General features: G+C 42.4%; 4 protein-coding genes and 1 long non-coding RNA gene across 24 annotated transcripts; 3 read left to right on the top strand and 2 right to left on the bottom strand.

The window, feature by feature from the left end:
- Nucleotides 1-7,032: 7,032 nt before the first annotated feature.
- Nucleotides 7,033-39,503, bottom strand: FNTA (farnesyltransferase, CAAX box, subunit alpha). 2 transcript variants are annotated; one of them, XM_008273904.4, is made up of 9 exons: nt 39,235-39,503; nt 37,257-37,342; nt 29,551-29,665; nt 26,171-26,275; nt 18,814-18,940; nt 13,538-13,686; nt 11,008-11,070; nt 8,768-8,939; nt 7,033-7,640 (listed from the first exon to the last, which is right to left on the bottom strand). In XM_008273904.4, the coding sequence occupies exons 1-9, from the start codon at nt 39,435-39,437 to the stop codon at nt 7,518-7,520; spliced, it is 1,143 nt and encodes a 380-aa protein (XP_008272126.1). In that variant the 5' UTR covers nt 39,438-39,503; the 3' UTR covers nt 7,033-7,517. The 2 variants fall into 2 exon arrangements, with proteins under 2 accessions (XP_008272126.1, XP_017205832.1); XM_017350343.3 differs by lacking the exon at nt 26,171-26,275 and having other exon boundaries at nt 39,235-39,489.
- A 146-nt stretch (nt 39,504-39,649) lies between these two features.
- On the top strand, nt 39,650-45,907 carry LOC138848527 (uncharacterized). The gene is made up of 2 exons (XR_011386394.1): nt 39,650-40,110; nt 42,180-45,907. It is a non-coding gene; the product is annotated as an uncharacterized lncRNA (long non-coding RNA).
- Nucleotides 43,411-170,558, bottom strand: HOOK3 (hook microtubule tethering protein 3). Of its 3 annotated transcripts, XM_002720760.5 has the most exons (22): nt 170,246-170,558; nt 161,069-161,154; nt 144,788-144,860; nt 141,434-141,484; nt 130,412-130,544; nt 125,843-125,910; nt 116,948-117,010; nt 115,609-115,692; nt 107,896-108,059; nt 102,718-102,858; nt 100,222-100,423; nt 92,718-92,828; nt 91,871-91,958; nt 86,670-86,739; nt 82,999-83,139; nt 77,059-77,146; nt 73,393-73,427; nt 69,744-69,826; nt 57,236-57,336; nt 55,475-55,579; nt 55,241-55,312; nt 43,411-52,525 (listed from the first exon to the last, which is right to left on the bottom strand). In XM_002720760.5, the coding sequence occupies exons 1-22, from the start codon at nt 170,300-170,302 to the stop codon at nt 52,385-52,387; spliced, it is 2,157 nt and encodes a 718-aa protein (XP_002720806.1). In that variant the 5' UTR covers nt 170,303-170,558; the 3' UTR covers nt 43,411-52,384. The 3 variants fall into 3 exon arrangements, with proteins under 3 accessions (XP_002720806.1, XP_051688276.1, XP_051688277.1); XM_051832316.2 differs by lacking the exon at nt 92,718-92,828; XM_051832317.2 differs by lacking the exons at nt 73,393-73,427; nt 77,059-77,146.
- A 124-nt stretch (nt 170,559-170,682) lies between these two features.
- On the top strand, nt 170,683-215,739 carry RNF170 (ring finger protein 170). 16 transcript variants are annotated; one of them, XM_008273910.4, is made up of 7 exons: nt 170,683-170,888; nt 177,524-177,667; nt 194,780-194,855; nt 197,946-198,054; nt 204,082-204,155; nt 209,364-209,474; nt 213,078-215,739. In XM_008273910.4, exons 2-7 carry the CDS (start codon nt 177,531-177,533, stop codon nt 213,345-213,347), a joined length of 777 nt encoding a protein of 258 aa, XP_008272132.1. In that variant the 5' UTR covers nt 170,683-170,888; nt 177,524-177,530; the 3' UTR covers nt 213,348-215,739. The 16 variants fall into 16 exon arrangements, with proteins under 16 accessions (XP_008272132.1, XP_069924738.1, XP_069924737.1 ...); XM_070068637.1 differs by having other exon boundaries at nt 170,705-170,888; nt 177,524-177,593; XM_070068636.1 differs by lacking the exon at nt 170,683-170,888 and adding an exon at nt 170,924-171,135 and having other exon boundaries at nt 177,524-177,593.
- Nucleotides 215,740-220,492: 4,753 nt separating this feature from the next.
- THAP1 (THAP domain containing 1) lies at nt 220,493-227,489 on the top strand. 2 transcript variants are annotated; one of them, XM_017350347.3, is made up of 3 exons: nt 220,493-220,839; nt 224,204-224,399; nt 225,899-227,489. In XM_017350347.3, exons 1-3 carry the CDS (start codon nt 220,769-220,771, stop codon nt 226,271-226,273), a joined length of 642 nt encoding a protein of 213 aa, XP_017205836.1. In that variant the 5' UTR covers nt 220,493-220,768; the 3' UTR covers nt 226,274-227,489. The 2 variants fall into 2 exon arrangements, with proteins under 2 accessions (XP_017205836.1, XP_008272129.1); XM_008273907.4 differs by lacking the exon at nt 220,493-220,839 and adding an exon at nt 220,992-221,147.
- Nucleotides 227,490-230,061: the final 2,572 nt, after the last annotated feature.

Raw genomic sequence — 230,061 nt, 5'->3', positions numbered from 1 at the left:
GATCTGGAATGATCTGTACCCAGAAGGTCCCGTTTCCAGGAACTTAACCCTGTGGAAATAATGTCACCGTGACGTGGGCAGGCATACAGGATAAAATTGATCTGGTTTGTGAGCTGGAAGACCACGCCTTCTCCACGCCCCTGTGTGACCACACGCCCCTACCTGGCTACACCTGTGTGCCCCACCGGGCAATCAGGTTAATTAACTATTCCCCTTTGGAAGTGGATTAAAAGCCTGGGCCCACTCTTTGGCCTTTTGCCATTGTGGACCCATGCTGCCCTGTGTCTCCTGGGCACTTGGCCTTTGAGCCACCTGCCCCATGCTTCCTGGTCTGCATGCTCCTCCAGGCTGGCTCCTGGTACTCAGTATGAATCCAGATTTCTCTTTTAGATAGGGTCCTCACTCTCCTATGCATTGCTCCCACTGGATAAAAGCTTAAAAACCAACATGCTGCCTCGTTCGCTTATGCCAGTATTCAGAATTCTTTGAATATTAGGCAAGAACCCACACAGGCGTATTAATGCTGGGAATTTATTAATAAGCACGCAGTGATATTGCATGACACCCCCTATTCCGATATCAGCTGGAGAAAAGAGCCATGGAAGCTGTGGGGTTCTTCATGCAAGGAAGAACTCAGGCGTGAGACAGAGTGAAGTGATACGGTTTTATTGGGGATAGGGCATCCGTCAGAATGGAAGGGATAGAGCAAGCGCCCAGTCACTCGGACTGGGGTACAGCGAGGTTACACGGTTGGATGGAGAACACACCTGGACAGGCCACTGGGCAGCTCAGCAGAGAGCAGAGGGCTGAGCACGCCGTCCTTGTTCAGAGTCCCAGCATGTATGTTATTATTTATTTATTTTTTTAAAGATTTATTTATTTGAAAGTGTTACACCAAGAGGTTTTCCATCCGCTGGTTCACTCCCCAATTGGCCGCAACGGCCAGAGCTGCCCCAATCCAAAGCCAGGAGCCAGGAGCTTCTTCCAGGTCTCCCATGCGGGCGCAGGGGCCCAAGGACTTGGGCCATCTTCCACTGCTTTTTTCCGGCCATAGCAGAGAGCTGGATAAGAAGTGGAGCAGCCAGGACTTGAACCAACGCCCATTTGGGATGCTGGCACTGCAGGCAGTGGCTTTACTCACTACACCACAGCACTGGCCCTAGACTCCCGGTTTTTAAGGGAGTCTCTTTATCCTTTCCCCTCTCCTCCAGGACAAACGATAGGGAGCCTTGGCTGAAGAGTTTGCTGGGTGAAAATACAAAAAATTCCTTTCCAAATTTACCACTGAGATGGTCAGACAGGGGAAGCCCTTGCTGGCCAAGGGGCTTCTCTCTAGGGTGCCCACCTTAGAGGAAAGATGTTTAGCAAGCCTGGTAGAAGGACGGAAACCACTTGGAAAGTTACCAGGGTCTGAGCAGGACTGCCCTAGATATCAGTTTCCCTGGGCCTTTCTCCTGGTGTAATGAGAAGGCCATGCCAAGATGGCCGCTGGCAAGCAAGCGTCAGTTACTCAGGAATGGCTTCAGAACCCACCTGGCAACAGGCTGTGATTGGTTAGGGCATAAACCACCCCTTGACTGGATTGGCTACCTCGGCTATATAAGCAACTGAAATAAATGAGTCTGCAGGCTGCTCCCTCTGGCCTGCTTTCACCGGACTCCCAGGGTCTGTGTGGTGACTCCCTGCCTCTTGCCCCCACCACGCTCCTCCTCTCAGAACAAATCCACAGCAACAGTTTCTTACACACACAAGCTAATTTCTAACTTCATAACAGTAACAGGTATACAAGAGCTCTCCCAGAAACCCTATGGCTACAGAGGAAAACAAAACCTGAAACATTTTATAACCTTCACACATTCACCAGCAATGGTGAGGCTGCAGGCAGTGCACATTTGACACGCTGTTAAGGGCACCCACATCCTGTATCTGAGTGCCTGGGTTGGGGGTCTCAGCTCTTTCCAATCCAGATTCCTGCTGATGCAGCACCCTGGGAGTGCTTGGAAGGCTGGGATGCAGTTCAGGGCTCCTAACTGCAACCTGGCCTAGTCCACAATCGTGGACATTTGGGCAATGAATGAGCAGATGGCAAATCTCTGTCTCTACCCTAGTAATAAAGCACGAATTAAAAAAAAATAATAATAATCCCAGGGGATGCTAGGCCTCATTGTGATCCACCACCTGACCCACATTCTGGTTCAGGAGCGCGGAGAACTGAGACATCAGCTCAGTGGAGGGAGGTGTCTGCTAACACTGCGACTTTCTGGAACAAAGCTCTCTTTACACTACAGTCCAAACGGTTGTCTCGGCCCCAGATGCCATTGTTTTCTCAAGGGCTTCCCTCTGGGGGAGGGTGGATGTGAAGGTGCCAGCCTGCCACCTCCTGGTTGCTTGCTAGCATCCTAAAGCTTTCCTCCTTTCTTTCCCCCAACTCTTCTCCGCTTTGAGTACCGATTTCAGGTTCAGTAACAGCCCCAGTACTTACAAATATACAGAGTATTGGGGCACTGCAGTAGGCGGCTTTACCTGCTATGCCACAGCGCTGGCAACCCATATGGACACCAGTTCAAGTCCCGGCTGCTACACTTCCAATCCAGCTCTCTGCTATGGCCTGGAAAAGCAGTAGAGAATTGCCCAACTCCTCGGGCCCCTGCACCCATGTGGGAGACCTGGAAGAAGCTCCTGGCTCCTGCCTTCGGATCAGCACAGCTCCGGCCTTTGCAGCCAATTGGGGAGTGAACCAGTGGATGGAAGACCTCTTTCTCCACCTCTCCTTCTCTATGTAACTCCGACTTTCAAATAAAATAAATAATTCTAAAAAAATTAAGTTAAAAAAACAAATATACAGAGTATAGGTCGCAAAGGAATCTTTGGATTTCTGCATTTGCATTAGTTAGCGAGGGGTGGGGGAGGAAGTGATGAGATGACTGGGTACAATCATTACACATCTGGCAAAAGAACTGCCAAAGCAGTACTTGGAACTCACCCAAAAGACACAAACACTGCCAAAAACTCGAGAATGAAGAACTAAAATGGACCATCAAAAGCCACAGCACCAGGAATGCATTTTGGATGCAAGAAATAAACTGTAGAAGACCAGGAAAAACTGAAAACAGAGATTTCATATGCCCATTTTAAGGCACAACATGATAATTACAATGAAGATTTAATCAGAGACTTGCAAAACAGATGGTTGACTCTCAAAAGAACTTGGAACTTCCAAATGGGTAAGAAAAATGCAGTAGGAAAGGCCTGGGAGCTTTATGAAAAACTGTGACACCCTGTGAAGATGATAAATTTTGTTACATTAGCCTCTAGAAAATTTAAAGTTTTGCTCATAAAAATGCATTATGATCAATGCATTATGATCTTTTGAAATGTTGTTGAGTAATAACATTATCAAAATACTTGACATTTCAGAAATAAAGTCTGTATTCCAACTCTGAAGAGAAATATAGCATGGTAAGTATCATATTTACATATTGAGAACACTGGTGACTGTTTATCAATAAAAGAATTTATTGGTTACTTTCAAAATGAGATTTTTAACTTGTTAACAGAAAACAAAGAAGCTGTGAAAGCCAACAAAGCCGACTTAGGGACAGGAAGGGCTGCTTCCTTAGAAGATGGAGCGAGCATGTGCAAACCTTTCCCTCCCATCAACAGTTATAAAACTTGGAGTCTTTCAAAGTGAGTATCACCAGACAAATAAAAGAACAAAAATCTGAAGCAACTCCATTCAGCTCAAAACCAGGAAGTGAGCACTGGGGGCCACAGAGAAGACACTCGGAGAAACCTTCCAGTTCTGGCTCATAGGACAGAAAAGGGAATTCATAAAACCCAAAGGAAGGAAAATTCCATTTTCCCTCTTTCTTCATTTCTTGGCAAAGCAGTGCCCAGTCAAGCCTGTATCAGGGAATAAGGTAGATCTTGAATCAATCATCTAAGTTTCCATCTTTAAAAATTATCAAAGTAAACCAAATCAAGTAGAAGGGAGGAATAATAAAGTAGAAGGAAGTAGAATCAATTCAACTAAAATTCCTTCTGTCACATTTCACTTAGAAAAACTAGTAGAGACTCATTTGATGCATTTGTTTGGAGAAATATATGTATATGTATATGTGTATGTGTATGTATATGCGTGTGTGTATATATATATTTGAAAGGCAGAGTTATAGAGAGAGAGGGATAGAGAGAAATATTCCATCTACTGGTTCACTCCACAAATAGACACAGATTGAAGCCAGGAGCTTCTTCTGGGTCTCCCACATGGGTGCAGGAACCCAAGGACTTGGATCATCTTCCACTGCTTTTCCAGGTGCATTAGCAGGGAGCTGGATTGGGACACACGGGAGGCACATATTCCCTCTTTTTTGTTCTCCAATAACATTTCTTTAAATGGCTAGTGTAGTAGTTTTCAAGGTACCAAGGTGAATACACATTGTTGGGTCTCTTTCAAAACTGAGGTCCCTCAAAATAAAGAGGGTTGTCTTACTCCTTCTTCAACTCTAGCTTTCTTTTAACACAGGTAGCACTGACTGATAATATTGAAATTTTAAATTTTTATTAATAAAGTAATAAACCCATTACATGTTAACAAAAATAATCTTTTATGAAAATCACATTTAAAAAATAGAAAATGGCATTGTTTTACATTTCTGCAATTCTCTTCTGTCTGACTTAATCATTTCTAGATTCTCATATCTACCTCTACATTTAATCTGTTGCAATATGGTGTTTTGATGGAAGTATATGAAGAAAAGCCAAATTCACACAGCTATTCAGATAGCTGGAGAAGGGAGTATCTTAACAGCCTTTCAGAAAAGTGTGGATTTGACAAGAGGAAGTTTTCAGAGGTCAACTGCAAGGTGGACTCTGCAATTTTATCAATTCATTTTTTCTACTGTTACATCTTGCATTTTGAATAGGGATCACTTATCTACGCATGATATCTCACCATGGATTCAGCTTCACAGACCTCCCAATCTTTGACACATTTATTATATAGTATCAAAAAAACCAGCATTTGTTAATATCACCACTGGTTTCATTAGAAAGGTATTTAGGTATTGAGAAGCTGTCCCTGCTTGCCATGGTGGATGAAAGCTCAAATGTTATCACTGGCAACAAACATTCAGTTGTTTTCTTTGAAGTGACAAACACTTCCTTTCCCATAAAATAAATGCCACCCATTCAAGTGTGGATAACCACAGGTACCAGCTCTTTGCTCAAGTAAGAAATGGTGTTCCATGAGAAAAGCAGCCATTGGGCCCACAGCCCACTCAAGACAACCACAAAGATGTGCTTCATGCATCCTGCCATTCAGAAATACTAAAGTACTGAAAGGCAGGTTGGGTCTTATGAATAACTATGTAACTACTCAATGCACAGCAGTGAAGAATACAATGATTACCAAGTACTACTTCTCTTGATTTGTGTGATAGTACCAGTTTGATCCACCACTGTTTCTGCAACAGTGTGAAGCACAACACAGTGATAGTGTTATGAAGCAAAGATACTCTGTTTTGGCCCAGCAGATCCTTTACAGACCACCCTGTTGAGCCTGTAAAAGTCTGACGGGTGGTGTGCTGGCTGGACTCTGGAACCAGATGTCTGGATGAATGGCCCTCACTGGGATTGAGAGCTTAAAATCACTGTACGTGTAAATCACGAAGCTTCCTCACCTAATTCAATGCTTACTGAGCGACCGTTTGATTAATGAACTGCCACACAGTTAAAACATCAGACAGAAAATGCTAAGTGCCTAGGCTGACACAACCATTTGGTCTGCTTCATAGCTATACTTCTCACTGTAAATTAATGAACTCCCACTACACTTTTTATTCAACAGGCTCTGTGAGCCTTGTGGAGGCAGCAGCCTGAACCCAATCAACTTGGGACAGGGCTGATAGTGCCTGAGGTAAATGCCATCTTATGACAGACAGCATCTCTGTACAGTTTTTGTTCCTATAGCACCTCTGGAATTGTCTACAGAGGGAAGACTCTTTATGGCAATTTCAAATGTAACACTAGAGATCTGTGGAATCAAAAGCCAACAAAAACTAACACGTAAAACATGAAAAGAAAACATTTTCTCTAGACGTGTGAAATTCTGAGCTCCTAAGCTTGAGAAAAGATGACTACTCAACTTGACAGTGACGTGAGACTGACGGAGTGCAGGCACTGCACACTAGCTTGCTCCACACCTCCGCTCCTCTTTGGCTGCCTTCTTCAGTCGTGGAGTCCAGGAAGCCATCAACTGCGTATCCCTGATGGCTCCCACAGCCCAGGGGAAGGGGAGCACAGCTGCCTGCCTGGAACACGACAGAGATGAGCGGCCCTGGAGCTGGCAGCCAGGCAGTGGCTTCCCCATTCTCAGGTCAGTCTCCTCACTCTGATGGCTGGCTCTGTAGCACTGCTTTGGGGTGAATTTCTGGAAGAGTAGGCAAGAGCCTATCCACCTACATGTATATAAATAAGCCCACTGAGCTTAAACTATCAGCTTGCCATCAAGAACCGACCAATTCACATTTTAACATTTAATATTCCTATACCATCATGCTTCTGGATTCTAGATTTATGGCAGTATTTTCTTCATTGCTTTTTTTTTTTTTTTTTTTTTTTTTTTGGACAGGCAGAGTGGACAGAGAGAGAGAGAGACAGAGAGAATGGTCTTCCTTTGCCGTTCGTTCACCCTCCAATGGCCGCCACTGCCGGCACGCTGCGGCCGGCGCACCGCGCTGATCCGATGGCAGGAGCCAGGTGCTTCTCCTGGTCTCCCATGGGGTGCAGGGCCCAAGCACTTGGGCCATCCTCCACTGCACTCCCGGGCCACAGCAGAGCTGGCCTGGAAGAGGGGCAACCAGGACAGAATCCGGCGCCCCGACCGGGACTAGAACCTGGTGTGCCGGCGCCGCTAGGCGGAGGATTAGCCTAGTGAGCCGCGGCGCCGGCCCTCTTCATTGCTTTTCTATGCCAAGACAATGTCCCTTGTATACAGACAAATGTTAATAAAAAATCAAACTACTATAGTACTGTTTTTAGATACATCTACAGTTTTATTACAAAACCACTGTTTTGGCATTAGTTGGTTACAGTGAGAGCGAGACACTGTGAGTGTGGCAGAGCAGCTCTGATGCAGCAAGCGCATTCCCTGCTTGCTGCACCGCACCTTGTTACCTCGCCTCGCGTCCATTGCATGAGTACCTGCAGCCACTACCACTGCCAGTCCTTATCACAGACCACTCAAGGAAGAGCTGATGCTAAGCAATTAGGCTAAATGCTGATAAGACTACAAAAGTTCCTTGATGGAACTTTTTTCTTTCCCCTACCCTCCAATAACTTTGCTTTAAAATAACTGTTATTACTCAGAGCTAATCAGACAGCAGCAGCACCCAGGGAACCTTCTTGTTAAAAAGCAATACCTGTGCAGTGCACATTTCACACCACAGGCAAAGGGAATGGTCTTGCAGTAGAGTCCCTTAAAAAAATAAAAGCACTCCATCGCGTTCTTCGGGATGTTATTGCTGCACATCTGTTGGGAGGGCACTTTCTGTGCTGTGTTTGCTCTGAAGAGATCTTCCAATGTATCTCCAGTATTCTTTTCTTATAGTGTCTTTTTCTTTAGCTAGGATCTCACATAACTGAAAATAAAGAATAAAAATTTATTAAAAAGGCACAGGAGATTCAATCTCAAGGGAAAATGCTTCTGAGCCCACATATCTCATGCTAAACTGAGATACACTGCTAATCACACACTATAATAGTTCCAAAGTGTGTGGAAAAATGGAATTCAAACATAAGTAAAAACTTTTTGAAATCCATGTATTTTTCCATAATACACATTTTCCATGAACTTTTTTCTTTTTTTTTTTTTTTGACAGGCAGAGTGGACAGTGAGAGAGAGACAGAGAGAGAAAGGTCTTCCTTTGCCGTTGGTTCACCCTCCAATGGCCGCCGCTGCAGCCGGCGCACCGCGCTGATCCGATGGCAGGAGCCAGGATCCAGGTGCTTTTCCTGGTCTCCCATGGGGTGCAGGGCCCAAGCACCTGGGCCATCCTCCACTGCACTCCCTGGCCATAGCAGAGGGCTGGCCTGGAAGAGGGGCAACCGGGACAGAATCCGGCGCCCCGACCGGGACTAGAACCCGGTGTGCCGGCGCCGCAAGGTGGAGGATTAGCCTATTGAGCCACGGCGCCGGCCTGAACTTTTTTCTTTTTAAGATTTATTTATTTATTTGAAAGTCAGAGTTACACAGAGAGGAGAGGCAGAGAGAAAGAGAGGGCTTCCAGCCTATGGTTTACTCCCCAGTTGGCCACAATGGCCGGAGCCGCGCAGATCCGAAGCCAGGAGCCAGGAGCTTCTTCCAGGTCTCCCACGTAGGTGCAGGGGCCCAAGGACATGGGCCATCTTCTACTGCTTTCCCAGGGCATAGCAGAGAGCTGGATTGGAAATGCAGCAGCCGGGTCTCGAACCGGCGCCCATATGGGATGCCAGCACTGCGGGTGGCAGCTTTACCTGTTATGCCAAAGCCCCTCCATGAACTTTCTGAAGACCTCTTGTATACATGGGTTTCAGCATTTTTGAAATGTATAAATTTTGAATTCCATTTTCCATGAAATACCCTCAAATGTTCAATAGTGTTGCCAAACCCAAAAAGAGTCCCATGCTGAATTTTAAGTAACCATGTTCAAAAGGGCATGCATATTAGTGGTACTGAGTAGACCTGATGCTGAGATACTAAAAACAGAAACAGAGACCACCAGCTTACCTCTAATGCTTTATTAAGAATGTCCTCCTTATTGTCACACTGGTTTTCTAGCATGTCTTCATAGATGTCCACAAGAAAGGCAATTAGATAAGGGGAACTGTGACTTGGTTGCAAATCAAGTAATTGATTTAACAGATTGGGATATTTGGAAAGACCACGATCCTGCAAAATCCTAAAAAAAAAAAAAAAAAAAAAAAAAGTAAAATGTTCAGTTTTGAGACAGGAAAACAAAAACTGTAAAAAGATCAAGAAAGCCCTGAAATATAAGCAAGAATTTTTTGAATGAATGAGGTTGAAACAAAAGTTTTCAATTACAGGAATGTATCACAGATAATCAAAGAGTAAAATCAGCTTAAAAATAATGAGGCTAAACAGTAATCATTTGTACTCAAACTGTGTGACACACAAAGCTAAAGCAGAAGGTCCTGTCCCTTTAGCTCGCCGAGCATCAGGGGCCCCACCGCTCGCCTCTGCAGAGTGACCGTGGGCTCTGTGGGTCTAGTTTCCTTGCTGGCTTCCACATTCAACAAGAAGATCAGTTATACCAGCGGCCAGGCAACTGAAGCCTTTTCTGTTTAAGGAGTAAGACTTGTAACTGTCCAGGTATCTAGAAATGAACATGAAATGTTGGCTATCCATTTGTACCATCTGTTTGTAAATGAGCTAGCCTGCTTCACTGTGTTCCTGAGCTGGGCATGAGTGTGTGTACTCCATTCAGTGACAAGACCAGAACCACAACCAACAACAAAACTATAGGATTCATGGGAATGGGCTTTTAGCATAGCAGCAAAGACACTCACAGGCCATACTGGAACAGCTGGGTTTGATTCCTGCCTCCAGCTCCTGACTGGAGAACCTGAGAGGCAGATCCTGGCAGGCAGCTCAAGTAATTGGACTCCTGCCACCCACATGGGAGTCCTGGATTGAGTTCCCAGCTCCCGGCTTCACCCCTAGCTAGTCCAGCCTTTGCTGGCATTTGGAGAGTGACCAAGGGACGGCCACTCTTGCTCTATCAGTCTCTCTCTGCTCACAAAAAAAATTTTTTTTAAAGATTTATTTTATTTATTTGAAAGACAGAGTTAGAGAGAGTGGTAGATACAGAGAGGTCTTCCATCCGCTGGTTCACTCCCCAGATGGCGGCAATAGCTGGAGCTGTGCTGATCTGAAGCCAGGAGCCAGGTGCTTCTTCTGGTCTCCCATGCGGGTGCAGGGGCCCAAGGACTTGGCCATCTCCTACTGCTTTCCCAGGCCATAGCAGAGAGCTAGATTGGAAAAGGAGCAGCTGGGACTAGAACCAGTGCCCATATGGGATGCCAGAGCTTCACGCCAGGGCTTTAACCCGCTGCGCCACAGTGCTGGCTTCCACAAAAATTTTTAAAAAGACTATAGGATTCATAAATACAAGATTTATTTACTTGAAAGCAGAATTAGAAAGGGAGAGACAGAGAGATCTTCAATCTGCTGATTCACACACAAATGGCCACAAGGGCTAGGGTTGGTCCACGTTGAAGCCAGGAGCCTGAAACTGCCACACTGCAGGGGCTCAAGTGTGTGGGCCATCTTCCACTATTTTCCCAGGCACATTAGCAGGGAGTGGATCGGAAATGGAGTAGTCAGGACTTGAACTAGTGCCCATATGGGATGGTGGCATCACGGGTGGCGGCTCAACCTGCTGTTCCACGATGCCAGCTCTTCCTGGGCTATTTTTAAAAACTATTGGTATGGGGGTCGGTGCTGTGGCGTAGCAGGTAAAGCCGCTGCCTGCAGTGCCAGTATCTCATATGGGCACCAGTTCAAGTCCAGGCTGCTCCACTTCTGATCCAGCTTTCCATTATGGCATAGAAGGCAGTAGAGGATGGCCCAAGTCCTTGGGCCCCTGCATCCATGTGGGAAACCTGAAAGAGGCTCCTGGCTCCTGGCTTCAGATCAGCCCAGCTCTGGCTGTTGCACCCATTGGGGAGTGAACCAGCAGATGGAAGTTCGCTCTTTCTCTGCCTCTTTGCAACTCTGCCTTTCAAATTAGAAATAAATCTTTAAAAAAATAGAGAAGATGAAAAGAGTACAGCGCACAGTTCTTGGGAGTTACTATAACACTGTTATACTTGTTAGATCCCTAAAAATGTAAATTCTGTAAAATTCTCTAGTAGTACTCTTGCATTTGACCATGGAATATATTCCATGATGCCTCAAATCAGCTGCCTGTTTGCTTTATATATAAAAATAGCAAAAGGATCCCTTACCCTTTCAAATAGTTCCACGCACTTTCATTATGTGGTACTAGTTTGATCATTTCCAGAGTGTACCTGTAAGAAAAAAAACCCACAAATAAATGTGTATATAATTTTACAGAGCAGCACAATGAATAGATATAGTTGTAAAAAGATCAGGGCACAGCCTGGACACGGCCTTCCACTTGTGAGTCTTCTTTCACGTCTCTCAAGGGACTCTGGCACCTCTCCAGGTCAAATCTAAATTAGAGAATCCTTGAGTCTGCTGTTGTCCATTCTTATTTACGTAACTCCTCCCACTGTTCATCAGTATCCAACTCCAGGGAAGGACACTTAGTTTACCCAAAGGCTTCAACTCACAGTAAGAAAAGAAATTAATATGGAAGGTTCTCCTTCCAAAAGAAATGTCAGCTAAAACAAGGAGACTTTAATCTTACTGGTAAAGCAACCTTGGGCAAAAAAGACAAAGATGTGCTGGTGCCTGAAAAAGGAAAATTAACATAATCTTGAAATTATGTTAATTAGTATAAAATTATTATATATTATAAAAAGTGGACAGTATGGAAATTATAGACAAAAAAAATCAATAAAATTTCCCACATTCTAAAACAAGATTATAGAAACTATGACATAATTTCCAGTTAAAATGAGCACTCCCTTTTTCTCATCCCCTTACCTACACTATTGAATTATATTACCACTGGTTCATCATATCCTTGCTCAGCTAACTCACTGACTAAAGCTTAGTATTCTTGCTTTTGTGTGGTATTATTACAATAGGATACTTTCAGAGAGTAAAATAAACTCACTCAACATTTTTTCCAACTAGTTCAACTTAACCTATTATTTTTCTGTCTTTGGTAAAACCGTGCCCCTGCAGGTCTTAAATGGTCCCTGTAGCTCTTTTCATTTTTTAAAATTTACAGGCAAATTAAATGCAAAATTTTAACACAAAAACAAAATGATTCACTCAGAAACCAACTGTACATTTTTTTCCCAATAGGCACACTTTAAAAGCCCAAACAGAATAGGAAGCAACAATACAAAGTTGTAAAAAGGATAACAAAGAACTAAAGCATTCATTTAGAAAGTCACAGAATACAACTATGATCACTGGATGTTTGTTTGCTGATTTGCATTGAGTTTTACTTATTCTTTTTGCTCTATTGATCCAAGTCGTACTGACAACACAAAAAGAGGCAAATAACAGTCCCCGACTGGGACTAGAACCCAGTGTGCCAGCGTCGCAGGCGGAGGATTAGCCTACTGAGCCACGGCGCCGGCCATAACTGGGTTTTTGCCACCCCTCTGGGAGACCTGGTTCGAGTTCCTAGCTCCCAGCTTCAATCCAGCCTAGTCTCAGATGTTGTGGGAATTTGGAGGATAATCAGCGAAGGTAGCTCTTTCTCAAAAAAAAAAAAAAAAGATTCCAGTAAGCCACTGTCATTCTTTGAACCAATACTATTCAATAGACTTCCTTGCAATGGTAAAATCTTTCTTTTTTTAAAGAGACCTATTTCATTAATTGTAGTGCCACTAGTGGTTTTTCTCTTTTTTTTTTTTTTCCTCAAAGATTTGTTTCATTTATTTAAAAGGCAGAGCTACACAGAGAGAAGGTGAGACAGAGTGAGATCTCCCATCTGCTGGTTTACCCTCCAAATAGCCACAATGGCCAGGCCAAAGCCAGGAGCCATGAGCTTCACCTGGGTCTCCCATATGAGTGCAGGGGCCCATGCACTTAGGTCATACTCTGCTGTCCTTCTAGGCCCAACAACAAGGAACTGGGTCAGAAGTAGTGTAGCCAGGGCACTCAAACCATTGCCCATGAGATGCTGGCATGATAGGTGTTGGCTTAACCTATTAAACCACAACTCCAGCCCCAGAACTGTTCTGTATGTGTTGTCTATGTGGTGGTCACCAGCCACACGTGAGTACTGAACACCTGATATGTGACTAGTCTGACTTAGGGACTGTATCTTTAATTTTATGTTACTTTAATTAACAGAAATTTAAACAGCCATACAAACTAGTGGTTATCATATTGGACAGTGGAACTTCAGACAAGAGAGCAAAATAAAGAAAATATAAGCTGTGTTTGAGGTTTGAGGGATATGTCTACTCCAGACCTAAGCCTGGAGCAGAATTAATGGAAGATGTTTTTTAAAAAATGAATTACCAAAACATGAAACTTAACAGATAAATGAAGAGCTCCGAGCCTGGATCCAAGCAGGCCAGGTGATGAGAGGGAGCATAAAAATCAGCTTTTCTCAGCAGCAGTGACAACAGCTTTTAGAGTCAAATTATGACTATGGTCCCATCTTAAAATTAAGACACTGAGACAGAGTGGATTAAGATGTTATAAGTACAGGCACACCACATGATGTGTGAATTTATCAGTATGCGTTTATCTCGGCATTCTGTCCTACTGAGTTCTGTGAGGGTGGAACCTGGGGCAGTCGAGATCCTTGCTGCTCCCTGATGCCAGAAACGCAGTCAGTATGCACATTTTCTCAACAAATGAGCAAGTGAGGACATTACTAACTGGACTTCTCTCTCCAGCACAGCGCGATCATTGTAGCCAGTGGTATTAGAAATGACAAAGTATCTTTGGTTCCAGACAGAGTTATTTCTCACATCTTCTTTGAGAAGCTGGTCTACATATTGCAGTTCATTATCCCAAAGTTTATATTCCTAAAAGAGAATTGTAAAAAGTGCAAATTGTAAAAAATGTCCAATTACTTATAGACAATAAGCAAAGCTAAGAAAGTAGAACTGAAGACAAAGGGTTTATCACATACTTGGAGGAAGGGGCAGCTAGTCAAGGAAATGGGGATCAAAGCATGGACTTGAAGACAGAGCTCAAGAAGACACATACAGAAAGCAGGAAAGAAGTCACTGAAGAAAAATGAAACAAACCAAACTCAACAGTGAGAGAACAGTCTATAAACGTGAAGTAATCCAGTATAAATACCTAACATTAAGCAAATGAGTATCATTTCCAAATGCACATAAATGATCAAACTATATTATTAAAATATATGTAGAGGCCAGCGCCGCAGCTCACTAGGCTAATCCTCCACCTGCGGCGCTGGTACTCTGGGTTCTAGTCTCGGTTGTGGCGCCGGTTCTATCCCGGCTGCTCCTCTTCCAGTCCAGCTCTCTGCTGTGGCCTGGGAGTACAGTGCAGTATGGCCCAAGTGCTTGGGCCCGGCACCCACATGGCAGACCAGGAAGAAGCACCTGGCTCCTGGCTATTTGGGGGGTGAACCAACAGAAGGAAGACCTTTCTCTCTAATTCTGCCTGTCAAAAAAAAAAAAAAAAAAAAAAGTAGAGAATTATACAGCTGGAATTTGATGTAAAAATTATCCGTCATAAAGCTGTTTAATTAACAAAACTGGAGGCGCAGTGGGTTAAATAATCACTTGGGATGCCTGCAATCCATATCAGAGCATTGGTTTGAGTCCCAGCTACTCCACTTCTGACCCAGCTCCCTGTAAGGCACCTAGGAAGCAGCAAATGATGGCTCATGTGAGTTCTTGTCACCCATAGGAGATAAAGCTGCAGTTCCAGGCTCCTGGCTTTGATCTGGCCCAGGCCTGGATGTTACAGCCATTTGGGTAGTCAACCAGCAGACAAAAGGTCTGTGTGTGTGTGTGTGTGTGTGTGTGTGTTAATATGCATTTCAAATAAAAACAGCTAAAACATAAAACCACCAAAGGGGAAGGACAATTTATGTCAAAATTTTACAACACTGCAAAAGTTGGGGAAATTATGAAAAACTTAACTGTAGTTATCTCTCTTATTTGACAGTAACAAAGAATATGAATTTCAATATGATATCCCCTGATTTGATAGATGATAATAAAAATAAATCCACTGGAGAATTATAGGGAAAGGAGAGACAAAGACAGAGAGACAGAGATCTTCCATTTGCTGGTTCACTCCCCAGGCAGCCACAATGGCCAGGACTGGGCTGGTCAAGGGCACAGGCCTGGGATTCCATTGAGGCTTCTGTGTGGGTGGCAGGGGCTCAGTCACTTGGGTTTTCTTCAGCTGTCCTCCCAGCCATGTTGTTAGGGAGCTGAATCAAAGTGGAGCCATCGTACACACATGGTGATCATATGGGATGCTGGCATCACAAAGCTGTGGCTTGACCTGTTGTGCCACAACAGCAGACCCCAACCAGCACCTTTAACTGCTAGGTTAGGCACTTGTCCTGGATGAGAACTTTTGTGTTCCAGTGCTTGGCACAGCTCATGCCCCAAACGTTGGTCCACTTGATTACTACTGCTGAGGTGCCCTGCCAGGATTGTAAACAAGTTCTGCTTCCAACGTACTTCATTGTGGTTTTTCAAAACATTCATAGGGAGATACAATACTTTGAGGGCAGAAAGTGGTAAATTTTGGCTTTGGAATAACATTTCTAACTTCCATTGTATTGATTGGGTCTGGTGCTATGGCGTAGCAGATAAAGCTGCTGCCTGTGGTTATGGTATCCCATAAGGGTGCTGGCTTGATTCTTGGCTGTTCCACTTCCATTCCAGCTCCCTAATTCACCGGGAATACATCGGAAGATGGCCCAAGTCCTTGGGCCCCTGTAACCACTTGAGAGATCCAGAAGAAGCTCCCAGCTTCACATAGCCCAGCTCCAGCCACTGGGGATACCTGGAGAGTGAATCAGTGGATGGAAGCTGGCTCACGCGCACGCTCGCTCGCTCTCTCTCTCTCGATGGAAGATATTTCTCTTTCTAGCTCTGCCTTTCAAATAAGTAAATAAACCTTAAAATAAAAATAAAAAGTATTGATCTGTATAGGGCTAGAACTATGGTTTTTCTGAAAGTAAACATGACATAGTGATTTGTTCCTTAGTTTTATCTAAAATTCCGTGAAAGGTCAGTAGGTTTTGTTGCCTGTTTCCTCATCTGTAAAACAATCAGTGCAGGGGCTGGCACTACAGCACCGGTTGGGCTGCCCCCTGCAACACTGGCATCCCCTCTAGAGTGCTGCTCCACTGTTGGTACTCTTGGAGGGAAGCAGATGATGCCCTGGGTGCTTGGGCCCTGACACTCATGTTGGGGCCAGAATAGAGTTCTGTGCTCCTGTCTTTGGCCTGGCCCAGCCATGGCTGTTGCAGCCATTTGGGGAGAGAAACAGTGGATTAAAGGTATCTTCATTCATCTCTCCCTCCTTCCCTCTCGGTAGATCTTTCAAATAAATAAATCTTTATATTATAAAAACAGGATTAGTATGATAAAGGAAAAACAAAATCAATAAAATCTTCCTTAGGAACAATGCCAAGAGCCAAATAAGTGCATTAAAATTAAAATGTGAGAATTATTAAAAAATTGCATGAACTTATAAATATTAAAATAATAAATACATTGGGACTGGCAATGTCGTATAGTGGTTTAGCTGCTGCCTGGGACACCCACATCCCATACTGGAGTCCTTGGTTCAAGTCTGAGCTCATGTAGTTCTGATTAAGCTTCTTGCTAACGTGCATCCTGGGAGGGTGCAGGTGATGGCTCAAGTATTCGGGTTTCTTAGCCTTGGCACTGCTGACAAGCTGGACTAGCTCATTCTTTTGTAGGGACCATCCTGAACATTTTAGGTTTACCAGCATGCATGCCGTCTATGCACCAGATGCCCCAAGTTGTGACGATCAAAAATGCCTCCACACGTTGCCCAATGTCCCCCAAGAGGTCACAACCATCCCTGCTTAAGAACCAGTGATTTACATGAATTTTTAAGATTAATTTATTTTAAATATTTATTTATTTATTTGAAAGGCAGAGTTACCAAGAGACAGAGAAAGAGAGATCTTCCATCCTTTGGTTCACTCCCCAAATGGCCACAGCAGGCAAGGATGGACCAGGCCAGAGCCAGGAGCCAGAGCTTTTTCAGGTTCTCCCATGTGGGTACAGAGGCCCAAGCACCTGGGTCATCTTCTGCTGCTTTCCTAGGCGCATTAGCAGGGAGCTGGATTAGAAGTGGAGCAGCCAGGACTCCAGCTGGCACCCATATAGGATGCCAGCACTGCAGACAGCAGCTTAACCCACTGCACCACAGAACCAGCCCCCCCCCCCTTTTTTTGTATTATTTATTTGAAAGGTAGAATGAAAGCAATAGAAATCTTTGTTTCTGCTGGTCCACTCCCCAAATGACTATAAAAGCCAGTAACACAATCCAGGTCTCTAACTTGGGTGGCAGGGACACAAATACTTGGGCCATCACCTGCTGCCTCCCAGAGTACACATTAGCAGGAAGCTGGATCAGAAGTAGAGGCAGAACTCGACCCCTAGCACTCCGAAATGGAATGCCAGCATTCCAAGTAGGGGTTTAACCCACTGTACCATAATGCTCACCCCAACATGGGTGACTTTAAGAGTATGTATGGGGCAGGCATGGAGACCTGGATGGAGTTCATATGGGAGACTTGGATGAAGTTTTTGGCTCTTGCTTTGGTCCAGTCCAGGCCTCGCTGTTGTGGGCATATGAGGAGTGATCCAGCAGAGGGAAGACTCTCTGCCTGTGTCTCTCCTTCTCTAACTTTGCCTTTCAAGTAAATAAATAAATCTTAAAAAAATAATAATAATACCAGGATAGACATTTGGCACAGTGTACCTTAACAGGCAGCTTGGGACACCCCTATTTTATACTGGAGTACCTGGATTGGCACTCAGGCCCCAGCTCCCAATTCCAGCTTCCTGCTAATGTGCACCCTGGGAGGTGGGTTCCTGTCACCCTCATGGGAGGCCCAGACTGAGTTTCTGACTTTCCCCAGCTGTTGCAGGCATTTGGAGAGTGGGCAGTAGATGAAGATCTCATCTGTCTGCCTCTATGTCTTTCAAATGAAATGAAGGGCTAGGTGTCTGATGCAGCAGTGGTCACTTGGGATGCTGTTATCCCATACTGGAGTGACTGGTTCAAGCCCCAACTCCTCCACTTCCAATCTATCTTCTTGATAATGTACATCCTGGGAGGCAGCAGACAACTGCTCAAGTACTTGAATACCTGAAACCCACAAGGGAGATCCAGATTGAGTTCTGGGTTTCTGGCTTTGGTCTGGCCCAGCCAAGCAGTTGCAGCCATTTGGGGAGTAAATCAGTAGATGGAAGATTTCTATTTTTTCTTGCTTTTCAAATATATATAAACAAAAACATTTAAAAATAAAAATACTGAATATCTTTAAAAATATATTACTTTAAATAAATTTGGAGAATTTTTAAATTTGGAAGCAAAAAACTTTTGACGAAATGCTCTTGATATAATGAACAGTGCAGAAGGTAGCAATCCCTGTGAAAAATTCACAGAAAACAACGCTAGAATTGTTTTCTAGAATAAAAGGCCCACAGTGGGAGTTAAAATCATTCTATTCAGGATTCAGCATAAAATTTTAACACGTGGGTAAGAACAAAATACGTTAACTGTTATGTGAAATCATGATATAATGAAATCATCTATATATGCAGAGATTTTAACATGTAATATATACCCGTTAATTAAATGCAACCCTATTAAAAGACTATTTTTTGTACTCAATTTGCTAGCAAATATAAGATGTGACACAAATTCAAGCAAAATGTTAGAATTTACTATTCTTTAAAGTGACGTTACTTACCAACATATCCAAAGAGATTACAAGTACTAAACCTTAGCGTGTCAGGTTTTAATTATCTTAATTTCTTATTATACATTGTGTTTTTTCATGTACATGTGTGCTTTGCTCTAGATGTATAAACTTTAATAGTAATATTAATTATTTATCTCAGTTAAAAAATAAGAACATGAAAAATACTTAACAAGAAAGGTACTACCTGAATGACCCACTGCCGATGCTGCCAGGCATGGTAATTCTTGGCATCCTGATTAAGAATATCAGCAATAAACTCAAGCTCCTGAGACGGATCTTTCAGCCATTCCACTAAAACACGTCTGTGATGCCTAAAGCCAGAGAAGAAGGGCAAGAAGTTTTGTGATAATTTATCAAGAACTAACACATCAGGGCCAGCACCGTGGCTCACTTGGTTAATCCTCCACCTTCGGCACCAGCAACCCATATGCGTGCCGGGTTCTAGTCCTGGTTGCTCTTCTTCCAGTCCAGCTTTCTGCTGTGGCCTGGGAAGGCAGTGGAGGATGGCCCAAGTGCTTGGGCCCCTGTACCCGCATGGGAGACCAGGGAGAAGCTCCTGGCTCCGGATCGGCACAGCGCCGGCCGTAGCAGCCATTTGGGGGTGAACCAACGGCAGGAAGACCTTTCTCTCTGTCTTTTTCTCTCACTGTCTATAACTCTACCTGTAAAAAAAAAAAAAAAAGAACTAACACATCAACTACATATGCTACTTAAATGATGTGGAAGGGACTCTCAAGAACAAAAATTCATGTCTAATTCTCAAGACTGTATTGGAGAGAAAATGTGACACAAAGGAAGCATTTCAGGCAGCTGTAGATGAACACATCATTTTTAAAAGCTGCTATCAACACAAGCCAGCAGGGAAAAATAAAAAGCGCACCATTAAATAAGAGTATGGGTTTTTAAAGCATCTAACTAGTCTTAACCCTGGGCAGAGGTTGTCTCATTGGTATAGAAGGAAGCGCACCTTCACTTAGGCCGTAAGTTCTTTAGGCGAATGCTGCAGAAAATACACTGGCTTTATAAAAGTCCTTATTTGGAAATCTGAGATTTCAAAACTATCAATGTTCCTGCCACTTTAAGGGCATACTACAGAGCTGAATTTTCAGTTACGTGTAATTTTTTTTTCAAGCTGTCATCTGTAATATTTTTGTGAGAATCCTTGGGACTAAAGTTTTGGTTATAAATTGTTGCTTGATTTGAAAGCCTATTTTTCCTTGCAAAGTCAAATCAGTGAGCTTGGTCCCAAATCCAGGTTTAACATTCCTCCTGGAATGTTTATATATATATGCTTATATTTTCCTGAAAATATAAAGTATTAGCATACTTGCATAAAAAGAGCTTCAGGACAATGAGCAAGAGTTGAAAAACCATAATGCAGTAATTTTTGTGCAAAATTGTATCAGAAATCTATAGTTTAAAGAAGGTTTATGTCAAGCTAAATCTGGAAATATGTAATCTTTTGAAAACCCCAAACTTCTGGCCGGCGCCATGACTCACTAGGCTAATCCTCCGCTTGTGGCGCTGGCACCCTGGGTTCTAGTCCCGGTTGGGGCGCCGGATTCTGTCCCGGTTGCTCCTCTTCCAGTCCAGCTCTCTGCTGTGGCCCGGGAAGGCAGTGGAGGATGGCCCAAGTGCTTGGGCCCTGCACCTGCATGGGAGACCAGGAGGAAGCACCTGGCTCCTGGCTTCGGATCAGCGCAGTGCGCCGGCCCGTAGCAACCATTTTAGGGTGAACCAACGGAAGGAAGACCTTTCTCTCTGTCTCTGTCAAACTCTGCCTGTCAAAAAAAACAAAACAAAACAAAACAAAACAAAACAAAACAAAAACCTCCAAACTTCTAAGAATTTTGCAACGTTACCAGATTATACAATGAGAGAGCAGAGGAAACGTGATCCTATTTGAACAAGTACAGAATCCTTCTGTCAGTTTTCCTTAAGTCCCAAAGACCTTACAAGCAACTTCTCACACCACCAGTTAGTGGACAGAATTGAATACACTTGTACCCTGGCAAATCAGCTATGATATACCTCTCAAAATGAGCTTATGTGCTAGGAAAATACTTCTAAGAATTTTTATTAAGATTTATTTATTTATTTGAAAGAGTTTCAGAGAGGCAGACGCAGAGAGAGAGGTTTTCTATCCACCGGTTCATTTCCCAAAAGGCAGCAATGGTCAAAGCTGGGCCAATCCACAGCCAGGAGCCTGGAGCTTCTTCTGGGTCCCAGGTCTCCCATGTGGGTGCAGGGGCCCAAGGACACGGGCTATTCTCTACTGATTTCCCAGGTAATAGCAGAGAGCTGGAGCAGCCAGGATCCAAAGTAGCATCCACACAGGATGCTGGCACTGCAGGGAGCAACTTTACCTGCTACACCACAATGCTGGCCCTACTTCTAAGAATTTTATAATGGGTTCTGTTTATTCAATTGTTTTCAGCTGAAAAATATTTTAAAAGCCTCCAAGTGGAAATATTCTAAAATTTACTTTGATAATAGTTGTACTTATGTGTGACTATATTAAAAAAATCAGGCCGGCGCCGTGGCTCAATAGGCTAATCCTCCACCTTGCGGCGCCGGCACACCGGGTTCTAGTCCCGGTTGGGGCGCCGGATTCTGTCCCGGTTGCCCCTCTTCCAGGCCAGCTCTCTGCTATGGCCAGGGAGTGCAGTGGAGGATGGCCCAGGTGCTTGGGCCCTGCACCCCATGGGAGACCAGGAAAAGCACCTGGATCCTGGCTCCTGCCATCGGATCAGCGCGGTGCGCCGGCTGCAGCGGCGGCCATTGGAGGGTGAACCAACGGCAAAAGGAAGACCTTTCTCTCTCTGTCTCTCTCTCTCACTGTGCACTCTGCCTGTCAAAAAATAAAAAAAATAAAAAAAAAATCACCAAATTATACCACTTAAATTGGTGAACTGCATGGCATGTGAATTACATCTCAATAAAGCTGATTTTTAAAAAATCTACTATAGTATATTGTTCGTTATACTAAAGGGAGTAAGCTTGATAGGAAAAGGGGAAGGATATATATGCTTAATGAATGATCTATCTATATGCATGGCAAATTTAAGAAGTCATCTTAAAACTATTAAGGCAAGCTACACTAAGAGAAAAATCCTATATTTCTCCATAAGTTTATTTTAGAAGTCTTCCAAGTCAGTGAGTACTAGCAGCATTGTATCTGTCCGGGTTCCTGGTAAATTCTGTATTGCAGGAAAGTTAAAAACTAGATTCTCTCATATATCAAACTGATTTGTCAAAACAAAACAGTAAGATGCTCTTATGGTCTATCATTTAAAGATATTAAATTGAAGAGTTTATCTTATAACATATATTTTCATGGTAAGACTTTGATTAGGGGCCAGCGCTGTGGCACAGTGGGTTAACATTCTGGCCTGAAAGCACCGGCATCCCATATGGGTGCCGGTTCAAGACCCAGATGCTCCACCTCCAATCCAGCTCTCTGCTATGCCCTGGGAAAACAGTAAAAGATGGCCTAAGTCCTTGGGCCCCTGCACCTGCGTAGGAGACCTGTAGGAAGCTCCTGGCTCCTGGCTTCAGATCAGCACAGCTCTGGCCGTTGCGGCCAATTGGGGAGTGACCCATTGGATGGAAGACCTCTCTCTCCCCCTGCCTCTCCTCTCTGTGTAACTCTGACTTTCAAATAAATAAATAAATCTTAAAAAAAAGGACTGATTATAAAAAACTATCAATTAATTAGGATATAGGATTTGCCTTACTTGTACTATACTGGTTGTAACAGGAACCGGCAGAGCAGGCAATTCAAAATGTACAGTGGCACAGGTTGGCATGTGGTTACTATGTGTGTTAACAGTGCTGGGAGTGCCTGGCTCAACTCCTAGGCCCTCTGCTTCCAAATGCACATCCCAAGAGGCAGCAAACAATGGCTCAAGTACTTGGGTCCGTGCCATCTACATGGGAGACCTGGATTGAGTCTCCAGCTCCCAACTTCAGCCTCTGGCCCAGTCCCTGCTGTTATAAGACATCTGAGGAGTGAACTAGTAGACAGGTGTTTCTCCTCTTCCCCCAATCCCACCTTCCCACTCTCTGATAAAACAGCTCTGTGTTTAACAAGCAGGACAGGCATTTGACACAGCAGTTAAGATGCCACTTGAGATGCCCGCATCCATACTGGAGTGCCAGGTTTGAGTCCCAGCTCCTCTACTTCCAACACAGCCTCCTACTAATGGATGTCCTCGGGGAAAACAAATGAGGGCTTGAGTATTTGGGTCCTTGCTGCTCACCTGGAAAACCTAGGTTGAGTTTCAGGCCGCTAGCTTCAGCCTGGCCCCACCCCGAATGTTGCAGGCATTTGAGGAGTGAACCAATGGATGGAAGATTGATTCTCTCTCTCTCTGCCTCTCTTTAAGGAATGAAAATAAATTTCTCTTTTTAAAAAAAGTACCATAACTAAAAAACTGCTGAATATTCAAAAGCAGCTCCAGCTGTTGAGGCCATTTGGGGAGTGAACGAATGGATGGAAGACCTTTCTCTCTGTCTCTCTCTCTCTAACTCTACCTCTCAAATACATATTTTTAAAAAAGTACTTTATAATGTAATTTTTTATGAATTGAACAACAATTATAAACAAAGAGGCTACAGCAGTAAAGTTGTTAGCTAAATAAAACTCTACCAACAAAAACCTGTATAATACTGCCACCCTGCGAAACAGTGTTCAGTTGTTGACTATCAGGCCTATAACAGTATATGGCTGCACACTCCTTAAGAATAACACTTGGGGCTGGTGTTACAGCATAGTGGTAAAATTGCAGCCTGCAACACTGGCATCCCATATGGATGCTGCTCTACTTCCGATCCAACTCTCTGCTGGATGAGCCTGGGAAAGCAGCAGAAGATGGTCCAACTGCTTGGGCCCCTGCCACCCATGTGGGAGACCCCGAAGAAGCTCCTTGCTCCTGGCTTCAGCCTGGCCCAGTCTCAACTGTTGTGGCCATTCAGGGAGTGAGCCAAAGGATGGAAGATTTCTCTCGCTCTCTCTCTGTAACTCATGCTTTCAAATAAATAAGTAAATCTTTTTAAATTTTAAATAACAGTTGATTATGTAGCCTATTACTACCCAGGTGGGCCAGATGGCAGCCTACGCTCCATATCTGTGCATGTTTGGGATGAAGGTGCTTTTCCTCCTAAGGCTAACTAATGGGCTGGACCCCTTCCCAACCCTGAGCCTTGACTTGATCCCCCCTTTTCTCCAGAATTCCCAACTTCTCTCTTTGTATTAACTCTCTCCTCACCATGGAGTCTTTACCTCTGTGACAAAAAAAACAAAATCAAAGCTCTGATACCACTGTGTCTTCATTTCTCAATACCCAATCTTAATTTCCCACTTACAAATTCAACCCATTGCTACCTTCCTTCCTCCTCCTTGAACTGCCCCTGCCCAGCCTGCTACCCACCCAGCCCCACCCCCGGTGGGAGGATAGCTTATGTGGGCATTCACAACCACCTAATTAACAAAGCCACTGCTCTGTCCCCCTTCAGACCTTCCTTTTCCTTTTCAGTCTCTCTTCTCTTGGTTTCTAGGACAACAGTGACAGCTTCCCATAAGTCAGCTCGGACACTCACCTGTCCCTTGAATGATGAGGGTGCTCATCGGCATTCTACACTCAGCCTTCTACTCCAATTCTCCCAGAGCAGCCGCATCTACATCTACGCTTCCACCGCATCTGCAGCCAGGAGACAGCCCCAGATCCCGTCCTCAATCATCCTGTCCTCACTCCACAAGAGACATTTTCCACCACCTGCTGGACAGCTCGATATAGGTTTTCCTACAAACTCCACCCATCCAATATCGATCCCATCTTTCTTTACCAAAAATTGCTGCTTTGCCTCACCAATTCCCTAAGTGATGGCACCACCAACTGTCAAGCCAAAAGTACCGAAATCATTCTCTCAATAAATTATACATCAAAACTCATCGCTTTTATTTCCAAACTTACTGAAAGCTTTTCTCTCGAAGGTACCCTGCTCTCTCCTTGTCCCCAGCACATCTGAAACTCCATCTCCACCTGCACCACCCCAGGACCTATCACACTTCAGGGTTGTTAACCGATTCTGCTCCATCTTCCACCTGCCATCAGAATAAACTTTCTGAGACACAATCCAATCACGCCGCTGCCTGAATTAGTTTGTCAGTAGCTCCTCACTGCCACTAAAATAAGCCAACTGCTAGCAATGCTTATAAGGCACGTTCTAATCTTCTAGTGCCTACGTCCTCAGACCCCTCAAAGGTACTCGAATAACACAGAACTACATACAGTCCCCTGAGTGAACCACGCTCCGCTCAGAGTATTTTCTTTGCTTCAGAGGCTCTTCCTTTCAAAAGTTTCCCTTAAATCTCAGGCATAAAGTTGTGCGGGGTGTGTGTGTGTGGGTCGCTGTGTGAGAAAAAGATAAAATGTTGGAAACTCCTGTGTTATGAGCAGACAGGCAGTAGCACAGAAAGCAGAGAACTCCTCCCTGCCTCTTCACCACAACAGCATGGAAGCTGTCATTCAAAGCCACATTCATCACCTGCTGGGTACTGTTTGGACTCTATTTCCTCCATATCTGCTCAGTCTTCTTTCTCCAAAACCTCTTTCTTTTTTCCTATTCCACTCTACTGCCCCACTCGTAACAATCCCCATATTCTGTTCATGCTAACTTAGGACCTTACTTTCTAGATCAAATATACCCTTTGAAAAAACTCTATCATCATACTTTTCACACTGCTCTGTAAAATAATTAGTTTTATTATTTGTTTTCCCCTTTAGACCATGTCAGATTCCTCTTTGTATCTCCAGTATCAATACTGCTTAAATAAACAAATGAACAGGGGCCAGCACCGTGGCTCACTTGGTTAATCCTCCACCTGCGGTGCCAGTATCCCATATGGGCACCAGGTTCTAGTCCCGGTTGCTCCTCTTCCAATCCAGCTCTCTGCTGTAGCCCGGGAAGGCAGTGGAGGCTGGCCCAAGTGCTTGGGCCCCTGCACCCGCATAGGAGACCAGGAGGAAGTACCTGGCTCCTGGCTTCAGATCGGCATAGTTCTGGCCGTAGCGGCCATTTTGGGGGTGAACCAATGGAAGGAAGACCTTTCTCTCTGTCTCTCTCTCACTCTATAACTCTATCTGTCAAATAAATTAAAAACAACAACAACAAATAAACAAATGAACAAAAGATCAAATACCAGAAAGTCATTATAACATAATGAATAGAAAACACTTTCCAAATTTTCACTCAAAATTTTTTTTGGCTCTAGCAGTATTGCACACTGATGTTGAAACTTGAAATAAATAACAATGGCAGCTAACAGCTTAGTGTTAATCACAGTGAGGCAGCATTCTGAGCATGAACATGAAGTTATCTCAATGAATCTCCCTAACAATCCTATATGGCAGGCAACATTAGCTCCAATGTAAAGTGCTGGAATTTTAAAGAAGCAAACAAAATGTCCCTATTATCTCAACATCCACTGGCAAGTACTGTAAGCATAGCGGTGTGTCTCCTTCCTACTTTCATCTTACCAAACTTGATAGTTTTTGGGCTGCTCCTCAATTATTGCAGTAATGTAGTTCATTTCTTCATGTAGATCCTTTTGAAGGGACTTCAAGAGAACTCTCCGAAAATGCCTAGAGCAAACAGCAAGCATCCAAAGTCTCATTACTCCACCTAAGTTGCCTCACAACTGTATCAAATAAAGCTACAGGACAACAATATGTTAGCCACATTTTTGGTAGGTACTCTCTGGAACAAAGAATGTTTAACAATCTCACTGCTTCTGGTTGTCCAAATTCATGCAAGCATCTAGAACTAGAAGAATCAAGCACCTAAAATAAAAACAGTGAAAGGCAACAAATAGGAGATGGAAGTAAATTTCTGAACTTTAAGGAATGAAGGACAACCAATTAATTATTAGTTAATTTTAATTAAGCTGTTTAGCAGTGTCCCACAATGAGAAGCAAAGACATCTCTTCACATAATAAACTCTATTATAAACATATCAAATATTGTACTTTTAGAATCACAAAAAAAATGCTACTCATAAATCAAACAAGTTTCTCTTAATTTCACAGGTGAAGTCAAATGATTAAAAAAATACTTCCTAAAAACATGGCTCATTCTGGTTTATTTTTACTTCAAAATGTCTAACTCAGTACATAAGCAGAGAATAATCTAGGGTCTACTTTAAAAGTTACCTTTTAAAAAAAGCGTATTTATTTATTTGAAAGGCAGAGTTACAGAGAAAGAGAGAGAGACAGAGACAGAGAGATTTTCCACCTTCTGGTTCACTCCCCAAAAGATCACAATGGTCAAGGTTGGGCCAGGCCACAGGCAGAAGCCTGGAACTCCATCCATGTCTCCAATATGGGTGGCAGGGGCCATCATCTGCTGCTTTCCCAGATGCAAGAGCAGGGAGCTGGACCAGAAGTGGAGCAGCCGGACTTGAACCAGTGCTCATATGAGATGCTTAACCTGCTGTGCCACAATGCCAGCCCCTAAAAGTTATCTTCCAAAAATAAATGCTAAATAGGGAAAACACTATTTCCCTTTCATTATTATTAAAGAAAAGTAGGCATCATAGAGCACTTAGACAAGATTAGATGCGTTCAGGGTGGTATGGCCATAGCATAGAGCACTTAAATACAAGCATTTGGCTTCTAGGTCGACTCTAGGTATACTGCTTTAAAAAAAAAAAAAAACTGTTCAGAAAATTTCAAATTGCATTCTAAGTTCCTTTGTACTATTATAGTCAGAAATTTCTTAACAATTAAGAAAGTGTATTTTACAGACATAAAATGATTGAATATCATACTGTGAATGCCAGTTAAATACACTATATAAATGAATTTATTCTCACTCTCTAATAAAATTCTACTAACAGGATAGTAAAGGAAAACAGAAGGTAGCAGAGAATAGGGACAAGGGAAAACCACGGCAACCTGAAAAGGACAACAAAACATGCAAAACATGAGCAAACACACAGTGTTAACTGACCTAGCAAAACATAATGTGAAACACCTAACTGCCAAGAGAATGAAATGTAACGCTAACAGAACCGGTCCTCTCTTTCACTCTCCATTGCAGAAACAGTTGCTTAGCCACAGGCTTTGCAACTAACTTAAGTAATGAAGAATGCTTGCTTGAGAATTCCAGACAGTGACCTTGAGAAACTCAGCTGAAGTTGCACAGTAATCTGGCTCTAGTCAGCACGTTGGGCAGATGAGATTTATGACTGCAAATGGAAAATAACCACTGTGACTCCAACCAGCCCCTTACTGTTGGGCCAAAGCCAACGCACAGCAGGCCCTGTTCTTGGTTCCCCTTGTTCCTGATCCTCTTTCCTTTCCTTTCTGCTCCCTTCAATAGCTCTCCTGCAAACCTGCAAACCTGAGATAGTCTTGGTGGCAGTTACCTTGGTCATCTCTTCAGCTTGCCAGCCTCTTGAATAAACCCGATTTCTCGCCATCAATCCTTAGTCTTTTGAGTACTGGCTTCTAGTGGCAAGCAGCTCCAAACTCGTTTTTGTAAACACTATGCCTCATAAATATGTCCAATTATGTGTCAATTAAAATTAAAAGTGTATTAAAATGTCAGTGAAAGAGAAGATAAAATTGAGGAAATATCTCAAAATCAAATTAAAAAAAGAAATGAAGTAAGAAAAGACAATTCAGGAGGTACAATATGCAACTAAAAGGTACTCCAGAAAGAGCATCAAAAAGAAACAAAAAAAATCTTAGAACTTCAGTATAAAATAGTTTAGGCAAAGGAATAGTAACCTTTTCAACCTGAAACAGAAGCTAAAAAAAAAAAAAGGAAAATCAGTTTTAAAATTCTGAAAGAAAATGACTTCTAACCTAGAATTCTACCAATAAATCGGAAGGAAAACTAAACACTTTTAAATACATAAATCTTGGGACTGGCATTGTGGAGCAGCAGGTAAAGCAACTGCCTGAGACACCAGTGTCCCACTTGGGCAGCAGTTCAAATCTTAGCTGCTCCACCTCCGATCCAGCTCCCTACTAATAGCCTTGGAAAAGCAGCAGCAGATGGCCCAAGTACTTGGGCCCCTGCTACCCATGTGGGCAACGTGGAAGAAGTTCATGGCTCTTTGGCCAGCAGACATGTGGGGAGTAAACAGGCAGTGGAAGATCTCTGTCTGTCCCTCTCTCTGTAACTCTGCCTTTCAAATAAGTAATAAATAAATCTTATAAAAAAAAGTGAGTTAGTATATACCATAAATTGATTATTCATTTTAATGGAGGGAGAGTAGTGAAGAATGATCTTTCCTTTGCAGATGAAATAGATGAGGTCCAAAATGAAAAGAGTAAAAGTAACACTGAAGTATATTAGGTTAATTTAAAAAATTACTGCTGTTTGGTGACCACTTGATAGTGTTTAAGGTTGTTCAGCGCACCCACATCCCACGCTGGAGTGCCTGGGTTCAAGTGCTGGCTCTGCTCCCAATTATGCCTTCCTGCTCATGTGCACCCTGGGTGTCAACAGCGGATAGCTCAAGTAACTGCATCTCTGGAACCCACAGGGGAGACAGAGCTGCTGGCTTCAGCCTGGCCCAGGCCCAGGCCCAGCTGTTGAAGGCATCTGGGGAGTGGACCAGCAGGTAGGAGGTCACTCTGTGTGTGTGTGTGTGTGTGTGTGTGTGTGTGTGTCTTTCAAATAAATAAAAATTTAAACCCAACTAAATCCATACTCACAATTAAAAGAAAAAGAAAAAAAAAAGTAGTTCCCACTGTGGGGGTGAAAAGAATGGGTGGAGATTACTATTTTTCCTCCAACTGCTGACTTCACCCTAATGTGAAATATTCTTTTAATAAAATTTAATTTTAAAAAAGTCACATGAACTAGAACATGAGACATGGAAATACGAATGATGTGTATTACTTACCACACTGTGTAATTGGCTGCATTTAATTCAATAGCATCTCGGGTCAGTTTAAAAGCTCGTTCACTTCTCTCATCACGCTGCAGAACAGCTCGGAAGTAATCATACACATCTCTAACTGGAGAAGAGCACACCACTGCATTAGGACTCCCTCTTTTACTTTAAACAACCCAGGAGGCAGGCATGTGACACAGAGCTTCACACCCTTTATGGGGCCTGCACCGAGACACAGCTGATTAAGCTGCCACTTGTTACACCAGCATCCCATACAGGAGTGCTGGCTCAGGTCCAGAATGCTCCACTTCCAATCCAGATCCCTGCTAATGCACATGGGAAAATAGGGGAAGATACGCCAAAGTACTTGGGTCCCTGCCACCCATGTGAGAGACCTGGATGGAGTTCCCTGCTCCTGGCTTTAGCCTGGCCCAGCCCTAGTTGTAGCAGGCATTTGGGGAATGAACTGGCAGACGGAAGATCTGTCTGTCTCTCTCTGTCACTCTGCCTTTTGAATAAATTAAAAGAAAAAGAAAGGAAGAAGAGAAAAGAAAAACAACTTTAAAAAACAAGACACCTGGATTCAAGTCCTGGCTCTGCTCCTGATTCGTGTTTCCTGCTTTGCTCACCCTGGGAAGTTGGCTGGGTCCCTGCCACCCACATGGGAGCTCCAGACTGAGTTCCCACCTCTTGGCTTCAAGCCTGGTCCAGCGCAATTGGTGTGGGTATTTAGGAAGTGAACCAGCAGATGAGAGGTCTCCCTCACTGCCCTGGTGCCTTTCAAAGTAAACAGATACTTGCAAATGAATAAATAAGATTGTTTTAAACTAACTCAGTGACGTAAAATATTCTTATACCTGTGTAAAATAAATTTACATGTATATGATTTTTAACAATAAGCAAAATAGTCAAATGACAGTGACCACCACCCTGAAACTCTCCTGTGTTACAGCACTAAGCATGGGTACACATACATCTCTACACACACTGCTTTGTAGGTTACTGCCAGACTCCAAACTTCCCAAAGATCTTAGGTATCAAATTAAAAGTGTGGAAAACTCAACTAGACTCACAGGGGTGTTTTCCTCACATGATTAGACTGTTTAAAAAAGGTGCATAATGGTATAAAGTTCCAACAGTATAAAAAGGTTCACACTAAATTTCAATTCTGGGGCTGGCCCTGTGGCATAGCAGATAAAGCTGCCACCTGCAATGGCAGCATCCCAAATGGGTGCCGGTTCCAGACCTGGCTGCTCTACTTCCGATCCAGCTCTCTGCTATGGCCTGGGAAAGCAGTGGAAGACGGCCCAAGTCCTTGAGTCCCTGCACCCATGCGGGAAACCTGGAAGAAGCTCCTGGCTCCTGGCTTTGGACTGGGTCAGCTCTGGTCATTGCAACCATCTGAGTGGATAGAAGATTTCTCTCTCTCTCTCTGAAACTCTGCCTTCCAAATAATAATAAAACTTTAATAAATAAATAAATTTTAATTCCACTAAGCTCCCAGTATTCCTCCCTAGAAGGAACCCACTGTAAACTAATTCCTTATCCTTTCATATATATATATATATATATATATATATTTTTTTTTTTAAAGCAGAGATAAAGAAACACTATCTGCTTATTTACTCCCCAAATGCCCCCAACATTTGGGGCTAGGCCAGATTGAAGCCAGAAGCCTGGAAGTCCACTAAGGTCTCCCATATGGTGGCAAAGACCCAACCACTTGTACCATCACCTACTGCCTCCCAAGGGAGGGCATTAGCAGGAAGCTGGAATGAGGAGTGGAGCCAGGACTCAAATCCAGGCCCTCTGACATGGGATGTGGGTATCTCAAGTGGTATCACTCAGCGTTCTAACAAGCTTCTTTCACTTATGAATTACTAAAGGTAATATAAACTAGAACAAACCTCTATGGAAAATTAGGTAAATCTATTTAAAATCTAAATTTACATACTCATTGACCTAACAATTCTAGTTCCAGGTAGTGTTCTTACAAATATACTCCTATATGCACACAAAGTACCCAAGGATATTTACTGGCTATTTAAAAGGAGGGGGAGGGTGGCCAGTGTCATGGCTTAGTGGGTAAAAGCTACCACCTGTGATGCCGGCATCCCATATGGGTGCTAGTTCATGTTACAGCTACTCCACTTCTGATCCAGCTCCCCGTCAATGGCCTGGGAAAAGCAGTGGAAGATGGCCCAAGTGCCTGAGCCCCTGCTACCCATGGGGATCTGGATGAACTCCTGATTTTGGCTTGGCCCAGCCCTGGTTGTTACAGCTATTTGGGGAGTGAACCAGCCGATGGAAGATCTCTCTGTCTCTCCTCTCTCTATAACTCTGCCTTCCATATAAATAAATCTTTAAAAAATAATAAATAACTGGGGCTGGCATTGTGGTAAAACCACCCTTTCTAATGCTGGCATCCTATATGCGTACTGGTTCATGTCCTAGTTGCTCCACTTCTGATCCAGCTTCCTGCTAGCAGCCTGGGGAAAGCAGTGGAAGATGGCTCAAGTGTTTGGATCCCTACCACTCACGTGGGAAACCTAGATGAAGCGCCTGGCTCCTGGCTCCAGCCTGGCCTAGTGCTGGCCTCTGTGGCCATTTCATTTGGGGAGCGAACCAGTGAATGGAAGGTATCTCTCTCTCCTTCTCTGTAACTCTTTCAAATAGATAAATAAATAAATCTTTAAAAGAAGGGTAATGGGGGGCCGGCACTGTGGCACAGCAGGTTAACGCCCTGGCCTGAAGCACCGGCATCCCATGTGGGCACCGGTTCGAGACCTGGAAAAGGTCTTCCACACACTGGTTCACTCCCCAGATGACTGTAACAGCCAGAGCTGCACTGATCCAAAACCAGGAGCCAGGAGCTTCTTCCGGGTCTCCCACGTGGGTTGCAGGGGCCCAAGGACCAGGGCCGTTTTCCACTGCCTTCCCAGGCCACAGCAGAGAGCTGTATCAGAAATGGAGCAGCTGGGTCTAGAGCCAGTGCCCATATGGGATGCTGGCACTGCAGGCCACAGCTTTATCCACAGTGCCACAGCTTTAAGCCATTCTTTATAATCTTTGAGACATATAAAGGTTACCTGCTTCTATACAATAGATTTAAAAAGTTTAATTTAGGGGGATGGCACTGTGGTACAGCAGGTTAAGCTGCCACCTGCGAAGCCAGCATCCCACATGGTTAGAGTCCCAGCTGCTCCACTTCCAATCCAGCTGTCTGCTAATGTGCCTGGGAAAGCAGCAGAAGGTGGCCAAAGCACTTGGGCCCCTGAACCCACATGGGAGACCCAGAAGAAGCTCCTGGCTCCTGGCTTTGGATCAGCCCAGCTATGGCTGTTGCGGCCATTTGGGGAGTGAACCAGTGGATGGAAGACCTTTATTTCTGTCTCTCTTTCTCACCATCTGTAACTTTACCTCTCAAATAAATAAAACCTTAAAAAAAAAAAACAAAATCAAACAACTATGGGCTACGACACAGACACTGACCAAGATAGACAGACACAGACACAGACACACAGAGACACACACACACACACACACACACAGACGGTTAAAATTCCTAATTGGGAGGCTACTGGGAGAAGACCGCTCTAACTGTGGATTCCTATGTAGGCAAATCAAAACCAATTTGATAAAATGACACTTAAACCTAACTAATCAGAAAGTGACAACTAAACTCTTAACTACATTAAATAGAATTACATGCTCATTGAATTTTTTCTGTAAAAATTTTCCCCCTTTCACTTTATTTCAAAGGCAGAGAGACAAAGACAGAGGCATTTCATCTGCTGGTTCAGTCCCCAAATGCCTATAATAGCCAGGGGATGGGCCATGTTGAAATCATGAGCTCAGGACTCCAGGTCTCCCATTGAGTGGGAGGCACTCAAAGTCCTGGAGCCATCGCCTGTTGCCTCCCAGGACTGCATTAGCAGCAAGCTGGATCCAAAGCAGAGTAGCCAAGACTCTATCCAGGCACCCCACCGTGGGATGCGGAGGTCCCAAGCAGCTGCACTGTAGACGCACTCTCTGGGAGAAGTATTATGGCCCAGAAGTTAAGTCACTGCTTGGGACACATACCTCCCATATCAGACTTCCCGGGCTCAAGTTCTGGCTCCACTCCTGATTCCAGCTTCTTGCTAATGTGCATTTGGGAGGCAGGAGGTGATGGTCCAGTACTTAGTCTGTCACCATGTGGGAGAACTGGATGGTGTTACTGTCTGCCTGCTTCAGCCTGGCCCAGCCCCAGCTCCTGTGGGCCTTTGAGGAGTGAGCCAACATAGAGCCTTTCAAATAAATACAATAAATACATTTTGCCATTGAATTCATGGATAGAAACGGCATCTCTTTTACAATTTTCTTAATTTTCATTCATAATTCAATAGGATTTTTTCACCCTATTTAATGGCCAATGGAATACTCTTTCTGTTCTTTGGTTACCAGTTCATACCCTTGGTTGGTTTTCTGACTAAGCGTTCAGTCTCTTGTAGGAATTCCTTTTAAATTCTGAGCATCAATCCTGTTTTATATGGTGTATCTTCTTCATACTGCTTTATTTTTGACTTATTTGTGTAGCAGGATTTGTGTACTGAGACAAGACACCAAGGCCTCTTAACAGGAAGTAGTCTTGTTATGCTGGTATAAGGCCCAGGTGGAATTTCTTTTCTAAAATCTTGAGCCTGGAACAAAGAAGGGTTTTCCCTTATGCATGTTTTTAGTCTCTTTGTCTCTCTTATATGGTTACCTGCATGCATTTGATTGGATATTCTAATGTTACATGGCTGCCACAGGATTGATACAACACGGCACATGGGAATGCAATTACTGAAAATGTTTTTTTTCCACACACATTCTGAACTGTAAGCTGTCTGACCAGAGTTAACATCATTGCTCTGCACTAACAAGCAGAATCTGAAATGGTTACATATATGCAGATAGTAACTACAGTTGAAAACATTCATAGGCAAGCAGATAACAACCACATTTTAGGGGTCAGCACTGTGGCACAGTGGGTTAATGCCCTGGCCTCCCATATGGGTGCCGGTTCAAGACCCGGCTGTTCCACTTCCTGTCCAGCTCTCTGCTATGGCCCAGGAAAGCAGAAGATGATGGCCCAAGTCCTTGGGCCCCTGCACCCACATAGGAGACCTGAAGAAGCTCCTGGCTCTGGATTGGCACAGCTCCAGCTGTTGTGGCCATCTAGGGAGTGAACCATCAGACAGAAGACCCCCCTCTCTCTCTCCTCTGCCTCTCCTCTTTCTGTGTAACTCTTACAAATAAATAAATAAATAAATCTAAAAAAAAAAAAAAAAAAACAGGGAAAAAAACACATTTTATTCCCAGGACAGATGCCTCCCTTTTTCTTCTTCTAACCTTAGGAAAGCCTCTACTGCAACTTGAATCATGTCAGTCAGAAATAAGTTTAATTAAAAGAGGCCTCTGCCACATTTGTGGTTTCTTCTGTTTTATAAGTCTGAACCTTGATATTATATATTAATTTTTTATTTTGATTTTCTTTTGTGGTTTATGATCACATCACATGCAGTAACTTAAAACACTAATGTTATATTCTGCAAAAATATTAATATTTTACCCATAATAGAAATGTATGCTTGTATTAGTTTCCCCAACATCTTTGTTTTAGGTATTCATGAACCTGAAAAAGTTGTAGTTTACGTTTCTGCTATCATTAGTGAGGTTAACACCTCTTCAAAGATATTTCTGTTCCTTGTGTCTCTTTCTATGTAAAATCTCTCAAAAGTTTTGTATTTTTACACACATTTTTTCCCTTAATTCTGAGTTTTACATTTTGTCTAATAATACCTTCTCCATCCCAAACGATTACTGCTTGTTGCTAGTATGTTTATAGTTTCTTCCAGAACTTTATCTAGAACTTATTTTCATTATCTGATTAATCTTTTTCATAAAAATATAAAATACTCATCACAAACTAAATTCTCATATACATACAGATGATCTATTTTTAGAGCTCTTGGTGCTCTATTTATAGAGTCTCTATTAATCTGTTTATTTCTGTTCCAGTTTCCCCTACGTTAATTTTATTTTTATTTATTTATTTATTTTTTGACAGGCAGAGTGGACAGTGTGAGAGAGAGAGAGAGAGAGAAAGGTCTTCCTTTTCCGTTGGTTCACCCTCTCAATGGCCGCTGTGGCCAGTGCACCACGATGATCTGAAGCCAGGAGCCAGGTGCTTCTCCTGGTCTCCCATGTGGGTGCAGGGCCCAAGCACTTGGGTCCCCTATGTTAATTTTAAGTGGTGCATTTTCATATATAGTAAGGCAAACCCCCACACAAACATTTTCAAACATTTCTAACCATCCTTTCACAATCAAAAAAATTATAATAGTAAAAGCTTTTTGTAAAAGAGGAATGATCTTGGATAATAAAGCCTTAACTGAAAGAAATATACAAATTACAAAACTAACATTCCAATGTATTCATTCTACCCTTTCCTAGAACAACTAACAATTAACATTAGCATGACCTTCAATTTACAAAGCATCTTCACATTCATTATGAAAGACTACTTTGTCCAAGAATATAATCCACTCATTTTAATATCAATAAATGTATTCCAACTGAGCCTAACATTTCATTGTGAAAATATATTTCAAAATGCTGTTTCAACAACCAGAGTACATTCTAAATAAAACAGTAACTCATTTGTGATCTCCTACATGCAGATTAAACAGCAAAGGAAAAGCACCATCACATAGCAGCTACTATGTATTATAATGTGACATTCATTACTTAGATCATCACCATTCTTCAGACAAAATAAAAACCATCATGAAAAAATCACAAATCAACTCACCCTAAATCATTCAGATTTTTATTAGACAAAAATCTGTCACCTAATCTGCCACTTAGTTATGAATTTTTTTGTTTTAATTTATTTGACAAAGTTATAGACAGAGAAAAAGAGAGAAAGGTCTTCCTTCCATTGGTTCACTCCTCAAATGGCCGCTATAAGCCAGGAGCCAGGTGCTTATCCTGGTCACCCATGTGGGTGCAGGGCCCAAGCACTTGGGCCATCCTCCACTGGCCTGCCGGGCCACAGCAGAGAGCTGGACTGGAAGAGAAGCAACCAGGACTAGAACCCGGCGCCCATATGGGATACTGGCGCCGCAAGTGGAGGATCAACCAAGGGAACTACGGCGCCAGCCCCTGAATTTCTTTATCTTTTTTGACAGGCAGAGTTAGACAGTGAGAGAGAGACAGAGAGAAAGGTCTTCCTTTTTCTGTTGGTTTACCCCCCAAGTGGCCGCTACTGGAAGAGGAGCAACCAGGACAGAATCCGGCACCCCAGTCGGGACTAGGACCCAGGGTGTGGGCGCCGCAGGCAGAGGATTAGCCTAGTGAGCCGTGGCACCGGCCTGAATTTCTTTTTTTCAAAAGATCTATTTATTTAAAAGGCAGAATGACAGAGAAAGAGGGAAACACAGACCCAGTGTTACTCCTCAAATGGCTGCAATGGCCAGGGCTGAACCAGGCCAAATCCAGAAGCCAGGAGTGTCTTCTGTGTTTCCCACATGGGTTCAGAGGCCCAAATATTTCATCCATCATCCACTGCTTTCCCAGGCACATTGGAAGTGAAGCAGCCAGGACTTGCACCAGTGCCCACAGTTGTGAACTGCAACTCTGCTACTAAGTTTGACTTACAGGTCTTTTTCAAATAAAAACAAACTTACATTTTTCACTATAGATGATCTGGACCACTGGATTGGGACCATCGTTCTGTGGTACTGGATCAATATCAGCCCACTCTGCTCTGTCCCTAAAAATAAACATTTTTTTCAGTGATTATATTCAAATACATAAGAAAAACAACTTTGATGTTTGTAAAAATTGTTTTTTAAAAAAAAGTACACTTACATCAGTACCAGTAAGTTAGAGAACTTAATGTAATCATGGTTGGGTTCTTCAGGACCATATTTTCCCACTTTGTTTTACATACTAAACTTTCAAACTAATAAATAAAACTAATAGTTTTTGGATTAAAAATGTTAATCACCCATTTTCAAATTTAAAGTTTTTTTTATAAAGATTTATTTATTTGAAAGGCAGAGTTACAGAGAGACAGAGAGAGAGGGAATCTTCCATCTGCTGGTTCACTACCCAAATGGCTGCAATGGCCAGAGCTGGGCCAATCCGAAGCCAGGAACCAGGATGATGTTCTGGGTCTCCCATGAGGGTGCAGGGGTCCAAGCCCTTGGGCCATCTTTCACTGCTTTCCCAGGCCACAGCAGAGAGCTGGATCAGAAGTGGACTGCCGGGACTAGAACCAGGGCCCAAATGCCATTCGGCACTGCAAGTGGTGGCTTTACCTGCTCCGCCAGCCACGGCGCTGGCCTCTCAAATTTAGTTTTAAAACTGGAAGAACTATATCTTGCTATAGGCACACAACTGATCTAATTGCCTGACTGGCAAAGACTGGACTCAGCATTTTTTACAAATCTGAGTAACAACTCACTAAGAACTGACGTTTTAAAAAAATTAAAAGCTATTCGTTTGCTGTATACCAGAGAAGTGGCCCAGGTGGTGACTAAGAGAGCCGGTTCTGGAATCTGACAACTGCCTAAACCGGAGTACTCACTCTACCACTCGACAGCTGAGTGTCCTAGGGCAAGTTACTTGATTTTTCTGGGCCCAGTTACTTTGTTTATAAACAGGGATGATAACCTTACCAACCACGGTTGGAAGACTGTTTTTAGATGTTCGCTGAGGTAACAGATGTTAAGTGTTTAAAGCGTGCACAGCCCCTCAGGAGCCATGACTACTACTCATTCTCAATGGTAAAAATGACACTACAGTGACAATACATGCTGACACAAATTTCCACGTGAACTGTTCACAACGGGACCAAAGCAGGTTCAGCCACGCTTCCCCTGGTCTTCTTGTCACCCACTCAGTGTTTCCCTACGTCGATCAGCCGTTGGCGGCAGAGACTCCAGGCGGTCCAGACACCGTGTCCACGAAGGAGGAGATGCAAAGGACACAGCTACCTGCGCGTGACACCTAGAGCCTAGGGCAGAGGCCCTGGGACGGCGAGGCTGTGACTGGCAGAGCAGGCTCAGTCGTGCTGAGAACCTGGGCACTTCCACAACCCAGCGAGAAGGTCCGGAGGGGAGGAGCCTCTGTGAAACACCAGCTTTCACTCAGGCAGCAAATCCAGGCAGGTGAGCCATCTACCGGGTTTACGGAGGACTACGGAGGGAAGTGAGATGCAGGACGCCTTCGCGTCGGCAGGTCCGCCTGGGAACAGGCAACCGGCGTCGCTACTCCAAGCAAGGAACACGTGGGCACGGGGCTGCGTGCAGGTGTGCCAGCAAAGACCGGCAGCAGCGCTTACACATCGCTTCGCCGCGCTGGGTTCACAGCAAGGCGTCCCTTTCAGCCCCTGCAGCCTAGCCGGCGCTGCCAGGCTCTGAAACCCCGGTTACAGGGACACGGCTCAGCCCGTAAAGACCTTACGCTGGCGCTCCCCGCTTCAGTCCCGCCTGCACCGCCATGGCGAGCGGGGCCCACGGGAGAGCGCGGGAAACACCTCCACTCCCCGAACCCTGACTGACGCCGCGGCAGCTGAAGGAGCCACCTGCGGACCAGCCCGCGCCAAGCCGGCTCCCCGCGGACTCGACTCCTCCGCCCCACGCCCTCCCGGGGCGTTACCTGTACAGGACGTAGGTGGGCGAGTCCAGGCTCAGAAACCCGTCGTCCATAGGGGACGGCACCGCTTCTCCGGCCTCGGCCGCCATCTCTTCACCCTGCTGCTGCAGCTGGGCTGGCGGTGGGTGCGGCTGGGGCGGCGGCTGCTCCGGCTGACCCGCCTCGCCGCCTGCCGCTGCCTCCCCGACCCCTTCGGTGGCCGCCATCTCGCCTCGTCCGCTGCGGAGGTGGAGGCGAGGCCCCGCCCCTTGCCCCCGCGGCCCGCTTCCGGTTTCTCGCTTCCTGCCATAGAGACGCGGGCCAGAGCGCCTGGGCGGGCGCCTGGGTGGCGCCGGGATCCTGGGAGGAGCCGTGGGCGGCTGGGGTTGGGGGTCAGGGACACGATGTCCAGCCTTGCTCTCTCGAGGGTCTCCAGCTTCGCCACGAGGAAGCGCGCACGTGTCTCTCCAGAATGTGCTGGTGCTGTCAGCCGCCCCCTGTCGGGGACGTGGCGACCGGGCCTCTGACCGAGCGTTGGAAGCCGTCGCGAGGCCGAGGGCGGCTGGCCACGGCTCGCCCGCCAGCCCTTACTCTCAGGAAAGAGCTGGCCTCCAGCGCGCCATTTTCTTCACTGCACACATTCTTTTGAAAGCTGAGTTTATCAAGAGGGATTTCGATAATCCAGGGATTTGGTCTTTCGGAGCTGACAAGGAATAGGCGAAGGCGTTAGGAAGCGCTTTTCTGTGCGTTGCAGGACACAGGCATTCGCTGCACACATCTCCGGGGGTTCCCCGTTCTGTGAAGCAGGTTATGGGCGAGAATAGCCGGCAGGAAAGGCCAGAAAGATGAAGCCGGTGGAGGGCAAAAAAAGGCTGGTGCTCCTGGACTGCGGAGATGAAGGTAGGGTGGGCAGCACACGTGCTTCAGTGGGGAGGATGTGATCCAAGCCCCGTAATGAAGCAAAGGGATTGGCCAGGAACCGCAGTCTGAATTTGGGCTTTGGAGCCGGCCATCCCATATGGTCACTGGTTCGAGCCCGGGTCCCGGCTGCTCCGTTTAGGATGCAGCTCCCTGCTAATGACCTGGGAGAAACAGCAGAAGATGCCCCAAGTGCTTGGGCTCCTGCCACCCATGTGGGGGACCCTGATGGAGCTCCTGGCTTTGGTCTGGACCAGCCCTAGCTTTTGTAGCCATGTGGAAAGTGGACCAGCAAATGGAAGGAAGATCTCTCTGTCGTCCTACCTTTCAAATAAAGAATTTCTTTTAAGCCTAAGAATGTTGTGTTAGGCACATTTGCATAACCATAATGATATATCTAACCTAAGTTTCTTTTGCAGGAGGGCCTTGAAGGGTCACGGTTGGCCCTTTGGCTTTCTGGTTAAAGTCAGAGGGTGGCAATGGCAAAACATGTGCTTCTGCAGAGAAGGCATGGATCCAACTTGCTTTTGTAATCAACTCTCTCACAGGAACTACTGTCAGATCTTACCGTCCTACCGGCATCACCAACCCTTGACTTTGGGATTTGAATACTGGGATGTATTCAGAAGGCAAATCCTGTTGAAACCATAACAGATGGGTTACTATAGATGATTGGCATTTGAAGAAAGATTTGAGGGAAGCGAAGGAGTGAGCCAATGTGGGGAGATCATTCCTGGCAGAAGTCCAGAGAACTAAGGCACGGGGGTGGGGGTGGTGTGTGTGGTGAGTTTATGGATCCAGGAGGCCCACGTGGCTGCAGTGTAGTGACTGAATGGAAGGGACACAGGACAGTTCAGACTTAAGACAGTGCAGCTAACACAGAGCCTTAAGGAATTTTGGATTTTACTTGCGAGATGGGAAGTTGTAGGATTTTGACTGTGGAGTGATATACCTTGTTATTTACCAGACACTATGATGTCTATACTGAGAATGAACTGTACTCTGTGTATTCAGAACACAATAGTATCACAGGGAAAGGTGAAAATGGGGAAGACTGGGCGGGTTACTGCAACAGTCTAAAGGAGAGATGGTGGCTTAGAAAACCAGCGATAACGTTAGAAGTGGTGAGCTCAAGGGAGACCCGTGCTGAGGTGTAGCAGGTAAAGCCACTGCCTGCAGTGCCAGCATCCCATGTGGGCACTGGTTCTAGTCCCGTCTGCTCCACTTCCAATGCAGCTCTCTGCTATGGCCTGGGATAGCAGTAGAAGATGGCCCAAGTCCTTGGGCCCCTGCACCCATGTGGGAGACCCAGAAGCTCCTGGCTCCTGGCTTTGGATCAGCCCAGCTCCGACCATTGTGGCCATCTGGGGAGTGAACCAACGGATGGAAGACCTCTCTCTCTCTCTCTGCCTCTCCTCTCTCTGTGTAACTCTCTCAAGTAAAAAATAAATAAATCTAAAAAAAATTAAATACACACATATCATATGACCCAGCCATCCCACTCCTACATGTTCACTGGAGGGAAATGAAAGCATGTGTCGATGCAAATGCTTATAAACAAACAACCATAACAGCTTCACTTGCAGTGGGGATATATTGGAAAAAACTCACATATCCACCACTAGGTGAATTCATCAGTCATGAACTAGCTATGTAATGGATTACTACTCAGCAATACAATGGAATGAACCATGGACAGACACATGAGAAAGTCTTGAAGTAATCATGCTGAGGAAAAGCAGCCAGACAAAAATAAGTGCATACCAAATGGTAACGATGGAAAGCACGTCGTGTTAATTGGGATAGGCACATGGGAGCTGGGAAGGCTGGGAATAGTACAAAGGGATCTGAGGAAATCTTGGCAGGGAATGTGAAGTTTATCACTACAAATAGAGGTGTAGTTATATTTTGGCAAAGTTCTTTATAGTCCATATATAGCCCATTCTATATGTAAGCATTTGATAGCTCGTGCCACATACAAGAAAATGCCTATCCTGAGAGCTACGAGCATGCCTTTGCCTTACTGAATTACTCTGTACTGTTTGCCTCAGGTTTTGTTCACACTGAAATGATGCACCTGATTGTTCTGTACTGAAGTGAATGTGCTTGGCAGAGGCCAGAGACTTACCACTCTTCCACTGAGATGTGGACCACATTCTGTCAGCATAAAAGTACTTGTGGCAAACAGGTGAGATACTACTCAGGAACACTCAGTGCTAAACTCATGCTAGAGAATAAACTAATATTTTTCTGACATTAAAATGAGCACTATTTTAGCTACATGTGTACTAGTTTACTTGCTGCTAACTTCACTCTGGAATGACCTGGTGATTGTTTTCCAAAGTAAATATAATCAACTTCCATACTGCTACTATCACTTTACATATGTTAATTTCAATAATGTTTAGATGGGGGCCAGCATTGTGGCACAGTGGGTTGAGCTGCCGTGTGTACCACCAACATCGCATATATGCACCGCCTGCCCCACTTCTGATTCAGCTCCCTGCTATTGCGCCTGGTAAATTAATGGAAAATGCCCAAGTGCTTGGGCCCCGGGAGACCTGGATGAAGCTCCTGGCTCCTGGTTTTGAGTGACCAGCAAATGGAAGATGCCCCTCCTCTACCACTGTAACTTTTTAAATAATTATTTATTCATTTATTTGAAGGTCAGAGAGAGAGACAGAGAGGGTGGGCGGGCTCTTCATCCACTGGCTCACTCCTCAATTGGCTGCAACATCCAGAGCTGAGCCAATCTGAAGCCAGGAGCCAGCTTCCTCCAGTCTCCCATGCAGGTGTAGGGGCCCAAGGACTTGGGCCATCTTCTACTGCTTTCTCAGGCCATAGCAGAGAGGGGGATCGGAAGCGGAGCAGTCGGGTCTCGAACCGGTGCCCATAGAGGATGCTGGCACTGCAGACGGCAGCTTTACCTGCTATGCCACAGTACTGGCCAGATAATGTTTTATCTTGTAGGACTAAACTGGCACAAAGAATGCTATACTTCTGTGGTGAAATGGATCTTCACTCTGAGACAGAAGTCATGTTTAACTTCTAATCCTGAGATCTTTGGTCAGGTCAGTCATCTTAGAAACATTATGTACCAGCCTAAATCAATACAAAATCTACTGTAGGCACTGGAAAACAAACTCTTAAGAATATTCCTGATTTATAATAAATCAGTAACATAATATTTAGATTGTCAGTAGTATGGGAAGTACCAAAGGCAAATGGAAGAACACGATCAATTATTACATGTAATAAAGAGCAGAACAACAAAAACTAAGCTGAATTTTTATACAAGTCTTTATTTACAACTTGTTTAACAACTGTACACTTTTTGCAGCCTTTGAAAACATTTTTGTACTTGAATGGGAAAATATAGTTTGACCAAATCTTAACTTTATTCTTCATATACATATACATATATTATATGCATACATATAAACACATACACATAATACCATTACAAGTTGGCAGTCATAAAATTAAGATGAGTAAGTGATATCAAAACAAAACATAAAATTTCAAAAAAACTGAAATCCATCTTCTGATGGTGGTTTATTGGACTTTGTTTTTGTGATTTTAGTTAAAATTTCTCATTTAAGCTGTCTAACAAGTCATTCACCTCAGAAAACCAGTGAGAACATCCACCAATCTCAACAAATAGTAAATTGTTCATAAGTTGTGTAAACAGGTGGAAAAATGATTGGACACCATTATGTACAAAGTTGCTAAATCTGTATTGTGTTTTAATTGGGAAGTGAGAAATTTAGAGTCCTATGTGGACATCATTTCTGGATTATACTGATAAAGAATAAAATTGTGAAACAAGAATATTCCTAGCAATATCCTTTTTGCAAAGGCTAAAATGCAAGGTGGATAACTGTAATATCAAATACGAAACTAACAATTCACAGAGCAATCAATACTTAAGACACGAGTGTAAGGCTTTAGAGCTGGTACTGTCATCAATATGGCCCCAACTCCAACGTATGAAGGTGTTTCAAGCTCATCTGAAAAGCTTACAGGGGAAAAAAAGCCTCTTTTTAATCCCCAAATTTCTGACACTCTGAATCTGTTAATCAAAATAAGGCAATTTATGAAACTATTAGATATGTTTGAATTTTACTAATCATAACATAATCACATAATCCAAAGTTAAGCGTTATAAATAGTGGGCAACTGTCAAAACATGAAACCTGCAAAACAAGATAAACCTGGAAATGATCTTCGGAGTACAAAGCATTCGTAATTATATAGAAACTGTAAACAGCAAAGTTAGTGACAGTGATGACATTTTAGTGCATTTGAATTATAAATAACTAAGACTCTTAAAAAAAAAAGACTACTGTTAAAAAAAAAAACTAAAAGGCCCCCAAATCATCTGCTGGTATTTGTGTACAGTCACCTCCTGTATTTATACTAAAATGCTATTTCTTATTTCAAGCATATTGAAAATTTCCCTTAACTAGTATGAGTCTGTAGAACATTATGTAAACTAGGTCACCAAGAAAATGATTAAACACTCCCAATCACATCATTACTCATCTGTCCTTGAACTACAATATGGATCTCATTATAACTTGCATGGAATTTGACACTATTAGATCAAGTTTGCCACTTGATTACAAAAATTTAAGAAGCAAGAGGGGACCATCAGGACTTCCTAGTAGTGTAGTTTTAACTGAGCACCAGGCTGATTCAAGAGAATTATGATTTTCATTAAAAAATTCAAAGATATATACCCATACAGATCCTTTTAATTAAGTACTTTAATAACAGGCCAAGTAAATTATCTTAAAAATGTTTTCATTAGCTAAGTTGCTGGAATAGTAAATGCTTGCTTCATACATAAAACTTAATTTGATTATAACCCAAGCTAATAAGAAGAGAAGAAGCTATGAAGAAAACCAAATTATTTGGATCTTGATGTATATACCTTTGATGTGGAAGACAGTCAAATGTGAATTTAGGAGAGAAATATTTAAAGGGACAGAAAAAAAAGTTGGTAACTTTCATTAGATCTATATAGGTTTAAAAATAATAGTATATAATAAAGTTTATCAATTTTTATTTGATAAGTACACATATCAGTTTCTGCTTGATAAATGTTAGACAACTATAAATCAACTTTAAGAGTATATATGTATATAAAAGGAAAAAACCTAAAGATATCAAAAAATGACCCATAAAATGATTTAATCACTTGAAAAATAAAGTGCTCAGAATCTATTTTTAAAAAATGAATATACTGAAAACCAGCTAATGCAATGGAGTTTTGATTTTTCTCGTGGTTGTTAAAAACGGCTGGTATTTTCTAAGAAAGCTTTTTCAACTATGGTGGTAAAATGCAAGAGCTGTCAGAAGTTAATCGATGGCCTTCATTTTATCCCTGTTTTTGTTTGGGTATTACGAGTTCTGTCAAATAGCATTTCTACACTGATGGAAATGTTCTGTATCTATGCTGTCACACGTGGCTGCAGAGCACTTGAAATGTGACCAGGTGACTAAGGAACAAAGTTTTCACTGAAATCATCACATGTGACTAGCGATACTCTTATCTAGGTCAACAAGGGCAGCCAGTGGAAGTTAAGACACAGTAGCAATGAATTAGTAGAAGACATTCAAACAACTGCATTCTGCCCTCCTGTGTCTGTGTTTAATTTCTGATTTTTTTTTTTTTTTTTTTTTTTTTTTTTTTACTTTGGAAAGAAAAAAATTAGCTCTCTCCCTAAAAGGTCAAGTCTGCCTTCTTTGTTTCTGGGCTGCTGTCTTGTGGGTGCCCCGCCCGAGCCAACACATTTCCGGGCAGGGTGACACAGAATAGTACAGAGACTTCATACCGTGAAAGAAAAAGCACAAAGCACCTCAATGTTCTTACCAGCAAATTTCCCTATTCTTTGGCAGTAATCATGTGTCAGTTCATCTAACAACAAACATCTAGAGACTTTTGCACTATGATTTGAATACTAATACATCCAAGTTACACAATGAAGAGTCCTGGTTCCTAAAACAAAAACCCAAAAAACCTCTCAACAGAACAAGCTGAAAATTTTGCTATGTATGCATTTTAAAGAATGGCCAAGTGGTTAAGATGCCTGTGTCCCAAGTTGGAGGACCTGGGCTTGGCTCCCAGCTCCTGACTCAAGCTAGGAGGCAGTGGAGAAAGCTCAAGTGACTGGGTCCGTCTTAAAACCTGGATTGAGTTCCCAGCTCCTGGTTTCAACCTGGCCATTGCCAGCATCAGGGGGGTGAACCGGAGGTGGGATGTCTCTGCCTGCCTGCCTGTATCTCTAAATGAAAGAAAAAGAAGAGGGCCAAGTTCACAAAGTGTTATCTGTTAAAGAACTACTATGAATATTTTTGTAGCACGTTGACACTGTTAGTGTCTGACTCGTCAGTTTTCATTCTCCTGTCTTTGGGTATTTGTGGTCAACGCTAGGGACGATTTTGTAGGAGACAGGCAGTTAAAGTTAAGAAAATCTCATTAACTAGAAGACTGCTTGGTTTTTATTAACACAACTCCAGAAAATGAAAAGTTTCAAGTGTGTTTTTGCATTTGAGGGGATTTAGCTTCATGAGGACTGAAAGTCGTCTCACTGGGACATAAAAAGTAGCCCATGCCCTCAACTTCAGATTTTCTAGACTTAGGCCTTCTGACTCCTGCCTTTCAAATTGGAATAGAAAATGCCACAGGAGTGTGGAGGGGAAAAGTTTCCTAATACTAGTAAAGTGCTGCAAAGTATAAATAGTATATAAATGATCAGGACAGTAAATAATACCACACTCATCTCTAACAGCAATGAACACAAAATTAAACACACTGGCAAACCTCTCTACAGTAATCACGGTCCACAGGTTGACACACACACCACCAACACACATGGCTCCTCTGGAGTAGCTTCCAACACAACTGCTGACTGCCTGCCTTCCTTCCATTTCCAGGCCTCTGGGCTGGTAAGCCTGCTCAGCATCTCCCAGGCACAGCAAAGCCTCAGTGTGCTCCGGTAGTTTTCTTTTTCTCACCTCGAGGTTGCTCTCCTCACGGTATTAATTCCTTCTCTAAGCTCCAAGTATAATTCAGGATCTGATAGCTCCATGAGCCTAAAATTTCAAGTCTGTAGTCATTTCTGGTTCTGTCGTCAGATCCTAAGCACCTAATTCTTAGCCAAGTGGCTCACTTAGAACATACTTAAAAATGTCTACTTCGCTTTCATTTTAAACAAAACTTGTGTGGGCTACTCTTTGTAATTAAATAAAATTGAGCCCATGGTTTGCAAACCATACAGCAGATCTAGACAACTGTTAGGAAGTTGGTCACAAATCGCAGCCACAAGGTTTCTTCTCATCTCATCAAATCATAGCATGTTAATGATGAACTAAAACCTCTATCTCAGGTTTAGTAATGGTTTAACAGTGTCAAAATGAAAATAAATGTTTTCCCCTCCACTAATTAATACCTAGAGTTATACTATGTGTCTAGTTAACAGCTACTGAAGGGAAGGACATTTAGAAAATAAGTTACATTTCTGTTTACGCTGTTATTGAATGATCACATAACAGAAGATTACATGTAAAGTATTACTTCAAGAACATCTGTTAGGATAAAGTTTTCACTGTGTTAGTACTTCCATCTGCCTGGATATTCACCCACAATTAGGCAATTTCTTAATGTAATCATCCATTGTATTTACTAGAATGGATTTGCCTTAACAGACTTCTGCTACTTTCTTAGATTTCTATTCTGACTTAACACACAGCATGCAAACCTACTCTTACAAATATTACTGGAAAATATGAGAGAAAGAAAAATACTTTAGAGAGACATCAAGTAATTCTGATACATATATATATATATCTGCATTTCTTAGGAAGCATTATGGACCCTGCCACAAATGCAAAAACCATATACTTGCCATGATCAGGTTTATATTTCGTTTCTCAAATAAACTAATGTCCCTTCTTTATCATTTAGTGTAATGCAAAGATATTCACGCATTGTCTTAACAACATTAAATGAATTTTCTAAGTTTCAATATTCATAAAGGTATTACATATGGCCTGGTTTGGTAAAGGCTATTTATAATCAGCATGGACTTCCCAAAAGTATCATCTATGATTTAAGGGATATATGTGATGTCATGTGTGCTTTCACTCTATAAGTAGAAAGCTAAATTTGAACACTTGTGTGATTTGGGGGAACTCAGAAAGGGGGGAAATTAGTTGTATCAGCTGCACCTTTTTTTTTTTTTTTTTAGTTTCTGAGAACTAAACAGCATTTACTGTAACACATTAGAACATTATTGTGCTAAACTTAGACAATAAAACATTTTCAAAGTTTTCAAGAAAAGGAACACTAAGTATTCTTTATAAAGTAAAAATTTAAGTGACATATACATTGAGAGTATGCTTCCTCATATAAAAACATAATGACATAAAATATTAAAATCATAAAGAATAAATTTTAAAGCTTCTTTCTAAATGTTACAGGAACTGGGTTGATTATCTGCCAAAATAAGCTGCCACTTTATTAGTTAAGGACTAAAGCAGCAGAGATGATTTTTTTATTGAAAAGGAAACCCTTTTCCCTTATTGAAAAGACAGCACTTGATGTAACGATCCTGATTCTGATCCCCACTCACTCTGCTCGGTCTATCCTTTCCCCAGCCTTGAGGATGGCAGAGCAATGTCACTGCCCAGGACAATGCTGCACCAGTCGAACGATCACATCCTCATAATATAGGAAGAAAAAGCAAAAATATTCTTCCATAGCTTAACGAATAGACAACAAAAGGCATTTTATCTGAATGCTGCTATTTTGGTATTCTTAGCAGAGGCAAGTGCCCAGGGCATTTCTCACTTTTGGACGAATGATATCCTTATCCACGTGGCTATCAACTAGCTGGAGTTCCACTTTCCAGATAAATCTCACTTGTTCCAGCTGGGGATAATTGCAACATTCCTAGAATCAGAGATCTGGACAACTGCAAGCAAAACGCGAGAGTTAAATGAATTTTTAAAAATTTAGGTTTCTGCTTCAAGATAATTCTTGTATTGGGAAAAAGATTTTAAACATTTTTAACACAGTGTAATCATTAACGGTTGAATCCTTGTGTGGGAGCGGGATATACTCAAAAGTATTTCATATTATTACTTAGTTACCAAGAATACACCAACTGCAAAGGAGGTGTGAGTAAAGTAGCTCACAAATAAAATTTATCTTTTCTTCAATGTAGCTTACCCACCTATTCCCACTGCATGGATACTTTGTGAGAACTAAGGAAATATACAGGCTGATGTTTCTGACTAGGTAAGCTTTAGCTTCCCTTGGTATAACTGAGCTTTCATCATTCTAATACAATCACAGCCCACAACACCACCTTCACACTCTAAATCATCTCAGGAAGCTAACTACACCTGGCTAAGGACATCCAGTGGAAATAATTCAATGCTGCTAAATTTTGGAGCACGGGCCTTTTACTTAGGGACTTCTTTTTCTTGGTTATTATCAAGTAGTAAAAAAATTTGATCCAGTTTTTGAAAGTTCATTTAAAATATGTACAATTGTTATTACTTATTTTCTTTTCAGATATATTTGCTGGATTCTTTCATTTCACGTATGAACTATAGACATAAATGCTATGTTTCAATATTGTTTAGGCATTTATTTTTATTTTCTTACCCTGTTTAGAAGGCAAATAGCCTGTTTCTAAGAATTCAAATACTATGACAGCGGCTCATGGCCACTTACCAGATTAACACTGCACACTCCTCCCACCAGCTCCAATACCAGCACCTGGCGACTTCATGAAGTACTATGTACAGGAGTCTGTGACAACAGAGCTTAGCACATCCAGATAAAGCCCCTAATGCTATACATCATCACCAATCTCTTGAGAATTATTAACCATTAATGGAGAAAGAGAAAGAACATTAACGCTGTCCAAAAGCTAGACAAAGGAATGGCTGCCATGGTTACTGCTAAGTTTTAGTCTTGGCTTTCCAATAGCTAAAATATATTCAGATGCTATATCTTATAAAAACCTGTTCTGTTTTCAAACATCAGAAAATGTTTAGAAATATAATTTCTTCTAATGTAATGAAAGTTACAAATGTAAATACACAAATCATAGCATACAACAGATGCTAAAGAAAAATCTGAAGTAAAACCTCCTTCTAAAATCTTGGCACCTTTCCAATCCATTTAGAAAAAAATATCTGGATAGAAGCCCAGGACTGAGCAGTAATTACAGCCTCTCAGCTCACAGAATATAACTCACTTATTGAGTAAGTCACAGGCTTGCTTCCACCTGCCTTACTCTAGGAGTATAATGTCCCCATAATTTTTATTTTACCAAGACTAGTAGTGTTCATATCCTAATCTGTTTCATAAGCACTTGAATCCTCATGTTGTTTGTGAAATAGGGTGGGGATGAGAAGCATCCTACATGGGCTTTAACCTCTCATCTCCTCTGTCGCATAGGTCTGCTCAGCCTCCTGAAACCCCGTAATGCCTGCTTCTCACATGCAGTTGTGTGTGACTGCTGATTCTCGCTGCCTTGGAGTATTGTCAGAGAGAAGTGCTCATGCTGAGATCAGACTTCTGTGTTTAATGCCAAGAATTAGCACAATGCATGGGGTCACTTCTGTGTATATGCCAATGCCTTTCTTCAAGTATGTTCTCTAAGACCAAAAATGCTTACAATTTTAAGTCAATTTACCTATAAAAAAGGATTTTAAAAGCAAACACATGAATTTAATTTCTGAAAACCCTTAATTACATTTAGCTTGATTCAAAGTTACTTATTTGTATTTAACATTTAAACCTAAATGACACCTGATCTTTCAAGCAGCAAGTACATTAAATAGGTTTTAGGTAATCTATCCAAAAACAAAAAACCCTGACCTAATTTCAGAAACTATTTTACTTTTTAAAAAAAATTTTCTAGAAGAAAAAGGCAAAGGAATTCAATATAATTTGGGGTCAAATACTTCTATGCATCAAAATGGAAAGTTAGAAGGCATTTCATTTTCACACAAATGTTTTGCTTTTATAACTATAGCACCTTAGACAGACGAAGTGCCTTACAATGATTACTCTGCAGCCATTCATCAATGTAAATAAACCTGATTTACCATTTAAGCATTTTGAAACCTAAGAAAATCTATTTAGTAACAAATCCAAGGACTAGTAGATAGATTTAAGAAAAAATGCAGAGAGCTCTCCTAACAACAACTACATACAAGAAGTCACTCAATGATCTGAATGACTTGCATTAAGTACAAGGAATTATAAGAAACAAAAGGGTTTATATATCAAGAAATATGTAAAACAAATGAGAAACTAGTTAACAAATTGCCCAAAAGGAATACCTTACTTGTAAGCATAGGAAAAATAAATCTTCTAGATATGGAGAGTAACTGAAAGCATAAATGTCAAGCACATTGCCAGAATCAATTCTTGGCTACAAAGATACTCCAAAACAAGAAAACAATTAAAAGGTACTGCCTTTTTTCTTTTGTAATTTCCCCACAAATAACCTCACCAATACGTTCAATTTTGCCAGCAAACAAAAAAGCAAAAAATAATGAAATTTTACATGTTTCAAAAACAGTCTCCAAATCTTAGGACAAATTTAATTTTCTATAAAATCACATGAAAACTCATTTTTCTCCCTCTAAATAATTCTACCGGGTGCCTTAAGTGACATGATCAGCACTTCTGCCAATGTATTTTCGTCTTTGCAAAAAGTGCACTTGCCAACCATTTTTTATAGTAAATATGCAAGTTATTTGAAGTGCATTTGGAAAACAATCAAAAACACAGATTAATACATCATAAAAAGATTAATTCCCTTTAAACAAAGACATTCTTATAAAGCATGGTAACACATAGGCACAATAAAGAATATAAATTTATGCCAATTATTGGCAGAAAATCTAATTCATTACAAAGCCTATACCATCGGGGAAGAAGACATTTTCGTACAAATAAAAGTATTACACTATTATACAACACTTTTAATTGGACATTTACAAATTTTTGGCACATTAAAAGGAACTCAAAGGACTATAAAATAAAGGACAAGATAAACTAAAAGAAAGATACAGGAGAGAGAAAAAGTCCTCAGATAAGAAGCACTAAATATTAACATCAAAGGAAAACAAAAAAATAAGCTGGCTGACTTTCCTGAAATGCTGCTACACGTAACAGAAGGATGCTCTGAATGCAGGTTTTACTTCTAACGGCAAGACTTCTCTACCTTGCTGTGGCTGGTTGAACATGGCCTGGGTAGGATCTTCTTGTGCTGGTTGCCTGTCTTTGCCTAGCCAGAAATGACTGCCCTGAACCTGTGCTAGCCAGTCTATCTTCAGCCGCCTTTTTATGCAGAGTCATTCCCTGTAACATCAAAAAACAAGCAAACAAACAAAAGCAGTCAATGTAAAAATAGTAGAATAATACATTTGTCACAAAGGAAAATGCCATCATGCAGAATTTGTTACGTTGCACATAAAGCACAATTAGGAAATATAGATTACAATCTTATATAGAAGCATTTTAGTTCCAATAATTAGTTACAAATCTTTCTTTGGAAAAATTAAGGATTAATTTTTTGAATTTACGATAACCAAAACAATAGGCAACAGAGACAATTTGTAGGAACATACTATCCACACTCAATCATACTTCCCTTTAAAATTAAAACGCATAAAGTGATTTTCCAAGGGAAAAAAGGGCAACTGATTGGTAGCAGCTGATTTGGATGGGTTTTGGAAATCACAGAGTAGAAACGCTCTTGTTTGTTACGATGGAAAGCCACACCGGACATTATACATACCACTGTGATGGCTCGCTTCCCTTCCAGGCAGCTTCCCTTCTCAAAGAAGCTAAGACAAGTTCCTGGCAGCCCACAACACAGGGCTCCACCGAGAGCAAGGGAGTCTTTCCTGAAGACAGGGGAAGGGCACTACTAGCTTAGAAGAGACAGAGGGCACACTTGGTGGAGTGCACCTTAACAGGAGGGAGGAAGTCGCCAGGGTGACAGCTGAATGTGGTAAAGACAGTAACAGCGCTGCCTGACTAAATGCAGATCAGGGAAGAACGCAGTTTTGGTGCTCATCTAGCAAGTCAACAGAGCGTTCTGGCTGGACGACTGAAGGACTGGGAGCTGCTGCTTAATTGGATACAGGCAAACGGAGGGAGGAAGGAAGCTGGCCGCAGGAAGAAATGAGCAAAGAGGCAAAAGGAGTCAAGTGGAGAGGACAAGCAAAATGAAAGGGATTCAGCTTTCCTGGAATGAAAAGAACAAAGCACAGGAGAGGAGGGCAGAGAGAAATTTTCCCAGAACATTTTTTAAGCTCAATTTGAAAACAAAGCATTTAAGGATCTGAAAAATTAACAAATATCTAAACTATATGTAGTCAGTTTAGATATTTGTTCTTTTTCATTTTCACATTCAAGAAATTGGGGCAAATTCTTCACATATTTTTAAGACATCAGTAACCATCACATGACATTCAAGGATTCCCTGAGCTACTTCAAACCTCTCTCCAGCAATCATCTCATGTCCACTTCAGTCAGCTGGGCTGCAGGGCTCTCTTAAGGTCAGTGTGATGCTGGTGCTGGTAATCTGACCTGAACATCTCTCTCTGAGGAATGCACAATTAGGACTACTCTTTAGAACCACGGTCACAGAAGAAAGACATCTGGTTCCATAAGAATTTTTAAAGTACAATTTTTAAAGTAAAAAAAATCAATCAAAAGTATTAAATCACTAACAAGGACTAAGGTGTAGAACGCAAAGATTGTGAGCACCATGCTTCAAGGAAGACAATGAAGAGACAAAATAACTGTGAACAGAATTCTCAGAGAAAGTCCCTAAACAGTGTTTTCTATTATTAAATGGTAATTCTCAAGAATCTGTATTTGTTAACAATAAGAGTTTTATAAATCCAATAGGATTTCTTTTTTAAAAAAAATGCGATAAAGCCTTAAATATATAGTTTTGACCAAGACAAAAATATGTGAGGACATAACATGTTACTTGTTTATGAATTTAAATTTACTTTTGTAATATTTGAAAGACAGAGAAAGACAGGGAGAAAGGGACCCTCCATAAGCTAGTTCATACCCCAAATGCCTGCAACAGACCAAAGCCATGAGTCTCACATAGCAGGCAGAGATCAAAGTCCTTGAACCATCATCACCTGTTGCCTCCCAGGGTACACTTTAGCAGGAAACTGCCCTGAAAGTGGAGGTAGGACTGAACCCAGGCATGACAACATGGGATGTGGGCATCCCAAACTATATCTTAACCACTATGCCAAAATTCTGCCCCAAATTTATAAATTTTGACAAAGATCAAATCAAATTATTAGGCCAGGGATACTAACCTTTAAAAGGCTGTATCAATTATAACTGTAACATACGAACAAAGGTGTTGTGCCATTGTCAGGCCTACAGGGTCACAAGGCAACCATGAAAGGAATTTGGTTCCATTTCCTGTCTCACATAATTAACATTTTAAAAAGAAAGAAGTGGTCCTTTTGGGAAGAAGAAGAAAAAAAAGAAGGAAGGCAAAAAACCTGAGAAAAAAACGTCAAAGAAGTTGAGCATTTTAAAACACAACTATTCCCATTCAGACCAGAATGCAAGTGCATGTGTTTTCCCCTGTAGCATGTGTAGTGTTGTGCGCTCGATCACTCAATCACAAAACCACCTGTGGCTTAGGATCTGACCATTATGGATTTCCTAAACCCCATGCGATGGCTAAACCATCAATGTAAATACACTCAGCAAAGGTGCTGAAATAGTTCACATAGACAAAAGCCACTGCATCTATGTTAGGCATTATTCATGTCCATCTTCCGTAAATTGTGGCTCTGAGGGACAGAAATTAAACTGACATTCATTTTGCTATCTTCTCAGATTTTCAAATGTCCTAAACCTATTTATGGTGGTCCTAATACAGTCCTAGGGTGAGCGTTAGCTAAGCTTCTATTAGTGTGTTAGGTTAGCAATTACTTTCAGATTCACTTGGTAGAATTACTTCTACAGTAAAAGTAGTACAATTCACCAAATTTTGCATTACATTCTAACATGCTATTTTCTTACCATATTGTACCAGGCACTAACAATGTATTTCTCCTCCATCTCTCTTTGACTCTTCGTTTTCTCATATTCTTTCTAAAGAACAAACATATGTATACATGTAAAGATATAAAACAATATAAATAAGATGCTTACAATTAATTGCCTAAATCCATGGGTATTTATAAAATACAGCAACACTTCCAGAACATAAAATTTAAAAACCAGTATTTTATGGCATAGTATATAGCATACTACCTCCAATGAATGGAAAAGTCGGTCCCGTTCCTGGAGCTGATTTTTAAGAGCTTGTATTTCTGGTGCTGCTCCTTGATTCTGTTTAGGATCTAAAGTGCGGATAACCTACAAAAAGTAATGAAAAATCTAAAAACTCTCAAACTTAGATAATTTAACATTGAAGAATACAATTATTTAAAAAAGAAGCAAAGAATACCCAGCTATCTTACAAGGATACTTTAAACTGTAAATGTATGAAATTATATAAATTGTTCCAACTTTAGCATTGTATAAAGAATCAATTTTAGGAAGTAATTCTGGTTTAAAATTAATGAATACTGCCACAGCAGTATTTCTACCAGCTTCTACCCTTTCCCTGTCCCCTGACTTGGCTCAGCTCCCTGACTCTGAATAGCAGGAACTTTCAAGAGCTGCTGGTCCCAACGGTTTCAGCCTACAACTGTGGCCCCGTTTCCTCTTCTGCAAGTTTAGTTTGGTCACGGGCACTGCTGACAATTTTGGCTGACAAGCCACAGGTCTCTAGGGAAAGGTCTTTTTTTGAAGGATAAAGTTGTTTTCGTCTTTAAAAGGCAGAGAAACAGAAACAGAGACAGAGAAAGATCTTCTATCTGCTGGTTCATTCCCCAAGTGCCTGCAACAGTCAACACTGGGCCAGGTTGAAGCCAGAAGCCTGGAACGCAATCAGGGCTCTCATGTGTGTAGCAGGATCCAAGTACTGGAATCAGGAAGCTGGAACTGGGAGAGGACCCAGGACTTGAACTCAGGAACTCCAATAAGGAGGCAGGCACCAAAACTGCATCTTAATGCCTACAACTGATGCCTGCCCACCTTTAAGACTTTTACACACACACACCCCACGCTTGTTTTGGGGACTATTTTAAAATAATTCACAGGAGCCAGCGCCATGGCTCACTCGCTAAATCCTCTGCCTGTGGCACCGGCATCCCATATGGGCACCGGGTTCTAGTCCCGGTTGCTCCTCTCCCAGTCCAGCTCTCTGCTGTGGCCTGGGAGGGCAGTGGAGGATGGCCCAAGTGCTTGGGCCCTGCACCCGCATGGGAGACCAGGAAGAAGCACCTGGCTCCTGGCTTCGGATTGGTGCAGTGCCGGCTGTGGCAGCCATTTGGGGGGTTAACCAACGGAAGGAAGACCTTTCTCTCTGTCTCTGACTGTCTAACTCTGTCAAATAAAAAAAAAATAATTCAAACTCATGACAAATATTCCTCACATACTTTAGAGTGCACCTCCTTAGATTAAGGATATTATCCTACATAATCATAATACTATTATTATCTGTAAGAAAACCAGCAGGGGCTGGTGCTGTGGCTTAGCAGATAAAGCTGCTGCCTGCAGCACTAGCATTCTATAGGGGCACCGGTTCATGTCCTGGCTGCTGCACTTCTGATCCAGTTCTCTTGCTATGGCCTGGGAAAGCAGTAGGAGATGGCCCAACTGCTTGGACCCCTGGACCCATGTGGGAGACCAGGAAGAAGCTCCTGGCTCCTGGCTTTGGATTGGCCGTTCATTTCCTATACCAGCTATATTTTCTCGGTAATTCATTAGTAATCTTCACAGTGACCTGGTGTGATCACTGCTTCTTGCTGAGGTTCTTTTGTTTCTAAAAAGATTTCTTGTTTTTTTTTTTTTTTTGGTGGTAGCTCTCTTCATGAGATGTCACTGTTCTGTGTGGACACTGTATTTCCAGACTTTAATGAGACATGATCATGAAATAGAACGAGATGCCCACTAATTCATACTTACACTTTTGGCTTTCTCTAAGTATTTTTTATATCGTTCTTCCATTTGCTTCATTTCCTCTTCCTTCTTCCGTAAAGCTTCTTGTAATTCTTCAATTTTTAAGGCTGCATACAAAACAAAGCAAAAGTAATTTTTTAGATTGCAACAACTTTAAAAACATTTTACTTGACAAAATAAATAATATGTGGTAACTGAGAGACTGTTTAATCTATTTCTATACATAAATTCAAATCTTATTTTTTTACAAGAAAAAGTCAGTATGGAAATGCATATATTACATTGATGACTGGGTAAACAAATGTGACATATAGGTATGATGTTATACTGTCTATCTTTAAATTTTATACATACTACAACATGGAGAGATTACACTAAGTGAAAATAAAAGGATAAATGAAATAAACCACATATAATAGGATAAATTTCCCATGATTCTACTTGAGACACAAAATAGAAGAGTGATTACTGAGAGGGGCAGAGAACACAGGCAGGGTACTGGGGGATACTATCAGTTTCAGGTATAGAACTCCAGTTTGAGAAGACAGAAAAAGTTTTGTAGACGAGTGGTACTGGTGATGGTTGTACAGGGTACATGCAGTTAATGTCACTGAATTGGACATTTCAAATGGTTAAGTTTTGTTATGTATATTTTATCATAAGTTATAAAAAGTAAAATCTGTCTTGTCTCCCTACAAAATAAAGTCAAGCTATCTACCAATGTCAAAATCAATGGAAGGCTGGCGCCGCGGCTCACTAGGCTAATCCTCCGCCTTGCGGCACCGGCACACCGGGTTCTAATCCTGGTCGGGGCGCCGGATTCTGTCCCGGTTGCCCCTCTTCCAGGCCAGCTCTCTGCTGTGGCCCAGGAGTGCAGTGGAGGATGGCCCAGGTGCTTGGGCCCTGCACCCCATGGGAGACCAGGATAAGTACCTGCTCCTGCCATCGGATCAGCACGGTACGCCAGCCGCAGCGCACCAGCTGTGGCGGCCATTGGAGGGTGAACCAACGGCAAGAGGAAGACCTTTCTCTCTGTCTCTCTTTCTCACTGTCCACTCTGCCTGTCAAAAAATAAAAATAAAATAAAATAAAATAAAAAATTTAAAAAAAATCAATGGAAGCACAAGTATGGCTGACTTACATCCAACTACACTATGAAAGTATCTAACCTCACACATTGGTGTTTAGCCCAGCAGTTAAAACATGGGTTAGAACAGCAGTGTCCTACACTGGATCATCTGGATCCAATTTCCAGGTTTAGCTCCTGACTCCAGTTTCCTGCTAATGTAGACCCAAGGATGCAGCGGCGATAGTTTAACCAACCAGGTCCCTACCCATGTGGTAGAATCAGACTGAATTCACTGATCCTGGCTTTAGTCCTATCTAGTCCCAACCATTGCATACATTTGGAGGGTGAACCAGCAGATGGGAGCTGTCATTCTACCAAAAAAAAAATTGAACTTCATATATTCATTAGAATTTACAGTTAAGGAAAAATTCTTAAGTATAATTAGAAATTTAAGACATATAAGGTGATTATATACTCATTCTGTAAGTCAAGCTAATTTTTTAACTCCTGGAATACAAAGTAGGGCCTCTTCTAAAAGAAACAATTTTATATAAACTCATTATCATTAGGGTAGTTGATGGCTAACCCAATTTAAAACTATGTTAATGAAAATTAACTGCAGAAGAGAGGTCAGGATGGCGGAGCATACTGCTCTAGTCTAGAAGAAGATAGTTAAAAGAAAGTGGAGAGAGTGCAGTCTCTGGGAAGAGGTAAGGAGAAGGCAGAGGAAACTCCAAGCAAATTAGAGGGACAGAGCGGATCTACATGGAGGCTGTGGACGTGCAAGACTCTGAACCCCTGCAGCCGATAGCCTAGGTACCAGCTATGGAGTGAGGTGAGACCAGAATGCAGCAGCCCAAACCACTGAAAATAAAGCTGAGAGAAGAGTCTGGCATGAGTCCAGCTTGGAGCCTTGTAGGGGACAGTGTTCCTGCCAATCTAGAGGGAAAAAGCGGGCATGTTTCTATCTCCCAATTTCCAGGCACTGGTGTCCTGTAACAAACTGAAAGAGGGCCAGCTCATGTCTGCTTGCCCAGTAACTAGCAGAAGAGGAGACGCCTGAGTCTGGCTGGGAGAATTGACAGGAGATGTGGGAGCCTTGTATGCCAGGACTATGAAAAAACTATGGCTACATGGGAAGACGGCAGGTGTGACTGGCACTTCTGGCAATCACTGTGGGCAGCTCCACATGCTCAGGCATCCCTGATTCCCTGGTGAGGGTCATTGCTGCAGGATCCATGTTCACACTGAGGACTGCATGGATCCTCTGTGTGGTTCTTGTGGCAGTGTGGATGAAAACTGCACCCATTGTGGCTAGCGCCCAGGCATTGCTCTCCTTTGAAGAGAGGAGGTGAGCCTGACACTAAGCCAACAGAGCAGAACAAGCCTCCCCTCAGGTGAAAAAAAAAAAAAACAGAGAGATTTATCATGCCCAAGTTGGGTGCCACCTTGGACACTCCTCTCACTCTGGAGCACTGAACAAAACTCCCTGATCACACCCAGCATATGCCTCTGGGTATTCACTGAAAGAGTGGATACTCCACTAATCCACAGAGGCCCAGTTCAAACATAAAATCCTAACAGGGAGAAAACAAAGAAGAAACCAACAAGTATCTCCACAAACATCGAATAATAAACACAGCAATTCAAGAAAGAAGAATAAAGAAGACTCATGACATTCCCAAAAGAACGCAATACTTCAATGCTGGAATGTGAAGAGGTTGATGAAATGCCAGAAATGGAATCCTAAAAATTGATCATAGGATTACTTAGAAGTAATCAGAAGCAAATTAATGAAATAAAGAAATCTGTACATGACATGAATGAAGTTTTTTCCATGAAACTGAGATTCTAAAGAGAAATCAAAACAAATACTGGAAATGAAGATTTCAATACAACTCAATAAGGCAGAAGAAAGAATATCTGAGTTAGAAGACAATCTGGAAATTTTACACTCAGACCAAAATAAAGAAGAAGAAATTAAAACACTAAAATACAGTGTAAAAGATTTATGGGATACTATCAAGTGACCCAAAACAAGTCTTAGGAGTTCCTGAAAGCTTGGAAAGAGAGAAAGGATTAGAAGGCCTTTTTAGTGAAATAGTAACAGAAAACTTCCCTAATTTGGAGAAAGAAAGGGACATCCAAGTACAGGAAGCACAAATTCCTAACAGACATGACCAGAAAAGATCTTTACCATGACACACTGTAGTCAAACTCTCCACAAGAAAACATAAAGAAAAGATTCTAAGATGTGAATGAGAGAAACACCAGATTATTTTCAGAAGATCTTCAATTAGACTCACAGCAGACTTCTCATCAGAAACCTTACAAGTAGGAGAGAATGGAGAGATATGTTCCAACTATTAAGAGAAAAAAACTGCCGGCGCCGTGGCTCAATAGGCTAATCCTCCACCTTGCGGCGCCGGCACACCGGGTTCTAGTCCCGGTTGGGGCGCTGGATTCTGTCCCGGTTGCCCCTCTTCCAGGCCAGCTCTCTGCTATGGCCCGGGAGTGCAGTGGAGGATGGCCCAGGTGCTTGGGCCCTGCACCCCATGGGAGACCAGGAAAAGCACCTGGATCCTGGCTCCTGCCATCGGATCAGCGCGGTGCGCCGGCTGCAGCGGCGGCCATTGGAGGGTGAACCAACGGCAAGGGAAGACCTTTCTCTCTGTGTCTCTCTCTCTCACTGTCCACTCTGCCTATCAAAAATAAAAAATAAATAAATAAAAAAAATAAAAATAAATAAAAAAAAAAAGAGAGAAAAAAACTGTCAAGCCAGGATACTGTACCCTGCAAAGCTATTTATGAATGAAGGTGAATTTGTCACCATTGTCCAGCCTTACAAAAGATGCTTAAGGATGTGCTACACAGAAAAAACAGAAACACAGTCATCACTATGAAATAAGGTAAAGGCAAAAAATCTCCAAGTAAAAATACAAAGGAAATCAAAGTAAACAATAGGAATATTTACGGAAAATGGCAGGGCCAAATCATTATTCTTCAATAGTCACCTTGAATGTAAATAGCCTCAACTCTCTAGTTAAAAGATAGACTGGCTGAATGAATTAAACTACAAAATCCATCTATTTACTGCCTACAAGAAACACATCTCTCCAATAAAGGTACCCGCAGAGTGAAAGTGTAAGGATGGGAGAAGTTGCAAGATGGCAGAGTATGGAGGGAGCTTACTGCTCTAGTCCAGGAGAAGATAGTTTAAAAAAAGTAGAGAGAGTGCAGTCTCAGAGAAGAGTTAGGGAGAAAACGGCAGCAGAAACTCTACTCAAATTAGAGGTACACAGTAGACCTACATGGAGGGCGTGGGCGCCGCCTACAACCCAACTCCAGAAGCCCAGAGCCAACACACCAGCGTTGGAAAGTGAGGTGAGACCAGACTGCAGCAGCCCAAGCCACTGGTGCTAAAGTTACAGGAAGAGCCTAGAGGGAATCAGGCTTGGAGCCCCATGAAGGATAGTTTACCTGCCAAACTAGAGGAGAAAAACAAAAGGAAGCACACGTTTCTCTCCCCGATCACTTTAAATGGCATTCTATAATAAGCCAATAGAGTGGGTACCATTTTGGACATATCTAACAGCTGCTCCAGCTCATGTCTGCACCCAGCAACCAGCCTAGTGGACACTCCTAACTCTGGTGGGGAGAACTAACAGAGGGCTGGGAGCTCGTGACTGGGCTTCTGTGTAGGGACTGTGAAAAAAACTGAGGCTGTGTCGGGGGACTCATGGTGTGGCTGGAACTTTGGGCAGTCACTGTGGGAGGCTCCACATGATCAGGGCTCCCTGGTTACCTGGTGAGGAACATTGCTGGGGAATCTGAACTTACTCTGAGCATTGTACAGATCCTTTGTGTGGTTCTTAGGGCAAAGTGGATGAATATTATACCCACTGGGGGCTAATGAACAGGCACTGGTCTCCTTTGAGGAGAGGAGCTCAGCTAAGAATAAACTTCCCTTCTGATTAACAAAAAAGAGAGAGAAAGAAATTTACCCTCCCCCCAAACCTGGGTGTGTCACCTTAGATATGCCCTTCACCCTGGAGAACTGAATAGAGCTTCCCTCGCCACACCCACTACAAGCCTCTAGATAGTCACTGAATGCAGAAACTCCACTTATCTACAGAGTCATAGTACAAAGATAAAAGCCACCAAAGCAAAAAAAAAACAAACAAAAAAAAAAAAACCAAAACCAAAACAACAACAACAACAACAACAAGAAAACAACGAGTATCTCCACAAATGCTGAACAACAAATACACCAATTCAAGAAACAAGAATAAGGAGGACAAAATTGTGCGGAAGCAACTCGGACTAGACTAAGTTACTGGAATTAAGACTTGTTCTGTGCATCTGCTCTCCCACAATATGGCGCTGAGAAGGGAGAAACAGCTTCTACACAGCTGCCTCCAGTTCAACCAATAAACTGTAGGACTTACTCCTGATTGGAGGAGAGCAGCGTACTCGGCGTGTGGGTAGCAGAGTTGGGATTGGTGGAAGAGGACTATAAAGGAGGAGAGAGACAACATGCACCAGGAACATCTAAGGGGAACATCTACCTGAAGGAACACCTGGGCAGCCCCCGAGAGAGCCGGCCGGCGGTGTGCCGCTCCCCTGCGGAAGTGGGGAAAGTGGCCAGGGGGAACCGCCCTTCCACGGAGGTGGAAGGGATGGTAGCCAACCCGGGAAGAACCAGCAGCAAACCCGGGGAGGGCCGAGCAGACGAAAGAACAGTGCAGGGTCCTGTGTCGTTCCTCCACGAAGACGGGGAGCGACAAAATGATGCCCCCAAAAGAACATGACACTTCAATACTAGATTGTGAAGATGATGAGATGGAAGAAATGCATGAAATGGAATTCAAAAAATTGATCATAAGATTACACTGAAGTAATCAGAAGCAAATGCATGAACTACTGAAATCCGTGCAGGATACAGAATAAAGTTTCTCTCATGAAATTGAAATCTTAAAGAGAAATTAAAACGAAATGAAGAATTTAATAGAACAAATAAAAAATACAGTGGAAAGCCTTAACAACAGAATCAGTGAAGCAGAAGAAAGAATATTGAACTTAGAAGACAAACACAGGAAATTATACAAACAAAAAACAAGAAGAGGAAATTAGAAAACTAAAAAACACTATTGGGAATCTACAGGATGCTATCAAACAACTCAACATACGGGTTCTAGAAGTTCTTGAAGGCTTGGAAAGAGATAATGGATTAAAAGGACTTTTTAGTGAAATAATACCAGAAAACTTCCCTAATTTGGAAAAAGAAAAGGATGTCCAAGTACAGGAAACACATAGAACTCCTAATAGACATGACCAGAAATGATCATCACAGTGAAGTAACCCCATTTATTTCCTGCCTACAAGAAACACGTCTCACCAACACAGATGCAAACAGACTGAAAGTAAAAGGATGGAAAAAGATACTCCATGCCAACAGAAACCAAAAAAGACCTGGTATAACCATCCCAATATCAGACAAAATAGACTTTAACACAAAAATTGTTAAAAGAGACAAAGAAAGGCACTAAGTAATGATTAAGGGATCAATTCAATAGGAAGATATAACTATTATAAATGTATATGCGCCTAATGACAGGATACCTAAGTACTTAAAAGAAATGTTAAGGGATCTAAAGGGAGACATAGAGTCCAATACAATATAATGGGGGACTTCAATACCCCACTTACAGCAGTGGACAGACCAACCAGACAGAAAATCAGCAAGGAAACAGCAGATTTAATCAAGACTGTAGATTAAATGGACCTAACAGATACCTACAGAACTTTTCATCCTACAGTTGCAAAATAGACATTCTTCTCAGTAGTACATAGAACTTTCTCTAGGATTGATCACATACTAGGCCATAAAGCAAGTCTCAGCAAATTCAAAATAATCAAATTCACGTCACGCATTTTATCAGATTACAGTGGAATGAAGCTGGAAATCAGCAACTCGGGAATCTCTAGAACATATGAAAACAGATGGATACTGAACAACATGGCCCTAAATCGATAGTGAGTCATAAAATAAATCAAAAAAGAAATCAAAAGCTTTCTAGAAGCAAATGAAGATAACAACACAACATATCAAAACTTATGGGAGCCAGAGCCGTGGCTCACTCAGCTAATCCTCCGCCTGCGGCGCCGGCACCCCGGGTTCTAGTCCCGGTTGGGGTGCCAGATTCTGTCCTGATTGCTCCTCTTCCAGTCCGGCTCTCTGCTGTGGCCCAGGAAGGCAGTGGAGGATGGCCCAAGTGCTTGGGCCCTGCACCTGCATGCGAGACCAGGAGGAAGCACCTGGCTCCTGGCTTTGGGTTGGCGTGGTGCGCCGGCCGCAGCGTGCCAGCCGTAGCGACCATTGAGGGATGAACCAACAGGAAAAGGAAGACCTTTCTCTCTGTCTCTCTCTCTCTCACTGTCTAACTCTGCCTTCCAAAAAACAAACAAACAAACAAAAAAAAACAAAACTTAGGGGAAACAGCAAAAGCAGTGTTAAGAGGAAAGTTTATAGCATTTGGTGCCTACATCAAGAAATTGGAAAGGCACCCGAAAAATGAACTATCAATGATCTCAAAGATCTAGAAAACCAGCAGCAAACCAAATACAAAACTAAGAGGAGAAAAGAAATAATTACAATTAGTGAAGAAATCAACAAAATTGAATCCGAAGTAAAAAAAGATCATCAAAACGAAGAGCTGGTGTTTTGAAAAAATAAACAAAATTGACACACCATTGGCCCAAATAACCAAAAAAAGGAGAAAGAAGACCCAAATCAATAAAATCAGAGATGAAAAAGAAAATATAACAACAGACATCACAGAAATAAAAAGAATCATCAGAAATTACTATAAAGAACTGTATGCTAACTGGGAAACCAAGAAGAAATGGAAAGATTCCTGGACACATACAGCCTACCTAAAATTGAGCCATGAAGATAGACCCATAACCAAGACGGAAATTGAATCAGTAATAAAGCCCCACCCAACTAAGAAAACCCCAGGACCAGATGGCTTCACTGCTGAGTTCTACCAGACGTTTAAGTTCTTCTCAAGTGATTCAAAACAACTGAAAGGGAGAGAATCCTCTGAAATTCTATAAAGACAGCATCACCTTAATTCCTAAACCTGAAAGAGATGCAACAGAGAAAGAGAATTACAGACCAATTTCTCTGATGAACACAGATGTAAAAATCCTCAACAAAATTCTATCCAATAGAATTCAACAACACTTCAGAGAGATCATCCACCCAGACCAAGTGGGATTTATCCCTGCTATACAGGGATGGATCAACATTTGCAAATTAATCAATGTGATACAGCACATTAACAAACTGCTAAACAAAAACCATATGCTCATCTCAATAGATATAGAGAAAGCACTTGATAAAACACAACACCCTTTCATGATGATAACTCTTAACAAATTGGGTAAAGAAGGAACATTCCTCAACACAATCAATGCAATTTATGACAAACCCATGGCCAGTGTCCTACTGAGTGGGGAAAAGTTGGAAGCATTCCCACTGAGATTCGGTAACAGACAGGGATCCCCTCTTTCAACACTGTGGTTCAATATAGTCCTCGAAGTATTAGCCAGAGCCATTAGGCAAGAAAAAGAAATCAAAGGGATACAAATTGGGAAGGGGGAAGTCAAACTATCTCTCTTTGCAGACTACATAATTCTAAATATAGAGAGCATCTAGAAGACTCCGCTAAGAGACTACTGGAACTCATAGAAGAGTTTGGTAAAGTAGCAGGATATAAACTCAATACACAAAATCAACAGCCTTTGTATACAAAGCCAATGCCATGGATGAGAAAGAACTCTTTTTTTTAAAGGTTTTATTTATTTATTTGAGAGGTAGAGTTACAGATAGTGAGAGGAAGAGAGAGAGAGAAAGGTCTTCCATCCGTTTGTTTACTCCCCAACTGGCTGCAACAGCTGGAGCTGTGCCAATCCGAAGCCAGGAACCAGGAGCCAGGAGCTTCTACCAGGTCTGCCACATGGGTGCAGGGGCCCAAGGACTTGAACATCTTGTACTGCTTTCCCAGGCCATAGCAGAGAGCTGAATTGGAAGTGGAGCAGATGGGACTAGAACCAGCACCTATATGGGATGCTGGTGCCACATGCAGAGGATTAACCTACTGTGCTATGGTGCTGGCCCCGAGAAGGAACTTCTAAGATCAATCTCATTCACGATAGCTACAAGAAAAATTAAATACCTTAGAATAAATTTAACCAAGGATGTCAAAGATCTATGATGAGAATTACAAATTATTAAAGAAAGAAATAGAAGAAGATACAAATAAATGGAAAAAATCATCCATGTTCATGGATTGGAATAATCAGTATCATCAAAATGTCCATCCTTCCAAAAGCAATTTACAGATTCAATGCAATACAAATAAAAATACCAAAGACATTCTTCTCATATCTGGAAAAAATGATGCTGAAATTCATATGGAGGCACATGAGACCCTGAATAGTTTACAAAATCTCATACAACAAAAAACAAAGCCGGAGGCATCACAATATCAGTGTTAAAGACATACTACTACAGGGCAGTTATAATCAAAACAGCATGGTACTGGTACAGAAACAGATGGATAGACCAATGGAATACAATAGAAACACCAGAAATCAATCCAAACTTCTACAACCAACTTATATTTGACCAAGGAGCGAAAACCAATCCCTGGCGCAAGGACAGTCTATTTAACAAATGCTGCTAGGAAAATACATTTCCACATGTAGAAGAATGAAGCAAGACTCCCACCTTACACCTTACACAAAAATCCACTCAACATGGATTAAAGATCTAAATTTACAACCTGACACCATCAAATTCTTAGAGAACATGGGAGAAACACTGCAAGATATTGGCATAATCAAAGACTTCTTGGAAAAGACCCCAGAGGCACAGGCAGTCAAGGCCAAAATTAACAATTGGGATTACATCAAATTGAGAAGTTTCTGTACTGCAAAAGAAACAGGAAAGTGAAGAGGCAACCGACAGAATGGGAAAAAATATTTGCAAATTATGCAACTGATAAAGGATTAATAACCAGAATCTACAAAGAGATCAAGAAACTCCACAACAACAACAACAACAACAACAAAAACAAACAACCCAGTGAAGAAATGGGCAAAGGACTTAAACAGATATTTTTCAAAAGAGGAAATCCAAATGGCCAAGAGACACATGAAAAAATGCTCAGGATCACTAGCCATCAGGGAAATGCAAATCAAAACCTCAATGAGGTTTCATCTCACTCCCATTAGAATGGTTTTCATATAGAAATCAACAAACAACAAACGGCGAGGATGTGGGGAAAAAGGTACCCTAATCCATTGTTGGTGGGAATGCAAGCTGGTAAAGCCACTACGGAAGACAGTTTGGAGATACCTCAGAAATCTGAACATAGTCCTACCATACAACCCATCCATTCCATTCCTCAGAATTTATCCAAGGGAAATGAAATAGGCAAATAAAAGAGCTATCTGCACCTCCATGTTTATTGCAGCTCAGTTCACAATAGCTAAGACATGGAATCAACCTAAAGTGTCCGTCAATGGAAGACTGGATAAAGAAATTATGGGACATGTACTCTATGGAATACTATACAGTGGTTAAAAAAAAAAAGAAATCCAGCCATTGCAACAAAATGGATGATTCTGGAAAATATCATACTTAATAAAATAAGCCAGTCCCAAAGGGACAAATATATGTTCTCCCTGACCTATAACAACTAACTGAGCACCTAAAAGGAAACCTGTAGAAGTGAAACTGACACTACAAGAAGCAATGACTTGATCAGCCCTTGTCCTGACTGTCAAGGAATAGCTTACTATTTTATTCTTTTTTAGCAAGTTCTTTTTTTACTTAATACCATTGGTTGAACTCTTTACTTAAAACAGAATTATTTTTATGTGTTTAAATCCAATAGAAAATTGATCCCTGTTAAAAGTAAGGGTGGGAGGCTGGTGCCGTGGCTCACTTGGCTAATCCTCTGCCTGTGGCATTGGCACCCCAGGTTCTAGTCCCGGTCGGGGCACCGGATTCTGTCCTGGTTGCATCTCTTCTAGTCCAGCTCTCTGCTGTGGCCCGGGAGGGCAATGGAGGATGGCCCAAGTGCTTGGGCCCTGCACCCGCATGGGAGACCAGGAGGAAGCACCTGGCTCCTGGCTTCGAATTGGCGTAGCACCGGCCGTAGTGACCATTGTGGGGGGACGGGGGTGAACCAACAGAAAGGAAGACCTTTCTCTGTCTCTCTCTCTCCCTTACTGTTTAACTCTACCTGTTAAAAAAAAAAAAAAAAGTAAGAGTGGGAATAAGAGAGGGAGGAAGTGTATAGTTTGGCACATGTTCCTTGGGACTTACCCCTAAGGGTAAAGCTAAAAACTTGAAATGGGACTCCAAATCCCATTAAGTTGGCAGGTACCAATGCCATCTTACTAAGTAAAGTGATCGGTTTAAATTCATAACTGATCATAAAGATAGGATTAAGTATCAAAGGGATCACATAAATAAGACCAAGTGTCTGCTAATAATAATAGAATTAAAAAGGAGAGAACGATCCAACATGGGAAACAGGCCACACAGCAGATTCATAGAATGACAAACACCCTAAACAGCACTCTGGCCTCAGAATTAGCCCTTAAGGCATTTGGATCTGGCTAAAAAGCCCATGAAAGTATTTCAGGCATGGAAAGCCAAGACACTGTGGCAAAAAATGACCTGCATGAAAGATCTCTGTGAATGAGATCTCAGTGGAAAGAAGGGGCCATCTTCCTTTCTCTGAAGGGAGAACTTCCACTTTGATTACAGCCTTGTCTAAATAATGTTAGACTTTGTGGACTCAGAGACTTCCATATCCCTGGCAGCTCATGACAAGAACCTCGGGTGATCACTGATGTCATAAATAAAAGTGTTAATTGTTAAATCAACAACAGGAGTCACTGTGTACTTGTTCCCCATGTAGGACCTCTGTCTTTAACGAGTTACACTAAGAGAATCAACGGTAAAACCAGTCTTCAAACAGTACTTTATACTTTGTGTGTCTGTGTGGGTGAAATTAACATTATGAGAAAAAATGACTTTGAACAGCCCTTGTCTCCATGGTTGAGGAACAGTTTTTCTTTCTCATACAATTTGTTGAACTTTTTACTTAGTGTAGAGTTAATTGTATGTGTATAAAGTTAATTGAAAATAGATCTTAGTAAAAAATAATGAGAATAGGAGAGAGAGAAGGAAGATGGGTGGGAGTCTGAATGGGAGGGCAAGAATGGTGGGAAGAATCACTATATTCCTAAAGTTGTATTTATGAAAAGCATGACATTTGCATTCTTTAAATAAAAGTTTTCTGGGAGAAAAAATTAATTAATTAACTGCAAAACAAACTATGCTAATGAGGAAATACTCACAACTATTGTTAAACCTTGGCTCAAGATCTTCAATAATGGCTCTCTTCTTCTGCAATTCATTATTGGCTTCATGCAGCTTCTCTCTGTAACAAAACATGCAATACTGTGTCATCTAGTGTTTTTGTTTTTGATTCAAAGTAAAGGTCTAAGATCCATATATCTGGAGTACATTTGCAGTTCTCCAAAGTGCTATGAAACAAATATGAAAGACTAATTGACACAAATTTAATAATATGTTAAAGTTAACTGTACAATAAAGACAAAAATTTCCTCTTTCACTTGGGACAATAGTCACTTCTTTCATTTAAGCCTGTGTAAGAAAGTATAGATCTTTATTTTTTTGAAGAATAAGGATACTGTAAAAAGTTAAATTTAAAACTTTGGAGAGGATTTACAATGGCAAATCTTGTTGTAAAAAAAATGAAGTTCTAAATATACAATGGAATCAATAAAAAATGATGAACTAATGATACATGCAACCACATAAATATGAGAATAATGCTGAACAAAGGAAGTACAAAGGAGAGTACTGTGGGATTACATTTATATGAATTTTGAAACTTAATGTAAGTGCCAGATGTCAGCAGAATGTTAGGCTAGGGCCAAGACCAATCAGCAGCAGGGAGGACCGAGCATTCTGCTGGGTCGCTGGGACCATGTTGATCTGAATTATGTAGGTTAACATTCTGCAAGCTATGAATTTAGGAACTTTTTAATGTTTTTACTCTGTGTAATATCTGAATATAAAAGAAATAATTGGCAGACAGCAAGTTTCTTTCCTAGTTTTTATATGTGTCATTGTCGTTTTATAGTATTTAGTGTCACACTATATTTATATTGCATGAGCTGGAAAAAAGGTTGTAAAAACTGGAAGATAAACTGAGTGCTCTGTTAGGCCTATTTATGATTTTTCTATGCCTAATACTTTCACAAACCTTATTCTCTTTCAATAAATTATTATTATGGGTGTAACATGTGTGACACGTGATGTACCAGATTCAATATAAATATAATATACAATATAAAGGGGGAGAAGAAAAAAAACCACGCCCCTGGGGTAGGCGTTGTCTACTTGGACACTTGCACTCCATATTAGAGTGCTTGTGTTCAAGTCCTGGCTCCACTTCCAATTCCTGCCTCCTCCTGAGATGCACACTGGAAAGCAACAGGTGATGGCTCAAATAGTTGGGTTCCTGCCACCCGTGTGAGACCTGGACTGAGTTCTGGGCTCCTGGCTTCTGCCTGGCCCAGACCCAGCTGCTGTGGGCATTTGGGGAGTGAACCAGTGGATGGAAGACCTCTGTCTGTGTATCTCTGTTAACATATAAATAAATAAGAACTCTCTTAAGCAACCCTGAAACAACCAAAAACCCAACACCAGTGAATCACCACTGTGTTTAGAAATAGAAATTATCCCCAAACCCTAGGAGCTACACGTGTCTGAAACCTCTTCTTAACGTCCACGATTTTGAAGAAAAACTATGTGAGAGAAAAAGAGACAGACAGAGAGAAAGCTCTCCCTCTTCCCCATATTTGCAGCAGCCAGGGCTGGGTCAGGCCAAAGCCAGGAGGCTGAGAACTCAATTCAGATCTCCCACATGTGTGGCAGGGACCCAACACTTGAGCCTTCACCTGCTGCCTCCCAAGGTATGCATCAGCAGGTAACTGGAATTGGGACCAGGAGCTAAATTCGAACCTAGGCACTCTGATGTGAGATGCAGGCCTCCCAACCAGCTTCTTAACTGCTAGGCCAAATGTCTGCCATCAAACTCTAGATTTTTAATCATTCTCCTGATGGTTTTATTACCTATGTGTTATCCTTGAATACAGTACTGCTTAGTTTTACCCAACTGTTACTTTACCCATCACTCATTAAGGATGACCCTGACTTGGATCCTTTATGACACTTGTTCTTAAGTCATCTATGTTGATGTTAGCTCAGTTTACACATTTTCACCAATGAATGCTGTTCTATTGTTTAAATTTACCTCATTCTATCACTTTCCAACTAGTGGATATTTGTCTTGTTTTTGCTGTTCTGTGTTTACCGATCATATTTTCCCACAATTACTTCTCTATCTCTCACTACACACAGAGAGCAGTATTTCTAAATATCTATGGCATATACAGAACTGAATATATGTGTGTCCAAGTTTATTAAATGAACTGATGAATACTGCTACTGGCAGCGGATAAGACCTAGCATCGTTCAACATCTTCAGCAGCAGTTACTAAGTCTGATCTTAAATTTTTTTTTTTTACCAATTTGGTATGTTTAAAGTGGTCTCCAATGTTTTTGAAATTTGTATGATAGACTAGTTTTTAAAAATAAAGATTTAATTAATCTATTTGAAAGGCAGAGTTACAGATACACACACACACACACACACAAATTTCCAATCTGCTGGTTCACTCCCCAAATGGCCATAACAACTGACCCTGGGCCAGGACAAAGCTGGACGCCTAGAACTCCATCCAGGTCTCCCATGTCGGGGGCAGAGACCCAGCCACCTGGGCCATCTGAGATTGACTATCTTTTGAGACAACTGTTTGTGATGTGGAGGGGGAGGGGGTTTTAACTGTTTTTCCCAAAAAAGTAACCTGAGGATCTTACCCCTAGTACTTGTGAAGGTGGTGTTACTTGGAAATTGGATGTAAATGGGAAAGAGGAGGTCATACTGGATCAGTGCTGGCCCTAGATCCAGCGACTGGTGTCCTTATCAGCGGGCAGGTGAAGATGGACATACACCTGTCCCCCTTACCCATGGCTTCCCTTTCTTCAGTCAGCTGCAGTATGAAAATACTGAACAGAAATTCTGGATATTCTGGACATCAGGAATCCACGCATTCAAATGGCACACTGTTCCGGGATTTCTTTCCACTCGCAGCAGAACAAGTAGAAATTATCCCTGTGCTAGTTTAGCAGAGTGTGACAGTGGAACACTTTGACAGTTCAAGGTCACTCTGTCTTCAGAGCCTGCAAGGAGCTTGGCTCAAATGTGACAGGAAGGATAGAGGTTGTTCTCAGTGCAAGAAAAATTATGAAGTTTCCTAACACTGTCTTCAGGAAGAAACAAATGTGGACATTTTAGACTATATTTCATCATTTAGATGAGGAAGTCCTACTTGGTTGTAATTCAAGAAAATGTTCGAAAATCTGCTTAAGGCCGAAGATTCAGCTAGCCACACTTCACTACAGCCCACAGGCTGGCTTAGCCGGCTGCCTGTCCCTCAGAGGGAGTCCTACTGTAGCAGTCACACTGCCAGTTCCTGTCCATCCCAGCAGCTTTCAAGCCACAGTCACAGCCACAGCCACAGCGCTGGTAGCTGTGATGCAGACTGGGGCCGGCAGTCGACAGTCATCGCTACGGGGCCCTTATAGAAAAAGACTTCTGAGTGTCTCCGATCCCTGACCTGATCATACATACATCAGGAAGACACAAGTCTCTTCGTGTCTCTGTGAGAGAATGGTGCTAATGCAGTTGTTTTGACCTGAGAACCCGGGGCGGGGACAACCCTCTGGACACCGTCCACTCGCTTTCAATTCTCTGCTCCTTGCTGTGCCACTGACTACCGCCTCCATAACCACCGGACACAAGCACTGAGGTTCCACAGCAAAAGAGCAAGCTTCAACAGCTGTCATACTTACAGGTGTTCCTCAAGCTTCTTTTTTAGAAGAACTGACTGAAAATGGAAAATGAAAATTAACTTATTACATAGAATTTTAAATAGTAAATAATTTTTTAAAAATTAAGAGTACGGTAATAACTGACATTTAGTAAGCCCTCAGTAATTTCTTTGGTCAAAGAGTTCAAAACACACCATGTATCAGTTTAATTCTCTTTAATTAAGGAAGAAGGCAGCCCATAAGTAGGAGCAATCAGTATAAAATATCCAGAAACTGGATATTTGCATTCTTTGTAGTCAAAGAAATGAATGAAAAAATCACATATTAAGTATACATTTAATATTACTGGATTCAACAGGCAAGGAATACTCTTAACAGCAACAGGCTTTTCCTAAGACATTGTTCATCTGTTTTATTGCTTTCCTTGCACAATAAAGTCTTGGTTCAATTTCCAGACTTACTGACTTAACCAGTGATTTATGAATATGCATAGGTTGCAAATCATTTATACAATGGTATGCAAATATGAAGGATGGTATATGCACACATTTTTAAGATGCTGGAAAATGCAGCTCTGACTGGGTATTGAAAAAAAAAGAAAAAATTCTCCTGAAAAGCAGGAAATAAAAGCTGACCAACAATAAAGCCATTCTTTATAGGATTGCTCAGTTTCATAATTAAATACTTGTAAGGTAGGTATTAATGAATTTTATGAAACATTTCATTCTGAGAAAAATAGTTAAACAATTAATACAGTAAAACTCCAATTAGTATAGACAAACTGTCCCAGCAATTCATAGCAGCAATGAGGGAAAAATATCCTTCATGCCACGTTCTTTAATTTTCAGTTGCCTTTTAATAACAGCTACCAGTAACTATTTATTCAAGTGCATACTAACTCAGCTCCAGGAGATTTCAAATCCACTTCCTTGCTCAGTATGTTAACCACAGCCTATCAGTGAACCAGAGTCTCCTATATCACTGCTTCCCCCAAATATACCAAGATAACAGCTCTATTACCTTTTGACTACTGCTTGTTTCTTCTTTAGTACAGACAGCAACGTGTAAATACTTTTTAAAGAACCATTAGCTTTATTTTTATACTTATATTTTCATTACCTCTAGCACCATTAATTTTAACTGAGATAATATATTTCTAAAAAATTAAATGTATCGTTAATATGCCAGAGTCAGCACTAAAGCAAGCCATTCACATTGTCTTACGCAAATCTCACAACACTGTGTCATATTGGCCCCGTCTAACAATTGAAGGAGATGAGGCTAAACAATATTTAGTAGTGTTTAAGGGACAGACCCAGATGAACAGCCAGGTCTGCCAGACTCCAAAGGCTGTGCATAGTCTTCACTTTCACGTTTCTTATGCCACAATGCCTCTCCAAACTGACAACTGTTACTATCAAAATATGTAGTAGACTGTGATAAGAAGCTAGTACCACAATATCTTCTATATATGAGTTGCCATAATGAAGTCAGATGAGGGAAAAGCCGAAACAAAAACAAAAACAAGAGTATACTTCTACTCGTTGGCTTAATTTTTTATGATTTTTATATCCTTTAAGTATGTTAACTGAAAAGGTCATAAATCTGTAAGGCAAATAAAGCTAGTATATGCATTTTGCATAAAAGTGCCTTAAATTTAAAATTTCAATACCATCAACTGTGATGTCAGATCATGTATAAATTTAAAAACTGCTCAATATATAGAAATGAATAGGAAGCCATACTTACAATAGCCTTGAGCAGAAACCATGCCAAGAGACAGAGAGGACATATTAGTATGAAGCAAACACAGCAGCCAATAGAAGGAACGATTTGATTTAGTAATTCATGAACAGAAGTAAAAGATACGCATTTTGTTTCAGAAATGTACATTTTTCTTTCTTCTATGGTCTCCTCATCCTGTCTTGTTCTCTGGAGTTTTATATACTGTGGCTAGCTCAAATTATCCACATGACTGGATATAACAATGCTTTTCTGCTTCCATGCTAAAAACAAATGACATAAAAATAATAAAAATGTGCAAATCATCCTACTCTGACTTGGTCACATGAAAGGACTTTGCTTTTGGTAACAGAAACAGGCAGAAATTATGTTGTTCTTCTTCAGAGGGAACCAATTCCATCTGGCAGGTTCTCTCTGCATACACATGCCTGAGATGCAGCACTGAAGGTTAGTGAGAGAGAACAGTGAGGCAAAAACACCAAATCTGCATGGCTTTGAGCAAGATGTCTCACTAGCATCTAGGCAGCTGACTAATCACAAAACCAGTACTTGGTAGGACTGGCATCTCACTTCTCAAGTACATTACTTCATCTGTGCTTTAGTGAAGGAGAATAAAGCATAGCAGTAGGTGAAGTTCAGCCAACACTGATGTTTCACTGCTGTTACCTCCCATATATTATATGCCCTTCCCTTCCTTAACCTAGCAAATCAAAAAGTCTCCTCCAAATTTTAGAGATCAGAACGAATTTACATTTACCTCAGGTTAGGGATAAAGTGATTTCAATGACTTCAGAAGTGTTACCTTTTTGGGCTCATCTCTAATATGCTCATAATTAGGTTTAGAATTTTAATACATTAATGATGGTTTTATTTCACCTCTTTGTGTCTTCATATTTTAGATAGAAACATCTGTTTTTTCTAAGGCATTACAAACTAGTTTCATTTTAATAAGGGCAAAGGTAGTTTAAATGTTGGTAATAAGTAAGAGATAAAATAAAAATCACCAATATCAGAAAAAAGAACATGTTGCCAATAGAAACAAGAGGTATATTTGGAGAAACTGATAAAAATTAAGTTCTTGGTGAGATTTTATATCTAGTATTTTCAAGTTTCCATTGATATGCTCAACTTCCCTTCTTTGACTGCTTTTCTTTTATGTTAGTAAGGCTGGATGTAACTGTCTGTATCTATGATTTGGAAGTTGATCCTCCAAAACAATCGTCAATGGAAACAATCAAGTAGATTTATACTTAAATGCCAGAGTTGACAGCAAATACACTCGCAACAGGGGAAAAAAATAACAACAAAAGAACTGACTGAAGAAAAGATCAGTCACTAAAATGCCATTTTTCCTCCTTTGACCCTATTCCCTGAACACTTTACAAGTAAGCTGTAATGCATATTGCTTATTAAATGCAAAGCACATGTAAAAAGACGACTGATTTATACTTTGCCAGGGACTGATGAGCACTACATGTCACCTAAGCACTGTGTCAGATGGTCAGATGCTGAAGTGAAGGTACAGTCCTTGGCTCACTGTCTATAGCATATTCCAGGTGAAAGTCTGGGCCCGCGAAGCCAAGGAAGACATGTGCAGAGCACTCAGGGACTCCAAAGAATGGTGAGAGTGAAGGGGGAAGAGCAGGACTCAAATCTAGAGACGGCATTATTTTCCAAATTATCAAGTTTACATTAAAATTTTCTACCTTACAAATGTCTACGCTTAGCTAACAACTTGAAACGAACTTCAACAGACTGAATCTAAGACAATAAAGTACTGTCTAGGCTTTTATACAAAATGTTGTAAAAGGAAACTACTCTGATTTTTATAATAAATACAATACTAAGTTATTTGAATAGAGATCATCAAATAAAAAATAAAAATTGTAGCCTTTCTCAATATTGTAGAAGTTTTGGCCATGGCTGGGACATAATAAAACTTACATCTTCTGCTTTTGAGCCGTGATCCTGTAAAGATTTTTGCAATTCTTCGACTTGTGACTGTACTTCCAGAAGTCTTTGATTCACCAGCCTAGAAATCAAATGTACATTAATTTTCCAAATACTAGCACGCCTTTTTTTTCCTTTAGTAGTCATACTGGTTAGACAGGAGTGTAATTAGCAAAATAAAGCCTCATGATACAGAAATATATAGCGGTAGTTGTAGAGTTAGCAGCCTCATGTTCTGAGTTCACTTTTCATATTATCTTCATATTGCTTGAAATCTCTAATGATGTTTTCAAATGTAGTTTTGTTTTCTGGATCTGATGTACTTGCAAATACTTATTTATCTGGATTCCCTTCAATAAATGTTCATGCAGACTGTGTCAGGCACTAGGCTCAGCCTGATTATTACAAGATCATTGCATTCAAGCGAGCTAAAGTCTTGTGTGAAGGTGAACATGTAAACAACTAAAAATACAGTGAAATAAATACTTCCCAATAGTGTGCACAGGTATACAAATGAAATGGTGACTGCTCAAAGAATCAAGAATTCTATGGAAGAGTTACAGGCTTGACCTGAATTGAGATTAGAACAATAAATAATATACTTAAGTGGTTAAGAGTAAAAGAGGATTAAAGACAGAGGTCAGTATGTACAAAAAAATGTACAGAAAAAATTCAACGTTACAGTGTGTTCTGGAACAGTATGGCTGAAGAATAAGTTATAAGGGGAAGAATGGCTGGAGAAACGAAACAGGTAGGATACAACCCTGTATGAAACACAAAGAGTCTGGAATTTATCTTACAATTGAAAATCCTTAAATTTGGCTGAAATTGGAATAACCCAGATGACTTCTAAAATGCTGATTCCAGGGCTTCATAAATTCTCTAGGTTTACATTTAGTAGATCAGTTGTCTCCTAGGTGTTGGGTGATACTGAAGGGTTCCAAGAAGAGGAAAACATGATCAGATAGTATTTTAGACAGGGTACATTGGATTTAAAGTGGAAAATGTTATAAAAACACCAAGAGCAGATGTCTGGTGTAGTGGTTAGGATGCTGGCTGAGACACCTTCATCCCATATTGGGAGTGCCTGGGTTTGAGTCCTGGTTCTGCTTCTGATTGCAGCTTTCTGCTAATGTGTGTACCCTAGGAGGAAGCAGATGATGTGTCCCTGTGCTGCCCACATGGGAGACCTGGACTGAATTCCTGGTTCCCAGCTTTGGCCTGCCCAGCCCCAGATGTTGCAGGTATGGGAGATCTTTGGTTCTCAGTCTGTTTTCCTCTCTCTCCCTTTTTGCCTTTCAAATAAAGTAAATAAATAAATATAAATGTAAGAGCTTAAGCACAGGTCAAAGAGCAGGTATGAAGACTGGGACGAAGCTATTACAATTATTACTACTAAATAAACCTGAGATACAAATGTAGGTGACAGAGGAAGAAATGTTTTGAGAAAACACAAAAGAATACATCAAAAATAACACTGGCCGGCGCCACGGCTCACTAGGCTAATCCTCCGCCTTGCAGCGCCAGCACACCAGGTTCTAGTCCCGGTCGGGGCACCGGATTCTGTCCCGGTTGCCCCTCTTCCAGGCCAGCTCTCTGCTATGGCCAGGGAGTGCAGTGGAGGATGGGCCAAGTGCTTGGGCCCTGCACCCCATGGGAGACAAGGAGAAGAACCTGGCTCCTGCCATCGGATCAGCACGGTGCGCCGGCAGCAGTGCACTGGCTGCGGCGGCCATTGGAGGGTGAGCCAACGGCAAAGGAAGACCTTTCTCTCTGTCTCGCTCTCTCACTGTCCACTCTGCCTGGCAAAAAAAAAAAAAAAAAAAAAACCTCTTAGGATTTTGATATTTCCTGAGAAAGGAAAGACAGGAGGGAACAGACTGAGAAAGGAAAGCACCGGATCTGATTTCGCATTTGTTGAACATGAACTGTCTGGAAATGGGAGTCCAGCAGCTAGGTGTGTGACCCTGAAGCACAAGGCAAGTCTGAGTCAAACACAGACCCAGAGCTATATGAGGCTAGGAGTATAAACAACACCAGCAGAAAGAAGGTGGAAGAGTGGAAATGCGGAACAAAGATGGTCATGGCAGATCAGCCAAGGGATCTTCAGGAAAAGGAACTCCATCGTGAAGAATAATCAGAAACATAAGAGGGAGGTGTTACTGAAGCCAAAATCACTGAAGAGGAACTGAGCAACAACACTGCATACAGTGAAGAGGTGAGGAAACATGTCTCAAAGTCTCCTATTGGACTGGCTATTTAAGAGATAATTATTTACTTTTGTAAGAAATACTTCAGTGGGGTGAACATTTGGCCCAGTGGTTAAGTTGTCATTTGGGATGCCTGTATCCCACATAGGAGTGCCTGGCTCAGCTCCTGATTCCAGCTTCCTGGGAGGCAGCAGGTGATGGCCCAAGTCATTCGTTCAACCATCTATGCAGGAGACTCGGGTTGAGTTGCAGGCATTTGGGGAGTGAACCAGCAGAAGGCAGCTCTCTCTGCCTTTCAAATAAATAAAAAATTTAAGAATAGAGGTTGGCATTGTGGTATAGCAGGTAAAGCTGCCACTTGCAACATCGAGATCCCACATGGGTTCTTGTACTTGTCTCCACTGCTCTACTTCCAATCCAGCTCCCTGCTAATAGCCTAGGAAAAGCAGCAAAAGATGGCCAAAGTGCTTGGGCCCCTGCCACCCATGTGGGAGACCCAGATAAAAGCTCCTGGTTCTGGCCTGGCTGAGCCCCGGCCGTTGTGGCCATGTGGGGAGTGAACCAGCAAATGAAAGACCTTTCCCCCACTCCCTCTCTGTAACTTTCAAATTAATTAATAAATCTTTAAGAATACATAAAAGACATACTTTAGTGATATGGTAGTAGAAACCAGACTGTCTCAAATTAAGGACAAACAAGGCCACAAGTATTTAGAATCCAAATAGCCAGAGAGCTCAATATTGTTTTTTTACTCAACAAGTTATATCAAATCATGTGAAAATCCATGTTCAACATGGGTATACATGTATGTAAATATAACAGTGGTGACACTGACTTTGTTCAACCTTTTCAGATAGCAATATGGAAACACTATCAAACTATAAGACTGTTTCAACTACCTGTTTTTGAGATTATTTCATCAACTAACACTGTAAGTCTACAAGGTACATGCTATTGTAGAGGCCATGAATCAGTCCATGCCAAGATGTCCCTTGGGAGGTTGTAAAAAGAACTCAAATGTGCAGCACTGGGAACAGATAAGCAAGCATGGCAATATAACTGTTAACAGTGTACGAGCAACAAAACACTAATGCTTACCTCATGGGCTGTGTGGAGGATTAAGTGAAATAATACATGCAGTATGTCCAGTACCCTGCCTGCACACAGCAAGTATCCTGAGCATGGGAGCTGCCTCTGCCTTCCTGATTCATCCCTCTGCAGGGATTTTGTTAGCTAACATTTTAATCAAAGTCTAGTAACTGCTGCATACGTAGCTGGCAGGGAGGAGTAAGGAGAGATGATAATCCCTTCTGAGACGGATGGGAGTAAGAGGATGTACACTTTGAGAAAGCTCCTTCAGCAGTTCTGAAACAGCTCTGCTCTCAACACTTCATCCCTCTCCCAGTATTGTTTCCTCAACAGGTGGTATTATGGATGGAAAACTTTTTGGGAAAACTTACTGCAAAGGCCTTTAGAGGTCTACTACAAAGCTTGCCTTCCACCAGGTAATATATGGTTGCTAAGCAGACTGTATCTAAGGTAACACAGTTGTAAGGTAATACAGCTAAGAAACTGGAGGCAAATCTCAGGTCTCCTGGTGCTCAGTCAGTACAGTAACCTAGTAAGAGATTAAGCTGAAGACATGGTAATGTAAACAGTTACAAACCTGAGTCATAACAAACTTAGGGTGAGTCACTTAAGAGAAAAAGCATCCTATGAGAGGAAGACAGGAAAAAGAATACATGTTGAACAACCATGGTAGGAGACAGATGGGTTAGGTACAGAGGCTTTGGAGTCAGCCAGCCGGGGTCTGGGTCCAAGTCCCTCATCTGTAAAACATCCATAAAGATAAGGAACACAAAATGTTCAAATCATCTAGCATAATGTTTGGAACAAGGAGATGCCTAGTAAATATTAACTTGTTATTATTGTTTAGATAGTTGGGGGCAGCTATCTAAAGGCAAGGAAACGCTGCCCTGAGTGGAGAACCCCTGTAACTAACACAGGAATCTGGGCCACTGTAGTCAGTCATCCCAGCCCACAGAGGCTGAATCGATGGCAACCAGCTGTGCTGTTTCTGATGAAACAAGAGCTCTAAGTGTAAAAAGTCTATGACAAACAAGGAAATTGTGGAGAAGGTATATTTTTCAGTGAAAAACAATTCAGAGTAGGGAGCAGCTTTCCTGACTAGAATGGTTAAAATAAAGCCCAGAGACCAAGGGGTAATGAGGCAAACACAAGGTTACTTTCCTCACAGGGACTGAAAGACTGGCAGCTGTTTCTACAATTGCCCCTTCTCCGCCACCTCCATTTTCCACTTCAGTTCTTAAAAAAAACAAAGAAAAAGAAAAACAGCTACTGATTCTCTGTACTCCTAAGAGTGGATGTATATTTTCTCCCTTCTGTTAACTTTAATGGAACTCTTATAATCAATCACCCCAGTATTTACATCGACTTACACTCTTGGCTCTTTCTACCTCAATGGCTTTAAAATAAAAAGCCACATGAAGAAGAGCTATACATGCAAAACTGTCAGAGTAATTTCGACTCACAAAGCTGATTGTCATCTGGGAAATACCAAATCAATCAGACAAAATAAAGAAAGAATCTATAATGTCAGGCAAACTATGCCTGATATCGTATTTGACATAAAAATGCCAAAATCCTTAAAAGTAACAGAATTATCATAGCAGTAAGAAAAAGGAATGACATTATCTGCTTGCTACCTAATAAATATTTCCAAAAAGGAAAACAGGGGGCCGGTTTGTGGCACAGTGGATAAGTTGCCACCAGTGATGCCGGCATCCCATACGAGCACTGGTTACAGTCCTGGCTGCTCTATTTCCTATCCAGCACCCTGGTAATGTGCCTGGGAAGGCAGCAGAAGATAGCCTGAGAGCTTGGGCCCCTGACAACCACACAGCAAATCCAGATGAAGCTCTGGGCTCCTGGCTTTTGCCGTGGCCATATGGGAAGTGAACCAGCAGACGGAAGATCTCTTTCTCGCTCTCTTCTCTCTGTAACTCTGCCTTTCAAATAAATAAATCAATCTTAAGAAAAAACAAAAGGAAAGAGCCAAAAGACAGTCACAACAAAATATTAAAAAGTAGCCCTTGTCAGTTACTGATTTTAAAGTAACTGACATTTCCTGTTATAACACAATATTCTAAAAACTTACAAGCAGAAAAGTGATTCTCTTGTTAAAATTGCCAGGTTCTAAATTTCTCAAAATAACTGAATGGTTCATTAGAGGGGTGATTTCCTTATAGGATCACAATGAGTAACAGCTGAGATGCTTTGTCAATTCAATTATGATGGATCCTATTGCTCCCTCCATATCAATAGAGCCTTTGAAACATCAGCCTTTGAGAACAGAGTAACTTTATTAACCTAATGATGACTATGAATTGAAACAGCTGGTGAAAGACTGTGAGTTAGCAATGATGTTTTCAAAAGTCCTCTAGTTTTTACCAATGATTAGAAAGAATAAATGTTAGAGTTTTCGTCATTTGGTTAAAAAAAAATAGAGGATAAGTGCTACTAAAAAGAAACACAACACTTTTTAGTCAATCTGTTCGAAAGTGGAGAGATGGATTATTGTACTCCTAAAAAAGAATAGCACAGACCACTTTTCAAAACACAATTAACAACTGTTTAAGGAAATCAAAATCAAAGCAAACAGGGAAAACCTGTGGCTAAACCAGGCCATCTACAGATACTCTACCTATTCTCTGTCTCCAGTTCATTCTTACGTAGATTTGCATCATCTAGAAGACTCTGCAGTAAGGCAATTTTTTCATTGTCTGAACCCTCTTGGTTAAGTTTTAACATCTTATTCTCATGCTGAAGACGAATAAGTTTCTCCCTGAATGAATAAAATAAAAACTGATTATCTGTTTTATCAATACAACATAAATATCAAAACCTAGTTGTGTGCAGTTACAGATTTAATACATAGAGCACAAATGAAAAACAAACTACCTGCAGGGCATTTAGCGTCTATCAGAACTACTAAAATATTAATTTTGGGTCTCAAGTACTTTCTTTTTAACAATACACAATCTGAAGATAATAGAGTCTCAAATATCATAATATGTAATGAATGAGACTTCAAAATCCTATTTTCTGATTTAAATATTTAAGCTATGCATTCAACAATGTGTTCCTTGGTTCTTACCAGTGAACATGATTTCCAATGCTGTATTATTATGTTACCAATTACTTGGTAGAAAGATATAAACGCAAGGAAGATTGCCATCAAGATATGCAACCTACCCATGCCTATATATAGGTAAAATTATATTCTTATAACAAGTCAGACTATTAGATTATTGAACTAGATTGTTCTGGGCTCTGTGTTACACCAAAATCTTAAACTGGAGAGATGTTAAAAGCAACAGAACTTGCCACCACATTTACTACAGGGATGACAGAGTGCAAGTCATATTATTGTATGAAAATAGATTTACTGAATGTATAATTCACTTCTTTACACAGGGTTATTTATTTATTTAGTAGAACATAGAAAACAGCATTTATTTTGCAGAAATTAGGGCTTAGATCCACTTTCAAACTAATTTTCAGAGGTACAGAGTAATATGAGAAAAGAGCTACTGCCTTCTTTGGATTCTGTCCCTTTAAGCTTTGGCCACTGTCTGATCTCTTGCACAGGGTCATCTTCAGAGGGTCCCAGGACACTATAAAAGGCACAGCAAAATTTTTTTTAAAAAATCAAAACTCTCGGGCTGGCACTGTGGTGCAGTGGGTTAAAGCCCTGGCCTGAAGTGCCGGCATCCCATATGAGTGCCGGTTCTAGACCCGGCTGCTCCTCTTCTGATCCTGCTCTATGCTATGGCCTGGGAAAGCAGTAGAAGATGGCCCAAGTCCTTGGGCCCCTGCACCTACGTGGAAGACCTGGAGGAAGCTCCTGGCTTCAGATCGGCACAGCTCTGGCCGTTGCGGCCAACTGGGGAGTGAACCAGCGGATAAAAGGCCTCTCTCTGTCTCTACCTCTCTCTGTAACTCTTTCAAATAAAATAAAAATAAGTTTAAAAATAATCAAAACTCTCTGCACATACACAAACTGGTATTTTCTTGTTTGTACTGAAAGATGACAATCAGGTTTGTGACCCAATTCAAGAAATTACACAGAACTTAATACATGTGATATATAGGCAACACTGAGTTCATATTTTTCAATCAAAAAGTAAACACTCATTGTAGGGCAAAAAGAGAAATGGAAAGAAAGTCAATTTGAAATTGGCATATGACCACTGCTGAAACGTACCTTCTGAGTCTATGTACACACACATGCAAATATTTAAGAAATGGGATCACTTGGTACATGTTACACTAGTACTGCTATTTATACTTAAAATTTCATGATCTTTTCATATTAATTATATACTAATATTTTTAAATGACATATTAAAATATATAAATCAGTCATTACTTATTTAAGTAATGAACTAATGAGCATGATATAAATTTTAGGCTTTACCATGTTAAAATGATCAGCTTTATAAATACACTTTTGGGTGCCTCCTTGGTTAACCTCTTAAGATTAACTTGTAGAAAAGTAATCTCTGGATCAGAAGATCCAAACAGATTCTGATAATCTGTTTAAAAGAAAATTTATACCACTTTACCTCCAGTTTATGAGGTTTCCAATTCCTCCACACCCTTAACTTCAATGACATGTATTAAATGTTAACCCACCGTCCCACTGTCTATGACTTAAGTTGCAAAATTTTCAACCCAGTTTATCATTTAATTTCCCTGACAGGTCCTCTGGACATAAGAGTGCATTTTAACTTATACCTGTACCTACTCATATTAGAAAAGTCACATTTACTGAATCTTTATCATTGTTCTTTTCACAATTAGAAAGCCAACTGCATTACCAATAAGTGCCCCTAAAATTATTTCTCTAAAATACTTATAAGTGTTTACATAATTTTAATTGGCTCAATAATTTTACCAGTTCAATTATAAAGTAGCACATCAGATCGCAGTAAAGTAAAACATATACAAAGATGCTTCTAGACTCAGTGTTCATATTTTAAATCCATGTGATTAGAAAATAAATGTTAGTAATTAATTTTTTTAAAGATTCATTTATTTATTTGAAAGTCAGAGTTACACAGAGAGAGAAGGAGAGGCAGAGAGAGAGAAAAGTCTTCCACCTGTTGGTTCACTCCCCAATTGGTCGCATTGGCCGGAGCTGCGCCGAAGCCAAAAGCCAGGAGCTTCTTCCAGTCTCCCACGCAAGTGCAGGGGCCCAAGGCCTTGGGCCATCTTCTACTGCTTTCCCAGGCCATAACAAAGACCTGGATGGGAAGTGGAGCAGCCAGGACTCGAACTGGTGCCCATATGGGATGCCAGCACTGCAGGCGGTGGCTTTACCCACTACACCACAGTGCAGGTCCCAGTAATTAATTTTTTTTGTAGGCTGCCAGTTAAGTATAGCCTTGTCTTTTTGGGTCAAGTATTTTTATTGCTAAATGTTTACAATATCTATGCACAAAATATATTAGTTTGCTTGTGAAAGATCGTCCCACTAAAAATCAATTCTCAAAGCCGGCGCTGTGGCGTAGCAGGTAAGGCCACCGCCTGCAGTGCAGGCATCCCATTTGGGCACCAGTTCCAGTCCCAGCTGCTCCACTATTGATCCAGCTCTCTGCTTTGGCCTGGGAAAGCAGTAGAAGATGGTCCAAGTCCTTGGCTCCTGCACCCGTGTGGGAGACCCGGAAGAAGCTCCTGGCTCCTGGCTTTGGATCGGTGCAGCTCCGGCAGTTGTGGCCAACCGGTGAATGAACCAGCGGATGGAAGATCTGTCTCTCTCTACCTTTCCTTCTCTCTCCATGTAACTCTGTCAAATAAATAAATAAATCTTAAAAAAAAAAAAAAATCAATTCTCTATTAGGTCAGTTTAAGACAGCTTCTGGGCCTGTGCTGTGGCACAGTGGGTTGGTTAAGCCAGAGTGCTAGTTTGAGAGCTGGCTGTTCCACTTCCAATCCAGCTTCTTGCTAATGCGCTTGGGAAGGCAGCAGAAGATGATCCAAGTGTCCACCATCCAAGTGGGAGACCAGGATAGAGTTTTTGACTCCTAGTTTCCACCTGACCCAGAACTGGCTGTTGCAGCCATTTGGGGAATGAACCAGCAGATGGTAGATCAATCTTTCTCTCTCCCTCTCCCTCTGTCTCTCCCTTCCCCCATCTTTCAAAATAAATATAAATTTGAAAAAAAAAAAAAAAAGCTTCCAACATGCTGAGAACATAGAGTTAACAGAGTCCATGTTGAAAGTTATCAGTGACAATGAAGAACTGGCTTCTTTACACTGCAAGAGAACCAGGTTGTCCTGTGCAGGACTGCCAGCATCACACGCTCCTACCTGATCTCAGGTGTAACAATCTCTGCTGCCAGACTGTCTGAAGATTCCTGACTTCCCAGAGGGATTAGCCCTGTAAATACACAAACATGAATACACAGTTTAGCTCAACGATACAAGTTATACATGAAACCCTACTTGGGAACACTAATTTTCACAGGTAAATCAGTTTTTCTCAAGTAAATGATCATGTCACAGTAGTCTTACAATATTATTGTCTTACCACTTTAAGTGTAAAGTTATGTACCACCACCATTATTTTAAAAATTTTCTCATTACCCAAATCAGAAATTCTACAACCATTAAGCTGAAAGTAACACTCCATTTCTCTTGTGGGAACCATGTTCTACTTTCTGTCTCAATGATTTGTCCACTTGAAGCACCTCACATACACGCACTCATGGAAACTTTGTGTCTAGCTTACTTCACTTAACACAGTGTTTTACAGATTCATACATGTTAGTTTTTATCAGAACTTCTTTGCTTTTCATGGCCAGTGAATGTTCCATAGTATGCACACACATGTTCATCTCTTACCAAAAATTTGGGTTGTTTCTATATCCTTGCCAACATTTATTTTCTTTTATGTTTTTGGTATTACCCATCCTAACTGGCACTATATTTTATTGAGGTTTTAATTAGCATTTTTTTAATGAATAATGACACTGAGTCCCTGCTCATGTACTTACTGACCACTGCATATTCTCTTTATTTTTTTTTACCATTTTTTTTAAATTTTTTTTTTTTTTTTTTGACAGGCAGAGTGGACAGTGAGAGAGAGAGACAGAGAGAAAGGTCTTCCTTTGCCGTTGGTTCACCCTCCAATGGCCGCCACGGCCGGCGCGCTGCGGCCGGCGCACCACGCTGATCTGAAGGCAGGAGCCAGATGCTTCTCCTGGTCTCCCATGGGGTGCAGGGCCCAAGCACCTGGGCCATCCTCCACTGCACTCCCTGGCCACAGCAGAGAGCTGGCCTGGAAGAGGGGCAACCGGGACAGAATGCGGCGCCCCGACCGGGACTAGCACCCAGTGTGCTGGCGCCACAAGGCAGAGGATTAGCCTATTGAGCCGTGGCGCCAGCCTGCATATTATCTTTAGGTATTCAAGTACTTTTTCCATAGTAAATTGGTTTTGTGTTGCTGTTGAGTTACAGAATTTTTCAAATTTTCACACAATAAGCTCTGGCAGATATATGACTTGCTTATATTTTCCCTATTCTGTGGATTGCCTCCACTTGATTGACCTTTTTCTCTGAAACCAAAGTTTTTAATTTTGATGAAGCTCAATTCATCTATTTTTTCTTTTGTTGCCTCTGCTTTTGGTATCAATTCCAGAGAACCACTGCCATATCCAATGTCAGAAAGATTTTCCTTTGTGTTTTCTTCTAAAAAAAATTTTTTTAAAAGCTTTCATGTTTCTGTTGACACACGGGGCTCAGGCCTTGACTGCTATTTCCCCAGAGGGTACAGCTGCTCCTTGAGCTGCTGCTGAGTGGTTTTCAGGTTCTCCTCGTGCTTGGGCTGCAGGTCCAGGGGCTTGCACTTGTTGCCCTTGTAGAACTTTCTTTCTAGGCCTGGTTAACAACGGTGAGCACACACAGCTAACAGACGTTCGGACAATTTGAATCTTGGAGAGTGTGGACACAGCATGGGCAGCACCATCTCAAGGCATCTGGCTGTCAGCAGCTCCTCCGTCTCCTTGCCATCAAGGTCACAAGCCTCCATCTTGGCCATGACTGCACAAGGCCTGTCACCACCACCACTCCAAGGGAAAGAGGATTCCAGAGCTGTATAATTTCAGCACTTATGTGAGTATTTAAGTCTGATTAATTTTTGTACGTGGTGTGAGGTAAGGGTCTGACTTCATTCTTTCTTATGTGGACATGCAAAAACATGTAATTTTCTTTTTTTGGCCAGAATTTCCAGTACTATGTTGAATAAAAGTGACAGAAAGGGCATATTTGCCTAATTCCTAATCTGAGAGGGGAATACCTCAATCTTTTAAAATTAAATATGAGGGCAAATATAGGTTTTTCATATATAGTCTTCATCATGTTGAGGAAGATTTCTCCCCTTCCAAGTTTACTGAGTTTTAAAAACCACAAATAGGTGTTACATTTTGTCAAGTGTCTTATCTAAAACAACTGAGAGTATCATGTGTTTTTGTCATTTCCTTTTATCGTTGTGGTATATTATATCAAATGCTGTATCTTTATGAAGGTCCAATACTGTCTTAAAGTAGTTTCATAATAGTTTTAAAAATCAAGATATGTAAGTTTTCCAATTTTTTCAAGGCTTTTTTGTATTATTTTGGCTCCTCTGCCTTTTCACACAATTTTAGAATAAGTTTGTCACTGTCAACTAGTACAGTCTGCTGAGCTTTTGACTGGGATCGCATTGAAACTTTAAAATATGGGAACTGTCATCTTAGTTATATGGAATTTTGTATTACCTGAATAATAAAATCTCTCCATTTTCTTTAAAGGATTTACTTATTTATTTATTTGAAAGGCAGGGAGAGAAACAGAGGTAGGGTAAATTACTACAGCAAAACTCCTAGGTCAAAGGATCTGACAAGCAGTAAATAAACTAATTTAAGAATGTATGAGGCCGGCGCCGCGGCTCACTAGGCTAATCCTCCGCCTAGCGGCGCCGGCACACCGGGTTCTAGTCCCGGTCGGGGCGCCGGATTCTGTCCCGGTTGCCCCTCTTCCAGGCCAGCCCTCTGCTGTGGCCAGGGAGTGCAGTGGAGGATGGCCCAGGTGCTTGGGCCCTGCACCCCATGGGAGACCAGGAAAAGCACCTGGGTCCTGGCTCCTGCCATCGGATCAGCGCGGTGCGCCGGCCGCATCGCGCTGGCCGCGGCGGCCATTGGAGGGTGAACCAACGGCAAAGGAAGACCTTTCTCTCTGTCTCTCTCTCTCACTGTCCACTCTGCCTGTCAAAAAAAAAAATAAAATAAAAATAAATAAATTAAAAAAAAAAAAAAAAGAATGTATGAGATGTATATTTTTTCTTCTTTTCTTGATAAAGAAATTAAGAGAGGACGGAGCTGTGGCGCAGTGGGTTAACGCCCAGGCCTGAAGCGCCGGCATTCCATCTGGGCGCCGGTTCAAGTCCTGGCTGCTCCACTTCCGATTGACCTCTCTGCTACCGCCTGGGAAAGCAGTACAAGATGGCCCAAGTCCTTAGACCCCTGCACCCGCGTGGGTGACCCGGAAGAGGCTCCTGGCTCCTGACTTCAGATTGGCGCAGCTCCGACGGCAGCCAATTGGGGAGTGAACCATAGAATGGAAGACCTCTTTCTCTCTCGCTCTCTCTCTCTCTGCCTCTCTTCTGTGAAACTCTGACTTTCAAATAAATAAATACATCTCTAAAAAAAAAAAGACATCAAGAGAAAAGGGGTTAAGGTTTTGGTTAGATTCTTAGAATTTTGGAAAAACCATTATGGAGTTAATTAGAGATACATGAAAGAATTGCCAGGCCAACAATGAGGATCTGATTATAATTAGAAATGATTTATTTCTGGTGAAGATAATCAAGAAAAATACATATTTTCTTTAGCTGACCTTAATTATTTGGAATACGGAGAAAAACTTTAGGCTGTTTGAATCAGGATTTGAGAAGCCTAGTATAGAAACAGGTGAAGAGGATGGGAGAAAGAGTAGTGAGGTAAACAGGACAAGGAGGCCAGAAAAGAATTGATGGGCAGCGACAACAGAGAGGGGCTTACAAGATGAAATTAAGAGAGCAGCCTTGAGAGAAGGAAACAGCACGGGTGAAAGGAAGTGACAGAAATGCTAGGGGCTTGTTTCTGGTGAAAGTGAACAAAACAAGGCTACATGTCATCTGTCAAAAATCCCAGGCTCCAGCGTGATGGCTGAGGGGCCAAGTGCTGACCCCACCAGGTCACAAACAACAGGTTTTGAATGCAAATTCCCAAATTAAACCCACTCCACTTATTTCATTTGAGAAAAAATTTTAAAAATCACTGATTTAAAAAGTCTAATAAACTTTAAGGAAGTCATGAGAAGTTTTCAGAATAAAACTTTCCAGGTAAACAGAGATAATTTTTAACAAATACTTTTCAACTAATGAATCTCAAATGTTTAAAAAAAATTCCTTTTAATTGGGCAGCCAAATCTAGACCCACAACTGTAGCCTATAAAACCTGGGTAACAGCTAAAAACATCTGTTTTACTGCCTCTTACCACTTTTCCATTTCTATCTTTCTTCCTTTAAAGATTTATTTATTTATTTAAAAGTCAGAGTTACACAGAGAGAGGAGAGGCAGAGCGAGAGAGAGAGAGAGAGAGAGAGAGGTCTTCATCTGCTGGTTCACTCCCCAATTGGCCACAACAGCAGGAGCTGTGCCGATCTGAAGCCAGGAACTGGAGCTTCTTCAGGGTCTCCCATGCGGGTGCAGGGGCCCAAGGACTTGGTCCATCTTCTACTGCCTTCCCAGGCCATAGCATAGAGCTGGATGGGAAGTGGAGCAGCTGGGACTCGAACCGGCGCCCAGATGGGATGCCGGCGCTTCAGGCCAGGGTGTTAACCCACTGCGCCACAACACTGGCCCCACTTTTCCATTTCAATCCACTGGTGTAATCACTTAAATGTGAACTTAATATTTTAACTGATATCATCAGAAATATGAGGGAACTTTAAAAAATATGTAGAAAAATGAAACTAAAAGATGTTTATTTTGTGGGGCGTGCGCTGTGGTGTAACAGGTAAAGCCGCTGCCTGCAGCACCAGCAACCCACATAGGTGTCGTTTTGACTCCCAACTGCTCCACTTTGGATCCAGCTCTTTGCTGTGGCCTGGGAAAGCAATAGAAGATGGAACAAGTCCTTGGGCCCCTGCACCCATGTGGGAGACCCAGAAGAAGCTCCTGGCTCCTGGCTTCATATTGGCTCAGCTCCCGCTGTTGCAGCCATCTTGGGAGAGAACCAGGGGATAGAAGACCTTTCTCAATGCCTCTGCCTTTCTGTAACTCTGCCATTCAAATAAATAAATTAAAAAATGTTTATTTTGGTGCAAGAACTTTGAAATCCATGTAGTCTTTTCATAAAATGCATTCACCATGAACTTTATGAAGACCTCCCATATGCATGGATTTCAAATTTTTGCACCAAAATAATCATTTTTTCATTCCATTTTCCATGAAATTTTGAAGTATCCTCATAAATCATCTTGTATTTACCTTGAGTTGTGAGCTGCCCTTCTTGAGCCTGTACACATCGAAGTTCTTCAATGGTTTCCTTTAAGGAATCCCTTTCTGTTCGTAGTCTCTGGAGAAACAAAAACCAGGTTAGCCTCCTGTATAACACGTTTGTTCATCAGTAATCTTCAACTTATCTAAGTAGTAAACAACAGTGAACTTACACATTTTACCTTTTTATCTTTCCTTCTGCAAGAACCACAATGTAAGAAAAAGATCAAGTATTTTTTCTTTTAATTTTGTTTTTTCCATTTAACAACACTGATTACTATGTACAAAGTAATCTTTGTACACTATCCACAAACAAATAAAAGAAGCAAAGCTATGTACTCTAACCTTAATGGTACATAAGTTTTTTTGAAAAGAAAAAAAGCAAAATTCCAATTTCAATCCAGAATTTATCTAATTATGGATGTAGGTCTCCAGGATAAATAATTTCTTTTTCTTCCCATTAGACATACATGATCAAAGAATATTTTAAATATTCATAAATCATGACAAAGTAAATGTGTTTTTAAAAGGTTTAACACATGGTAACCAAGAGAAAGAAGTATCCTCTGAACCAATCATACAGAAAAACAAGAGCTACACAAATCTAGCTATGGGCAAAACAGTGTAAAAGAGGCAGCAGCAGTGGAAAAGGAATAAAAAAAGTTAGAATGGAAATAAAAACGTTTTTATTTTAGATCTATTTCTGAAACACAAGGAGAAGTCAGGAACTCTCATTTTTATCACAAATAGAATGAATTAATAGTCAAAAGATGAATTAAATTTCACTGCCCTAATTTTAGCAGTGCTCAAACCAAAACGTTTTATTACATATACTCACATCTTTTTCTTTTTGAAGACTGTCAACTTTTTCTTTTAGCCGCTTATATTCAAAATCTAATTTATCTGCTTTCTTTGATTCTTCAGATAATCTATTTTGCAGTTCTACTACCTGATACAGAAAGATACCATTAATTTTTATAATTTGGAATGTTAGAAATTTTCATTATTTTCTTCTGTAGGTCTATAATGACCCCTTCTCCACCAATACTCAAATAAATGCACAGAAGTTTAATGTAACGGAGACATGGAGAAATAAGCATCTACCCAGATACTGTGAGTTCCCAAGCCAGAATCATCCAAAATAATAATGTTCAAAATTGCAGAGGGGCCAGCATTGTGGCACAGCAAGTAAAGCTGCTGCTCATGACACTGGCATCCCATATGGATGCTGATTTGTGTCCTGGCTGCTCCACTTCCAATGCATCTCCCCACTAATGGCCTAGGAAAAGTAATGGAAGATGATCCAGGCATTTGGTCCCCTTCCACCCACATAGGTGACCTGGATGAAGCTCCTGGCTTCGGCCTAGCCCAGCCCTGACCATTGTGGCCATATGGGAAATGAGTCAACAGATGGAAGGTCTCTTTCTCTCTATGTCTCTCTATAATTCTTTCAAATAAGTAAATAAATCTTTTTAAAATTTTAAAAAAATCTGTAAGATTTCTATTCCTAGCAATATAGATAACTGGGTATTTTGAAAATTTTTAATATAAAATAAAAGAAATCCTAAGGGGAGGAGAAGGGATCTAATTGTACAGCTAAGCTTACATGAAAGAGAAATCCACCAGAGTGGGAAGTTCATGCAGAAGTTATGGGTACCAAGAGGTGCCAGATTCAAAGCCCTGCCTGGCATTTATCAGGAGACAAATAGTTGTTAAACCACCATGAACTTTGAAAGGTGGTGAATCAGAAAAAGGTTGGGCTAAGAAAAGAAGTACATCTGCTAACAAAGTAAACTGAGTGCTTTGGATTTAAAAAAGCACAATCTGGGGACCAGCGCTGTGCACAGGTTAATCCTCCCCCTGCAGTGCTGGCATCCCATATGGGCCCCAGTTCAAGTCTCAGCTGCTCCTCTTCCAACCCAGCTCTCTGTTATGGTTTGGGAAAACAGTGGAAGATGGCCCAAGTCGTTAGGCCCCTGCACCTGCATGGGAGACCTGGAAGAAGCTCTGGGCTCCTGGCTTCAGATCAGCTCAGCTCTGGCCACTGTGGCCATCTGGGGAGTGAACCAGCAGATGGAAGACCTGTATGTCTCTCCCTCTCACCGTCTGTAACTCTACCTCTTAAATAAAAAAAATAAAAATTTTTAAATAAAATAATAAAACAAGAAAGTACAGCCTAGACATCTGTCATCATGTGTTGAGGTTGATTCGTTCTGAGAGGAGGAGCGTGGTGGGGGCAAGAGGCACGGAGTCACCACACAGACCCCAGGAGGGAGTCGGATGAAAGCGGGCTAGAGGCAAGCAGCCAGCAGACTGGTTTATTTCATTTGGTACAGCAGCTTAAATAGCGAAGGCAGCCAACCCGGTCAAGGGGCAGTTTATGCCCTAACCAGTCACAGCCTGTTGCCAGGCAGGCTTCGTTTGCCATGTAGTTTCCAAAACCATCCAATCACAGCCTGTTGCCAGGCAGGCTCCGTTGCCAGGTGGGATTCAAAGCCATTCCTGAGTAACTGATGCTCGCTTGCCAGCAGCCACCTTGGCATGGCCTTCTCATTCCACCACATTTCCCCCCTTTTTGTTTATTTTTGAGCAATGGGAGGCATGATTCTTGGCCATACCATTGCTGACAATGTGGTGGAATGAGAAGGCCATGCCAAGATGGCCACTGGCAAGCAAACGTCAGTTACTCAGGAATGGCTTGGAAACCCGCCTGGCAACGGAGCCTGACTGGCAACAGGCTGTGATTGGATGGCTTCAGATACTGCCTCCTGGGGTCTGTGTGGTGACTCCGCGCCTCTTGCCCCCACCATGCTCCTCCTCTCAGAACAAATCCACCACGACAACCACAGTCTTTTAGTACACAGATTTTGTGTTGAGCTTTTACAACTTTGTTTGTCTAAGAAAACTTAAACAATTAAAGCGATGCTAAGGAAAATCTGGCATAAGCAAACTCATATATAGTTTAAAGAAGCACAACCTCAACTCAGGACACCTAAAAACAAAGATGAGCAGATGAAAGCAAAAGTCAGCATTACAGAGATTGACAGGGAAATAACTGATGTTGCACCAGTCAGTAGAAGTGACAGCAACAACAAGAGAGCAGAGTAAGATATCCAAGTATTTCAGATTGGAATTACCAGATTAAAAGTGTGTGTGTGTGTGTGTGTGTGTGTGTGTTTGTGTGTGTATAGTATATATATATACTAGATTGAAAACTTAAAAAGCTAAAGAGGAGGGGCCAATGCTGTGGGTTACGGGTAAAGCCACCGCCTGTGATGCCGGCATCCCCTGTGGACACTCCACTTCCAATCCAGCTCCTTGCTAGTGGCCTGGAAAAAGCAGTAAAGAATGACCAAGTGCTTGGGCCCCTGCCAATGACCTCGGAGACCCAAAAGAAGCTTTGGCCCAACCCAGTGCTGGTCATTGCAGCCATCTGGAGAGTGAACTGGGGGGTTGGAAGATCTCTGCCTCTCCCTCTCTGTAACTCTTTCAAATAAATAAATAAATCTTTTAAAAAGTGAAATTATGAAAAGGAATAAGACCATCAGAAATGATCAGGAGGTTTGAAAGAGTATGTAAGAGAAATAGTGGAAAGAAGCTACTATTACTAAAAGATAAGTCTATACACACCAGACACAAGCACAGAGAATTCGTGAAATATGCATGTTTCACTACAATACTTTGGGGATGGATTTCTTTTTAATTTTAAATCTGATGTCTTCATAACTTTTGAAAAAAGTTCAGCCAGCTTTTCCATCAAATGTCTTTCTCCAGTTCTTTCTGTTCTCTTCCCTGGAACTCTAACTACATCATTCCTCATTTCATATTTCATATCTTTTACTATCATTTATAGTTTCTGTTTCAGCTATATCTATTTTGGGTTATTTCATCAGTTTATATTAAAGGGTTGTATGTTTGAAATAATAAATCATTCAGAAAAAACACTGCCTGCCAATTCATGATGGACAGGGCTGCTCTAAAACTTCAAAACTAGAAAATGCAAGTTTTACACAATTTTTTTCTGAGAATGGTAAGACACTATTCTCCAATTCATTTTATTGAGAGTATAATTTTGATTCCAAAATCAGATAAGGAAAGTATGAAATAAAAAAATCTCCATTGAATTACACAAGTAAAATATTTTGAGTAAACAAAGCAAACCTAACAATGTGAAAACAACAAATAAGTCCATTGTGACAAGTTAAGTTTATCCCAAGAATGCAAGTCTAAACTTAAAAAATCCATTAATATAATTTACCACATTAATAGAAAGGAGGTAGAAAAACTAGCTGATTAAATCCAACATTTGTTTAACATAGAAACTGGACAAAAGGTGGGTATAAAAACCTGCAACAATCCTTAAAATATATTGGTAAAATATCAAAAGCATTCTCTACATCATCAACAACATGAAATTTTTTCCCATTAAAGTTTTATTTAAAGACCAGGTATGCTGATTAAGAAGAAAAAGAAGGTGTTGAATAAAATGAAACAAAATTGCTTTTATTTGTTTTCTATCTCATTCTTAAGAGAGAATCTACAGATATTATCAGAATATAAGAATTTCATTAGACAGTAGAATCAACATATAAAAATCACTTTCATTCATATGTATGACCAAGAAACTCAAAATCCTATCTTTACTTGTATTTATGAGACATTCAAAAAAACCTAAAGTCCCTAAGAGTAACAAACAAATAGTTTTATGCTTAGAAGAATATGATAAAAGTTAATCAAAAGCATTGAAGACCTAATAAATGGGAAGACATGTTCATAAACAGCATCACTCATTGTCACAAAGATGTCAGTTATCCTCAAACTGGTAATAGATTCAACATAAGTTCAATCCCCAAAGGTTCTGGGTTTAAAGAAAAAGCAAGTGACCAAGAATACAGTTCTGAAAAAGAAAAAGGTATGAGGGCCTGTACTGCCAAACATCAAAATTACTAAAAATCTACAGAAAATAACATAATGTGGTATTGGTTAAGAATAAGCAAGTAGACTAAGACAACAGAACAGAGTCCAGAAACAAGCCATCATATAATATGAGAAGTTTAGATATTCAAGAGTAGTTCAAATAGCTCATGGAGGGGCAGGTGACTGGCTTAGCAATTGAGACACCAGTGAAAGTGCCCACGTCCAGTACTGGTACCTGGGTTCGATATCTGGGTCTGCTCCTGACTCCAGCTTCCTGCTAAAGCAGACCTGTGGAGGCAGTGGTGATGGTTCAAGTGAATGGGTTCCTGTCATCCATGTGGGAGACTTGGATTAAGTTCCTGGTTCTTGGTTTTGGCTCCCAACATGGGGTCATTCAAAGCACTTGGGGAATGAAGCAGTAGGAGCTCTCTTTGTCCTTCTCTGTCTTTGTTTCTCAGATACACACACACACACACACATATAAACTTTTTTGTAAGTTTATGGGAACATTGAATTAAAAGATAAATTGATTTGAAGGCAGAAAAATTTGAAACCCATGCAGTTTTTTCATTACATGTAATTTCTATGGACTTTCTGAAGACCTTTGTAGAAGGCAGAATTGTAGGTCATTGTGGAATAATGGACTATTACAAAATGGCAGTAGGTAAACTAGTTATCTACACAAAAACAGAATCCAATGGACCCCTTCCTAACACTCCATACAAAAATCAATCCTAGGTGGATTAGAAACCTAAATGTTCAAAACAAAATTAAAATTTTATAATGAAAATGAGTGAGGCCGGTGCCACGGCTCAATAGGCTAATCCTCCACCTAGTGGCGCCGGCACACCAGGTTCTAGTCCCGGTCGGGGCACTGGATTCTGTCTCAGTTGCCCCTCTTCCAGGCCAGCTCTCTGCTGTGGCCCAGGAAGGCAGTGGAGGATGGCCCAGGTGCTTGGGCCCTGCACCCCATGGGAGACCAGGAGAAGCACCTGGCTCCTGCCTTCGGATCAGCATGGTGCACCGGCCGCAGCGCGCCAGCCGTGGCGGCCATTGGAGGGTGAACCAATGGCAAAAAGGAAGACCTTTCTCTCTGTCTCTCTCTCTCACTGTCCACTCTGCCTGGCAAAAAAAAAAAAAAAAAAAAAAAAAGAGAGAGAGATGAAACTTTATAGCCTTATGGGGTAACATTTCTTTTTAAAATGATTAACTAATTAATTAATTAATTAGAGAGAAGGAGACAGCAAGAGCTTGTGTGCTCACACAAGCAAGCTCCCATCTGCTGGTTAATTCTTCCAAATGCCTGCAAGAGCCGGGACTGGACTAGGCCAAAGCTAGGGGCCAGGAACCCAATCCAGGACACACACATGAGTAGCAGAGATCCAATTACTTCAGCCACTACCTGCTGCTTCTCTGGGTACACATTAGCAGAAGCTGGAATAGGAAGCAGAGCTGGGACACTTAACACAGGCATGCAGATATGGGATGTGGGTGTCCCAATCAGTGTCTTAATCATTAAACCAAATACCCACCCTGGAAATAATTTCTTAAATAAGACATGAAAAAGCACAAATTGTCAACTTTAAAAGAAGTAAAGGGTAAGGTAACAGATCTGTAGGAGATAAAAACATGTGCAAGTGATGAAAATTTAATTATCTAGAGCAAATTAATTCTAGAAATCAGTAAGAAATAATTTTTAAAATGTATAAAGGATAAAAATAGACAATTTGTAATCAAGACAATGCAAAGTATAATTATAAGGAAAAACCAGCTTATTTCCATCCAACTGACAAACTTTATTGAAGTTGGCAATAATAAGTGTTGGTGATGATGTGGAGGAACTGATTCACTTGGGGTACAATGTGTAACATCTAACTACACTGAAGATACTCTAAAGAGAGAAATCCCACAAAGCTGTAAAATCTTCACATATATATAGAAGAGAACACAAGTTCACTACTATTCATAGTGGTATTTCTTTTAATATTAAGCCAAAGTTGTAACATCTCCAATAGGAAAATGGACAAAGCTTTGATATAATCAATGGGGTACTATACAGCAGTAAAAATAAAAGGTGTAAAGTTATACCTTTCAGCACTGAATCTCACAAACATACTAAGGGGGGAAAAAATGAAATGACAGGGGCTGGCGCTGTGCTGTAGTGGGTAAAGGCACTGCCTGTAATGCTGGCATCCCATATAGGCACCAGTTCCAGTCACAGCTGTTGCACCTCAGATCCAGCTCCCTGCTAATGTGCCTGGAAAAGCAGCAGAAGATGGCCCAAGTGCTTGGGCCCTTGCACTCACGTGGGAGACCTGGATGCAGCTCCTGGCTCCTGGCTTCAGCCTGGCCCAGCCCTGGAGACTGTGGTCATTAGAAGAGTGAATCAGTGGATGGAAGATATCTCTCTCTCTCTCTCTCTCTCTCTTTCTCTCTCTTTCTGCCTCGCCCTCTCTGGAGCTCTTTCAACTAACTAACTAAATAAATAAATATTAAAAAGAAAAAAGGAAATGAAAGAATACTTTCTGAAATGAATACGAAGAATGAATATGAAGCATTAGAACATGTCAAAATGTTATACAACTTTTTTTGAAGATTCATTTATTTATTTGAAAGTTGGAGATACAGCAAGAGAGAGAGAGATTGAGTTTTCCATATGCTGGTTCACTCCCCAAATGGCTGGATGACCAGGGCTGGGCCAGGCCAAAGCCAGGAACCAGGAGTTTCCTCCAGGTTTCCCACATAGGTGCAGGGGCCCAAGGACTTAGGACATCCTCTACTGCTTTCCCAGGTCCATTATAAGAGAGCTGGATTGGAAGTGGAGCAGCTAGCACCTGAACTGGCGCCCATATGGGATGCCGGTGAACAAGCTGGGGCTTTAACTCACTGTGCCACAGCCCTGGCCAAAATGCTCTACAATTTTGGTGATAGAAAGAACATAAGAGATGCATGAGAATGAAAACCATAAAACAACACAGAGGTAATCTGTAATGGAGAAGGGGAAACGTATGTTTTACTTTTTAGGCATGAATATTTATTGTATTATTTTTTACTAATGTATACTTCCCAAATATTATATAATAAAAGAAAACACAATAAATGAATCTGCTAGAGAGACCAATCAATAACCTATAGAAAAGAACTACATTTAAGTTCTTTAAATGTAAAATAAATATGAATAAACACGAAGGTATTTCAAAAAGTTTATGGAAATGGAATTAGGTTTATTTTGTTTCAAACACTTTTGAAATCCTTGCATAGTTCTTTTACAATATATTTTTCCCACAACCTTTTTGAAGATTCTTTATACATTAAAGAAAAAGTAAAGAACAGTGAAAACAAGCTAATACAGTTCTGACAGGCTACCTGTTATAGTGGCACGCTTGCTTTAAACTCTCACCAAGAAATTGTTTCTGTTCTTTTACCTGTCTCTTATACGTCTCCAGCTGACTCCGTGCTGCATTGGCCTTCCTCAATTCTTCCTCTAGACTGACAGTGTTCTGCATATACATGGTATTCTTCTCTTCTAAGAGCTTAACCTGCCGCCTCAAATCACCAAGGTCCTCTAGCTTCTTTTTGTAAGATTCCACTTGACCTTCTAGTTTAGAAACTTTATCAGAAGAATGCCTAGAATGAGATGGGAAATTAAAAGTCAGAAAACCATCAATAGTCACAAAACTGCTTTAGACATCAAGTGCTAAAACAAGAGATACTGCTAGAAAACAATACGACCTAATGAAATTATAAGACTGTAAGTGGGGGCTGGCGCTATGGCATAGCGAGTAAAGCCAGTGCCCGCAGTGCTGGCATCCCATATGGGCACCAGTTCAAGTCCCAGCTGTTCTACTTCTAATCCAGCTCTCTTCTATGGCCTGGGAAAGCAGTAGAAGAGGGCACAAGTCCCTGGGTCCCTGCACCCATGTGGGAGACCTGGAAGAAGCTCCTGACTCCTGGCTTCAGATCGGTGCAGCTCCAGCCCCAGCCATTGGGGCCAATTAGGGATTGAACTAGCAGATGGAAGACCTCTCTCTGTCTCTCTCTTGGCCTTTCCTTCTCTCTATGTAATTCTGAATTTCTTTTTTTTTTTTTTTTTTTGACAGGCAGAGTGGACAGTGAGAGAGAAACAGAGAGAAAGGTCTTCCTTTGCCGTTGGTTCACTCTCCAATGGCTGCCGCACTGCGGCCGGCACATCGCGCTGATCCAAAGCCGGGGCAGGTGCTTTTCCTGGTCTCCCATGGGGTGCAGGGCCCAAGCACTTGCGCCATCCTCCACTGCACTCCCTGGCCATAGCAGAGAGCTGGCCTGGAAGAGGGGCAACCAGGACAGAATCCGGCGTCCCGACCGGGACTGGAACCCGGTGTGCCGGCGCCGCAAGGCGGAGGATTAGCCTATTGAGCCACAGCGCCAGCCATAATTCTGAATTTCAAATAAATAAATCTTTTTTTTTTTAAAAGACCATAAGTGATTACAGTTCAGTTTTTTGCTCAGGTGGGTTTTTTTTTTTTTTTTTTGGACAGGCAGAATGGACAGTGAGAAAGGTCTTCCTTTTCCGTTGGTTTACCCTCCAGTGGCCGCTGCGGCCGGCACACCGCGCTGATCCAAAGCCAGGAGCCAGGTGCTTCCTCCTGGTCTCTCATGCAGGTGCAGAGCCCAAGGACTTGGGCTACAGCAGAGAGCTGAACTGGAAGAGGAGCAACCGGAACTGAACCCGGCCCCCTACCGGGACTAGAACCTGGGGTGCCGGTGCCACAGGCGGAGGATTAACCTATTGAGCCGCGGCTTGCTCAGGTTTTAAGAAATACAGCCAAAATTATAGCACAATGTGTAATGGAGAATGTTTAAGGAAAGCAAATAGGAGGGGCTAGCCAGCCGAGTCCCATTCAGCACAAAAGTAAAGTAAGTTGTGTGGTGTTCAAATGATTTGGCAAGTGAGATATTATTGGTGACCACAGGAACAGCAGTTTCAGTGGAATAGTGGGAGCAGGCAATGGCAAACTTTAGTGGGTTGAGAAGAGAACAAACAGTTCCCCCTTCCCTTCCAAGGTTAAACAGATCTAAAAGCATTTTTGTAAAGGAGAGTCAAGATGTAAAGAGAAATGCTAATTGGTGTAGCACAGTCCATAGGCAGATAAGAAGGGGTGAGCCTCAGAGCACTGAAGAAGGAATTAGCCCTGGACAGGATGAAGAGCAAAGATGAAAAAAGACAGGTGGCTATGTGGGGCTGTCTGGGAGTGCAGGAAACAAAGGTCCCGAGAGCCAACAGTTCACGGCGTCTTTCTTCTGTGCAGCAGGAGACAAGGTCATCTCCTGAGACTAAGGCACGAGGGATGTGTGGTGTGGTGGTCCGTCAGGTGAGAGAGCTGTGAAAACATGGAGCAGCTATGAGAAAATGGGAGATGGACTTACCCACTTACAGGGGAAGCAGAATGGGGAGCCAGTGGTAAGAACCCAGTGTTAAGGTCTTTAATATGTAGTAGGACAAAACTGTATTACTACGTAATTTGTTCTTAGTATTGAAAGAGGCAAAGTAGAAAATGCAGGTGGTTGGAACCACTCAACAGAAGATCACGGACTACATAAGAAGCAGAACAGTGGGAAAATGAGGTGGCAGGGAGTAAGGTGCCTAGTGAGAGAGTAACTGGAAAACAAGTGCAGACCTGGAAAAAAAAAAGGGTGGACCAGGTGGCTGCAGGATTCAACAGTGTTAGAAGAGGAGCTGGAGAGCTGGGTGAGGATGAGTATGCTCAGGGATTAATTTCTGTTTATTGCAGGTGCCGCTCAATTCCTCACAGAGACCCGAGACGAGAACAAGGCCACACAGAGGTCACATGGAAGCCCTGGGCCTGCACACAGGCGTGTCAGAGGGCTGAGGGTGGGCCCCGGAGAGGTAGGTCTGAGACTCCACAGCAAGGGAGGCTCACCTAAGAACATCAATCTCATCCTTCAGAGACTGGGCTTCGTCTGCCAACGTGGTGAGCTCATCGTTCTGCTGCCGCAGTTCGGAGATTTCCTTCTCTAATTCTTCACAGCGTATCCGATAATCATCTTTAGCAGCTTCTAGTCTGTAACCGAAACAGCACAGATCAAGACAGAACTATTTACAGTCTCATCATTCTGCTTGGGACAGTAAAAGAAAGTAATGACAACAGGAAACATGAGAATAAACTCTTCTTAAAAATGTATTCTGTTGGGTGGCCACCGGCTGTCTTCCCAAGGGTATGCACTGTTGCCAGGTGTGGGAAAGGTGACAACAAACTCCCACTGTGCCACCAGACACCTAGACAGCTAGACATCAAGTAATGTTTTTCCAAAATATTCCTCAATATAATTTAAGGATTTATTATGAAACTAATGCACTTACTGTTGAAAATTTGCCAAAATACAGAAAAGGAAAGAAAATAAGAATCACATTAATTCAGATAGATAACTACTGTTCACATTTTTGGAGTTTATCCTCCAGTCTCATTTCTGCTCATATTTTTCACCAACAACACAGACAGTACTAATTTCTATTTATTAACCAGATCTATTTAACAGAGACCCCTCCTTTATTTTACAAAGTCTTTTTCTCTCATGTCACAAATATTTTGCCCAATTAGTTACTTTTCTTTATATAATGTCTAATTCTTAATTTTTTGTATTTAATTCTGTTTTAATGTTATACTTAATGATTTTTTTCTTTTAATTGTACATTTTCTGTTAGTACTACTAATGGTTTCATTTTAATATTAAAAATTCTAATTTCGGCCAGTACCACGGCTCACTTGGCTAATCTTCCGCCTGCAGCACTGGCACCCCGGGTTCTAGTCCCAGTTGGGGCGCCGGATTCTGTCCCAGTTGCTCCTCTTCCCCCAGCTCTCTGCTGTGGCCTGGGGAGGCAGTGGAGGATGGCCCAAGTGCTTGGGCCCTGCACCCGCATGGAAGACCAGGAGGAAGCACCTGGCTCCTGGCTTCGGATCGGCACAACACTGGCTGCTGGCCATAGTGGCCATTTGGGTGATGAACCAACAGAAGGAAAACCTTTCTCTCTGTCTCTCTCAACTCTGCTTGTCAAAAAAAATTCTAATTTCCGCATATTAATTTTCATGTATGAGGAAATGCAAGGATTTCCCTTGCTGAAATACCTACCAGAACCCATCTAACAAATTTTCTATTCTTTCCCTGTTGATTAGAAAATACTTCCTTCATCATATCACACATTCAAATACATTGAGATGCATTTGTATTACTGTTTGTCTGTATTTCACTGTATCAGTTCTAAGCTATTCAAATTAAGATAGGCTTAAAATATATTTGCACACTTGACATGGCAAGAGCTCCTTCATTATTCTCAAAATGTCTCGGGAAGTCTTGCTCATTAATACTACTAGATAAACAGACTTTGAACTGGTTAAGGGAAAACAATATAATTGAAATGCTCCTTTAAAAACATGCAAAACTACAATTATTTTCTCCATACAATATTTTTGATGTATAACTTCAAAATTTTCTTCATATAAGTCACATTACTTTAAAATTTTTTCAGTATTTCACATATTTAACAATGCAAGTATATGCCAATGATACTAGCAATTGCAGCAAATAACATGTAAATGTTTACTGTGTCTAAGAACTTTTCACTTAATTCCCTTATATTTTCTAGACAGATGAAAATATTACCTGCAAATAATAACCTTTTAGTTTTTATCTTTCCAACATTTTTTGTCTCATTTCTTTTTATTTCATTTTCTAGAAAAGCAATAATGGCAGCCAAAACTTAAATAGCACCAGTCAGGCAACAGTTTCAGTGCTTTCAATGCACAAATATTAACTCAATTCTGACAAAAATTTTAGGAGGCAGATTAACACTATTGGACCTTCTCAGAGTTCAGGAAATGGGCAACATGCTCAAGGTTATATGGCTAACAAGTGGCAAAGCCAAGATTTTTAGAATGTCTAGAAAAAAGTTAAATAATAGATGAGTACTCATCTTCACCTTATTTTTTTAACTTAAATGTGAATTTCACATTTCAAGATAAATTTTTATTTTCCTTCTCCTTTAATCAATAAATCAAAACAGTTACAATAGATTGGATAATGTTCGACAAGTAGATGGTCCTGGGATAAAGCTTATCTTAATACAGTATTGGGTTGAATTTGCCAGTGTTTTATTTAGGACTGTTAAATCGGATATCAGCACTTTTCTTTCTTTTTAATAATTTTTGTAGCCATTGTTGTAAGAATAGGACAAGTGGAGACAAACATAAGTTCAAAGTGTCACTGCTTTCTTGAATGTCGAATTTTAAATACTTCAAATATCCACAATTTGAATTAAGTGAATACTTGTATACCCCTTGCTAGATTCACTCATTGTTAGTATTTTGCTCCATTTGGCTTATCTCACTTTCTCAACAAATGCACACCAATAAAATTCATACACGTACTTTTAGGGAATCACTTGAAAGTAAGCTGCAAAAATTACCTTTCACCCCCAAATACCTCTGTAAAAAGGACATTCTTTTACATGTCTCAGTACATTATCACATCTAAGACAATTAATATCAATACTATTTAATGTGGAGTTCATATTTACACTTCCCCAATTGTAGCAAGAATGTGGAGTTCATATTTACACTTCCCCAATTGTAGCAAGAATGTCTTTTAAAATAAACCTTTCTCTGTCCACCCTGACCTAGGATCCAAAGAAAGTTCACCATTTCCTTTAGTTGTAGTATCTTTTTGTCTTCTGGTTTTTTTTTGTTTTGTTTTGTTTTGTTTTTTTATGACTTTGATTTGTTTCTTATTGTTTCTTCATGATTGAACTGAGGTTACATATTTGGCACAAATACTACATGGGTGATGCTAAGACTTCCAGTAATGTGTCATGTGTATATAATTGTCCGGGTGTCCCACAGTAGTACTGCTAAACCTGATGACTGCTTAAGATGGTTACTGCCACACAGCTCCACTTTCTAAAGGGGTATATTTTCTCTTTGTAACACAGATAATCTATGGGATTTAAATCTCAAAAGCCACCAGTCCTAAAAAAAATAATAAAATCAAAAGCACCCTATCATGATAAAAATAAGCCAGAAGCATTAGATGGGATTTAAAGAATCAAAAATATGATATATAAATATGGAGAATGAATAAAATCTCTGAGTTAAAATATTTCAAGATAAAGTATTACAAATATGAATTCTTGAACAATAGAACCATTAAACACTACCTCCTTCATAATAAAAACATAAGACAATTCTAAATACCAATTTCCCAAAACCCTAATTTAAATACTATCTATCAGTATTTATCATGTTAGAAATTAAAATGATAAATTTCAAATTTATCTCCTTAGTTGAAAATAACAGTAATAAACCCATATATTAAGATGAAAACATTTGGCTGGGGCAGGCATTTAGCCCACTGGTTAAGGAACCTTGTGGGAGCTCCTGCATCCTGCACTGGAGTACCTGGATTCCATACCCTGCTCCAGCTTAGCCCAGCCACTGCCGGCATTTGGGGGAATGAACCAGCAGATAGGAGCTTTCTGCCTCCTGGCCTCATTTATTTCTTGGCCTCTCAAATGAAAACAAACAAAACAAGAAAAACCATACTGTTTGTGAAAAACAGCTTGTTTTCGGACAGAGAAGAGTAGCACTGTTTTACATTTTGTGATTCTAGTAATTGCTTTAACAGAAGATAGCTGGCTTCTTAGACCTGTTTCTGCATTCACCTGCTGTGACATGTTTTGACTGAAGTCTGCATACAGCTTATAAACAAAGCCTTGCCTTGCACAGCTGTGTAGGTAGGAGAGACAGCCTCTGATGACCTTCAGGGGTTTTCAGATCAAAACACTGATGCAGACCATAGGGATGGACTATTGCTAAGGTTTGTGACAAGACTAAGAAAAGCTTTTTATTGGGGTGGGTGGGCATTTGGCACAGAGGTTAAGATGTTGCTTGGGATGCCCACAGTCCAGACCAGAGTCTCTGGGAAGCAACAGGTAGCCCTGCCATGCACGGCAGGGACCCGGATGGAGTTCTGGATTCCTGGCTTTGGCTTGCTCCAGCCCTGGCTGCTGCAGGCATTTGGAGAGAGCGAACCAGTAGATTGAAGACCCCTCAGTCTCTGTGCCTTTCAAATACATAAATTAAAAAAAAAAAAAAAAAAAAAAAGGTAGCTGTGTTCCAACAAAACTTTAAAAAGAATCAGAAAGGCGAACAGGAAAAAAACCTGGACACATTCCACTGAAAAATAATGAAGGATAGGAGACAGGGTACCAAACTAGGTTACTCAGTAAACACCTAAATGATGTTTAGTTTTTCTGTTTTGACACTGGGAATCTATGGCTAGGTAATAAAAAGGTCATACTGCACTTTTTATTAAGTTATAACAAAATATGTTCCCGACACTGTGAAGTCCTTCAGCGTCCTAGCTCTGTTTTGTTCTGCAGACAGACATCAAATTTCCCCCTCTTTTATTTTCCCTTCCACCACCCAAGTGCCAAAGGATACTTCTTTCTTTTAGGTCTCTTATTCCTCCAGAAGTTACGCGTAGAAGACTGCTCCTTTAAATCCTGCCTGTCCTTTTAAATCAGCTTGTCCCTTTAATTCCATCTGGGACTATTTCTATAAACCCTATACCTGTTCTTTGTATTATGTCTCTTTAAACTGTGTGCCTGAATGGGCAACAACTTCACTAAACGTCCTGCCTGATCTTTCTGTGGCGTCTGGCCCTTGAAGAAGATGCACTGGCTCTGAGATCCCTGTCCTGCAGCTTCTGGTCTACTCTGGCCAAGTACTTGGATCATTTTAATAAATAACTTGAGACATCCGGTGAATTTTAGCCTTCTGGTAACCCCTCCAACTCACCGGTAAGCCCCTTTGCTGCTGCTCTTCCTCTTGTAGTCAGTCTGCTTTGGCTTGCTATAAGCTCCATGGTGGCTGGGGTAGGGGCAGGTATGTGGAACACAGCACTGGTGTTTGGGAAGATTTGGGGAAGCTGCTTATTACACAGCCATGTGGGTCTGCAGAGGTCCAGAAGCACTAATACCATTCTCTTAACTTTAAATGACAGTCATCAAATTTTTACAAGTAATATTTTAATGAGTGGTCTTTTACCTGAATGTTTCTTCCTGTAGCTGTTCTAATTGTGTCTGGAGCTGCAAATGCCTTCTTCCTGCTGGACTATTAGGGTCTTCTATAGAATCAGATTGATTGAGTCTTTCCATTAGTATCTGATTTTCTGCCAACAAACTACTCTTCTCCTCTTGCAGAGCTGCAACCTGTTGCACATGGGGAGACAGTGGTCATTTCCTCCAGTTACAATAGCTTCTGCTGCTGCTTAGTCACTTGTGTATTACCATCACAAAGGAAAGCCTACTGTTAAAGAAGTGTAATCAATCTCCACCTAAAATATTATTTTGGAATACTGCACATGCAGAACAATATGTAAGAATTCATTCTTTATTTCATATTTGAACAGACACTTCCCAGAAAAGATACACAGATGGCAAACAACCACACAAAAAGATAAATGTCATTATTCACCAACAAATGCAAATTAAAACCACATTATATCACTGAACTCCCACTACAATTGATAAAGTTAAAATAAAAACAAACCTGGGGTAGCAAGTATTGGCATAGATGAGAACAAAAGGAAATCTCATATACTTGCAATAGAATGTAAAATATTTCAAATACTTTGAAAAACAGTTTAGCAGTGTCTTAAAAAACTTCAAATCAATCAAGTGCAAATACCATATGATTGATTCAGCCATTCCATTCCTAGGTACTTACTCAAGAGAAAAAAAAGCCTATGCCGACAGAGACAGAGACAGGAAGGTTTTCAGTAGCTTTGTAACAGAGAAAACCTGGAAACAACTCAAGTGCTTATCAGCAAGTGAACGGATAAATAAATTGCTGTACATTCCTACAACGGAATACTACTTGGCAATAAAAAAAGAACTATTATTACCAATTCATGATGAATCTCAAAATACTAAAGGAAGCCAGACCCTGCACCTGCTAAAAAGAGTATATGCTGTACAATTCCTTTTAAATACAGCAGTCTCTCCTCATCCCTGTTTTCTCTTGAACTTGCTCTAGTTGGGTCTACCGAGTCCACCGAGCTGCTCATCGGGACCACTTGATACAATCCTCCTCCTTGGACACCTCGCTCTCAAGAACTATGTACCTTCTTCTAGCCCCTCTTTACCCCCTCCCCCTAGAGTGTCACACTCTTCTACGTGCAGCAATGGCTTCCAGTTTACAGCTGTAAATATCCTCTGTTTACTGAAAACGCATGCATTCCCACTTCTAGCCTAGAATCCTGAACTAGTATCACTTCCACATGCATGTCCAATAGGTATCTCATATTTAAAATTGATACATAATAAGTGTATGTATTGATGGAGTACAGTATGATATTTTGATTCATGAACTCGATGAATAATGAGCAAATCAAGGCAATTAGCATATTCATCACTTTAAACATTTGTCATCTGTGTTGAGAACATTCAAATTTCTCTTTTCTAGTTATTTCAAAATATACAATAAATTACTGTTAACTATATCCACCCTACTGTGCTACAAAACACTATAAATTAGTCCTCCTACCTAACTGTACTTTTGTACCTGTTAATAAACACCCGTCCTTTCCCAGCTCTGGTAAGCGCTGTCCCATCCTCTGCTTCAGTGAGGTCAATCATCGCTTCCACATCTGAGTGAGAACACATGGTACTTGCCTTTCTATGCCTGACTTATTTCACGTCCTCCAATTCCATCCATGATGCTGTACATGACAGAGTTTTACACTTCAGTGTGCCTAAGTACCATATTTTCTTTATGTACTCATCAGCTGATAGACACAGAGGCTGATTCCATGTTTTGGCTATTGTGAAAAGTGCTGCAATGAACACATGAGTGCAAACACCTCCTGAACACATTGATTGCAGTTCCTGCAGATGTAAGCCCAGCATTGAGACTGCTACATCATATGGCAATTCCATTTGTAGCTTTCTGATGAACCTCCCTCCATTCTCCATAATGCCTGAGCTAATTTACATTCCCACCAACACACGAGGAGAGTTTGCTCCCTTCTCTCCACATTGCCTGCACTGGATATTTTCTTTCTGTTTGACAAAGCCTTTTTAACTACAGTTTTCATTTGCATTTCTTTGAAGATCAGTGATAAACACTTTTTAATATACCTACTGGCTATTTATATGCTTTCTTTTGAGAAATGTCTACTCTAATTAGCATTTTAAAATCAGACTGCCTATATTATTATTTTGCTGCTGAGATCCTTGACTGTTCTGGATATTAATTCCCTATTGCGGCCAGTGCCGTGGCTCACTAGGCTAATCCTCCACCTGCGGCCCCGGGCACACCAGGTTCTAGTCCCGGTCGGGGCGCCGGATTCTGCCCCAGTTGCTCCTCTTACAGTCCAGCTCTCTGTGGCCCGGGAGTGCAGTGGAGGATGGTCCAAGTCCTTATGCCCTGAACCCGCAAGGGAGACCAGGAGAAGCTCCTGGCTTCGGATCGGTGCGGTGCGCCAGCCGCAGCGCACCGGCCGAGGTGGCCATTGCGGGGTGAACCAACGGCAAAGGAAGACCTTTCTCTCTGTCTCTCTCTCTGTCCACTCTGCCTGTCAAAAAAAAAAAAATTCCCTATTGCATGAATGGTAGTTTACAAATATTTTTCCCATTTTGTAGTTATCTCTGTCCATTGTTCTTTTTTTTTTTTTTTAAGATGTATTTATTTATTTGAAAGTCTGAGTTACACAGAGGAAGAGTTGGGAGAGGGAGAGGGAGAGGGAGAGAGAGAGACAGAGAGAGAGGTCTTCCATCTGCTGGTTCACTCCCCAGTTGGCCGCAAGGGTTGGAGCTGTGCCGATCTGAAGCCAGGAGCCAGGAGCTACTTCTGGGTCTCCCACATGGGTGCAGGGGCCCAAGGACTTGGGCCATCTTCTACTGTTTTTCCAGGCCATAGCAGAGAGCTGGATCAGAAGTAGAGCAGCCAGGTCTCGAACCGGAACCCATATGGGATGCCGGCACTGCAGGAGGTGGCTTTACCTGCTACGCCCCTGTCCATTCTTCTTTTGCTGTGCAGATAGTCTCTTTTATCTATTCTGCTATGCCTCTGAGGCTTACCCAGAGTATCTCTGCCCAGACAGAGCTCTTAACCAGCACCCCCTTGGCCCTTTCAATCTCAGGAACTGGAAACTCCAGCCTTCCAGCTGCTCAGCTGGCATCCCCAGCATCTTGCCCTCACTCCCAGATCAGACTGTCACAAAACATCACTGGTTTGACCTTCAAACATATTTTCACTTCTCAGCATCTCTACATCCTGGTCAAAGCCAACTTGATTTGTCTGGATTACTGCCATGGCCTCTAAATTGATTTGGGCCTTGCCTCCTTTCCGAACAGACCACCAGACTAACCTGCTCAAACCCCTCCAATGGCGTCCCATGTCACTCAAGGATGCTCTCACCAGGCTGATAATGCCTCGTCTGAGTTCCTCTTCCTTGGCTCTGTCTGCCCCCAACTCAGTTCTCCTGCCATCCTCCTCCAGCTGCCTCTTGAATATGCTAGGTTATATTCCCACCTCAGGGCCTTTGCACTTACCATGGCACTGCAATGGAACTGCAATGGAACTTATACTGCTCTTCCCCTGGATTCAGGGGGGTTTACGCCGCTAATCTCCTTGGGATTACTAACATGTCACCTCATGTAAATTTTAATTTAAAATTAATTCTTCCAGGGCCGACGCCATGAGGTAGCGGGTAAAACTGCCGCCTGCAGTGCCGGCATTCCATATGGGTGCTGGTTCAAGTTCTGGCTGTTCCTCTTCCAATCGTGCTCTCTGTCATGGCCTAGGAAAGCAGCAGAAGATGGCCCAAGTCCTTGGGCCCCTGCACCTGGATGGGAGACCCGGAAGAAGCTCCTGGCTCCTGGCTCCTGGCTTCAGATCAGCCCTGCTCTGGCTGTTGTAGCTATTTGGGGAGCGAACCACTGGATGGAAGACCTCTCTGCAACTCTGCCTTTCAAATAAATACATAAATAAATAAATAAATAAATAAATCCTTAAACCTATATTTTTATCTTCCTTACTGCCTGTCTTCACTACTAGAATGCAAATACCTTGGAAACAGGGATGTTTTATCTGTTTCTGTCTGTCTGTACTCTTGCCCTACCTTAATCTGTATTGTACCTACAGCAATTAAAACAGTACATGGTACTTAGCGGCTGCTTAGTAAATGTTACTAAACAACTTAATGAATCTGAAATGCCAGCTGTATAATTTGTCAATTTCCAAAACTGCATGAGTTTTTTTTTTTTTTTTTTTTGATTCCATGCCTCTAGTCTAATTCATTTCTGCTTTTTTCATCTGTCAAAAATATTAAAGGGAGAGAGGGTGGTGTCTGGCCTAGTAGTTAAACTGTCAGTCTAGGTGCTTGATTCTCACATCAGAGTAGCTGGGTTCAGTCCAGCTCCCCATTCTAGCTTTTTGCCAATTCAGACCCCGGAATGGCCCAAGTAGTTGGGCCCTTGCCACCCACATGGAAGAATTTGCTTGAGTTCCTAGCTTCCAGCTTTGGCTTGGCCCAGCCCTACCCACTGTGGGCATTTGGAGAGAACCAGCAGATGGAAGCTTTCTCAAACTAATTAAATATAAATTGTAAAGGTTTTAAATGTTAAAGACTCATTTCTATTACCGATTTCTAACTTCAATGGTATACTGGGCAGATAGCAAGCTTTTTTGGCATAAAAGACCATACAGTACATATTTTAAGACTGTGAGAGGTCTCTGTGGCAAGTACGCTAATCTGTAACTAGCATGGAAGCCAGATAATGTACAGCAAAGGGATGGGCGCAGCTGTACTTCATGAAACTTTTCAAAAACAGAAATGTAATTTCCCAACCCCATATGCTTAACTTTATTTTATTTTTAAGATTTATTTATTTTATTTGAAAGACAGAGTTAGCGGGGAGTTGCAAAGAAGTAGCGCAGCCAGGACTTCAGCTGGAGCTCATGTGGGATACCAGCGTTGCAGGCAGCAGCTTAACCCGCTGCACCCCAACACTGGCCCCACCATGTGCTGTGCTTTAATTTTTTATTATCAAAAATAATATTGGGGACAGTGTTGTGGCACAGTGGGTAAAGCCACCGCCTGCCATTCCAGCATCCCATAATGCTTCAAGTCCCAGCTGCTCCACTTCCAATCCAGCTCCCTGCTGATGGCCCAGGAACAGCAGCAGAGGATGGCACAGGTACTTGGGCCCCTGCACCCATGTGGAGACCTGGAAGAAGCTTTGGGCTCCTGGCTTTGGCTTGGCCTACCACTGGCTATTGTGGCCATTTGGTGAATCAAACAGCAGATGAAAGATCTGTCCATCCATTGTGGCAAAAAAAACAAAAAACAAAAAAAACAAAAAGTCCTACGTGAAGGATCTCTGTGAAAGAGACTCCAGTGGAAAGAAGGGGCCATCAAAGAAGGATGTACTTCTCTGAAGAGAAGAGATAACTTCCACTTTGCTTATGGCCTTGTCTAAATACTGACAGAGATTGTGAATTTAAAAGGCTTCCCTAGCCTTCACAGCTCATTTCAAGAGCCTCGGGTGACCACTGACATCGTACATAAGAGTGTTAATTGTTAAATTAATAACAGGAGTCACTGTGCACTTACTCCCCATGCAAGACCTCTGTCCGCAATGAGTTGTATTATGAGAATTAACTGTAAAACTAGTTCTGTGTGTGTGTGTGTGTGTGTGTGCAAATTGTTGAAATCTTTACTTAGCATAGAGTTGGTCTTCTGTGTATGAAGTTAACTGAAAATAAATCTTAATGGAGAATGGGACTGAGAATGGTAGAGGGAGGAGGAGGTGGAGTGGGAGGACAGGTATGGTGGGAAGAATCACTATATTCTTAAAGCTATACTTAGGAAATTTGTACTCATTAAATGAAAGGTTTCTTTGAGGGAAAAAAAGATTTGCCTCTCCCTTTCTATAAGTTTGACTTTCAAAAATAAATAAATGAATCTTTAAAAAAAAATAGTATTTATATCTTGCTTGTAAAAATAATGAATGTATTATTGTAACTTAGGATTTGTGCATACATAAATTCTAAAATCTGAAAAGTAATTCATAGCTCTTACATTATGACTATGTAAATATTATTTCCTATATGACCCAAGAAGCATTTTATGATGACACTTCCTTTCATATGCATCCTGTGTGATGACCAAATTCTCTGCTTTTCCATGGAAAATGCTTCTCATAGCATAAACTGAACTGTGTGCGTGTGTATACACATACACATATATTCCAGCTTTCAAGAACATCAGTGCATGACCAATTATGTCTTGTGTGTACCTACAACCACTTCCTCCACTCCCTGTATTTGGAAGTAAATTCTAGACAAACAATCTTATTTCTTAGTTTTATCTATTTGTGAGAGACTTCTCTGACTTCATTTTATTGCTTTTTTATTTTCACAATTCTGTTTTTAACTTACTTAAGTGTTTCTTGATCTCTAACTTTTCATTCTTAAAATAGCATTTGGTCCTTATTTTACAGTTGTACTATCTTTTTTGAGGGTTTTAAATAGATTTAAAACAAAAATCTCTCCTACTCCCTCAAATTTCTCTACTTCCTCAAGCCTACTTTTCTGTTTATTTGATCCTTTTCTCTTCATAAAGCAGGTTTTCCTGACATTTAAGAACTAAGTCAGGGAACAGACACTTGGCACAGCAATCGGGATGCTGCTCAGGACACCTGTATACCATCTCAGAAGCCTAGGTTCGAGTCCCGGCTTGGTTTTGGATCCTGCTTCCTGCCACTGTGCACCCTGAGAGGCAGAAGATGATGGCTCAAAATGCTCAGATGCCAGCCACTCATGTAGGAAACCTGAATGGAGTGCCTGACCCCTGGCTTTGGCCTGTCCTAGCCCCAGCTGTTGTGGGCATTTGGGAAGTGAACCAGCAGATCTTTGTCTCTCAGCCTTTCAAATAAAAATAAATAAATAAATAAAAGACTTACTCAGTAGCAAGAGTAACTGGAAACCCTTCAATTCAAGGCTGATCCACAAGACGTTGGCCACTACATAAAGCAGGGATGCAGAAAGGCCAAATCGAAGGGACCTTCCTTACCCTGCAATGCCAATACCACTCTATTCTCTCTACACTTCCACTTGTGGAATTTCTTTACTGATCTGGAACCTGTCTGTAGCTGTGCCTGTCTGTAGATGACACAGCTGAGGGCCTGACTCATGTATACAACATCTCTGACGAGAACAGCTCCCTTCACCCCTCTCTGAGTGTTCCTGGTCACTGCACTCACGGCTCCTTTCAGCTAGTCAACACTTCTGCAACTGTCTTTTGGGTTTTAGAGGTTCGTGAAGACTGGCAGTATGCTGGAGCTGGCTACAGACAAGCTGACTGTTAAATATTCAAGAGCCTTGAGGTTGGCTCTTAAACCGGTAACTCAAAATCAGCCATTGTGAGGCTATTAATAAAGAAACTGGCAAACACTACAAATCCAGGCCTTAAAAACCATCCCCACTCTCCTGAGAGCCGATTTACTAGAATACTACAAAGACTCATCTGTGGTGCCATCCCTCCTCTCCTCTCCTTTTCTGTGGGTTTATGCCACTTTAATTCATTTACCATGAACTTAATGGGTTACAGAGAGGAAATGAACGCTCTGTACAGCTCGCTGCCTTTCCCCAGAAGCTTGCTTCCCTTCTCCGGGGCTGCCTCACCGTCAAGCTGCACTGCAGGGCACACACAGCACGTGTGGCGGCACGTTTCAGACACAACAGATCTCTTACCTGCATATCCAGTTCATGGCACCTCTGAGCAATTTCTTCCTTTGCTGACAAAGCCTCATTCAGTTCCTCTGTAGTTTTCTTCAACTAGTTAAAAATAAAGAGATAAGTATTTCAATAGGAAGTGGCAACAATTAATAGCTACATATGTACAAAATACAACTAAAACATCTCCCCCTTTTTTGGTTGGTGGGAGATGGTGCAAGGAAAGTCAAGAACTCCTCTGAAAGGGTCCAAAGAACCCAGTTTTGAATTTCCTTGAGTCCTACGTCTCGCTTTCTCTGTCTTTTTAATTTGACTTGTCCCTTTGCCAGGTTTTCTTACGTATCTTTTATCTGGATTACTTGGTTCTTGGCAATATTGATTATTCAATAGGTGAGAAACTTTACCTTGGTAAAGTATGATGTACTAGAGTAACAGGGATTTCAAACTGCAAAAATAAACAGCTAGTACATTTCAACACAAGATTTATAGTCATAGCAAATCTTTATGGTTATCCATACAACACCATTTTTAAGAAAATATTTTTGTCATTCTGATTCTCAATATAAACCAAGCATTCCCTGGTTGTGACTTATCACATAAACTCTAAGTTAGCAATACATGAAAAAAATGATTAAAAGCTCTGCATTTCATGTAACCAAAGGTGGTGTTTAATTTTTTTTAATTTTAATTAGTTTTAACGGACTGAATGTGGGTTGTAAATACAATTCTTTATTTTTTATTTACTTGAGAGGTACAGTCAGAGATTTTTATTAAGAGGCAATGTTTAAAATTACAAAATAGCTTTTCTATTAAAAGTATAAAAAATACTGCAGAATTCCTGAAGTGTGTGTGTGTATGTATGTGTGTATATATATATACACACATACATATACACACACACACACACACACACACACTTCCTTAGAGTGTTCACCACTTCACAAATATGAAAGGTAAGGCAGGGGGAGATATCTTCAGTTGGAGAATATGGTAAAATCCTTGAAATAAATAAACTGGAAGAATAAATGCATGCCCTTTTCCAGGAATGCAACTATTGTGTTAAATTAGCATACAGATATTACTAACAGAAAAGAATGAGTAGAAAACAGGAATTAAAAATTAAAGACGTTATTTTAAGAGAGTTATGCAAGAGTACTTCCAATACAATTTATAAATTCAATTATAAATGTATAAACTATCCATTAGCAAGTACCTTAAGTTCCTACTTTTTACATAGAATGTAAAATGTTATACCAATGCATTCCATAAATACTTTTAACTGAAATACCCTTCTCATTAATGGCTGAAGTTTATACTTTTCATCTCTGCATGAACAGAAATAATGCAAGCTTTATACCTGGCGATCAAGGTCTACGTAGGCATCATTCCCAGCAGACACAGGAGATTCTTTACTCATCAGCTGAAATTAAGAGTCAGATGATTAGAACTACAAGGCAAAGAAGACATTCTACATGATTACTCACACAATAAAGTGAACACCCAGCCTAATGATTCTGAGTCTGCCCTTTCTTTCACCATGCCAAGATAATGCCATCATTTAAAATCAGAGGTCTAGGGCAAGTGTTTAGCCCAGTGATTAAGATGCCTTGTGTCCCAAATTGGAATTTCTGGTTCAATTCCCAGCTCCTGCTCTTGCCTGCAGCTCTCTTTCAATTCAGACCCTAGGAAACAGTGGTGATGGTGTAAGTTATCGGGCTCCTGCCACCCTTGTGGGAAATTTGGACTGGATTCTTGGCTCCTGGCTTCTATGCAGCCCAGTCCAGGCCACTATAAATATTCTGGCGGAAGTGAACAAGATGGGTACTCTCTCTGTACCTTGCAAATAAAAAAAAATTAATTAGGTGCCTCTCAAGTCCCTATAAAAATGTTAGTCATAGGGTTAACTTTGAAAAAGAAACAGAATAAAAAAATAAAATTAAAGTTCAGATTCTGGTGCTCATTTTCATTCTAAGCCTAGTCCTACGAATCAAGTATAATTTATTCTTATCACTAGAAAGACAAGCTGTTAAAAATGTGGCTATTTAAAAAAAAATCAACTTCATAAAAATAGCAAGTAAACACATGAAAAGATGCTAAACATCGTAAGTTGTTAATGAATACCAATTCAAAACCACAATAACATTTCAGACTCACTAATGATGCCTATAATAAAAAATATGGACAATAACAAGATATGCAAAAACAAAAGAACTGCTCACTGCAGGTGGGAATGTAAAATGGTACAGTTACTGTAGAAACAAACTGGTGGTGATTTAAAAGGTTCAACACAGAATGACCGCATGACCCAGCAATCTATTTCTAGATACAGATGCTCCTTGACTTATGATAGGGTTACATCCCGCTAAGCCCATCATAAATTGGAAATATCATAAGCCAAAATGCATTTAGTCTGCTTGGCTTGCAGAACATCCTAGCTCAGCAACACTGCACACTCCATGATCACGGGGCTGATAGGGGACTGCTGGGACCCACATCATGAGACAGTAGCATACCACTTATTGCTAGCCTGGGAAAAGATCAAAATGCAAAATCTGACGTGCAGTTTCTAGTGAACGCGTATCACTTAGGCACCATCATAAAGTCAAAATAGATCTTAAATTGAACCACCATCTAAATCAACCATCCATATAGGTGTCCCAGCAAAAAAATTAGTGTGCCCATGTTCACAGCAATGTTGTTCACAATAGCCAACAGGTATAAATAATGGAAATGGCCACCAACTAATGAAAGGATAAACAAAATGTGGTACACTTATGCTATGGAATGTTGTCCAGCAATAAAAAGGAACAAAATGCTGATACATACTACCATAAACCTTAAAAATACACTAAATCAAAGAAACCAAACATAAACTCTACATATTGTATAACTCATTAAAGGAAATATCCAGCATAGGTACAACCATAGACACAGAAAACTACAAGTTGCCAGGTGCAGGAGGGAAGAGGAAATGTACAGTAATTGCCTCGTAGGTACTGGGGTTCTTTTGGGTGCAGAACAAGTTCTAAACTACGTCGGGGTGACATTCATACAACACTGCGAATGTAATAAACATCACCAATGGCAAATCTTATGTCATATGTACTTCACTGCGTTAACAACAACAATAACAAAGTCATCTGACTCTATATGGAAACTAAAATTTAGAAAACAAACAAAAGAAAAAACAAATGTCTGTGTGGATCAGCATTTACTTGTTAAACTCCTTATGTGGTGAAGGTGTAGTAAGCCTTTTTACTGTAATGTAAATTTAAAAGGTTACCTCAAAAACTAAAAAGAAAAAGGGAGAAGGAAGGCGGGTGCGAGGGAGAAGGGGAGGGGTAAAGGAAGAAGGGAATATCATTATGTTCTTTCTATCTACAAAGCACATTGAATCTGCTAAAAACTAATTAAAACTGGGCCAGCACTGTGGCATAGCAGATAAAGTGTTGCAGCACTGGCATCCTATACGGACACTAGTTTGTGTCCAGCTGCTCCTCTTCCAGTCCAGCTCTCTGCTATCATCTGGGAGAGCAGTGGAAGATTACCTAAGTCCTTAGGCCCCTGCACCCACATGGGAGACCTGGAAGAAGCTCCTGGCTCCTGGCTTCAGATAGGCCCAGCTCCAGCTGTTGTGGTCATTTAGAGAGTGACCTAGCAAGTGGAAGACCTTTCTCTCTGTCTCTCTCTGTGTCTCTAACTCTGCCTCTAAAATATATAAATAAATCTTTTAAAAAAATTAAAAATAAAAATAAAATATGTACATACATTTATTCACAAGTAGAATAAAACATTCGTTGTAATTGAAAAAATCAGAGTCAGTAGTACCAGAATAAAAACATAATGTGCCTTAAGGAAAAAAAGACCTTTTTTTAAAAGATTAATTTTTATTCATTTGAAAGGCAGAGTTACAGAAAGAAAGAGCGAGACAGAGAGAGACAATCTTCTACCCACTGTTTCATTCTCCAAATGGCTCCAATGGCTAGGGCTGAGCCATACTGAAGCCAGGAGCTTCTTTGGGGTCTCCTATGTGGGTGCAGGGCCTAAAAGACTTAGGCCATTTTCTGCTGCTTTCCTACGCACATTAGCATGGAGCTGGATCTGTAGTGGGGCAGCTGGGACTCCAACTGGCATCCATATGGGATGCTGGAGTAGCAGGCAGCAACATTACCCACTATGCCATAACATCAGCCCCCAAAAGGGTTATTTTACAAAAGGCCTTTCTCAATCCCACAAATCGATCCTGATGACCCCTTGCCCTCCTCCCAGGTCCAGTGAGTCACTACATATAATCAATTTTCAAACCTGTCTACTTCCACCTCAACTATCATAACCTAGTTCAGGCTTCCATCACTGGATAATACTAAAGTCTCTCAGTTGGCCTCCTTTCCTCTAGCCTTGTTTTCCTGTGCTATGGTTTGGATGTTGAGTGTCTCCCAAAGGCCCCTATGTGAAGGCTTGGTCCCCAGGTAGTGCTGCTGGAGGCAGTGGAACCTTTGGGAGGTCCTTGGATCACTCACAGCATGCATCTCTTGGAAGGGATTGTGGAAGCCACTCTCCCTCTGACATCCTGTTTGGCACTGTAAGCTCCACTAGCCATGATGTGCTACCATTCTGCACCCTTACCGAGGCCTCACATCCAAAACTGTGCAGGAAACAATCCTGCTCTCTTTATACATCAGCTGCCTCAGGTATTTCACTGCAATGATGCAAACCTAACTAGTACATGTTCTAATCCACACTTTCCATTGCAGATTTTCTCAAACATGGACCTCAATGTATTTTCTCCTTAGAATCTACTCACTGGGGCCGGTGCCACGGCTCACTAGGCTAATCCTCTGCCTGTGGTGCTGGCACACCGGGTTCTAGTCCTGGTTGGGGCGCCGGATTCTGTCCCAGTTGCTCCTCTTCCAGTCCAGCTCTCTGCTGTGGCCCGGGAAGGCAGTGGAGGATGGCCCAGGTGCTTGGGCCCTGCACCTGCATGGGAGACCAGGAGGAAGCACCTGGCTCCTGGCTTCAGATCAGCGCAGCGCACCGGCCACGATGCGCCAGCCATAGTAGCCACTTGGGGGATGAACCAACGGAAAAAGGAAGACCTTTCTCTCTCTCCTTCTCTCTCTCCTTCTCTCTCACTGTCTAACTCTGCCTGTCAAAAAATTTAAAAAATAATAATAAAAAATTAAAAGAATCTACTCATTGGTTTCCAAAACTACAATTCTTAAGAAAACTGCCCAATGTTCTGATCATCTTACATTTCCAATTTCACCTCTGAGCCCCTTCTACATCACAATGTTTGCCACAGGCACTTTCCTTTCAATGCCCCCAACATCTTGCAGGTCTCTTGCCTTCTCTTGCCTCTGGCCTCCAAAACAGCTTTTACACCTTCCTTCCGTCAACTCATCCTCCAGTGCTCAGCCCCTCTTCCTTTGTGAAACTGTACCTAATGGCCCACGCCAAGTTGGACACTCCTTTTAAATTCCCCCATATTTTTCTCACCATGGCACTTTTCATACTGATTTAAATCACTTGTTTAACCATGTCTCCTGTGAGACTGACACTCTGAGACGAGAGACCACATCAGGGCTGCTCTCAGTTGTATCCCTAGTGTCCACTACATTGCCTGGTGCATACTGGTTGTTCAGTAAGTAGCTGTTAAATGAATTAAAAGAACATACACAGAACAGATACATAATCTATTTTTAAAATCTAATTGGGATTTTGTTTTGTATCCAATTTTATAGTTTTATTCCCTTGAAATTAAAAAGATTTCCCCTCTGCTGTAAGATACCCTTTTAACCTTTTTATCAGCTATATAAATATTTCATTAGGTGGAGGTTCCATAATTTAAATGCTAGCTCATCGACATATACATTTTCCACATTTCTGTTACCATGAAATAATCATACACATTGTTAAATCTAATCTTGGTCAGAATTTTAAAATAATTCTCTGGGTTAGATTCATAGAGTGAAAATCATTTGACCACACATTTTTATTTTTAAAAAATGCAGTGTTACAGATGTGAAGGTACTTCAAAAATTTTGTGGAAAAATGGATTTAAGGGGCTGGTGCTGTGACTTAGTAGATTAAGCCTCCAGCTGCAGCGCTGGTATGCCATATGGGCACTGATTTATGTCCCAGCTGCTCCACTTCTGATCCACTTCTCTACTAGTGCCTGGCAAAGCAGCAACAGATGGCCCAAGTGCTTTGGCCTCTGCACCCACATGGGAGACCAGGAAGAAGCTCCAGGCTCCTGGATTTGGATCAGCCCAGCTCCGGTCGTTGTGGCCATTTGGGGAGTGAACCAGCAGGTGGAAGACCTCTCTCTGACTCCCTCTCTATAACTCTGCCTCTCAAATAAATAAATAAATCTTTTTTAAAAAGATGGATTTAATGTATTGTTACAACATTTTTTGAAATCTATATAGTATTTTCTCTATGAAAATCTGAAGGTCCCTCATAGAATAACTATTATAGAAAAATTTGAAAACAAAAGAGTAAAGACCATTTATTAATTTGGAGAGAAAGAGTTAACATTTTAGCATGTTTGTTTTCATTCAATTGTTAACAGAAATGGGACTGTAACTGTTCATTTATTTTGTACCCTACATTTTTCTTAAGTAAATATCTCCCACGTCATTAAATATTTTTAAAATATACTTTAATGTCTACATAATATTTCAATTTATTAATATATCATTTACCTATCCATTCCTCTATTGCTAGGTTGTCAGGCTACCTGCAACGTTTCAGTACTAGGAAGATAATGAGATAGTAAATCATCTCGAGGTGACAGAGCACAGTCATTACAGGATCTGGATTCAGACTGCTCAGATGTGAGTTCTGACTGCCTCTGCTTCTTATTAACTTGAACAAGTTACTAAAAGTCTCTATGCTTCAGTTTCCTGTTATAAAATGGGGACAACAACACATACCTCAAAGGAGTATGGCAAATTCTGTTCATATATTCTAAAACTGTGGTAAAATATACGTTACACACTATTTGCTGCTTCTAGATAGAAATTCAGAGGCATTCACTACAACTGCAATGACTCTTAAATAGGTCATCAGATGCACACTGCTTAGTCTCAGCACTATCTGTAATAGAATAGAGGCTATACAATCTCTTATCACTGCTATCATTATATATCCTTGTTTTTCACATTTCTTTATGACAGATCCCTAAAAGTGGAATACCAGGATCCGTGCAGCTAGGAGAACCAGTACCCCGTTTTTAGTGCCCCCTTTTCCTTTTTCATGCTCTTGCTTGGAAGTAAAATCCTTAAATGTTGGCTGGATCTGTGACTGCTGAGAATGAACACTGCACCTCCTGTTCTCCCTTTGTGGCCATGCAGTAACATCTGGCAAAGGGGAATGAGTCAGAGGACACTGATAATTCTTCTTTCAATTCTTCTTGCTGGCTGGAACTGTGAGTGTGCTAGATGGAGCTTGAGTAGACAGAGCTAAACCAATAGATGGGAGAATTGTGCAATAGGACGGTACAGACCTTAGGTCTATCATCTTAAAAGAAACCTGGGAGATGGTGTGGTGTGGCAGTTTAAGCTGCCACTTTTGATGTGGCATATCCATATCAGGGGGCCCGTTCGAGTCCTGGCTCCTCTGCTTGTGATCCAGCTTCCCGCTAATGTGCCTGTGGGGCAGTGGATGACAGCCCGAAGTACTTGGGTTCCTGCCACTCACATGGCAGACCCAGATGGAGTTCCTGACTGTTGGAGGGCTTTGGAGATAGAACCAGCAGGTCTCTTTCCCTCTATCTCCGTCACTGTTTCTTTTTTGGGGGGTTCCTAATGACTATCAAGCTTTCCACAACCACCAGGACCTGGCAAGAACAAATTAAACTTTGGGTAGTAGCTGTGATTTTGATATTTTAACACTCATGATAAATCTAATCTCATGTGAGAGGGTATAAAAGCTTTACAAGATACACTAGTTTACATTCCCACCATCAACTGCTGATTGCCAAACTCATTTTCTTTTTTTAACAGTTTTGTAATTTTTTGAAAAGTCCTGTGTAATTAAAAATTTGGCTGTCTGGTGTCTCCAGTTCTTGGGAAGTGGTCTCTATATCTTCCCCATTCCACTGACTGAAGTGTTTTTGCTATCCACACCCCTGCACAGTTTACACTAAGGAGATGACTCTAGGTGGGGGCTGTGATGCAGCAAGACCAATCAGGTGATTAGAAAGCTGGGGCTTTGAGATACCTGACATCAGCCTGATCATGAAGGGAGGAGGAAGTGGGGAGGGACCCTTGAAATCTGCAACCTGAAGGCTAATGTTTCCACCAGTCCTACTCCTACTAAGTGATCAAATCCTAATAAAGATTATGTACATAAAAGCACAGGTGAGTTTTTCTGGTGGCAATGTTTTGTGTACTGTCATATGCTGATGTGCTGGGAATTGACATGTCCTGATTCCATGGGGAAAGAACAACAGAAATGGATTCGGGACCATATCTGATCTAATCCATGCATGTTTTGCCTTAACAAAAACAATTCAGAAGCTTACTTACTTCAAATATATACACTTGCTCAAAAATCTCATGGAGAACAGAAAAAATTTATTTTAGTGCAAACAATTTTTGAAATTCATGCATATTAATATAGGATTCCTTCCACTGCTCTTGTGACTGAAACATTCTTGGGGCTGGCACTGTGGTGTAGCAGGTAAAGCCACTGCCTGCAGTGCTGGCCTCTCATATGGGCACCAGTTTGAGACTTGGCTGCTCCTCTTCTGATCCAGCTCTCTGCTATGGCCTGGGAAAGCAGTGGAAGATGGCCCAAGTCCTTGGGCTCCTGCACCCAAGTGGGAGACCCGAAGAACCTCCTGGCTCCTAGCTTGGGATCAGCTCAGCTCCAACCATTGTGGCCATTTGGGGAGTGAATCAGCAGATGGAAGATATCTCTCTCACTCTCTGCCTCTTCCTCTCTGTAGCTCTGCCTTTCAAATAAATAAATAAATATTTAAAAAGAAAGCATTCTCACATCCTGAGATTGACCAAATATTAGACTGTATTTATTCTTACTTTAAAATATATATTTGTAGGGGGCTGGTGCTGTGGTGTAGCAGGTTAGGCAGCTATCTGCAACACCGGCATCCCATATGGGCACTAGATCAGGTCTCGGCTGCTCCACTTCCAATCCAGCTCCCTGCTAATATGCCTGGAAAAAGCAGTGGAAGATGGCCCAAATGTTTGGGTCCCTGACACCCACATGGGAGATCCAGATAAAGCTCCTGGCTTTTCATTGTGGCCATCTTGGGGAGTGAACCAGCAGACAGAAGATCTCTCTCTCTCTCTGCCTCTTTCTGTAATTCTTTCAAATAAATAAATAAACCAACCTTTTTTTTAAAAAAAAAAAAAAAAATGTGTTTGTACAGGGAATGAGCATGTGCACATGAAGTGTGTTCCCTAGATGTTCACAAAGGGTCCCAGCATGAGCATTAGCAAGAAGTTGGAACGTGAATCCAGATTCAGTCTTAACCACTAGGCCAAAGGCCCAACTCTATTCTTTCTTTCTGGTGTTATGTTTTATATTTAAAATAATGATTCACCCAGGCATTGCTCTGGTATGTTTACAGGTGAAAACCCATTTTCTGTCAAGCAAGAAACCAACAGTTAAATGTGAGGTAGACTGCTGGATTAATTTATTACTACCTTATTATTAGTATTATTTTTTAGTGGCTTAAGGAATTAGCCTACTATTCCTGGTTCATTAAGAGCACCTAAAAAAATTAGGAATAGTTATATCTGTACCTGTAAAATAAATGCTTAAGATTTTTAAAAAATTAAGACAAGCTCTATCACAAATGTAAAGAAAATAGTTTCCTTAAAGTAAGTAGGAGAATCTTTCCTTAAAATTTTTCTTTGGGGCCAGCATTGTGGTAAAGCTACATCTTGTGATGTCGGCATCCCATATGGGTGCCAGCTTGTGTCCTGGCTGCTCCACTTCTAATCCAGCTCCCTGCTGATGGCCTGGGGAAGCAGTGGAAGATGGCCCATGTATGTGGGTGCCTGTCACCCATAAGGGAGACCCAGATGAAGCTCCTGGCTTTGGCATAGTTCAGCTTTTGCAGCCTTCTGGGGAGTGAACCAGTAGGTGGAAAGATCTCTTTCTGTCTCTTTCTATCTCTCTGTAACTCTTTCAAATAAACAATCTTTAATAATTTTTTTTTTTTTTTTTTTTGCCTATTCCTTTAACTTTTCCAAACTGTAGGCACAAAGCTTCAACATACCTCCTGAATGGCTGTCATGACAACGTGCTGCACAGACTCCTCCATCATCATAATGGCTTGGATGTACTCTGAAAACAAGAACAATCTGGAATGTCACTGTTCAAGTCAAAGACAGTAAAGGGAGTAAAGGTTACTGCTCCAAAATCCTTAGAAGTGCTTTCCTATACTCTGATTCTTCCTAGGAATCCCATGTGTCAGCTACAGAAAGGCTAAGAAGCACAGTCTTCCTCTTTCCCAAGATAACTTTTTCACTAGTCCTTATAAAGTTTGAGGCAACAGTGCAAGGTCCTGGGTTGTAGCATCAGCATGAATATGTGTCTGTGTGAAACAGGAAAATGGTAGAGGCCAAAGCACGATGGAAAAGACTCCATACTACTTTCAAAAACCTAAAAATTATCTTTCACATTATTTTTTACTACACAGAAACAACTCCTAATTCTTGTGCTTTATTCTTATTTGACACTGAAGTACTGACTTGTGTATAATTCTTATCTTAATATTTTCTACTACAGAAAAAAAAATGAAACTGAGCATTTCTTAGGACAAATAATTGGGAATTTAAGGTAGATACTAACATCAGAGTTAAACAAACACTAAATCTTGGGTTTTAAAGTAATGTCCCATAACTCAAACAAGCTAAAGCAGCAACCTCATCTTTACCACAGCCAAGAGAAAGATCTTTCAGCTGACAGTGGTAATGAGGCTGCAAACTCTAAGTTCTTGCCTTCTAAAAAAGTTCTGGGGGGCCAGCACTGTGGCACAGCAGGTTAAAGCTCCAGCCTACAGAACTGGCATCCCATATGGGATTGGTTCAAGGCCTGGCTGCTCCACTTCTGACCCAGCTCCCTGCTAATGTGCCTGGGAAAGCAGCAGAGGATGGCCCAAGTGCTTGGGCCCCTGAACCCACATGGAAGACCTGGAGAAGACCCTGGCTCCTGACTCCTGGCTTCAGAGAGGCTCAGCTCTGGTTGTTGTGGCCATCTGGGGAGCGAACAAGCAGATGGAAGACCTCTCTCTGTCTCTACCTCTCTCTGTAACTCTGTCTTTCAAATAAATAAATCTTTAAAAAACAAAAAGTTCTGGAAGTAGTTTTCAATATTTCCAGTCTAAACAGTGGATGACAAAAGCGACATTAAGCATAGAAAAGTCAATAGGTCAGGTGGATGCCTACAAATAAGGTAGGCATGTTTTCATCAGAAACATTTAAAAGAGTGAATCAATCTTAGCCTCAATTGTTTCTTTGACCCCATACATCCAAAAAACAGACATACAAAAATCTGCTCACTCCTCAAAGTATTACACAAAGGGATCTTACGGTGAAATCAAGAAGATATTTGTGTATTTGGAATGCCAAACTGCAATCCTCTGCCTGCTAACTTGCTTAAAACAAGAGGCTATTTTTACAACACTATTAAATTATGACACTCTGGTTGTTAATGCCAAAACTTTTAGTTTATCAAAAACTGTTTTTAAGGAAACATCATAAGGATACTTACGCTCAATCAAGTGTTTGGTTACATGTTTAAATACACACAAAATAACTAAATCACAGGCTTTGTTCTTACGCCAACAGCAGGAATATATCATAACTCAATAATATTTGGTCAAAAATAATTTTTTAGTTTGGTTTCAATTGCTCATTTAGTTTTATTAATAAAGATCACCCTATGAGTGCTGGAATATAGCAAGGGAGTGCTTGGAGATATCTGTTCAATGTACCAAACACGGAAGTCACAGGCTACAGAGAAAACTAATATGACTAGGATGACTAAATAGCCCTCAAAATAAAAACTGTGAACATGGAAGAGAAGAAGCAGTGGCACTGGTAATGGGGAAGGGAAATCTGATGACAACCTACTAGATGTGAAGACAGTAACAGTGGAAGAAAGGCAGAAAGTTAGTAAGGTGTGAGAGGGGAAGCGTTAGTTAAGAAGCGGTGTTGCCACGTCAAGGCCCTTCCCCGCGAACACCGTAAAATGCTAAATGACAAAATGATGATGAGAACTACGTTATTCAAAAAAATTTACAGATCTTTAAAGTTCAGAATAAATTATATGTAACTACTGATGCACATCTATGAGACAATGCTGTAGGCTATGATATGCTATGTAAGGGAGCTTATTGTGAGATCTTGGCTGTCCAAAATTTACATCACAATTTAGTACAAAGTATATTAAGTTTAAATATGGAAAAAAACATGGATTTTTGTCCTCACCTAGACTCTCACAAGTAAGAAATCTTGGGCAAGTCAGGTAATACTAATGAACCCAGTTTCCTAAGCTATAAAAAGTATTTTTTGTCATCAGTGCCTAGTGAAGTATCAGAATGAAAGCAGACACTAAGTAAATATTATCGTCAGTGTGTCTTCTACTACTAATCTTTGCCTTTTCAAATTTACCACCATTTTATTTGTTCCAATTGGAAAAGTCAGAGAGCAAAGACAGACATTTCTGTATTGAGTCAATGTCGTCAGCAGCTGTTCCTCACTGCTAATAGGAAACATGGGAACATGCAGCTGTGCATTTGCATGAACTTATAGACTACAAAGCAAACATACAGTTTCATTCAACCTTCACATCTGCCAGATTTTGCCTCCACATTTTGCAAACAAGGAAACAATGCTGAATGTCTTGTCCAAAGTTAGGTAGTAAGCCCACAGCCACTTCTCTAAGGTTTGTATTTTAAGCATCCCATGAATACCCAGTGACAGCTAATTCTTAATTTAGAAACTTATTTGATTCTTAGCCTCCACTGTGTTCCTGAGAGTAGACACACCCTAGATCTGCATAATCTGCAGAAGAGATGCTACCTCCTGCTCCCTCGACATTTCTACAATTCCATGGGGAAAACTAAATGTAGGTGTTGTCAGAGAAGCCCAATAGATCAATTGTGCTGTTTTTCATGGAATATGGTAGCAGGTATCATCTTATGTCTTTTCTTAGTGCTGTTTGGCATTAAATAGAAGGGTTAGCCAACTCTTCACAGCCATACACTTCCATGTATTAAGGAGATAACCAGAAGTTGATGAATTTCATGATACATAGGAAATCATTATCTGATATAAAGTACTATAATTTACCATTCACCTTAAAATCAAAACAATGTACAGATTTAATCTACTTTTAAATCTTCTTATGTATATCACTCTTCTAATCTTTGACAGAAAACCTGTTAAGACATTTTAGTAATATACAATAATCAAATGTAGAAAATATTAATTCTTGAGGCAAATTAATATGCAAACAAAATTTACTATAAGACCATGACATGGTAAAATCTAAAAAGAATGAAGCTAGAAAGAAACATTGTTTAGGCCAGCGCCGCAGCTCACTAGGCTAATCCTCCACCTAGCGGCGCCGGCACACCGGGTTCTAGTCCCGGTCGGGGCACCGGATTCTGTCCCGGTTGCTCCTCTTCCAGGCCAGCCCTCTGCTGTGGCCAGGGAGTGCAGTGGAGGATGGCCCAAGTACTTGGGCCCTGCACCCCATGGGAGACCAGGAAAAGCACCTGGCTCCTGGCTCCTGCCATCGGATCAGCGCGGTGCGCTGGCCGCAGCGGCCATTGGAGGGTGAACCAACGGCAAAGGAAGACCTTTCTCTCTGTCTCTCTCTCTCACTGTCCACTCTGCCTGTCAAAAAAAAAAAAAAAAAAAAAAAAAAAAAAAAAAAAAAAAGAAACATTGTTTAAAACATTGTTTAAAAAATTTTGAATCAGAGACCAGTAAATCTAGTCATACCATCAAGAAAACAATGGTGACTATGATTAAATTTATGACAAAAGGGGACCAGGCACTGTGGCCCAGGGTAGGATAAGCTGCCACTTGCAGCACAAGACTCCCGTATGGGTGCTGGTCCAAGTCTTGGCTGCTCCACTTCCAATCCAGTTCCCTGATAATATGCCTGGGAAAGCAGTAGATAGCCTGAGTGATTTGGCCCCTATATCCACATGGGAGATGTGGAAGAAACTCCTGCCTTCTGGCTTCAGCCCGGCCCAGCCCCGGCTGTTGTGGCCATCTGGGGAGTGAATCAGTGGGTGAAAGTCTCCCTCTCTCTATAACTCTGCCTTTCAAATAAATAAAATAAATTTTAAAACATTTATCACAAGAACATCAAGGGGCTGGCATTGTGGTATATAGCAGGTTATGCTGCCACTTGTGACGCTGGCATCCCACATGGGTGCCAGTTCAAGTCCCAGTTATTCCTCTTCCAAACTGGCTCCCTGCTAATGCGCCTGGGAAAGCAGTGGAGGATGGCCCAGGTACGTGGGAGACCCAGAAAAAGGTCCTGGTTCTTGGTTTTGGCCTGGCCCAGCCACAGGCATTGCAGCCATTTGGGGAGTAAACCAGTAGATGGAAGGTCGGTCTCTCTCTCTCTCTCTCTCTCTCTCTCTCTCTCTCTCTGTAATTCTACCTTTCAAATAAAAAATAAATCTTAAGTAAATAAATAAATAAAAAGACTAAGAAACCAAGGGAAAATGGCATTCTTTGAGGGTGATTGATGTATGAAATACACACTCTATATTGCTTTCCTGAATTATTTTAAATGCATATGCTAACTTCAAATAAATTACCTTGCTTCTGTTCACAGTTCACAGCACAGCCTAAAATGAGTTGCAGCATCCTCCCGAGCTCGGCTGCGTCAGAATGCTCCCCAACAAGGGTCACGTCAGGAAGAGTGAAGTCATTAATCTGCTGTCCTAGGATCTGAACGGAGATAAAGAGATTACAGTTGCACTTACATTTATATGTCTAATGAAATGTCTGACAGAGATTAGTCTGTTATCACCAGATAACTCTGCTAAGAACAGAGCTAATGTGTCAGTCTCATGCTCAGCTTCTACTTTTTGCAGCTCGTACCTAAATTTTAACTATCTGGAGTCATCTGCTGTGTGTTACATACACTGAGCAAAGAGAATGAGAACTACTGATCCTTCTCCTTTTCCAAGAAGGACTGGACACATGCACTCTAAAGGAGCTGGAGCGAGAAGCACTGAACTGGAGTACCAGAAAGCTCAGGCTGAAACTTCATGGGGCCAGCAATGTAAAAAGTGGGCGAGGCTGCCACAATGCAATGCTGGCACCACATATGAACACCAGTTTGAGTTCTGGCTGCTCCACTTCCAATCCAGCTCCCTGTTAATGCTCCTAGGACAGCAGTGGAAGATGGCCCAAGTATTTGAGCCCCTGAACTCAGAAGGAGACTTGGCTTTCTCTCCCTCTCTCTAGCTCTGCCTTTCAAATAAATAAAAAAAAACACATATTTATACACATATTAAAAATAAAACTTCACCCCCCTGCAGTAAGCTCCCCTTTGCCACTTCACTCCGTCTGACTCCTAACATGCTGGCAGCACAACACCTCATTAGGAAGGAGAACGGAGGCTTCCTTTAAGGCAAGACTGGCCACAAATGAAATGACTGATTTCAAACAGGGCAATTTACCACTATAAAATCTCCCTCCCTCGGCCGGCGCCGCGGCTCACTAGGCTAATCCTCCGCCTTGCGGCGCCAGCACACCGGGTTCTAGTCCTGGTCGGGGCACCGGATTCTGTCCCGGTTGCCCCTCTTCCAGGCCAGCTCTCTGCTGTGGCCAGGGAGTGCAGTGGAGGATGGCCCAGGTGCTTGGGCCCTGCACCCCATGGGAGACCAGGAGAAGCACCTGGCTCCTGCCATCGGATCAGCGCGGTGCGCCGGCCGCAGTGCGCCGGCCGCGATGGCCATTGCAGGGTGAACCCACGGCAAAGGAAGACCTTTCTCTCTGTCTCTCTCTCTCACTGTCCACTCTGCCTGTCAAAAAAAAAAAAAAAAAAAATCTCCCTCCCTCAGAATGCAAACAGCTTTTGCCAGCACTTTCCTTATTTTATTTCAAAGGTAGGGAGAGAGAAACCTCCTATCCACCGGTACACTCCCCAGCCACCCACAAAAGCAGATGCTGGCCTGGCCAGTCAGGAGCCTGGAACTCAATCCAGGTCTCCCAGTGGGTAACAAGGGACACAACTTCTTGAGCCTATTAACCTGCTACCTTCCATGGTACACATTAGCAGGAAGCTGGAATCAAGAACTAAACTGGGGCTCAAATCCAGGCATTCCAACAGGGGAAGTGAGCATCCCAGCCACCATCTTAGCTGCTGTGCCAAATACTATCCCATTGCTTTCCTTTCAAATACCGAAAACCAGCCCAGGATTAAGAAATCTGAGAAAAGTCCCCAACATGAGAAACAGACAAGAAACTCAAAGGAAAGCAAACAAAACAGGAAGCAGAAGAAAGTAAAAATTTTAAATTCTAATTAGGCCCACATAGACAAATGGCAAAACTAGCAAGAAAAGCAAGAATATGATTACTTAAAAACTCAAGATTCTGCTTTATGCTAGATAGGAGGTGAGGAGGAAGGTATACACGCAGGCTTTCCAAGGAAGTGGCAGTGTTCTACTGACCTGGGTTGTATAGAACAAATGTTCATTCTACAATCAACTGTTATATAACACTTGGACATATTGTGAACTTTTCTGACTGTATGTTTATTTCACAATGACAAAGTGGTGGGGTTTTGGAGAAAGGGGGACTGAAATTTGAGACGGCAGTCAAGGGGCAAGGCTGACACTGAGAAAGCCATGCGTGAATGAGGAAACAAGCCATACAGCTGACTGTGGCAGACAAACACACCACAGCAGTTCCACAGGGCAAGTGTAGAGGCAGGAGCACAGAGGGCCAAGGGCGGCAAGGTCAGCACAGCTGGGTGGCAGTGGTGGCAGGGACTGGAAGACTCGGGGTAGGGAGGCAGATCATTTTGGCCCTACTGAGTTAGGTTAAGGATAAGGACTTTATTCTGAATGATAAGGAAAACAAATTCAATCAAATGCATAGAAATATACCAATCCAAGAAAGATATACAAGAAATCGCTGACAGTGATGTCTCCTGAGAGGAAACTAGGCATCCAGCTGGGTTAAAAAATAAATAAAACATGAAAGTAAAAAAATTCTTCTTTGATTAATGTTCTCAGAGAGATGAGAGAAAATATTATATTCCTAAAGCATGAACAGTTTATAAAAGCACCACTCAGCAATCAAAAATTTGCTTTGGGGAATTCTAACACCAGAAATGGAAATTTCAATGGACAAGCTGGACAAAAGGCATGTAACTATCTCAGAAACTAGAGCAGAACTACAGAGATAAAAAAGAAGGTCAGAGGCTGGAGTTGTGGCACAGTGGGTTAAGCAGCTGACTGCCATGCTGGCATGTCAAGGGTGCCAATTCTCTACTTCCAAACCAGCTCCTTGCTAAAGTACCTGGGAAAGCAGCAGAAGATGGCCCAAGTGCTTGGGCCCTGCAACCATGTGAGAGACCCAGATGGAGTTCCTGGCTCAGCCCTGGCCCTTGTGGTCATTTGGGGAATCAACAAAGAGATGAAAGATCTTTCTTTCCCTGTCACTCTGCCTTTCAAATCAGTCAGTCAGTTATAAGACATTGAAAGGCTGGACAGGAGTTCTAAAAAGAGAAGAGAGAAAATAAATGGAATAAAATGAATCAAAAATATACATTCAGAAGAAAATTTTCTACAACTAGGAAGTATTCAGATTTTAAGGGCTTGTTAAGTGCTAAGCACAATAAAACAAAACAAATACAAAAGTACCTCACACCAAAGAACACCAGCATTAGCACTGGGGATCAAACTGGATTCTAGACTTGAACAAGTAACCAACAAGGGACAGCAGCAAGAGACTTCAACAGCAGCACTGGAAGCCAGAGGATATTGGGGCAAAACTCTCAAAACACTGAGATTATTTCCAATCTGAAACTCCACATTCAACCCAACCCTAAAGTGCAAAGGGTAAACTAAGCCTAATTTCAAATACGCAGGCTTAAAAAAAAAAAAAGTTTCATCATGCACTTTCCTAAAGATACCCCTGAAAATGTCCTCTACCAAAATAAGAAAGTAAACAGGAAAGAAGTACACAAGACTCAGGATGAAATAAGACAAAAGAATTCTGGCCGGTGCCACGGCTCATGAGGCTAATCCTCTGCCTGTGGCGCCAGCACCCTGGGTTCTAGTCCCGGTCGGGGTGCCAGATTCTGTCCCAGTTGCTCCTCTTCCAGTCCAGCTCTCTGCTGTGGCCTGGGAAGGCAGTGGAGGATGGCCCAAGTCCTTGGGCCCTGCACCCACATGGGAGACCAGGAGGAAGCACCTGGCTCCTGGCTTCGGATTGGCGCAGCACACTGGCCAGCCGTGTTGGGGGCCATTTGTTGGGGGGAACCAATGGAAAAAGGAAAACCTGGCCAGCACCGCGGCTCACTAGGCTAATCCTCCACCTTGCGGCGCCGGCACCCTGGGTTCTAGTCCCGGTCGGGGCACCGGATTCTGTCCCGGTTGCCCCTCTTCCAGGCCAACTCTCTGCTATGGCCAGGGAGTGCAGTGGAGGATGGCCCAAGTACTTGGGCCCTGCACCCCATGGGAGACCAAGAGAAGTACCTGGCTCCTGCCATTGGATCAGCGCGGTGCGCCAGCCGCAGTGCGCTGGCCGCGCCGGCCATTGGAGGGTGAACGAACGGCAAAGGAAGACCTTTCTCTCTGTCTCTCTCTCACACTGTCCACTCTGCCTGTCCCCCCCCCCCCCCCAAAAAAAAGGAAAAAGGAAGACCTTTGTCTCTGTCTCTCTCTCACTGTCTAACTCTGCCTGTCCAAAAAAAGACAGAGGAATTCCAAGGACAAAGTGAAGGTTGTCACAGAAAGAGTTTATTGTTCTTATTTATTCCAGTTAGAATGAATAACCTTATGTTTTGCTGCAAAGATAATAATGGCTTAAACTTAGATGCCACTGAGGGTATGTACACAATACGGGATGTATCCATCATGTTACCTTTCTAAAATCTAAAAAACTAGATTCCAAAGTGTATCTGGACTGAAGAGTTTGGGATCGTGGACCTGCATATCCATTACTATAAGGATACTAATGAATACCTCAATATAACTGGCATCATATGGCATCTATAATATTAAAGATTTATTTATTTATTTGAAAGAGTACACAGAGAGAGGAAAGGCAGAGAGAGAGACAGAGAGAGAGAGAGAGAGAGAGAGAGAGAGAGAGAGAGAGAGGTCTTCCATTCGATGGTTCACTCCCCAGATGGCCACAACAGCCGGAGCTGCACCCATCCAAAGCCAGGATCCAGGTGCTTCTTCCAGGTCTCCCACATGGGTGCAGGGCCCAAGGACTCGGGCCATCTTCCACTGCTTTCCCAGGCCATAGCAGAGAGCTGGATCGGAAGTGGAGCAGCCAGGTCTCAAACTGGCACCCATATGGGATGCCTGCGCTTCAGTCCAGGGCGTTAACCCACTGCACCACAGCATCAGCCCCGGCATCTATAATCTTATATTTATAGTCTATAAATACAAATTTTCAGAACTGCATGGTAACTGTCCTATAAATTCCTAGGAATAGAGCCACTATGCCAAAAGATGGATGCAGAATTCTGTTTGCATCTGCCACAAGCCACCAAACTACAGCAGACCTTCAGGACAAGGCCTCAGGGGCCAGGAGGGGTCTATCAGGACACACACCAATAGACCGCCCTCAAATCCACAGGGGTTAAGTGCACAAGAAACGCCTGCTCCTGAAGCTGCCCGCAAGCATGCACTTCTTCTGGAGGGCTAGAAAGCACCTTGTGCCAGGCCTGTTCCTGTGGCACTCTGAGAGACAAAACTCAGAAGTCCACTGAACTTGCGACCCACAATCCCTGCTTCCAGGATGTGAGGCAAGAATTGCTCAGAACTTCACCACACACCTGCACTTCAAAAAGCTTTCATTTTACTTTTTAGAATGATTATTATTATTTTATTATTTTTATTATTTTTATCTTTTTTGACAGGCAAAGTTAGACAATGAGAGAGAGACAGAGAGAAAGGTCTTCCTTCCGTTGGTTCACCCTAAAATGGTTGCTACGGCCGGCACACTGCACCGACCCAAAACCAGGAGCCAGGTGCTTCCTCCTGGTCTCTCATGAGGGTGCAGGGCCCAAGCACTTAGGCCATCCTCCATTGCCCTCCCGGGCCACAGCAGAGAGCTGTACTGGAAGAGGAGCAACTGGGACAGAATCCAGCGCCCCGACCGGGACTAGAACCTGGGGTGCCGGTGCCACAGGCGGAGGATTAGCCTGGTGAGCCACGGCGTCCAGCCGTATTTTTTTTTTTTTTTTTTTTTTTGGACAGGCAGAGTTAGTGAGAGAGAGAGACAGAGAGAAAGGCAGAATGTTTATTTTCATCTTACTTGAAAGGCAACATGAGAGGGGCCAGTGCTGTGGCATGGCAGGTTAAGTAAGCCTCTGCCTGTGCCAGCATCCCATATGGAAGCTGGTTCATATCCCAGGTACTCCTCTTCCAATCCAGCTCCCTGCTAAGGCATATGGGATAGCAGCAGAAGATGGCCCAAGTATTTGGGTCCCTGCACCCATACAGGAGACTCGGAAGGCGCTCGTGGCTCCTGGTTTTGGCCTGGCTCAGCCCTGGTTGTTGCAGCCATTTGGGGAGTGAACGAGCAGATGAAGACCTCTCTTTTTCTCCCCACCTCCCCCAGTAACTCTGCCTTTCAAATACAGAAAAAAATAAATTTTTAAAACAAAAAAGAAAGGAAGGAAGGAAGTGAGGGAGGGAGGAAAGCAATGTGAAAGAGAGAGAGAGAGAGAAGAAAAAAAAGAGACAGAGGTCACCTGCTGGTTCACTCCCCATTTGGCAGCAATAGCCGGGGCTGGGCCAGTTTAAAGCCAGCAGCCAGGAGCTCCATCTGGGTCTCCCACGTGGGTGGCAGGGGCCCAAGCACTTGAGCCATCTTCCACTGTTTTTCCAGGAGCATTAGCAGGGAGCTGGATTGGAAGCTAAATAGTTAGCACTTGAATGGGTGCTCCAATACTGGATGTCAGAGTTGCAGGCAGTGGCTTAACCTGCTGTGCCACAACAGAGGCTCCATAAATAGGTTTTCATGGGCCAGTGTTGTGGTATAGTGGGTAATGATGCCACCGTTGACATTGGTTCATGTCCCAGCTGCTCCATTTCCAATTAGCTGCCTGCTAATAGCCTGGGAAAGGCAGCATTATATGGTCCTAGTACTTGGTTTCCTGCAACCCATGTGGGAGACTAGATAAAATTCCTGGCTTTGGCCTGGCCCAGCCCTGCCCTGGCTATTACAGTCACTTGAGGAGTGAATCAGCAGATGGAAGACCTCCCTGCGATCCCTGCCCCTTTCTCTGTAACTCTTTCATATAAATTTAAAAAATCGTTTTAAGGGGGGGGGGGGTAAGAAAATCTTCAAAATGCAAAACCATCTTTGGAGATTGGGTATCTATTCTCTCTGAGCACTATAAGCATGACTAGGTAATGCTAATTGTGGCCAGAGAATAACACAGGAAAACCCCAAACCAAAGCCCTGCGAAAGAAATTTTGGCTGGTGCTGGCAGGAGAAAAAAAAAATTTTCCAGAGGAGGTAAAAGGAACATCTGTGTAGACTGTCTGAGGCTGTTTCTCATGTGTAAGAGGGGTAAGAGCCCTTGGCCCATCTGGTGAGAGTATGGTACTAAGGTTCATGATCACATTTGGTAAACAGTTCCTGAAACACCATCATATTTGTTGCAATACATTTTCCATTTTCTTTCCCACTGCATACTTTCCTGAGAATTACCACTTGTACTTTAATGGGTATGATGCCCACGAAAAAAAGCATTTCGGGGCTGGTGTTGTGGCAATAGGGTAGGTAAGCCACTGCTTGGGACACCTGCATCCCATACTGGAGTACCCCTCTGAGTCCCAGTTACACTGTTTCTGCCCCAGTTCTCTGTTACTGTGTCTGGGAAGCAGCAGATGATGGCTCAAGCACTCAAGTCCCTGCGACCCATGTGGAAGACTCAGATGGGAGTTCCAGGCTCCTGGCTTCAGCCTGGCCCAGCCCAAGCTGTTGTAGTGATCTGGGAGTGTACCTGTAGTGATCTCGGATGGAAGATCTCTCTGTCACTCTGCCTTTCAAATAAATAAATAAGTTTTTTCCCTTTTTAAAAATTATTATTAATATAAAGAGAACAGATTTCATAGGTACAATTCTAAGATAACCATACTTCCTCAGCCTTCCTCTCTTCCTCCCTTACCTCCCTCCTCCCTTTTAGTTTTTTCAACAACATAATTTCAATGTACTCTATAATGACAGGCTAAATGTACCACTAACCATAATATTCAACAAAAAGCAGAAAGAAAACAGTTCCACAGGAGTATAAACAAGGGCTAAGAACAACAATCAAATCACAAGATCCCTTTTTCATTCCTATCTATTTTTTGTATTCCATATTAACTACTACATATCAGAGAAAACATGGGGCTTCTGTCTTTTGGGGACTGGCTTATTTCACTAAACATAAAAACAAAATTATTCTTCTCAGCCAACAAGATCTAATAAACATACCCATGGGAAATAAAACTTGACTAAAAACAAAACATTAAAGACTTGTCCGTATAGCAAAATATCTAATATTAGGCTGGTGTGCACATTTACGTATCTTAAATACTATATTTTTCTTGGAAAAATCTTTTTTCAATATTTTATTTTTAAAGTTAACATTGTTATTATTTTTAAAGATTTATTTATTTATCAAGAGGCAGAATTACAGAGAGAAAGATCTTCCAACTGCTGGTTCACTTCCCAAATGGCTGCAACAGCCAGAGTTAGGCTGATCCAAAGTCAGGAGTCAGGAGCTTCTTCTGGGTCTTCCACATGGGTGCAGAGGCCCAAGGACTTGGACATCTACTGCTGCTTTCCCAGGCCATTAGCAGGGAACTGGATCAGAAGTGGAGCACCTGGGACTTGAACTGGTAAGCACATGAGATGCTAGTGCCACAGACAGAGGCTTAGCCTACTACGCCAGAGCACTGACCCCTATTTTCAGTATTTTAAAATAATATTCAAGATGATCAGAAAATTCAGACCAGCTAGTGTGTGACAGCACTGTGTCAGGAGTTGGTATGTAACAATCACTGCGTCACTTACTTCATTGCTCTCATTATATAAGAAAGTAGTTGATGGGCCTTGGCTCTGTGGCACAGCAAGTTAAAGACCTGGCCTGCAGCGCAGGCATCACATTGGTGCTGGTTTAAGACCTGGTTGTTTCACTCCAGATCCAGCTCCCTGCTATGGCCTGGGAAAGCAGCAGCAGATGGCCCAAGTCCTTGGGCCGCTGCACCCAAGTGGGAGACCCAGAAGAAGCTCCTGGCTCCTGGCTTCAGATCAGCTCAGCTCTGGAAATTGCGTTCATTTAAGGAGTGAACCAGCAGATGGAAGACACCCCCCCTCGCCCTCTGGCTCTACCTCTCTAAGTAACTCTTTCAAATAAATAAAATAAATCTTAAAAAGAAAAAAAAAAAAAAAAGAAGGTAGTTGATATGGCAAGGATGAAAGGGAATTAAGAGGAAGGGTGTGACTGAGGAATGGGATGAGGGGTGATGTTCAAGGGAGAGGGTCTTGGAGATGAGCATGAGTTAGCAATGACCAGAGAGGAGGAGAGCGCACTGCAAACAGGTATAAAGGCTCGGAGGAAAACAAGTAGGGAACTAAGATGAACACAATGGTGGTGGTGCGATGGCTGAGGGAGAAGTAGTGTAAAGGTGATTGCAGGGGTCATGTGGCACCTGAAAGCTCATGGTAAGAAATGTGGATTTGGGGGTCAGTGCTGTGGTATGGTAGACTAGGCCTCCAACTGTGGTTGCCGGCATCCCGTAAGGGCGCCAGTTCGTCTCCTGGTTACTCCTCTTCCAATCCAGCTCTCTGTTGTGGTCTGGAAAAGTAGTGGAAGATGAGATGGTCCAAGTGTTTGGGCCCCTGCGCCCAAGTGGGAGACCCAGAAGAAGCTTCTGGCTCCTGGCTTCAGATCAGCCTAGCTCCGGCTATTGCAGTCATTTGGGGAGTGAACCAGCAGAAGGAAGACCTGTCTCTCTGTCTTTCCCTCTCTGTGTCTGTGGCTCTATCTTCTCAAATAAATAAATAAATAAATCTAAAAAAAATAAAAAATAAAAAAAAAAAAAACCAGAAATGTGGATTTGGGGGCCAGTATTGTGGCATAAAAGGTGAAGACTACACCTGTGCTGCCGGCATCCCATATGGGTGCCAGTTCATGTCCAGTTACTCTACTTCTGATCTAGCTCCCTGCCAGTAGCCTGGGAAAAGCAGCACAGGGCAATTCAAGTGTCTAGGCCCCTGCCATCCACATGGGAGACTTGGATGAAGCTTCTGGCTTTGGCCTGGTCTGGTCCTGGTCATTGCAACCATCTGGAAAGTGAGCCAGTGGATGGAAGATCGATCGATCGATTGATCTCTCTCTCTCTCTCTCTCTGTAACTCTTTAAGATAAATAAATAAATCTTTGTTTAAAAAATGTGGATTTGACTCTCAAAGCATAGAAAGCCATGGAAGACTTAAAGATGGAAACTGACATCATCAAATTTATATTTTTAAAAATCATTCTGGCCTTACTTTGGATAAAAGACTACAGAGGGGACAAGAATGAGACTATTTTAGTAATCTAAGCTACAGCTAATGTTGCTTGGGACAGGGGTTGGAGGGTAGCAGCAGGCCTGGAGAAACATGCATTTTGAAGGCCTGGGAGAAGGCAGGCCTGTGCCATGATTTCAGAAAGGCTTGGGCAAGATGGTAAGTCATTCACAGAGATGGGCAGGCTGAGGTCATGGGAACAGATGTAGGTATAAAAGCAGGTAAAGCTTGTGGGGAAACAAACTGTAGGGAAATGATGCAGCTGGCTTCTAGCAGGGCAGTGTCCACTGGACGTCTTTTACAGTGAAACTTAACATGAAAACTAGTTAGCTGTATTGCCCAACTTCTCCTCAGGAATGTCTGGCTGTTCTGGTACAGACTCAGAGGCTAAAATGAGTTCATCCACAGGTGGAGGTATGCCAAGGAATGAAATGGAAGAAAGCAGCGGAGGTGCACAGACCCTGTCTACCTTCACAAGTCAGGGAAGAAAGGAGACAACGGTAGCATAAAGTAAATTCAACAAAAATTAGGGGCCAGGGCTGTGGCATAGTGTGTAAAGCTGCCACCTGCAGTGCCGGCATCCCATATGGGCGCCGGTTCTAGTCCCGGCTGCTTCACTTCCAATCCAGCTCTCTGCTATGGCCTGAGAAAGCAGTAGAAGATGGCCGAAGTCCTTGGTCCCTGCACCCGCATAGGAAGACCTGGAGGAAGCTCCTGGCTCCTGGTTTGAATCAGCACAGCTCCAGCTGTTGCAACCAAATGGAGAGTAAACCAGTGGATGGAAGACCTCTCTCCCTTTCTACCTCTCCTTCTCTCAGTGTAACTCTAACTTTCAAATTAATCTTTTAAAAAATTCAATAAAAAATAACAATCATCTCCATATGACCCAAAATACAGTAAAAAAAGACTATTCATCTACCGATCACCTAACAGACAGTTGTTTAAAGCAGTATCCAAAAACTACAATGCAGACAAATTGATTAATTTTAAGGCAAATTTTCCTTTTCTTGTAACTACTATAAAATTAAGCTATCCTACAGTAACATTTCCAAGCAGAATGAGTAAAAAAATCCTTACCTCATGATTATAATCCAGGATTCCTTTTAAAATTTTCTTTAAATTGCTTATCTGTTTAAAGAGAGAGAAAACAACTGAGTAAGAGATACAAATACAATTTAACATAAGAAATTTATGAGCCAACCAATCACTCTATATGAAGTATACTAAAGTTGAATAAAACTCATCTGAAAATCAAATACCCAAAATACTCTGAAATCAAAATTTTTTTAAATTTCAATTATTTGAGAGGCAGAGAAAGGAAAGAAGAAAGTGAGAGAGAGAGATCAATCTCCCATCCAATGATTCACTACCCAAATGTCCCAAATGGCTGGGATTGGGCTGTAGCAGAAGGTGGGAGTCAGGAACTCAATTTGGGTTCCCTACGTGGGTAGCAAGGACCAATACTATCACCTGTTATCTCTCAGTGTCTGCATTAGCGGGAAGCTGGAATCAGGAGTAGAGCCAGGACTTGAATCCAGGCACTACATCTTAATCTTTACACCAAATACCTATTCCTTAAAATCTTTCAAACAAAAGTTTATTGGAAAGACATAGTAACAGAGAAAGGGGGAAACACACATACATACACATACACACGGTCATCATCTAGTGGTCCACTCCCCAAGTGCCTAAAACAACCAGAGCTGGGCCAGGCCAATGCCAGGTGCCCAGAACTCCATCAGGGTCTCCCACATAGGGGCAAGGATCCAGGTACTTGGGTCCTCATCTACTGTTTCCCAAGTGTATTTGTAGGAGGTTGAATTGGAAACAAAGGAGTTATTCGATATGGGATGCAGGTGTCCCAAGCACTGGCTTAACCCACTGGCCACGATGCCTGCCCCAAGATCAAGTTGGCTCTCAAAAAGTTTGATTTCAAATTCGAAGTGCTCAATCTGTATTTGAAGAGGTCCTTGAACAGAAAAAGCAGAGCCTGGAGCTATTAAGTAAGAGTCTCTGCGAGGGCTGGTGCTGTGGAAGTGGGGGTAAATCCCGGCTGCTCCACTTCTGACCCAGCTCCCGCTAACGTGCCCGGGCAAGCAGCAAAGGATGACCCCTGTGGGCTCCTGAACCCACATGGGAAACCCAGAAGCTCCTGTCTTCGGATGGGCCCAGCTCTGGCTATTGTGGCTATTTGGGGAGTGACCCAGAGGAAAGATCTAAAAAAAAAAAGTCACTGCGGTACAATCCAGTGGCAAAACATGGGAGAAAATAAACTAAAACTCTTGTGTATTTATTTTTTAAAAATGCATTAATAAAATTAATATACTTGAAAAACTGGGCTACACAATGAATCGTGTATGGTGTTCATTTTTCTCATATTTTAACATCTGAGTCTTATGAATCAATATAATTTAAAACGGCAGTTTTCCTCCATCACAGAAAGCTTTTTATTTCAACTTTAATCAGTGGCATCATAAAACAGAAGAAGTGTAACACAGGGTAAAACAAGAACACTAGAAATTTCAGCCTTGATATCATTCTCTATATCACTACCACTGCCACAGTCAAATGAAGATATGTGGAGGTTTCTTCGTGTGCACAGGGGGAGGTGCAGCTCCCTCTCTGCTTAACAGTAAGTAGCACTGCTTTAAACATCCATGAATCATCATAAACATCTTACAACATTAAAAGGTAATCATTTCAATAGCCTGTTCTTGAAAGATTGCTTAAAAATTAAAACAGTGCCATTAGAAAGTTTCCATTTGGGATTGGCACTTGGTACAGCTGTGGCTTGGGGTGTCAACACCCCACATAGGATTGCCTGGGTTTGTGACCCAGCTCTGCTTCAGACTCCAGTTTCCTGCTAATGCACACCTCAGGAGCCAGCAAGAGACAGTGCAGACAGCTGAGTCCCTGCCACCTGTGAGAGACCAACACTGAGTTCCAGCCTTCTGGCTTCAGCCTGGCCAGCCCCCGATGTTGTGGGCATTTGGGGGAGTAAGCCAGAGAACGGGAGATCTCTCTTTCTCTTTCAAACAAAAAGTTTCCATTCACTAACAATTTAAAAAAAAAAAAAAAAAGGAATTATATTTGACAGACCTAAAACCTAAACAGTCAATACTTCTTATCGAACAGGTATCTTAGAGGAAACATAGAGACAAACCAAGTTTAGCATTTAAAGTCCATTAGGAGACTAGGATGGAGCTCTGGACTGCTTTTCGGCCTAGATCAGCTCCAGGTGTTGTGGCCATTTGAGGAGTGAACCAAGGGATGGAAGATCTCTCTATCACTCTGCCTTTCAAATAAAAATAAGAAAACAATTCCTTTAAAAAGTCAACTAACAAATGATAGGGACACAGAACAGCAGGGGTAGTGTGGCTGCTGCTCCAAAGGCAGCACCTGTGGTGATGAATCAGTTCTGCCTCTTCATTGTGGTGATGTTATAGGAAGCCACAATTAAGACAGCATTTCACAAAGCACAGGACACAAAACAGTGCAGTAAGACTGAAATCAGAATGCAATGTGAACTGTGCCGATGTCCGTTCCCTAGTTTTGACACTGTATAACAGTTACACAAGATGTTACCACATGGGTGAAGGGCACACAGAACCTCTCTCTACATTTTTTTCTTTTGGTTTGCAACTCCCTGTGAACCTGTAGTTTAAAACATAAAGAAATAACTTACTAGGTTGCAACCACCATTTTTAAAAGTATAATGAAAACATTACTGTATAAACGGTAAAAAGGGAGTTTCAAAAATACTGAAACATAAGGTTACTAAGAAGGAAATGAGAGGCTGGCACTGTGGCACAGTAGGCTAAGCTTCCTCCTACAGCACTGGCACCCCATAATGGGCACCAGTTTGACACCTGGCTGCTCCACATCCGATCCAGCTCTCTGTTATGGCCTGGGAAAGCAGTGGAAGATGGCACCAGGGCTTGGGCCCCTGCACCCACGTGGGAGACCCAGAAGAAGCTCCTGGCTCCCAGCTTTGGATCTGTCCAGCTCCGGCCATTGTGGCCATTTTGGGAGTGAACCAGGGGATACAAGATCTGTCTCTCTGCCTCTGCCTCTAACTCTGCCTTTCAAATAAATAAATAAATCTTTAAATAAAAATAAGGAAATCAAAATGGTTCATCGTCTCAGTGTTTTGTTATTCTAAGTACTGGACATACTAACTTTATTTCTGTGAGATACACCCCGCTACCATCTTCATGGCCCCAAAGTCCATGCCTGCATCATCACGCTTTACTGACTTACATTCTGTCACATCAAGATGAGAAACTTCAGGTACTGCTAAGCTTCAATTCTGTGTTATATCACCATAGGTCACCTGAATTTCTAAAGCTTACTGGAGACATCAGACTTTAAAAAAATCAATACATATTATATACACACAGATCTCTTAAACAGATGGAAAAATAAAAATACCTTTAGCCTCCAATTATCTCCTACTTCGGTTTTGATTCTGTTTAGCCAGTTTTCATCAAAATATGCGGGATCTCTGCAAATAAGGAAAAGCTAATATATTAAGGTCATGTAGCTAGCAAGCTAAGAAAAACCCAAAAAACAAAGAAAACTGAATCTCAATCCATATCATCACTTACCTGAACCATAAAAATGTATTTGCCACATATCAGCCACTATAAAACTAAGTGCATGCTATTACAGATTTATCAAAACTTGACTGTTATTTTATAAAAATATGCATTTTATCACAAACTAAAAGGCAAAAAATGGTAATTTACATTTATTTTAAGAACAAGTTATAGATAAGTACATTAAACTAAAATTAATTATAGATAACACATGTATATTTAAAAAGTCAAAACCAACAACATGTTTTTAAATAGACAAAACAAATATATCACGGTAGGAAAGTGAGTTTTTCAGTTATTATTTTAATGACTTCACTTACCAGAAAGGTCACCAATAACATCATTGAATTCCAATTTTTTCAAACATTACAATTCTAATTTTTTCAAACCTATTTCCTCAGATGTAGTACTAGGCACCAAAGTTGGACACAATTTCTGTTTGCAAAAGGCTTAAAATCTAAGATAACTATGGTGTTAGCAAACATCAAAACAAGGATAGAATCTGAACATAAATATTTTTCCTGGGAAAACCTCCTATGTTTCTCAATAAACACTAGGTAGTAAAGGAAAAAAAAAACTTTAAAAAATAAACCAAATTTTAAAGACTAAGATATTAAATGATCTGTTTGAGACCATAATGGAACTCCAGTGCTGTCCTACTCCACAATTCCTAAGTCCAAGGTCAGTCAACTGGTCTTTTTTAAAGATTTATTTATTTATTTGAGAGGCAGAGTTAAAGACAGAGAGACAGACAGACAGACAGAGATCTTCCACTCACTGATTCACTCCCCAAATGGCCACAGCTGGACCAGGCTGAAGCTAAGAGCCAAGAGCTTCTTACAGGTCACCCATGCACATGCAGGGGCCCAAGCACTCAGGCCATTCTCCACTGCTTTCCCAGGTGCATTAGCAGAAAGCCGGAACAGAAATGGAGCAGCCAGAATTTGAACTGGTACCCAAATGGGATGCCAGCACTGCAGACAGTGGCTTAACCCACTACACCACAGCACCAGCCCCGAAGGTCTTTCCATAGCACCACAACTGTCTTTATTCAACCCAAAACAGAACACAGTGAAACAGATGTGTTTGAGAAAACTAGATCTCATCTATCACTCAACCTAATACATACAATCAGTACTATGCTTTATTCAAATTAGTTTTGAATGAAGCTGATTTAAATGTTACTTAGAATTTTTAGCTTTTATTATGAAAAGGAAAATGTACAGCTAATAACTGTATAAGAAAGAACAGCTACAACGAAGTTGCCTTTTTAGAAATCTGTTGGGACGACTTTTGATGCCTGTGTTATGTCACCTGATAACATACTAACTTTACTGTCTCTGTGTCAACTTAAAAACAGCTTTATTAAGATGTAATATAATTTACCCATTACAATGCATTTTAGCATACAGTACTCACAGAACTACACAACAGTCATACAATCTAATCTCAGAGAATTCCCATCTTCCCAAAAGCAAACTATGTATCCATTAACTGTCCCTCCCATTTTCTCCTCTAGTTCTCGGAAACCACTAATCTACTTTCTGTCTATAGATCTGCCTATTCTGGATGCTTTATAGAAATGAAATCAAACATATGTGGTCTCTTTGGCTTCTTTCACATAGCACATTTTTAAGGTTTATCCATACTGTAGCACATATTAGCACTTCATTCTTTTCTGTGGCTGAACAGTATTCCACTTACAGATATATAGTCTTGCACCCCATAATGAAATACTGATCACATAAATGATAGTGGTCCCTCAAGAAGTAAATCAGCTGGTAACTCTGGAGCCATTATAAGTTGTGTGAACACTATGTTCACACAATGATGCCATCACACAGAAACGCCATTTCTTAGAAAGTATTTCCATTGTTAAGCAGTGCGTGAGTATATGACATTTTGTTTATCCATTCATCAACTGATGTACATTTGAGTTGTTTCCACATTTTGGCTATTATGAACAATGATGCTTCCTTTTTTTATGTGATCCTTGATTAATTTTTTAAAGATTTATCACCTTATTTGAAAGACAGTTACAGAGAGGCAGAGACTGACAGAAGTCTTCCATCCACTGGTCCACGCCCCAAATGGCTGCAATGGCCAGAGCTGTGCTGATCTAAAGCCAGGACCCAGGAGCCTCCTCCAGATCCCCAACATGGGTGCAGGGGCCCAAGGACTCAGACCATCTTCTACTAATTTCCCAGGCCATAGAAGACAGCTGGATCGGAAGCAGAGTAGCCAGGACTCAAACTGGCACCCATATGGGATGCCTGCACTGCAGGCGGTGGCTTTACCAGCTACACCACAGCGCCGGCCCCATGATGCTTCTTAAACACTCCTATACCAACTTCTGTCTATACGTGTGTGTTTCATTTGGGTACGAGCCTAGGAGTGGGACTACTGAGTCCCATCGTAACTCTATGTTTAGCATCTGAAGCACAGCCAAATTGTTTTCCAAAAGCAGTTGCACCATCTTGCATTCCTGCTGGCAATGTACGTGGGTTCCAATTTCTCCAAACTTTTGCCAATACTTGTAATTATTTGTCTTTTTAGTTACAGCAATCCTAGTGCATTTGAAATGGTATCTCCCTGTGGTTTAGATTTGCAGTTTTCTAATGCCTAAGGATGCTAAGCATCTATTCATGTGATTACTGATCATCTGTGTGTATCCTTTTTGGAAAAATATCAGTTCAGATTATTTGCCCATTGAAAAATTTCTTATGAAACCTTAGGAGTTTTGTTGTTAATTTTATTTTAATATTCAGGACAAAAAGACATACAATGTGTAAATATTGTCTCACATTCTGATCTTTTCACTTTCTTTGTGGCATATATTGCATACATATATTTATTTTTAAAATATTTTATTTGAGAGAGGCAAAGACAGAGTGAATGAGCCAGCTCTCTCATCTAGTGGTTCACTCTCCAAATGCCCTCAAGGGCTGGGGTAAAAGCCACAAGCTAGAAACACAATCCAGTCTTGTACTTGGGTGGCAGGTGAGCCATCACTACTGCCTCCCAGGGTTTGCATTGGCAGGAAACTGTCCCCTGGAGCTAGAGGTAGGAATTAATTCATGTGCTCCAATATTAGGCCAAATACCTACTCCCAAAGGTTTTTTTTATCTTTATTTTTAAGATTTGTTTATTTATTTGAAAGTCAGAGTTACACAGAGAAGGAGAGGCAGAGAGAGAGAGAGAGAGAGGGAGGGAGGGAGGGAGGGAGGCAGGGAGGGAAGGGTCTTCCATCCGCTGGTTCACTCCCCAGTTGGCCGCCAACGGCTGGAGCTGCGCCGATCCAAAGCCAGGAGCCAGGAGCCAGGAGTTTCCTCCAGGTCTCCCACGTGGGTGCATCTTCTACTGCTTTCCCAGGCCATGGCAGAGAGCTGGATCGGAAGTGGAGCAGCCGGGACTCAAACCAGTGCCCATATGGGATGTTGGCAATGCAGGTTACCCACTACGCAACAGTGTGGGGCCCGAAGGTTTTCAATTTTGATTAAGTTCAATGTATCTATTTTGTACGGTGGTGTCATATCTAAGTCACAAAGATTTACTCCTATATTTTCTTTTACCAGTCTTACCTAGTTTTACATGTGGGTCTTCTATGTGGGTCTCTGATCAATGTGTACTTAGTAGGAAGAGCGCTGGCTTCACTGTATGCATGTGGCTAGTCACACTCATCTATTTTTGTGTCAGGTTTAATTTAGTGTTTTTAGCATAGAATCTTAACGATAACAACAAAACTTACAACAAAAATTAAAAAAAATAATAAAACAAAAAAATAGATGAGGTTCCTTTGTTAAAAGAAACCAATCTGAACAAACTCAGACAAAAAGGGCGGCTTACCAGAAGATCACTGAGGGACAATATGGTACTAAGAGAGTTGGGTCTCACAAAGCACTGCAGTAAGGGTGCAGACAGTGCTCATCTCCTGACATTACTCCATTTCTTTCTGTGCATCTACACCATTATTCTCTCTATAAACCAACTTTTTTCTGTTTCTTCCATACACAATTGGTTACATCCACGTTCCATGTCTTTATCATTTCGGTCAACCAATTAAAGAGTCATTTGAGTCCAAATTTTAAAACCCAAGAAAAGGGGCTGGCGCTGTGGCATAGCAGGTAAAGCTGCAGCCTGCAGTGCCAGCATTCTGTATGGGCGCCAGTTCGAGCCCCAGTTGCTGCACTTCTGATCCAGCTCTCTGCCATGGCCTGGGAAAGCAGCAGAAGATGGCCCAACAAAGGTCTTAAACAGACATTTTTCAAAAGAGGAAATTCAAACAGCCAACAAATACATGAAAAGTGCTAAGGATCACTAGCCATCAGGGAAATACAAATTAAAACCACAATGAGGTTTACCTCACTCCAGTTAGAATGGCTTTCATACAGAAATCAACAAACAAATGCTGGTGAGGAAATAGGGAAAAAGGTACCCTAATCCACTGTTAGTGGGAATGTAAACTGGTAAAGCCACTATGGAAGACAGTATTTACTCAAGGGAAATGATATTAGTATATGAAAGAGTCATCTGCACCCCTCATGTTTACTGCAGCTCAATTCACAATAGCTAGGACATGGAATCAATCCAAGTGCCCATCAACTGAAGACTGGATAAAGAAATTATGGGATATGTACACTATGGAATACTACACAGAGAAAATTAAAATGAAATCCAGTCATTTACTATGAAACAGAAGAATCTGGAAAACATCATACTTAGTGAAATAAGCCAGTCCCAAAGAGACAAATACCACATGTTCTCCCTAACCTGTGATAACTAAGAATATGGTAAAAAGTGAAACTGACACTTTGAGAAGCAAAGACTTGAATAGTCCTTGTCTTGACTGTTGAAGAACAGTTTTTTGTACTATTTGTCAAACTTTTTACTTAACAGAGTTAAACATGTATGTATAAAGTCAACTGAAAATAGATCTCAGCAAAAACCAAGAGTGAGAATAAGAGAGGGAGGAGGTAGAGGGGTTGGGAGTAAGGGTGGAAGGGCAGGCACGATGGGAAGAATCACCATGTTCCTAAGGTTGTAACTACGAAGAGTATGAAGTTTGTAACTGTAAACCTGTATAGTTCTACACAGATTCCTATGGACTTACTTCTAAGGGTACAGTTTAAAAACTTGCCATGGGACCCTAAATGCCCTTAAGCTGGGTGGTAAAAATACCATCTGAAGTGTTAAAGTGATCATATGGATAGGATTAAGGATCTGGTAATAATAACAGAATTAAAAAGGAGTGGCTGCTCCAACATGGAAAGCAGTCCACACAGCAGACTCATAGAATGGCAATCACTTTACATAGCACCCTGACCTCAGAATCAGCCCTTAAGGCATTCTGGTCTGGCTGAAAAGCCCATGAGAGCATGGAAAGCCAAGACACTGTGGCAAAAAATGAAGGACCTCGGTGGGTGAAATCCCAGTGGAAAGAAGTGATCATCAAAGAAGAAGATACTTTTCTCTGAGGGGAGGAGAGAACTTCCACTTTGCTTATGGCCTTGCCTAAATACTTATGGAGTTTGTGGATTCAAAAGGCTTCCATAGCCTAGGCAGCTCATCTCAAGAACCTCGGGTGATCACTGATGTCATAAGAGTGTTAATTGTTACATTAATAAGAGTCACTATGCACTAATTTCCTATTCAGGACCTCTGTCCTCAAAGAGTTGCATTATAATTATGTGTAAGTACTCCAAAAAGATGTATCATTCTTGGGTGCTTCATTAAAGTTAATAAAGTTTCTTAAAAAAAAAAAAAAGTAGTAAAATTAACTTCAAGATGCAATGACTTTGAACAGCCCTTGTCTCAACTGTTGAGAAACTTTTTGTTTTGTTTTTTACTGTGCAAATTGTTGAACTCTTTACTTAGTACAGAGTTGCTTTTCTGCAAATAAAGTTAATTAGAAAAGGATCTTAGAGGAGAATGGGACTGGGAATGGGAGAGGGAGGAGGAGGAGGGGTGGGAGAGTGAGTAGGATGGTGGGTATAATGGGAAGAATCATTATATTCCTAAAGTTGTACTTACGAAATGCATGAAGTCTGTATTCCTTAAATAAGAAGGTTTCTTTGGAGGGGGAAAAAAATAAATTGATTAGATTAAAAAAAAAAGGGGGGGGGGGGAAGATGGCCCGTGTCCTTGGGCCCTTGTACCCATGTGGGAGACCAGGAAGAAGCTCCTGGTTTTGGATTGGTGCAGCTTTGGCTGTTGCAGCCATCTAGGGAGTGAACCACTGGATAGAAGACTGACCTCTCGACCTCCCTCCCTCTCTCCTCTTTTTTTCTCTCCTCTCTCCTCCCTCTCCCTCTCACCTCTCTCTTTGTCTTTCAAATAGATAAATAAATCTTAAAAAAAAAAAATAAAACCTAAGGAAAATCCAAATAATCCAGTTGGAGTGTTTTGCATCCTGGGCTGTTAGTAGGACACACATGATGCTGAGGGAAGGAGGACAGCACCTGTCAGGAAAGGTGAGTTACCAGAGAAAGGCATGCTGTAAACAGGGCAGACATCACCCAAAAATGTTCTTATAAAACCTCTAACAAGGGGTGGTGTTGTGGTACAGTGGGTTAAGCTGTCACTTACCACGCTAGCATCCCATACTAAAGTATGGGTTTAAGTCTCTGATGCACTGCTTCTGATCCAGGTTAGGGCTCACGTGCCTGGGAGGCAAATGACGGCTCAAGTACTTGGGCATCCGCCACCCACATGGGAGACCAGGATGGAGTTCCTAACTTCTGGTTTCCCTGGCAGTTGTGACCATTTGGGGAGGGAATCAGTGGATGGAACATCTCTTAGATGAAAGATCTCTGTCTCTATCTCTTACTGTTTTCTCCTTTTCTGTTACTCTGCCCTTCAAATAAAAAAATTTTAAAAGAAACCCTCTAAAAAAAGTAGACAATTTGAAGAAAATAATATGAATTCAACTAAAATAATAAGAATTATAAAAATCAATTCAAAAGTTCAAAAATAGTCAATGTCATTTTTGTTAGGTAACCTAAAAAACTACAATCTAAAAATTACGGTCCTTGGCAATCAAGTATTAATTCTTTCCAATCAAAAAAAGACTCGCAAGGAGGATAATCTGTGAGTCGGATACTCTGTGGCTGAAACAGGGAGGAGGACATGGGGGCAGTTCCTGTTATCTCAAGGCCTACTGGATATGGGTTTGGTTCTTCTTGCTCTCAAGATAAACAGATTCCCTGCCTGGACCAGGCTCATACCAGAGTAGGAAGTCAAGCCTGATCTAGATGAACTAGAGTTCTTTACACATTCACTGTGCTACATTAGCAAGCTAAATGACACACCAGCCACCACAACAGGAAACACTGGGTCACATAAAGAGGGGCAGCTGGGGGGAGGGGAGCAATTGTAATCCATAAGCTGTTCTTTGGAAATTTATATTTACTAAATAAAAGTGGGTTTTTTGTTTTTTTGTTTTTTTGTTGTTGTTGTTGTTGTTTTGTTTTTTAAAAAAAGGCCAGTGCTGCGGCTCAATAGACTAATCCTATGCCTGCAGCGCCGCCGGCAACCGGGTTCTAGTCCCGGTCGCCCCTCTTCCTGTCCAGCTCTCTGCTGTGGCCCGGGAGTGCAGTGGAGGATGGCCCAAGTGCTTGGGCCCTGCACCCGCACGGGAGACCAGGAGAAGCACATGGCTCCTGGCTTCGGATCAGTGCAGTACGCCAGCCACAGCGGCCATTGGAGGGTGAACCAATGGAAAAGGAAGACCGCAGCCGGCGCCGTGGCTCAATAGGCTAATCCTCCGCCTAGCGGCGCCGGCACACCGGGTTCTAGTCCCGGTTGGGGCGCCGGATTCTGTCCCGGTTGCCCCTCTTCCAGGCCAGCTCTCTGCTATGGCCAGGGAGTGCAGTGGAGGATGGCCCAGGTGCTTGGGCCCTGCACCCCATGGGAGACCAGGAAAAGCACCTGGATCCTGGCTCCTGCCATCGGATCAGCACGGTGCGCCGGCTGCAGCGGCGGCCATTGGAGGGTGATCCAACGGCAAAGGAAGACCTTTCTCTCTCTGTCTCTCTATCTCTCACTGTCCACTCTGCCTGTCAAAAAAAAAAAAAAAAAAAGGAAAAGGAAGACCTTTCTCTCTGTCTCTCTCTCTCACTGTCCACTCTGCCTGTCAAAAAAAGAGTGGTAGCTACATTCTGAGAAATCTGGTTCTGTTTCTTAACATGACATTTTTATTAGAAAACCTGTATTATTTTTAAAATAAATGTCAGTTCTTGGCATTAAATAACATGTGTAGAAGGCCATTGGTTTGGACTGAGCTCCCACACTGGGCCCAACAAAACAGACCTCAACTGTCCCTCAGCTGAAGTTCACAACAACCAGCTGAAACTAAGCTGCTTATCTGACCTGAGCATCGGGAGAGAGCTGGACTGAGAGGATAGCCAAATTCCCAAACAAGCCAGCTTTAGCTTCAAGATAAAGAAGTCCCCTTTGCTTTCACCTTTACAAGGAAAGTAACTCTGAAATGACCCATCTACTTTCCAGTTTCTACTTCTGCTTTCTGTCAATAAAACCAACCCCCTCTGCCTGGTGCATTGGAACACTCACTTTACTTTATAGAATGAAGTACTGTCTAATTCTAGAACCATGAATAAAAGCCAATAAAGACCTTTAAATTACATTTGTTGTAATTTTGTCCTTGGACTGTAGGTATGACTATTGCCTAATGACTTTTTAATTATCTAAAATAACCATCTTGGTAGTCTGCCACTAAATGTGTATTACAGAGTTAACTATAATAAGTTTCACATCCATAATGACAACAAAATACAGCAAATTATGCTTAGCTCCTATTGAGCAATGCAAGTACACAGGCATTGATTCTAGTGAAACCAGAGAGTTTAGGGTTCTATAAAAATAGATATCCAGTGATAAGGCATTCCACTGTCTACAACTTGACCTTCAATTTGATCACAATTGGACTTTTCTCTATTTTTTCCACCTTTTTTTTTTTTTAAGAGATTTTATTTATTTGAGGCAGAAAGAGAGAGAGAGAAGGTCTTCTACCTGCTGGTTCACTCTCAAAATGGCCACAATGGCCAGAGCTGGGCCAATCCAAAGTCAGGAGTGGGGAGCTTGTTCCAGGTCTCCCACGTGGATAAAGGGGCCCAGGCCCTTGGGCCATCTTCACTGCTTTCCCAGGCAATAGCAGAGAGCTGGATCAGAAGTGGAACAGCTGGGACATGAACAGGCACCCAAACGGTATGCTGGAGCCACAGGCGGAGGCTTCGACAACTACACCACAGAGCCAGACCCTTTTGTCCCCCTTCCTTAAACTTTGAAGCACCACTTTTTACTTCTGTCCTTTCTGTTTCAGTCAGCATGAGGTTATAATTGTCATCCCTGGTTCCTGACACTCATTTCCTAAAACCTTTGGAATTTTGAGTTAGGACAGAAATGTCTTGTAATTCATAATGAGCCCTTCTGGACCACACCAGTATTTATTTTATACTAATGTGATTTATTGTGGGGTTACCTAGATAGCTTCAAGATGGGGTCTGATGCCAGAACAACCAATTCCATGATTAAAGGTTAAACTTTCAACCCTTACCTTGACATCCAGCAAGGGGAGAGGGAATGGAGATTGAGTTTCACATGGCCAATGATTTCATTCATGCCTCCTGTATCCAAACCCCAAATAAATTTAAAGGTTGGGCATTTGGCCTAGCAGTTAATGTGCCCATCAGGACACCAGCATCCCACATTAGAAAGCCTGGGTCTGATCCCCTGCTCCAGCTCCTGATTCCAGTTTCCTGCTAAGACACTCTGGGAGGCAATAGGTAATGGCTCAAGTAATTGTGATCCTGCCATCCACATGTGAGACCTGCATCGAGTTCTCTGCTCCTGGCTTCAGTGTCTGCTAAGCCTTTACTAGAATGCTAGTCAAGAAGCTGCAAGAACCCGATCTGGTAAGAGTTTTCAACATACAATGTATGGAAGTGTGTGTTGATTGAGCAGGTAGGGCCCTCTGCTCCCTCTTTCCTATATCCTGCACACTCCCCTAACCCTTGATATAAAAGCTCTAGCAAACTGCTTCTCAGCGAGGCAGTTTGTTTAGGGAACTCTAACTGTCCACTGTCTCCTTACTTGTCACAAGTAAATAAATCTCTCCTGAGAAACTCCCATTTGAAACTAAACACCTGACAATACTCCAAGAGAACAGACCCCTGTATCTGCTAATAGCATTCCTCCTTAATCTCTCATTACATTCATCTTCAATGTTCCCTAAACTAAGCTCATGACACATCCACACTCCTCCAAATGGATCTCTTTCCTTTTTCCCACATCAATGTGTTTGCTTAAGTCAGAAAATTAAAAGTCAATTTCAACATCTCCCTTCACTAACCCCATACTAATCATCAAAATCTGCTGGTAGCTAGCATTCCATCTTCATTTTGTACCATGCTCCTCCTCTGCATTAGCCACTTAAACATAGCAGTGTTCACATATCCCATCATCCTTCAGAACTTCTGCATACGTCCTGCCCTCTGCTAAGAAATCTGTTAAGAATCATCTTTCAGATCCAACTTATCTCTACTTCCTCAGGTGAAATGCTCATGATTTCCTAGACTAAGCTAAACATGCCTCTTACAAACCTTCATAACACTGTATACCGCTCCTCTGTTGAATTTGTTACCATATCAGTTTTATTTTCTTAGTTAATTAAAATCAGGTCCTCCCCATATTATAAACTCCTCAACTCCCTTAGTAAGATACATCCTTGTATAACCAGTGCTGGACACAAAATAGCCATTCGATCAACATCAAATGAACACAGAAGTAATAAAATGTTGCTGAGGATGCTTAGATTACACAGCTGCTCAATATATTCTCCAATAATGTGGATAAATCGCACAGACATTAGCTTGAATGAGAGACAAAGTATTATTCCACTTTTAAGATGTCCAATGTGGGGAGCAGCCCGGACTGGACTGAGTTACTGGAATTAAGACTTATTCTATGCATCTGCTCTCCCACAACATGGCGCTGGGAGAGAAGAAAACAGCTTCTGCACAGCTGCCTCCAGTTCAGCCAATAAACTGTAGGACTTGCTCCTGATTGGAGAGCAGCGTACTCGGCGTGTGGGCAGCCGAGTTAGGATTGGTGGAGGAGGACTATAAAGGAGGAGAGAGACGGCATGCACCAGGAACATCTAAGGGGAACATCTGAAGGAACACCTGTGCAGCCCCCGAGAGAGCCGGCCGGCGGTGTGCCGCTCCCCTGCGGAAGTGGGGAATGTGGCCAGGGGGAACTGCCCTTCCACGGAGGTGGAAGGGATAGTAGCCAACCCGGGAAGAACCAGCAGCAAACCCGGGGAGGACCGAGCAGCAGAAGAAAGAACAGCGCAGGGTCCTGTGTCGTTCCTCCACGAAGAGGGGGAGCGACAGTCCAAGAACAGGCAAAAATAGTCAATGGTGTCGAAATCAGAATCATGGCTATCTCTGGCATTAAGATGTATTGATTAGGAAGGAGCATATAAAGGGAGCCATCAGGATCAGAAATTTCTATACAAGCTCAATCTGGTGACAGTTACAAGGAGATATGCACCTATGAGTAAAATCTGTCATTTTTTAAAGATACTTTTCTATATATGTCATATTGCAACAAAAGGAAGACAATCTAGTGAAAAATAAAAGTAGACAACTAAAGTACTGAGGAGAAATATGCCCACAAGACCATGGCATGTTGAAACAATCACTTTATAGAACCCAATTTTCACTGCAAATGAACAAATTAGAATGTTTATATTCATATGTTACAAAGCGATGTTATATGTGCATACCATGTGGACTGATTAAATCAAGGTGGTCAGCATCCATCACCTCAAATACTTTTTTTCACTATGAGAACATTTGAAATTTACTCATTATTATCAACTATAGTACCATGCTGTGAAATAAATATTAACAAACTTAAGTTTTATACTCTAACCATCATCTGTCCATTCCCTCTCCCCCATCCCCTAAGTCTCAGGTCACCACCATTCTACTCTTTGCTTCTATGAATCCAATTGTTTTATAGGCTCCACATTTAAATGAGATCATGGACTTTTTGTCTTTCTGTGTGTGGCTTATTTCACTGAGCACAGTGACATCTTCCAGATTCATCCATGTTGTTACAAATGACAGAATTCCTTTTTTTTTTTTTTTTTTTTAAGGCTGAACAGTATTTCATTGTGTAACTACACCACTTCTCTTCATTTATCACTTATGGACTCTTAAGTTGATTCTGTATTTTGGCTGTTGAATAGTGATGCAGTAAACATGAGAATGCAGATGTCTCTTCTATACACTGATTTTGTATCCTCTGGACATATTCTGAAAAATGGCAGTCCCACAGTGTAAAAGAGTTGCTTCTGTTCTACATCCTCACCAATGCTTGCTATCTTTCTTTCATCTTTTCGATGACAATCATTCTAAAAGGTGTGAAGTGATATCTCATCATGGTTTTAAATTCTATTTTCCTAGTGATTAGTGATTCTGAGCATTTTTTTCAAAACCTTGTTGTTGTATGTGCTCTTTGGAGAAATGTCTATTCAGGTCCTTTGTTCATTTTTATTTTATTTTAAAGATTTATTTATTTGAAAGGCAGAGTGAGAGCAAGAATAAGAGATAGAGGGAGACAGGGAGAGAGATCAATCTTCTAGTTCACTCCCAAAACAGTTTCAATGGCCAGGCTGAAGCCAGGAGCCAGGAGCCCTTCCAGGGGCATCATCCAAGCTGATCAGATGTGAAGGCACTCAGCTATGGCGCTGGCTCTGTACATTTTTAAATCAGGTTACTTCTTTTCTTGCTTTTGAACCTTGTTCCTTATATATTTTGGAAATTAACCCCTTATCAGACCTTTGGCTTACAAATATTTGCTCACAATCTGTGGAGTATCTCTTTCCTCTATTGCTTCCTTTGCTGTGTAGAAGCTCGAGTTTGATGCAATTCCATTTGTCTATTTTTGCTTCTGTTACCTGAGAATCATTGTCAGACCAATGTCAAGAAAAATTTTCCCATTTTCATCTAGCAGTTTTAGTTTCAGGTCTTATGTGTAAGTCTTTAATCCGTTTAGAGTTAGTTTTTTGTTTACTAAAATTTTTTTTAATTTATTTGACAGGTAGAGTTATATACAGAGAGAGAGATAGAAAGGTTTTCCTACCATTGGTTTACTCCCCAAATGGCCGCTACGGCCAGCACTGCACCAATCCGAAGCCAGGAGCCAGGTGCTTCCTCCTGGTCTCCCATGCAGGTGTAGGGCCCAAGCACTTGGGCCATCCTCCACTGCCTTCCCAGGCCACAGCAGAAAGCTGGACTGGAAGAGGAGCAACTGGGACCAGAACCCGGGGCCTATATGGGATGCCAGCACCACAGGCAGAGGATTAACCAAGCGAGCCACGGTGCCAGCCACTAGAGTTAGTTTTTATATACAGTATGACATGAATGATCTAGTTTCAGTCTTCCGCATGAGTAAATCAAGTTTTTCCATCACCTTTGTTGAAAAGGCTGTCCTTTCCTCATTGTGTGTTCTTGGCAGCTCTATGGAAAATCAACAGATTACATCCAGAGGTGTGTGAGTTAATTTCTGTGCTCTCTGTTCTGTTATATTGGTTGGTGTGTGTTTTTATGCCATTAGCACAGCTTTGTGATAGTTTGAATTCAGGTATGTGATGTCTCAAAGACTTGTTCCCACTCGAGACTGCCTTTGCTATTTGGAGTTTTTGTGGTTTCATACAAATTTTTGGATTTTTCTTATTTATGTGAAGATATCATTGGATTTTTTGATAGAGACTGCACTAAACCTGCAGATGGCTTTGGGTAGTATGGACATTTTAACAATGCTGTTTCTTCTAATCCTTGAACACGGATTATCTTTACATTTATCTGTGTCTTCAATTTCTTTCATCAATGCCTTATAGTTCTCAGTACACAGATCTTTCATCTTGATTAAATTTGTCTAAGTACTTGATTTTTTCATAGGTATTATAAATGGGATTAATTTCTTGATTGCTTTGAAGATAGTTTGTTAGTGTATAGAAACACTACTGCCTTTTTGTATGCTGATTCCGTATTTTGCAATTTTACTATATTCATTAATTAGTTCTCAGTTTTTTGGTAAACTCTTTACAGTTTTCTATACATAAAACATCAGCAAACTTCAACAAGTTCAACTCTTCCTTTCCTGTTTGGACACTTTTTAAATCTTTTTCTTGCCTAACTTCTTTCGCTAGGACTTCTACTACTATATAAATAGAAGTGACAAGAGTGGGCATCTGTATCTTATTCCTGAGATCTTGTTCTGATAAAATAATACACACATTCTTTCTTTTCTTCTTGTTGAATGACGGCAATTCTATTCAAATTAACTTACATAAAAAATTCACCAATACACATCTATTTTTTTTTTTTTTTTTTTTGACGGGCAGAGTGGACAGTGAGAGAGAGAGACAGAGAGAAAGGTCTTCCTTTTGCCGTTGGTTCACCCTCCAATGGCCGCTGTGGCCAGCGCGCTGCGGCCGGCACACCGCGCTGATCCGATGGCAGGAGCCAGGAGCCAGGTGCTTTTCCTGGTCTCCCATGGGGTGCAGGGCCCAAGCACCTGGGCCATCCTCCACTGCACTCCCCGGCCACAGCAGAGGGCTGGCCTGGAAGAGGGGCAACCGGGACAGAATCCGGTGCCCCGACCGGGACTAGAACCCGGTGTGCCGGCGCCGCTAGGCGGAGGATTAGCCTATTGAGCCACGGCGCCGGCCACCAATACACATCTAAAAAGCTCACTTAGCTAGGCCCCCATACCCACAAATAATTTTTATTTACAGAACTTCAGTGAACCTTTCCAGACCACTGGAAAGGTAAAAGTTATTGGGGCACCTCTTCAAGGAGACCATGAAAACTACAGATCTCTCATCTCAGAGGGCTAGAAATCAGGGCAGGTCAGCTTCCAGTCAAACCTTCTTGAACTGCATTGAGAGCCTGTGTGCCTACACATCTAGAGACATCAGCTGAGTACACTAAGTTACAGAAGACAACAAATACTAGTGCAGTTTCCAAACATGAGTCCTCGGCTCAAAGGGCACAAAGACATTCTCTGGCCACTTGACTTGCTTCTCAGATGGGCAATTCTAGAGCTTGTCACAAGCTAAGTAATAGCAAGAATTCATTCAATGATACCGATTCCCAACAAACTTTAGAAAACCTCAGTCAAATGTAAATATTTTAATGTCATCAGGCTAGGGAACCCACAGATCATCAAATTATAAAAGTATCCTGAAGTCACACCAATCCCAATGACTTCTTAAATTCACATAATCCTTTTATTTTAAAATTCCTAGGTCAAAAGTTAACAGTCATGTAATAGCAATTTTAAACTATTATTTTTCAAAGTATGCAGAAGAAAAGAATCAAGGATGTTTTATACATCCCAAATACTTTAGTCATTCAGCAAACATGAACACCCATGACACAGATTAAAGCAGAAGTAACTGCTAACATTTGACCATTCTGACCTACAAAGAATGGTCATTTCATAATCTTTAACCCAAAACCAGGCACTTTCCTAGTTGCTGGGACTCAACAGTGAACAAAATAAATTTCCTGGCTTTGTAGGGAGCTTGTATTCTCTGTGTGTATGTTTGCAAGAGGAAGAACTATAGAAATGAACTACCAAATACATGACATTATCAGATGATACTACAAACTTTTTGAAGAACATGAAAGGTTAAGGGGTAGAGTATAGCAGAATGGTTGGTGCTATTTCATATGGGAGGTCAGGGAAAGCCTCAGTGTTATGACAACATCTGAGCAAAATCCTAAAGAGAAAGGGAGTAACAGATCATGCTACAATGGCAAAATCTGGTCACTGACATGAAAACTTCTGCCAAAAAGTACAAGAAATACTTCTGCTAAAACCACTGGAGTGTAACAATTACAGCCCTAATTAAACTTGCAACCCATCTATTCCTAACAAGCACACACAATCAAAATCATCACTGCTGTTATGGTCTTTATTCTACATAAAACATAAGTTTCATACATTTTGTTATCCATGTTTTCAACCAAGTAAATATCATATATAAGAACATACTTAAAAATAAACCACTTATTCTTACATCTTTTGAAGAACCTGGGCCATCACAACCCCACTCGTTAAATCTTCCACAGTCTGGCATGGTGCATCCACATTAAATGTCTGGATCTAAAGAGAGAAAAAGATTCTATGGTTAACTACATAAACATTACTCAGGCTTTGTGTATGCATGTGTGTGTGAGAGAGATGATCTCATCTGGGAGCTGGAATAAATTTTTAAAAACAGAATAGTTGGACCTTTTTTTCCTTTATGGGAAATTTCCAGCAGATTGTCATTGCTAGTTTTTCCATTGGTAAAAGAAATTGTGCTAGACATGGGTGACTTCCCAGCTCCCATTCTACTTACAGATGATCAGTCTAAGGAATAAGAAATCAGAGTAACCCTCCACTACTGACTAATGCAGGAATAAAAAGGGCAAAGAAAGTCTGGACTAAGGAGAGACAGAGACAGAGACCCTCTGAGAAAGAAAAGCCAATCTCCTATTGATATGAATGAGTATGCTGTCTCAATCACTGCTAGTAGTCACCTTTCAAATTCTAAGGAAATCTCTCTTAGAATGATGCCAGTGCAGTGGGAGGCAGGAAGAAGGGGTAGAAAAAACTTGAGGTAAAAATGGAATCCCTGAATTAAAAAATCCTGAAGCTTCCTATTACGTGACACAAATTTCTCTATTGTTTAAGCCTAGCCAGGTCAAGGTTCCTGTTCCTCAGAGCCAAGATATTATTACAAGTACATGGAAGTCACCTTACCGTGGCTAGGTTATTCAATTCATTTTGATTTCAAATATATTCTGAACTAGAACTACTTGTGCACTAGTCAACAAAACATGGCTGAGACACGTTACACTTTTCCTAATCTCTAAAAATAAGTGAGGCCGGCGCCGTGGCTCACTAGGCTAATCCTTCGCCTTGCAGCGCCAGCACACTGGGTTCTAGTCCCGGTCGGGGCGCCGGATTCTGTCCCGGTTGCCCCTCTTCCAGGCCAGCTCTCTGCTGTGGCCAGGGAGTGCAGTGGAGAATGGCCCAAGTGCTTGTGCCCTGCACCCCATGGGAGACCAGGATAAGTACCTGGCTCCTGCCATCGGATCAGCGCGGTGTGCCGGCCGCGGCAGCCATTGGAGGGTGAACCAACGGCAAAAGGAAGACCTTTCTCTCTGTCCACTCTGCCTGTCAAAAAAAAAAAAAAAAAAGAAAAAGAAAAAAAAGAAAAAAATAAGTGAACGCAGCTAACAGTAATTATAACCAGTAGTGTAACCAGGAAATAAACTATTGCGAATAGACAGACACAGGCCATCCTCTCGGAGAGTTTAGTGAAACGAAACATGTTACAGGAAGTATAAATAGCAAGCACAAAAATTAGAATTGAGAGTGGGATGCAATCTAGGAATGAAAAGAGGCTCCGTATGGACTGGGTGGGAGAGTGAGAACTGGAGGAAGAGATGGAACAGGGACAAAAGTAAACTGGTAAAAGGTGGGGCTAAAGGAAGGAGCATGCTCATGAAAAACCCTGTAAGTCATTTTTGGACTTTCCCCTAGGGGCAATAGGGAGTAAGCAAAGGATTTTAAGAGGAGTGTGAGGCCATGAGATTTGCAATGTATAAAGATCATACTGGTGAAGCCGGCACCGTGGTACAGCAGATAAAGCCACGGCCTGCAGTGCCAGCATCCCATATGGGTGCTCTGGGTGCTCCACTTCCGATCTAGCTCTCTGCCATGGCCTGGGGAAGCAGCTGAAGATGGCCCAAGTCCTTGGGCCCCTGTGCCCGTGTGGGAGACCTGGGAGAAGCTCCTGGCTCCTGGCTTCTGATCAGTGCGGCTCCAGTCATGTGGTCATTTGGGGAGTGAACCAGCAGATGGAAGACTCCTCTGCTTCTGCCTCTTCCTCTATGTAACTCCACCTTTCAAATAAATAATCTTAAAAAAAATTTAAAAAAAGATCATACTGGTTGCAGGACGATGAAAACACTAGAGGAAAAGAAGAGGGCCCCTATTTGAGTAGGTTAATATTTAATACAGATGAAGCTAAACTAGGTAGTGACAATAGAAATATTGGGAGTAACACTCAAGAACCATCTATCTTCACACACATTTTAATTTATTTATTGGGTTAGGAAAGAAGTAAAACTGCTGGTTCACTCCACTGTATCACAACATTTATAAAATATTTTTTTAAATAACTATTGGGGCTACTGTTGTGGCACAGTGCGTTGGATCTCTCAGTTTGCATCCCAGCTGCTGTGCTTCTTATCCAGTTTTCTGCTGATACAACTGTGAAGGCAGCAGAGGGATGGCCCAAGTACTTGGGCCCCTGCCACCCATATGTGAGACCAGGATGAAGTTCCTGGATCTTGGCTTCAGCTTGGTCCAGCCCTGGCTGTTTAGGCATCTCAGGAGAAAAATCAGAAAATGGAAAACCTCACTCTCATTCTCACTCTGTCTTTCAAATGAATAAATAAATCTTCCCCAAAAAAAAATCACCAAAAAAATTTTTTTTGAAAGGCAGAGTTAGACAGCGAGAGAGAGAGAGACAGAGAGAAAGGTCTTCCTTCCATTGGTTCACCTCCCAAATAGCCACTATAGCTGGCACTGTGCCGATCCAAAGCCAGGAACCAGGTGCTTCCTGGTCTTCCATGCAGGTGCAGGGCCCAAGCACTTGGGCCATCCTCCACTGCCCTCCCAGGCCACAGCAGAGAGCTGGACTAGAAGAGGAGCAATCAGGACAGAATCTGGCGCCCCAACTGGGAACTAGAACCCGGGGTGCTGGCGCCGCAGGCAGAGGATTAGCCAAGTGAGCCGCGGCGCTGGCCACCAAAAAATATTTTTAAAAGAACTATCAACAAGTACAGTCTGTAGCACCTTCATATTTTATATAGCAGAGCCTTATGAGTAGCAATAGTTATAGCTGGAAAGGCGAAGCAAGTTATCTTAACTTGCTTTTACTTAAGTTACCTATTCAGGAGAGGTTATGATAAGAAAGTCCTTCTAAGCCATCCCCTGACATGCTAGAAGCTCAGTAAAAATTACTAAGCAAAAATGTGGAACAAATAAACATCATCTGCAGGAAGTGATTTTGAATTTTACCCGTACTGCCTCCTCACTGGTAAGGTGGTAATTATTTTAAAAGAAACAAGCACCTGTTCTCATGTTACACTTGCTACAAGAATGGCCCACTAAAAAAAACAAAACAAAACAAAACAGAACCTTGTAGGTGTGATTAGAAGGAAAAAGGCTCCTTTATCTCTGCATCAGGAACCTTAGCAGAATGCCTGATACCAAACAGGCCCTCAGTCAACACTGCTTCAAATGGAATGAACTAATTCTAATCCCCAGTTTTACTCCTAAGTTGCAGTGTAACCTTAAATGTATAACCTCAATTCTCTTTTTCAAAGGTACTTGTTGCTTTAATTTTTACTTATTTGTTTACTTGAATGGGGGAGGGGAAAGGAGGGAGGTAGGGAAGGAGGGAGGAAGCAGGGAGGTAGGGGGAGAGGGAGGGAAAGGGGAGAGGGGAGAGGGGAGAGGGAGAATCTCCCATTTGCTAGTTCACTCTCCACATGCCAGCAACACCTGGGGCTGGGACAGGCCAAAGTCAGGATCACTGCCTCTCAGGATGAAGATTAGCAGAAAGCTGGAATCAGAAGCAGAACTGGGACTCAAACCTAAGCATTCTGATATAATACCCACCCCACTTTCATCTCTCTTAGTCAGTTTTTCCATGTGAAGACTGGGGAAAAATAACTTTCGGAGGGGTATGTGGCTTAAGGACTGAACAAGAAAAACAAAGCATATTAGGGATTTTTAAAAGCATGAAGCAGTGCTCCCCAAATGCACATCACACACAGGAAGTCAGGAATCTATTTTTAACAAACCCATCCAATAATTCTCATGTAGCTAGGCGATGGTTTGGCATTTGGAATCCTCTGATCTAACGTACTACCAAATATAAGGATACAAGATTAGAAAACTGCTTCTGGCCAATTAGAAGAAACTATTAATTCAAAAAAAGCAAATAATTTAAATACTTTATTTCTTTTTTTATGACATATAGAAAGCTAAATTTTACTTTGATTCTTAAAAATTTATTTATTTATGGGACCACCTGCTGGTTCACTTTCTAAAGTGCTTACAATGGCTGGGGCTGGGTCCAAAGCAGGGTGTTGAGACCTCAACACAGTCTCTCTTGTAGAGGATAAGGACCCAACTACTTGGGCCATCACCTGCTGCCTCTTAGGGTCTGCATTAGCAGAAGCTTGAATTGGGAACAGAGCTAGGACTTGATTCCAGGCACTCTGATATGAGATGAGGGCTTAACTGCTGGACCAAATGCCTGCCCCTACGGTTTCCAAACCATTATTTTCTCAGTATTAGCCTTTGAGCTGCACAGTTGTTCATGAGAGATACATGACGTCCACCTCTGGCTTTGAGAAAGAAGTAAAGTAGATCTCAAAGAAAATTTATCCCTAGAGTCTTGCTTTTGTGGTGACAAAAATGTTCTCAGAATTAGACACAACAATAACACAACCTTGTGACCATACTACAAAAGCAATAAACTGTATACTTCATTTTTTTTTAAACTGTATACTTTAAAAGGATGAATTTTATGGCATACAAATTACATCTCTCTCTTTTTTAAATATTTATCTTCTTATTTGAAAAGCAGAGTTACAGAGAGGCAGAGGCAGAGGAAGACAGACAGAGAAGTCTTCCATGCTCTGGTTCACTCCCCAAATGGCCACAACAGCCAGAGCTGAGCCTATCCAAAACCAGGAGCCAGAAGCATCTTCCGGGTGTCCCACGCGGGCACAGGGGCCCAAACACTCGGCCCATCCTGTACTGCTCTCCCAGGCCATAGCAGGGAGCTGGATTGGAAGTGGAGCAGCCAGGTCTCCAACTGGCGCCCATATGGGATACCAGCACCGCAGGCAGCAGCTTTACCCACTATGCCACAGTCCCTTACATCTCTATTTTTAAAAAAAACCCCATACCAGTCCTCTGAACTAACGCTGATGGAGTATTTCAAAATAATACAATACAACCAAAAGATAACACCACCCAGCTTCAAGAAGGTATAAAATTCTACCTTAAGGTAGCCACTCTGTTCATAGCACCCAACCTCCGCCTCCCTTCATGCCCCAAGTGTAGGAGTAAAGCATGAGACCACCTGGAATGAGTGTCCCAGAGCAGGAATTTTCAACCAGGGGTCACTCTGCTCCTGGAAGATAGTTCTGCTGTTAGCACCAGGTAGGTGGTTTTGGCATTTAGTAGAGGCAAAACCGTGTTTTAGGGCAATGGTTCTCAAAATGTGGCCCCCCCTATCACAAATGGTTGCAGGGCTTAGAAACGTGTTAGAAATACAGAATTTTAGGCCCCATGTCAGACCCACAGATTAGAACCTCTGGGTGTGGGGCCAGCAGTCAGTGCCACTCAATACCAAAGCATGAGAACAGCTACTCTAATTAATATGAAACAAAATCAGGTTTTGAGCCCAGGTGGTCTAACATCAGAATCTGCCCTCTTAGTGTCATGCTATATTGAACCTTTTTAACTTCTATACGCCAGTAATTTCTTTTTAAAAATTATTTATTTAAAAGGAGGGTGACAGAAGGATCTTTCATCTACTGGTTCACTCCCCAACTCTCCACAACAGCCAAGGCTGGGCTAGGTGGAAGCCAGGAGCCACGATGTCCACCTGGGGTCTCCTGCATGGGTGCAGGCACTCCAGCACTTGAGCCATCTGCTGCTTCACAGGTCTATTAGCAGGTTCAGAAATGGAGCAGCCAGGACTCAACCCAGCACTCACATGGATGCTGGTGTCACAAGTAGAAGCTTAAGCTGCTATGTCACAGCACCCTCCCTAATCCGTGATTTATTTATTCTCCCAACGGAGGACACAAAATTGTTGGTAGTATGGACTTGGCAGAAGACCAAGAGTGGGATGGGGACGATTCCACATAAGTGCACACTTCCTCATTTAATCATCACCAATATGTCATTTAGAGGCTGCCAGTAAGTTACAGGAAAATATCATGGATAACTTTCAGTTGCCAGGTGTCCCACAAGGGCACTAATAAGCCTATGCTATGACTCAGTTCACTTAGCTTCTTGTCATTATCTGGTAATATTCTAGATACTCTTGTCTTCCAGTTTCTAAACGCTGGGAAAATGCAATCTTTCATGGCAATTCATGCACCATTCAAGAAATTGAGCTTGACAGGTGTAATAGCAGGGCAGACATTTTCTAACAAGTTGCAGTACATATGGGCTCAGAGGGTGGGGAGGAGAGGTACAATGAAAATTTTCAAGCACATCCTGCTGAACCTGCTTACTGCATAAACTTGGATTTGGAATTTAAGCTTAAAATGTTTCCAAGGGTAGTTTGTTACTTTGTCTTTTCTTAAGTATTCCTCTTCAACAAGTGTGGAACAAATGGTTCTTGGGCTCTTTTATACAATGGCAATTTATCTAGCATTTGGGGCAATGAGATTCAGTTCCACAGAACCACATCATGGGTGACTAAGAGTCATACCTTCACTTATTATTTTAACCATTCTCAGTGAAGAATTTCTAAAAGGTACTGTTTATCTCTCCAGTCTCAAAATGCTTGCTACATGGTGGAAGCAAAGTTGTGACACTAGCCCAGACCGCACTTTCGATTCTTGGGTCTTCTCTGCTGTTGACAGCTGTTTGGATTTGCTGAGTGCTGCAGTCACCCCCTAGCTCCCCATGTGCTAAAAAAAAAAAAAAAAAAAATCACACAACCACTCTGAGTAGAAGCTTATGTAAAACAAAGTAAACTGTTCTAAATGCCAGTCTTTTCTTTGGAGTGTATCTCATTGTATCCATTTCTCCTACAACTGGTGTTTTTTTTTTGTTTTTTTTTTTTAAGATTTCTTTATTTATTTGAAAGTCAGAGTTACACAGAGAGAGGAGAGGCAGAAAGAGAGGTCTTCCATCCGCTGGTTCACTCCCCAGATGGCCACAACAGCCGGAGCTGTGCTGATCCGGAGCCAGGAGCCAGGAGCTTCTTCTGGGTCTCCCACAAGGGTGCAGGGGCCCAAGGACTTGGGCCATCTTCTACTGCTTTCCCAGACCATAGCAGAGAGCTGGATCGGAAGTGGAGCAGCAGGACCAAAACAAGCGTCCATGTGGGATGCCGGCACTTCAGGCCAGGGCGTTAACCCGCTGTGCCACAGCACCAGCCCCACAACTGGTTTTGGAATTGTATTCAGCATTTATCTGTTCTCCAGACAGGAGGTACTAACAGACTAGATGGACATGTTCTGTTACCTTAGCCATTATTCATAAAAACCCTTTATTCAGCTTTCTATCCTGACAGGTAAAAGAGAACAAGTCCAGCACTTTAACTCAACTTTATTTTGAAACATTTCAATGTTCAGTTTAAGTGTTTTCAAATCTTGCTTTTTGTGTGGCCCCTGACCTCCACTTTTGTCACTGCTCATCTCTATTCTGCAGAAATTTTCCTCCTTGAGGGTTCCAGTGGATTTCAGTATGGCACTCCCGGACCTCTCTGCAGTAGGTAGTATATATTGCCACCCCATGTCTTGACATTCTCTCAGATTCTAAATCGGTGCTTCCATGCTGTCTGGTTCTGTTGATAGCCCCTCAAAGTTTCCTCTATGATTCCGCCTCTGTATCATCAACATTTCTCACTCAAACCAACTGCACTATCATCTTTTTGCAAATAAGCTTTAAACATGTCTTTATTTCCATGACTTTTCTTGCAAGACTTTAAATGGTGCAGCACCACTTCAGATTCAATTCGCTTCCTCATCTTTTCTTTCCTGCTCCTTTTTCTAGCACTATTTGTACAGGATTTAAACCGTAAATCTAAAGATTCCCAGGCTTCTGTATACATGGTTCCCTCCACCATACCAAAGAATGGAGTAATGCTTTCCTCTCTCTCTGCTCTCCTCACTCTAGTCAAACCCTGGTACATTATGCAACATCAGTTTTCCTCTTCTAAAATAGAGCAGTGAAGAAGCCGGAACGGAAGAGTTGCAAGTTCTACTTTAGCTATGTATTACTGGGGGCTCTCTGAAGTCCCAAGAATGGTCTAACACAAAACGCGGTGAATGCATAGATCTCTTCGGTTGTACATACTCTACGTTTCCGAAGACATAATGTGATGCCTCGACAGGGCCACGTTAAAAACCCTAGACTCTGCTTTAATCAGGTTTGTAGCAAGCTACCTAAGAGAATGCTTCTCACACCTGCACAGGAAGAGGGAGCTGAACTTGTAACCCCAGACTAAACAGAACTTCCCTCACGTTAGTGGTCTGTCTTTAAAACGAACACAAACGCGGCAGTCACCTCCATAAATACGTCTGTGTGCTATTCTAGAAAGGTCACCCGGCATGTGTAGCGATGAGTAAAACCCGCGCTCCCGAAGGGGGCACCGGGCTCGCCCCAGCCAGAGGGTGAGAAAGGCCAGAGCAGGAGTTTACTCCTAAACAGGCTGCTCCAGGCGCCGGAACCGCGCGCGCACACAGACTCTGCAAACGCCAGAACTCCGCGGCCGGCCGGCCCTTCGCGGTCGGAATCCCGCAGCGCCGGGACTCCCCAGACGCCTCCGGGTTCCACCGCCTGCCACGCACCTTGCAGATCCCCTTCCAGCCTCACGTTCGGGATCTCTCCCGAATGCCGCCCCACCGCCCGCTTGCCTAACGGCCCGGGCGCATCTGGCGTCCGACCCACGCCGTCGCCGGGCGCCTTTTATTATCTGTTTTTTCCTATTTTTCCCACCCGACCTCAAAGGAACTTCTCTCTTCCGCCGCGGCGGGCACGTCCTTCGGGAGCGTTACAACAAAGGCGGCGAGCGGCGGAACCCTGGGCCCGAGCGCTCCCCACCCGGGCCGAGCCGGGGCCCCCGCCTCGGGGGTCCCCGCGCCGAGCGAGCAGCGCCAGCGCCCGCGCAGCGGCAGACAACGACGGTGCCAGTGACGGCGCGCCCGCACCCCGTCATTAGCCTCCCCGGACGACACCCCACACCCCGGGCCCGGCAAGTTTCTCCCGGACGCCGCTCGCACCCGCATCCCCGGCCCTGACCGCCTCAGGCCCCGGATGTGACGGCACCGGCGCCCGCGGCGCTCGCCCCCCGGGACGGGCGGGGGGGGTCCCGGAAAAGCGGCCCCGGAGCGGGAGCCGGAGAGTCTCCCAGCGCCGCGGCGGCACCACGTACCCAAGTCAGAAGGCTCTCGCACAGCTCCACCCGCTCCACCGACTCCACGCTGAACATCTTCCCCCGCTGGGGCTCGGCAACGCCTTCTCCACCAGGCCAGAAACCGCCGCGACGCGGTGCGGGTGCCGTCCGCAGGGTCCCGGCAGCCGCCCTGGCCTCTGGCCCACCTCCTGCTGGGGCCCGACCGCCTGCTCTCGCCCGGGCGCTGGCAGCGGCTCCGCACCGTCACCCCCGCGCCCCTCCTGCTCCTCTCATCTGGGCGCGCGCGCTCGCCGCGCGCCACCCCCGAGCCACGCCCGCCGCCCCGCGTCCCCGCCCCCCCGCTGCCCACAGCCCTCCTCCAGCGAACGACGGGCGAGCCGCAGCGCGCAGGCGCGCTCCTGCGGGCCCGCCCCCGGCCCTGCCTCCGCGTGCGCGCGCGCGGCCGGTCACAGACCGCTGCGTGTCATGGCGCGCGCGCGGCGGCGGCGGCGGCGGCGCGCCGTCACGGAAGCTCGCAGTGCGCGTGCGCCGGTGCCCACACTCCACAGTAAAAAGGGGACAAGCTAGTGGTAGCCCGGGAGGGCTGGCGGGGCAGTCCCCAGAAATAATCTGTGTCCTCTGTCACCGGGAATTGGCGAGGTAGCTCCTCCGCGGTGGAGAGGTACGCGCCCCCTCCCCCCGGCCTCGGCCTCGGGCGTCCGGCGCGTGGCCGGCCACGCCCCCGGATCTGGACCGCGAGAGGGCGGGCGGCGCAGTCCGGGGTCGCCTCCCGGCCGCCCAGGCGTCTCGGGCCGGGGGAGTCTCTGATCGGACCCAAGCCTCCGCTTTCCTTGAGGATCCCCGGGGCCCGGCCCCAGCAGCGCCCCGTTCCCGTCCGGAGTCGCCGGGAGACTGTGGAGGCGGGCACGGTGGGCGTCTCGGAGGTCCTAGGTGGGCTGGGCCGGCGGTGAGGAGAGTTCCCCCCGTTTCCTTCTGGGGTCGCTCGGAGCCCCGACTCCCTCAAAGCTTGGCCTCAAGTGCGGGAGGCCGGGCGCCAGCTCTCCGAGCCGCGCGGACCCCGCCGGTTCCCGGGGCCTGTGCATCGTTCCCGACCTTTTAAGCGATGTAGCCTTTGCAGAAAAGTGCATTCGACATACGCGTTTAGAGAGTAGATGAAACACCCCGATAAAAGCCAAAAGCACTGCTGGAACCCTAGGAGTTCCCTGCCCCTCCCCCCCCCCCGTAGCTGTGTATGCGTTTCCGAGCCTGATTCCCTCCCTAGTCTGACTTGCGTGATAATCACAGTAGGTTTGCCACGTATGTGTGCATGCAATATAGTTGTCCTCTGCCTATACTGGGACGTTTATGAGTGGAAGCCTCTTGTGGGTTTTTGGTGGCATTCAACGAGTATTAAATACAGGTAATTTTCATTGCTGCCTGGTATTCCGTTGTGGTGTATCCTACTGTTGGTTGATCCGTTTTGTTCCAGTTTGGGGCTACTCAGTGCTATAAACCTTGCTCCTAGTGCTAACGTGCTGGAGTTTCTAAGACTAGGACATTCCTTGGAGTCTAAGGAGAGTTGTCAATTCATAGAGCCTGCAGACAATGCCAGAATTTATTTGGAGTGTGGCAGTTTCCCAGACACATCTTCCTTTGGTTTGGTTTCTGGAGCCCCGCCATCCTTTTCCCATGAGTATTTGGACTACTAGGGCAGCATTGAGTTACTGAGATTTCTGATCATCAGCCCATGCAAGGTGATTTGTCATTTTGTTAAAAAGTCTTTTCAGTGATCTTTCAAACATTCCTTACACAGGGGCCAAGGAACCTGTAGAAATTGTATTGGGAGAGTACTTCAAAAAGTTCATGGAAAAATGGAATTAAAAATCTAAGTGTATTTTGGTATACAAAGTTTTTTTGAAATCCATGCAGTATTGTTTTTCTTCGTAATGCACTCTTTGCATGTATTGTGAGGAAAAATTTTTTGAACTGAAACAAACTCATACTTTCAATTCCATTGTTTCTGGAGACTTTTGAAGTTTTCTCATAGGTGTTGGCAACTGCCTTTTCTTGTTTGTTGGGTCCCCTGGATCGCTGTCAAACCAGATTTCCTGCATTCTGCATTAGGTTGTTACTGGAGAACTGCTGTAACTTTCAGTGACCCATATCCTTGTTAAGCAAGGGAACACAATATATGTTGTCCTGCTGTGAGCCTGACTTGCGTGCATCTTGGCTTGCTAGCTTCCGCTGTAGGGACTGTGGTGTAGGAAGCACCTTTCGCTCTAGCTGCTCAGGGTGTCAAAGGCTTTGGCAACTGACCTAAAGCCTCCTCTTTCAAGGTTGACTGCTTATACCCAATTGTTTTGCCAAAAGCAGTGTTCTTAAGGCTTTATTTTGTAGCTCCAGTTACTGTTGATGAAGGACATTATGTTAAAAGCTTCTTAGAGGTGAGTAATCCAAGAAGCCATGTGGCCACCGGTGTTCTGTGTAAGCTTGGCTAAAAAGAGTTTTTCTGTGATTCCAGGGAGTGCTCGAATTTATTTCTCCTGTGTGTGTGTGTGTATGTGTGTGTGTATGTGTGTGTATGTGTGTGTGGCAGTGGCAAGTGAAAACGTGGTGTCCTGTGTGGCAGTGTTTCCAAATGTGTCCTGCCTTGCCAGGGAACAGATCCTGAGAGCTTTAATTAAAGGAAATTTGAGAGGCTAAACAGTACAGCTGGGGGGAAGGCATGGCTCAGTGTTCTACTTCCTCGACAGTTGTTAATAATAGTAATCAAAATGTTATGGTTTCCATTTACTGAGAGGCTGTAAAACGTGCTGGCCAATAGGATAAGTGCATTATCTTTGTCATCTCATAAAATCAGTGTCGTGATGCTGGCATCGTGGGTGGTGAAAGAATTCACCAGAACTGTCAGTATGAGCAGGCTGCAGGGAGCAGCAGGCAGACAGGACAGCTGACTTACAATCCGAGGTGTACACCTGCAGCGACGTCCATTCTTAGGTAGGGTAGTTTTCCCATGGTGCAACAGTTCTTCCTGGTTGGCTGATTTGTGTTTCTGTTTCTGAGGGGTGGAGCTGGGGAGTTTGTGTTGTCCTTAGCTTAGGGACTCAGCGAAGTGCCCTGGGGCAAGATGACTTGTGGTTGCTGACAAAGTGGCAGTTTGGTATGGTTCAACCTAATTTCATACATTTTACATGTGAGGAAGCCGAGACTCAAGCTTCTCACAAGTACACGGTTGTCTGACTCCTTTACTACATTAAGCTACTCCTCACTAAGACTTAGCCAACCAAGCAAGAACAAATCCAGTCCTCTAGGCTTCTATCAGATACGCCACACAGTTTCCAAGATCGCCAGTGTTGGGCTTTTGTAAATCTCAAACACAAACAGTACTAGGAACTCTGTTTCCATATTTGACAGGATTCCATGAAATAAATGAGATACCATGTTCTATACATTTAATAACCATGTTTCTGGGTGTCAGGTAAACAGCTTTTAGTGGCTCTCACAACCTGTAAAATCCTGGGTACTACTCAAGGGGTTAGGATGTGGTTCCTGATGGAAAGGAGTTTGTGATAGAGAAAGTTCAGCTGTTGGCATACCCTACAGCAACATGAATGCCTCTCATTTGCCCTTCTTTGAGATCTTCAGAAGGCACCATGAGGAAACAAAGTGCTATGTTGTATGGGCAACGAATGAGCATGCAAGCCCTGGTTTGGGTCTCAAGGGACACAGCAAGTGCTGGCTTTGCTTTATTGTTACAATACTGCCTGCTTGAAAAGAATTCAGACCATAGAACTGTGTCCTAGAAAGGTGAAAAATCTGGCTCTCCCAGTCCAGCTCCCCACCCTAAACTCCTTTGGCCTTTGGTTTTCGTCTTGCTTGACTTTTTTTTCTATTCTGAAATCTCAGAATCAGTGAAGGTAGTGGTGAAAGGCACTCGAGAAATCATCAAGTCCAACTTTAACATTTGGCAGAAAATGGGAAATCCTAAGCAATTACATGAGGTAATCGTGGTCTCAGAAGTGGAACTAAAGTCCAATTTTATATCCAGGAAGCATTTGCCTGGGTTTCCAAGCCTGTGCTGCTGGACAGAATCAGCTGCCCTGTCTTGTTCTAGACAAGCATTGTGTGAAAAACCAAAGTTGGCAGACCTAAACCCAGATTGCTTTTGGTATTCATCTTTCAAGATTGGTGGGCTGGGAATTCAGCACAGCAGTTAAGATGCCTGCCCTCATCCAGTATTGGGTTCAACACCCTGCTGTACTTCCCACTCCAGTTTCCTGTTACCATGTACCCTGGGAAGCTGCAGATGATAGCTCAAGTGGTTGGATCCCTGCCACCTATGTGGGAGACTTGGATTTGAGTTCCCAGCTCTTGGCTTTGGCCTGACCCAGCCCCAGATATTGTAGCATTTAGGAATCAAACCAGTGGATGGGAGCTCTGTCTGTCTCTGTCTCTCTATCTTTCACAGAAATAAAAGTGAATTAAAAAAATATTTTAGAAGATTGAGGTAATAGGTCATCTCAAGTAGGAGGTGTTGTTTCTTTTTATTGTTTATCCCCTATAATCTTAAATCAGATTAGCCTATTCCAAACTGAAATGGTGTTATACTACCTCCTGCTACCTCATTTTTGAGCCACTAGCTCCTTTTTATTCTGATTATAAGAAAAAATATGGGCCGGCGCCGTGGCTCACTAGGCTAATCCTCCACCTTGCGGCGCCGGCACACCGGGTTCTAGTCCCGGTCGGGGCGCCGGATTCTGTCCCGGTTGCCCCTCTTCCAGGCCAGCTCTCTGCTGTGGCCAAGGAGTGCATGGAGGATGGCCCAAGTGCTTGGGCCCTGCACCCCATGGGAGACCAGGGTAAGTACCTGGCTCCTGCCATCGGATCAGTGCGGTGCACCGGCCGCAGCGCACCGGCCGCGGCGGCCATTGGAGGGTGAACCAACGGCAAAGGAAGACCTTTCTCTCTGTCTCTCTCTCTCACTGTCCACTCTGCCTGTCAAAAAAAAAAAAAAAAAAAAAAAAAAAAAAAAGGCAGAAGTTGTACTATTGAAACCCTGAACAAATAGGTCAAACATTATTAGATTTCCATGTGATAGCCCTAGGTTTGGTTGGGATTTACGATGACAAAAAAATGCAGGTGACTTCTTTGTTCCTCTCAACAACATTAGGAACTTGTGCTGTAAAATCATGCCAATAGCATGTGGCTACCCAATGTTGAAAATCTTCAAGCATGAAGTATTTTCAGGGCACATAATTGCATAGAAGTCAATTATACACAGAATACTAATAAAATTTAGACACATTACCACTGATCACACCTGGTAAGACAAAGAAACAAATGTAACACATTTTTAAAGAAAAGTACCACTTAGTAAATCTAGGCAGCTGTGTGGCATAGGAGAAAATGTGAGTGGTAGTAATTATGATACATCTGTCAGTGTGCTGAACTTGTGAAGTCCTTTTACCTCTGTCAATTTGGTCTAATGCTCACAACAGATTCAATAAGGCAGAGCCTGAGAATTTTGACACAGATAAACATTTTGGTTATTTTTGAGCTGATGCAAGTAATTATCACCTTAGGACTTCTGACAACAGTCTTAGGATCTCTAATTTAAGAAGAGAAGAATAAAATAGCTAAATTGACCACATGGCCCACCTGTAGATTACTTGCGGCTCTGTAGTTTCAAGTGGCGATTTCTCTGTAGACCCCTTTCTCTGAGTGTCCTAGTATGTACCCTCATAATGGGTATTTGAAAGCTGTCACCAGCGTGTACCTGAGGTCAGGCTGTTTCTGTGTGTAAAGCTGGTGGAAGCTGCCTTTAATCTGTTTCTTTGCTTAGCTGTCCTCCATCAGAGATCATTTCTTCCTAGCAGCCAGACTTCTCCAAGGTGCTGACTTTGAAACTCAAGAATTCCCTCTATTACAGAAACTCACCTGATTAATGATATCAGATAAAATTCATTCCAGTGCAATAAGTCACATAAATGCAGAACTTACTGTAATTATTAAGATCATGCATATCTGAGTATTTCCTTTATTTCCCTTTAGGTGTCTTATAAGACTGTGAGCTTTATGGTTTCCTCATCTGAAAGAAAGGAAATAAAAGGAATTAGCTGTGATATTTGGACTCCAGTGTGGTTGGGCTCTCTCCCCTCAGACCTGCAGAACTGGGTACTACCATTTTTCCCTGGTTTAGAGCAGGGGAAGGAGCATTTCATACACTGCCTTTTCTCTTGATAAGGAAATGCAGCTCCACAGGGAATCCATATTGCAGGCAGTTCAAAGATGTCTGAACTAAAAGCTGAGCTTAGTTTTAGGTGAGGCCAGTGGTTTCTCAAACATCAGAATTTTCACTAACTCAAGTAGTTTTAGTATAGATATAAATGTCCTATAGCCAAATGTCTTACTTTGCAAATTATTAGCTCCGTAAGTGTGGTAAATCACTTATATTGCAACAAGCATTTTTTAGGTCCTAGTATGTACAGAGCATATGCTAGGTAATATAGGAATATTTACAGAAGGCTGCAATCTTTTCCCGTTCATATATGGTAAATTCCAAAAGACACACATTCAGTGCAATGAAGAAGAAGAGGAATCTTATGTACTTGGAGAATTTATTTGGCACTCAGGAATAAGAAAACAGCATTTGGGCAAGAAAAATGTCCTTATTATTAAAATTACATGAGCTAAGATTGAAGAGGAAAGAGTATTGTTTTAAAAAATTTTAAAGTAAATGGATGACAAATTGTAGTAACTGTTTACCTTAAAGGAAACAGAATTTTGTAATCTTCAAAATAATGTGTCTGGCAAATTTTAAAGAACTAATTGATAGAATCCCTACTGGAGTTGGACTTAAGGCAATCTATATAAAGAGGCTGCTACCGGCTGGCGCCACAGCTCACTAGGCTAAACCTCCGCCTGCGGCGCTGGCACCCCAGTTTCTAGCCCCGGTTGGGGTGCCGGATTCTGTTCCGGTTGCTTCTCTTCCAGTCCACCTCTCTGCTGTGGCCCGGGAAGGCAGTGGAGGATGGCCCAGGTCCTTGGGCCCTGCACCCGCATGGGAAACCAGGAGGAAGCACCTGGCTCCTGGCTTCAGATCGGCCATAGCGGCCATTTGGAGGGTTGAACCAACGGAAAAAGGAAGACCTTTCTCTCTGTCTCTTCCTTTCTCACTAACTCTGCCTGGAAAAAAAAAAAAAAAAAGGCTGCTACAAAAAACTAAATATATTACAAGTGAGTTATGTTTAAATTGCTTTTATAATTCATTTTCACTGTGTTAATTGTAACTTCTATCTTTTTTTTTTTTTATTGTAGACCTGGAATGGCCAAATATCACCGTGAAGTTCAAAGTTTGAAACTGGATGATGATTCAGTTATAGAAGGAGTAAGTGACCAAGTACTTGTGGCAGTTGTGGTCAGTTTCGCTTTGATTGCTACCCTGGTATATGCACTTTTCAGGTGAGACTAAAGGACAAAAGAATTGAAATATATATTTCCCAGGTCACTGACTTTGACTCCCAGTAATATGTAATACTTCATATGAAAAACAAGTAATAAGGCCGGCGCCGCGGCTCAATAGGTTAATCCTCCACCTAGCAGCACCGGCACACCGGGTTCTAGTCCCGGTCGGGGCGCCGGATTCTGTCCCGGTTGCCCCTCTTCCAGGCCAGCTCTCTGCTGTGGCCAGGGAGTGCAGTGGAGGATGGCCCAAGTGATTGGGCCCTGCACCCCATGGGAGACCAGGAGAAGCACCTGGCTCCTGCCTTCAGATCAGCGCGGTGCTCCAGCCGCAGCGCACCAGCCGTGGCGGCCATTGGAGGGTGAACCAATGACAAAAGGAAGACCTTTCTCTCTGTCTCTCTCTCTCACTGTCCACTCTGCCTGTCAAAAAAAAAAAAAAAAAAAAAAAAAACAAGTAATAGATGTCAGTGATTGTACATATGAGAGTCCTGCAAAAAGTAATAGAAATAGAATTAAGAGATAAGTTAATGGGGGCTGGCCTCTGCAGTGCCAGCATCCCATATGGGCACAGGGTCACCAAAGCAGTGGAAGGTGACCCAAGTGCTTGAACCCCTACCAAGCATGTGAGAGACCTGGAAGAAGCTCCTGGCTCACACTCAGCCCAGTCCCAGCCATTGTGGCCATTTGGGGAATGAACCAGTGGAAGGAAGATCTTTCTCTGTATCTCTGTAACTCAGCTTTTCAAATAAGTAAATGAAGAACCTGTGCATGCATGGATTTCAAAAAAATTTTTGTACCAAAATAAACTTCAGTGGCTGGGATTGTGGCAGAACGGGTAAAGCCGCTGCCTGTGACTACTCCTCTTCTGATCTGGCTCCCTGCTAATAGCCTGGGAAAGCACTGAAGGATGGCCCAGGTGCCTGGGGCCCTGCACCCACATGGGAGACCTGGAAGAAGCTCCTGGCTCCTGGCTCCTGGCTTGGGTCTGGCCCAGCTGTACTGTTGTGGCCATTTGGGGAGTGAACTAGTGGATGGGAGATTTCTCTCTTTTTCTCCCTCTTTCTTTGTAACTCTGCCTTCCAAATAAACTAAATCTTTTTTAAAAAGTAAATTTAAACTTTAATTCCATTTTCCATGAACTTTTTGAAATTCTGTTGTATTTACTAAAGTATTTTATTTTCCATTGAGCTCTGAATGCTAACATTTCTCCTGTCATCATCCATATTTTAAATAAAATGTTCAGATTTTCTGTGGTAGTAATGCAGGTTTTGTTGTTGTTGTTAAGATTTATTTATTTATTTGAAAGGCAGAGTTACAGAGAGAGAGGGAGAGACATAGACAGAGAGATTGATCTTCATCTGCTGGGTCACTCCACAATGTCCAGGGCTGGGTCAGGATGAAGTCAGGAGCCAGGAGCCTCATCTGGTCTCCCACATGGGTGGCAGGGATCCAGACACTTGCCATCTTCCACTTCTTTCCTAAAACAATTAGCAGGGACGTAGATTGACAGTGGAGCAGCCGGACACAAACTGGCATCAGTATCAGATGTTGGCGTCACATGCTGGAGGCCTTGCAATTTTTTAAAATTTAATTTTCATAATGGAATCCATCAACTTCTAGGAGATATAAATAGTAAGTCCAAGATATTTAGTTTTTAAATGGATAAACTTAGGCAAAAAGAAGACTTGGGCAGTATAGAAAGAATTAATTGTTGTAGAATCATGAATGATAATTAAAGGCTTCAGGTACCTGTACACCTATTTGTAGATACTAGGTAATGTGGTTGAAATTTAAGAGTTAACACGTTAATATATAATAGAATTTTATATGTATCATTGAAAACAAATGAAAAAGTATGAAATAGAAAAAGGTTAAATCTGAAAATTACAGATCAGTATTTGTAGCAATGATTGTAAAACAGAACTTACACTTAGGAAAGGTGATTAATTTGCTCTATTACCTCTACATCAATAGTTGCTTATTAGGGAAACATCTTTTTTTAAAGTTGTATTTATTTTATTTGAAAGGCAGCATTACAGAGAGAGAGAGGGAGGGACACAGAGAGAGACCTTCCATCTACTGGTTCACTTCCCAAATGGCCACGCAGCTGAGGCTGGGCCAAGCTGAAGCCAGGAGCTGGGAAATTCTTCCAGGTCTCCAACATGAGTACAGGGGCCCAGGGACTTGGGCCATCTTCCACTGCTTTCCCAGGTGCATTAGCAGGGAGTTCAATCAGAAGTGGAGCTGCCAGAGCCGGCGCCGCGGCTCACTAGGCTAATCCTCCGCCTAGCGGCGCCGGCACACCGGGTTCTAGTCCCAGTCGGGGCGCCGGATTCTGTCCCGGTTGCCCCTCTTCCAGGCCAGCCCTCTGCTGTGGCCAAGGAGTGCAGTGGAGGATGGCCCAAGTGCTTGGGCCCTGCACCCCATGGGAGACCAGGAAAAGCACCTGGCTCCTGGCTCCTGCCATCGGATCAGCGCGGTGCGCCGGCCGCAGCGCGCTGGCCGCGGCAGCCATTGGAGGGTGAACCAACGGCAAAGGAAGACCTTTCTCTCTGTCTCTCTCTCTCACTGTCCACTCTGCCTGTCAAAAAAAAAAAAAAAAAAAAAAAAAAAAAAGAAGTGGAGCTGCCAGGACTTGAACTGGCACCCATGTGGGGTACTAGTATCGCATTTGTTGTCTTAACCTGCTATATCACAGCACCTTTATTTCAATAGAGTATCGAAGAGAGTAACACTCTAGAGTGATACTGGTTTTACACTTGTGGATATAATGGGGAAGTGATAACTAAATGGTAGCAGAGCTAAGTGAATTCCCAAGTGTGTGGTAGGTTCTTCTTGGGAGTACTAACTAGTGTTTTAATATAAACCAAAAAGGGAGACACTATATATTGTTGCAGGGGTCTGTCCTCAGACCTGTTCTATTCATTTTCAATAGCAACTTGGGTGAAGAAGACCTAAGAAGCATGCTTATTAAATTGTCAGTTAGGAGGGATAGCTAAGATTTTGCCACAACAGAAGTAAGATTCAGAAATGGTCAACCCATACATCTACAGTCAGCTGGTCTTTGACAGGAGTGCTAAGACCATTCTTGTCAAAGAGTAGAAAAATTTTGACAAATGGTACTGGAACAATACTAATCACATGCAAAAGAATGAATTTGGATACATGCCACACCAAATTAATTCAGAATGAGTAAAAAAAATCTAAAAGAGACAAATCATCATAACCTTGGATTTGACAAAAGATATGATACCAAAAGCATGAACAACAAAATAAAAAGTAGATAAACTGAACTTAATGCAAGTGAACAACTTTTATACTCCAGGGTACATCATTAAGAAAGTGAAAAGATAACCTGCACAATGAGAGAAAATATTTGCAAATGATAAGTCTGTGAAGGCACATGTATCTGGAATGTATAAAGAATTCATAGCTCAGTAATAAATAGACAACCTGATTGATAAATTTGCAAAGTATATGAATAGATATTTCTCCCAAAAAGGCATTTAAATGGCTAATAAGCACATGAAAAAATTTCAGCCTCACTGATCATTAGGGAAATATGAAATCAAAACCATAGGGAGATGCACTTTATACCCAGTAGAATGACTACTATTTAAAAAACATAAAATAACAAATACTGGCAAGAATGTGGAGAAATTGGGGTACTTGTGTACTAGTGATGGTTATATAAAATGATGCAGTTACTGTGGAAAACAGCATGGTAGTTCCTCAGAAAATTAAAAATAGAATTACCACATGATCCAGCAATATTGCGTTACTGGTTATGTAACCAGAAGTGATAGCAGGGGCTCAAAGCGATACTTGTATACCCATGTTCATAGCAGCATTATTTGCAATATCTAAAAAGTGAAAGCCACCCAAGTATCCATTGACAGATCTATGGATAAGCAGTTTATGATATAGATATGTAATGGAAAAATATTTAGCCTTAAAAGGAAGGAGACTCAGGGCCAGTGCTGTGGTGTGCGTAGTAAGTTAAGCCTCTGCCTGCGGGGCCGACGTCACACATGGACACCTGCTAGTGTCCCAGCTGCTTGTCTTTGATAAAGCTTTCTGCTGATGGCCTGGGAAAGCAGTGGAAGATGGCCCAGGTGCTTGGGACACTGCACGTGGGAGACATGGAGAAAGCTCCAGGATCCTGGCTTCAGATCAGCCCAGCTCCAGCTGTTGTGGCCGTTTGGGGAATGAACCAGCATATGAAAGACCTCTCTCTGTCTCTCCTTCTCTCTCTGACTCTGCCTCTCAAATAAATAAACTTAAAAAAAAAAAAAAAAAAAAAAAAAAAAGAAGAAGGAGACTCTGCAATCCTACCAAACATGTAAAGAAGAACTAATGCCAACCTTTCTGAAACTTTTCGAAAATCTTGAATTAGAGGGACCACTTCTTACCTTCTTCTCTGAGGCAAGCATTATGATGATACAAAATACAATTAAAGACACTTCAGAAAAAAGTAACAAGCCAAAATTCTTGATAAGCACAAATGCAAAAATTCCCAGCAAGATACTAGCATACTGAATTTAGTAGCACATGCCCAAACCATGACCAAATGGAATTTATCCCTGGGGTGCAAGGGAGATTCAACATACAGAAAACAATAAACATGACACACCATATTAATAGAAGGAATAACAAAAATTACATGAGCATCTTAATAGATGGGGAAGTATTTAACTTAGCATCTTTTTTTTGTGGTAAAAATTCTCAACAAAGTTGGTATAGAAGGAGTATACCTCAATATACTAAAAGCCACATGCCAATATCACCCCTAATATCATACTCAGGAGTGAAAATTTAAGCTTTTCCTTTAAGATCAAGAATAAAACAAGGAGGGGTGAGTGTTTAGCATAGTGGTTAAGACACTGCTTGGGACGCCTGTATCCCATACCAGAATGTCAGGATTTGAATCCCAGTTCTGCCCCTGGTTCCAGATTCTTGTTAATGCACACTCTGGAAAGCAGCAGATAATGACTCAAAGAGTAGAGTTGCTGACACCCATTTGGGAGACCCAGATTGAGTTTATGGCTCTAGGTTTTGGCCTCGCTCAACCCTGGCTGCTGTGGGCATTTGGGGAGTCAACCAGCAGGTGAGCAATCTAATTATCTATCTATCATCTATCTGCTATGATTTTCATTTTCTTTTCCCCTCTTTCTTTCTAGATTTATTTCTTTGTTTGAAAGTCAAAGAGAGAGAGAGAGAGATCTTCCATCTGCTTGTTCACTCCGCATATGGCCACAATGGCTGGGGCTAGACCAGGCTGAAGCCAGGGCCTTCTTCCAGGTCTTCCAAATGAGTAGCAGAGACCCAAGTACTTGGACCATCTTCCGCTGCTTTTTTCAGGCCATTAGCAGGGAGTTGGATCAGAAATGGAGCAACTGGGACATGAACTGGTGGCCATATAGGATACTGATATTGCAGGCAATGGCTTTACCCTCAGTACCACAATGGCTGCCCACCGTCTCTGCCTTTTAAGTAAATAAAGTTTTTTTTTAAATAAGACAAAAATGCATATTTTTACCACTGTTGTTCAGTGTAGTACTGGAAGTCCTAGCTAGAGCTGTTAGGTAAGAAATAGAAATAAAGGAAGAAGTAAAATTGTGCAGATGACATGATCTTAGATAGAAAACCCTAAAGATCCCATCAGAAAGCTATAGAACTAGTAAATGAATTTGGCAATGTTAAAAGACACAAAATTAACATGTAAAAATCATTAGTATTTCTATATTTGAACAGTGAGTTATCTGAAATCAAAAAATCAATCTCTTTGATAACAAAAACATTTAAACAAGAAGGTGAAAGATTTGAAAACAGTAAATCATTGATGAAAAACTTTAGAAGACACAAATATATGAAATGATATCATATGTTCATGGATTGAAATAATTCATATTGCTGAAATGTCCATACTACCCCAAACAGTCTACAGATTGAATACAATCTCTATCAAAACTCCAATGTCATTTTCCCACAAAAATAGAGAATGCTGAAATTCATATGGAATCACAAAAACACTGATGAATAGTGAAGACAATATTGAGTGAGAAAGTCAAAGCTGGAAGCATCACATTATCTGATTTCAAGCTATATCAAAGCTATAGTAATTAGAGATTATTTATTTATTTGAAAGAGAGACAGAGAGGGGGAGAGAGAGAGAGAGAGAGAGAGAGAGAGATCGATCTTCCATGTGCTGGTTCACTACCAAATTGGCCACAATAGCCAGGTCTGGGCCAGGTTGAAGTCAGGAGCCCCAGGTTGAAGTCAGGAGCCAGGAACTCCATCCTGGTCTCTCACATGGATGGCAGGGGCCCAAGAACTTGGGCCATCTTCCACAGCCTTTCCAGGTGCGTCATAAGGGAGCTGGTTCAGCAGCAGAGTAGCTGGGACTTAAACCACCACTCCTATGTGGCATTCCAGCATTGCAGGCTGCAGTTTAACCTTCTGCACCACAATGCCTGTGCTAGCTATAGTAACTAAAACAACATAGTAACGGCATAAAAATAGGCACATTGGTCAATAGACCCAAATGAAAAGGCCACACACCTTTGCGTATAATCAGTTCATTTTTCACAGAGCTGCCAAGTACACACAATGGGGAAGGGACAGCCTCTTCAACAGAAGTATTGATTTACATATGCAGAAGAATGAAACTGGACCCTCATGTCACACTATGTGCAAAAACCAACTCAAAGTGGATTAAAGACTGTACAACTACTCTATGAAAATAGGGGGAAAAAACCTTAATATTGGGTTGGGCAATAATTTTTTGTATTTGACCCCCAAAATATCAGGTGACAAAAGCAAAAACAGACAAATGAAATTGCATCAAACTAAACAGCTTCTGCACAGCAAAGGGAACAACCAGCAGAGTGAAGAAATAGCCCCACAGGTGAAGAGAAAATACTAGCAAGTCATGTATCTCTGATAAGGGGCTAGTATCTAAAATATGTAAGGAATTCAGCTAATAGCAAGAAAAAAACCTGATTTGTTTTAAAAGATTTATTTATTTTATTTATAAGAGTTACAGAGAGGGAGAGTCAGAGAGAGAGAGAAAGAGAGGTCTTTTATCTCCTGGTTCACTCCCCAAATGGCCGCAACAACCAGGGCTGGGCCAGTCAGGAGCCAGGAGCTTCATCCAGGTCTCTCACATGGGTGCAGAGGCCCTAGCACCTGGGCTATCTTCTGTCTCTTTCCAAGGTGCATTAGCAGGGATCTAGATCATAAGTGGAGCAGCTAGGATTCAAACCAGCACCTATTTTACATGCTATGCCACAGCACTGGCCCCAAAACCTTATTTTAAAATGGGCAGAGGAGGCCAGGTCCTGCAAATGAAGACTCAAGTCCAAGGTCAGGTAACACATGAAATTCATTGCCAGGACTATGATGGTACAGGAAGGGATCATGGAAGGTGCGGAGTCCTCACAATGGATGGGCTCATTGAGGACATTAAGCAATGACAGTGTCATAAGAAGCCTTGCTGCAGGCAACAGAGGGAAAGTTCTGAAACCTGCCAGCAGAACTGCAACCTGGAAATGACTTGAAAGATGGAATTCCTGATGGATCACACAGACCTATGGCAGAGCTGCTGAGGCCTGAGGGTAGAAGGTCCCGTATGAAGAGCTACGTCCATTTTGTGTCTCCACCTCTTATCCTTTTCCAACCCCATTTTCTGTTACTTTTATCTACAATAAAGGTAACATAGAGCAGGCTTGCATATCTAGGAACAAAAAAGTTAAAAAATGGTCAGGGGAAGTGAAGACGTTTCTCCAAAGAAGACATACAAACGGCTAACAGTATATGAAAAAAATGCTCACCGTCAGTGTTCACTGGAGAAATGCAATTTAAAACCACAATGAGAGATCTCTTCAGACCTGTTAGAATGGCTGTTCTCAAAAAGATGAAAGATATGGGACCAGCATTGTGGTGCCATGGGTTAAGCTCCAACCTGCAGCACTGGCATCACAAATGAGAGTTAATTCAAGTCCCTGCTGCTCTACTTCAGATTCAACTCTTTGCCAATACATCTGAAAAAGCAGCAAAAGATGGCCTAGGTAGAGCCCTTACCATGCATGTAGGAGACCTGGAGTTCTGGCTCCTGGCTTTGGTCTAGCCCAGCCCTGACAGGCCATTTGGGGAGTGAATCAGCAGGTGGAAGATCTATCTCTCTCTGTAAAATCAATCAATCTTAAAAAAAAAAAAAAAAAAAAGGAAAAAAAGGGGCTGGCATTGTGGCGCAGCAGGTTAACGCTCTGGCCTGAAGCCTGGCATCCCATATGGGCAATGGTTCTAGTCCCGGCTGCCCCTTTTTCAATCCAGTTCTCTGCTCTGGCCTGGGAAAGCAGTAGAAGATGACCCAAGTCCTTGGGCCCCTGCACCCACATGGGAGATCCAGAGGAAGCTCCTGGCTCCTGGCTTCAGATTGGCACAGCTCTGGCCATTGCAGCCAAATGGGAGTGAACCAGCAGGTAGAAGACCTTTCTCTCTCTCTCTCTCTCTCTCTGCCTCTACTCTCTCTGTGTAACTCTGACTTGCAAATAAATAAATAAATCATAAAAAAAGTACTGAACTCTATAAAAAAAAAAAAAGGTGAAAGATAACAAGTGAGGTGACGGTGGAGCACAAAGGAAACCCTTTACATTGTTCGTGGAAAAGTGAAATGGCAGTCATTGTGGAAAGCAGTGTGGAAATTCCTTAAAAATTAAAAAATAAGGGCCAGCATCATGGCATAGCAGGTTAAGCCGCAATCTGTGATGCTGGCATTCCATGTGGGCACCGGTTCATGTTCTGGCTGCTCTACTTCTGATCCAGCTCCCTGCTAATGGCATGGGAAAACAGCAGAGGCTTGGGCCCCTACTGCCCATATGGGAGACCTGGAAGAAGCTCATGGCTGCTGGCTTCAGCCTAGCTATTGCGGTCATCTGGGCAATGAACTAGTGGATAGAACCTCCCTCTCCCTCTCCCTCTCCCTCTCCCTCTCCCTCTCCCTCTCCCTCTCCCTCTCCCTCTCCCTCTCCCTCTCCCTCTCCCTCTCCCTCTCCCTCTCCCTCTCCCTCTCCCTCTCCCTCTCCCTCTCCCTCTCCCTCTCCCTCTCCCTCTCCCTCTCCCTCTCCCTCTCCCTCTCCCTCTCCCTCTCCCTCTCCCTCTCCCTCTCCCTCTCCCTCTCCCTCTCCCTCTCCCTCTCCCTCTCCCTCTCCCTCTCCCTCTCCCTCTCCCTCTCCCTCTCCCTCTCCCTCTCCCTCTCCCTCTCCCTCTCCCTCTCCCTCTCCCTCTCCCTCTCCCTCTCCCTCTCCCTCTCCCTCTCCCTCTCCCTCTCCCTCTCCCTCTCCCTCTCCCTCTCCCTCTCCCTCTCCCTCTCCCTCTCCCTCTCCCTCTCCCTCTCCCTCTCCCTCTCCCTCTCCCTCTCCCTCTCCCTCTCCCTCCCTCTCTTTCCCCTTCCCTCCCTCCTTCCCTCTCCCTCTCCCTCTCCCTCTCCCTCTCCCTCTCCCTCCCTCTCTTTCCCCTTCCCTCCCTCCTTCCCTCCCTCTCCCTCCCTCCCTCCCTCTCTTTCCCCCTCCCTCCCTCCTTCCCTCCCTCTCCCTCCCCCTCCCTCCCTCCTCTTCTCTCTCTATTCCTCTCCCTCCCTCATTCTTCCTCTCTTTCTGTAACTCTGTCTCTCAAGTATTTTTTAAAAATTAAAAATACTAATAGCAGGGTTCACAGCAGGTTAAAGCCTTGGCCTGCAGTGCTGGCATCCCATGTAGGTGCTGGTTCGAGTTCCAGCTGCTCTACTTCTGATTTAGCTCCCTGCTATTGCACCTGGAAAAGCAGCATAGGATGGGCCAAGACCTTGGGCTCCTGCATTCACATGGGAGACCTGGAAGAAGCTCCTGGCTCCTGGCTTCGGATAGGATAGGCTCAGCTCCCGCCATTGCGGTCATTTGGGGAGTGAACCAGCAGATGGAAGACCTCTCTCTGTGTCTCTACCTCTCTCTGTAACTCTGTCTTTCAAATAAATAAAATAAAAATCTTTAAGAAAAATAGTACTAGCATATGACCCAGCAATCATACTTCTAGAAATGTAGCTGGAGGAAATTAAATCAGTATAAGTGATTTCTATGCTTGCATGTTCTTTGCAGCATTTTTCACATGGCTATGATGTGGAATAAACAAACCTCAGTGTCCATCAGCAGATGAATGAATAAAGAAAATGTGTATGGGTATACATATATAACAATACTATTAGCCTTAAAAAAGAAGAAAATCCTGTCATTTGCAACAATATTGATGAGCCTGGTTTCAGTTGTGCAAACTGAAATAAGCCAAGAACAGAAAGATACCACATGAGCTCACTTATGTGTGGAATCTAAAAGAGCTGAATTCATAGACAGAGAGTAGAATAAAGTGGTGTCCAGTGGCTGGGGAGAAGTGAGTCAAAGCATGCAAAGCTTCAGTTAGGACGAATAAAGAGGAGAAGAAAATATAGATCACAAGAACCATAAGTAAACTGCCCTTTTTAAAACAATTATTCTTGTGATTACTTTATTTCAAGATATTATTTCCATTAGTCATTTTCTAATCTCCCTATTATATGAATATTTATTACTTGCATAATAAAAGCTTTTTTCCCCACATAGTGGGGTGATGTGAAGCCCAAACTATGAGTTTCCATTTAATAGGCAATTGTATATTATAGATGCCAAAAACTTAACAGTATAGGTTACATTTATAAAAATAACCAATTAAAGGTCACATCTGTATTATATTAAGTTTGGGACAAGCATTTTAAATTGGAACATATTCAGGAGAGATTGTCAAAAGGGAGAAACAAACCACATGATACACTTGTGGGAAATAAGGGTATCTTACTTGGTGAAAGGGACTGTTGAAACTAAAGTTGTCTTTAGATATGCTAAAGGCCTTGTTTTGGTAAAGAATTAGATTGATTCTGTTTGGCCTCCTGTACAGAGCCAAGGCCAGTTGGTAGAGATAAATGATGAGATTTTTGACTCACCCTCAGAAAAAACTCCTCAAATTATACTATATAAGGTGCTCTATATTTCTTAGATATTGCCTTAGACCTACCATATGATTGGATGGAGGTTACTTTAAGTTCCTGTCTAGTTTTTCAACCTCAGTTATAATTGGTACTTGTAATCCTGTCACTTCAACTTGGGTAATCATTCAGTGCTAGGTTGAGATTCAAGTGGCATGTATAGTTTAAAATTCAAACAAAGGGAATCCTTTGCCCTTTTTGTAATTTTTTTTGATGTTCTTAGTATTTGTAATGAATCCTTTTCTAAATATGTTAAAATGTACGTAACATAAAATTTACTGTATTAATCATTTTTCATTGTGCAAGTCAGCAGCGTTAAGTACACTTACAATGTTATATACCCATCATCACTCTACTTCCTGAACTTTCTTTTTTTTTTTTTTTGACAGGCAGAGTGGACAGTGAGAGAGAGAGACAGAAAGGTCTTCCTTTTTGCCGTTGGTTCACCCTCCAATGGCCGGCGCATCACGCTGATCCGAAGCCAGGAGCTTCTCCTGGTCTCCCATGGGGTGCAGGGCCCAAGCACTTGGGCCATCCTCCACTGCACTCCCGGGCCATAACAGAGAGCTGGCCTGGAAGAGGGGCAACCGGGACGGAATCCGGTGCCCCGACTGGGACTAGAACCCGGTGTGCTGGCGCCGCAAGGCGGAGGATTAGCCTATTGAGCCACGGCGCCGGCCTTCCTGAACTTTCTTACCATCTGAAATAGAAACTACCCATTTAAACAATTACTTCCTATGTCTTCTCTCCCAGCTCCCATTAACCTCCATTCTACCTCTGTCTTAACGAATTAGCCTGATGTAGGTATTTCATAATGTAAAATCTTGTAACATTTATATTTTTTATCTGGCATATTTCACGTAGCATAATATTTTCCAAGTCTGTTTATGTTATGTGGTGGGTGGGTGGGCTGGTGGTTGAAATGCCCATTTGGATGCCAAGTTCTGGTCTTGGCTCTGCTCCTGCGTCTGGCCTCAGGGCTCAAGTGGCTGGTTCTCAGATGCCCACTTAAGGGACCTCAATTGAGTTCCCTGCTCCTGGTGTTGGCCTGGCCTTTTGGAGTCATTTGGAGAGGGAACTAGCAGATGGAAGTGTTTTCTCTTTCCTTCTCATACTCTAAAATTTAAAAATTTCCTTCTCATACTCTAAAAATTAAAAATCCATTTATGTTGTAGCATGTGGCAGAACTCCATTCCCCATTCTTTTTTGTGGCTAAAGAATATTATATGTACATACTATGTTTTATTTATTTATTCATCTCTCAATGGACATTTGGCTAGTGCAAATAATGATAGTGCACAAGTATTTGTTTTGAGTCCCTGCCTTCAGTTGGAATTCCAGGGTTATATGGCAGTTATGTTTGACTTTTTGAGGAACCTCCAAACTCATTTCCACAGCAGTTGTTCTATTTCACATGTCCACCAAGAAGGCATGAGGCTCCCATTTTCTCAATATCTATGCAAACACTTATTATTTACTGTTTTGTGTTTTATGGTTGCTATTCTCATGGGAATGAAGTAGTATCCCACTGTGGTTTAAATTTTTCTTTTTTAGTTTTAGTTATTTAAAACTAATTTAGTTATTTAAAACTAAAACTAAACTAGACAGGATGGAGAAAGAGAGAGAGAAGGAGAGAGGGAGAGAAGGAGAGAGGGAGAGAGAAAGTAAGTAAGTTACCACCCACTGGTTCACTTTTCAGATGCCTGTGATGCTTGGGTGGCTGTGACTGGGCCACCCAGTTCCAGTTAAGCAGGAAGTCAGGAACTCAATCCAATCTCTCCCATATGGGTGGCAGGAACCCAATTACTTAAGCCATTAACACTGCCTCACAGGGTGTACATTAGCAGGAAGCTGGACTCTGGAGCCAGAGAGAGGTGAACCAGGTACTCTGATGTGTGCATGGGCGTCTTAACCACTAGTGTAACAACTAGGCTAAATGTCTGGCCCTGCTTTTAATTTTCATTTCTCTAGTAATGATGCTGAGCATCACTTTATATGCTTATTGGGCATTTATGTTTTGTCTTTGAAGAAATGTGTTTCCTTTGACCATTTTTAGATTGTGTGATTTACTTCTTTGAGTTATTCATATGTTCTGATACTGTTAGCTGATATGATTTGCAAGTATTTTTTCCTCTTCGGTAAACTTTCTCTTCAGTCTTTTTATAGTGTCCGTCAGTGTGCCAGGCTTTTAATTTTGATGAAACTCAACTATTTTTTTCTTTTGTTGCCTATGCTCTTGGTGTCGTTTAAGAAATCATTGCCAGGGCAAGTGCTGTGGCATAGTAGGTTAAGCCTCCACCTGCATCAATGGCATATGGGTAAGAGTTCAAGTCCTGGCTGCTCCTCTTCCAATCTAGCTCTCAGCTTATGGCCTGGGAAAGCAGTGGAAGATGGCCCAAGTGCTTGGGCCCCTGAACCCATGTGGGAGACCCAGAAGAATCTCCTGGATTTAGATTGGCTCAGCTCCAGCTGTTGAGGCCATTTGGGGAGTGAACCAGTGGATGGAAGACGTCTCTGTCTCTCCTTCTCTTTGTAACTCTGCCTCTCAAATAAATAAATAGATTTAAAATATCATTGCTAAATTCAAAGTCATAATTATGAATATCTACTTTTTTCTAAAATGTTTATAATTTTAACTCATATATTTATTTAACTCCTATATTTATTTAAAGATTTATTTATTTATTTGAAAGGCAGAGTTACAGAGAGAGGGAGGTGGAGACAGAGAGATCTTCCATCCACTGATTCTCTCCCCAGATGGCTGCAATGGCTAGGGCTGAGCCAGGCTAAGCCAGGAGCCAGGAGCTTCTTCCTGGTCTTCCGTGTGGGTGCAGGGACCAAAACACTTGGGCCATCTTCTGCTTCTTTCCCAGGCACATTAGCAGGGAGCTGGATCAGAAATGGAGCAGCCAGGACTCAAATAGGGACCCATATGGGATGCCAGCACCACAGATGGCAGCTGTACCCACTATGCCACAGTGCTGGCCCTAGTTTTAACTCTTAAATTTAGTCTCTTGATCTTGATCCATTTTGAGTTAATTTTCATATATGATATGAACTTAAGGGTCCAATTTCATTCTTTTGCATATGGATATCCAGGTTTCCCAGTACCATTTGTTGAAAGTATACTTTCCCAGTGAATGATCCTGGGACACTTGTCAAAAGTCAAATGACTACTGTCTCAGTCATTTGGGGCCATTACATCCAGTCCCCTTAGACTGGATGACTTAAACAGTATTTACTTCTCACAGTTCCAGAGGCTGGGGAGTTCTAAGATCAAGGTGTTGAGGATCTGATGTCTGGCAAAAGCCCATTACCTAGTCTGTAGATGGATGTTTTCTTTTTTTTTTTTTTTTTTTTGACAGGCAGAGTGGACAGTGAGAGAGAGAGACAGAGAGAGAAAGGTCTTCCTTTGCCGCTGGTTCACCCTCCAATGGCCGCCGCTGCAGCCGGCGCACCGCGCTGATCCTGGCAGGAGCCAGGAGCCAGGTGCTTTTTCCTGGTCTCCCATGGGGTGCAGGGCCCAAGCACCTGGGCCATCCTCCACTGCACTCCCTGGCCATAGCAGAGAGCTGGCCTGGAAGAGGGGCAACCGGGACAGAATCCGGCGCCCCGACCGGGGCTAGAACCCGGTGTGCCGGCGCCGCAAGGTGGAGGATTAGCCTATTGAGCCATGGCGCCGGCTCGGATGTTTTCTTATTGTATATTCATGTGGCAAGCTCTCCCATGTCACTTCTTGTAAGGGCACGAATCCTTTCCTGAAGGCACTACCGATATGACCCAGGTACTTCTCAAAGTTCTCACCTCCAAATACCATCACTCTGGGGATTAGAGTCCACCTATGTATTTTGTTGGGGGACACAGACACATAGTCCATAGCAACCACGTAGGTGAGAGTCTCTTCCTGGGCTCTGTGTTTTATCCTATTGGTTTGTCTGTCCTTATGACAGTAACACCCTCTTTGATTGCTGTAGCTTTGTAGTCAATTTTCAGACCAATGAGTGTGTGTCTTCCAATTTCATTCTTTTTCAAGATTGTTTTGGTGATTTTGATGTCCCTTGAGATTTCACAGGGTTTTAGAGTCTGTTTCTTCTATGTCTGCAAAAAACACCATTGGGATTCTGATAGGGGTTGCTTTGGATCTATATATAAAACATTGTCTATGAACAGAATGCCTTTCTGTTTATTTGTATGTTTTAAATTGCTTTTCCTCCTTAAGTTATCAGTACTAACAGCTGTCATTTGTCGACACAGCAGAAACCAGTCAAAAGAATCTTACACATTTGTATACTTTTTTTCTGTTCCAAGGTTTAGGCATTTTTTAGCCTAATATCAGAGATTCCTGGCTTCTTTCTGAGGCTACCTACAACTTAACTGTTTGATAGTTCTAGTTTCCCCTTTCACAGAGCAAAGAAGGATCATCATAAATCGTTGAAAGATACAGTAATAGCAAATGTACTTCGGTCCTGTATTAGAGCCACTGCCTCCCTTGGCACCTTACTTCAGACCAACTTGTTGTCAAATACCTTGTCACTTTTCTCACAGCTAAGTGACTGTTATGTACCAGATATTCTAGTGTGGCTTTTAGGGTACCTTAAAATTATCCCATTATTTAATAAGTGTTTGGTTCTGTACTCCCAGCTACCAATCACATTTGAGGACCTGAGCTACTGGCAGTAGTTAACAGGTTGGGCATTCTTGTTTTCTGGCTATACTTTTACTTTTCAAATATTTTCCTAACAGATTTAAGAATTCCTGCATCTTCCCTTTTATGGAAAGAAACCAAATAAAAGAACTTCCCAGTCATATGGTTCATATCTGTACTCTGAAAAGTTATCATTATTTTTTCCCAATGAGAACAGAATAGTTTTCCATTCTCAAAGAGTAGATAATTGCCATTTAGCTAAATATTCACCAGTATTTGCATGAGATAGATTCTTCCTGTGTTAGATTGTTCCTTGATACATTGCTTTCATATAAGATAGCTTCCTTTTATAGATCACTTATTCAGTCAGAAGAATGTAACTTATTTTAAAGCAATCCAAAAGAATTTAAACAGCTTTCGAGTCATTTCATTACATTCATGTTTGCTTCTATTAGAGACTTGATTTTAAATTGCTATCATGTCCTCTCTGAACTAAAGCTTTTCTAAAATTTGCATTTTGTATTAGAAATGGAATAATCACAGGATGATTTATTTAATTTTATTTAATTTTTAAAATTTAATTTATTTAATTTTCCCTATCCTGTTAGAATATTTGAGTTCTTACCTCTGTTGGATATAGCTTACCCACATAATAAGGGCTCTTCTATAGACTAACCCAGGGATTCTGCAGACTTAGAATATTGTTGTTCAGGATGTTTAAGTTCTGGAAAAAAAAAAACTATAGGCAAATCATAGTAAGCTGTAATTCAGATTTAAAACTTTGCTCTCATCCTACCATCATGACCACAACTTCTAATTTTTATACTCCTGTATTTTACCCTGTTTATATCAACCACTAGGTTCTTGTCTGTGAGTCTCCATTTTAATTGTTAATGTTAAGATATTAGTAGTATGTTTCCTTTTTGCCTTTCTACATTACATAATCTTAGTTTCTGCTCTGTTCCTTATCCCTCATACCTGAAAAGTTAGGAGAAAGACCTAATTAGTGTGGGAAAATGTTCAAATGTGTAATAATATGTAAAAGTATATACAGATGCCTATTTTTGAAGGAATTTCACAAGAGAAATACATGTATTAATTATTCTTCATAATATTTTAATAAATATTTATTTATAAATGTTTATAAATAAATACTATAAATATCAAGGATACCAGGAGATTTTATCGTTGGCAGTTCAATCTGAAATAAACCAGTGATCAGTGGTCTTTGAAGAACTTGCCCCAGCATAATCTGGAACGTATGCACAGAGCCCTGGCGTTGGAGTGCACTTGTATAGCATCATACTCACATCTGTTAAATCACTAGGAGTTCTAAGTAAAAAAATAGACACATAAAATATGAACTCATCTGACAGCATTTTATATTAAAGGTTTATTGTGTTTTGTTCAACAGAAATGTACATCAGAACATTCACCCAGAAAACCAAGAGCTAGTAAGGGTGCTTCGAGAACAACTTCAAACAGAACAGGTACTGCTCTGTAAGGATTTGTGTTTGTGTCACTCCGTAAGGGCATATGCAGTTGTGATGGAACAGTAATTACTGTTGGTAAACATGTGCTTTTTCCAACTTCAAATTACTTAGTCATTCTGTTGATTTATAATTTCAGATCAGACAACTCGCTTACTTTTAATTTACTCATGCTTTCTTATTCACTTTTTTTTTTTTAAGTTTTACGGATTTTTATTCAGTGAGAGGAGTGTGCAAGAGACCGAGGGCTTTATCTAGGGGAGAAAGAAAAGTCTAGATGCTAAATTGGGTCCATACCAAGGAGAGAGCAGACCAGGTGCAAGCCAAGGGCAGCAAGCATGTAAGCAGGAAAGCAGGGAGCAGGTGGCCCCAAAGGCACGGGCAACAAGGGCAACAAAGGGAGGGGCCTACCCTTATGAACTTTTTTTAAATACAGCAATTTTCCTACTATTTGTGCAGAAATAATCACTATTTAACTGGTTTTAATGAAATATAGTGGGAAAACTTTGTTTGAAAGCATTTTCCCTGAGACCCACAAGAAACAAGTAAAGGGTGTGAGTTTTTTTTTTTTTTTTCAATAGTCCTCCCCTTTCCTTTTTCTTCAGTGGTCAAAGATAACAAAATTAGGCAAACGAAGAAGAAAAATTTTCCCTCTATCTCTTTGCTTTTCAACCAAATGTAATCTCTAACAACCAAAAGTGTAAAATCTCCATAAGGCTGGAATAAGTAGGATGTTACAAACCTTCAAGCCAAGCTAGCTAACATCTAAAACAAAGATTAAAAAATGCTTTCCTAGAGGGAGGGAGGGAAGTATGGTTATCTTCTTAGAATTGTACATATGAAATACATGACATCTGTTCTCTTTATATTAATAAAATTTTTAAAAAAAATGAACACATGAAATGTAGCATAGATACAACGGCACATAATTTAGCCATAAGAAGGAATGAAGGACTGGTATAATATAAATGAATCTTAAAAACATATTAAGTACAAAGAAACCAGATACAAAAGGTCATATGCTGTACGATTCCATTTATATGAAATGCCTAGAGAAAGCGAATTCACAGTCATAAAGTAAATTAGTGCTTACTAGTGACTGGGGGAGGGGAAGACTAGGACATGACAGCTGATGGGTTTGGGGTTTCTTTGGGTGAGGGGTGATGAAAACACCCAAAGGTATGTTTTTATATAATTCTAGATATGATAAAAATCATTGAAGTATATGTTTTAAATGGAAAATTGTTATGATAGGTGAATTATTCCAATAAAACTGTTAACAAATATAAAAAAAATTGCTTTCCTACCTGATCAAATTTTAGTTCTACTGAAGGTTATATAAATTTTTCCATTCACCAAATATATTTTGAACATCCTCCATATGCCAGACTTTGTTCTAGGCATTGACAATTGTGAGCTAAACAGACAGAAAGTCCTACTCTCACTTAAATTTATTGATGTAAAAATAGTTAAAGCACATTAGGAGTACTCTGCCCCAGCACTGTTATCAGTAATTCATATTGGGATAGTGTTTTATAATTTACAAAGTGATTTTATAAACAACTGTCTGACTTAATCTCAAAGCATGATAAGTTAGGCAGCTGTTATTATTATTAACATATTAATCATTAAGATTTGCTTACATGCACAGTAGTGTTTATAGGAACAGGTCTAGCTATGCAGGAGTCCTGGATTTCTCTGTACTGCTGTGGCATGCAACTGCTAGAGTTGGAAGAAAGCTCTTTATTTAGCCTAGTCTGTGCTGTCCAATACGGTTGTTACTAATCACATGTGGTGATCTACACTTGAGTTAATATTAAATGAAGTTTAAAATTCAGGGCTGTAGTCACAGTGGCCATATTTCAAGTACCACACAAGAGTGAGTACCATGTAGGATAGCATAGATTAAGATTTCCATTACTGTAGAAATTTCTATTGGGAAGAACTGGAAATTGAGATTTGTCAGTTTATAAAAAAATATTAATGAAGGGGCTGGCGCCTTGGCTCACTTGGTTAATCCTCCGCCTGCGGCGCCGGCATCCCACATGAGCACTGGGTTCTAGTCCCGGCTGCCCCTCTTCCAGTCCAGCTCTCTGCTGTGGCCCAGGAATGCAGTGGAGGATGGCCCAAGTGTTTGGGCCCCTGCACTCACATGGGAGACCAGGAAGAAGCACCTGACTCCTGGCTTCAGATCAGCACAGCGCTGGCCGTAGCAGCCATTTGGGGAGTGAACCAATGGAAGGAAGACCTTTCTCTCTGTCTCTCTCTCTCACTGTCTATAACTCTACCTGTCAAATAAAAAAATATTAATGAAGTGAAGCGGGGAATATTAAGTTCCATACATTTTTATCTTTTTTTTTTGTACCATTAAAACTGGCATAGGGCCGGCGCCGCGGCTCACTAGGCTAATCCTCCGCCTAGCGGCGCCGGCACCCCGGGTTCTAGTCCCGGTTGGGGCGCCGGATTCTGTCCCGGTTGCCCCTCTTCCAGGCCAGCTCTCTGCTGTGGCCCGGGAGTGCAGTGGAGGATGGCCCAGGTGCTTGGGCCCTGCACCCCATGGGAGACCAGGAAAAGCACCTGGCTCCTGGCTCCTGCCATCGAATCAGTGCGGTGCACTGGCCGCGCGGCCATTGGAGGGTGAACCAACGGCAAAAGGAAGACCTTTCTCTCTGTCTCTCTCTCTCACTGTCCACTCTGCCTGTCAAAAAAAATAATAATAATAAAAAAAAATTAAAAAAAAAAACTGGCATAAATACCATAAAATCAAGGTACTTAGAAAATAGTTTGACATTCATTCTTCAACTTATATAGTAGCTCAGCCTTGTGCTTCTCAGAATATACTTGTTCAAGTAGAGTAAAGGAGACACTCGCGAGTCAGCCTAGGTTTTTTAAATTGTATTCAGGAAGGAAGGTAGAGATTGCCTGGCTTACATAGGACAGCAGTATAGCTTCATAGCTTTATCAAACTTAGAAACTACCTTGAATGATTGCACACTTGGTGAGGACTGCGTATTATGGACTTCATTGTCAAATACAATTGAGCAGGAAGATAATTTTGAAAACTGTAATGTATACCTGTTTTCTTATCAGGATGCACCTGCTGCTGCTCGGCAGCAATTCTACACTGACATGTACTGTCCAATCTGTTTACATCAAGCCTCCTTCCCCGTTGAGACAAACTGTGGTCATCTTTTCTGTGGTAAGCAAACAGTGCTATACTTGGTTAAAGTGACTGCTTAGACCAACACCATGTGTGTATATAGGTGAGAGTCCTAATTTTCCCTTTATCACATTTTATATTTCATGAGTAGGGTGATATTCTGCTGTTTGTAAACCAAGTATATTTAGCATGTCATATAGTAAAATTGTACAATTTAATATTTATAGTCTCTTTAGATGTTATTAGTATCTGTTGTTTTTTTTAAAAACCTTAATTATTCAACTTCTCCATAAACAGAAATACGTGTTTGTTTGAATAGTGGTTAAAATTTAATCAGTTCCCTTAGGGACTCATTGGATCTCTTCTTGTTTATCTCTCTGGTAGCTTCATTTATTATTTTTTTTTAAGATTTATTTATTCATTTGAAAGTCAGTGTTATACACAGGGAGAAGGAGAGGCAGAGAGAGAGAGAGAGAATGAGTCTTCCATCTGCTGGTTCACTCCCCATTTGGACACAATGGCAAAGCTGCGCCAATCTGAAGCCAGGAGCCAGGAGCTTCTTCCAGGTCTCCCACGTGGGTACAAGGGCCAAGGACTTGGGCCATCTTCCACTGCTTTCCCAGGCTATAGCAGAGAGCTAGATCAGAAATGGAGCAGCCAGGACTCGAATCGGCGGCCATATGGGTTGCTGGCACTGCAGGTGGTGGCTTTACCCGCTATGCCACAGCACCAGCCCCTGTTTATTATTATTTTTAAAGATTTATTTATTTGAAAGAGTTACAGAGAGAAAGACAGGGTGAGTTAGAGAGAGATTTCCATCCACTGGTTCACTCCCCAAATGGCCACAGTGGCCATGTTGAAGCCAGGAGCCATGAGCTTCACCTAGATCTCCCACATGGATGCAGAGGACCAAGGACTTGAGCCATCTTCCACTGCTTTCCCAGGCATATTAGCAGGGAGCTGGATCAGAAGTGGAGCAGCTGGGACTTGGATATGGGCATTCCAGGCGGTGACTTAACCTATTAAGCCACAATACCAGTCCTAAGATAGTTTCATTTATTATTCATTCTTCCCAGGGCAGGAAAATTCTTCTCAAGAACCTCCCTGAGACCTTCCCATAACTCTCCTCCCTATCTGTTTACCTGGGCTACTGCAAAAGTTCTTAGTTTCTCTATCTTTGCAGTCTCAAAAGAGCTGGAGAATAAGAAACCTAGAGTGTATTCACACTTACATAGTACCAGTATCTTCAGATAGATTTCATAGCAAATAATGAAGTATTATATTTTTATTGCTGATATCTGCCATACAAGATGGAGGGAAAGTTATTACACACCTACCATGTGCTGCACATTTCGCTTCTCACCTAATCCCGTAAATGAGGAAGCTGAGGCTCAGAGACCTTACAAAGGGTGACCCAGATTTTAAGCGACAGAGCCCGATTTTAAGCCTAGGTCTGTCTGCAAGCCCTGTGTGATTGGTGGCATATATAATAGAAGACACTCAAGCAATGATTTCTCTACATAAATGTGTCTATTCGCTAGGCTTATTATTATTATTTTAGCAGTAATGTTACTTATAGTTGAATGAGTATGTTCAAAATAGGATATTAATTGCATCAAAAATGTGCTAAATTTTCATACGAAGATTAATTTAAAATTTAACATACAATGATCCTATAAATTGCCTTCTCCCATTTGCATCTTTTGTGTAACTTATTTCTTATTTATTTGAAAAGCAAAAAGAGATCTCCCTCCACTGATTCACTGCCCAGATGCTTACAATTGGTGCTGGGCTGGTCTGAAGCCATAGTTAGGAGTTCAGTCCAGGTCTCACATCTGGGAGGCAGGGACCCAATTACTCGGGCCATCATCCACTGCCTCCCAGGGTGCACATCAGCAGGAAGCTGGAATCGGGAGTGGAGGTAGGACCCAGACCCAGGCGCTTGGATGTGGGACACGGGTGTCCCACATGGCAGCCTAATGACTTATCCCATCACAGATTTCTTATATGCGGTGTTAATTATTTATGTGTTAGGGATGAGATGAGTGTTCCAGATCCGCACCGTGCAATGCAGGGTGTTTTACACTTGGGCTTACTCAGTAATCGAATCCCACTATTGCTTCATTCCTTCATTGCAACCTCTTCCCTAAGGATTTGCCTAAATCACTAATTTCAGTCCTTTAAATTATCTGTTGGAAATGTTAATGAGCAGAGAAATAATCAAAGGCCAGATGGGAAAATTAAAACGACCAGACGGTTTGTGCTCTGAAGCCTCTGGAAGATACTCCTAATTCATCTGGCGTTCATTTCCCTGAGCCTGGCTATGGCCTCTGGTACCTCCGCACAGTCAGTGAGGTTTGGCAGGTGAGATTAACCTGTGCTAACCCAGGCTTAGAAAATTCACTGAGTGCATAATCCCATCAATTGAAAGAGTGGCTGTACTGTGCTCCTGCTTTTACCTCTGGGACTGAGGTAATGGAGCAGATGGGACTGAGGTAATGGAGCAGATGGCTTCTGATACGCTGCTCCACTCGTCAGCCACTTTTATTTAGTGTCTGTAGGTTCAAAAATTTTTTTTAAAAAGCCACTTATTCCACTTCTCAACACACAGAAATGCATTTCTTTGAAAAGCAGTTCAAGTATACTTGAGTATGCATGGATTTCAAAAATTTTCCACCCAAGTTAGCTTATCCTTTAATTCCATTTTCTACAAACCCTGAAACACCCTCATATCAAGATCATTGTAGTTTACTTCCTATATGTAGAACCACCATTCTGTTCCATTGCAGTGAACCAAGAAAAGTAACAGAAACTGATACCACCTTTTTTGCTTTTGTAATCTTTATTAATTCTCCAGCAGTCATGTGAGGTCTCATTTCCATTTCACAAATAAACAGAATGATTGTGATCCAGATGGACGTCACCGAGTCATCTCCCCCACACTCTGATTTAGGTAGATAACTTTTTATGTAGGGGGAAAGTGAAAGTAAAGAAACAATGAATTGTGTATGAACTGAAGTGTTTGACTTACAGAGCCATGGTTTTTCAGTGCAGGCCCTGCTGGCCATAACATAATTTGGAAAACAAGAACACCTGAACCTTAACTTGTGGGAAAAACATGTGGGATTAAATGAGTCAAAACACATCAAGTTTTTGAATGAAAAGAGATAATAAATCCAAGACTTTATACATGGTAATAATGCTGACAGATTATTAAGTTTTGCTTTTGTATAGCTTTTATATGAAAGTAGCTTCTTCAAAGTACTTAATAAATGATGTCTAATTAGCAGCACTGTATGAGAGGAAATATATCAAAGATTGTTTAGTTTCGGCTGGCGCCGTGGCTCAATAGGCTAATCCTCCGCCTGCGGCGCCGGCACCCCGGGTTCTAGTCCCGGTTGGGGCGCTGGATTCTGTCCCGGTTGCCCCTCTTCCAGTCCAGCTCTCTGCTGTGGCCCAGGAGTGCAGTGGAGGATGGCCCAAGTGCTTGGGTCCTGCACCCGCGTGGGAGACCAGGAGAAGCACCTGGTTCCTGCCTTCAGATCTGCGCAGTGCGCTGGCTGCAGCGCGCCGGCCGCGGCGGCCATTGGAGGGTGAACCAACGGTAAAGGAAGACCTTTCTCTCTGTCTCTCTCCCTCACTGTCCACTCTGCCTGTCAAAAATAAAATAAAATAAAAAAAACTCATATCTTTAAAAAAAAAAAAAAAAGATTGTTTAGTTTCCAAACTCACCCTTAAATTGCTGGACAAGCCATTCCGCATAGCCACTGTAATGTCCGACCTGCTTAGCCCTTCTGTTTGCTCACCAGCGTCCTAACACTGTTTCTGCCTCTGGCATTTGTTCTTACTGCTCAAACCTCAAGTGTCCTCTCTCCCGCTTTCTGCCTATCTACATCCCATCTGTCCTACAAAGTTCAGTTCCAGTCCTTTCTCTTCTGCAAGTTCCTCTCAAATGCATCCTTCTCTGTACTCCAAGTCAATATTCCATATTTCCAGGTTTAACTACTTTCTAATTGATTTAAGGATGTCACCTTGGTCTCCTCAATTGGATTGCCATTGCTTGTTCTGAATTTTGAACCCTTATTTGATCTGGAGGAATAAAAATAAGAGTCACAGGAAGGCTAAGCTTGGTCACTAAGGCAAGAATAAGAATACAGAGTTGGGGGGCAGCTTTTGTGGCACACTGCCTGCAATGCTGCCCATATGGGCACCGATTCAAGTCGCAGCTGCTCCACTTCCAATTCAGCTCCCTGCTAATGTACCTGGGAAAGCAGTAGATGATGACCCAACTCCTTGGGCCCTTGCACACATGTGGGAGACCTGGTTGGAGTTCCAGGCTCCTGGTTTCGGTCTGTCCCAGCCCTAACAACTGTGACCATTTGGAGAATGAACCAGCAGATGGAAGATCTCTTTCTCTCTGTCTCTGCTGTCTCTCCCTCTCTGTGTAATTCTGCCTTTCAAATAAATAAAATAAATCTTTTTTAAAAAAGATTCATTTTACTTATTTGAAGGAGTTACAGAGAGAGGTAGAGACAGAGAGAGAGGTCTTCCAACCGCTGGTTCACTCCCCAGATGGCCACAGCGGCTGGAGCTGCACCAATCTGAAGCCAGGAGCCTCTTCCGGGTCTCCCACATGGGTGCAGGGACCCAAGGACTTGGGCCATCTTCTGCTATCCCAGGCCACATCAGAGAGCTGGATCAGAAGAGGAGCAGCTGGGACTAGAACCGGCACCCATATGGGATGCTGGCGCTTCAGGCCAGGGCTTTAACCCACTGTGCCAAAGCGCCAGCCCCAAATAAATAAATCTTAAGAACAAAAACAAAACAAAACAAAAAAACACCCATTTCAGGGGCCTGGCCCAAGGCCTGTGTTCTGCTTTACATATTAAAAGAATACACCGAGGGAAGCAGGCAGTAAGCCTAGCAGTTAGAATTCCCACATCCCCTGTCAAAGTGCTTGGGTTCAATTCTTGTTTCCTTCTCCTGACACCAGCTTCCTGCTAACGCAGACCCTGAGAGGCAGTCATGATGGCTCAACTCACTGAGATCCTGCCACCCTAGTGGAAGACCTGGATTGAGTTCACAGCCCTTGACTCCAGTCCCAGCCCAGCCCTGGCCATTGCAAAGCATTTGGGTAGTGAAACAGTGGATGGGAGTGCTCTGTTTATCTCTCTGCCTCTCCAATAAATTAAAAAAAAAAAAAAAAAAAAAAAAAAAAAGAGGGAGGGAGGAAGGAAGGAAGGAAGAAAGTTAAAGAATACAAAGAGGGTGTTAGCAATAGAATGAAGGCTTAGGTCAGCACTTAACACTTAGTTCAGATTCACAGTGGGACCTGGATGGTTGAAGACATGGGTGTCCTGCAGAGAAAAACAATGAGTTGGGCCCTTAAACAACAGATGGTATTTAAAATAGCATTCCTTCATCTGTTAGCCTGAAGTTTTGTGCTTATACACTTAAGTCTCCTATACTTTTTGAGGTCATATAAACTCTTCCTTTTGTCTGTGTTGCCCATTGTTAACCATTTTGCTGCTCATGAACACTTTCAAGCAGAAAAGTCAAATCCATCTAGTATGAGTGCTGAATCAGTTATAAACTTTATTAGGGTAGAGGGCGTGTAATCTTCACATCTTTTCATTGCTTATACTACTTACTGTTAATACTTCGTAATTTGGTTTTCTGGACCCTTAAAAATAAAAGTTATATTTTTGTAATGTATGCATCAGATTTGGAACAGCAAATTTATGCTGTGATTTGTTTTTGTCAACTTCACAATATTTAACTATTGTTTTATTTATTTTACATAGGAAATAAAATAGTCTATGAAGCTTGATAGCATTAAGGCAATTAATGCATACTTGCTTTTGATTGTGTTAAAAATGTTGCTTAACTTAACCAGTGGTTTAGATACAAACTACTGGATTTGAATTTGCCTGAAAAGTTGGCTGGATGAAGTAAAGCATGTTTTTGTAAATAAGGTAATGTTATTAAAAATGCTTCAAATATGTGGAATTGTCTCAGGATACACTGACTTCAAAACATCAGCATTAATGTCTTTTCTCCCGTTAGGTGCCTGCATTATTGCATACTGGCGATATGGTTCATGGCTGGGGGCAATCAGCTGTCCAATCTGTAGACAAACGGTAATGTTTTATAGCCAGAAAGCATATTTACGCTGGTTTGGCTTGTAAATTTTTATGATTTTATTTTTAAATTTTGTATTACTTTGACTTTTTTAGAACTTTATTTACCCAAAGCTTCTGTGATACTACTCGATTATTGTTTTTTAAAGATTTATTTATTTCTTTGAAAGTCAGAGTTACAGAGAGGCAGAGGCAGAGAGAGAGAGAGAGATCCTCCGTCTATAAGTTCACTCTGCAGATGGCCACAATGCCTGGAGCTGTGCCAATCCGAAGCTAGAAACCAGGACCTTCCTCGGGATCCCCCCATGCAGGCGCAGGGACCCAAGGACTTGGGCCATCCTCTACTGCCTTCCCAGCCATAGCAGAGAGCCAGATCAGAAGAGGAGAGGAGCAGCCGGGACTCGAAATGGCATCCATATGGGATGCCAGAACTGCAGGCAGTGGCTTTACCGGCTTCACCACAACTTAGTACAGCCGGCCCCTTACTTGATTATTTTTAAAACGTGGTTAAAAACAACACAAAGGGGTACATGTTTGGCCTACTAGTGGTTAAGACCTGCTTGGGATGCCTACATCCTTACCAGTGTACCTGGGTTTGACTCTCAACTCTTCTCAAATCCAGCTTCCTGCTAATGCCCAGGCTGGGAGGCAGCAGTGGTGGCTCAGGTACTCGGGTCCCGCTGCCCACATGGAGACCTGGATTGCGTTCCTGACTCTTGGCTTTGCCTGGGGTATTGTGCGCACATTGGAGGAGAGGACCAGCAGATGTGAAATCTCTCTTGCTGTCTGTCTCTGCTTGTCTTTCAAATAAATAAAATTTTGAAAAGACACCACCACCAAAAAAAAAAAGGAGGGGGGGAATTATAGTTGGAATCCTGCAATTGTAGTAAAAAAAAATTTGTTATATAAATCCTTCCCCAAAATCTTTTGTGCAATACCAGCAAAGGAATTACTGAACTAGCTAGTCAAGCCTAAGCTTGTATCCCTACATAGACTTCTTTTGAAAAAAAAATTTGCTTTTTAAATTTATATTTAATCTGCCCTTTCCCCGTGAGGGTTGAGATTTTTTTTAATGTAATATGATAATTTTTTAGTATTTCATTTCTTTTAGAGACATAGCCATGTTGCATTGTCCAGAAAACATTAGAATTTTTTTGTAAAGATTTATTTATTTATTTGAAAGGCAGAGTTACAGAGAGGCAGAGTGAGAGAGAGGTCTTCCATCTGCTGGTTAACTCTCCAAATAGCTGCAACGACCGGAGCTGGGCACTCTCTCTCTCTCTCTTTCTCTCTCTCTCTCTGTATGTGTGTGTCTGTAACCCTGTCTTTCAAATAAAGAAGCGAATATTTTTAAAAAATATTTATTTATTTATTTGAAAGGCAGGGTTACAGAGAAAGAGAGAGAGAGAGAGGTCTTCCATCCGCTGGTTCATTTCCCAATTAGTTGCAATGGCCAGAGCTGTGCCGATCCAAAGCCAGGAGCCAGGAGCTACTTCTGGGTCTCCCACATGGGTGCAGGGGCCCAAGGACTTGGGCCATCTTCCACTGTCTTCCCAGGCCATAGCAGAGAGCTGGATTGGAAATGGAGCAGCCGAGACTTGAACCTGTGCCCATATGGGATGCCGGCACTGCAGGTGGAGGTTTTACCCGCTACACCACAGTGCTGGCCCCCACATTAGATCATTATAGTTGGTACAGAAGCCACCTCATGAGGGAGGGAGTAAGTTGTTTTAAATGTAAATTTGAAGACTAAAATGTTAGCACAGCTGAGATGTGCCAAATTTTCTTAGTTTCTTTAACGAACTAGAGAAACAAAATAGTGAAAAATTCTGAGACACCAAACTTCTTAGTTGTTTTTTTTTTTTTTTAAGATTTATTTATTTATTTGAGAGATATAGTTAAAGAGAGAGAGGGAGAGATAGAGATCTTCCATCTGCTGTTTCACTGTCCAAATGGCCGCAACGGCCAGAGCTGGGTCAGTCCGAAACCAGGAGCCAGAAGCCAGGCACCTCTTCCAGGTCTCCCATGTAGGCACAGGGGCCCAAGGACTTGGGCCATCTTCCACTGCTTTCCCAGGCCATAGCTAGGAGCTGGATTGGAAGAGGAGCACCCAGGATAGGAACTGGCACCATATGGGATGCCAGCACCGAAGGCATCACATCATCACAGTACATCACAGTACCAGCCCTCAGTTCTTAGTTTTTTTAATATGGCAAAACTACATTCCATGTTACATAGCTTCACATAATTGCCTTTATATTTATTTTTCATTTAAAATTTTAAAATATATACCTTTCATATTTATATATGACCAGGTGAAAGACAGCATTTCCTAAGGGAGTATTCTAGAATGCAAAATAAACCCTACAAAAAGAGAGCACCTGTGTGAGGGTGTCATCGTGCGTTTACTGTCATTCCCTCTCCGAAACCCCACTAAAACAGCAGAGAAGGCCGTTTTGTGAAGGCCCCATCCCACAGAAACAAAACGGGTAAAGTAAAATGAAAGAAAAGGTGAACGTTTTGTCAAAAACTCTTTGTGAAACAGACACCTAGAAAAGTACAGGAAAAAAAGCAGGAAGCATTGAACTGTCACAAAGCAACATGCGGGTAATCAACGTGGCAGGTGAAAAACTGAAAACAACCCACAGCCACGGAGGCCCCCAGGGCTCCTCACCCAGAGATAGCCGCTATTTGCCTTTCTTGGTAAGCATTGCCACATCTCCAAGATTATTGTTTAGCTTCATCTGATTTTTGAACTTCATATAAACAAAACCATATAGTATGTATTATGGTACTATATATATATACACATAAATATTCACATATACAAATATATATACACACAAATATATAGTATATTGACATGTGGAGATATATATATATATATATATATATACACCTTCCAACCTTTATTCTGGCTATCCATCTTGCCCCATTACTGCCTTCTTTTGGGGGGGATGGTACAGAGGGTGTTTTCCAGGTCTTTTTCTTCTTTCCCTCTTACTTTCCCCAATTCTGTTTCATTCATATTTGACTGTTTATCACATGGTGATGAGCAAAACAGATTTTTTTTTTTGGTATTGCCTTTCTGGCGAGTTTTCTATGCGTCACAGGCAGTCAACACTGAAGCTTATTTGCCAACCCCATCACTTGCCATTCTTTGCCATCTGCCAGCAACATCAAGAGCAGGTAGTAAGTCCTGCATTAAAAAACAGTCTACTCCACTCCCCAAACCCCACCCTGCCCCTTCTCATGGATTCCATTCGTGGCTTTTCACAGGGCATGTGTATGTTAGCAGGTTACCAAAACTGAGTGGTGGCCAGTAAGGTAGAGAGAAACTGAGAGAGCTGCTTTACTCTAATAGATGTTGGTTCTTCCTGGAGGCCAGACAGATGGTGCGTATCTGCTCCACTGCCTGTTCCGCTGGTCCCCTTTAGTAAGTTGCTGGTGCCAATAATCACCGCAGGCTGTTGCCTCTGATGCAGTCTGCTCACCACTTCCCTCCCTGCATTGCACCCTAACAAGCAGTCCTGCCCACACGTCAAGGCTTCGCTCTAAGCTTCAGGCTTTCTGGATGCCCCAAGCAGAAGAGGACCTTCCTCCGGCAGCAGCATCATGAAATCTCCCCCTCCCTCCGGGGTTGTGGCCACCCAGGAGCAGGACCCCACCTTCATTCAGTTTGCTTGTTGACAGAGCACTTCCTCCAGTGTCTGGCCCACAGCAGATGCCCAGTGGATGTTTACTGAAGGAATGCATTTCTGTTAACAAGTTTCTGAAGGAAGACACAGCATCAGTGGCACTTAGTCATGCCTTTGATCAGTGCTTAGAAAGCACCTGAGCAGGGGGAGCCCGGGCTTTAGAGCTGGGCTGAGGAGGGATAGAAACAACAGCTGATGATTTACAACTCCTTCCTGTTTTGATCTCAGAGCTCATTAGTCAGGCTCACTAGGCTAATCCTCTGCCTGCGGCGCCGGCACCCTGGGTTCTAGTCCCAGTTGGGGTGCTGGATTCTGTCCCGGTTGCCCCTCTTCCGGTCCAGCTCTCTGCTCTGGCTGGGGAAGGCAGTGGAGGATGGCCCAAGTGCTTGGGCCCTGCACCCACATGGGAGACCAGGAAGAAGCACCTGGCTCCTGGCTTCAGATCAGCGCAGCGCCAGCCGTAGCAGCCATTTGGGGGGTGAACCAACAGAAGGAAGACCTTTCTCTGTCTCTCTCTCTCTCTCTCTCACTGTCTAACTCTGGCTGTCAAAAAAAAAAAAAAAAAAAAAAAAAAAAAAAAAAAAAAGCTCATTAGTGACTGTCTTCTATAGATGTGTGTTCTTTTTAAAAATGTGTTTGTCAGGTTATCCCAGTATTGGGACATTTGCATTTGTGGGTCCTTGTTATCACAAGTGTAGAGGAAGAAGGGTTAAACATATTATGCTAGTACCAGAATTATATATTTTAATTATACTACGGATTGGTATTTGAGAGCTGCTATCTTGCAATAATTCAATCTCTGTATGATGGCAGCTTTCAATTATATGTCAAATACCAATAAGAATAAGGGCTCATTTTAACACCAAAAAGAAATCCCTAATTTTTCTGTAAGTGATAGGTGTATATTTTTACTTTGTTCCTGAATGTATCATTCTGTCTTCAACTATCATCAGCCCAAACAGAATATTGCTGCCATGAATGGGAAAAAATTAGATAGAAAAAATTGGATAGTTTGGATATGGTACCCATTTTATTTGATAGGGACTCAAATTACATTTTGCATTGGATTTACTTAAAGCAATAACAACTTACTCTCCCTCTGTGTTGCCTTTATTAAAAGAAATAAGCTCAGGCATTTGGCTCAGTGTTGGGATACCTGCATCCCACATCAAACGGTTCAATTCCTAGATCTGCCTCCCGATTCCATTTCCTGCAAATATGTACCCAAGGAGACAGCAGATGACAGTTCCGTTAGTTGGGTCCCTGCCACCAATATGGGAAACTGGGATTGAGTTCCCTGTTCCTGGCTTCAGCCTGACCCTACTCCAAATGCAGGCATTTGGGAAGTCAACCAGCAGATGGGAGCTTCTCTCTCTCTGCCTCTCAAATAAAAAAAAATTAAAGTGAATGAAATGCAGATTGAGAAGCCTTTCTCATTTGATTGAATAATAAGACAGTGAAAAAAAATAATAATGCAAGAGGTGTAACAAGTTTTTTCTGTAATATACAGGTGACTTTGCTCCTAACAGTCTTTGGTGAAGATGATCAGTCTCAGGACGTTATACGATTGCGTCAAGACATTAATGATTATAACCGGAGATTCTCAGGGCAGCCCAGATCTGTAAGTAATGGTGTAGCAGGTGCCAGGTTAGAGGGAGATGTATACTTCCTTTTGTAAAAGGAAATCTACTATCAGATATTCTTTAATTATGGAAAAAGCTCATTATGTGTGGAGTCAACTCTTGCTTTCATTGTTGTCAATAACTTTCCCAAGGACTACAGGATTCTTTCTTAACAAAGAAGCAAACAAAACAGTATTAAGCAATTCTTTATGAAAGAGAAACTAGCAAACCGGCCATAGGAAAAATTGGAGGGAAAGAGAAAACTGACTTCAGTGTGATTCTAAATCACAATTTGCCTTACGAGAAGACTGCCAACTGAAAACTTCTGGGGAGTTTTACCATTGTTTCGCTCTCTGTTATTGATCCTAGGCCGCTTGAAATGTTCCCTTAAATACCTCTAGGTCTGGGGACTTGTTTATACATCATATTAGCTATTGAACAACACTCTGTTTTTAACAAACACATTAATTCTACAGTTGACCTCACCTATATTTTACTGACTTGTTCCATTGTCCTCAGAAACGTAAATGATTTGAGCAGTGTGTGTGACCGAGTATGTACTTTAAAAACAAGACTACACTAAGTACACATTTACATGGGAAGCAGGACCTGTGCTCCGAGCTCTGGACTTTGTGTGTCCAGCTGCTTAGCTTGCATTTCCATATAGGTGCTTCTCTCACATTCCCCTTATCTAATCTATAAATTAGTCCCACCATTTACTATCCTTCTCTTTGCTGGATGTCCTGTACTTTTACATCTTGCCTGTGTGTGTCTCTGGGTCACCACAGCCATGGAGCCAGCCGAAGCCCGTGGTCTCAGAGCACGGGAGAACCACAGTGGCCGTCTCACATCTATTTCTTTCCTCTGGGCAGCAGCCCAAGAAATAGTTGCAAATGTAAATGAGACCATGAGGCTCTGTGTTTTAAAACTTCCAGTTTTTGAGTAATGTCGCAACTTCTTGCTGTGGTTTCAAGGCCCTGCCCAGTCTGGTCCCTCCCCACCTCCCTCGCTCACCGTGCTTCAGCCCCACAGGCCGCCTTCCAGCTCTCAGAACACAGCCCTCCTTAAGGCCTGCACACACAGTCTTTCCTCTGCCTGGAATGCTTGTCCCTGCACGCTTCCCAGGGCTTTCCCAAGGGGACACCACAGTCTCTGTCACTGCCCTCTGGACACTCTCGTCAGCTCTCCTCACAGGCAGGAAGCCAGTCTTGTTGATGATCATCTTCTTGGTGACTAAAAGTTGCAAGAAGCGAAGGACTGTGTTTAATTCTTCACCATTCTATTGCCAGTGCCAACTTCAGTGCCTGGGATGCAGGCCTTTAATGTCTGTTGAATAAATCAATGCATTATCTTTAAGATAAGAATCGATACTGGTCGGCACTGCGGCTCACTAGGCTAATCCTCCACCTCGCAGCGCCGGCACACCGGGTTCTAGTCCTGGTCGGGGCGCCAGATTCTGTCCCAGTTGCCCCTCTTCCAGGCCAACTCTCTGCTGTGGCCAGGGAGTGCAGTGGAGGATGGCCCAAGTGCTTGGGCCCTGCACCCCATGGGAGACCAGGAGAAGCACCTGGCTCCTGCCATCGGATCAGCGCGGTGCGCTGGCCACAGCGTGCCAGCCGCGGCGGCCATTGGAGGGTGAACCAACGGCAAAGGAAGACCTTTCTCTCTATCTGTCTCTCTCACTGTCCACTCTGCCTGTCAAAAAATAAAAATAAATAAATAAATAAATAAATAAAAAATAAAAAAAAGACAGGATACCTGTTGTTAGGATATTTCAAGTAACTAACCACAAACTTCAAAGGCAGTAGCTTCTTCTATAAGGAACGAACAAGTGTTTTGCCTGTGTTGAGACACTTGCATCCCACAGTGGAGTACTGGTATTCAATTCCTAGCTCTGGCTGCAGACCTCAGCTTCCTGCTAATGCAGACTCTGGGAGGCACTAGTGGTGACCCAAGTAATTAGGATCCTGCCACCCATGTGGGAGACCTGGATTGAGCTCTTGGCTTTCGTCTGGCCCTACGCCAGCTGTTGCAAGCATTTGGGGAGTGAACCAACAGATGGAAGATCTCTGTCTGCCACTCAAATAAAAAAAATTTTTTTGACAGGCAGAGTGGACAGTGAGAGAGAGAGACAGAGAGAAAGGTCTTCCTTTGCCGTTGGTTCACCCTCCAATGGCCGCCGCGGCCGGCGTGCTGTGGCCGGCGCACCGTGCTGATCCGAAGGCAGGAGCCAGGTGCTTCTCCTGGTCTCCCATGGGGTGCAGGGCCCAAGCACTTGGGCCATCCTCCATGCACTCCCTGGCCATAGCAGAGAGCTGGCTTGGAAGAGGGGCAACCGGGACAGAATCCAGCGCCCCGACCGGGACTAGAACCCGGTGTGCCTGCGCCGCAAGGTGGAGGATTAGCCTACTGAGCCGCAGCGCCAGCCTCAAATAAATTAAAAAAAAAATAATAACATAGGAAGTGATTCCTATAAAGATAATTTTTGTTATTTTCTGTCCAGTTTCCCACAGTGAATTCCAAAAGGTTTTCTTTATCAAGAAGTTTTAAAAATTATTCTGTTCAGTTGCTCAATTCTTCCCATTTTTGTCTTCATGTCTTCTCTAGCTTATTTTATACTTTATATATATTTATTTATTTATTTCGAAAGAGTTAGAGAGACAGACAGAGATAGATCTTCCATCTGCTGGCTCACTCCCCAGGGCTGAACCAGGAAGAAGCCAAAAGCCAGGAGCTTCATCCGGGTCTCCCACAGGGATAAAGGTGCCCAAGTACTTGGGCCATCCTCTGCTGCTTTTCCTGGGCCTTTGGCAGGGAGCTGGATGGGAAGTGAAGCAGCTGGCACACAAACTGGTGCCTATATGGGATGCTGGCATTGCAGGCGGCAGCTTTACCCACTACACACAATGCTGGCCCCTATTTTGTACCTCTTAAATAAAATACATACTCAGATTTGCATTTGTGATTTTTATGCAGATTATTAAGAGCTAACTGTAGGTAGAGGAACAATCAGAGAAGGTGACCAACTGGAAGGAACCAGTTTCACTGATGTTCTTAAAACACTTCATGTGTCTTTAATGTGTAACACTTACATGCTGTCTGGCAGTTTATAAAGACCTTTCATATACTGTATGGCTTTGAGTTCTTTATAGTCCTTGGGGCACACAGAGATTCAATTAGTTACTGAATTATCTGCAGTAGGTTACACAAGTCTGCCCAGGATCACCTGGCTAACAATTGCTGGAATTCATACCTAGATCTGACTTTAAAGCTCACACCTCAGGCTCTAATCCTGAATACACTGGGGTTCTCAGCTTGGTTTAACTAACTCAAATCAGAGAGAACATGAGCTTTGCATTACTATATCAGCTACTTTAAACTTGTTGACACTGGTTGCTTTCTAATTATCTGCATGAAGACCTGTTTTGTAAGGGCCTAACAATCAAAGCACTATTTGTTTTAAAAAATGCATAGAGAATATGGTGTTCATCAACATATAAAGCTCCTAAATTCATCCTGAGTTGGCACATTATAAGAAAACTGTATTGTTTTGGAAGCTGACACATGGGGTGCTAAATCCTGTCTGTTTTTCCTCCTACCAGATTATGGAAAGAATCATGGATCTCCCCACTCTGCTGAGGCATGCGTTCAGGGAAATGTTTTCAGTCGGGGGCCTCTTCTGGATGTTCCGCATTAGGATAATACTTTGCTTAATGGGAGCTTTTTTCTATCTCATATCACCTCTCGATTTTGTACCTGAAGCCTTGTTTGGAATTCTAGGCTTCCTAGATGATTTCTTTGTCATCTTTTTGTTGCTTATCTACATCTCTATTATGTACCGAGAAGTGATAACCCAAAGGTTAACCAGATGAAAACGCATGAGTTTACTAGAGCATCTCAGTTAATGTATAAAATCAGACAAGAGGACCCACGGCAGTATAAAGCATTTGAATGTTATCTTACAAGCTTACAACCATTGTGACAAACATTTAATTATCATTTGACAAATGCCTAGTACTATATAACTGGAATTTTTACATGTTGCAGGTTTGAATGTTGAAGTTAGAATTATAATAATCTACCACTGTGTTGTCTATAAAGTCTCTGGGAAAAAATGAAATTATATAGAAAGGGATTCTTTTATATCTTTTTAATGTCCCCCAAATTACTTACGATTATTGGATATATAGTAACATACTGTTAAATATGCAGTTTATCCAATTTATCCTCCTGAATGGGTACATATACAATAACATAGCTATCAAACTGATCTAAATATTTTTGCTATAATAAAATATATAATATTGGAGAAAAGTCAGTGTTTCTTTTAGAACCAGCTAAGTATTGTGCATTTGGAGCAGTTCTGCTTTTCCATTCTGGTATAATCCTCTGTCATCAGTTGAAAATGGAAGAAAAGACTTGAACTTCGTAATCTGATCTCACATTCTGGTTTACAGAACACTTTTTCATCAGCAGAAGAATTACCAAGATGAAAATCATTTATTTCCAGTCAGCACACACTTGATGTTCACAGTTAGGAGTTTTGTCCTTTGATAGGAATACATACAGAGGTAACTTGTAAAGGAAATTTTTAGGAACCTCGGTGACATTGCAAACGCGTAAGTGGATTTTCATGCCTATGAGCAGGGCAGAAGCTCTTAGGAAGGTACTAGGAACACTGTTTAAGTTTGGCAAGAGAAAGACTGGTCAGATTTGGTTAGTGTTTTTGTAAGGAAACTTTTATACAATACCCTTTAACCCAGACTCATCATGTCTCGTGCAGAATGAGCAAATGTGCTTGAGACAGACTGACTAGGAAACGCTCGTTTCATTCTGATGATAGGGCCTAAGGCTGATATTCTCTTCTGCAATTTTCTGCTGAGAAGATTGGATACCACGAATGCTGGGATCCTCTGAGCAGGAATTGCTTACTGGTGACCGTGACAGCCCAGGAGTCGGTGTTGGCTCTGCCATCTGTGGTTACTGCTGTTAAAAGCATTCATTGATCATGAGTCCCACTATGTGTAGACAGGGGTATAAATCCTTCACATTCTCCCAGGTTAATCCCATTAACCATCAACCAATAAGACTCTAAATGAAGGGTCAATTTCTGTGTTCTAATTTGGACATAGAAAGAAGCTTGTCACAGAGGAAAAACAGTAACGCTTAAGCCCAGCACATTAAGGCCGTGTCTTCCCTACCTCCCATGTTATCCTTATGACAACTTTGTGGGGAAGGCAGGGCATCTCCTTCCTCTCAACAGTTGAAGCCTCCATGCTGGTGATGATGTGGTTGCCTGGAGTCACACAGGAGAGTGAGTGAACTGGCTTTCCTCTTTGTGGGACTCTTGCAGAGGATGTTAGATAGGAGGAGCAGCAGCAGGATCAGGAAGTGAGAGCCACAATACACGGTCCCTGCATTGCAGCTTAGGTGGTCTCAGAGGAAAGTTCTATGAAGACGGTACATCAAGATTTTGTGGATGTCAGTTCTGCCCTTGCAAACCTGATGCCTGTTAGGGTGCCCTACATCATAGAAACACATTCCAGCTGCCGCTGCCACCTTGAAAAGCTAATGCGTAGAAGTTTGTTATACCTCCGTTACCAGAATGGAAATGCATTTCCTACCAATTACAAATCTGATGTGGGGCTGTAGTGATGTCACTTTTCTGAGCGGATTTGATTTTCTGTGCTTGCGTTCTGCTCCAAGTGTCAGCATTTCTGGTTACAATGACTTTCTTGTAATATTCCTGGTCCAGGCATATTATATACCAAATTTTGTGATCTTAAGTGTTATTAAAGTGAAAAGGGAACATGCTGGTATCTCTGTCTTGACCTGCTATAATGTCATCTTTCCTGATCACTGGTAATAAATGCAGAAGTGATCTGAGAGAGTATTTTAAATCAATCAGTGTTTTAAACATCATAGTAATTCTGTGATTTACAATTAGATCATATAAATCAAAGCAACAATGTTTGTTTGTTTTTTTCAAACAGCAACATTGTAATTGCCACAAAAACAGATGGTCCAACCCCAGGAGCAGATAATAATGGGCAGCTCTGTGGGGAACAGTTATTCTAAGTGCCCACTCACAGTGGCATCAGCCAGTGCAGTTCGGAGTGTTTGAGAGGCCAGGAGACCGTACTGTGTCCTCCCTCATGTTGTGTAGACATCTACCTCACAGAGCTGCTGCAGAGGGCTGGTGGCTTGGTTCAAACTTGGTGATGTCAGAGTTTGAATAAAAGTAATGTATGTAAATTTTCTAAATGGTGTTATTTTTGTTTCTGTAATGTTGTTTGGTTTAAAATTCAGAAGTCCGGAGCAACCATTTGATATGGTAGCTGCAGTAAGTTGATCACTAATAGACAACCAGTGTCTTCACAACTATAGCTTTGTTTAAATATTTTTAAATGTAAAAAGTAGAATTTTTTAAAGGAAACTATTTAATCTTGGCAGTGTATATTCTGGAAAAGGGAAATTTAAATTTGATTTAAATGAATCTACATACTGACCTCACACACCCATTTATTTTGATTGTATATTTAAGTTGTTTTTTTTTTTAAATATTTATTTATTTACCTTGAAAGTCAGAGTGACAGAGAAGGAAAGGGGGGGAGAGAGAGAGAGAGAGGCCTTCCATCCACTGGTTCACTCCCTAATGGGCCGCCCATATGGGGTGCCGGCACTGCAGACGGCGGCTTTACCTGCTACGCCACAGCACCAGCCCCAGTTTAGGTCTTTAGAGGGACTGTATTATGTGAAAAAAGGAAAAGGTTAAGAGTTAAAAGATGTTTTAAAGTCACTGACATGAAACTGTTTACATTTTAGTTTTAAAATTGTTTTAGGGGCTGGTATGTGGCATAGCAGGTAAAGCCGCTTCATGCAGCGCCGGCATCCCATATGGGTGCCAATTCGATTCCTGGCTGCTCCACTTCTGATCCAGCTCTCTGCTATGACCTGGGAAAGCAGTAGAAGATGGCCCAAGGGTCCCTGCACCCGTGTGGGAGACCTGGAAGAAGTTCCTGGCTCCTGGCTTCAAATCAGCACTGTTCCAACTGTTGCAGCCATCTGGGGAGTGAACCAGCGGATGGGAGACCTCTCTCTCTCTCCCTCTCTCTCTGCCTCTCTGTAACTCTTCCTTTCAAATAAATAAATCTTTTTAAAAAATGATTTTTTACAAACTAAAAATTCAGGGCCGGCGCTGTGGTGTAGTGGGTAAAGCTGCCACCTGCAGTGCCAGTATTCCAAGTGGGTGCCAGTTCGAGTCCCGGCTGCTCCACTTCCGATCCAGCTCTCTGCTATGGCCTGGGAAAGCAGTAGAGGATGGCCCAAATCTTTGGGCCCCTGCACCCGCATAGGAGACCCAGAAGAAGCTCCTGGCTCCTGGCTTCAGACCAGCCCAGCCCTAGCCTTTGTAGCCATTTGGGGAGTAACCAGCGGAAGGAAGTCTCTCTGCCTCTCTGTAACTCTGTGTTTCATGTAAAATAAGTAAATCTTAATAAAAAAAAGCCCACTAAAAATTCCTGATACTCATACCAAAATAGGAACTAGTAGGCCTTTAGAGAAAACATAGCAATTTATATCTACATGCCAGAATGGTCAGGTCTCTGTCCTACTTCTGCCTAATCCTATTTGCGAGGGCTCCACCCTCATCTCACCACCTGCCAGAGGCCCCACCTCTAAATAGTCTTTGGGGGTTAGAGTTTTGCATGGGAATTAACCACAGATATCCAGCACGGAGCACTTGGATTGAAAAAAGCTGGTTTTTCTTCAGACAAGGGTTACCCATCTATAATAATCATGACAAAACAGCCTCTTAATCTTGAGGGTATGTTTTATTTTTCCTTTAAAAAAAGTTCTGTCGATAGATGAACTAGCTCTTGGCCTCTTAAGGCTGAAAAATATCAAGCCTCTAAATAGCATTTTAAAATGTATTCTGTTTCCCTTAAATGGCCATGATATAACGCTAAGGTATATATTCATTTTTGACATTCATTGAAGGGCAAATGAAGACAGCAAGTGAGCCTACAGCTCTCTTGTTCTTTAAGAAAAAATGAAAATTATGAACATTTGTGTAGCCCTTCTCAAATAAGCTGTTTTATTAAATGTAACAAATAGCATTTTATAAACCACAAATCAGATACTCAATTAATGAACTGTGTGACCAGCACCCATTTCATTGCTTCTTTCCCCAGAAGTAAGTCTACTGACATTAGTTTAACCTATCTTTTTTACAAAAAAAAAAAAAAAATTCTTTTGTGTATTTCTTCAACATGTGTGTAAGAATCATTCATATTGTTGTGGGTTGTGGTTTTAAAAATTCTGACAGCTTTGTAGTATTCCATTGTGAACTCTACCACAATTTACTCATTCAGCTATTAATGGACATTTGGATTGTTTCCATAAACTTTTTAAAAAGCAGGAAAATCATCTTTAAAAATAAACATGCTCTCCTGCAATGTGCTTTGGCAAATAAGAAGTTACCCCATCCTTAGAAAATCTAGGAATGGGCAAAGCAGAAAGCAGGAAAACTAACAATGGGTGTGCTGAGTGAATTTATACAAGGTGAAGATAGTTTAATAAATTCATTTGCAGACCACACAGTGAAAATTCTGCTTTGGAGATGTTTTACAAAGGAAAACTCAACTAGTTTAACAAATACATTTGAAAGATTATTTGCAATTCACCATACCAGTAAATCTACCATTTTGAAATAAGGAAATAGAATTACATTCAACAGATAATAAAGATGCATTATTTTATTCCCAAGCTATAGAAAGGTAGAAGATTAAAGACATCAAAAGGGAATGAAGACAAGAACTTGGTTGAGGGAAAGCCAGGGACAGCCTGCAGAGCCCCGTGCATCCCACCTCTGTCAACCAAGCTCTCCTCTGCCCTCCCCTGTCCTGCCACACCACAGCCAGTGACCCAGCCTCCCAAATCACACCCCACCCCAAACCCTTTGTTAAAAATGTGCTACAAACCGATGTCATTGATCTGTTCATATTTATTTGAGAGGCAGAGACAGAGAACACTCCCATTCCCCGATTCCTTCCCCAAATGCCTGTAACAGCCACAGCTGGGCCAGGCCGCAGCAGGGACTCAGGATCTCCCACATGGGTGCCAGGGACCCAACTGGTTTAGGCGTCACATGCGGCTATCCAAGGCCAGCTGGGGCTCCTTCAGCCTGGGTGGGATTCTGACTTAGAGGCATTCAGTCATAATCCCACAGATGGTAGCTTCGTCCTACTGGCTCCTCAGCCAAGCACATATACCAACCTTTTCTTAACTTATGGGGCCGGCGCTGTGGCACCGTGCACAAAGCTGGCACCTGTGGTGACAACATCCCATATGGGTGTCGGTTCCAGTCCCCGCTGTTCCACTTCCAATCCATTGCCTGCTAATGTGCCTGGGAAAGCAGCGGAAGATGGCCCAAGACCATGTACCCACATGGGAGACCTAGAGAAAGCTCCTGGCTCCTTTCTTTGGCCTGGCCTGTTGCAGCCCTGGTCGTGCGGCTATTTAGGGAGTGAACCAGCCGCATGGATGCTCGCTCTCTCTAACTCTGCCTTACAAATAAATAATACGTCTTAAAAAAACAACCCTTAACTTGTGTCAGATACTGCAAGCCGCTGTGGTTACTGTGTGAGATGAGACACAATCCCCGTCAGCAGCGTCTCAGCGCTGAGGAGGACGGCAGATTATGTACCGGACACTGCGGAGCGGTTCAAGACTGTTCACAGAAACGAGTGCAAGGCTTCACTGGAACAAGAGAGTTGCCTCGGTTGAGGAGGTCAGGAGCACGCGAAGCCCAGGAAAACAGGCTTCTTGTGGGAGGCACCGGAGAGCCTGCCTATTAAAGACCTACAGCTGCAGCAGAGCTTAAGCAGGAGACGCTGGAAAAGCAGAGGCGCCTGGTCCTAGAGGGCTTTGTGGCTGACCTTAAGACATCGGGATTTTGTTCAAAACACGAATAAACTGATGAAGCACAGGGGAGTGTCGGCTTCCATGAGGACTGCAGATGGCAAAGTCAGGGGGTTGCACCCACGGTGAGGGTCTGATCAAGAACAGGAGCTAAGAGCCGACGCTGCGGCACAGTGGGCAAAGCCGCCACTGCAGTGCCGGCATCCCATATGGCCGCCGGTTCGAGTCCCGGCTGCTCCATTTCCGATCCCGCTCTCTGCTGTGGCCTGGAAAGCAGTGGAGGATGGCCCAAGTCCTTGGGTCCCTGCACCCACGAGAGAGACCCGGAAGAAGCTCCTGGCTTCTCGGAAGTGAACCAGCAGATGAAAGATCACTTATCTCCCTCTCAAACAAAATACTTTAAAAATAAAGGACTCAAAAGAACAGGAGTTAAAGATGAAAAAGGAATGGACTTAAGAGGCGTGTACGGATTCTATAAAATTAACGTGGTGTCATCAAGGCGTTTGAAGACGACTCTGGTATAGACAGCCGTGGGACAAACGACTCGCAGGTAATACGGGAAGCAGGACAGATGCAGGCAGTTAACAGACGACCTGGGAATCACTAGCAAGCTGTCTAGAGTTCCGGAAACGCCCACGTTTCAGGGGGCAGAAAAAAGCAGAGCGTCCGAACCATGCAATCAGCAGTCCGCTCGCCGGATCTGCAGGGGGCAGGGGATAAAGAGGCAACGCCTCTGTGCGGTGGGACACTGCGCGCTACCGTCTCGGCAGCTGAGATGTCACCGGAATCCAATCGGCGACCTGGGAGAGCGGGCTGGCTCAGCTTGACAGCTGACCCCACACGCTGTATGTTTCCCACTCAAGGCTGCCCGGGGAAAACTCGGGGTACAGAACTCCGGGGAGCACCACCCGCGGCGCAGGGCTGGCCCTGGGAGCTTCGCCTTCCCCTAGCAGTCCCGGCCTAGACCCAAGTTCTGAAGCCCCGCCTCCTTCCGCAACGCCTAGCCACCGCCCCGCCCCACGACGCAGGAAACGCTCGGCCTCAGCCAATGGCCTGCTTCCTAGAAAAACGTTACCTCTGACCTCAGAGGCTACTCGGAGACGGTGGAAGAACTCCTCGCGAGAGGTGAGTTTGAAGCTGCCTCCGCCATCTTGGAGATGGGAGAGGGGCGATGGCTGTGGCCCTTCTGCTAATGCAAACTCCACAACGGGCGCGGTAGTCACCACCACCCCTCCCCGAGTGAAACCGTCTTCTCTGTAACCGTTGACCAAAGCTACAGGAGGAGAAGGCGTCCACACCGAGAGCTGCGACATCGGGAGCAGCTCCGCCTGCCTTCAGGGGCGGCAGAAGTGAAGGGACAGAGACCGGAAGGATGGTGCAGTCGTGTTCCGCTTACGGCTGCAAGAACCGGTACGACAAGGACAAGCCCGTGTCTTTCCACAAGTAAGTCCCCCTGCGCGCATCGCGGGGCCGGCCCCAGCCGGGGTGGGGGGCGCGCGGCCGGTTGGGCGCGGGGCGGAGCCGGGCGCGTGTCCGCGCGAGACCTCACGAGAGGGGCGGGGGCGAGGGCGGGGCGGGGGTCTCGGGCCGGGAGCCGGGGGCGTTCCCGGCCGAGCGGCGGTTCCTCGCGCGTCCGGACGTGGGCTTAGCGAGTTCCGCGCCTGCGGAGGGCGGATGGTGGCGGCCGCCGAAGGCTGAATGGGATAGGAGCGAAGGCCTTCCCCGTGCCCTCCCCCAACCCTGTTCTGTATGTATGTATAGGTGTGTGTGTGTATATATATATGTATATATGTATATAATATCTATATATACATATAGATATGTATATATGTATATATATGTATATATGTATATAATATCTATATATACATATATACATATATATATAATATCTATATATACATATATACACACATATATATATAAAGATTTGTTTATTTGAAAGCCACGGAGAGGGAGGGAGAGGTCCCTCATTCCCTCGTTCACTCCCCAAATGGCTGCCAAAGCCAGGAGCTCCCCACGGTCACCCATGTGAGTGGCAGGGGCCCAAGGACCTGGGCCATCCTGGGCTGCCTTCCTGGGTGCACCGGCAGGCAGCTGGGTGGGAAGTGGAGCAGCCGGGAGAAGCTGCTCTTTTAGGAAGGGAGAAATTCAGAGTTTATTTTGGCCAGGATATCAGGGAGGTGTTTTTTCTCGCAAACCTACGCCCCAACCTTAAGGATCCCAAAGATTGAGACAGCTTGTGGGTGTGCCGAGAGAAGACCTGCTCTCCCTGAGCTCCTAGTATGGTGGAGGCCATAAACTCAGGGCTGTTTTACCCCGCTGGTCCTGTGGCTCCACTGCTACAGCTGGGGGTAGGGGAAATAGACTTTTGAAAATAAAAAGCTGAGAGGTTGGGTTGTGGCGTAAAGCCGCTGCCTGCAGTGCCGGCATCCCATATGGGCTCCGCTTCCAGTCCAGCTCTCTGCCATGGCCTGGGAAAGCAGTGGGAGATGGCCCAAGTGCTTGGGCCCCTGCACCCACGTGGGAGACCTGGAGGAAGCTCCTGGCTCCTGGCTTCCACTGCAGCTCCGGTCGTTGCAGCCAACTGGGGAGTGAACCAACGGTTGGAAGACACACACACACACACACACACTCTCTCTCTCTCTCTCTCTCTCTCTGCGCCTCTGCTTCCTCTTTCTATGTAACTCTTTCAAATAAACAAATAAATCTATAAAAAACAAAAAAACACACAAAACTGCAGCATTGGATTACCTAAGGATACCAGATGCTCAGCAAAAGGAGATACAATGGCATTTTCATTCAGCCTGATTGTTTACAAATGTCATTACCCATGGATCCAGTGGTAAATTATATGAATTACTCATAGATGAATAATTACCAAGCAAAATGTTAAGTGTTGGGGCATTGTTATATTTTAAAACATTTGTTTATTTAAAAGGCAGGTGACAGGGAAGACTTCTGGCCAGAGAAGCCAGGAGCCTGGACCTCGGTCAGGTCTCCCATGTGGGTGGCAGGCACCATCCTCTGCTGCTTTCCCAGGCGCATTAGCAGGGAGCTGGATTGGAAGTGGAGCAGCCAGGACTCAAAGCGGCACCCATATGGGATGCTGGCCTCACAGGCAGTAGTGTAACCCACTACACCACAGCACCGGCCTTGTGTGTTTAACGTGTTTGATGTAATGTGAGATGAACCCTGGAGAAATAAGAGTGGGTAGAGCATGGAGACCTCCGGAATTGCTGTTCTTCTTGGAGAAGGGTCTGGAACCCAGGATTCGGCTCCATACGTCTTAGTATAACTGCTGGGTCTGTTAGAATGCCTGAGAAGTGAAGGACTCCCAGAGGCTACATCAGCGGATGGTAACAGCGTCCTCTGCATTCAGCTCCCCATCTCCCTGGCCCCCTTCGAAACGGGTGGCAGAGCAAATCTAAAATCCAAGGCAGGCGCTTCACAGGCACTGGAAACTAGCTCAGCATGACATTCGCACACCAGGAACGCTGTGTTTCTGCTCACTGACTCCAAAGAAGGGCTAGCCTCATCTCACTGCTTTCTAAAGGAGCAGGTTTCAGGAGCGTAGATGGGAAAGAGCCTGCCAAAACCTCACAGACACCTGAGAATGTGTAGTCCTTGGGAGAAGAGGTCCTGCATACTGAGTTTTTTACAAGCACTTGCTGCAAGAGTTGGTACTTCAGAGGCCTTTTGCAGCAGACATTTTTCTTTCTTTTTTTTTTTTTTTTAAGAAATTTATTTGAAAGAGTTACAGAGAGAGGTAGAACCAGAGAGTCTTCCAGTCCAGTCTGCTGGTTCACTCCCCAGATGGCCACAACAGCCAGAGCTGAGCTGATCCAAAGCCAGGAACTTCTTCCAGGTCTCCCACGCTGGTTCAGGGGCCCAAGTCCTTGGGCCATCTTCCACTGCTTTCCCAGGCCACAGCAGAGAGCTGTATTGGAAGTGGAGCAGCCAGGACTCGAACCGGCACCCATATGGGATGCCGACACTACAGGTGGTGGCTGTACCCACTAACACCACAGCACCAGCCCCTAAATTTAAACTCTTAACTGCACTTGATGGACATATCCCAGCTGATTAAGATAAAATAATTTCCTTATCATTCGCCTATAGTTTGATTCATTCACGTTTACTCTGAGAGAACTAGAATCCTCTTTTCCAAAGTACATGGATGTGAATGTGCAAATTTTGCTTTTCTGTGCAGCATACGGAAAATTACTGGGTAAAAATATGAACAGAGATTCATTCTGTAGTATATATTTTAGTTGACATTTTTTTCTAAAGATTTTATTTATTTGAGAGGTAGAGTTACAGAGAGGGAGAGAGAGAAATGTCTTCCATCTGCTGGTTCACTCCCCAAATGGCTGCAACAGCCGGAGCTGGGCTAGGCTGAAGCCGGGAGCCAGGAGCTTCTTCTGGGTCTCCCACGTGGGTACAGGGGACCACCCACTTGGGCCATCACCTGCTGCTTTCCCAGGCCATTAGCAGAGAGCTGGATCAGAATAGGAGCAGTCGGGATTCAAACCGTGCCCATACGGGATGCCAGTGCCACAGGTAAAAGCTTAGCCTACTGTGCCACAGTGCTGGCCCCACTTGAATCTTACAGTGTCCTCAGTACAAAAAGTTGAAGATTAATAAGTGAGGAAAACAGGTAGTTGGAGCTAGTGCTTAATCACACTCTCTAGTATGTTAAGCCCAATGTGACATAGCTTTTTCTAACTAGGAAAGTTTAGGTGGCTTTGGTTTTGGGTTTTTGTTTTTAATGAGGTCAGAGAGTTGAATGGTGTCTTTTTCTTAGGTTTCCACTTACTCGCCCCAGTCTTTGTAAAAAATGGGAGGCGGCTGTCAGAAGAAAAAACTTTAAGCCCACCAAGTACAGCAGCATTTGTTCAGAGCACTTTACCCCAGACTGCTTTAAGAGGGAGTGCAACAACAAGTTACTGAAGGAGAATGCTGTTCCCACGATATTTCTTTGTATTGAACCACATGACAAGGTAATATGTGTTTTAAAATACTGTTTTCTGTTTATCATGTTAATGTGTTCATTATAGTATATTTGGAAAATTAGGGTGTTGTTAAGAAAATAAATGTACCCAGGACTTATCACTGATAATACTGTTAACAGTGATAAACTTTTTTAAAAAGATTTATTTATTTATTTGAAAGTCAGTGTTACACAGAGAGAGGAGAGAGAGAGAGGTCTTCCATCCTCTGGTTCACTCTCCAGTTGGCTGCAATGGCTGGAGCTATGCTGATCCGCAGCTAGGAGCCAGGAGGTTCTTCTGGGTCTCCCACATGGGTGCAGGGGCCCAAGGACTTGGGCCATCTTCCACTGCTTTCCCAGGCCATAGCAGAGAGCTGGATGGGAAGTGGGACAGCCGAGACTCGAACCGGCTTCCATATGGGATGACGGTACTACAGGAGGCAGCTTTACCCGCTACGCTACAGTGCCGGCCCAACAGTGATACACTTGTTTAAAAAAATTACTTGAGAGACAGAAAGAACATATGTTGTGCCTGCATTTGCTGGTTTACTCCTCAGATGTCCTTGATATTTGTGGCTGGGCTGAAGCTGAAGCCAGGAACCAGGAACCGAATCTGGGTGTCCCGTGTGGCTGTCAGGAAGTCAGCCACCTGAGCCATCCTTCCCAGAGTCTGCTCTAGCAGGAAGCTGCAGTCAGGATCCGCAAGCGGGTACCCAACCCCCGTGAGCATTTCACCACCAGACCAAATATCTACCTCAATACTTTCTTTAAAAAAAAAAAAGAAAAAAAAAAGGAATACAGCCCATTAAGTTATCTCCACACTAAAAAACTCCATACAACTTTGGCACTTATTTACAGATCACTCTGTGCCCCTCCTTGAATGTTGATGAGTTGGTTTTTTGTTGTTGTTGTTGTTGTTGTTGTTTAGATTTATTTGAGAGGCAGAGTTAAAGACAGAGAGGGAGAGACAGAAAGGTCTTCCATCTGCTGGTTCACTCCCCAATTGGCTGCAATGGCTGGAGCTGGGTCAGTCCAAAGCCAGGAGCCAGGAGCTTCTTCCGGTTCCCACGTGGGTACAGGGGCCCAAGCACTCAGGTCATCCCTCACTGCTCTCCCAGGCCATCAGCAGAGAGCTGGATCAGAAGTGGAGCAGCCAGGACTTGAACCGGCATCCATATGGAATGCCAGCGCCACAGGCAGAGGCTTAACCTACTGCACCATAGCCCTGGCACCTGTTGATAAGTTTTGATTTTTCTTTATCTGTGACATTTTGGTTTCAGAGTATTTTTTCTCGTTAGTTTTAAGTGCTTGGTATTTAAATGTGTCACCATTTTCTCTCTTTCTTGCTTACCATTTCTCCTTAAGTTGGAAAGTTTATTTCAGAAGGAAACTACTTGGATGTTTCTGTGCCACAGAATCACAAAAACGTCTTATTTCCTAACTTCCACAGATGAGTTGTTTTGCACTGTCATTTACTAAGTTCAGACATGCTGTTCTTCATTGTTCTAGAAGGAAGATGTGCTGGGCTCACAGGAGCAGCTGCCTCCAGCTCCTTTAACACCGCCCATCTCCCAGATGGATGCTGCTATTGGGTTGCTGATGCCTCCTCTGCAGACCCCTGACAACCTCTCGGTTTTCTGTGACCACAACTACACCGTGGAGGACACGATGCACCAGAGGAAAAGGATTCAGCAACTGGAACAGCAGGTCGAGAAACTCAGGAAGAAGCTCAAGACGGCACAGCAGCGATGCAGAAGACAAGAGCGGCAGCTTGAAAAGCTGAGGGAGGTCGTGCACTTCCAGAAGGAGAGAGACGACTCGTCGGAGAGAGGCTACGTGATTCTGCCAAGTGACTGCTTTGAGATAGTGGAAGTGCCGGCATGAGCAAGAGACATGCGTTGAGTTTTTAATGGGGCAACACCACACACCCTCTTTTAGCCTGTAAAGGAGTTTCCTTTGAAAAAAATAACACTTGATTATTTGTATAAAAGCAATTCAGAATATTTTTTTAAAAAAATAAATTAGATATATACTGTAAAATTGTAAGGTTTTTGTTTGTAATTTCAGGGTTTTTACATTTTAACAAAATATCTTTGAAGTTATAAACTAGCCTCAAACTGCCAATGTAAGTTGGTTTCAATATTGGGGATTTTTGTTTTCTAGAATATTTATAGAAATAATGTAAAAGTAAAAAAAATGAGAACAGTGCAGTAAGTTTTAAGTTTAAAAGTTAAAATTCATGCTGTTTATTGAGAAATTTAGTTATATTTTAAATCAAGAAGGATCAGATCACGGGCATAACGTCAAAAGATATATAAGTATATACATACCTATACTCACAGATTCTTACAGGTGAAGTCAGGAGGTTTCATTTACCATTCTGAGTCAGTTGTCAAATCAGCAAGTCAGTACTTGAAAAGACTTGAGTGTCTTTGCAGCAGAAAATGAACATCTACTTAATAAGTAACTTTATGAAGAACAGATTTTTTTAAAGTAGGCCTGTCTTTTTTCCCCACTGTTAAGCTAGAAGTGTGTCTTCAGTGAAGGAAAAATCCTTCAGTAAACAAAATGAGGCTTTGTTGTCAGTGAGTAGTAAAAGCTAGGGCCTGACCACGACGCTTGTTTCTGTAATGACCCCTAGGTAAAGGACAGCCAGCTCCCTCCTGAGGTGATATCTGTGTCCAAAGCTTTAACAAATGTGGTACTAGAGTTTGGTTTGTTTATATTAATTTTTCAGTAACATTGATTTTAGCCAAAACTTCACCAAAAAAATCATTTCTTCTAACAAGTTAGAAATTGTACCCCGTTTATCTGAATGAGTGATTTGTATTCAGAAGCAGCCTCATGTATGATGTTTATTTGCTGAATGTTGAGATTTAAACACTGAGGTTTCTGTTCAGACTGTGAGTTGTGTTCTGACTTTGTGAGAAATTTTACATATATTTGAAATGGAAATATGTTCTGAGTAAACAAATACTGCTAATAGAAGTAACCTACTTAGATTTAGAATAACTATTCCAACTCTGTCACTTTTATAAATGCACTGAGGTAGTTGAAGAGTAACAGACCTTTCAAGACAGTATTAAAATGTGGAACCATTTTGTGTCTTTTGTAGACCTCGTTTTCATTGTAATTCACTGCCACACTGCCATGGATAGTACTTTGATTCCTGATATTTTAGGAACCAGTGTCTCAAAATAGGAAATAATGATAAGAAGATTACGTGAAGTCACATAGTCTACTAGCAACATTTAGAACTAACTCAGTTGAATGCATGTTCACTGGTTATTTATGGAACTCGTAGCTGTTCATCTCTCTAGCAATTTCTGGAAGATACATGGGTAGATACTTTGCCAAGTATTTGTCTTCAACCTAAATTTTTGTCTTTCTACATGAAAGATTGTGTGTGTGTGTGTGTGTGTCCCCAGAACTGAGAATCCAGATTAGGATATAAAAGTATTAATCATAATTAGCATCTTAGACTTATTATTTAATCTGGAACTGCTTTCTTTTCATAACAGACTTAATTTTTCACTTGGAGAGAACTGAACAAGCAGCATGCACACCAACTGCTTCCGTTTAAATAATTTATCATAATTTAGCATAAGGAATTTGAGGTGCAGGCGCTTTTTTGTGATTCGAGATGTAACATTTGTTGAGTGTTTTAAAATTCATTTGATGTATTTTATTGTTTGTAACATTGCCAAGGAAAGTAGAACATTTAGGCTAAAATAGGTCCTGTTCCAGCATGGTGGAGCTCAGTCTGAAACTAACAGGGACAAGGTCTCAGTATGGAATAAATGGGTTCTTGTAGTCTTCTGTGTCGAAATACAGTCATTGACATGAAAGAAAAATACCGAAGAGCAAACACGGTGATTTACGAATAAGCAAAAAAGTGATTATAATTACGTTGTTTGCCTAAAGTAATACTGTCATACAATTCCATGCCTTGATACCTTTTCTCATCTTGGATATGGCTTTTTTCTACTGAGATTTTTTTCTGAATGATAAATATTTTTAAGCATCTGTTGAGAATTTTCATTCTTTTCTAAATTCATAGTTTTTTGCATGTTACCAAAATTTCAGTTTAAAAAAAAGTATCCTAAGGGATGTGAACAACATCATCATTTGGTGAGGTGGACTATAGAATACCACCAATTATTTAATGGAAAAGTTACATCTGGAATGGCTGCATGAGAAGCTCTGCTAACACCAGTGTGGTGAGAAGAATGTAAAAAAAAAGAAACACAACACTAAAAATACTGTCTCTTAAGTTGTCCTAAGGGTATAGAGCAAGTGAAGAGCCATTCAGTATGGGGCTGGTGTTGCGCAGTGAGTTAAGCCTCTGCCTGCAATGCTAGCATCCCCATATGGGCACCCGTTTGAGTACTGGCTGGCTGTTCCACAGCTGATCCAGCTCCCTGCTAACGTACCTGGAAAAGCAGAGAAAGATGACCCAAGTCCTTGGGCCTCTGCAGGGGACCCAGATGGAATTTCAGGCTCCTGGCTTCCACCTGGCCCAACCCTGGCCATTGCGGCTATTTGGGGAGCGAACCAGCAAATGGAAGATACCGCACTCTCCCCAGAACCCCCTCCCAACTCTGCCTTTCTAGTAAGTCCATCTTTAAAATGTTCAAAAAAAAAATTAGGGAAAATCTGTAAGAACCTTGAGTCTGTGACATTTATGCCGTAATCAATTCTTTTCCTTATTGTCCCACCTCTCCATTCCAACTCTGCTGCGAAAGCTCCATTCTGAGAGTTATGTGCCAGAAGAGAGTGCATCTCTCCCTACCCTCTCCCCCACACCCCAACTCCCCTTGGTGGGGCCCTGTGGCCTTCTTCCCACTTCACACAGGAGGTGGTGGTTCCCTATTCTGGCAAGGCAGGCCAGGAATACAAGAGACTACAACCCCAGCTGAGCTCTTCTTAGAGAGCAGGCCACTGCCCTCACCCCCAGCTCCAGAGCATTGACTCAGATTTTAGTAGACATGGAGGATCTAGAAACAGAGCTCTAGGGGCCAGTGCTGTAGCATAGTGGGTAAAGCCACTGCCTGCCCTGCCAGCATCCCATATGGACGCTGGTTTGTGTCCCAGCTGCTCCAGTCCCGATCCAGCTCTCTGCTGTGGCCTGGGAAAGCAGTAGAAGATGGTCTAAGTCCTTGGGTCCCTGCACCCACGTGGGAGACCCGGAGTAAGCTCCTGGCTTTCGATAGGTGTGCAGTTCTGGCCGTTGTGGCCAATTGGGGAGTGAACCAGTGGATGGAAGACCTCTCTCACTGCCTCCCCTCTCTGTATAACTCTGACTTTTAAATAAATCACTAAATCTTTAAAAAAAAAAAAAAAAAAAAAAGCTCTGAAGCTGTCCCTAAAGGAGCTGATTTTATTTAGAACAGTGTGGGATTAGAAAAAGCCTCATATATTACCCCTACAAAGGGCCCAAATTCAATTGGGTCAGACTGTAGAGCAATTTAAGCCCCAATGTTAGAGCTAGAGGGTAGTGTCGGTTCTTATCCTGTGATGAAGACAATGACAGTGGCAAAGCAGAAGTGTTACTGAAGGCAGGGAGCCTCCCAATGTGGCTGTCAGGAGGGGCCTCCAAGGGGGGTTGCCAGGGCAGCTTGTAAGTGAGGGCTCTCATATCACACAAAAGATGCTAAACACGGTGTGTTGCT

Source organism: Oryctolagus cuniculus, chromosome 2, assembly GCF_964237555.1.
Source record: "Oryctolagus cuniculus chromosome 2, mOryCun1.1, whole genome shotgun sequence".
Lineage (NCBI taxonomy): Eukaryota > Metazoa > Chordata > Mammalia > Lagomorpha > Leporidae > Oryctolagus > Oryctolagus cuniculus.
Note: the sequence above shows the minus strand (reverse complement) of the source record. Positions and strands in the feature narration are given on the sequence as shown.

Excerpts from the sequence above, each read along its gene's own strand:
- FNTA (XM_008273904.4), bottom strand. The coding sequence starts at position 39,437 with ATGGCGGCCACCGAAGGGGTCGGGGAGGCAGCGGCAGGCGGCGAGGCG. Across the intron at positions 37,343-39,234 it reads CCCACCTACGTCCTGTACAG|GGACAGAGCAGAGTGGGCTG; the intron begins GTAACGCCCCGG and ends GTTTATTTTTAG. Across the intron at positions 26,276-29,550 it reads GCAGCCAATTACACAGTGTG|GCATTTTCGGAGAGTTCTCT; the intron begins GTAAGTAATACA and ends TGTTTGCTCTAG.
- HOOK3 (XM_002720760.5), bottom strand. The coding sequence starts at position 170,302 with ATGTTCAGCGTGGAGTCGGTGGAGCGGGTGGAGCTGTGCGAGAGCCTT. Across the intron at positions 117,011-125,842 it reads TCATGACAGCCATTCAGGAG|CTGATGAGTAAAGAATCTCC; the intron begins GTATGTTGAAGC and ends TCTTAATTTCAG. Across the intron at positions 115,693-116,947 it reads ACGTAGACCTTGATCGCCAG|TTGAAGAAAACTACAGAGGA; the intron begins GTATAAAGCTTG and ends ATTTTTAACTAG.
- RNF170 (XM_051832328.2), top strand. The coding sequence starts at position 171,379 with ATGAAACACCCCGATAAAAGCCAAAAGCACTGCTGGAACCCTAGGAGT. Across the intron at positions 171,627-177,523 it reads TCAACGAGTATTAAATACAG|ACCTGGAATGGCCAAATATC; the intron begins GTAATTTTCATT and ends TTTTTATTGTAG. Across the intron at positions 204,156-209,363 it reads GTCCAATCTGTAGACAAACG|GTGACTTTGCTCCTAACAGT; the intron begins GTAATGTTTTAT and ends TGTAATATACAG.
- THAP1 (XM_017350347.3), top strand. The coding sequence starts at position 220,769 with ATGGTGCAGTCGTGTTCCGCTTACGGCTGCAAGAACCGGTACGACAAG. Across the intron at positions 220,840-224,203 it reads AAGCCCGTGTCTTTCCACAA|GTTTCCACTTACTCGCCCCA; the intron begins GTAAGTCCCCCT and ends TCTTTTTCTTAG. Across the intron at positions 224,400-225,898 it reads GTATTGAACCACATGACAAG|AAGGAAGATGTGCTGGGCTC; the intron begins GTAATATGTGTT and ends TCATTGTTCTAG.